This window comes from Alexandromys fortis, unplaced genomic scaffold, assembly GCF_014885135.2.
Source record: "Alexandromys fortis isolate MF-2015 unplaced genomic scaffold, M_Fortis_MF-2015_v1.1 scaffold_50, whole genome shotgun sequence".
NCBI lineage: Eukaryota > Metazoa > Chordata > Mammalia > Rodentia > Cricetidae > Alexandromys > Alexandromys fortis.
The window spans coordinates 493,700-777,911 of NW_026067932.1; the positions used below are offsets into that span (position 1 = coordinate 493,700).

Consider the following 284,212-nt stretch of genomic DNA (forward strand, 5'->3'; position numbering starts at 1 on the left):
TTGGGATGGCCAGGCCAGTGCCAATTTCTAGAACCCCAAAGCTAGAAGCAGCCAAAGGCTACCACAAGCACCCCGAAAAGGGCACTCTGTGAGGTAGTCTGTGCTCTGGGACCTGCTGAATGGCTCTCTCTTCCCCCCTATCCCAGCCTTGTGCCTACACCTCGAAGGTCCTGCTGGTACCTGGCCATACTGGTCTACATGCACTTGAGACTCTATGGTGTCAGGGGATGTTTTTATCCTTATCTGGACTCATGTCCCTGGAACCGCTAGCCCCACTACCATCCTCCAGTGAAGGCCCCTGGCCCTCTTCCTCTAGGGTTCTGCAGGCCCATATTATTCCAGTAGTAAGTGAGGGGAGTTCTTCTGTAAAGCTTCAGAATCCACTGTGGTGATATGTTGGTGTTTTAACAAATAAAGCTTGCTTGAAGATCAGAGTGCAGAGCTAAGCCACTAGAGGCCAGGCGGTGGTGGCTCACACCTCTAATCCCAGTACTTGGGAGGTAGAGACAGGAAGGGATGTGGCTGGGCAGAGAGAGGAATATAAGGCATGAGGAAACAAGAGCCCAATGTAGTCTGAGGTTTGGTAGAGACAACTGCAGTCTGAGGATGCAACCTGAGGAGACAGTCTGAGGACAGGATTGCCCCCTTTGGTCTGAACATTGGTAGAGATAAAAAGTCTCTCTAGTGGATGGCCGCACTGCTTCTTCAACCCTTCCGCTTTCATCCCCGAATATCTGACTCCAGGTTTTATTTATTAAGAGCAATTAGAGCCGGGTGGTGGCGCACACCTTTAATCCCAGCACTCTGGAGGATGAGGCAGGCGGATCTCTGTGAGTTCAAGGCCAGTTTGGTCTAAAAGAGCTAGTTCCAGGACAGGAACCAAAAAGCTACTAAGAAACCCTGTCTCGAAAATCAAAAAAAAAAAAAAAATCAATTAGAATTCGTGCTAAAATCCACGGTGGTGGTCAGAACAGAATCACATGTTCTTACTCAGTGTCCTGTCTTCCCTAATGCTGAGTTTTACCTACACTGAAGTAACGCCAGCAAACTATAGTATAGATGAGGTAACACCCAAAGCCCCTAACCCAAGGAATAGCACTAGACCGAGGCCTGAGAGCCCTAGGAAAGAAGGCACACGTGTTCTTAGAGGGCTTCATCCAGGGATAGGGCGTGCACAAGAGGGCCAGCAGCTGCCTGTCGGGTGGGCCAGGCCACCTGATACCCAAGCCGTCATCAAGAGGTTTCAGGTACAGTGTTCATCTGCGATTCCCTGGAGATAAGTGGCGTGTCTTAACATGACCTCTGTGACCCAGGCACAGCAGAAGACCTCGGGGGTTTGAGTTCCTGACAGTCACTGTCCATCTCGAGACCCTCTCTGCGCCCGTGTCCAAATATGACATGCGTAGCCCTGAGACAAGGTGGGGGCAGTGTCAGCTTTCTGCATGTCCTTGCTAATAGTTGCCTTGGTCTATCCTTACAATCAATCTGTTGACTCGAGAGGTCCATAATTACACCCATTACCAAACCACAGAGTGAGGAACCTGCCCAGTGTTTCACAATTCAACAGCCCTAAGCCAGACTCCACCCTGACTGTGCACAAGTGCTTACAGAAACAACGTGGAACCTTGCTGACACAAGGACCCTAAGTCTGGTTTCATGGGCAGCCAAGTCTTGGAGTCCATGGTTAAAATGAGCCCTGGTCTTTCACAACGACATCCTCAACTCCAGGTACCTGGGAAGGAGACATAGACATATCCTACCATAGTCTGTTGAGCCTGGTATGCTAAGAAGATGTGGGGGCAGTGCCTAGAACCTTACAAATCCCCTTGACTGGCTCTTTTTTTGTTTTGTTTTTACTTACTGTCTTATTATATGGAAGCCACTTGAAACCTTGGGAATGCAGGGGGTCTTGTCCATCATCACCCTTATGGAATTTACCAGGTTTCTCAGACCACAGTTGCACCAAGAGGTAAGAGACACTCTTGGCCCTCAGGTAAGTGGAGTATGAGAATGACTGACTCTGCCTCCCTGGACACTCCTGGGATATACCCCCACTTAACTATGCATGACCTGCCTGGGTTTCCATGGCTTTGAGTCACTGAACTGAGTACGTCCAGGGTCCTGCCTGGGAGGCTACCTGAGACCCAGTCCAGACAGTTCCTCCATGGGGAAGGCTTTCCATTTCTCTCTGGTCATTGAGCAGGTCTGATCTTTTTCTGAACATGTAATGCTGCATCCTGCTCAGACCTGCTACTACTGTCCTGTAGGAAACTGAACTTTTCCAGCTCAGAGACTTGTTGTGTGTGGATGGAGCCCACCTGGACAAGATTCACTCTGGGAGGTCTCCCCTGGTCTTTTAGGTAGGGTGTAACCAAGAACAGGTGTCAGAGTCCTTAAGTGCTGGAGCAGATAAATCTGATGAAAACAAGAACACACATGTGCATTGTCTCATACGACAATTTGGAAGAAAACCACTGCTCAGGACCTGACAGGCTTCTCCTCTGGTGCAGGGTCCACTAGACTCCTCCACCTACCAAGACCACACCAGGACTACTCCAGTCCTGTTTCCCAACCACAGGACTGAGCCCTGCTACTCACGCTTCTCTCCTCAGTGGTCTCAGTGGCTCTGACATAAGGGGGTGGAATGCCTAGAACTGTGGTACACAGGCACATGAGAACAGGCACTATTGTAAGTTCAGTCTATCTTCCCAGGAAGTAAAGAGAACAGAATTGTGCTACCAGCCATATGTGTGAGTTCTGCCTTATTTTAATCGCCAGAACTTTTATAACTCTAAGCTACGAAACTGGTGTGGTTCTAGAGTTACAAGCTCTGACCATTTGGGGATGATGAGGCTGAATTAAGTTTGCCGACCCTGGAGACGATGCATCCTGCAGGTGCTATTCTGGGCCTGGAATTCCACAGGATGGAGTCCTGAATTTAGAACTGAAGACATCATTGTTCAGATAAAGAAAGTAACACTTGGACTCCAAGATCCAAGTTGAGCAAACATGGGACAGCACAGCCTAGCTCATTCACCCTCTGGAGAAGGTACACAAATATGTTTACAAACACACACATGCATGTTTGCCAAAGCAGGTAGTGTGTGCATCTTTGTGAATATTTAGGGACAAGTGGAAGGAAAAGGTTGTCCCACACAGTCTTCCTTTGCTATGGTGGACCTTAGGCACATCCTAAAATTGGGAGAAAACAATTAAGGCCACCCTTCAGGACCTACTCCAAAAAATTTATTGAGGTTGTACAAGAGTCTGATTTGTGTGGGCCTGGTCACTAGGAAACAGATGGCCCATGGCCGGAGAGTCTTCTGATCAAAAGGTGGCCAGGGAACCTTGTGAGAAAGTTATGTGCTGACACTTCTAATCTTGGACATCTGAGCTTGCTTGATCCAAGCACAGAGTGTGCTCCAGACCACTTCCTTCTAGCACATAATGGATAATCAAGGCGAATGAGTCCTACTATCACTCGGGGTGGGGAAGAGATAATATATGTAGGTCCAGTAGACCTCTGACCATCTAGCCAGAGTGTCATGATGCTTCTCCCACTTTCAGAGCCTTCCAGAGGGGAAAGGGGAATCAACCTAACCATATCCCATTGGCTTGGGGAGTTCTAATCTTGGTCCCGCCTAGGTTTGCCACTCTCCTTTTGCAAACTAGGTTTCTGAAGAAGTGAGAGCAACTGGAAGAGAGGCTGTGCACAGAAAGAAATCTGGGTAGCCTGAGACTGCTCATGTCTCCACTGAGGAGCTTCTTCCAAAGCCTGCCTCCTCTGCCCTGATCATTTAGACATTTTTACCTCAGTCTTCCAGGTCCATTCTGAGTCCCAGATCTGACTGCAACATGCCACATGGAACAGCCTGGATCCTCTCTGAGCATCCACCCTCTTGGACCACATGGACCAGCCTGGATCCTCTCTGAGTATCCATCCTCTTGTTTGCTGAGCCCACTGACTCAGCCTGTAGCAAACACACGATGGCCAGATTTTACAAATCTAGTTTCCACTGGCAGATGAGTCAGGAGTCTAGGATAACTGCCTCTCATAGAGGAAAACCCAAATACTCTAATAATAAACACTCTTAGATTATAAAGAAGCCAGACACACACCCAAAACCCCCACGCTGAGGAGGCTGAAGCAGGATCATGAATATGAGGTTAACTTGGGCTATGTAGTAAGAAACAAAAAAATAAAACAAAGTAAGGAAAATGTATTTTTATTACATAGAAATCTTAAAGTTACAAACAAACCTAAGAGTAAATGTGGTGAACATTTGCATAAAAATAACAGAGAAAATATGGCTTTTGAAAATGAAAATCTCTTTTACACAATATGAACAATTCGGCGCAGAAATGTAACCATTGCCCTGCATCTCAGATGTCTGTCTCCCCACAGCCAAGAATGTAAACTCCAAAGCCTACTGTTTGTCCTTCAGCATCTCAGTCTCCTCCTGTGTTGCTGATGAAGTGTAAGCTGGCAAGAGCCTTCTGAAAAGCATTTCAGTCTAAGAGTCCGTCTGGGGAAAGCTCCCTGGAATCCTTAGCTGGACGTCCTGACATCCTGAAGAGTAAACGTTATGTTAAGTAGAATGGAAGGGAAGAATGACACCAAGCCCCATGTGGCACCAGGAGAACCAGACAAGAATGTAATTATGCTAATCAAGCAAAGGAGGGAACAGCCCTGAGACAGTTCTGATGAAACTCTGAGCAGCCTAAACTGTAGCTCATCAGACCCCGCTGGGAAGGAGTTAGGGGAGTGTTATATTTCCCAGTTGATACTCTTAGGTACTTCTTGAATTTCCTGCATAACCACGTAGAACTATCAGTGTAACAAAGATAATATTTTATCTTCTAAAACCTGGGGAAGGTGACCACTGTGGATGCCCAGTTCTGGACAAGGCTTTGGAGTGCTCCCTCAGTGCTGGTCTTGGTAGTTCTGGGAATCTGCTGTCCTTCCTTCCCAGAGAGCTAGTTATGGGAGCGAGAGATACCAGGGCCAGCAGACCCAGCTGTTTCTCAGGTATTCCCTCCACTGCTGTGGGTGTTGTGGGATGTTTGGCCACACTGTGTGAAGATGTGTCTCTGCCCTTCCTTCTGACAGGTTTAATAAAGAGCTGACCAGCTAATAACTGGCAGGAGAGGACAGGCGGGACTTCCGGGAAGAGATAGGAACTCTGGGAACGAATGTGGCATAGGGATTTGCCAGCGAGACATGGAGGAAGTTGGACATACAGTACTGAGGAGAGGTAATGAGCCACGTGGCAGAACTTAGATTAATATAAATGGGTTAAGTTTGAAATTAGGCTAGTTGGGAACAAGCTTAAGCTACAGCCAAGCTTTCATAATTAATAAGAAGTATCTGTGTCATTATTTGGAGCTGGTGGTCCAAAGAAAGTCCAGCTACCTGAGTTCCTAGTCAGCTGTTTGATCCAGCCTGTTCACTATCCCAGGGCAAGAGTTTCTCAAGGGACCTCCAATGTGGCTGCTAGGGACTTGTTCTCCCCTATTTCGGCCACCCCTTTCAAGTCTTCACAAGAAACACTTGCAGCCAAATTTCCAGTTACTTGGATTGGAATCATTAGACCGGGATAATGAAGGTCAGTGGGGCTAAGACAGAAATCAGAGGAGCAGGGTGGAGGTGGGGGACAAGTAGGGGACAAGCTATACACTCTCGGTGCTGCCCTCTCTCAACCCTCTTCTCTGTCCTGGGTTGAGTGAGGCTCTGGGTGTTCTGATTGGAGATAATTAAGCCCCAAGTGGCAGCATGGGCTGGTGGTGGACATTGCAAACATCCAGCACTGAGGTTCTGCTCACGTAGAGCTGCGGAAAGATACAAGATAAAACAAGATAAAAGAACGCACTATTAGACTGACCTCCCACTAAAAGGTTATCCCAGCAAGACAGAATTCAGCTCACACAGAAGCCTCTCACCAAAGCCTGGTGTCTACTGGGTGCTTACAATGTTTCTTACACCCAGCTGGCTCTGAAGGAACTTGTAGTTGATGGCTATTTGATGCTGGAAGTTCAGATGTCATTACCTCTGACACTGAGCCTAAGGGGTGGACACCTCCCATCATGGCCCAGGTTCTGGGCCTTTCTGTAGTTGTTTTTTGTTTGTTTTTACTCTTTGGGTCCCACCACCCAGCTCCCAAATAAATACACAGAGACTTATTCTTACTTATGAATGCCCAGCCTTAACTTACTTGGCTTGTTTCTAGCCAACTTTTCTAACTTAGATTATCCTGTTTCTCTTTAACTATGTTTTGCCTCTGGACTTTTAACCTTTATTTATTCTATATATTTTTCTTTCCTTCTTACTCTATAGCTGGCTGTATGGCTGTAAGGCTGGGTGACTGCCCCCGGCTCCCTTCTCCTTTTCTCACGCCTCCCTGCTCTCCTTTTTTTTCTAGCCTAGATTTCTCCACCTATTTATTCTCTCTGCCTGGCATGCCTGCATATTTCTCTCTCCTGCCTAGCTATTGGCGATTCAGCTGTTTATTAGACCTATCAGGTGTTTGAGGCAGGCAAAGAAACACAGCTTTACAGAGTTAAACAAATGCAACATAAAAGAATGCCACACATATTTGCATAATTAAACAAATATTCCACAGCATAAACTAATGTAAAGCATCTTAAACTAATATTCCACAATGCCTTTCAGTGGGGTAAACAGCAGCTGTGGTTGCTCTTATTCAGGAAGACAGAAAAGATTTCATTTTACCAAGGAACCCCTCGCAGAAGTCTGGGGCAGCTTACCCAGTCACCTCACTACAGCTCTTTATGTTAATGTATGGCTTCTTGCAGACCTGGTGGCATATGCCTAGGTCCTTGGCTCTGGAGAATGCATTATCTGGGTGGCACCAGATCTCTGACCTAGCTGGGCATGAGTCCCCACTGAAGTCACTGTTGGGGGGCTCAAGGCTTCCTGGAGTTGAGCAGGTAATGATGTCCAGCACAGAGAGCCTTCTGGGAGGGCAGTCCATTTCCAAAGCTTTTCTATGTCCTAGGGCATAGAGAGGATGCTACTCTATCAGGGAGTCTGCTGGAAGCAACCTGAGCACCCCCTTGATCTGAATGCATCATGGGGCATAGCCAGCTGTCGAGGCCTCAGAAGCCCAGAACTATGAGATTCTATTACCACAGGGAAGGAGCTGTGGTGTGGAGGAAGCTGAACAGCTTCTGTCCTAGGGAAGGCCCCTAGGCCTCCAGATGAGCTTGAGTCTGCAAAATTGAGCCTTCTTCGCCTTGCTTCAACCTCCCAGGTGTCTCCCCCTATACTCACTTTTCACACAGCGTTCCACAAGGACTATCTCAGATGCTCTCTGCCCAGCCTGTGCTTCCTGTAGGAACTGCCTTCCTCCTCCCAATTCTCCTGCTGGCGTCTGCCCTTCGCGCTTAAGATATGAGATGGTTCAACCTCCATGTTCTCTATGCTCTCTTAGCCCTTCCACGTGCCCTTGTTTTACAACTTTGACTAAAACCAGTAGCACACAAAATTATTCTGAAGACATGCTTGGAAAGCCACTTGGTAAATAGGCTAGACTTTTCCCTCTTGGATTTGTAAATCCAAATTTGCATTAAAGGTTTGCACAAATATTGCTTGATATTGAAAACTACAGTTCCTTTCCGTCCACAAGTTCAGTCTCGTTTGAGTAGCAGAGTCACACACTTCATTTATTGGGGGTGACTCTCGGGCAGGGTGATGAGGTGAACTTTTCACAAACCCCAGTGTGTAGAAACCTGCAGATGTGCTGGGGTAGGGCTCATTACCTCAAATTCACTTCCCTTTGGCTTTGAAGCGGCTGACACACCAGCAATGGCATTGTAACTCACTTGTGCTCAGGGTAAGCTCCTAGGTGGTGATAGTCGTGAGGACACAGCTTTGTGTGTTTGTGAACCCGTGTTGGCTTTTCTGTCCAGGCCTTAGAAGGATCTGTAAAATGCCAAAGTGTCTTGGTACAAAGTGGACAGATGCCTGTGGAGAGCTGGCAGCTAGTATTTCGCAAACAACCTCCACTGTAGCAGAGCTCTGTGCCTCAGAGGGGGAGTGCAGAGAGCATGGGCCTGTTTGGGGACTGAGAGCACTCTGCATCAGAAGCAGTGATCCAGCCGCAGTAAGTGCACACAGACCGTGTGAAGAAAATTCTCTCAGTCTCTACATGTGTGTGAAATCTGCATGGAGGAGGTTGAAGAGACAGATTGGCATATTCTCTGTCATCTAATATTTTATGTTTGTCCTAAAGCAGGCCCCATTTCCTAAGCAAGACCCCAGGCTCACAAGGAGGCTGGTTTGTATATGCCCTGGTCTATAGTTCAAGCAGTCTGCCCATGTGCTGAGAGACCTCAAACAGGGCAGGATCAGCAGCACCCAGTTCTGGGCCCCAGAACCACCTTCTACCCAGGGTCCTCTGCTCTTCCCTCTTCCCCTTCTGCCTGCAGCTGGCTGAAGAGCACCACACACACCACAGGCCTCCTTTCACTTCTGAAGAGGGGAGAGGGACGATTACCAGCAACCATAGCAAAAGACGACCACAGAAACAGGACAAGCCTGCCCCTCTGCACAGTGGAGCACCATGTAAGAACAGCCAGCTCAGGGGCCACAGATAAGAGGTGATGCAAGCTAACCCAGTGAAGAACACACACAATGGGCTTTTTTCTGAAGAATTCATGAAGGCTGTTGTCCCCTTCCTCTGCCTGAGTCAGACCCAACTGGAGATCACCACCACAGGCAGAAGTGGGAAGGTGGAGGGTCCTTGTGGAGGGCCCTCCATAACTACGCTTCATTTAGCCTCGAAGAGCAGAGTACACACTACTACTGGAGGTCTGGAGTCTTCCCTGTTGGAGGTGGCACAGCATGGGACACCAACATGAGCAAGCAGCATGAGTAGCTTGGATGTAGGGATGGACGCCAGGCAGCGTCTCTTCATCTTGGAGATAAGGGCACTGCCCTACCCGCCTCTGACAGATAATGACAAAGTGCTTTGAAAAGCTTCAAGCCCACAACTTAATGAGACAGGCGTGGCCGCGGCACAGCCTTGCTCTTTGAAAGTTCTGAGAGTTGATTTTTATCAACTGATGAACTCTTCCCAGAGCCTCAGGCCTGAGTAAGGGAGGATACTAGGTGTGGGATGCAGGACCCAAGGTGATGGACAGGACCCAAGGACACAGGATGCTGGATATTGGGCAGAGATGAGTCCTCATATAGCTGGCCCAATTGTGTTCAACCTTCCCACACTGGGCATCCAGGGGAACAAGGGCATTTGAGCAGAGAAACTGCTGCTCCAGCCAGAGGGACCCAAGCTCAGGCTGTTTCAAAAATTGGCAGTGAGAAATGGGAGGTGGAAACAGACTGAGAAACCCTTGTGTCTAGGGGCAGAGGTTGAACCAGAGAGGACATGTCAGGCTGGCTGCATGTAAGGAGGGTGTTGTCTCCCTCTAAATGGGTTCTGCTTTGTCACTTGGATGAGGACAGGCTTTCACGCATGTGGATTTGTAGTATAGCAGTTTCCTCCAGGTTGGAAATAGCATTGCTGTCTTGAAGCAGAGAAGCTGTGGCCACCTGCTCTGGATCCTCATATTATTTCCTATCATGGAAGGAGACAGAAAGTCATGAGGGTCAAGAAAGCTTCATGGAGACCTCCCTAAACGCCTCCCCTCTCTGATACTATGTAAGAAGCAAACATTTGCCAGAGGTGGTTTCTCTGCTGCTTATCCCCTGTGCTCCTGTGAATAACCCTACTAAACTAATTAATTCGCCGAGCTGCTCTTGGATGGAACTGTCTTTAGTCTGTCTGGACTCTGGGAGCAAAAAGACGTTTCTCTATATCTCCCCAGGAAGCCACATAACAGTCTTTGTGTTCTTTCTTGATGTCAATGCCCTTGGTTCAAGGTTCAGAGCCCACAGCAGCATAGGGGTGAAAGGGACGATTTCAAGGGACAGAGACAGGCCTGGACACAGGATCAAGGAGTGAAAATCCACTCCCAGCCCAGGTTGCCTCCCAGGCCTCAAGTCCCAGCCTCTCCATGCAGCCCAAGCTGTTGTCCAGTGTTTTGCTGGATCCTGTCTCCATGGGCTGATAATGTACCCACATGGCTGAGTTGGGAGGGTAGAAACAATAGCATGGTTTTCTGGAAACTTCCATCCAACTCTGTCTCCATCACCTGGGAAGCTACACTCCCTACACCTAAACAAGATGAAGCAGAGGATATGGACTAAGCCAACCTCAGCTGGTTTGCTCAAAGGTGAGCCTGGGTTGTGAGAGACAGTGGAGCCTGTCCTTGTTGGAGCCTTCCTCAATGTGACTTCAATGGTGGTGATGGCTATATTTGCAAACATTTCCCCAGATACAGCTGCGGACACTGATCTGCAAGTCCTTTCCTGGAACTCCCTTTCTTCTTCCTCACCCTCTCTCAGATAAAGGAGGAAGGAGGTTAGGTGAGTGAACTGGCGGGGAAAGAGTCCTTATAGTGAGGCGAGTCCATCCCATCTCTGTCATGTCTGTGGCTGTGACATGGTTCTGTTTAGGGTAAGCAAAGTTTGCCCTGTTTTTTGCAGTCAAGAATCCTCAGTATCAGCAACTCCAAAAGACTTCAGAAGTTCAAGGCTAGCCTGGACTACAGATCCTGTAGGAGAGAGAGAGACAAAGAGAGAGAGAGAGAGAGAGAGAGAGAGAGAGAGAGAGAGAGAGAGAGTGTGTGTGTGTGAGAGAGAGAGAGAGAAAGGGNAGAGAGAGAGAGAGAGAGAGAGAGAGAGAGAGAGAGAGAGAGAGAGTGTGTGTGTGTGAGAGAGAGAGAGAGAAAGGGAGAGAGAGAGAGAAAGGGAGAGAGAGAGAGAGGAAGGACATAAAAAGATTACACATCAAATGAGTCAATTTGTAGGAAATTCCAGAATAGGAAAATACACAGAGAAAGGGGGAAAGGGGGCTTATTGTTTCCTGGGAATGGGGTTCTTTGGAGGAAGTAGGTGCTAAAGATAAATTACTCTAGAAGTCAGACGTTCTAGACTGTGCTGTCACACCTATGAACAGACTAATGGCCACTGGATCTTGAGTGGGAGAGTGGTCGGGGATGTGAACATCTCAAGAAAGCTGAAAAGAACAGAGGCTGTGTACCAGGCATGGCATACAGAGAAAATGATGCATTTGTTCTTGAAGCCATTGTGTTAAAGAAGACAGGGCTCTGTAGGGAACCAGAGAAGTATCATCAGAACAAGCTGGGGCTCAAGAAAGAAGGGAGAAAGGTATCTCTGAAGTTAAGCAGGCCAAAGAACAAGAGTGGGTGATCCCCTCCAAGAGAGAAGCTGCAGGAGGAGATACAGACAGGTTTCAGAGTTTAGCCAGTCAGGGAGGGGCTGATTAGAGCCAGGTGAACCAACTAAGGACTAGCAAGGACCCTGCCCCAGTCAAAGTCAAAGAGGAGCGTGCAAAGCCAGTTCAAGCTGATGGGCCCAGCTGCTCCTTCATCAATGTGGAATTGAAAGAAGCCAGAGCTAGGCAGACATTCGGGAAGGAAGGGAAAAGGATCCAGTCCAGCAGACCAGGACAGTTTGGTCCTACCTGCTCTCCCTTTCTTCCAGGTACCTTCCTGTGGTCTATCTCTGCCCGCCCTTCGCAGAGCCTGGGTCTATCCCCTTTCCAGCCAAAGTAAGAAGCATTTCTAAGACCTAAATGACTCCTGGGTTCTCCCTTCCAAAGGAGGACTCTAACACTCACGAACCTCTTTAATTTGGTATCTCAAGACCAACATTTGGAAAGGGGTGGAGGGTGTCTCCCGCAAGAAACCTCAGACAATCAGAAACTCGGAGTCCACTGCAGGCCCTGTCTATCCTCATAGGTACCCTCTGTGTGTCTTCTTGGTTATGTGTAACACGGTAGAGTGTAGTCGCTTTGGTTCCCAACCGCCTAGTAAAGTCCCAAAGCACAGGGGTCCAGTGCGTTCTGGGCCGCGGCCGCGGGGGGCGCTGCGCGAGCTGCTGTTAAAGCCCCGTCGCGGGCGCGCGCTCTCAGAGTGAGTCCGGCCGCTGCCCGGCCAAGCCTCGTCCGACTGCCCCGTCCGGGATCCAGGCTTCACGAGTCGCTCTCCGCGCACTACCCACCCGCCCCGGGCTCTGAACCTCGGACGTGCACCTGAGAGCGCGGCCGGAGGTCCAGGCCCGGCGGCGACATGGGGAAATTTCAGTCCAAGCACGGTGAGGTGCGGGCCAGAGCGGGTGGGGAGGGTGGCGATGGAGGAGGGTGCGGGGGCCTCCGCCACTCACTGTCCCTTCCCTCTTCCCCGCGTCCTTCGGCCGCGCCGCAGCTGCAGCAGCCTGCAAGCGGAGAGAGAGCCCCGAAGGTAAGCCCCGGCGCAGCCAGGGCGCGAGGCGGCCCCCGGGCCGGATGCGCAGAGCTCCAAGCTTGGGGCGCGCCTTGCCTCGCGCCCTCGGGTGGGACACGCCATAGGTCTGCGGGAGAGCATGGTCCCGGGGTTCTGGGGACGGGGTGGGCGCCTCGAGGCGGACTTGGCAGAAGCGCACCCCGCGGGGCTTACGGTCTCCTTCCTTCTCCGTGGGTGCCGTGTTTCCCACGCGTCTGTGGGCGGGCCACAGGGGACAGCTTCGTGGTGTCCGCGTATGCGAGTGGTCGCAAAGGCGCGGAAGAGACCGAACGGCGCGCAGGAGGCAGCGGCGGCGTGGAACATCGCGCACGGGACAAGCAGGTAAGTGACCGGGTGGTGGGCGGGGTCGCGCGCAACCGCGGGTCTCCCAGGACTGGGAGAAGTGCCCTAGCTGTTCCTTTTTATCACCGGGAGATACAGAAACCATGACTCAGATGGCTGGCCTGAGCCAGGATAGCCCGTCCCTTCCCAGCATCTGGCATAGTATCTCAGAGGGGGACAGCGTGGAGGTACTGGAATCCCCACGCCCTAAGTTAGGGGTGGATTGATGGCTCCACTTCTCGGTCAGGAGGAGCTGGTGAAGAGGCTATGAGGCAGAGATTGGGATCAGCTGGGACTATGATATTAGTATTCCAGGCTTGAGGCGTCCAAGGTGATGCCCAGGTGTATCTTATTACCACTTACATTTGCTGAGGAGTTCTTGGTGGCCAGCTGATGTCTCTGAACTTCTTGGTTCTCACTGGGAACCTGGGACTCTTGTTCATGTCATGGGAAAGCATACCCTTGGAATCCCCACTTGAGAGCAGTGGTGTTCAGAAAGGGGCACAATTTAGCTGACGAGGAAGTGTGTGTCTCTGGAGTTTGAGGGCCAGAGCATCTTTTCTGGAGAGTGCAGGTGCTTCTGGTGTAGCTGTGGAATTACTAAAGTGAAGCCGCGATCTTGGATTTTGTGTGTGTGTGTGTGTGTGTGTGCGCGTGCGGGCGCGTGTTCTGGCTTGCATTGTTTCCTCTTTGCTTTGTTCTTCTTTCATGATAAGGCCTTTCTAAGGTGGGAAGAGCAGAGTCTCAGCAGGACTGACTTAAGTATCTACAGTCAACAATGCTGTGTTTCCTGGTCTTCCTTATCTAGCTGTGGCCCCTGGCCAGGTCGTACCTGGAGTTGAGGCTCTAGCCCAGTCATTACCCTCACTGGACTCAGGAATTCTTCAGGGTTTCTTTGTGGCTTTGGAGCCTGTCCTGGAACTAGCTCTGTAGACCAGGCTGGTCTCGAACTCACAGAGATCCGCCTGCCTCTGCCTCCCGAGTGCTGGGATTAAAGGCGTGCGCCACCACCGCCCGGCTGGACTCAGGAATTCTTGAAGCCACATTGCTGTGCTGGTGCCTGGCAGCTTGGGCTGTACTAAGCAGCCCTTTCCCAGGTCTGGGAGGTACTCTATCCTCACCTCGTGTCTTCTGTCTGGAAGGTTCAATGGGGACAGTTAGAGTTGGGTCTGTGTCCTTTCTCAAATCCTTCTTTTTACAGTGTCCACTGTTCTGCCCAACTTAGTGTCCTCCCAGGAGCTATACCTTGAAGAGACCAGCCCTGATCACTGCACAGCTTCCACACCATGAACTCCCAGAGGCTTGCAGAGGCTTGCAACAGACCTTTGGGGGACTTGTATCTCCTCGTCTGGGTTCTCATCTGCTCTTTTGCGTTTGACTCTGTTACTGAGCTGCAGTGGTCTGTGCATCTATGTACATCTAAGACAATTTGGGTACCATGTCCTGCCCTGAGTGAGTGGCCATCCTTGCTATTTCCAGAAGCTCTGCAGTGTGGCAGCACCTATGTGGCTCCTTGCCTGGGGGCAATCTAAAAGGAGGAGCACGGGTTTATTAGCAATAACCAAGTGATGGTTTAGAGAGAAGCGTGTGACGTCAGAACTACTGTGGTCACAGGCTTTGAGGCAGGACTGATGGGGCTGTCGTTCAGGGAGCATTGGCTGGTGGCTTTTCTCAGCGTAGATGAGTTGTCATCCATGGGGCTCCGCTTAGGATAATTTCCTTATGTGTGCACTGTTCCACCAGACTATATTTAATTTCTCCAGCTCCCCCTAAAGCTGACAGGAAATTGCACAGAAGACAAGAGTCCCTGTTTTCTGTTGTGAATTAAACACGGATTTCCATTAGCCCGAGGAAGGAGCATTCTGCTCACTCTAGTGGTAGAGTTTTAACTTGGATTCTGAGGGATCTGCTTGTATGAGTTCAGGAGGCCATGAGAGCCGTGTCCATGGACATTCCACAGCTGTCTATAGTTGTAAGAGGAAAGGACAAGGGTGCTTAGCCTGTGGAGGGCTGTGTGTGGTCATCTTGCGCAAACTTGAACTTCACAGTGTGACTCACTACCTCTACCCACATCTATCCCACCATTCTCTGTGTGCTGACGTATCATACCTTTCAGAAGGAGATAACCTTGGAAAATATGGGAGTGAGCAGTGTGAGACCCTGTGGTGCCTTTGGGGGCTGAACTCTAGACCAGGGCTGAATTCGCTGTGCAAGCTTTGGCTTCTAGTTAAAACAAAACAAAACAAAACAAAACAAAAACCCTCAACCCTCATTATCACCTTGTCTACAGGTTCATCAGAACGGAAAAGCTTGCCCACCTATCCTGATTCCTTCTACCTATCTAGAATTCTCTGGAGTCAACTGGAGGACCTAAACCTTTTAGCTCTCCTGGTCCTGCTATGGCAGGGGTAGCCAGGCCATCCCCTGACCTGGACCGGGAGCCACCTCATCTGAAAGCTTACCTCCTTCTGCTAGTGAAAGGGAGATGTTAGCCTTTGAGAAACTCCTCATGTTTTTGTCACAGCCTAGATCCTTTCCTATTCCCAGTCGACATAGAAACATGACACACGGACTGTAAGCCATCTGCAGGGAAGATATGGAGCTCCAGGGAGGTGATGGGATCCTCACCTGCTAAGCTTCAGAGCCCCCAAGAGGAAGCAGTATTTCCCTGGACTACCCACAGAACAGCTGGAAGGGAGGCCCTGGAGGTGCCAGGGTGGAAGAGGGTAGCCGGGCTGTCAATCATCACAGCACATCACTGTTACCCCTCGTTCTCTCTGTGCCCTGAGTCTGGCTTTTGGGACCCAAGTCTGACTCTTGAGAAGTTGGCAGAGAAGTGCATAGTGACCCAGGGCCCACTTTGATGCAGGAACACCAAGGACAATCCTGGGAAAATCTCAAGGAGCACTGAGGCTCCCCAAGATCAAATGGTCAAGGGGCATTGAATCCCCGCCTCTTCCCTGCTTCCGAAGTTGCAGGTGTCTCACTGACCCCCACATAATCTGTGACAAGTGGTTCTTACCCAAGGGGATTAGAATGATCTATCAGAGGCCCCGGGAAACCTTGTCCGAAATGCCTCTGAGAGAGGGGAGACAAAACTGGGCTGCGGACCCAACCTGAGGGAGCTTGGAATAATGTTTCAGGCACATGGCTGAAGTTTACTTCCCACGCTAAACAGAGAAGGGAAGGGAGGCACAGGCCAGTGGGATGTTCCTGTGTTGCAGAAAGTGTTGGAGTCATCTCAGGGGTTAAGGCCTCAAGAAGTAGGCAAATGCCATGCACTCAGTGTCTGACCCAGTCTGGTACTTGTGGGAGGCTCTGGGGCTGCTGTGATGCACTCTGCCACTGAAAGTGCATACTTGGGCTCTGCTTTTGCTCATTGGCCAGCACTCTGCCGTCTTATGACAGGAGCCCTGGGACCGTGACCATGTGAGGCCACAAAGGCTGGAGGGGCAGATTCCTGATGTCTACAGTGGGGAATCCCTCTGTGTGCATTGGTCGTTGGAGCCGTGTTCCCATGGGATTCGAGTGCTCCCTGCCAGGCACAGAGGGAGCAGATGTGTACAGATGTGGATGTGCCCACCTCTGCATCCGAGGAGCGTCATATAAAGTGCCTGGGCCAAGGATCTAAGAATGTGGGGCATTTTGCCCCAGACTGCCACCTAGACTGGCGGGGGTGGTTCATAGACAGCTGGGACTGAGGGTTGTATCTGGGTAGCTTGTCATGTCTAGGTTTCTAAAACAGCTTCAAATCACAGCTGCTGGAGGAGCTAAAATTTTGACTTCCTAGAAGTATTAACTGGTAATTATTCCTCATTGAGATAGTCGATGGGAGATTAACGCTCTTGACCAGAAGTCCTGATCAACCTGAAGCCCTGGTGAGGAGGGGAGGGGTCTGAGGTAAGCTGGGTAAGGCCAGTAGGGGTGGTATAACTAGGAACCATGGCTCTAGCCACATACAGGGAAATGGCCTGGCCTCATGGGCACTCTCCTAGAACTGTGGTCCAACATCGCATGTAGGAACAGGCTGGACAACTTCCCAGGGGCTACAGCTTGTCAAGAGCTTGATATGCAGGCTACATATCAAGACCCAGATGCTTCCCAGCACCAGGTACAGCCCGACTTGCTCTGTAGTCTGGGGGCAGGGATTTGTAGTTTCTGTTTCTTGATAAGCAAGAAGTAGACAGGAACCATGTCTCACTCCCAAGCCTCAGTAATGAGGTCAGGGGTACCCACTGGTCTTCTGCACAGAGGTCATTGAAAATCCTGGTCAGAGTGAACATTGGGAGCTCCAAATGCCACAGCTTACTAAAACATGACTCTTTTTCCTGCTATGGCCAGGAGGCAGGAAACTGTCTCTACCCACAATGCTGTGACTTAGCCGTGTGGCCATGTCTCGTGGCCTCTTCCACATGTCCTGAAGCTCAGCTTAGCTTGTTTTCTGTGGCCTTGACTTCACATACTTCTCATCATCTCAGGATGTAAGGGTCTATAATGGGATATTAGAGCTTGGCAGAAGCTATCCAGAGCTTCTTCCAGACTAGTCCCAGGGAGTCAGTGCTAACCACCTGTAGGAAGGTAGGAAGCCTTGCTCTTAGGAAAGCTGAACCCTGTGGACATAGACCTGTTCTTCCTACAGGCGAGAGGAGCTCCCGGAATGTTGCCTGTATCAGAAAGTCTGTGGTTGAGGACAGGCTTGTGTCACCCCAGGGGACTGTGGGGAAGCTGACCCACAGCAGCTCATGAAGGTTGCTGTTCCTGACTGGCTGGTGGAGAAGTCCTACAGAACCGTGGGTCACAGGAAAGAGTTGTTCATGGAGAAAGCTCGTTTGTATAACCCCTGGATATTTGCTGTATTACTGAGACTGAGGTTAGCATTGGATGGAGCTGCTGTGGTTGCTCTTAGTGTGGGCAGCACTGAACCATTCAGCTCATCCACACAGGAGCTCTGCTCGCCTGAGCCCTTGACAAACAGGGAAGCACGTCAGGACACTTGTACCTGGAAGGGTGTGCTGAGTGTTACTGCTGTGTCTGTCTTCTCTTTTTAGCCTCCTGGTGGGCTTTTCTTCTTACAAGAGATAGGGTCTGACCCAAGAGGTCCCTATCCCTCCAACCCAAGCACTTCTGAGAAATCAGTTCTGTGTCTTGTGAGTTTTGTGGTCAGAGAGCACCCAGGTAGGGCAGGTCCCCAGAATCTGTCCTGGGTTATGTGAGAAAGAGGATGGGATAAGCCCTCATGCTGCACAGAACTGTCTGTGCCCGCTGGGGCACTGTCCATGTGTTTGACCTGTCAAATAGTTGGGAGACATGCTAGCAAGTAGAGGTAGGTGGGGCCCAGGTGGCCATAGCTTCAGGAGAAACATGGGGCTCTGGGCTGGCTACAGGGTCATTGGATCATGTGACTTAAATTAGGCTTCTCATACTTGAGGTGGTATATGGAAAGGTTATCCTCCCAGCCCCCACCCCCTTCCCCGTCCTTTGCTCCGTTGGCTTTCTATGGTTATATTGGGCTGTCAAACACGAATGTCCTCTGTCCACTGTGAGCATCCAGCACAGGTCACAGCTTGTGGGCTCCTCTTGGACTACCCTTTGGAGGCTGATCCTTGGGCTCTATCCTGTTTTATTAACTGAGATTGGAGGGGTAACATTGAAACCTGGCCTAGAACATGGCCTGGCTACTGCCCCAGGCCTGTGACAGGTGAGAATAATTATCCCATGTGCTGGCTACCTCACCAGCTACATCTGTGGCCTGTTAGATACTCTGGCCATCCTGGGCGGAAACACAGCACTGGCTTGGGCAAGACTGACTGGCTCGCTGGAGCTGCTACTGACAGATAAGCTAAGCCTGTTAGTGATCAAAAGCCCTCAGTGCCCCCCAACCTGCCTCACAGCAGGCTGCGCCCCCCTGCCGGGCTGGTGTGTGCTGTAATCAGCTTTCTTCGCATTGATGGGAGATTTGGCAGCATCCGGCTGGCAGCCCTTCATGCCAACATTGAACAAATTGGGTCTGTTCGATCCTGTTTGCCACGCACAGCTGGAATGTACTGATGGCAGGGAAGCCCTGCAGCCAGAAGGATTTGTTTTACTTTTGTTCTGCAGAATCTTCTCAGTTAACCATAGCTAGTTGTGAGCCCTGAAATCAGAGAAGCTAAAAAGCATGTAATATTTTAATACATAAATTCAAACGGAGATTATTTTAACATATCATCAGGCATCCTGGTGGATTGGTATCTAGAGCCCTGTGAAGGATGTTCTGTGTGCTGGGAAGCACAGCCCTTCCTGCTGCTTGTCCCCAGAATGGTAGGTACCGCTAGCCATTGTTGCGGGCGGGGGAGGGGGCTGGCAGGGCCTCCTACCATCTTTTATACCTGTAATGTGAAGTTCCAGAGTTGGTGTGTACACTGAAGGGAAATGAGATATTTGTATCTCCTTGAAGTGAAAGCCTGACCTCATTCTGCCTCTGAGGAAGAACCTGCATGAAATAGCCAACCTGGAAAAATAGGTACCTTTTCCTTCCCAACTCAGGGACCTAGCACAAAGCCCTCACTTGAGAAACCTCCAGTGTTCTCCCAGAGAGACTGAGTACAGATGGCCTGGAAAGACCCTTCCACTACCTTTTCACTCTGTCAGTGTGCTCTCCTGTCCTTCCTGTCCTGTTAGTGCTCTTGGTAGGGAAGTCCTGACTGCTCACCCAAAACTGCTGACTTCATACCCTGCTCAAGTGTCCCCTGACCCATAGCTGACTGGGCTCCTCAACTATACTGGAATTGGGTCTCTAAGCTCTATGCAACTCTGGTTCTTGCCCTCCTGGGGGTGCTCAGAGCCCCCTATATATCTCACCCAGTTCAGGATGTCAAGCCCATGAGTCTCCCAGATGAGTAGGGTGTCCCTGGACTTGGCCTGTCCTTATCATTCCCTGTATAGGTGTTCCCTGGGGCTCCAGCTTGCTGCTCTCTCTTGTTGACTGGCAGGATTAGCCCTCGGGCTCCTATAGTGACCTACTAGGCTGGAGCTGCCTTCTGCTTGCGCCAACTCTAGGCCAGCCTCACCTTTGCTGGGAGTCCTAGAGCCATTTTCCTGGGGTTGGGGAGAGCTACTTTTAATCTGAAGATGACATTGTATTTTGAGAAAGATCAGTGGGGGAAAAGGGAAGCACACTTACACTTGCTTTGACAAATTCCTTGGAAAGTGTGTGTGTGCGCACGCGTGTGTGCGTGTGCACGTGTGTGTGTTGCTCACAGTTGTGTCATAGGGAAGAGTGGGTTCCAGAAGGCTACAAGGATCACTGGTGAAGCAAGCAGTGGAAGAAGGTGAAGCCAAGTAGAGCTTGAGTGAAATGCAGAGTCTAAAATGCTGATGTGAGGCCGCAGAGGGTAAACATGGCCCAGCATGAGGCCTAGAAAGTCGGCACAACACACTGTCAACAGAATACCGGCTGCAGTGGTCACCTTCTAGCAGCCTGATCTGCGTGGACTTCAGGGGAGATAGGGACATGGTAAGGAAGTGTTTGGGGGTAAAAGCAAAAAGTATTCCAAGCAGGTGAGAGAAGCCACATCAGGGGGCATCTGAAGAGATGAATGGTCAAAGAAGAACGGTCTTAGGAATCAGGAGAGGGGTGTTCAGCTGACTACAGACCCCACATGCCAGAGCTTATCCTTAGGACCACTCAGTTCCTACCCCAAGACCTCTTTTGGAAGGAAGCAACTAAGACACAGCAGAGTTAGGCAGTTCACTGAATCACACTGTAGTGAGTTCTGGAGTCTGGACCTAACCTGTGTGAGTCTCCTGACTCCTACCTCCCACCCATGAGCTGCTATCCTGTCCCGAGGTTACTTCCCTGATCAATACCTCAGCCATTACTAGGCTGAAGGAGGAGCTCGAGATACGGGTTTCTGGATGGTTCAGAGGATGCAGGACAGGATGGTGAGGGGACATCAGAGGGAGGTAGCCTTGACAAAGGGTGGCTGTCCAGAGTCACAGGGGCCCTGCCAGTGCAGAAGCCCCAAGGCAGGAGTAAACAGTGCAAATTCCAGGAGGAGGGGAAGTATATACAGAGAACTAGTTACACCTACCTCCTAGGAGCTGCAGTAAACAAAGATGTGTGTACCAACCTTTCTGAGGCTCTAGGAGGCTACTTAGTGTCTGTGACAGGCATTACAGCTAGAAGGGTACTGGAAGCTCTAGGGGAGCAATGACACTCCCCCCCGCCACTGCTGGATTTATGGGGATTCTGGGACCCACTCCATGGCTATGGAGCAGGGAGGTGGTATAACCCTGTCTTTACTTCAGACTTGTTTCAGCTGGTGTTGACTCTGAGAAAAGAGCCTATTGGCACTTTATCCTTGGACCCCTGGCTGTGTTTTGAGCAGTAGCTTGATGGTGTCAGTTGTGGCTGGGCATGATTGGCATGAGGAACCAATGGCATCTAATGATGTTAGGGGATAAAAGCGTCATGCATGCCGTCTGTGGGAAGACCACTGAAATGGTACCCCATCCCTTCCAGGCATAGCAAGGCAGCAGGAACTGGCCATTGGCTTGGCATATTCATATCCTGACAGAAAGGGCATCAGCTCATCTGTGGGGAGGGGAAGCAGGAAAGAAGGTTCTTTGCACTTCATCTCAGGGTTCCTTTCGCTTGTGATGCATAGGGTATAGGACAGGGGTTAGCACAAAACAGGAAGACAGGCACCTGTTTGTATGTTGGGGCTCCTCAGGAAGCAGTTAGGGGAACGGTGGGTACCATATTTCTGCCCATGCTGCAGGGGACCAGAGCCTTGGTGGATGAAGAAACTAAGCCAGAGCTCTCACCTCTCGCTGGCCACCTCCAGCTCTAGCAGCCAGACTATGCTTGGCCAGACCCTTTGGACCTGATTCATATCCTAGGAAGCCCCTGCTGTGTCCAGGCTGTCTACTCTTCTGTGTCTGGATAAACCTGGACTTCCTTCCACCTCTCCCTGCAGCTGCGCAGCCTTCAGCTGCCTGGAGCCGGTACCAATTTCTGAAACAGACTATTAACTAGGAGGCGACCATGTAAGCTTGTCATAGGGACCCCACTAAATTTCCTCAGGGCAGGTTTGGAGGATCTAGGTTTGGCCTTTGTCCCTTTAAGGCCTTCATGCAGCTGCTGCCAGATAGCGTAGCTCTGAGACCCCCTTTGATCTCCACAGCCCAGCCAGGCAGCCGAGCCAGTGAGGGTACATTTCCACAGAGAGCACTTAACAAAAATGAACACCATTTATTGCTTTTTCTGAGTTGTGAGCTCCCCAGGAGCCTGGCGCCGGTTTTTAGCCTGCTTATCTCTGGTAAGAACACCACATCACACAGTACCTTCCAGAGTAAAACAAAAACAGTAACTTAGGGTTCAGGCGTGTTCTCTTCCAGCTTTGGAATTAATCTGCCTTTGAAATGAGAAACATAAAGCTTTAATAGGAATGAAAAGAAACAAAGATGTCCAGTGGGTTTCCTGAGTAGCAGTCTAGATAGCGGAAGCTGTGTGGGGTCTGTGTTAAAAATGAGCGGAGGCCATTTCATCTAAGCAGAGGCAGAGGGAGCTGAGTTTTGGGTTCTGTTTTGTGATTCTGCAACCTCTGTGGCCCGCAAGTGGTCACCATCAGAGAGGGCTGGCCATCCTTGTTGAAAGACGGCTGTGGTTTCAAGCATAACTGAAGAAAGATCATCAGGGTGTAGAGCAAAGCGACCACAGAACACCGAGGACTAAAGCAACGGCAGTGTCAATGTCTAAGATCAAACGGGGAAGTAGTGAGCATGGCTGACGTTAATTAATTCTCTGGGCGAGTGTGTGTGTGTGTGGGAGAGAGTGTGTGTGAGAGGAGAGTAAGAGTGTGTGTGAGAGAGAGGAGAGGGTGTGTGAGAAAGTGTGTGTATGAGTGTGTGAATGTGTGTGAGAGTGGAGAGAGAGACTGTGTGTGAGAGAGAGGGGAGAGAGTGTATGAGTGTCTGTTGTGTGTGTGAGGGGGGAGAAGAGAGAGAGGGGAAGAGTGTGTGTGAGAGAGAGACTGTGTGTGAGGAGGGGGAGAGAGTGTGAGTGTATGTGTGTCTGTGTGTGAGAGGGGGGAGAGGAGAAACGGGGAGTGTTTGTGTATGAGAGAGGGAGAGAAAAGAGGGAGAGGGGAGAGAGTGTGAGAGAGGAGAGAGGACGGAAAGGGGGAGAGTAAGAGTGTGTGTGTGAGAGAGACAGAGAGAATGTGTCTGAGAAAGTATGTGTGTGTGAGTGTGTGTGAGAGAGAGTGGAGAGAGAGACTGAGAGAGGGGGGAGAGTGCATGAGTGTCTGTTGTGTGTATGTGTGTGAGGGGGGAGAGAGTATATGGTGTGAGAGGAGAGTGTGAGAGAGATTGAGTGTGTGTGTGTATGTGTGTCTGTGTGTAAGAGGGGGGAGAGGAGAAAGGGGGAGTGTGTGTGTGAGAGAATGTGAGTGTGAAAGAGGGTGTACATGTAGTGAGTACAGACATGAATATACACAGGCTTCATACACACATGCGTGTATACATTTAATGTGTGTATAGAAAGCACTTTGCTTCAAGGTGGGCCCTCTGTTTCTGTGGATGCCTTGGTTTGCAATGGATTCTTGGGAAGGATGTGGAGTCTCCTCTCTTTGCTGAGGCCTGGGGCTAGTAGCACTCTGCTTTCCCACATGTGTGGGTTAATGTGCATGATACAAGTCACCTGAATCCTTCTCTGAGTGAGGGATAGTCTTAGCCACCAGACTTTAAAAGGAAGCTGCTGACCCCTTATTGAGTATGACCTTCCTCCTACAAGTGGCCAGGGTGCATCCTTGTAATGCGTTCATTCAGTGACTCAGGCACCCTCTTCTGCCTGTCTAATATATCCTGAGAGCTAGCCATGGGCTGTGCTCCTTGGTGCTTGTGGACAGTAGATGGTCAGCTCCCCACAGGACACTATGGCTGATCAAATCCTGCAGTGAATGTGGATCCTTTTAGGGGACCATTTTTGGGGTCAGTGTATTTTGGGGTGAGTGGGTATTGGGAATGTGGCCCATGCTATGTTTTCTATTATTAGTCAAATGATGGAAATGATAGGACGCTGGTAGGAACAGGAGGAAGAGGATGACGGAAATATTTGTATTTTCTGGCCTGGACAGAAAATGGTGGAGGGCAAAATACTGGTGTGAAGGATGAGTGTGTGTTTTAGGAAACCGTTACTCTCCCAGCTACCCATCTTTTATAATTCCAGGTTTTGGTTATCATAAAATTCCTGATGAAAATGGTCCAATCCCCCCAATTAAAAAAATGTGTAGAGCAAAAACACACTGCAGATCTTAGAAGAAAGCAAGATGCTAAAATGCACTTGCTGTGTTCCCTTCCTGTGGTGGCTTTGGAGTCATTGTCCTTAGACATCTTGTTTTGGATTCAGGCACTCAGGACCTCATGGCCCTCAGCCCCTGCAGGGGACCGCCAGGCACCGCAGGAACTGCTGGGCCCCTACTGCACATGTGTCGGAATTATTAAGCCCATAAAACTAGATTGTCACATCTGAAACTGTTTAGCTGCTGAAACTGAGACGGGACTTCAAAGCTGGCCAAGCGTTTCCAGACAGACGAGCGGGCTGGCACCTGGAAGTGAAATTCCAGCCCCTGGCGGCAGGCAGAGTGGCCTCCTCACCTTTTCCTAAGAAAACACTGTTCCTCAGAGCCTAGGGCTAGATGCCACACCTGGAAACCTATTTGAGGAACAAGGTCCCTGCATTTGAGGACTTTCAAAGCCATCGTCACCCGGGGTCCACAGCTTCCCGGCTCTAAGGGTGTCTACAGCCTACTTTCCCCTCTCCTGTCTCCTGCTTCTCCCTACTCTTTACTCCACTGGTACCTCCCCCCTGCAGCCTCTTCCTTCATTTCCCTCTTGACCCTGCTGGCTCTGGCACTGTGACGACCCTGGCTTCAGTCGTGTCCTTCAGGGCTGACCCATGGGTGATGCCCTGAACTCCAGATGCCTGAGGGATGCCCACATTAATCCCCCAAGTGGCCTCCAAGCAGGAGCCCAGGTGTTCTTCTGGTTCCCTTGGCTCTCCTGAAGGCCTTCAGGTGCTTACAGCATACACTTGGGGTCCTACTGGCTGCTGTCACGTACTCCTCCACCCCTTGACCCCCACAGACATGGCGTGACTCTCACATAAGTCCTACAGTTGTCTTCCCACCAGCAGATGATTCTAGCCTGGGCTCACCCCCAGCACCAGTCTTAGAGTGACCAGGACTGACACTGCAAACTTTCCCAAATGCTGTAGGAATGCCACACCCAAAGGTCATCCTGGTGGCCTCTGTCATGTTGCTGGAGAGTTCTGTGGCTGGGTAGAATGGCTGCAGGGGTCTGCCAGGAACTAGGTTAATGATGGTCAGGAGCTAATTTTGGAGTGAACAAATAAAAACCTATCCTAGTACTTGGCAACCATGTGTTCTAGACCACACACCCTTCACAGAGGCCCTGTGGTGCCAGCTGTCCTGTTGGGCACAGCTCTGTACAGTGGCCTCACCTTCTGTCTCCTCTCGAGTACCACTAAATCCCCACTTGTTTCTCTCCCCGACCCTGCCTGGTTTTGCCTCTGTATTTTTTTTTTTTTAATCTGACTATCTGTCTCTCACCTGTCCCTCCCCACAACCTCACCCCATCTCTAAGACATTTGGCAAGGTCTGGCCATTCATCCTAGTCTCTGTTTGAGGGGGCACACAACATCAACCTTGAAACTGATAGGTGGGGCCAGTGCTTCCACAAGCATAAGGGTTGTGGGCCAAGCGGAGATGTGGACTTAGTCACAGAGAATAGGATTCTATAGGAGCTGTCACTGTCCATCCCTCCACTAGAGGCATGACTTATTGCTCTACCTGAGCCCGGATTCTTCTGACCTGGCTTCAGGAAGGAAGATGTGGTCTTATCTCTTGGACTAGTCACCCAGATAGTTTTCTAGACAGGAGCAAATATTTGCCCCCTAGAGAAAGAAAATTCTCAGAAGCTGGGTGTGGTGATGCATGCCTCTAATTCCAGCACTTGGGAAGTGGAGACAGGAAGGCCAGCAGTTAGATACTGTCCAGCCCACAGAGGCCCTTTCTTAACAACCCATTAAAAAGGAATCCTATAGAGGAGCCTAAGGAGAGTTCTGGCCTCTTTGAAAGAACCTGCATGTGTCCACCAGCATGTCTGGCTTTCACACATCTGCTTTGGGAGCCCAGACGTCTAGCAGTTGCCCCTTCTCTCTTCTGGAAAGAGGATGATATGGAGAAGCTTGGTTTCTAGAAACTCTGAGACAGGTTTAAAGAAACCTTATCTCTTGGTGCCAGTTTGCCTCCAGCAGCCCAGTGGTATACCCTGAAGAGTCAGGTGATTGGTGACTGACAGCTACACTCACCTGACCCTCGCACGAGGCCCAGGTGAAGACAGTGTTCTCGTGTGTCCGAGTCTGGGGGACACTTCGGGCAGTGAGAAGCCAGCACACAGTTATCCCGAGGCCCATCTGCTCTGTACTTATTCTCAGAGCTGCCTCAGAGTGGGCATTTGGAAGACACTGAGGCCCTGCAGGTTCTAGTAGGTGATATGATCCAGGAGCATGACCCTCTTTCAAGGACAGGTGTGTGCCACCATCTGATTCTGCTGTGTGCTGACTTAGGGAACTAGGACTCTGGGTTTGTTTGAAAACGTCCCCCACTCGCTGCTGCCACCAAGCGGCAATTATAGGGAATGCTTATAGACTTGTGACCTGAACCAGCCCTGGGCCTCTTACCTCCTGAATTGGGATGATGGAACAAGGCAGGGTTGTGGAGAACTGTGAGCCCCTCATTTTGGGTGTGAATAAACAGGTTTTTGTAGGATGTGGACTATTAATGTAGCCATCAGGGCAAGTTAATCCCGAACACAACATAGATGCTTTCCACCTTATTTATGGGCCATGTTCCCACTGTGCCATGGGCCCCACCATCACCTCACTGGTCTCCAGTGGCTAGGAGAGCACCCATCAGAGACTGGAGCATAAGATGGTGATGTTTTAAGGGCAGCCAGCAGGGCCTGGGATAGAGTGGGTACTGGGTCAGACACTGAAGAGATGTGCAGAATGCTAAACTGGAGTTTCATCAGGTATTTGGGGTCCATACTGACCTGGACAGGGCCAGACATCGGTGTCTAGCAACTAGAGTTTAAAGAGATGTAACACTGGACCTGAGAGGAATGGCTTCAGAGGCCAAAGCAAGGAGGGTCTGGAAGAGGAACCGAAGTGAATGTCATTCTCAGGTCCCCAGACTCCTCACAACAGGGGTGGGTATTGTCTGCCTCTGACTTGGCTGTATTGGGGAGGGGGCTCCATTTCTGGCCAATGGCCCGGCACAGGTTTTATATGATGTAATTAAAGCCCTTGGCTCTTCTATTTAACTAAAGCAGCTCAGATTAAAGGGCATTTCTATGTAGGCAGGACAGATTTGACTTAAATCACCAGGCAGAGGCCAGAATTACCCCACAAACATTCATTTTCTTCTTTGATCCAGGGCCTCTGCAGCCACCCCTGGGCTAGTGCTTAAAATCCTCTATGTTCTGGGGTTTGGTGTATGCTGACAGCCTGCTGCAGTGGCCCTGCCCACACGGTGTGGCCTTAGTCAATTATAGCAGCCCTGTCCTATTATTGTAGCCTCAGGAATGTCCCAGGAGACCAGCCTAGAATTTGTGTAGGATCTTTTTTCTTGTATCTTATTTTTTCTTTTCCTTGCTGTGCTGGGCTTTGTACCTAGAGCGGTGCATCCCACGCAAGCTGTCTTCCACTAGACCCATCCCAGCTCTCTAAATTCAATCTCCTTGTTTCTCCATCTACCTGTACTTTTAAAGTCCATGCAAAGCTCCACAGCCTGGCACTCAAAATTTTTTTTAAAATAAATGGAAGGTATTCATGAAAGCTAGTGGTTCCAGCCTGACACACAGGATAAAGAATGGTATGCTGTTATAGTAAATCAGAGACTAGTAACCCTAGGCTCTAGCCTTCAGCTGTATCTCTACCTTGGGGTGCTGTACCCACCTATTTCTCAGATGAGATTTATCTGTTGAAGGATTCAAGCTGTGACCAAGAGCGAATGGCCCTGGAGTTCCATGGGGGAAGGGACTGAGAATCTTGGGGATCCTCTCTCTCACTTGTACCACTTTATAGGCCCGTCCTGGAAGCAGGTGCAGGTGATCAGGAGATGCCCATCTTGGCGTTTGCTCCACCTGCCCTTGCCCCCATCATTTAACGGTGGCTCGAGTCTCCAACCCTCTCCCTGGCATCAGCCAGCTTGGGTTTCCCTGCATAACTGCATTTTTCCAGCAGTAATCTACAACCCCGGGATTTGTAGTCAGACAGAGGACCCTGGATCTGTCCAGGATAAAGCTGAGTCTGGGAGGTCCATGTCCTTAGATTCTCTGCCTCACAGAGAGCTGGAACTAAAGCTTTACAAGTTGCTATGATTTCATCTTATGTCACATGGGGTGAACTGGCCCTAGTCCCTCTAGGCTTGGGTCTCCAGTCTCAGAAGGACATGGCACTGTGCACTGTAAAACTCCTTGCACTTCAGTAAAATCAGATCTTCTGAGCCTTGAGTCTGTGGCTATTCGGTCAGTGAATGAATGAGGATGCCTACACCTTTTTAAGAAGGTACTCCCGGCTGTCCTGAGACTTGCTAAGTAGGGCATGCTGGCCTCAAACTCAGAGAACCTCTGCCTCTGTCTCTGTCTCCCAAGTGGTGGGATTACGGGTGAATGCTACCACACACAGCTAGAAAGGGGACTTTTTAATAATTATGTTTTCCCATTAAGACGATCTCCAGTGTAATCCCCTAAATGACATCCTAAGAATAAGCTATATAGGGAGCCTCTCCCTAATGGTTCCCATGAGTTGGGAGGTCCAGAGAGAGATGATTGAGGTATTTATGAGATGCAGATATGAGCAGGGTCTTCTCTACTTCCTGGTCCTAGTCATTCACCCTTGACCATTTTGATCTCCTGTCATGAGGGCCCCTGAAATGCTGTGTTTCCCAAAATCAGTTGCACAGCCCCCCAAAAAAAAAAAAAACCTAGGGAGGAGCTCCTCCCTCTTCCCCCTGCTGCACTCTGGGGTTCAGGAGCCCAGCACTGGGTTTGTCCTCACCAACCTCGCATAGCTGGTACCCAGAATACAGCTGTTCTCCCATTTCTGGCCCTCGCACCTGAGCGTTTCTGGTATTCCTCTTCCACACATTCTGCACCACAGTCAGCCTGTTTACTCAGGCTTGGGCCTTTTCATGGCTATTGTCGTTTGCTACTAGAGGCAGAATGCTCTCCCCACTCCATCACAAGGCATCAGGTTTTTACATATGCTCTGCCAGTTTGAGACCTGTGTCCTGCAGAACCCACAAGGTGGTGCTAGGCAGCCTGCCAGGCATCCCACATTTGCCACAGTGAGGAATAGGGTGAGAGGTATTTCTTGGTTCCTGTGGTCACTGACAGAGTAAGAATGTGCAAAACTGTACCTGGAATACTCAGTTTTCATAAAATTGGGGAACCTTGTCTTTCTTCTGCTTCCAGCTACAAACCAAAAGCATCCTTTGGCCCATGTTACCCCTAGGGACATTGTCATCTGGCTGATTGGATGGGTCTTAGCTCAGCTTTCCATCTACTTGAGGCCTCTCAAAGCTTTGAAGCCACCTGGAGTCAAACATAAATGCCAGGAAACTGGTGGGAAATGCTCCTGGGGGCCCTGAGAGCGGGGCTGGGGGCTGCGAGTTCCCCCACCACGAAGGGTCCTTTGATTACAGATGGCTTCCATGGAACATTTTATATTTCCTTTCTTGTAGCCTTTGCTTCTGTGGATTATTTACAAGAACCATGTGAGCTTTTGTTCTGCAGTTTTCTTGGCTTAAACATCGCTTGGATGTGTTTGAAGTCCTTCCCATTTTTCCATAACTGGTCTTGAGATCTGCTGTGGGCCAAGGGAGTTTCTTGGCAGCCAACCTTGCTCCTCAGTCCAGGACTGGAGGAGACAGTGGCCCCTCTGCAGCTCCAGTGAATGCCATCCTGAGTTGATTCCATGGGTGTACCATAGGGGCAGTGTTAATGCCAGGTAGGGTTCTTGGTCTCAAGCCTTATATTTGGGAGCTGGCTATGTTAGGGCTGAGCTACAGGGAGGTCCCAAGTCTCACTTTGGAAAGTGGGCTTTGCTCGCAGACAATGAGGCTCAGTTCTGGAAAAGACTCCAGCACATGGTCCTTGTATGTTCTGTTGTATGAAGCTGGGATGGTGTATGGGGGCCTACAGATTGAGAGGACTTCCCAGGTCTGATGCTGGCGTCTATTCAGGTCTCAGCCTCAAGAGCTCCAATCTGTTGTCTTCCTTGACTGAGCCTCATGGTCATGTTGCCCTGTTCTTTTGCAGGAGCTGCCCAATGGGGATCCCAAGGAGGGGCCTTTCTGGGAGGACACAGGCTCTCTAGAAGGTGAATCCAACTATAGCAAATGCTCCAGACTTCACCCTGACCTTAGGGCTCACACCACAGAACCCTCAATACTGGCATACAAGAGCCAGGATCAGTTGGTTCCTACTCTACCAGGCAGGAATCTCGGATCAGTGGAAGCAGCAAAATGTTGAACCACAGTATCCCCACACACTTGTTCACTTAGTGTTTGTAGTTTTAGGACTGAACAGGGAGGCTGGGCTTCATGGGATGGTGCTCTTGAATTCTGAGCTAACATGATTAGGACTTGTCCGCCACTCCACACTGTATTAACTAAACATGCCACTTGTGACTTGTCTTCCTCTGCTGAGCCTTATGGTCATACGAACCCCATCTGAGTCACTATCATGTGTGCATCTTTGGTAGAGTCACCCCACACAGAAATGTGGTAAGTTCGTCCAGTCTGCTAGTAGGTGCAAAGGACCCGCCCACAGACCCACCTTCAGACAGCAGCTGAAGCCCAGAGGGGCTCCCAGATCTGCCTGCTAAAAGTCAAGCCCTGTATCCTCTTAGCTCAAACCTGGACAGACACCTGACTGATGGCCCTGGGCCTCTCTCCTGAGCAAACAGCTTGAGACCCAGGACTATGGGAAACTAGCATACAGGGAGTCAGGGGAGACAAGACCACTTGGCCATCAGATAGCCCACGTGTCCTTATAAGTGGGTTCCGAATTGAAGGTGTTGGAAAATGACCACGAGAATGGGGAGAAAAGTCTGGTGTGGACTCTGCATTGGAGATCACTCTTACAATCTTGAAGATCCTTCTGCTACCCCATCTTTAGTGTTAGCCTAGAGGAGACAGATTGCTCACTGGGGGCCACTATGGGATACATGTGCAGCAAGGGCTTACCAGGTTGAGGCTAACCCAGGTGAGGCCTCTCTCTACTTTCCTATTCTACAAGAGCATCCTTAGCTCAGGGCCTTGCAGAACAGAAGAGAGCAGATAAAGTCAACCCATTTCCCCTGACCTCATGCTACTCACATGGAAGAAGCCTCTGCCTCACCTCCTCTTGTTCCCTTAGTTGTGCTGCCCCCTGAGAAGTCTGAGGGCCATGAGGGCCAGGGCCAGCTCTTCAGCATGGATGATGGGGAGAAGGCAGCCACCCATGAGGGCCCGTTAAGAGTCAACAAGAAGCACTTGAACATTGATGTAAGTCCTCTCCCTACAGAAGGGGTCTCTAGGAGCCAGGATGAATAGTGATGGCCCTAAATGGGGACCATGGACATTCCAGCCCTGGGGTCTCCTTAGCCTCCCTGAGACCTTAAAGCAGGACTAAAATGTGCCGCTCTGGTGGGCTGCATGGTATTGCTGTGGACCTGGCCATGCTGGGCAGATGGGTCTCCATATGTCATGGCATCCAGCACTACTGGACGGGGAATAACAGTGGGATCTCCTACCCCACAGGCAAGGGAGCAAGAACACTTGGTTCTAATTCCTCTTACTCAAAAGTGGTCCTCTGTATCTGTATGCACAGGGACAGATACCACCAGGGAGAAATGGAGTCATAAGGCATAGTTAGTACATCACTGGGGTGGGGGGTGGAGCTGGGCAAGGACAGGGGTTGAGGGTTGCAAGCCAACTGCCCTTCAGCTTCTTTGTCCTGGCTGGAAACTAGGAAGACCCACAGCTGGCTTCCTAGTTTCCTATCCCGGTGTACCACCTACAGGCCCTCCAGTGTGATGTCTCTGTGGAAGAAGACAACCGCCAGGAGTGGACATTCACACTGTACGACTTTGACAACAGTGGGAAAGTCACCAGAGAGGTAGTGTGCCCACATGCATCAAACCACCCATAAGATGAGGGCTCAGGTCAGGGTGCGGCCTCTTGAGATGCAGAACCAGTCTGGTTCAGTAGACAGATGTCTGAGTTGTCAGAGAGACAGAATGAGTCTTGGGAGGAAAAGACTAGAACTTTCCTGAGATAGAAGGGGAAGCGGATAGGAGACCCACTTTTATAGCCTCTCCTAGCTGGTATCTCTTTTCTCTGAAGTCTACACATCTCCTTATCAAGTCCAGCATGGCCTTTCTCTATAGCTGTGATGTCCCTAGACCAAGCCTTGGTGAACAACCCTTCACAGGGCAGCCTGAGTTCTTGGAGTGTCCCTGCTCCATTGAGCTGTGTCCAGGAGAGACAGAGGAAGCATCTGGATGTGACATTCATGCTGGAAAGCTTACTTGCTTGTTTACCTAATTTTGGAATGTAAAAGATATGGCTTTAGAGACAGAGAGCAGGGCTACCTTTAAGCCAGGCATGACATCTTGGGGGCAATTCTGGGCATAAGGTAAGGCAGTCTCTGATGGAGAGTAAGTGGACCCAAGGTGCCTGCTGTAGCTAGGTGGTGAATACATGCTTGCTTAGTAAAGAAGGTCTCTTGAAATCTGTCATGTTGGTCCCAGGACATGTCCAGCTTGATGCACACCATCTATGAGGTTGTTGACACCTCTGTCAATCATTCCTCGGGCAGCAGCAAGACCCTGCGAGTGAAGCTAACTGTCAGCCCTGAGCCCTCCAGCAAGAGGAAGGAATGTCCTACTGGCCAAGGTGAGGGGTCTATGCCAGGAGCCTTCCTGTTCAGATGTCACTGTCTCTATGAGCACTGCCCCTCAGACAGGCCTGTACAGGGTGGGCTGCTCCTACAACCAACCACCTGATTTATGCTTCACACTTGCTCTTCCCCGGAGCACTTACCTCTCCACCACTGACCCCTGGATATCAGCCTTGTTCATGTCCCCTAACTGCTTTCACTCAAAAATTTTGTTTCCACAATGTTCCAAGCAGGACCTGGTACCTGGCAGTGGACAAAACTGTGTGCTCAGTGAGTGGATGGATGAGCAAGAAAAGTAATTCATTAACAAAGGGCAGAGTAGTGTAGACCTCCATCCCAAGCACTTGGGGTGCAACAGGGTTAAATGTTCAAGGCCAGCATTGGTCATGGCGTGACTGCGTGTCATAAAATATGACAATAAAACAGAATGAGTGGATGGACGGATTCATACGACATGGAGAATGAGTGGGTGAAGGACAGGCAGAAGGATGTCTGAGTCAAAGCAAGGATCAGCAGGTACGTAGGGCATGAGCAAATGGATGCACTGTGAGGCAAAAAGAACACCTTTCTTTTAGACCGGGAGTCCACTCGTGGCAGAACAGAGAGTGAGCTCACAGAGGACCCCCGAGCGGCTGATAGAAGGCTGTCTACCTACAGCAGGTGAAGTGTGGGGTCAGGTGGTTGCATCCTGCAGGCCTCCCCGGGGTTCCTGTCAGGAAGCGTGGGGAAATAGGTAGGCACTGTGTGCTGTGAAGGGTGATATACCTGGGTGAGGTTGAGCACCATGCTATGCAAAAGGAAGCAAGCAGGGGCCATTGTGGCCCCAGTGAGGTGCCTGGGGGGGATCCTGGGTCCTGGTAGGCTGCCATAATGAGCTGTGAACCTTAATTCTCTGGACAACATATATAACCCAACGGCTTCCCTTCTGCCTTCTTTAGACGTGGGCACTAGTCAAAGTCCCCACTTCCTCTCCTAGACAACCATCCACCTCCACAGGCACTCCTGCCACACGTCTGAAGCTCAGGCCTGTCCTCTCTACTCCACACAGGAAGCCCAATGCTGATGCCCAGCCCTGCTCTGTACGAGTACCCTACTGTGTGGATGAGAACACAGAGCGCAGGAACCACTACCTGGACCTTGCAGGCATCGAGAACTACACATCTAAGTTTGGTCCTGGTAGGTATTAGAGGACCCCACCTCGGACCTGCCCTCTTGGTGTAGATTCCTCCCTAGAGGTGCAGGCAGGCAGGGGTAGGCTCTGGAATTCCAACAGTGCCGGGTCTCAGGTGTCCACACCCCGCCTGGGCATCCCATCATCCTTTGCGTAGATGTGAACTCACACTTACCCTCCAGCCACTGGCAGGGACCTGGAAAGCAAGGTGGTTAAACATCCAGGTGTGTGTATATGAGGCATGCCTTGGCTTAGGGAAAATGGAGTTTTCCAGGATTGGAAAGCTCCGGAGCCTTCCAGGATTGCCAGCTTGTGTATAAGAGGCGGACAGCCAGTACTGTAGACACTTGTACTGCTCTACTCAATGTTCCTTTCTGATGCTGTGCATCCTGTAGCCTTTAGATTCATGAGCTGCAGCCTGGCAAGTCCCCCACTAGCACCCATTCCCACTAGGCATTTCTGGGGTCCACTTGTGACAGTATCTCTGATAAGTCCCTCCAATCTGTTCCAGATAACCTGGGCTAGAGGTCCCTGGTTGGAGCTGATCCTCACCTGGGAGGGGCTGGCTCTGTGTGCTTAGTTCTAGAGCTCCAGTCCTCTGATAGGGGCATCTGAAGAGGTAGACGGGGATCCAAAGAGTTTACTGGGGAGTTTGACCACAAGTAGGCCCCCCTGTACTGAGGGCACTGAGCAGGGCCAACCTTAAGGGTCAAGTATTTCATGAAGCTGCAACCAGGTTATTCTGGAAGTCTGTTCTCTCTCTCTCCTCTCTTCCTCCTCTTTCCCTCTGGGTGTGTTATGGAGAGAGGGAAGGGGGGCATATCAATGAATTAATTCTGGTCCTTCACTGGAGTGTTTCTTAATAGGACACAACTTTCTGATGTCCCCTCATGTCCTAGACAGAGCCCTGACTATGCCAGTAGAGAATCTCTACTAATAGGACCCACAACAGGAATAAAGGGCCAGCTGAACTGGGCAGCAAGTTGCCAGGGTGGCCAAGCCTCTTTAAAGAGTAACACAGTGATATCCAGGATCCTTAATGTGGGGCTGACTCCCATCTGGAATGTAAGATAGATCTGGTACTGAGTTTGGGGCATCTGGCCACCCAGTTAGCAGGTCACTTCTGTTGCAAACCCACAGTGCAGGTATGACTTGTGCCCCAAGCCTTACTCTGGGCCACCACTGTGTCTTGTCCTTAGGGTCACCACCTGAGCAGGCCAGGCAAGATCATCATGGCAGGGCCACACACATTCCAAGCAGGTCCCGATCACAGGAGTCGGATGCCCATGCTGTATACCACCGCAGGTCCCAAGTCCTGGCTGACCATGTCGTACCAACTAATGAGTCTGCTGTCCGGGTCCTGGCTGCACAACCCCGGCTCAAGGGGCAAGAGAAGCAGTTCCTCAGGTCACCCAAGGGTCCAGGAAAACCTCTTGGGGCAACAGGCAGCAGCAAGCCAGGGAAAACACTCAGCTATTGCCTACAGGCTGTCCCACTGCCCCAGGGTGCTCAGGATGGCCACCACCTTCCACAGCCCCCACCACAGCCTCCACCTCAGCCCTATGGTCACAAGCGGTACCGTCAGAAGGGCAGAGAAGGCCACTCGCCACTCAAGGGACATGGCCAGCCGACCATGGTGGAACATGAAGTGGTTCGGGACCTGCCTCCCATGCTGGGGCCCGAGGGCTACATGGTGCCTGTGATCCAGAGGCATGAACACCACCATCACCATGAACACCACCACCACCACCACCACCACCACTTCCACCCATCCTAGCACCCAAACAAGTACTCTGCCCACATGCCCTCAGGGACATAGAGCAGGTACTGGCATGTGCCCAGAAGAGAGTACAGCATTCCCTGGCCCAACACCCAGCTGCAGATGTCGAGATGGCACCAGGCTGGATATTCATGGACAAAGCCTTCCTATCTCCATGCCATTTGGATACCAGCACATTTGATGCAGCTGATGGCTCCCAGTAACAAGTGCTCCTGTGTGATTCAGACAGCCCGCATGTGAGGACAGAAAAGCATCAGCTCTTACTTTTGCTGCACACCGTGCTCCTGGGATGTTCGAGAGACTGCACCTAGACACTCTTCGTACCCTTTGACCTTTGGGTGCCCTGCATTGTTCCTGGCACAAGGCCAGGAGCCAATGGAGATGGAAGCGTTCTGTGGGGTTTATTCATTATAAAGTCCGCAGGCTGGGCTTGCCAAGTGGTTCTTCAGTGCACCTTAGTTTCCCACATGATGTCAAGCAAAGAAAACAAAGAGGGCAGGGTATCAGCAGATGTGGAGGGGGCATGAGTGAGCAGAGCGGCAGGGTGATGTTTAGCGGGCAGCACAAGGCTTGGTCTCCAGAGCTTCCAGCATCCCAGGTAGATGCAGAGAAGACACAGACAGGTTGAGAAGGATCAGCTACCACGCTGGAGGCCCTCACCTAGGCTGTGCTCATATTCTTGTACCATAGCCAACTGACACCTAAGTGTCCCTTCTACGAGGGCTGCAAGGGTGTGGGAACCTTAACAAGCCATGGTCTTTTGACTCCACCAGAACAGGATCCTGTAAAGGCAATTTTTACCTCTCGTTGAGTTTGTACAGGTGGCATTATGCCTTCTTAGCATATATGAAATAGTGCATTCTGTAACATGCCATACCTTGTATTAAAACAGACTTTTCTGAGCGCTGTGGTCAGTCTATCTATACCTTGTAGCTACTGGTGAAGATGACAGGTACGTGTTATGAAGGCTGAGTGCTGTAGAACCATCTTGGCTAATGTTGGTTGATGTTCACAACTCCATAGTAATTCTTCTAAGATATATATTTGGATTGGTCTAAGGAAAATCAGAACCCTAAACCTAGAATTCAGCTCATGCTAACAGGAACACTGGCACCATATCCACCATGGCCACGGCTTATGCAGACTGCTGAGAAGCAACACTTTATCCTCTCTCCTTAAACACTAAACCCTATGGAACTCCTGGAGATCTGAGTGTGACGTCTCCCGTGAGCTGTCTCACATGCATAGGAGCCCTCAGAAGGCTACTGCTGCTGGTCACTTCACAGGTAGAAATCACACACATGCTCCTGAATACCAAAAGACTAGCGTGTGCCACCCTTACGTCATGGATGTGGAGATGGTACACATGTACGGCTCCATCACTCACACGCAGCAGAGGGACTGAGCAGGAATCATCATGGCCACCCAGCTGGTTACTCAGAATACAGCATTCAGGCCGAGAGATATCACACAGGATATCCCAATGACACCTTGGGCCATGGTTCAGCTGAACACCTAGAAGTGGGGAGATCCTGCCAAGCAAGTCAGAACGTTATGTTTTAGAAATTCAGGGCAGGTAGAAGTCCTAATAAACTCGTGATAAAGGCCAAGCACCCACTACTATGAGAATGTTAAGCAGAGGAGTCCATACCACTCCATCCAGCTTAAGGACCAAGCCTTAGATAGCAGGGTTCTCCGTGGCAGTGCTACATGTACAAGGCTGGGCTACATGTATGAGGCTATGCTACATGTATGAGGGTAGGCTACATGTATGAAGCTTACAGAGATGGGAAAGCATTTGTAAACAAAATGAAAAAAGAAAAGCCAAAACAAAAGTCAGCTCGTTTAGATAACTATACATAGTGAGACTGCCTCCCTCATCCACCCCCGATTGCTTGTGGATGAGGTCACTAGTGTCTGCAAATGTAGTTGGGGATGGTGGGTCTACTGAGGTGCAGTAACTTGGCCAGGGTTGACGCAGGGACTCCATGACCATCCAGAAGTAAAACCGCAGTGTGATATTTAGTCTACTCTGCGCCGGGTACCAGGACGGTGTCTCCGTGGGGGTTGGTGGCACCTGGCGACAGGAAAGGGTGGCTATTGTCAGGGAAACAAAAAGGCCTGGGTTGTGTTAAGTGAAGGCTGAAGTTGCTGTGTGTTCTTAGAACTGAACATCCTGATATCTGTACATTCCCAAATAAAAACCATCAAGGGAACAACAAAGGTGTTGCCAAGAAGCCCCTTTCTCAGCAGGCACCCCATCACTTTCAGGATAAACCTTTTGACTCTGGGTTCTAGTCACATGCTCTTTCTCAATGTGATCTGGGTTTCTGCTGCCCTGAGCTGGCCATATACTCTGTTCACACATCAAGGTCTCTTAACTTCCTTTTCCTAGAAAATTCGGACATATGTAGGATCCATGATCCTTTAAACCTCTAGGACTGCTCTGTCTCTCCAGGGCTCAGACCAGGGTTCACAGACACTCTGCTGCTGCCTGCTACCAAGACAAGTTCTGAAGGCAGGCAGTCCTGGTCATCCCCAGCTGGCTTTGGCATCCACCTTCGCCGTGTGAACCGGCACAGCCTGGTCTATGACAGTGGAGTGTCAGCTGGTCTCTAACACGGGTCTCCTAGGTCTGTGCATGTTGTCACGTGTCAGAACCTCCTGTTCTTCTGCATGGATGCTTGGGTATGGATAATGCCATGATGAATGCCAGGGAGCAAGATACATCCTGGGTCACAAAAATAACCCTACTTAATTTGGGGAGTCCTAATGCCATTCCCATGGGTGCACAGTTCTGTATCCCAATGACAACACCCTTCTACTATTTTATTTTTTAGATTATAGCTCCACTTGTACTGTGATGATTCTGGGGCTCTCATCCTTAGACAAATTCTGTGTTGAGTCCCTACAATGGGCAGTATTGAGCTTGCAGTTATTAACCCTAACGAGCAGGCAGGAGAGTTCCCTTTAGTATTTTTGCAGTGCCTCTCTGATGCAGGAGGCTCAACCCTAACCCCGAGTTGGCCCCGCAATGGGTCTCTGAGGAGCTCTGGAAAGAAATGAGTCAGTGCATCTTCTCCCATTACTAAATTTTACAGTAAGCGAGACACATGAGGTTCTTCAAACACTTACATTTCGTAGAACTTTACTCTTCTACTAAAACAAAGTCATACAAAGACAAAAGCCTATAAAAAGGAAAATGTGAAACTGATTCAAATGGCCACAGTTACCAGGAGCACAGAGTTTGCAAGAGAAAGGATGCAGGACACTCTGATGGGGGCTCTTGTGAGCAGTGACCCAGAACCTGGAAAGGCCTGCCACCTAGGGCGTTCCCAACTGCTGGCAGAGGCACCTCACCTGCTCTGCTCTGGCTATTTAGGGTCTGAACCAAAGTCAAAGCTGAGTCAAATCCGGAGTGGAAGCCACTATACTGATGGGGACACGAGCTTGGCAGTGGTTACTCTGGCCAGCTGACCTCCAAGTGGCTAACGAAGTCTGAGGAACCTGTACAGGTGCACTCTTGGCCTCTACCCTCACGGGGACTTCCTGAATACGGACAGGATTGATTCTCTTGGGGGGAAGCCGGAGATGACCCAGGGCCTGGCAGCATGGAGCATCCACACAGATGATATCTCTACCAAGCTTCCCCAGAGAGGGTTAAATAAATAAATATGCCATACAGAACACGAGGGACTGATGGCTGCTGTTGCCCGCAGCCTTTGAACAGACCGTGACCTACAGAGCAGAGTGCACAAGGGGACAGTGCAAATCATGTCGGGTTCTTGAAAGTACAGAGGTGCCTGTGGCCCCAGCTAAGTGAGGCTATCCACGGCAGGGGACAAGAGACTCGGCCAGAAAGACCCAGGGCCATGGCTGCGGATGCCGGGGCGTGCTCTCCCCAGGAGGGTGGGACGGCATGTCATACGTGCAAAGTGGTGCGCTGCGCCCCCTCGTGGTTCACACTCTGGGAGGCTCCTGTCGTCATGGACTGTGTGCAGACTCCTCAGAGCTCCTGCTGTTTGCTCGTCACACTGTGGGGCTCTGTGGTCACCTGCTTGAGGTTCCCAGCTCAGTGCTTAGGAAATAGAGGGGCTGGGTTCCCGTGAGAAGAGGAAGCAGACTGGCTGCAGACATCCCTGGCTCTGCAGGAGCGCCTAGGGCATTATTAACCCAGATGGGAACACAGCTGGCAGGCACCACCCACCCAAAGGGTGACCCACTCCCACCCTGTAAACACTGTCTCACTTTCCAGGGGTACCCTGAGCCGTGCCTGAGGAGTGTGGGCAGGGAATGAGGAGGAAGAGTGGACAGGCCTCAGCTTGCTTACAGTACAGAAAGCACAGCAAGGACACTCCAAGAAACAGAGGTGGCAGAAGCCAATGGGGAACAGCTCACTGACATTCTAGCCCCAGGGAACTGTGCGTACGTTCACATGTTCTAGACAGGGTGGAAATGAAATGTAACTGCCACAAAATACTGGACAGTCTTCCACAGACAAGTGATACTAGTATCTGGAGGCGAGGCCCTGCCTGTAGTGGGAAGAGCTGACCTACCACTGCCCACAAGGACACAAGGAGCCACTCCTGTCAGAACAGCTCTAGGCACTGCCCCTGGAGCATCTCCTGCTTGGAGGAGGGCTACGGGTGTTATGTCTGTGGGAAGCCATGTGTGGCAGAGTGACCAGAATCACCGCGACATCTTGGTAGGGCAGTGGCCACCGGTCAGAGGCGTGCTGGTGGGCCCGAGCCTGGCCATAGGCTGCTAAGCATAGTCCTGACCCCATCCAGGTGTGTCCAGGCTACAGGTGTTAGGAGTAGATGGTGATGACTTCCCGGCCGCCACCCCTGACCAGGAGGACCCTGTTCAGCCCTTCAGTCAAGACCTCAAGAAACTCCATGTCTGTGGTGATAGTTAAGGCCGTACCAATCTCAACTGGACACACAAGGGACTCCAGTTCACACTACAGACAGCCCGAGAAACCAAGGTCAGTGGCAGACCCCAATATGGGCTAGGGAGTTCTAAAAAGAGATGAGGGGGTGGCGACAGGAAAGACCAGGAGGGAAACTGCCACCTCCAGAGAACAGAGATAGTCCTGGAGCTTCCGGTTACTAACCCCATCCCCCTGAAACCAACAACTGGGTCACGGGAAGCCTGGTGGTTGGGTGGGGTGGTCTGACCAAGAAACCTGAGGAAACATCTCCCTAATCTGCTATGGTGGTCCCAAGTGGCTGCCTGACAAGACTCCGGAGATACCTTGGCACCCACAAAGCACAAACTGTCAAGGCTGTGGCCAACAGGCTAAGCTGTAACACTTGTCCCCTTTATATGCCACTTGGGGGAACAGCCCAGGGAGCCTGCTGAGAGGACACCCATCCAGGCAGGGAGACTCAGCACTGTCTCTGAGGACAGCTCTCCTTGTGAGAACGAGGCCACTGAGACTAAGAGTGGGTAGGCTCAGTTTTTCCTGTGTGGGTTTACTGTTCTATTTAGGAAGGCTTAGGGCAAGACTGCACTTGCTAGGCATTCGGGGAACCCAGTTTGTGTCCTATGAACCAGGCCTATCACCAGGGACACACCAGATGGATTTGCCACTGCCTCCCATTGGGTGCCAAAGTAAATCAAAGGCACATCCTGGGATGGGACTGTGGCCCAGGTGGAGTGCTTACTAGCATTCTGGTGCTCAGTCCTGGCACCACAAGAAAGGGCCCGTCACTCATCTCAGAAGCTGAGATGCAACATTGTTTCTCCAAAATGCTAGAAGGACCCAGCCCTTTAGTCTGCTCAGACTTGGTGGCACTTGCCTTCCTCTGTCCTATCTCCAAGGTCCCTAGGGCAATGCACAGTACACAACAGGCAAAAAAAAGCATGCTCTGGTACTGACAGGCTCAGGGGGACCTCTCACTGTGTCCCCCAGCTCGCAGGAGCGGAGGCTCCGAGAACAAGGGGACCCAGGTCTGACAGTGCTGTAGCTGTAATACTGTTCACCATCCCCACCCCCTAGCAGAAAACACTTGAAAGGATACAGTTCTCATCTCCCTGACGATTTTTCGGAGGGCCTGGCATATTCAGCAGGACCAGCTGTGCATCCTGGGACTTGTTGAGGACCACACCATTGAGCTTCACAGCCGTGTGCATCCTCCTGACGTTGGACTGGTCCCTGGGAGAAGGGTGGTACAGCGGGCAGCACAGTGGGCTTGAGGCTTGCAGCCTACCTAGCCCTCCCATTTTGTTCATGTACGCTAGGAAGGGCTCAGCAGATCATCTGAGGTCAGGTGTGGGGCGACTTACTTAGCAGCAGAAAGCGTTTGGCTCTAGATACTTCAGAACAGCGCATCGCTAAACTGCTAAGCTTCTAGGGACTGTAAAGTAACGCAGGTAAACTACAACGCATTCAGTAAGCTGCGCTTGTGAAGCAGCCATCGGTACAGGCAGAGACAGGGTATGGGGCACAGCGGCTGCCTGGGCAGACGTGGGAACTGGCCTGTCTCTTAGGGCAGGGGCTACAACTGCTGAATCCCTGGCATCTTCCTGACCCCACATCTGTTGAACTGAGTACACAGCACTGAGGTCTAGGGAGGTCTGCCAAAGTCACGACATCACCACCCACAGACTCTCAGGGTCTGTGCTGCAGCTGGGATTTAGCAGAGAACTGGGTTTGGGCTCAGGCACCCCTCTTTCCTGCCGATATTGCCAAGCTGCTACTAAGAACTAAGCTTCTACCACTGTGTGGTTCGGATACTTGTCTGTAACCTCCGGAGCGAGCAGAGCATCACTGATCCCTACACCATGGTGCCCTGCTGCTTTATGGGACTCTGTACTCAATGGCCCAGGTGCTAGGGATCACAGCCACATAAGTCTGAGGATACCGCAGAGGCTTACATCCCCTCTCTAGAGGACTCTTATCAACTGAATGTAGAACCGATGTTTAGGAAGCTTCCTTGGGAAACTGCCACAGAGCACTTCCTGTCCCTATGAATCTGCATTTTTATCTGTTTTGGGGCATCTGGCACATCCCTGGGCTCAGAGCATAGGGCAGACTCTGTGGCCAGCCTGCTCATCTGTCCATACAGTCTTGATTGCAGCCCTTCTGAGAAGAGGCATCTCTGCCTCAGATACAGGGACAGGCAAGATGAAGCTGCCATTTGAGGGTCATAGAGAGGTCCAGGATCACACCCACTGATCAACTCGACTCTAAGCCAAATATATCAGCTTGTAACTGCTATTCTTCCAGGAAGAAAACAGTCATGGGCCCTTTATCTTCTCTCTTCAGTTTAATTTGATAAAATTAGAGGCCAGTCTCTGTGGCACCATCCAGGCCTCTCATTACAGGAACCCTGGATTCACTGCATGGGAAGGGCACAATTACTGTGTGTTTGGTCCAACAGCAGTTCCCAAACTGCATGAAATACAAGAGCCCAGGGGTGAGAGACTATGGAAGCCACATGGAAGCTGAGTGTCAGTTCTGAGTCTGACCTATTTGAGCTAGAGACACCAGAGGGTTCAGGAAAGGCCCTTGAGTTCTAAAAGATACCTGAACCCCATCTCTGCTCCCAGTAACACAGCAGACTTAATCAGTAGAATGTCTTGTTCAAATGAACTTTCTAAATAGTGTCCAGACCTGGGAGTTAAGTCTACACAGCAGTCTTGGCAGCAGGAGGTAAAGTCACATGTTCTTGGCACGCTGTCAGGAGAGCTGCCCAAGACCATCCAAAATAGAAAATACATGCACTCAAATGTCTACAGACGCTAAGAGGTGCATACCAACACACGCATGCAGGTGGGTACACCAGTGTGTGCACAAACACAAATGTACTCAGACCAGCACACATGCTCATCTGACTGGCAACACATGCATGAGATTTAACTGGTGCACATGTGTTCTAGCAGGTGTACACATTTTCTAACTGGTACACACGTGTATTCTAACCAACACACGTCCACAGACGTATAGGTTCCAGGGACATTGTGAAAGAAAACACATTCCCTTGCTAGACTAACCAAGTCTAGCCTGATCTCTAGAACTTCTTCCTGACCCTGGCTGAGTAAGGCAAGCCTAGGTCCTGAGAGGTAAGTAATTATCCCACCCAGATTCCGTGTGTGCAGGCATCTATATGTACGTAAAGGCACATGTGTACAAGACGTGTGGGATCAAACCCTGTTATTATGTGATTATGTGTTTTAATAAACTATGGGGGCAGGAGGCTTTTGGATTTCCAGAGAGCAAAAAGCCTTGGGGTGTCTCAGCTTCCCGAGTTGGCCAAGCTTCTCAAGGTTCCCTCAGTGTTTGAGTAAATCAGGTACAGTCATATAACTAAGGGCTCCTTGCCAGTACTGTGCACACTCCCTGCTTGTCAGGGACAACAACGCAGAATGACTGACGTGAGGCAGGATGGGATCAGGGACAACAGAGGTGAAAGGACCAGAGCGACCCCAGCCTATGTCTTCCTAGAATGCTCCCACCCATAGGTTTGGCAGCTGGACCCTCAGATCCCCGCCTCGGACTCCTGGCCCTGACGTCCAAGTCCAAGAGCTCACACACAGGTAGTCTAATCACACAGAACTGATCCACATTCCCTTCTCGCTGGAGAGGAAGGAATGGGAGCCTCCTGGATGGACGGTGAGCTAAGGAAGCAATTTTGTCTTAACTGAGCAGATTTGGAGGGATGTGGGTGAAGCCGCTCACTGCTGCAGGAAGCACACACCTGGCCTCCTTCAGAGCAGCACAGAACCAGCCCTCCGGCACTATCTTTGGCGTCTCTTAGGGAACGACATCTGGGCGTGTGCCCTGAGCGGCTCTGAGAGGAGGCAGTGAGGTCAAAGAGTGCTCTACATGCACAGGGCTGTACACACGCACGCAGGCATGCAAGGCAACTCAGTCTACAAGGCTAAAAACGAAGGTGCACTTACAGGTTTCCCCACTCTCTACATGGAAGAGAACACAAAGAGCAGGTTACTCCAGCAGAGGATTCCACACGATTGAGTTAATTCAAGTAATGGTGGCCATGCTAAGCTGGTAAAATGGCTGACCATGGTACGCCAACGGATTCTCACCTCACAGGACCCCAAAGCCCTCTTACCCTCCCTAGGAACTTGGAGCTTTAGAGTCATCCCACCATGAAGAGCCGGTCAAAGGGGCCCCTGGCTTGCTTTCGGGCTTGGGGACTATGCCAATGGCACTTAACTAAACTTGTTATAATGGCTTCCCCACAACTGTGACAGCCACAAGGACCTCAGTCTTAAGGGTCTCAAGTCAGCCAAAATGATGGGGGCCTAGACTTTTGGGGGTCTGGAGCTCCACCTTTCCAAGGGGAATAAACCCCTCTCTCCAAGCAGAGGAAAGTCATTAGCAGTAGGAGAGTACAGTTCCCAGCCGAGTCCCCTTGTGACCTGACTCACTGGCGCTGATAGCATAGCCTTGGGCTGGTCCCAGTTCTCTGCAGGCCTGTGCGCCTGTGGTCTGCCCTTTCTGTGCACTGGCCCAGCCCACACAGACACTCACGGCTTGAGGCTGAAGAGGTCTTTGAAGCCTGATGCACTGGTGTCCTTGTTCCTGTGTTTCTCTGCAATGAGCTTCTCTTTTGTCCACGTCATCTGCACTTTGTCGGGCGTTGGTGGGGCTTGGGTTCTAGCAGCTGCTGTGGTGTGGGATGCTGTGTTCCTGTCGTGAATCAGCTGGGCCTGGAGAGGGAACAGAAGATGTTTGGAATAGACGGTGGCTCTTGAAAGCTACCCTGGAGGGAACCTGACCAGCGAGACCAATAAACCAAGAGGACTCGTGTGTAAGGCTAGGACCCCTCAACCACTGGACAGCAGCTCTACAGAGGGCCCCGGAGCTGGCCTCGCCTCACAACAGTCTCCCTATCTCTTGTACTACCAGATGGGCTTCCGGTTCCCTCCACCTCTCCTTACCTCACTCCCCTGCCTTAAAAGCAGAAAAAGGATCTAGGACTCTGCTGAGTTACAGGAACACTGGTGCCAGAGACTCCTTACATGGTGTAGCCCCTGACCTATCATTCATCAACCCTGACCAGCAGACACACCGTGGTGTATCACTATAGTAGCTTCCATCTCAGGGAGGAGCTTGCTTCAACCCCTCTGGCTTCCCCTAGGGAAGCAGAGCCTGCCAGGCTCACAGAGGCTTTGGAGGGTCATACCAGGGTAGTGCCTGGGAGGATGAACAAGCAGAGTGCCTACCTAACAGCCCCATCCAGTGGCTTAGGCACCAAAGAAGCAGGGTGACTATTTAAAGATCTCTTTGAGACCAACCTGCAACCCTAGGCCAGAGGCAGAGATCTGGACAGTTCTTCCTCTTGTCTGGGCTAGGACAGTCATCACTAATTCTCTGGATCCAGGCTATCAACAGCCAGGGACAAAATGAAACATGGTATCTGTCTCAGAGTCACAGCTAAGGCTCAGACAGTAGAGAGGGGACTTCTAGGACTTCACTGGGAATAAAAGAATCTTAAGAGACCTTGCTCCAGTAAACAAAGTCACCCACGTGGAAGCTAAGTGGGCCAACATGAAGCTGAAGATATAGCAATCCCCACACGGAAGGCCCTCATAGCTAGGAACTGTAAATGTCCCCACATGACAAGGGGAGCCTGCAACAAGAGGTGGCCACTGTCTTCTTCATACTTGACAATGTGAAGGAGTCACTGGCTGATGAGGACACATACCCTCTCTGTAGGGCCCAGACAAGTGAGTCCGGATGGGTGAGGAACTGCACCTGCCTGACCCTCACAGCCTTAGCCAGTGTGGGCAAGGACTCACTGCCTGCTTCCCTGCAGAACCCCAGCCAGGGTGGATCAAAGTCCACTGGGGTCACTCTACTCATCCTTTGCCATTCAGTCCTGTCTGTTCAGCAGGGGTCATGGGGGGGGGCTCCACAATGGAGACCTTGGGCTAACTCAACTATGTCTGAACTTCACGGTCCCTCAGTGCCCTCACCGCACCGTGGCCTTAACTTCCTCACAGCCTCCACAGGGAAGAAGAGTCTGTTGGTTACCCACCACACTAGCAGTGCAACCGAAGGTTCCCACCCACCCTGCTGAGCTGCTTCAAACAAGCTAGTGGCTCTGTCCCACATGGAGGCACATCTCCGCTGAAGTCAGACTCCTGAATGTCATTCCCCTACCCCAAACCCTCCTTGATCTGAGTTTAGGAATTCTCAAGGTTAAAGATGCCACTTAATCCAGTATTTTTTTGTCCTGGCTGAGGCCAGAACAGAGAGGTTACCACTGGGACTTCCTGCAGTCCACAGGGACAGTGACAGAAACGAAGCCCCCAAGTCTTCCCAGACAGTGTTGGATGGAGCCAGCTGGCAGGCATCCATGCTACAGACTCTTCCACAGATACCGAGGGCATCCTATCTGGGTCCTATCTCCTGCCTCCTATGCCCCCAACTCTCCTAAGAATGTGGGGGTGATCACCGCTCTGATCCTAGCTGTTAGTCACGTGATCCATGTGCTAACCATGGCCAGTTTTCATGGACACTGAGGTCACAAAGTGGTAGGAGGCAGAGGGTTCTTGTGCCCCTGTGACCACATCTTATCACTGACCCCACTGAGAATCATTCCCTCCACCCACTCTGCTACTGCAAAGTCACAGGTAAGGTTCTGGAGTTCGTACAACAAAAGACCTATGGGCATAGCCTCAAAAGACATGGATGTCATGTTCTTCACCGCTGTACCTTTCCTAGGTAAGATGATCACAAAGATGCCAGCCTTCAGGGTCACACACTGTGCTAACAGGCCCAGGGGCCATGCTTGCTCTTCTTCAACACTCAATGCCAAATGCCATGGAACTATGTCAATCCAGAGCCACGTGTTGCTGGGTTGTCCTCTGGCCCTATCATCAGCACGGATTCCCCACTCTGGGGCCAGATGGCGCTACCCTAGCTATTTTCCTCTCCCCGGTGCACATACCTCTCTCTCCCGCTCATTTTTCGACAGCTGCATCTGTTTCAGCATCTGTGACCTCTGCTCCATCATTAGTGTCTTCTCATAGGTGAATGCAGAAATGTCGTTTTCAACCTACAACGTGTCAGGCCACAAAAGTAAACAATGTATACAAAACAGCGTCGTTGCCAACCAGCGACCTAACCCCCTTTTGTCAAGCAGACCAAAGCAAGCAGTGGCCACACATCCTTGGTCTTGAGTGAGTGACACAGCACTGTCCCAGAGCAGCCGGGGAAGGTGTGAGTATGTGTGACGACGGAGGGAAGCATGGAGAAATTACAGCTACCTCATCCCTCCTGGGGACTCGGTAGCACTACCACACAGGCGATGCTGCTGCTGCTGCTGCATCTCATACTAACCAAGCATACAGCTGCTCAGGGTTCTGGGCACAGCATTCCTGGCTTGTCTGGGGGAGCTGTGGTCTCAAGGGACACATGCTCCCACCTAACTGTGTCACTTCCTTCTCAGACAAGTTGACCCCTCACAGAATTATTAAGTTTGTAGGTAAATATACCAAACCAAGGGACAGCAGCATCTAAGCACTTGAGGATCTTGACTGTTGGGACTCAGAATAGACCTACCTACCTAAACACCCAAAACCTTATACTCAGGGTAGCCACTTGTCAGCTGACTGGGTTTCCCAGTTATAGGGCACAGACTTCTGTATTCAGAAATGGAGGTTAACTCTAGAAACTAACTCCTGGAACAAGACAAACGGAGGGGTTGGGCAGCCTCATACATATACATCACAGACACAGGTCCAGGTCAGGGCCTGGTTGCTGGTCTCCATGCCTAGCCCTGGGATGCCTCACAAGACCTTGTTTCCTTCCAGGGCTCTCGAACAATGGTTGCTGACTGCTAACAATGCTGTTTCTATGACTTCTAGGTGCAGCCAGACCGAGAGAGCCATCTACAGAGGAGGCTGCAATCAGAAGCCACAGAGAGAGTCTGCAATTCCAAATGGCTGAGAAACGTCTAAATGCGCCCAGAGCACGAAACCCAGTGATAGCCAACCTGCACTCTTGACTTACACAAAGCTCTTACAGAGGGAGAAGAACATAGCCCTGTACCACAAGGTTCCCTGGGAGCTGACAAGAAAATGCAAGAGGTCGTCAATAATGCAGGGAGATGCCAGGCCTCATCCATGATTAAAGAGACATAGCCAGAGGCAGGCAGTTTGCAAGCTTTGCAGCCCTAGACCTGCGACTTCTCCATGGGACCACGGAGGGTAGTGGCTTCCTCTACCTAACATGGCAATCCACATGGCCATGGAAAGAGAATGGGCCCTTCTGGAATACCCTTCACCAAACGGCCTCTCTGGGACTACTACCAAATATGCACAGACCACAGGGTCAATGTGCACTGGCTGTCATCCATGATCAAATGGACCATCAGAGAGTAAGCCATCCAGACCACACAACTGAGAACATGGCATTCAGAGAAAGCAGAAGGCAATGAGGAGCGAAGGGTACACGGTTCATCCCCATGGAGCTGCTCAGTCCATAGGGACAACCTTGGGTCCTCGGGCACAGCTGGAGTAGGCATCTTAGAATTCACTTCATTCCTCAGTCATTCAGAGAGTAGATTGCATCTACTGCTGTAACCCAATCACTTTATTCTACCTGTTAGCCCCACACTCGTGGCCCTATTTACCCACAGATGGACAAATCATTCTAGCCATCAAACTATGAACTCATGGACAAAACAAAGCCAATGGCTCCAGACCTCTGGGAAGGCCTCACTCCTAGGGACTGTACCCCATGGGCCTCGTCCCCCAGAGCAGCTGTCAACTGAAGATGGAGACCACACAGTAACCCGAGAGCATGCAGGTGGCTACGCACCATCTCCACCACCTCCACCTCGGCACTGATCCTGAGGTGGTAGAGGAACATCTGCAGGTCCTTCTTCATCTGGATGCTGTTGTCATCCACCTGGGCTACAGTGAAGATGCGCATCCGGCACTTTCGCCACACCTGGGGAAGTGAGGGGACATTTCTGCAGGAACTCAACCAAGGCCACACCCTTCACGCCGTGGTGTCCCTGTAGCCCAGCTGTGGCCCTGTGTCCCTGCGGCAGACACCTTGTGCTGGCGCAGCAGGAAGGGCAGCAGCATGAGCATGCCCCCGTCATGCACAATCCACCACACGTCAATGTTCCCGTCACTGAAGCGCTCTTGGTTCTGCGGGAACAAGTCAATGTTTTTGGCCACCAGCAATGCCTGGTGTGCTGCCGTAGTATCACGGACGGTGTCTGTGGAGAGAGGCAAACACGGGTGAGATCTCGGGGTGGCGGGGAGACTGTCACGAGCTAAGTAGGCAGGGTCCCATGAAGTCATCTACCCAGGAGGGCACCAAGGAACAACTCCCATGTCACCACCTACTCCATGGTCTCCAGAGGGTTGTGTGCCACATTCTAGGAAAACTTCCAATGGAGATTGGGCTTGGGTATTAGGGGAGAAAGTATTAAAGATTATAAAGTAGCCATTTGCTTTCCCAGGGACTAACTGTGGCTAGCACATTCAAAGGTTCCCATATATACTCTCTGGCCAGGCTTGGGTATGACAGTAACATGGCTGGGGCTGTCGTGGAACCTTGGTGGAAAATGGTTGCCACACCCACCCACAAAGTTCTTCCAGGAGAAAGGGTTATCTGCCTGCTTCCAGGACTCTGGCCAGCCCATGAGGACAGTGTTGTGTTTCATGCCGCCGAGGCCAGCTGACTGGATCAGGTGAGATGCGCCATCTCGCAGGTTGGAGGACACCACCAGTTGGCAGAAGCCTTTGGTCTTCTCTGCACCCATCAGAGACCGGATGTTCTGTGGAAGTTGTAGGGGAGTGTCACTATGTGATGTCAAGACACCTGTCAGTCACCATTGCGGTGAGGGGGGCTCTACACATACGCCACAGCCTGATGTTTAGGGATGGAGACTTTGAGGAGTGCTTGGGAGCTGCCGGCCATATGTGTGAGAGACATATGTGTCTGCACATATGTGTGAGAGACAACATAAACCTGGCACCATGAGACACAGCTGTGTGCAGGGGGTCAATGTGGGTCACCACCCTGAGAGAGTGCATTAAATATGATAGTGCCTTAAAATGATCTCTGTCTTTACCAAACACTCATTATTATTTGGATTGGGGGTGGGGGTCATATCATACAATGATCATTAAATGTTTAAATGCTTCATAGTAATGGGTCAACTTTAACAGCCTCTGAGCAAATCCAGTGCTCCAGCAAGAACTATCAGACAAGCCACAATGCCGGTCTCCACTTCTGTTATTCTGTCAGGCATCCACCAGGACAGCTCCCCCTCCCCAGAGCAGCTAGGGGTCGATAGAGAGGGTGGACACCGTGACTCAGGACACACTGTTCACTCATCAACAGCCCTAGGGATGCTGCCATTACATATCTATAGTGTCCGGCCTACTAGGTCCCCTTGGGTGCAGGGTGTCAGCTAGAACAGCCCTACCAGACTTCACATGTATGTGGAGACCTAAGGCCACATCTCTGTAGGCACACATTTTCCACACTTCATGTAGGCATAGGGAGGGGTCCCTCTTCATAGTCCCCAGTGAGATTCAGACTTAGCATTGATGCTGTCAGAGTCAAGACTTGGGTACCCTGTAATGAGATGAGCGTAGTTTGCATGGGAGACAGATGTTCTTGGGGAACTAGGACCGGGGAGGGGTGAATGATGCTCCCAAAGATGCCCATTAGGACCATGCTATAGCCAAGATGGGGGAAATGTGGCCTTATTTGGAAAAGGTGTCCTTGCAGAATAATCCTGACTGTTCAATGGGACCCAAAATCCAGTAATAAGTCACCCTAAAAAGATAGGTGGAGAGACCTGAGGCAGAAGGCAGGCAGCTGTGTGGAGACAGAGGCAGAGGCTGAAAGCCCTAGAGCCTCAGAGCCAGAAAAGGAAGGAAGTATATTTGAGCCCACCGTGACCACACCTCAGTCTTAGTCTTTACCCAGTCTGGGATTGCTCCACTGGTCACATGACGCACTTCTTTTGCCTGATTTCAGGGACCTACGTCAGCCCCACAGTGCCCTCCACTAGAGTTCCACATGGTTCCCCAGCATCCCTCTCCCTCCTCCCTTACTTCCTGTTCATCTTCACCACCCATCACCCATCCAGGGCAGACCAGGCTCACACAGACATGTTCCACTTATAGAATTCTGCGTAATTCGGGAACAATCTAAACACACTGTCCTAAAAGGGGAACATGCCAGGGAGTGGGAGGCAGCCCAGGCAGGAGGTGTGGTCACGGGACACAGCTGCTCCTAAGCAGGAAGGAAAAGACAGTGCCCAGGATGGGGGTTTCATAGGAGAAGTGCTAAAGAGGCTGACTCAGCACAATGGCACGTGGCAGGGACATTCTGTTGTCCTCCAGGCTGAAGCTGGCTAAAGGTCACAGCAGAGACCTTCACAGGGCACCAAAACACCACTGCTCTGGCTTTGTGATACCTGTGTCCCTGACACTGGCTGCAATGTTGCTTTCCCCATGCTACAGACCCAAGGAGCTGGAGCTGGGTCTTCTCATCTTACTGCTAGAGAAGCTCCTGCCTAGCCTAACTAAAGCTGTAAAGGCCAGAGCCCTGAGTAGGCAAGCACCTAGCCCAGGTCGGCATTGTAACAGACAAGTCAGGGTGACTGTGGACAGGGTGACCGTACAGGAGAAGATGGGACCTCAGTTAGGAAAGGATAGACTCAAACTCTCAAGCCTTCTCACACAATTGGTGCAGTAGAAGGGAAAGTAACATTAATTTTTATAAGGAGAAACCATGTAAACAAGCTTTGATCATTTATAAAAAGGCTTTCCCAAAATGTCCTTATTTTTATACTGCCAACAACAGTCTGATTGGAGGACAGGGATCCATCAGAAAAGTGAATCAGGGCCCAGATACTGACATACAGACAGATGGACCCTTGGGCAGCTCCTTCTTGATTTTGCTGATCAACAGAAATGACTAATTCCAAAGCTAAAGCCTTTCTCATAACCTTCTGCCTAGAAGCACTTAGAGACTAAAATCATCCACCCAGGGATTAGGGATGGCTCAGTGGCTGAGCACCTGTCTAACATGTATAGGGGCCCAGGTTCCCCACCCCCACCCCAGCACTGCACAAAAAAAAAAAAAAAAAAAAGAGAATCACGCTGTTAGACATAAGTGAGAAAGCTAAGGGTGTGTCTCATGTCTTATCAGGATGGAGATTGAAAGTGGGGTCCGAGGGTCCTTTGCAGCCATCACTTCCACACAAATACCTTTTCTCATCCGTTGCCAGTGAGACAGATAATAGGAGCCCATGCACACCCTTATGCCCAACTGGTGGTCTCAATTCCAGGGATTTCCTCCACAGTGCATGACAGTGCGTATAGCAGACATTGGACTCTGTGCCCGTGAGTTATCACAGAATAAAAGCAAGAGCACCTCCAAGACAGAGCTACCTCGTTCCCCATAACAGGATGCCTCTCGGACCAGCTGCAGGTTAGTTACTAGCGACAGAACACTGTCCATTCCTAAGGATGATAGCTACAATGTTTTAATTCACAAGACAACACGGCCATCCTTCATGACAATAGCTAAAATGTTTCAATTCACAAGACAGAACACACCCTCCTTAAGGACAATAGCTACAATGTTTCAATTCATGGGTTTACAGTCAACTGGCGCCAGTGTTTAGATCCAAGGAGATACATGCTTATGGACAACTGCTGGCCTCTTTGGAGGGGCAAGAGAAGGATCCATGGTTTTCCTGTCCTCCTTGAACTTGCTGAATCTGACTGACCTGAAAAGCTGCCTGGGTAAGCAATGCCATCACTGAAAAGGCCACGAGATTGTCACTACAGACCAGGGTCACCAACAGCCATTTCCACCCATGCTCACAATCACACCTCTTACACCTGGCACAGCCTAAACTCGGAAATTAGGCTGCAGCTTGCAGACACTCAGGTGGCAGGAAGCCTGAATGTACAAGCAAGACCAGATATGGACGGCCATTAGAGAAAAGCTCATCACCTCTCCCCCCTCCAGAGAAGAGGGTGATACCCAGACATGGCAGCCACGATGGAACCCTGGGTTCAGGTCCACAAAATGGAGAGAGGAGTAAAAAGGTTTCTGACAATCTGGGAAGCTGGACACTGGAGGTGGACAACCAGAAAGGGTTCTAGATAGATGACAGAACAGGATGTCACAGAAAAGGGGAGGGAAGTCTTATGGGGACAGCAGAGGCTAGAGGTAGACATGAGGGGACTGATGATTCTACTTGCTCGCCTCTGCTTAGGCTGAAGATTTCCTGTTGCAAGTCTGCAAGCAGAGAAATGCAAAAGCGTGCACAGGATCCCGGGAGTTACACAGCCACCAAACTGTGGGCAGCAGGCTACAGAGACGGCGTCAGTATGCCAGAGAAGCAGGTTCTAGTCACGATCCCCCTCATTCACAGGATCAGGACATCTGCAGCACACTGCCTCCTTTACCCACCGTCTCTACACACTAGAAGGAGCTGGGGTGCATGGGAGCGCAGCTATAACAGGCACCGGGAGCAGAGTGCCAAGGCTAGGCACGGGGGCCCTTAGTGCCTGAGTTCTAAGGCACACTGAGTGGAGGAGCTGTCCCTGCTCCTCTCTATCCCAGGAGAACACACACCTCCTTTCTTCAAGGCCTGACCATTTCAGACTCAGCAGCCACCTTGACAGGTACAAGTGACAGCACATGTTCACATCGTGGCTCCTAAACCTCGAGATGCAGGACACGGCTCAGCCCTTCCTAGGTAGCTGGAACCCTGACGTCATTCATGACACTCCCCTTGCCCACCTCTTCAGCCCTCTGGGCCTCCACATGCTTGTCTAAGAAGGTGCCCTCTAGCACAGAACCCACGATGGTCAGGCCCTTGCCAGCCTTCAGCTGCGAGGTGAAGGACAGCAGGCGGGGGTGCTTCACACACTGCTCAGAATCCAGGTTCAGCATCACCAGCACCTGGGGCCTGTGGTAGGGTAAGCAAGGACAGGAGTTACAACGGCAACGCACAGCCCGGGTTCCAGTGCTTACCGAACCAGATGGGATAGAGACGGGAAGGACAGCAGACACAGATAGCACAGGACGGGTAGGGCAGGTGAGGTGGGAAGGACGGGAGAGACGGGTACAGGCCCTGTGTCCCAGCTAAGGGTGCTCAGTTGGGCCTTAGGGCAAACAAAACGCTCTTAGAGAGGAGTGTGCCTCCGATCCATACTGCTGGTGGCTTATTACCTATGTCCAGGTCCCATCTCTGGCTATTCTCCCATTCTTAGACAGCGATGCCCCTGTCAGATCTCTCTCCAGGGGCCAACAGCAAAAGCTTCTGAGACAGCATTAACCGTGAACAGGTTAGGTCTTTGCTCTGTTCTGCTGTCTTGGCACTATGGCTGTAGGATGTACTCACCTCCAGTTCTTGGTATGTGGGGGCCCGTGTTCCACACGCAGGAGGGCATAGCGGGCAGCATTCAGTGACAGGCCCCTGATGCCATCACCCCACTCCTTTTCAGCCCTGTGTGGGTAGAGAAAAGGGTCAACGTTTGCCTGGCTGGGGCATTCACCGTTTCTGTAAGACATGAGACATGAAGGGGCTTCCCAAGACAGGCAGGGGCTACTGGGTAGCATGGACGTCCTCTGTGGCGCTGACCACCAGGGACAGAGGGAAGAATGGGGGTAAAGACTATGACTTGGAAGCCCTGCACCAGACCGGTCTCAAGGCCCAGAGTGGGGGCAAAACAGTCAGGGAAGGACGAAGGAAACTCTGTGGGAACGGAACTCTGACATGTAGCTCCTGACACACGCCACCCTTGTCCAGAGTGTGTGCATGTGTGTAAAAGCTTACAATGGGTGTCACATCAGTGCTGTGGTTGACAGAGTGTGAAATTCCTTAAACAGACTGTAACAGTCACAGCTGCTATATGCAGCCATAGATGTACCCACTGATAAAGTATAACGTTAAAAATATGTGATGTGGGCTGGAGAGATGGCTCAGTGGTTAAGAGCACTGTCTGCTCTTCTAGAGGTCCTGAGTTCAATTCCCAGCAACCACATGGAGGCTCACAACCATCTGTAATGAGATCTGGCGCCCTCTTCTGGCGTGCGGGCATACATGGAGGCAGAATGTTGTATACATAATAATAAATCTTTTATACACACACACACACACACACACACACACACACACACGTGACGTTAAAAACAGAAAACAAAACGAAACAAAAAACCTGCCCAGCTGTTTGCACAATGGCTCCCAGGCAGGAAATCAGCGTATACCTGAGCAAGTCAGCCTGGCTGGGGTCAGAGGATGACACAGTACCCCCAAATCTCACAGGATGTCTAACCTCTGAGACCTCATCAACAGCACCCAGATTCGCGCCCCCAGGCCGGGCGCAGGTCAAGCCCTGGTTCCGTGTGAGGAGTGTGGGGAAGTCGCAGCCGTGCGAGAGGCTGCCACTCACTCACCCGCGGTACTCGATGTACTTGTAGATGCAGCCAGCGATGAGCATTGCGAAGAGGGCGTAGTACCAGGAGCAGATGAACATCAGGGCGAGGCAGAGACTCATCCCGAGGAAGGAGAGGGTCCTAATGAACAGAGTACAGCCCCTAACTGGCACCTGAAACTGCTTCACAAACTGCACCTTCCCCATCATGAAAGCCTTCCTTGTAACAGCACATCAGCCTCAACCCTTGGCAATCAGGCCTGTCACTCAGTCATCCCTAAAATATGAAATTCCTTCCAGGCACCCTGCTGTGGCCCAGGACTGTGACAACTTGAGGACAGCAAGTGCCTGTTTACCTCCTGAGATGGACAAGACATCCCAGCCAATGCAGAACACAGAACAGGATCTATGCACCCCACCCCAAAACAGACTGGCAGTCCTAAGATCTGCACATTTCTGATTGACCAGAATGATACAAGAATCCCACGTGTGCCCAGGAGTGTAAGAACGAGTCAGACCTTCCTTAAAGTTCAGAGACCAGGACAGGACCATTACCTCACGGAATTCACTGGGGCTCCTTCCACAAAAACAGTTTTAAGCCCAGCAATAGGGGGACCTCCAGAACAGATTGCATGTGCTCAGGTTTGTGGGTCCCTCAGGGCATCCATGCAGAAGGCCTTACCAGTGGTAGAACTTGAAACGTGGGCGCCAGTTGGGTGTGCGCAGCAGGGTCTGGACAGCACAGGCCAGATTCACGAACATGTAGCACATGAGGAAGAACCTGGAGCGGAAGGCCCAGTAAGATGGCTGCCCCCGCAAGGCAGCACTGTGGTATCCAGCCAGGGCCCACCACACCCTGCTCTTCATCTTCCAGGGAAACCTTCCCTGTTCACACGCTGGTGCCTCCTCTACGGGCCTCCACACAGCAGCTGAGAAACAACTCCCATCCTACTGCCCCTGGCCAAACACCCGAAAAGTAGTCATTGCCCCTACCACAGCAGCTCTCTGTAAAACCACGTTGTGTACCCAGAGCACAGCCACCTGGCCTTCTGTGCCCACCTTGTATGTTTATTCCTGACCCTGTGTCCACACAGGAAGGGACAGTAGCCACCTCACACTCTCCACCCTGGTGTCCTTTAGGCTACTCACATGGACAGGATGGGGGCCACGCTGTCCAGGGAGGCGATGAGAATGCCCGTCTCACAGATGAGGGCTGTGAGCAGCAGGGCCCACGTGGGCTCCCCATTGGCCTTTCCATGGCCAAACACCTGCAGTATGGAGAGAGGTAGGTGGGCTGGAGCAAGAGAACACCCAACCACGGGTGAGCGGAACAAGTGGACAAGGCAGTGTCCTTGACAAGTGAGGTGTTCGAGACTTTCAAGCTTTTGTCACATGTCACTATGCTGTATGACGCCAGGCCCAAAAGTAAACTAAACAGCCACACAGACAGGCTCAGGGGACAGCTCTGCCACACCTGGACTTCCATGCTTGCTTGTTGGTTTTCTTTTTTGTTTGGTTTTGTTTTCTATCTTCAGATCGCTTCTGTGTGGTCAGTGGCCTCACTGGAACTCTATAGCCTCCAGAATTTTTGGAAAACAACTTCTTTTGGTTTAAGTTATTGGGTTATGATGCTTTGAGATGTCATAGTCCCAGGAATCTCATTACATCCTGCACCTCTAGGTTCACTCCAGTAACTGCAGTCCCAGCTACAGATGCCAGGTTCAGGAATACTAATCCCTGGTTAACTTCAGTGGGACCGTCCTTGGCAGAGCCTCAACAGGGTCACATGAACAAACACGGCTCACCAGTAAAAGGCTTTAGAGTGCTCGGTGGCCTCTGCCCTGCACCCTCAGCCCAGTAGCTAGTGTGAGAGATGACCAGTGTAGAGTCCAAAGGCAGGACCAACGTCCCCCTGTCTTCCTTCATTCCATAGGTTCGGCTCTGCAGGATGGACTCTTAGGGACCCTACACACCCAAACATGGCCTTTCAAGGCTCTTCTCAGGGCAGCCAGCACCATCTGCCGCAGCTCACCTGCAGGAAAGGGATGATGCCATCGCGGGCGATGGCCTGCAGCAAGCGGGGGGCCCCAGTCAGGCTCTGTAGGCCAGCACCACAGGTGGAGAAGAAGGAGCCAATGACGATGACCCAGGGGGATGGCCAGGCCAGCATGCCAATGACCAGGTTCCCTTGCAGGGCCTCCCCAAACCTACGGGTGAGCAGGGAAGGGGGTCAGTAGAGCTTCCAGAAAGTGATCTGAAGACAGAAAAAAAAAAAATCTCTGTCCTCTATTTGAGTGTGAACCTCTGGGCTCAGGGAGAAGGGGAGGTAAAAAACCCAACCCAGGTAGGAGGACCCAACCAGCTTGGCAGCTTCCCTCGGAAGGGGCTTTGGGGGGTCTGACACCATTCTGCTGGAATCCTCTCAGAACAGAAAGCCCTGGCTTACACCAAGATGGTGTTGGCTATTGCCACTTCTGCATCGGTCATATTTAGGTCTGGGGTTACTATATTTCTTCACCATACAGTTTGTAAGACCCCCTGAAGCCCTGAGATTCTGACAAACTTGTACCATAAGAAGGAAGGGTCCACCATAGTCTACACTAAAGTCCCACTGACCCAGCAGCAGGGCTGGGGTCTCTGGGTCCCATCTCTCTCATTCTCACACCCCTGTCTACTCCTCATCTCCAGCTTCATCAGGCTCAAGGGGCTGACACACAATGCTTTAGTCAGGCAAGAGGCAGCGTGACTGGTTAAGTAAGAGCTTTCAGCTCACACACAATTGTGAGGCCAAGGGTAACTGAGTTTCAAAGCTGAAGTCTCTCTCAGGAAAGACAATATACCAATTAGAGTCAGTTCATGTAGTAAAAAACCAACATACTTATCTCGCAAGACCACACCCTCGATGCAGGCCCCAAATAGCACTATGCAGGAAAGATCTGAGCTGAAGTCAAGGACTGGTCAGTCCTAGGGTAAGCTCCACATAGTTGCATACTGGCCAGTGGGTCCTATCCCATGGGGCTGAACCCAGGATGACTTAGTGGTAAGATATCTCCATACCCTGTCCCCAGGGTTGTATCCCACACCTCCACACACAGCCCTTTGGACACTGTCCTCTCTAAAGAGAATGCAACCTCAGGGTACTCAAAAAGTCCTTGGTTGGTGGCCAGACCACCCTGCTGGGAGGACACTGGGCTCCTGGAATGTCAGCTTCACAAAAGCAACTGTGGTCAGTGTTTATGCCACATCCCACACTACACCCAATCAAGGCTGTATAACTAGTGTCCCAGACCAATCCAATGGTGTGCTGTATTTCTTTCTCCTTTGATATTACTGGATATATGATGCCAGGGCCTTGAGCATGCTAGATAAGCACTCTACCACTGAATTATAACCCTTAGTTCTCACTTGGGTTTTTGGAGGGACATGTTCCAAATACGATCGCCAAGAGAACAGGAATCCGGGTGCCATGTTTTAGTACGGCACATCACATCGGGCTGCCAGAGCTACAAGCAGGGCAGGCCGTGGTCAGGCCCTAAACCTGGAAAGTGCACCACAGATGGGTACAATGAGAATGTGAGTGAAGGGCTTGAACAAGGGCAGCAGGGCCCCTTTAAGGATACAAATGAAAGACGTGGTCACGATGGCCAGAATGGTCCCTGTTGGGATGGACTTCTGGGCGTCTTTGAGGTCCCCAGAGCGGTTGGATCCTGCCATGATCCCTGCAGAACAGACAGGAGAGACAGTGACTGAAAACCTAGAGGATGTCACCTACAGCACAACCCATCTGTAGGTCGGGAACGACAGACCAATATTACCACTGCTTGTTGGGAAGACGGTCTCTGAGGACAGAAAGACAGACAGAGAGACGTACACACAGAGAGTAGAAAACAGAGACTTACCAAGAGACAGAGACAGCAACAGCCATAAAGACAGAGTCAAAGGAAGATATTCATGGGGGAATACACAGAGAAACAGACACAGAGAGGCAGGGGAGGCAGGGAGGCGGGGAGCCTCACCTGTTACGGAGGGGAAGTAGATGCCAACTAGCATGGTGAAGTAGGTCATGATGTCCGTGAGGACGTATGGCAACGCGCCAGGCCGGCTCTCCTCAGACACGGGTACTGAGGACACACCCTTCTTTTCCACAAATGCCCCCTTGTCCGAATATGTGCTCCACAGGTTGTCTGTAAGGAGAACAGGCTGGACTAGTAGACCTCCTAACAGAATCCTTCCACCTTCTGCTGGGAATACTCACCGGGACTGTGTGCCCAGCCTCACCACTCACAACCGCAGGTGGTTCTCACTCTTTCGTGGCTCTGATTTCAATCAAAGACACTCAGCTTGCAAGGACCAAGGGCAAGAAGCTACTCCCCCCCTCAACCCACCAACCTCAACACAAGGTTTCAGCACTAGGGGATCCCTGCACACAGCACCTACATGCTCTTAAACAGCTGCCCACAGTTTTAGTGGCCTCCCTGCTGGGCACCCACCAGCAAGGCAGCAACACAAAGCTGTAATCGTATTAGTTCCTCCAATAATCCAAGAAACGTGGCCGCCTTCACCCTCCACTGCATTCCAGCCTGGCCCAGTTGCAGTCTTGCACCGACTGTGAACACCCCATAGGGACCTCTCCATAACTGGCCTTCCATCCCTGTGCACTTGACGCTTCCCTTGAGATCTCTTGGGAGCTGCTTCCTCCGGAGGGCTTACCTCAGAGATTCCAGGAGGCCCAGTGAGTGAGGGATCCCTGTGCTCCTCATCCCTCACCCAGACACAACCCTCAGCTACCTACTGACATCACACCATACCACTGGGGAAGCGCACAGAACCCCAACCTCACAGAGGGCAGATACTAGGACCAAGTGTTCAGGCTCTCCAGGAACAGTTCCTTCACACCAAGATGAATCTGCCCCCTATTTGTTACCCCAGCATGTGGAAGGGGATGACAGGGATGGTACCAGTCCATCCTTGTCATCAGGGTTCTAGGCCAATCACGGATACATTGCAATTTCCAGGCCACGCTGGGCTGTAGAGTGAGTATTTATCTCAAACAAAGATTGAGTGCCTGCTTGGCCTTACCCAGCTGGTTTGTAGCAGCTGAAGAAGGCCATTTCAGTCTAGAGTTTGGCTGGACAGAACTCCAAGGATTTGTCTATACAAGCGGAACCAGGGCCCTAAGAGTAGTCCCAAATAACCCAGGGCAGTGGTCACAGCCTTCCCCACCAGACTTACCCAGGAAGACACCGCTGGCCACTCCAGGGATGCCCTGGATCTCAGTGACATTATTCTGTACAAAGTACTCGTCACAGGTGGCACTCAGGCTAGAGCCATTGCAGAAGAGGCGCCAGAGTGCAGTGGTCACTGTGCCGTTGCTGACAACCTGCGTTTTGGCACAGGTCTCAAAGCTGCGTTTTGCCAGCGTGCGGTTCCCAAGCAGACAGACCCTGGAGCAGGGAGAGGATAGAGATCCATTTTACCACTCTTCTCGGCCGACTCAGTGGGAGGCTCAACGCCTCCCATGTTACTGCAGGGGCCACATGTCAGGAGCAAGCATCAAGCCAGATTCCAACAGTTTAGGGACTGATCTCTCACACAAGCCCTCAACTAATCAGGGCTGCCTTCCTCCTGCCTGGGGCAACTCTTTCCGGAAGGAAGGTGGTCATATCCTCCACAAAGATGGCAAACCCACAGCTCTGGGGGTTTCATTGCATCCTGGGCTCCTGTCTTCCCTATCAAGGACCATGGCAGCTTTGGTCAGTCCATGCCCAAACAACCACCTCACCCCTGGCTTGGTTCACACTCACTCGCTTGCTATTACCCTGGTCACCTTGGTTAAACCTCCTCAATTCCACAAGAGGACAAGAGCCAGCCCATCGGAGGGGTTTCTATGAAGATGAGGAAGCCAGGTCTCATGGGATAAGGATGGGCCACACTGGAAAAACCACTGTGGGGGTTTGAATGAGAATGTCTCCCATAGGTTCAGACATTTAACACTTGGTCCCCAGTTGGTGGCGCTGTCTGGGGAGGCTCAGGAAGTTATGCTATTGGGGACAGACTTTGAGAGTTCATAGTCCTGCCTCACTTTCAGTTCACACTCTCTGCGTCATGTTTGTGGCTGAAGATGGGATTTCTGTTTCCTATTCTCCGCGCCAGGATGGACTCTTATCCCTCCAGAACCACAGGCCAGAATAACCTCTTTCTTCCATAGGTTGTTTGTAATCATGTTGCTTTTCACAGCAACCTAAAAACGGACTAATACATTATCCAGAGGGCCACTGGCTACCCTGAGGTGTGGACAACCTTCATTAGCTTCCTGTTCTCACAGATGCACCCAGAGCCAGCTGCACGGGCTCTCACAGATGCACCCAGAGCCAGCTGCACGGGTTCTCACGGATGCACCCAGAGCCAGCTGCACGGGTTCTCACGGATGCACCCAGAGCCAGCTGCACGGGTTCTCACGGATGCACCCAGAACCAGATGCACGGGTTCTCACGGATGCACCCACAACCAGCTGCACGGGTTCTCACAGATGCACCCACAACCAGCTGCACGGGTTCTCACAGATGCACCCACAACCAGCTGCACGGGTTCTCACAGATGCACCAACAACCAGCTGCATGGGCACTGTTACCATCCTGTACTCCAAGGTTTCTCAAAACCACACTGAAGCCCAGGAACGAGCGGCTATCAAGGCCACCTCCATACTCTTGCTTAGAAAAGAACTGAGGGTCTGAAAGGAGAGGAAACCAGGAGGTCCAAGCCCAGCCCCTGGAGAAACACTGCAAGATGAACCCAGCATTAGATCAAGGCGGCCCTGCACAGCCTGGGACTCACGGGATGTCAGGTGGGGCGAAGGCTGTCTTGATGACCCCAGCATAGATGGCCATGATGGAAAGCACAACACAGGCTAAGAAGACCAACGCCAGTTTGTTGACGTATTTGACGCCCACGAAGACCACGACTGCCATCAGCGCCAGCGCGCAGCTGCCATACACACGCATGTTGTTCAGCAGCGCCGCCGCCTCACCATCTGCTGACTCTGCCTGGAAGACGGCTGCACTTGGAGAGATGTAGGTCTGCGGGAATAAGGCAGGTCAGCGAAGGAGGTGGTCCTGGCCAGGGACTCGTCCAGCCTTGACCTCACCTTGGCTCCTTCCCTGGCACTAGCAAAGAAAGCCTGCTCCTTCCCTGACAGACACTAGCGAAGAAAGCCTGTCAGGACTGAGGGCACTGGGAGTACTGAGACAGAATCCTGTGTTTCACCCAAGATGGACCCAGGGTGCCAGCCTGCAGTCATTCCCTGTCCAGTTCCCTCAAACTGCCAGAGCCAGATGAAAACCAGCAGTCTAGGAAGTTGGCCACCTTCTTAGTGGCCAACCTGACTCACAGGCAGGGGTGAACCCTTGTAAGGAGGGGTCAGGGACTCCTGACAACAGCCTCAGCAGAACCCAGGGCATCTCCTCTGTCTTCACTAATGCCAGCCGACCGCTGAGCACACTCTCCAGAAAGCCAGCAAGTAGCTACTGTGTCCTTCAAGCTGCTCTACCTTAGAGACCAACCAGACCCTAGGAATGGGCACGGCAGTCTAGAGCACCCCCCTTCGTCTGCAACCCAGGACCTATAGGGGAACATGTTCCTAGGTCCCAGCCCAGACTCTCCAAACTTGAATATATACATTTACTCCAGGAAGCCTTTCTTAGCATGGGATGTCTTCCCTGCAGGCTCTGAGATACCTGGGAACCAAAGAAAAGAGCCAACTCTATGGAGATGGTTATAGTAATGGTTAATATTGTCAATTGACAGGATCTAAGATCACCTAGGAGAAAAGTCCCTGGGAACACCTGTGATCCATATTAGATTAGCTTCTGTCCATACCAGTGAGGTATCTTAATTAAAGGTGGTAAGACCCATCCTAAAAGTAGGTATTCCCAGTCCCTCAGTTGGGATTTTGAACTCAGGAAAAGGCTATCTGAACACTAAGATTTGTCTCTGTCTTCTTCCTAGCTGCAGAAACAATGAGACCAGCTGCTTTGACCACCTGCCCCTGGCCATTTTCTGGTCATGATGAACAGTATCCTCAAACTGAAAGATAAACCCTTCCTTAAGTTGCTTTTGTAATCGCTCATCACAGCAACTGGAAGAGAACTGGTACAGAGAATGAATTCCCCAGGCTTCTGGGATGTGAGATAGGTCAAGCCTCAGCCATCGCCTTGTTCCAACCTGGAACCTTCATCTTCAAGGGTCACAGAAGACATACTGTCTCCAAGGCTGACCATACCGTACCTGGGGGGCACACTACAGACACTTAGGCTATATAACTCACTGACACTGAGCACAAGTCCTACTTCAATGCAGGGGAATTCCTTTGAGTGCAAGCCTGCTCTGTCTTCAAGAGCTAGCATTGGTCAAGGAGTTGTACAAGCCCATGGCTCCTAAGACAGCACACTATGAGGTCTCATCCATCAGGGACCCAAACCCTCAGCCCAGAGAGCAGTATTGAGAGTCCAGATGTCCAGAGCAGCAAGGTAGAGAACAGTCAGCGGGAAGAGTACAAAAGGGCTCACAGGCAAAGTGCCTGGGTAAGGAAGACTTTCATAGACGAACTCACCAGGAAGATCTCGATGGTACCCAGGATGTACATGGCGCCTGCAAATGTTGTGCCCAGATAGAAGCAGAGGCCTACAGCCCCTCCAAACTCAGGTCCCAGTGAACGGGAGATCATGTAGTATGAGCCGCCCGCTGTAAAGATAGCCCAAGGAAAACATGGGTCAGGAAGTACCATTTACTATGAACATAGAGCATTCATTCAAAAAGAAGTGTCCCCAGGAAGGGACAAGTAGCTTTAGTCTTCCTTCGAAATAGACCCAGGAGGCGGAGGTGGGGAAGAGACAGAAATCTTTAATAAATTAAAAGAAAAAAAAAAGAAAAAAGAAATAGACCCAGGAGGAAGCCTTGGGCAATAAAGTCACGTCTACCTTGCCCACGGGTGCAGGGTAGCTAAGGTATGATGTGAAGGACCTGAAACAAGCAGGTCCAGTACCTCATTTGTCTTCAGAAAAATCTACTGTGCCTTCAGATGGTTACAAGAGACACTGGCATAGGCCTGCCAACTCTTTTATGCATATGACAAGTAATGCTTGGTGGAGCTGTCACCGCTAACTGTAGCTTCAGAATGACCTGCCCTCCACTGAGGTTTGTGCCCATCTCTAGGATGTGGTTTCTGTCCTCTCTAACAGAGGACAGGCAGGAATGAGGGTGTGTCTACACCAGGGCCTCTGGGGACAGGGCCACTCTCTTCTCTTCATGGGCAGCCCAATACCCCAGTGCTATCCTGATGCTAACAGTTAATGTCATTGTCACCATGAGTCTGGGGAAGGGGATACCAACCCTACACACGTAGCTCGTCCTGCATGATGAAAAGATCAATAAACTAACTCAAGAGACATAAGCGCTGGCATCCTCACCTGGGACTACACCGTTGGTCGCGATGGCACTCATAGAGATGGCAGTCAGCATTGTCTGCAAAGAAAGACAAGCTCTTTCAGGAAACGTGTGCCCCAAGATTCTCCAACATGCTGAGCCTGAGGCTGCAGACTTCTGACCTCAAAGGAGGTGCTAAATGAGCAGGAAAGACAGGTCCTTCCCTACCCAAACCCAAAATATGTTCCCAAAAGAAAAAGAAAATACAGGCTCCATACCCTGCCCAGCACAGCCCTGAAAGCTGAGCTTTACCCAGGTGCCTGACCTCTAAGGAGTCCCAGAGTTTTGTCTCTACTAACCCATGAGGCACAAGGGGACACTTTTAGATGAGAATTCAACATGGTATAGAGGACCTCATCTTGTATCCGCCTTGCTTCCAGGAACCACCCTCTGCTCCAGAAAGTTTATTTGTGGGTGTCAGGGGTGTCAATAGCCTCACAAAGAGCGGTATTAGCCTGAAGTGCCCACCCAGAGTGACCAGAGGACAGGCCTGGAGTGGCCTCACGGAATTACCAGTCAGGAAGCACAGGCACATGCCCTCAGAGAGCCATGGCAGGACCAGACACATGAAGTAATGAGTTGGGGAAACTGACCAGTCGGGACAGAAGAAATGGCCAGTCAAAGGACAGTAGGTAGCCTGGGATAGGCACAACAGTAGAAGCTACTAGAGAACAAGTGGTCAGGTGGCCTGGGCCGGGAGGTAAAGGAGCTCCCATTCAACCGTATTATTTGGATTCCCTCCAGAAAGGACCCTTGTGCCTTCAAGTGACACCTGCGTAACTAAAACAAATTTATACTTCTCACCAGAAAAGTCACCTGCCCCTGACTCGGCTTTCAGCCCAAGTGTCCCCAGATGCAGAAATGCCACTCCTATAGAGTACAGCTACATAAGGTCCTCAGACTAGTGGGGAACCTGGCCTTTGCCAAACTAGAGGGGCCAGCATCTTTCCCACATTCTCTGCAGGAGCTGGTTTCTAGAGAAGAGCCTACAAGGCAAGCCTGATTCCCCAACAAGAATCTCCCAGGGCCCCAGTCCCAGCTCCTCAGGAACTGCCGCAGGACCAGCTGAGAACACTCACACAGGTACAGCACATGGACACGATGAGGAAGGACTCCAGCACACCAGCTGCCCCCACAATCCAGGTCAGGCGCAGGAAAAGGATAACACCCAAGATGTTCTGCAGGCAGGGCAAGTAGACGCCAATGAAGGTGCCCATGCGTGGGGCCTGGAACAGAGAGAAACATGTCAGGGGTCTCCCACAGCCTGTACCCACTAAAACCAGCCTCGAACCCTACCCATGCTTCGGTTTGGAGGAACAGAGGAACCAGGAGGAACATGGTGAAGAGACAGGATAGCAAAGATGCCTGACAAAAACCCATGTCAGAAATAAGATGAGATTCCATGGTCCTAGAGCAGACCCCAGCTGTCTAGGGCACTGAGCCAGAAGTGAGGAAAATCACGAGGCAGAGCACAGGGACAAGCCTCCTGGTCTGCTCTCCCACTGGGGAGAAGATTCAGAGGGGGAATCTGAACAGCAAGATAGGATCCCTGCCAGATCTGAGGCAAGCTAGGGGCCTGAGCCTTGGATCCCAGAAGCGTGAGGCATGAAAGAGGGGTGGCCAGAGAGGAGCTCTCCAAGTAACGTAACAGGTAACAGACTGGAGATTTGAGGACACAATGGCTCAGAAGCCAGACCCCAACACAAAGGAGGCTCATCTCGGTGTAGGTGAGCACAGAATGACCATGGAGGATTGGCTTGGTGCATTCCCTGTGGGTGATGGTCACAAGGCTGTTACAGAGTAATGCTCACATAGAAGCCTGACAGGGCGTCACACAGCCTGGGAACAGGCAGGGAGAGCCCAGAGCGATGCTCACACAGATGCCTGACAGGACATCTGTCACACAGCCTGACAACAGGCAGGGAGAGCCCAGCAGCTAAAGAGTGGTATGAATGGTTGTGCCTAGCCAGAGAACAGACTCCAAGGAGAACAAACTGACCAACCTGAGAGGGTAGGATGGCAGCTCAGGCCTGCACAGGGCCGTCCCAGAGAGCCTCCCCAGAGCAGGGCAGTCTGAGCTCTACCAACTTGAGACCAGAGGTCTCACAGGAAAGCAGAGAATATGTGGAAAGCTCTGGGTTTGAAAGCCTGGAGGCCTTCGCCCTGAGCCCAAGGCCAGTGGGCAGCAGCAGGCAACAATGAAGAGAAAGATAACATGAAGGAGACCTAGGCCTTGACCTCATGGCCTCCCTGTCTTTGAGGTGCGGACCATGCATTCTGGGGACAGAAGTCTTTGTGGGCTTGAATTCTGCAAGCTGGCAGATGGAGAAATGCCTTTGGAATTTTTTTAAATAAATATTTTTATCTTTAATTATGTTGTGTGTGTGTGTGTACGTATGCATTGGTACATGCACGTGAGTGCAAGCACCCATGGAGGGCAGAAGAGGGCACTGGATCCCTTGGGAACACAATTACTAGTGGTTCTGAACTGCCCAACACAGGAGTTCTGGAAGGGCAGCAATCACTCTTACCTGCTGAGCCCTCTCTCCAAACCATCTGTTAGATTTTCCAGTTAAATTTAAACAATTTAATTAAAGAATTAGCCGGGCGGTGGTGGTAGCAAAAACTTTAAATCCCAGCACTCGGGAGGCAGAGACAGTTGGTTCTCTGTGAATTCAAGGCCAGCCTGGTCTACAAAGCAAGTTCCAGGACAGTTAGAGCTACACAGAGAAACTCTGTCTTGAAAAGCAAAACAAAATTGAAAGAAAGAAAGAAAGAAAGAAAGAAAGAAAGAAAGAAAGAAAGAAAGAAGGAAGGAAGGAAGGAAGGAAGGAAGGAAGGAAGGAAAGAAAGAGAAAGAAAGAAAGAGAAAAAGAGAAAAAGAATTAAAAGTCACAGTGTGAGGTGGACATTAGAGACAGCCCACAGAAGCATGGCAGAGAACCTGTAAACAGGCCATTGCTGGGCAGCTTCAAAGTGCACACGCAGCTGCCCAGGTCACAGGGTTCTGCTTCAGCTCCCACTGAGACACAGGCTCTGAAGCTAGCTGTCTCCCCAGGATCCTAGTGCCTTGGGGTCCCAGATGTCTCTAAAGGGAACGGCCAACTCTGAATGCTTAGTTTTGTTCAGATGCATTGAACCTGTTTGTAGCCCAGAGGACAGAGCAATGAAAAGTGATGCCTGTCTCTGGGGACACGCTTCTGTGACATCAAAGGAGACACCAGAGTCAGGCTCTACTCCTCCTGTCCCGTCAACCCAATGGATCCCCAAGTAGGGCAGCTGTTCACGTCCAACCAAGATAAGCACCTCTGCTGAGGACCGAATACTTTATCAACTGAAACCCAGTCCAGGAGCCATGTCCCCAGGGGAAACACTGACCAAAGAGTTGCCATACGTTGGGCTGGGGTAAAATATACTAAGTACAATCTCCCCAAATATGACTGCTCTGTTTTCAAGGAGCCCTGGGAGGGGGGAGTGGCAGCCAAGCCTACTGGGTTTCACTCGTGGGTAATAAGAACTAAACTATGGGATCAATTTGAGCAGTGCCTTGGTTGAGCAGAGTTGACCCTCAGTTCTAAGATTCAGTCAGACCAGTATCTATCACCGGCACAGGCCGAGTTTTCCTTGGACACAAATTTCAGCAGACAAAAGAGATGGACAGAGAATTCTGGGAAAAGGAAAGGCGCAGACCCAGTCACGAGCCAGATGCAGAGGAAGCAAGATGAGAAGGCCTTACTGAGAAAAGGTACCAAGCCACATGGCTAAATGCAGATAGGAATTATGAGGTAATTTAAGTTGTAAGAGCTAGTTAATAATAAACCTGAGCTAACAGGCCAAAGAGTTTATGATTAACATAAGACTGTGTATTTCTTTGGGACTAAATGACTGTGGGACTGGGAGGGACAGAAACTTCCGTCTACATGCAGTGCCTAAATTCTCATTCAGTGTGTCTGGGAAGCTGTGACTTTGATCAGAGGACCTGGGAAGGGGCAGGAAGAGGCATGGACCAAAGAACACATCTGAGGAAGGCAGGAAGACAGTTCATGCCCTTGTTAACCTTGTTAACCCTGTCCCCAAAGACCACAAGGCCCCAGATCCAACCAGTTTCAAAAGCACTGAACGTTGTGAAGACCTGCAACACAGTACTAACTCTGCTGGGCTCACACCAGGAGGGAAAGGCGGAGGCTAAGGCCACTCTGTGGTCTGACTTCCCTGGAGCCACCGTCAGGCTGGGCACCGGCTCATGGGAAACACCCAGGAAACAGCTGGATGTGGCACAAAGGGTGGACACAGAGGAAGGGAGAGGTGGAGGGCAGATGAGCTGGCTGTCACCTGACTTGGCAGGTGTTACACAAATGAACACCTTCATTTGTGTTCACCAGCACTGGACTGCTCCCTCCAGAGAAAACAGGGGCCTTTGGGAGGCAGAAAAAAGGGGAGGGAGGTAGAAGAAAAGGGAATAAAAGTCAAAGTCTTTAGTGATGGCTCTAAACTAGACATAGTGGCACACACCTGTAATCCCAATACCTAGAAGCTGAGGCAGGAGGACGATTGTGAGTTCAAATCCAACTTTGGGCAACATAGTGAGTTCCAGGGAAGCCTGGGTTATAGAGTGAGGCTGTCTCAAAAAACAAACACATGCACAGCACAACCAAATAATAAATCAAATGAAACAGAACGTCAGTACCCCGCCAGATCTCAGGCAGGACTTAGCGCCACTCTTGTACTCCCTGGAGTTTGTGGCCCCACAGACACCTACTCAGAGTGGGCAGGGCAGTCTGCACAGGACCGCTAGGACCTTGTTTCTTCTCACCCAGGTCTGTGGGTCTCCCAGAAGCACAGGGCATTGGAAGTATCCACTGAGACACAGTACCAGAAAGATGAAGAATGAAGGAGGAGGATGGGTGTGTTGTGGAAGCCTGGCAAGGGTGTTCTCCGACCAGAAAGTTTCGAGGCTGCTGTCCACACAGGGCAGCACGGGTACCTTGATCTCCCGCCTCCGGCTGTCCTCATCTTCCTCATGCTCCACCACACCCTGGCTCAGGTTGGTATAGTTGGCCAGTTTGTTCAGCAGCGATGACACCATGGGGTTGCTGTCCATCTCTTCCTAATGGGTACAAAACATCAGAGAGGTAGGAACCAGGTTCCATCAGCATCCCAGGGCAGCAGGTAACGGTCCCAGCATATACCTCTATTCCAGGACTATGTGGAGCCTCAGAGCCAGAGTCAAGATGCGTGGAAGCCCCCCAATCTGTGCACCCTGAGACACCTGCTCGGCAGGTCTGGATTCAGAGGGGTTCTGAGAGACTCCCCAAGGCTTCAGGAATTATAGGGAATGCACCTGCCCAAGCTGCAGCTCACTTATCAGGGACAGATAAGCTCAGTGGATCTCAGACAGAAGCATCTTGCTCTGTCATCAGGGCCGAAGATGCCTTGCGTAGGATGCGGGAGATGACTGCTCCTTTACTTTTCCACATGAAAGTCACTTCTTTGTGTAGAAACTAAAACAAAATTACCTCGAAAAGTGCCATGTTCTTCCCCTCAAAGTAGCTCTCTCTTTCCACCTCCACATTATTGATGAATGGGCTGTTTTCCCTGGGGTTTCCATCTCCTGTGGAAGATAGCTAGGTCAGTCTCAGGAGGAAGTGACAAAAGCCAAGCATGCAGCTCTGGGGAGCAGGCACCAGGTACCTCACTCCCATGACCACCAGTCCCTATCTGTGGCCTTGGCTAAAGACACTTTGTCTAAGTTTTCTTTCTGCCCACACGTCCACGTCCTGCAAGAGTCTGTGTGTCCCCAGCACAGGTAATTTGGTTTAAAATGAAACATCAGCCCATTTGTTCACATTGCCTACTGAGGACTGAAAGTCTACTCCCCATAGTAGGGCTGGTCCCTTGGTTGAGGAGCACCTGTTGGCCCTCTATGCGCACCCCGCCATTTCAGAAGGTCTCCTCATACTTTGTTATGGGACCTGAAAGCCCTGGGCTGAACATTGGCTTCCAGGTTCAATGTTCCCTATGTAGGGGACAGGAGAGGTATCACCCAAACTGCAGAGAACAGTGGCTGCTCAGGATCCAGCCACAAGACAGCTGGGATTCACAGCTCAAGAGGCAGGCATGGCCTCACAGTTAGCCTTCTCAGAGCACCCACAAACAAGCCTGCCTGGGTCCTCAGGTGGCAGGATGTCAACATTAGGGAGTATCTTTCTCTGTTTCTGACCTTTGACCCTAACGTTGTCCACCCCATCTACTCCCAGGGTCCACCTGAATAGCTCAACATGACGCTGGGAAGGACATCTGTCCTGAACCACAGCTCTCCAGCCCCAACACCTCAGCACAGCCAATCCCAGGCCATTCAGGCCCTGAGTCGGGGAGTGGCCAAGTCAGTAGGTACAGGACTCTGTTTTCTAATCTCTTCCCTATCAGGGTCCTGGAAGAGATGTGCCTCCAAGGAACTCCTCAGCCTTTGGCACACAGGACATGCTTCATGCTGCCAAGTTCCTAGACTGATCCTCTCTGCCTCAGTTTCCACATATGAGAAGGAACTGATACGTATACTGGCATATTGTTGCACACCGTGCCCCCATGTCTGCACTCTGTGCACTGGCACCCAGTTCGCGAGCTTCAGGCAAGGGGGCTGGAGGTTAAAATACACAGACACACACAGACAGAGAGACACAGGTCATCCCTGAATTCCCCAAGAATGCTCCCTTTATTGTGTTCAGGGGAAGCTTATATAGAGATAGCTACACCCTCAGCCAAACCCACCAGAAACCACTCTCCTGCCATCAGGAACTCCTGAAGGTCTTGTGCTCAGAGCAGCTGTAGGCACTCAGATCAGGGGAAAACAAGTTGTTTACAAGAAATTCAGGATCTGGGGTCTCACTGCTCCCAACAGCATATGGCCTTATCGATACCTCTGGGAGTTCAGAACAAGGCTGAGCAACCCAGGTACCCAGGATGTAGTCACTTAACAAACCCAGGCCAAGTTGGACCACACAGAGAGGTCACCACAGGAAGAGGGTTGCACAAAAGGCAGATCCTCATGGGAGAAGGGTCCCACAGAGGAGGGCCTCATGGGAGAAGATGGGCAGCACTTCTCTGGAGTCCTAGTACCTTATCATGGTCCAGGGGCCATGGCTCAAGCACCTTATGGGAATAATATGGGAAAATCAATCAAAGAGCTACCATGAGAAGCCTCAGGGGTCTAGGAGAGTAGGAACAAGAGGGCGGGGTAAGATGGGGACAGAAAAAAATCAAGAACAAGAGACAGAGAGAGAGAGAGGAGAAAGGGGAGAGAGAAAAGAGAGAGGAGAGAGACGAGAGAAAAGAGAGGAGAGAGAAGAGAGGAGGGAGGAGAGAGGGAGAGAGAAAGGCGACAGGGAGAGAGAGGAGACAGGGAGAGAAAGAAGGAGACGGAGAGAGAGAGGGGAAAGAGAAAAGAGAGAGGGGGAAAGAGAAAAGAGAAGGGGGAAGAGAAAAGAGAGGGGGAAGAGAAAAGAGGGGCAGAGAGGGAGAGAAAGGCAGAGAGAGAGGGAGAGAGAGAGGAGAGAGGGAGAGAGAGAGGAGAGGGAGGGAGGGAGGGAGGGAGAGAGAGAGAGAGAGAGAGAGAGAGAGAGAGAGGGAGAGAGAGGAGAGAGAGAGAGAGGAGAGGGAGAGAGAAAGGAGAGGGAGAGAGAGGAGAGAGAGAGAGAGGAGAGGGAGAGAGAAAGGGGGGCAAGGTGATGCCAACAGGTGAGGCCCCACAGTGTGGCCGATACTGGTATCCTGTAAGGGAGTTTCTAGCTTGGTACATTTGGTACCTAGCCCTTATAGCTACCCTCTTTGGGTAGGATCCTCAGTTCTGCTGCTGCTTCGTGTCCAGAGTCAATTCAAGGCCCTGGACAGGCAGGTCCAGTAACCAGTGTAATCTCGTGGCCCCTGGGATGAGAGGAGAACACACCTCAGGGACTTTGGTTCCTGAACACAGAGTACCAAGGCTTGGGCCCATGGCCTGGATATGTCATGTTCCAGATGCCCAAGGATGTAGACATTTGTTCAGTCACAGAGGACATAGGCGGGCATCCCCTGAGGGATACGCAGGGATCCCAAGGTACTGCAGCCAGAAGTCTGCAGAAAGGGAGCATCCTCGAAAAAGGAAGGAACCCAACCAAAGGCACTTCTGGTGGGCAATCCCCTCTTGGCAGTACGACCAAGACACAGAACCTCAGAAGACAGAAAGGGCTGCCTGGGACCAAGGACCGAATCCTGATGTGATGGGCTTGAGTCCCCTGCGCTGGTGTCTGGGACCAGAGCCATGGCCCCTGAGCATATCCTGGGCTAGCAGCACAGCGTGGCGACAACTGGGGGCAGGGCGAGGATCCTTTACTGGGACATTTCCAAGGCAGCTACCAGGTAAAAAGAACTCTGAACAGCAAGTTACATTATGTCCCCTTTCAGGTTTCACAAACCGTGTGTGTGTGATACTTCTGGGGACAACTATCTTAAAAGCCAGTAACTCCACGGACAGATTGGCCCCATTAAAGACCAAAGCCCTCTTTGAGAGAGGACGCACTTACACACCAAGGTTTGTTTTGTTTTGTTTTGACAGGAGCTTTGAATTTCAAATTCCTCAAATCCCAATGGATTATGCCGGCCTTCCGGACACGCCCCCACACACCTCCTACCCTATGAGCTAGTTCAGACCATGGCTTTACCACCAATCCGGGTGGCACCTGCGCAGAAAAGGCTGACGCAGTTCCCTGGTGCTCACTAGGTCCTTTCTGTCTCAGGATACACCTGACCCAGGTCCTAGTCACAGACTCCAATAATCAAGGTCATCAGGGGTCAGGGAACAAAGGAACACAAAGTGCCCTGCCCTGAATTTAAGCAGGCTCCCCTAAAAAAAAAAACCGTGGCATCTGATTACAGACACAAAAACCAAAGCAGAGGGAGAAACCTTTGTTAGGGCCCACAACCCAAAGCGGCTTTGTTCTAATCAGATTCCCTTGCCAGTATTCACCCAGATGCTCCATGTTCCCCTGGTGTTCCTGGTTTTCCTAATTCGTGGTCCTTAGCCTCCCCAGAGATGAGGTAGGAAGAGGACTATGATGACTGGTCCTCTGCAGAGAATTCTGGGGCAGCACAGACAGCTGAGAACACAGCCACACTATGCCTCTCCGCAGTGTCTGACAGGACAGGAGCTCTGGGGACACAGGGATATAAATAGCAAGGCACAGTCCCACCCAGAGATCAGCCCTGCATACCCTGTGTGTTCTGGACACACTATCTAGTCTCCCTCGTGGGGACCTCACACCCTTCAAGTTCCGCTCACATCAGGACGTCAGAGCAAGCAGGAGGAGACGGGACTGTATGGCCCAGCATGGACTGAAGCTGAAAGTATGATGGGCTGGTCCTCTACCAGATCACAGGAAGCTGGGGGCAGAGGGAGGTCTGTGAATCGACCTATGCATCCATGCTCACCCTGGCATAACCACAACCATGCAGAACCTGTCACACAAGTGAGCACTTATAAGCTGAGGCACAACCTCCCTGGGTACCCAATAAACCCATACCTGCCACCACCACACAGACACCAGGCCAGCATCATGTAAATCAGCCCCCTTCCACCTGGAGGCAAGAACCTGTACTCTCAAGTACTCCCATCTGTGGGGTCTCCTCATCTCACCAGCTTCAAATCTTACATGTAGAAGATACAAGACAGTCAAGGGACAGATGAAGGACCACCAAAGGACACAGGGGAGGTGGCTCACAGCAAGGTAGAAGTTCATCAGGTGTTAAGAGACTCTGGCCAGGAGAGAAGAGACCAGTGTAGCTCAAATCTTCCGAATGACTCCCAAAACTCCATCCCACAACTTCCTACGACGACACTTCTCTGTATGGGCTGCCAGTAAAGGGCCAGAAAGAGGGCCTAGAGCCAGGTCATACACCCTAGGAACATACAGAACTGGAAATGTAAGGTAGGTACTGGACTCAAACGGAGTTCATAATACTGGACTTGTAGCGAGAGATGCTGGGAAGCCCAGGAGAAGCAGGTCTCCACAATAGAGGGAGGGTAGAACTTCCCCTAGCTCACTCTGTTCCCACACGGGCCCCCTTCCCATAGGAGCACATAACACCAGCTAAGGCACCAAACATGGGGTCCCTGATCACAGCTCCCATGATGTCATTCTCAAAAACATGCAAACTTCAATCAACATATATCTCCCTCCCCAGAGTGGCTCCTCCCCGGTCAATCCAGGGTCCCCTCAAAAGGGAAAGTGATGTGCAGGCTAAGGTATCTTCTGCCATCTAGCAGCTATGGTCACCCAAATAAACATACAACATTCCTACTGGCAGCTTAGAACCCACTGATGTTCCTGGAAGTAAGGACATTCAGGGTCAAGGGACTTGACAGGAGATGTACTCCAAACCTCTTCCCAAAGCCACTAAGCACACTAGACTTCTGGATGCTGGGTGCCATAGATGGGACACTGGGTAAGCTCTAAAAATTATCAGGTGGGGGGGAGAGGACACTACATGTACTTCTCCGTACCCTGACCACCATGGAGCTGTCTGAGGAGTCAAAACAGAGACAGATATACTAGTGAAATACACAGATACTCTGAAGTGGGGCCACCCTCAAGGGAGAGAACTGCCAGTATCCACCTAGATGGCAGGCAGGCTCATTTTTCCCACAGACTACAGGGTTCCAGCTAAGAGGACAAGAGACGGTTCCACAAGCTACGCATACTTTGTCAAGCCCTGCCAGACGAGAGATTATACTTCTGGATGAGACTCTGCTCTCTGCATGAAAAAGTGGGCATAAATAAATACAACTGCCCCAAAGGAAAGACGTATAACCTAACTTTGAACCCACATATTATGCTGGCCACCCCAAAACACTATAACCAAACACAGAAGCCTCATCCTTTTTTTATTTTTTTAATTTTTTTAAAAAGTTTATTTATTATATATACACAGTGTTTTGCCTGCATGGTCACCTTCACACCAGATGAGGGCGCTAGATCTCATTACAGGTGGTTGTGAGCCACCATGTGGTGGCTGGAAATTGAACTCAGAACCTCTAGAAGAGCAGCCAGCGCTCTTAACCACTGAGCCATCTCTCCAGCCCCCAGAAGCCTCATCCTTAAGGACCATTCTAGAACAGTATCCCATGTCTTCTGATAAATGTGATATAAACTTAGCAAGCACCCAAGTATACTTTGGACAGTGGAGACTTGTTTCTCCCCATCAGGGAGGAGACGCAGATGTGTGACAAAAACAGAAGTATGAGCGGAAACTCTGCACTTTTCAGAGTGTGTGTACATGTTACCACACGCATGCACATGTGCAGTTCCCAGCTATGTCAGCCAACAGGCCGAGATGCAGGGCCCTCTAGCTCACTTTCCACACACACCATCTCAGGAGAGATGTCAACTACAGCGCTAAGGCAGGGGGATGAATGCTGAAACTAAAAGTAACCAGAAAATGTCAGTGACACACCAAAAAGCAATAGGTACCATCTGGATAGTCTCCTGTGACCACTTCCAAGGCCATCTAGGCATTGGAGCACAGACACAGGCATCTGAGGACCACACAAGCCATGGCGACCAGCTGCAATACCTTGGTGTACAGAAACAGGCTAGAAGAAGAGACTGCCTTTGGAACCTGTAGCTGGGAGGCAATGTGGGGAGGGGGGCACACAGCCTAGCGGGGCAGGCCAAGCTGAGTCATCAAGGGGTTGCAGCTACCACATCACAGTAAAGGACAGATGGACAATAAGCTCTCCTGATCCTACGCATCATCAGTGGGGTGTTCCCACCACGCCACTATCCAGACTGTAGGGCCCACAGACACAAGCCTGCTGTTTCTACTGCCTAAAAAGCAGAGGCAAGACAGGAAAATTCTAGAATAAGACAGGATAGCAGGTTTTCTGTGGTGATATCACAAGGCTACGACCTGGTGAAAACTCAAGAGCTTTGTCATGTGAACGCTAATTCTTTTACCTGGTAACGACGACATAGAGAGATTCTGAAAGAAAATGTGCTTTGGGGGGAAGTATACCCCCCCAAAGGGCCTCACAGTCTCTGCATGCTCTCAAGCAGTTCAGTTTAGGAACAAATCTGTGTGTGAAAGACAGATGCAGGGGAAGGAAAAGACAAAGAATACTTCAACTTGGGAAAATGCCCCATGAGGAGAGGCCAAGCAATGGAGAGATTTCATTGTATTCTTACAATTTTTCTGATGCCTGGAAAGAAGTTAATACCAAGGTTAAAGAAGCCAGATGTGGTGGCCTTAATCCCAGTATTGAGGAGGCAGAGGCAGATAAAAGCTCTGTGAGTTACAAGCCAGCCTGGACTACATAGTTGCCAGCCTGGATTACATAGTTGCATAGCTGTAGGCCAGCCAGGACTACACAGTAAGAACCTGTTTGGGAAATAAACAAAAGCAGGGAACGCGAATGCAGCACATGCAGCAGGCCCTGGTATCACAAGCTGTGAGGACAGAGAGGACCAGGGTTTGACTCAAAGCCCGACTACCCTCCAGAGGGTAGGAGACAGGGTTTCAATTCTACCTCAGATGCTCAGATGGAGCCAACTCAAGCTCATGACCTTGAGCAAAGTCTCTGCTGCTCCCCTCCAGCTCAGCTCCAGTTGCTAGTCTCCAGGGAAGAGGGGACAATAAGGAAGGACACAGAGGGCAGGAGCTATTCAGAAACCATTCCTCCAGCCTGCACCCATAGCCTGAGCATAAGAGTCACCTGCCTGGGTCTCTCACAAAGTGCAGCCATAATGCCAGACGAGCAGTCGTAGCTGGTGTCCCCAAGAAACTTACCTGATCCTTTGCCAGGGATACACAGATACAGCAACGATCGCTCATCTAAGGAAACATCACTCCCAGAGACTGATCAATACACCCGGGAGAGGGGGGCACTAGTGCCCTGCACTAATGAGATGGCACCACACTTGGGAAGCTGAGGGACAGATGACATTCAAACCTGCTCAATGGACAACTGTACAGGATGGCCAAGCCTGCTAACGCTGGAAGACAATGTAAGGACACCAACAAAGGCTGGGAGACTGGGGTCAATGTGACAGTCTCAACCTGACTTGCAGAGGCTGTGGTGGCTCAAACTGTGTAGCTTCTGTACCTCTGCGTTTTCATTTTATCATTTATCAAATTAATGTATGAATGCACAACACAAAAACACATACACATGCCCCCCCCAAAAAAAAACAGCAAAACACATCATCAGAATTTCAGTAAATTCCTCCAGTTGGGGCTGCACTGAAGACTTGTAAGCTTGCGATCAAACACAGCATTCTCTCTAGTCTCCAAGCCTCACACCAGTTTTGTTAAAAGACATGTCCATCATCAGTGCCCACGCACATGCTCCAGAGAGCTCTGGCTGGGCAGATTCAGGGAGACTATCAACTGGGGTCACACCTGAACCAAATAAACGGGGAGTGTTTATTGGGCATTGAGAGGGAATCCAAGAGTCTTCCCTGCCGAATTCCCCCAGAGTCAAGAGATAATTAAGAAGAATCAAACACTTCCATTTGAGAAGTCTACCTGTATTTACATGAAAATACCAGGATCCATTTTTATCATCTATATGATTGTTAATTTTCAGATCTTCCCTAATGACTTTTATATCTAAATAGACTTAAATGTGAATCATACTTTTTCTTTTAATTTATTTCTTTATTATGTATACAATATTATTCTGTCTGTGTCTGTCTTCAGGCCAGAAGAGGGCACCAGACTTCATTACAGATGGTTGTGAGCCACCATGTGGTTGCCGGGAATTGAACTCAGGACCTTTGGAAGAGCAGGCAATGCTCTTAACCACTGAGCCATCTCTCCAGCCCTGAATCATACTTTTGAGAGAGCATGTTATAAAGTCTACACAAGGAAACCTCGATTTAATTTTGTTTTCAGGATGATGGAAACCTCGATTTAAACACACACACACACACACACACACACAGAGAGAGAGAGAGAGAGAGAGAGAGAGAGAGAGAGCGAGCGAGAGAGAGAGAGAGAGCGAGCGCGCAAGCGAGCTCAGGAGTCACCAGGCCTTCTGCCACACACAGAGGCTCTGACGACAGAAGGAGAGGGCACTATCCCCACCCTATGCTCCCATCACCAGTATCTGCCAGGCCTTGAGCTGCACTGAGGGTTCTGGGTTATACTAGAACTGAAAACTGTTGAGCACCAAGGCAAAGCTGCTCACCTGAGGTGTCCTCTCTCTCTGTCAGACTACTCATTCATAACAACTGGAAGCATCTTCGGCAGAGGACAGCTGGGTATATTGCTGCCAAGGAGGCAGAGGGATAGCATGATGAGGAATGGGCACTAGGGTGGGCATCCGCTGCCAGCCACGCACGTAACACAGGCTTCACCCCCAGCTGGGAGAAAACCAAGGCACCGGTACTCTGCAGGGAGAAGCCAGGCAGACAGACTCTCTCCACCTGTGGGTAAGATGTGGCCAGGTCACAAGACCACAAAGGCTAACTAACTCTCTAACAAAGTCAGCCTTTCTTCTGCAGTCGGAAGACAAACTCAATTCTGATGAATCTCCACACTTATGGATAAAAAGTGATTAACTTCCCCCATTTTCAGAAATACTTTTAAAAATCTGTCCATTTCACACCCAGGTGGCAATGGCCTCCCACTTCATGGCAGAACAACTAGAAAGAGCTCACTTGGAAGTCAGGGCAGGCTGAGGCCGGGCCCTCCCCAGCTGAGATGCATCAACATTTAGAAAATTACAAAGCCTTGCACTCCCTCTAAATGCAAAACGGGGAGACAGAACGGCACCTCTTAGAGATAACCTTGGGTCTGCAAGGGTGGGTGCTGGGGACGGAGATGCAGATAAGTCCTTCAGCACCTCTTCTCACACTGATTATCTCTACCAGCTGCTTTTGTTATTAAGAAATACGACAAAGCCTGCCGGTATAGGTACACACACCTTTAATCCTATCACAGTGGCAGGCTGATCTTTGTGAGTTCAAGGTCAGCCTGGTCTACAGCAAGTTCCGGGACAGCCCAATTATGTAGAGAGTCCCTAGCTCACCAAAACAAAACAAAAAAACAACAACAAACAAGAACTTAAAACAAGGATCTTCAGCCATAAAACCTAAAGTAGAACAAGTGAGCTACGGGTGCACTCCTCTCCTCTCCTCCCTGCAAACAACAGAAAAGTGGAGACTGCTTGGCTCAGCTGTCATCTTGTGTCTGCCACAAGCCCCCAGAGCCGGAGTCCACAGACCCACATAGAAGAGAGGACCTGAGGTACTGAGGGGGCATTTTCCTTTAGAGTAAAGGGTGGTTCCTCATGGAGGATCCTCATGAAGGCATGCATGTCTGTCAAGCCTTCCAGATGAGCTGGCAACATCACATCTAAAACTAGTTCAGAGTCAACTGCAGAAACAGCAAACCTCAAAACCAAGGGAAGTCAGCCAGACTCTTAGAAAGATACAACTGCGGTTCCAAACAGGAGGTACCGTGTCTCTCTTGTACCACACGCAGCTGCTTTCTGACATCTGTATCCTGTGGCCTTTAAGATGCACGTGTAAAGGTCTCAGGCAGCTCAGCAGCCCGTGACGCTAGAATTCCTCAATGTCCCATTTGTCAACCAAAGCCTGCCCTGTGTAATAACTACAAGCTACCAGCTGATGCTTCAGCAGCAAAGGACCATCCCAGGGGCAGCTGGCCTGAACAGAACCCAGAGAAGGACAGAATACCAGATAAGTACCCGTAAGTCTCCTGTCATCTGCTGAAAACAACAACAACAACAACTACAACAAACCCAAGGCTAAAGAGGCTAACTCTGGATGAGTCAGGGAAGAGACGGGGCAGCCAACTCTCTGAGAGAGCTTCCTAGAGTGGAGACAGTGTAGAGGGGGGCTTTAGACATATGTACCCAGCGATCAAGACTGGAACCACGGAGATGAATCCTGGGACAGCGAATGAAGACAAGCACTCATCCCTGGAATCCTTCCTCCCCGGACACAGACCCAGGCGGGGAATGTGACATGATCCCACAAAGGGAACTCTCCAGGATTCCTCACTTCACTCCCAGGCCTGTCAGGTTATCAGAAATGAGTGTGAGAAACTGTCACAGCTTAGGACTAGATATCCTCAGGACAGGATCAAGAGGACACTCTGCTCTTCCAGGGGACCAGGGTTCAATTCCCAGCACCCACAGGTGACTTACAACCATCTGTAACACCAGTTCCAAAACATCCAATGCCCTCTCTGGCTTCCATAGGTACCAGACACACATGTGGTACACACACATACATGTAGGTAAAACATCAATGGAAACCCACAGAAGCCTAGGCATCAGTGGGTAGACACCCTCCAGAATTCATGGCTGTTTAGTGGTAACCAGTTCCAGCATAGACTCCCAATTCTGTCATGAGGTCAGGCTGGAGTGTATCATTCCTGCCCAGCACCCAAGCCCCAGCTCCTGATCAGTCACTGCAACAACCTGTCAACCTTGGAACCCCAAGGACTTACGGGATCCATCTGATGAAACACCCTGTTGCTGACCTAGATGGTCAGGGTTTCTAGGCATCCTGTTTATGACATGAAGGGGCTTGGCCACTGTCACTGGCTCCTCTCCTCACCACACAAGGTCTGGAAGTGCCCACAAACCCATCTATCCATACAGGTTGCAGCTCTTTACAGAAGAAAAGCCATTCCAGGGCCTCCTGTGATAACCAATACCATTTGGTCAGTGGGCCTAGCCCAGACCACAGCCCTGGGCCCACAGAGATCACAGAGTTTTCTTACAGGCAGATCAAACGCTTCAGCAAGACGTAAGCTGCATGAAACTCTGGCCAACTCTGACCTCTAACATGAAGGCTACAAGGATGGGTTTCAACTTGGAGAAAAGGCTGTACCTTGGTTTTGCACTTTGTCGTCTTATGTGGGGACCCGATGTTAGCCTATGCCGGCCAGCTATAGGCTGTCTCTGCTTTATACTCTAGCTGAGGCCTGCCTGATGCATTTTAGAGTACACATGCACCGTGCCTGGAAAAGCCACCTAAGGCTGTGTTTGGATGTGACTCACCTATAAAAATGCAAATTCGCTACCCATCTGCTACTTAGAAGCCCTTCAAACACCCTCCCATTAAAGCCCTTGTCCTCGGGGACAGGGGGAGGATGGAAGGAGAGCAGGGGTGGAAAGGAGGAAGGTGGGGGAAAAGGTATAGATCAATTTAAAAAATAAAATAATTAGAAAAAAAGACCCTTGTCCTCAGAGGCAACCTCAGGTCCAGCTTCTCAGATATGTCTCAATGGATTCCTCTAAGGCATGCAAATGCAGCATCTCTTTTCAGCAAGCAGGTGACAAAATGCACCATGTCTTCCTGCAGCAGCAGTCTCAAGAGTCAAGTCCCGTGGGAGGAGGGGCTACAAACTGCAGGCTTCAGGAACACTGCCCCTTCAGAGAATCTAACTATATACGTAAGAAGAGAGGTGTGTGCATAGGTCAGAGGTGGCCAGGGCTCTGGGCATGGGAGACAACCTCTCCATCAGACAAACATCAGGTAAGTGTGGTATTCAGCCAAGTTTCATAGGCACAGACAAGCAGGGCCAGAGTCCCTGCTGGCCCTCAGCCCAGGATCTGCTCCTGGACAGCAAGCTGAATCTCCACTCCCTGCCTCCTCCCTGCAGAGCCTTATCTTAATAGGGAGAAACCAGGCACAATCTGGCAGGCCCCCAGACCCATTTCCAGGCAGCCAGACCTTAACAGCGTGACCCAGGCATGGCCTCTTCCACTGACTGTGGACAACACACTGCCCTCCTCCCACCCCCATTCTTCCTGGGGCAGGGCTCCAAGGCGTCACCACCAATCCCTCAATGGCTCAAGGGAGGGGTGGAAAGCAACCTCTGAGACTCTGAGCCATAGCCCTTGGGTCAGCTGAGTAGGCTAGCCAATAGAGCCGGCTGCAAAGTCCAGCAGCCTCCTCCCTTTCCTGAAATCAATGTGTAGGCGGAAAGTCTACCCGGCTTAGCAACACTGGAGATGGGGCATGGGTCAAGAGGAACCCAGTCTGTACACAGAGGCTTGGAAGTGGAGGGAGGCAGACTTCTTAGCTGACAGCACCAGCTACTAAGCACCCACAGCAAAATGGAGACCCACCGGGTAACCAAAGGTTTTGGCCTCCTAAGGGCCGAGCAGGGAACACTGCCATAAACTCTTCCGGGTGAGTGCTCTGATAAATGGTTATATGTGAGAATGAGTTTCAGAGTCCCAGGGCCCTGAAAGTTAAAGAATGACCACTGGCCTTGACTGCTTTCCAGATTCTCTGAGCCTTCATGCATCCTAAAATCCCAGCAACCTAGAAAACCCAGGTCAGTGGGACGGCCTCCGGAGCATAGCTGCTGACAGCCAGCCTCGGCCTGATTGATAGGCCCCGGGCTGACGGCCTTCGCACCCCTAACAAATTGTTGGCTGAGTGAATAACCCTTTCTAAAAAGAAAACAAAGGAAATATTGAGAAACAGCCACCCACGACGACTCCAGCCCAAGGGGGCCACTTGGTTCTTGCCGCATTTTCTGTGCACATTCCTCCAACCCCGGCCTCCCATCTCAGGTTTCCAGGACAGGGAGGTCCAGCAGAGAGCTGTAAAGAGTCCTTCAGAAAACGGGCCCTGCCCTTTCCCACCTGCCCCAAGTCTCCTTCAACACTTTCAGGCCCCACCTGGCCTCTTTGCCACCAGGATTTAGAGGAGATGGAGTCACCACAGTGTGGGAACTTGTGAAGTTAGTGGCTTAGAGAGCTTCCTCAGCACTCGGGCCCAGCCTCGCTTTCTTCCCACAAGGCTGACCCTGCACTGATGCTGACCTGCAGGTGGGATTCTGGCCAACAGGCGGAGGCGCATTGGCCCTGATAACACCCCCACACTGAGTGGCATCCTAGCCTCTCAGGGCACCTGCTCCAGAGTGGCAGGCAGCCCCACTTCTTTCCATACGCTTCCATGGGAGCAGGGCCAGCTTTGAGCAGAAGCAGGCAAACCAAACGCACGAGCAAGGCCAAGGCCCAGGAGGATTGGAAGTCCCGAAGCCTTGGTTAGCACCCACATGCACAACTAGCTGTTCACCTCAACCCAGGAGCACCACACGTCACACAGTTCAGAAGAGCAAAGATTCTCAGAGGAACACTAAAAAAAACCCATGGGAACAGAAAGCAGGTGAGACAAGGCTTCCCAAAGCATAGCCTGTTCCACCTCCTACCCTGAAATAGGCAGGGATAGCCCCCAAACAGGCCCACAAGGTCATTGGCCTTCCTTATACCCACTTACAAGGTCCTTAGCAGGCAGCCTGGTAGGCATCTCTCCTCCAATAGGCTTTTAAATCTGAAATTCAAACCAACCTAAAACAGGGGAGTTTTGCAGCCTGCTGTTCAAAAGGCTCTCTGCAGACAAGTGGTGTGCAGGGCCTGACACACCATAATTACACTATTTCCAACACAGTGTACACACAACATATAACTGCATGAGTGTACACACATACACATGCAGATGTACAGGCATGTGTACTCATGTGCACTAACGTATATACACATGTATTCATCCATTCATAGCATACATCATGACAATCACGTGTACACTGCACTTACTGTGCATACCATGCACATCCACATGCACACAAACATCCCCATTTGTTCATCTGCAAGGCACCATACACAGCACATAAAGCCACAAGAAGTTAGAGCCCCAGACTCTGCCACTGAGGAAACAGAACCCAGGACATTGGGCATCTATGGGACCACAGACCTAGAAGTTACATAAGTAGTAGTTAGGCCTGGGACTTTCAATCTAAAGGACATGTCCTTCAGGAAGGCAGCTTCTGGTGACCTCACTCTCTAACATCTTCCCTTCCCCAGAAGACAGAGAGCAGCATCAGAGCTGAGGAGGGGCAATGCGAGAGGCCAAGGACAAAGCAGAAGACAGGACCCGTGCCTGGATCAGCATCCCTGCAGGACACCAGTTAGACCCTCCCGGGGACAGCTTCAGTTACAAACTTGTCTGGGCTGAGGGCATGTCCCTCCATTAAATGAAAAGGGAAACCCAAGAGCCACTTGGCACTCTCTGCTCTGACCTCCAGAGTGCTCGGCCCTCCCCAGTGACCATCAGATGTTTGCTGAGCCTCCCTGAAAGCCAGGCCCGGCCTGCTGGCGCCAGAGACCCAACAGAAGGATGGAACAAGAGAGGTCACAGCCACCTTCATAAGAGACCAGGTCCTGGTGAGGAAAACTGAGGCACAAAGAAATGTTCAAGAATCATCTGCCATCTTCAGAAATGGTCACCCTAAAGAGGACACATCTAGACTGAAAAAGCATGGGATAAAACCGGACTCTCTGAATATGGCGGACAATGAGGGCTGCTGAGAAGCCAAGGACAATGCCACTGGGTTTTGATCCTACTTCATGTTCTGGCTTTGGGGGAGCCTAGCCAGTTTGGATGTCCACCTTCCTAGACCAGGATGGAGCGGGGAGGACTTTGGACTTTCCACAGGGCAGGGAACCCTGACTGCCCCTCAGACTGGAGAGGGAGGGGGAGAGGAGTGGGGGGAGTGGGAGAGGAGAGGGAGGAGGGGGGAAAAGGAAGACGGGGAGGGAAATNAGGGGGAGAGGAGAGGGAGGAGGGGGAAAAGGGAGACGGGGAGGGAAATGGGAGGCGGGGAGGAGGCGGAAATCTTTTTTTTTTTCAATAAAAAATTATATTTAAAAAAAAAAAGGACACATCTACGAAGGAGGAGACAGCCTAGGGACCCCAGCGACTGGCTGGCGGTGCCAGTCTTGCCTCCCACCTGCAGGCATCCCAAACCCCAACACACCAGCACCAGCAGCACAGGCCCTTACTTAGCAAGGACTTGATCCTACAGAAACTTCTGGAGGTCAACTGACATGCTCACTCAGCAATCCAAACCCAGGAACCCCATAACTATACATTCAGAACCCCCAAACTAGGTACACCCTAGACCTGCCTGTGACCTGGCCACCATGGACATACACGTGGACAGAGAGCTGGCAGCCTCATCACCAAGGTGGGCCAGCTATTGAGCAGAAGTGGAAGGCTTATCTGCATAGCCTACCATGAAGAGCAGTTTCCCTCCTTTGCATAAAGGAAGGTGGTAACCCAAGGGACTCAGTCAGTGCTCACTGGGACCTCGAGCCACTCACAGTCCCAAGACATCTGCCTACTCCTCAGTGTCTTTCACCCCTGACTATACAGCCTCTGGGTAAGGAAGTCTTCCCTCTGGAAGGCCCAGCCTAGCAGGAATCACACTCCAGTAGCTACCTCCAATACAGCTGTCACTTCAAATGACACCACCCGGTCACTTGGGAGCAATGGTTAATACTTAACAGTGAACATCAAACTTTGCCCTCTGCCTGCAAAGGCAGGGCTTGAAGTCTGGAGAGCAACGGGAACTGCAGGCAGTCCAGCTGGCTGAACTCCCTGCTGCAATACTGGGTGTCTGACCCCACATTACACCCAACTGTACAGCTGACAAGAGGGAGTCACTGTCTAAAGCACCAGAAGGCAGTGGCTCTGGTCCAACGTCACTGCCCCTCAACACTGGAGCCTAGGGCCTGCCTTGACACTCACTGGTCAGATCTAGGAATCTGCTAAGTCTTATAACCAGCAGGCGGAGGCACTGACATCTGCACTCCATTCATGCCAGGCAGGCAGAGGGTGATAGCTCCCAAATGGTCTTTTGGATGTGGTCAAAATTCCTGCTAAGGTCTGAGATGTTTGGCTGGGATGCTGAAAGCTCCTCTATGTAACAAGCTCTATGCCCGCGACAAAACCTCTCTCCTCCTCGCTGGGCACCTCCTCTTTCTGAATGTTCTTCCTGACCACACCACAAGCCACACAACTCTAAGTAAGGGACACTTGGGGCAGCCTACCAAAAGGAAAACCACCTGAAATCCATGAACATCCCTCACAGAAGGAGAGTAACATGGTTCCTAGTGTTCTCCCACAGCTGAGAACAGAAAAAAAGGGTAAAACGGGGGTTCTCTCCGGGTTCAGAAGGTGATACAGCGTTTGGGCTTGTGGTTGCCTAGGTTAGCTGCAACTCAGCCAGAGTCTAACGCCCAGAGCCGCTTTGGCTGCTGTAGATTACATATACAACACCTGTGATGTACTAGAAACAGCAGGTAACGCCACAGGACCACGCCCAGCACAAACAGGTGAAGCCGTATGCTAAGGAAGTATCGCCCAGCAGCCACAGTAATGCTACTCACTGCTGGCTTCTTCTAAGAGGAGCCTCTTCACACTACAGTTCATACGGACCTGTTCTGCTGGAGTTGTCTTGGCCCCTACGGCATGCGCACACTTGCACACAGGGCTCTACCTACCAAGCTCAAAGCCATCTTTCCTATGGAATTCCCCCAGCCACCTCAGCACCCCGTGGCTACCCTGACTCACCATCAAAAGCTAAGCTTATCCTCAGCCTAGGCCTTTCACATGTCCTCTGAGGCTATATATATATACAAGGCTGCATTTCTGGAAGCCAACTGCTTGCTTGTCTCTACCACAACTGGTGTGTGGTTCACATCCATTCCCTGAACACCCACCAAGGGTCCTCATTGCTTCCCATGTGCAAAGGAATGCATGCCCGCCACTCTCCCACTGCTCCTATAGGCAACGTCAGCATCCTGCACGCATCTCCTTGATACCCAGATCTCACTCTCCATCACATATTGTACCACATAACACACTGGGCTCCTGCTGTGCCAGGATGAGGCAGGGAATCCATCTGGACATGGATGCATCAGGCCCAAGAGGGACACAGCCTTAGTAAATGATCTTTCTGGACCAATGGGACTGCAATGTCCAGTTCCCAGACAGTCTAAGTCTGCTTGGCTTTAAGGGGCACGGCATTATGTTGGACCATTAGAAAGCCCTTCATCACAGGAGCTGTCTGTGTCTTCAACCCCTTGGAGCAGTTCAGACATTCACCCAGCAGAGTGATCAAAAGGCCTGGGCAACAATTCCAGAAAAGGACACAGACCCAGGAGGTCCTCACATTAAACAAAAACAAGAAAAAGATAATGGCTGGGGAAAAGAGTCAGAATTAGCACACAGAGGTGCCCCATCATTCTTGAAGGTCACACCAGTGACACCCAAACACTTAGTAGCAGTCTGACCATAGCAAAGGACAATGCTCAATACCGTGTGACCTTCTATTGGGGAGGAACCAGAACTTCTACCCTCATGTGCACACACAGGGCATATATGCATGCTCACACACATGAACATGGGCTAGGCATGATAACTGGGTGCTGACACCTCTCCACTGGTTCCTAAGGGAAGGGCTTGTTGTGTGGATACAGTTAGGAGGAGGTAGGGCACAGCCCACGACCATCTGGGTTTCCAGCAGGCACCTGCTCGGTGAGATCCTTTGTTTCCTTTAGTTGCTTTGTACAGCCTTGTCTTACAATACTGGGGATCAAACCCATGGCCCTTGGCCAGCATCCTACCACCGACCAGTAACTCCAGCACCATCTTTGGTTTGAATTCATGCTTCCCCTCCTACTCTGATTCCGCACAGGTCAGACGCTGCTGATTCTGTAAGTGACCCTCAACCCCACCTTGAAGAACTCCCAACAAGATGGTATTAGGGTCCAAGCTCACATATTCAGTCCCACCTTCAAGGACTCCTGGCGAGATGGGGTGCGAGTCCATGCTCCCAGCCCACCTGGACCTCCAGCACCCATGTGACATCCTTTCCTGACAAATCCCAGGACAAGGTGTTAGTTCCTGTCCTAGCCTAGCAGGGCAGGGCCTGGAGTCTCATGCTCAGTCTACTTCCTCACGGTGACCCCATGGCCAAGCAGGCAGAGTAGCCCTTCACCACCTAACAGCAACAGCCCCGAGGGACACCCACAACACTATCCACAGCCCAGCCAGAGGTGACTCAGCCTGCCTCAATCAGTGTATCAGTGGACAGGGTCACCTCTACAGAGGGAAGTAAGAAGTCCCCCAGGTAACTAAGATGAAGTCAGCCACAGAGCATGAAATCACGTGGACGGAATCTGAAAGGGGACCTGCAATCAGACTGGAAGGAAGCCTGCACAGACGTCAGTTCTGACCTGGAATGGAAGGGCCACCAGTTAGTGATCACCCTGCAATAACTCCAGCAAGAGCCCATTGTGGAAACTCCTTTTCTAGGGCTGAGACACCTCACCTTTCACCTTCCCTGACATGGTTTCCCACAGTCTTGAGATCTAACAGTGCTCCACTCTCTGAGGTAGGACAGGGAGTGTCCTGGCCCCATGCAGTGTCCTCTCTGCTTCTACACACTGAAAATATTCCAGCATAACACCACGAATTCACATGTCCTTTCCACTTCTAGAGGAATCTCACAATAAATATAGTCCAGGTCCAACTTCTGTTCTGCAGAAAGGCTAAGGGGTGTGGTCCCTGCCCTGCAGGAACAATCCCTTTGTGAGTGGAAACCAGAAGGCGAAAAATGGAGGAAGAAAAATGTGGGCGTCACATTTTCCACACTTGCCCCTCCCCCTCCCCTTGCCCAATAAATTTTCACTCTATATGGGCTGGGAGGCAGGCTCCTCATATGGGGCCAAAGACTATTTAACTAGACACACACTATCTAGAAAATAGGGCCAATTTCATTTCTGCCACTAAAACAGCCAGCCCAGGCCCTGTCTGGGTCACAGAGCACTAAGGGGAGGGGGATGGTGTGAAGGTAAAGATAGCCATTGTATGGGCCAGGCAAAGGTCCACTTCCTACCACCCTCACACTATCTGCTTCCCTAGGATAGAAGCTGCATGAGACTCAAGAGGGCAGCCACATATTTACAGGCTGAAGAGCTTCCTAGACAACCCGGCCTCGCCAGACCCTCGTTCTGGTCCCAAAGACACTGGCTGTATAAGCTGGGGTGGCCTATGAGGCCCCGCCAGTTCCACCGCAGCTTGGATCTGGGTAGGCACACAAGATAAAGTCTCCCAAACTCACTTCAGCACAAGCAACACGCAGTCCACACGTGTCCAGAAAACAATACTTCCAAGGATAGGCAAGGGATCTGTACAGAAGGCAGGACAAGACAGCCGTGTACCCTGGTGACTCCTGTGGTCAGGCAAGCTGGCCCTGGCCTGCTGCCCACATACATGGTTAAGATCCACATAACAGCCCTTTAGAAAACCTTCTTCCTGCCTGATCTGGACTTTCCCAACAACAACCAAGTGTGAGGGCCCTTTCCTACCACCAGGGCTGGGTTCTGAAGCTCCCATTAGAAACAGGGCAAACCCAGCAGATTTGAGAATACAGCACATTCACCCTGTCATGGCACCGTGGGCTAAGCTTCCAAAAACATCTTCATAGAAATAACTACAAGTTCTACAAGTTAAGTTCAACCTGGACCAAGAAGGATCATTAAAACACATACACAGGGCTAGAGATGTGTGCTCAGAAGGTAGAATGTTTGCTAGCAAGTACCCAGCCCTGGTTCAGTGACAATCAGCAGCATATTTAAAAAATAAAAAAGCAGGTGTGGCCACACATTACTGTAATCCAAGCAGTTGGTAGAGGCACCAGAACCAGAAGTTCAAGGTCATCTTTGTATGGCTACGTTAAGACCCTGTCAGTCTAAACGTGTGCAGGCAATAAAAGAGTCCTAACGGTTACCTGCCTTCCCAGAAGCTGAATCCTCAGTCTTGACCTCAGGCACCACTTAAGGGCCCTGACAGTAGAGGGGACAAAAATATAATGAATCAAAACGAAAAATGCCTCCGGCTGAGACACTAATACTGGATGTCAGCAGGTGCGTAGAATTGTCTGCCTCGGGGCACTGGGTACCAGGAAGGGCTGTTGGGGCTCTACTCTTGAGGACCACTGTGATGCGGTCCACCCTCCCTCCACAGTGTTCCTGTCTGCGGGACACTGAGTCTAGGCTTTCTAGATTCTGCCTCCACCTCTGAACTGATGTTACATTTTTTGCCAGGCAGCTGCTCTGAGATATAGCATGGTTTGTCTACACAGAGAAAGCCTGAACAGTCCAGCAGCCCCTCATGGGAAGGGTCACTGAGAAGGGCAGGCGGCTAACCTGTGCTAAGCCACTTCCTGGCCAGCATGTCTAGCCTGTGTCTGCAGGCTCCTAAAAGTGTGACCAGAGGAAGCACAGCTTTTCCTGCCTAAATACTGGGCGGGAAAAGTTTTGAGGTCATAAGGAAGAGACTTGTACCCTCTTTCCCTTCCAAACCCAGAGCCAGGAGCCTGATTCTCCAACCTGAGACTGTGGGGCATGCACAAGACCAGCTGCAGCTGTGAGTCTTTGATGGGTCTTTTCACCTCAACAGCCCAATCAAAGGGCCTGTTAGGATCTAGGTCTAGAGAGGAGTTGAATCAGAGTAAGCAGCCAGTTCAAGGTGACTTGTCTTCAAGCAGGGGGAAGCTGGGTTCTAGGAGCTGGGATGGAGATGGATTCCCAGGCCCATCCCCACCCTGCAGAAAGTGAAAGTGCCAGAGAGAGCTCAGAATCCTGGGAACAAAGAAGAGCAAAGAGAAGCCCGCGCTCAGGGAGCACAGCCCCCTCCCCAGGCAGACGCGGGCCTCTGTCCTTCCCCTAAGATCCCAAAGGAGGTTTGGCTGGGACAAGGTCAGTGGAGGCAAATCTGGGATCCCAGTCAGATCTATTAGACGACCGCCCTGGGACGGTCTGGAGTAAAGCAAAACAGGCCCAGAGAAAGTTCTGTGTCAATGAGACCACCCACTCAGGGGTCTGTACTTCGAGCTCTTCCAGGCGCCACCTAGGAACCTGGGCCTTCCCGTTTCCATAGGTACCTCCAGCAGCTCCGCAACTCCTCCCTAGTCCCGTCAGAGTTATCGGATCAAGTCGTTTCCGGTGCTCAAGCCTCAGAGCTCCTGACGAGCCTTACAGAGAGGTGGAGACCGCGCCCCCAGGGCTAATCGAGCCAGGCCAACAGAGACTTAGGCTCCCCGTGCAGCCCGAGCAAGACGCGGAGAAGTGAATTCTAGGGACGGGAACGAACAAGACCAACAAACCACCAGCACAAGAATCCTCTCCAAGTCCCGGGTCACTCCTCTGAGTCAGGCAAGCACCGGCTAGCCCTTCTGACCCCTTCCCATCACCCCGCTACGCGCCGCGGGCCGCTGCCACCCATCGAGCCCGAGCGGCCCAGCGGCGGCGGGAGGGCCCAGTCTCTCTGCCTTTGTCCCGCGGCAGGTGCGGCCAAGCTCACCCGAGGTAGGGCAGGCAGAATCCGCACTCTCGGGGGACCCCGGTTCCTCCGTACGCTCAGCAGCCTCGTCCCCAGAGCCGTCGGTGCGCGCCTCCACCGGCACTACGGTAAAGTTCGTGGGCATGGCTCCGCTAGACTTGGCTGTCCCCTGCAGCCACACGCCGCTGCTCCGGAGCTGCCGCCGGACTCGGGCGTAGGGGCGGGGTCCGCCAGGCACGCCCCGGCCACCACGTGATCTCACCTGCCCGCCCCCACGGCCCAGGAAAAGTTTGCCCGGGGCGGGGCCGGGCGGCTTCCCAAGTGACCCCGCCCCCTCAAGGCTCCGCCCTCCCGCATCTCCGCCCCTGTAGGCCATAGTCCCTGGGTTACCTCTCCGGAACACTGTACCCCTCAAAAATTCCGCTCCCACAAACCCACTCCCTAGAGGCCACCGCCGAATAAAACTTTACGCAGAAGCAGACTTCCCGCAGCACCAGGAGACTCCAGTACCGTGCGCAGAACTGCGCCCCCCCCCCATCCCTGTTCACAACACAGGCTCCCTGCCCTTAGTTTCAGTTCTCCCATTCTCTCCTAACTCCTGTGGGGCTCTTCTCCCACCGCTCCACAGATCATGGTCCCTTTCTCTCAGCCTGTCTGCAGCTCAGCATCCCTACAACGCCGGTAATGTGGGGTGGAGCCCTCACCAGGTCAGGCTGCTAACCTAGTCCGGGGGACTGGTCTATAGCTAGCCATGGGCGCTGTCCTTTGGGGCTTTGTGCACCCTGAGGTTAATTCCACCCAAGAGGTCACTGGCCTCTGGGACGGGTTTAGCCTGCCAAGCACCTGCTGGCAGGAGTGTCCCACGACCTAACCTGGAAAAGCCTTGCAGCCCATCCTAGGTGAATGGTGCTTCCTTCCTTGAGTTTGGTTCCAAGAGAATATGGTAACTTCCCAGAGTAATAACAGGAAGCTTTGAGCAAAGGGTTCCAGAATACAAACACGGGGGAAGTCACAGTTCTTCCTTTCAGGACCTTGTTCTCAATGAAAGACTCGTGAAAAACTGTCAGCAATGAAATACTCATCAGGGAAGAAGTGAACTAAAAATGTTAGGGGCAAACTTGGGGTATCGCTCAGTAGGATAGGGTTCCCTACCATTTCAGAGATCCTGGTTATCATTCCCCACTCACCTCACAAAAGCCATAGCCCCCAGGTGCAACAAATCACCCAAAACAGTTTCAGATGGTCAAACAGAAACACCCACTGCTACTCACAACATGTGGAACCGTGCCAGTCAGGACACCCAGGCCCAGTTCAACCAGGCACAAGTCTGGAAGGCAGCTGACACCCCAGTGACCAGACTGGGACACAGGAGCTACAGGACTTTGCGTATACTACCAATGAGAACAAAACATTTCTAAACCAACTCAGAAAAGCCATTTCTGTGAAAACCCAACTGTGCCCAGCATGGCTGCTTTCTACCCTCTACCAGGAAGGCTCTTCTGGTCAGGAGCTTGAAGGAAGCATGGCTCACTCAGGAATGAGCCCTTATACAGTTAACTCCAGTTCCTATAGAGGGTGGGATGCAGCTTGCTGAGTCCACACTGCCACCACACCTCCCTCCAGGAGCTATCCATAGCAGAGAGGGGCTAGCACCTGTTTCCCCAGATCAGCTGGACCTCAACAGTGACCTCAGAACATCCTGGGAGGGAGATGTTGTTGAAAGATGGGGAGGCATTGCTGGGAGGGGGACAAAAGCATCCACTCAGTTAAGAACAATCCCTTGAGGGCAAGCTCTCAACCTCCCAAAAACGGTTTTAGGGAGTTCAGCACTGAAAATTAAGTGATGCCCTCTCTGAACAGTGACACTATTAGGCTTATCCCCAAAGTGAGCACAAAAGGGTCACCTGGAAGGATTAGAACCCTTCTGGAGTTGAGCAGATCCAGGTACAAGGACCCCTCATAGCAGTGGGTCAGGACAAAACTCTGCCGGCTCCAGAAGCCCTCCTGGGGACCCTCTCAACCTCAGCTCCCCACAAGTGACCCTCTCCAGACAGGCAACCAAACCACTTGATACTCAGGCCCCCATCACCCTGCCCTCCCCCACAATTGGTTTTTTTTTTTTTTTGAGAGGGTCTCATAGCCCAGGTTGGTCTCAAATTTCAATATATAGCCAAAGATTACTTTAGATTTCTAATCATCTTGCCTCTACCTCTCAAGTGCCGCACACCGCGCGCCCGTGTCTGTGCTCTATGCGCTAGAACCCAGTTCTCGAGCTTCAGACAAGAGGCTGGAGGTTGAAGACACAGACGCAGAGACAGACCAACACGCAGACCTTTAAACACTGATACCAAAAGCCCCCGGAATGCTCTCTTTATTGGGTTCAGGAGCAGATTATATAGAGATAGCCACGCTCCAGCCAAACCCACCAGAAACCACTCTCCTGCTATCAGGAACTCCTGAAGGTCTCGTGCTCAGAGCAGCTGTAGGCACTCAGATCAGGGGATTACAAGTTTACAAGAAATTCAGGATCTGGGGTCTCACAGCATCAAGTGGGATTACACGCACGTGCAGACATGCCCAGCTATAGTTCATTTTTCAAACGTGTCTCTCAGCCCCATCTCCTGTGGCTGACTGGTCACACATCAAGGTCTATCACTGTACCCACAAGCTGAAGAACTCAGACAGCACTGAGCATTGCACCCAGTGAAACCAAGGAGGAGCATGGAGGCACCCACTCATGTGTGTTGGGAGGTCAAGGGGCCAGGGGGCATTCGCTGAGCTTGTCTGACTCAAAGAAGGAAGAGCCCACAGAATGGGACAGAGCAGCCTATAGGGGTGTTTTCATTCCCACTAAATAGAGACAGAAGATATCCATCAGCCCAGTGTGGAGAGTCTCAGGACCAATGCAGCACCAAGTATTTTAACTTTAAGTGGTTCACATTGAACCAGTGGGCCAGCTACCAGACCTCTGGGAGCTCTAAGGGGTGTTCTGCTGATTTCAAAGACTATAAAAAGGAAATGTATCTGTGCTTTATAACTGCTTCGGACAGGACACAAAAGTCTGATGGGTAAATACTCAACCTAGGAAAATACATTCTTTTTTCTTGACATGAGACCATATGTGCAGATGCTAAAGGCTGGGAAACTCTGAGAACGTGTTATTCAATGAGCACTACATTGTAAGATTTCTAGAGCTGCACTGAGAGGTGTATCGTATGCTTCACTGTGCCCCCTCCCCGTGTGTGTGACAGTGCACGTGCCAAGCTCCACTGTGGGCCCTTAGGCACCTTCTCTCTTTTGTTCGAGAGGGTGTGTCACTGGTTTGGAACGTTGACACGTGGCATAATTTTAACTGGCCACTGGGCTTCCAAGGTGCCACCTGTTTCCACCCACCATCCCCCAGGAGCATTGGGATTACAAGTATGAAGAAGTACCCAGATTTCTGTGTGGGTTCTGGGGTTCAGTAAAACACTTGCAATCAGATCATCTCCCCAGTCCCCCTGAAGTGCTTTTAAAGCACAAAACCAAGAAATAAGATGCAAAATCGAAAATGCTCCTTATGGAATTTGCCATTTGGGCAAGAAACTGATAGCCAGGTATTGTTGAGGTCCTTGGTATAGTGCAGGTGGAGCTGTTGCTCCTTTCAACCCCCAATGACATGGTATCACCCATCCGTGACTACTTGTCTTATAAAAGACCCAGGGCTTCGGTGCACATAACCATAGGCAGAAAGCATCTTCCTGTATCCACTAAGCTTTGTCACCCACAACGCTAGGTTCTGGCATCTGAGGGTTAGCCCAAACTGAACCCTTCCTTAGGAGGCTGCCTTCGAGTTAGACCAAGGTCATATCCTGAGTCTTATAGGGCTTCCCCAAGGCATGTTATTCTTGCAACGGTCAGGAATGGACCACCTAGCACTGTTCTGTGAGAACTGAGCTAGGGATAGAAGCATCCAGCCTTGGACTCGGATAAGGTCCATCAGCTTCAGTCAACCAGCTCCCAGATTGTTGAAATAAGAGCGGCGGGGCTGCATCCCCAGCACCCTGGCCGCCTGCTAGCTTATGCCCCGAAATAACAACACACAAACTATTCATTTAAGCACTGCTTGGCCCATTTCTATCTAGCCTCTTCTAGGCTAATTTTCGCACCTGGACTAGCCCATTTCTAATAATGTGTGTAAGCACCCCAAGGTGCTCTTACTGGGAAGATTCTAGCCTACATCCATCCTGGGTTGGAGCTGCCTGGGAGAGCAGAGCTGTCAAGTCTGAGCTCACTTCCTCTTCCTCCCAGCATCCTATTCTGTTTACTCCTCCCACTGATGTTTTAACCTATCAGGGCCAAGGAGTTTCTTTATTGCTTAACCAATGAAAACAGATTGATATATGACACTCCCACATCACCGGATGCTATTCTTTCTTCATACAAAACCATTCCACTTAGACCAAAGACATACACAGGGTGTCTCCCAAAAGCCTGTTCAGTGTCATTGCCTGGTCATAGTCTCAGACTGCACGGCCCATCACTGTTATCAGCTCAGGGTCTTTCTGCTCAGCTGTAGGGACTGGCAACTCTAGTTCACTGCTCAGATGCTTGAAGCTATGGGAGGCTGGCTGGGCAGGAGACCCCATATGTGGCCCCCAGAAGCTGACAAGGACACCTAGCTTGCAATGTTGTTTGTCATCAGCAGCTGCCAATTGGTACAGATTTGCCATCGGAATCCCTTTGTGACCTTCACCCAGGGTCAACTGGAAAAATATCCTCCATGAAAATCTGCACTTTCCTGTTGCCCCACAGCATGGGTGTAGAAGGGAGCCCGTCACTTGACAGCCACTGGACACATGTGGATACTATATAGGTAGCTATGGAACAATAGGAAAAAGGCCAAGACTGAGCAGCTGCTCCACAGAGGACACCCTGCCTGGGCAGTCCCTGTAGGCACACGCAAGAGACGGCACCAAGTGATAACTCTGCCCTGCTGTAGCAAACCCAGTTCCCAGGCTCTCAGAGGCATGTGCAATGTGTTGCCACTTTGATACACTGTATATCAGGGGTCAGGAAAGCCAGTGCTCCAGAAATGCCACCTCAACAGACACCAAAAGACTGGGGGCATATTTATAGCAGCCAAACCGTGGCAATCTTGAACAGAGTTCCGCCCAAGTATCCACAGAGTCCTGAAAGTTGGAGCCAGCGCCTCACACATTACAGGTGCCCCCACAACCTTGCTGAGGGTCAAAGCAGGTGGCAGAAGATGGTCATATTTTGACTCCGTCTGGTGGGAACATGAACTGAGTGCACAGAATTCAATTCAGATTTCAGAAATGGGTCTCGCTATGCTTGGACTGTCCTCTTAAGTAAGAGAGAGGAAGTTGATCTAGCCTTGGAAAGTACAGAACTTTTCTCCCAGTTTCTAACCTCAAAGCCCAAAGCTTTGCGTTATGTTGTAACAGATTCCAGAACCACCTAACCCGGTGCCCCGCACCATGTCCAAGTGACTGCCTGCTACACTGCAAGTTCCACACTTACTGGGTGAGGAGAGACCTGGGTTATTTCTGACACATCAAAGACAGCAAATGTTTGTTAAATCACAGAACTGACACAGTATAAAAGAACTCATCTGGTCCCCCGGCCATGAAAAAGGTGTCTGCCTCCAAGGCCTGGATTTCTACAAGCATAATTCCCAGTGATCTGTCCCACCCAATGGATCTGGTCCCTTGGTGTCCAGCCTGCACCACGGCCAGAAAGAGCCACAAACCTATCTCCCCAATAGCTCACAACCTCTATCTACAGCCACACTGAGTAGGAAAAAAGTCTAAATTCAAGGCCAGTGCTTGCTCTCTCAGCAGGACAAGTCTTTTTACTTTACCCCAGGTACACTTGAGTCTCTTTAATTTCCGTGTGTGTGTGTGACATGCATGTGTGTACAGACTCATTTGTCTGGCTTCCATATACACATGCATAGAGACTGACTTCAGGTGTTTCTACTTTTTGAGACAAGATCTCTCACTGACTTTAATGCTTGTTGTTTGAGCTAAACTGGCTGCCCCAGAGATCCCACTATCTCCAGCAACCCCCAGTTCTGGATTTACAGGTGCATGTGCCCCATGCCCAGCTTTTACACAAGTATGGGGATGTAAACTCAGGTCCCCATGCAAGAAAAGCAAGCACTGAGTCAACGTCTCAGCCTGTGGTGGCTATTTTCGGTTGTCAACTTGGCTACATCTGGAATTCACTAAAACCCAAGCAGCTGGGTTCACCTGTGAGGGACTTTTCCCTAATTAAATCATTTGAAGTGGGAAGACCCACTTTTAATCTGGATCTTTCGAGGTCGGAAGAGACACCTTTAATGTGGGCCATACATTCTGCTGACGGCCAATATAAAGGACATAGAAGAAGGAAGCTTGTTCTTTTTTTGCCTGCTTGCTTTTGCTGACAAGCCTGTCTGTTCAGTGGCATCAGAGCCTACTTCTTCTGGATTCCAGTGTATACTGAAGACCATCTAAGACAGCCAGCCTCACGGACGAACAACTACTCAATTCTCGGACCTTGCATTGGTAGACAGCCATTGTTGGACTGGCTGGACCATAGCCTGTAAATCCTCTAATAAATCCCATATATGTGATATATATATTCTGTAAGTTCTGTTCCTTTAGAGAACCCTAATACACAGCCTAACCCCTTTGAGTACATAGTCCCAAATAACCCTGGAAGAGAAGACGAACATCTGTAGGCACAGTAATAATATAATGCCTATTTTGTGGGTCTCAGGGTGGCCAAGTCACTTGCTCAAGGTCACACACCCAGCAGAAGGATGGATAAGCAGAGGCAGATAAGAAAACAAGTTCTAGAAGCCTGGAGTGAATGGAAGGGCTAGGAAGTCTCTGCCCATTGGTGCCCTGTCCGGGCCCTCCCCCATGGGACACATGCCCGGGCTGCCTTCAGGAGCTCAGGAGGTTCTGCTGGGGAAAAGCAGTTAGGTGCACATCCCAGCCCAGAATAGATGCTCACGCTGGCATCCTGTGACTTGGGATGAATGGCCTAAAAGATACGTGTGGCAGGATAAGTCCAAAGCCAACCTCCTCGGCCCAGCAGTCCACTCCCAAGTCACAACTCCTAGATGGCATCTGGAGTTCACACAGCAGGACAGGCGTGGCTCTGTCTCAGGCTGCAGAGAGAGGGCCACCTCCTCCCTCCATGGTCCTCTTCTCTCCTGTACCCCTGCATGCTCTAGAATTGTGCAAGCTAAATCATCAACTCACTCATTCTCCTTCCAGTTGACTGATGATCAAGACATGCTGACCCTCTGACCAAGCCAGGTCCCTCCCCTTGTGGACTGTTTTCAAGGTCAAGGAGACTTACAAACCCACTCAGTGTCAGAATCCTGGCTGACATCCATCCAAGTTGGAAATTCCTCTTGCGGAGTAGCTGTGACCATCGGATGTCACACGTCACATGAAAACCGCTAGCCGCAGGTCACTGTCCCTCTAGCTGTTGCTAGCACCTTGTTAAAAACATCTGCTTCGAGCGGGCAAGATGGCTCAGTGGGTAACGGCACTTCCCACTCAAGCCTGATTACCTGAGTTTGATACTCAAGACCCAAATAAAGGGAGAAAAGAATAAAGTCTACAAAGTTGCCCTCTGACCACCACATGCATGCCATGGTCTATCCCTGGTCCACACCACTCTCATATACTAATGAATAAAAAAGAAAAAAAATTAGTTATTGACTGCTTTCTCCTGGCTTGGGGGAGGGACTTAGTTTTTGGAGGTGGGTGTTTGCTTTCTTATTTTGAAACAAGGTCTTGATGCATAGTCCTCATTGACCTGGCACTAAGTAGACCAGGCTAGCCTCTGAACTTTCTTCAACCTCCTGCTTCTGACTCCCAAGTGCAGGGATCAGGCATGCATCCCCACACACAGCTTTGCTTTTTCCTTTTTAAAAGAATGTATTCTGTTTAATTGCAAAAAAAAAAAAAAAAGAATGAAAACAGCATAAATATTAACTCCGAAGCTATAGGACACAGCTCTGTGGCCTGAAATGCTTCCCAGGGCAGTACAGCATCACCATGGCCCATCTCCCGCACTTTCTCCTCTTCCCAAACTGCAATCTGTCCCCCAAGAAGCTCCCACCCCTGACCCTGCCGTTCTTCCAGTCTATGAGTACCACTGCTCTAGAGACCATCATGTAGGTGGAGTCATTTGTCCTTTTGTGGCTGGCTTGGATCGCTGAGCACAATGTCCTCGAGGCTGCAGCTTGTGTCAGATGTCCTTCCTTTTCAGACCAGTGACACTCCACCATGTGATGGATGGACTCTGCCTTGCTCACCTCGTGGGCTCTGGAGTTTTTTCTACCTCCTAGCTATTGTGAATCTTTTTTTTTTTTTTTTTTTTTTTTTTTGTTAAACGAGTTCCCCCTAGTAAACAGAACAGTTCCTGGGCTATATATCTAAGTAGAACAAAAGTGGTTAAAGGTGTCCACTGTTTTTGTAGAGAACCACATATTCACATACAATCTATCTGGGAAAAACAAGACGCAGCATGGCGGAGTCTGTTCGGTAGGGCTAGGGGATGACTTTCTTGCCCTGCCCTAAGCATAGTGTGTAACCCGTGCAGCACTGTCCAGACAAAAATACTTCATAATCCTCTAAATTAACCAGATGTCACTGCCCAGAGATTAGCAGGCTACCTTCCACCGCGATCTCTGTCCTATTATTAACCTAGCACTGATAAGGTAACACAGAACTGTGACAAAGGTCATTCTTTGATTGGAGACAGGTGAGGATGGCCAGTTTTACAGACTCTTGGGGTGTGTAGATGCTACACAAAAAGACACCTTAGCAAGCAGGGTAGAAGCTACTGCAGGACCCACTGGAGGGGCCATAGATCCTACCCTAGGCTCTTTTACCCTGGGGGCTCAGACATCTCTCAGGGCAAATATATACCAGCCCCTCAAAACCCAGAGGACCCCAGAAGAAGGACTTCCAGATAAATGAGTAAAACTGCCCAGCCAGGTTTTGCATCCTGAGGGGCAGCCACTCAGCAAGGCCACAGGGGCTGAAGACAGGCACCATGGGTGGTCCCTCCCCCACAGACTGGGAAATATTCAGCCTGTGAACTTTTCTGTGTGTGCCAGGGGGATCTGCATGCACATTGCTAAGGGAAGTAAACACTTGCCAAACTGACTTCTTTTCTACTCAAGTTTTAAAGTTCAAATTTTGCTTTAAAGACTAAAATCTACCTCTTTGCCCCAGTTCTCTTCTTCTATTTCGTTAAAAGCAGAGAAAAGGGGAAATATGTTTGCCTAGCAGTTGCTGACTTAGATAACTCTCTTGGCTTAAGCCAAATATTTAAAGTTTGAATAAGGTGATTATGTCCCATGACAGAGTCAGACAAACAGACTGTCTGCCATGAGGAGTGAACTTCTTTGTGCAAATAATGCAAGTCATTAATTTCTAGTTCCTTGGGGCATGAGTTAAAAATACATTTTGAAAATGAGCTTTGATTGCTATTGAAGTACATGAACATCACATGGCCCTCACAAATCTAAACTCACTCTACCAGGTCAGCCTCCCACATGGCACAGCTAGAAGCTAGATCTTTTCTATGAGACAAACTGCACAGTCCAAAGATGTGCACTAGCAAGACAGGGATGAATCCAGAGACCAAAAAAATAAAATCTCTCTAGAGGCAGGGCTAGGGCTGAGGTGTGCAGAGCACTTACCCAGATGCACAAGGCTCTGAGTTCAATACAAATAGCTTTGGGCTAACAAGGGAGGGGGACTTGATTGGGGGAGGGGGAGGGAAATGGGAGGCAGTGGCGGGGAAGAGTCAGAAATCTTTAATAAATAAAAATTAAAAAAAAAATAGCCCTGGGGGCTGGAGAGATGGCTCAGTGGTTAAGAGCATTGCCTGCTCTTCCAAAGGTCTTGAGTTCAATTCCCAGCAACCATATGGTGGCTCACAACCATCTGTAATGAGGTCTGGTGCCCTCTTCTGGCCTGCAGACATACACACAGACAGAATATTGTATGCATAATAAATAAATAGATATTTAAAAAAAATAGCCCTAATAGAAGGAGAGGAAAAGAGGGAAAAAGGAGGCAGGAGAGGAGGAGGGGAGAAAGGAGAGGGGGAGGGGAGGAGAGGGGGAGAGACATCACAGTCACCAAGTAGAGGTTAGTGTAAATCCAGATGGAGGCCCCTCCCCTATACCCCTTGAACCTTGACTCCTGACTCTTCCCGGAGGAGGGTCAAGGTAGCCCATCAAAACTTGACCCCTCCCCAGGAAAGGTCAAGCACCATCCCCACCCCCCCAACTGTGGTTGTCTTGGAGGCTTTCCAGTTCCTCTTGGGACCATGGACCACCCGAGAGCACAGGAGTTCAGTTAAACCTGGATATCTTTTAATTTGGTCTGATTTGGTTTGCCTGGAATTATTTTGCGTCGGCAGTGAGCTCGTGTTAGAAAATATTCCCACCAGTCAGTTGGTTAACAGGTAATGTAGCTCTACTGTGCTAAGGCTGTGAATGATTTATCACATGGGTGGTGGTGCATGTTTGAGGAGACAGATATGCTCACCCTGATTTAAAACTCTCTCTCTCTACACACACACACACACACTTGTGCGTGCGTGCACTGTCAAACTTTAACTTTGTGTTTTTAGATATCAGTTAAGTGAACTTAATTTTTAAAAGAACAAAAGCAAACACATTTTTAACCTCATCTCTGGCCGTGGCAGAATTCTTATTTTTGGTAGCCAAAGGAAGGGTGGACCGAGGAGTCTGGGATGTCCTTTACCTAAATTACCACTCAGCAAATGTCTCCTTGAAGATGAAGGCAGAATTAAGACCATTTCAAACCCATAAATCCAAAGGATGCATTCAGGCAGACGGCCTGGTCCTGAGAAAGTTCAGAATACAGACCAGAGATGTGGGGGCCAGGAAGGTAACTCTAATCCACTGCCTACACAATGCAGCAAGGGCTGTGTGGAACAGAGTCCAAAACAGGCATGCCTGAGGGGTAGAGCTGTAATTCATAAGGGCACAGAGGTCTAGGTGCAAATGGCCTTAATTACGAGCCCTCTGACCAAGTCACGCGCAGCTGCTTCAAGAAAACCTAGGGCCACATTCTAAGAATGGGATTCCTGCTTATAAATCTTGCTCTTCTGCGAGAGGAATATAATTCCACTATAGAACAAGTCCCTGGCGGTGCATGCCTAGGTTCGATCCCTAATATTAAAACAATACTGTTTGCTCAATCCCAAAGGAGGAAAAATATACTCCTGACATTCACTGAAGGGGCTGCAGACCTAAGAGAATAATGATAATTTGCTGTGAGAAGTTAGAGATTTCAAAACACCAGGTTTGATAACTGATGAAAAGAAAACCCTGCACAGAACAAAATCAGAAATCCAAGATCAAGACAAGAGAAGATGAAACAAGCTGGCATAAGAGCACTTCTCTCTCCACCCGGACACCCCACACTGCACTTCTTACTCCACGGAGCTACCCTTCCACTGTGGCTTCTCACCTCCAGTAGCATGGGAACAAGAGAGAATGTGACCTCTGTTCACAAAGGAATGAGCAGAAAGTCGGCCACAGAAAGACCACAAGAAAAGAGTTAAAGCCTTGAGGATTTAAGCAACACATTCCAAAGACCTGATGCCTTAAAGGAGTCACTACTGAAATCTAACACCATCTTGTCCCCAGGATGGGAGTCGGGGAGTTCCCTCCTTGTGGATCTAGGGATGATTATAAAGACAATGGGGGGATTAAATTGTGTTTCTGGGAAGCCACATGGAAATCCATCCCCAGGTGGCTTGCTTCTTCACACACCAGTTCTCACTTCACTACGCTACCCAACCACAGTGGGTCTTGCCTGGGAATCACAGGCTACACGACCTGACCCCAGAAGAAGAGATCTTGTTGGGAAACTGCTTCTTTGAAAAGGTTTAGTTGAGCTGAGGTGATGCTGTGGGTGGGTTGTCAATAATTCCAACGCCTGGCGTCCTCCCAGGGAAAGCTCCCGAGTATCCTCAGACAGCGTTGACACAGACCCTCCATTTTCCTTGATTAAATCTGGTTTCCCCTTCCAGCTTATATTTCTTGAATATTGACTTTTGAGTGGTGAGAAATTGGAGATGAATCCAGTAACAACACTTACCATCCTGGCGGAAATGAAGATATTTGAGACACTTGAGCCCCTCCCTGTGGCTATCAAACTATTGAAACTATGGGCTTCCGAGCTATCAAACTATTGAAACTATGGGCTTCCGAGGAAAATGGAATTTTCTCAGGAATCTCGTGCTGGAAGAAGGAAGAGGCTGAAAGAAGCCTAGTGCCACCCAGAGGGACAGTTTACCTCCAGAAAAAAGAAGTCTGTCAGTTCTGACCACCTTGTAGGACAGGCTGGAGCGGAGACAACAGTGATAGGTGGAATGACACCGGAACCAGGACTGCTTAGTCATGCATCCTCTTCCAAATGTAGCCATACTGAAGACACCTTTTCCTGCTTCTCACCATTACTTGTTTAATTGACCTGTTGAGGACTGAGCCTGGAGGGACTACAGGCGCTGACTCTCACGATGCCACAGTCACAACGTTATGAGACTCACTATATCCAGATAATTTTTTTTTAAAGAACGTTAGTTCTGCCAGGAAGTGGTGCATGCCTTTAATCCCAGCACTCGGGAGGCAGAGGCAGACAGATCTTTCTGAGTTCGAGGCCAGCCTGGTCTACAGAGCGAGTTCCAGCACAGGCTCCAAAGCTATAGGGAAAGCCTGTCTCGAAAAACAAAACAGAAAGAACTAATTTTCAAAAAATTTAAGAACTGCATCCATCATCAAGAAATTGACAGGCTGGGGGCTGGAGAGATGGCTCAGAGGTTAAGAGCATTGTCTGCTCTTCCAAAGGTCCTGAGTTCAATTCCCAGCAACCACATGGTGGCTCACAACCATCTGTAATGGGGTCTGGTGCCCTCTGCTGGCCTGCAGGCATACACACAGACAGAATATTGTATACAAAATAAATAAATAAACAAACAAACAAACATTTAAAAAAATTGACAGGCTAAGAGAACTCCAGAGAGGTGCAGCACCCTTATGTTACCTGTGAAGTGTGCACACTCTATGTGCCGTATGTGCAAACACACATGTGCTGCTTCTGGTGCCCATCCGCTCCTGAAGCACCTGTCGGGGATGGCTGGCAGTGGACATCCTCCATAACTACAGTCCTTGGGAAAACAGGCTGAGCTGTGGCCCTGAGGAGTCCAGGTCCTGCTGAAGACAGGTTCTACAGCCCCTAAGAACTACACACTTAGATTTGACCTTTATTTAAATGTCATACAATGAAGCCTCATAAAATGTCTCTGGAAAGGGGCACAGACACCTTGACTAAGATCTACCTGGAGCAGCCTCGGTTTCCCCCACAGCAGCAGAATCCGCCTTGCCGCCTCCCCTCAGGCTTGTCCTAGACTAGGCACAACTGCACACCTGCTTCCACAGACACACGAGCCTCAGAGTCACCCTGGCTGCCTTCCCATCCTGGCAGTGTTCTGTGGCTTCATCTGCCACACCTGCTCCTTCTCTGTGCATGGCTGAGTCCCCATTACCTGCTCTGTCTCCGTTTTACTCTCCCCACAGCCCACACACCCCAGCCACACTGGCAGGTCTTGGGTGGGATCCCGAGGTGCCAAACCTGATGACCACACAGAGCACTTCTCAGGGAAGGCAGCTGCACCCTTGCAAGTCATGGTAAGATCGTGCTGTTCCTGGAGCACAGTTATGTCTTCCCACAGAGAGTCTCTCATAGTCACAACTGCCATTGATGCTGGCTCCTTATCCATCCCTGTAGGCTGGCCTGAGAGCAGAGAGTGCTGCCTCACTCACATTCTGAGCAAAGCCTAGGATGCACCGGCGATAGACACGTCTCCCCTTCTTTCTGGGGCTTCACAGACTGATGACACAGGGCGCCACGAGAAATCTGACCTGAGACTCCAGGCTCAAGGTGACCAGAGATACTTTCATTGCTTCCCTGATATAAGGGCACCTTTTTGCCCTTTTCATCCTCCCCCTGGGATCCCTAAGGGATGAGAAAGCATGGGCCGGTTGCCTAGCTGACACCAGCCAAAATCTACCCAGCATATGATTGGCGGCTGTCGTCAGGGCTTCAGTCACACAAATAAACCCAAGAAATCTCAGGAGCCACCCACTGTTTCAGGAAGGAGGCTGCGGCTCCACTCCGCTGGATATAATTTCTGGACATGATTAAACAGGAAGGAAATAAAAGACTCTGGCTGAGATTACATGCAGGAACACCACAGAGCCCAGCTCTCTAGGCTGTACATTACCACTGCTAGAAACTAGTGATTAACCACACCTGCTGTCTGTCATTGTCACACCTGGCCATGAAGCTGTGTGGTTTGGGGTCAGGGCCAGCAGGGCAGCAGAAGCCCTTTCTGCATTTCCCCCTAAGCAGGAAAGTGTAAGCTCCCACACAGACCTGGATGTTATGGCCTTGGTTTTATTTCTCCACGTGGGTCACACAACTCTGGGTGTGGTGTTGCACTGGGGGGGGGGGAATGTAAGAGGACCAGAAGTTCAAGGCCAGCCTCAGCCACCTAAGGAGTTAATAAAAGCCACACACAAATCCTAAAACTGCTTTTGTTTGGTGGACCTGAAAGTCCACCTCTGAGTGACTTTTCTGCTCTTCCATTGAGATGGCAACCCAGAACCCTCCAGTATCTCCCAGAAACCGTGGCATATGCTTGTGCCTGGGACTCATGAAACCCTACCTGGAAGATTCCCCCTTCCCACTTCCCACTTCCCGCCTCAGCACCTGGGCAACAGCTTCTGAGCTGTAAGGACAGTTACTGGGCAGAGGAGCAGATTGACTCCCTGGAGCCTGGAACCTCTGTTTTATTTCTGTTCTACTTGGTTAGGAATGGAGAAAGATGGGGGGGGGGTGGTCTGGCTTTCCCAGGTGCAAGGAGACCCTGCAAGAGCTCCAGGGAAAACCACGACAGCTAGAGACTCCGGGAGGAACTCCTTTTTAGGATTTGCAAGGCAAATGGAAGGAGGAGGCCTCCTGAGACTTAGGCCACTACAAACTTCAGAAACATTTCCATGGCCCATCGCTGTCCCTGCCAAAGTCGTCCCCACCCAGTGACCTCCTTCCTCAGCGCCGCCCCCCCCCCCCTGCTTCGCAGTGGCTAGGAGAGGAGTTAGTTCCACTGAAGAAGGTGGCTCTGTTTCCCAAGGACCAGAGGCTGCAGGATCATGCTGATCAGAGGGAAACCCAGCTGTGTCCCCTTCTCGTTTATTGGCCGGATCCCAAGCGCATTGGCAGCTCTGGGCTCCTGTGGCAGTAGCTACCTGATGTCACCAGCAGAAAATCAGGGTGCTCCTGAAGCAGCCGTCCAGCAAAACATTTACCTGAGCTGGGTTTAAAGCCACTAGAGATCATTACACACAAGACACAAGGACATGGGGAACCTGCTGGCCAAGGGGCCCCTTTCCAGCCTAGTGAACTCCACGCTCACAACCAGGAGTTGTCCCCCAGGGGCTTCACTGGCGTTAGCTCTTCCACCACAGCAGCCCCTGCTCAGATAAGAAAGGGGAACATCCAAGCTACCGATCAGCAGGCACATAGTGAAGCTGCACAGTCTCTCTCTCTCTCTCTCTCTCTCTCTCTCTCTCTCTCTCTCTCTCTCTCTCACACACACACACACACACACACACACACACACTCACACACACGTTTATTTATGGAATAATCAGAGTAGCTTACAGGCAGTAGTCCAGCGCTCGCTCGCTCGCTCTCTCTCTCTCTCTCTCTCTCTCTCTCTCTCTCTCTCTCTCACACACACACACACACACACACACACACACACTCACACACACGTTTATTTATGGAATAATCAGAGTAGCTTACAGGCAGTAGTCCAGCGCTCGCTCGCTCGCTCTCTCTCTCTCTCTCTCTCTCTCTCTCTCTCTCTCTCTCTCACACACACACACACACACACACACACACACGTTTATTTATGGAATAATCAGAGTAGCTTACAGGCAGTGTTCCAGCAAGTCCAACAATGGCTGTCTACCAACAGAAAATCCTAGAATCCAGTAGCTGCTCAGTCCACAAAACTGGATATCTCAGACTGTCTTCAGTACATGCCAGACGTAGCCCAAAGAGACAGGCTCCAATTCCAGTGAAGGAAGAGAAGGGCAATCAGGCAAAGAAGGAGCATTTCCATGTCCTTATATAGGCTGCCACCAGGTGTGGCCCAGATTTAAGATGGATGATTTCAGGTAGGTTGTCCTGCGTCAAAGGATTTAATCAAGAAAAATCCCCCACAGGTGCACCCAGCTGCTTTGGTGTCAGTGAATTCCAGATGCAGTCAAACTGACAACCAAAAATAACCACAGTAAACTCTGACGAGAAGAACACAGCGCTTGGCCGCCTGCCTTAGCCTCTTTAGGCTGCAAGAGACCCTAGACTGTGTAATTCATGAAGGACAGACATTTCTTCTGGAAGGTCAGGACAAAGTGTCTGCTGATAGCCAGCCTCCTGGCTCACAGAGGCCATTGTCAAAGCAGGTCACCCATCCTGGGGAAGGTCCAACAGCTTGGCACTCCTAGCTTGTTGGGACCATTTAGAGTCCTGGCCTCCAGCTGCTCTTCCCTGCTAGAGATCTTGACTTTCCTTCTGATTTGAGTTACTGAAAGCTGTGTCAAAGTTGTTTACCAGCTCTGCTTCACGAGCGAGCACGTGTTGCCTTGCCTTGAGGATCAGAGGACAAGGTTTTCACCTGTTGACCCACCTGACTGTTGGATAAGCCTCCGTGGTTCTATTGAATAATGAGCTTCTTACTAGTGACTAGAGGTCCGTGTCTCTGTGTTTGTGTTTCAACCTCCAGCCCCTTGCCCGAAGCTCGCGAACTGTACGGTAGCGCATAGAGCGCAGACAGGCGTTGTGTGCAGCATTAGCTGATCTCCAGGGTCCCACCTCTCAAGACTGCAGTTTTAGAGGTCAGGGATGAGGTTAGCATGTGAGCGGGGGCTGTCACAGGTCCTCTCTGCTAGGACAAGGCTAGAACTACTGTCCCTATCACATTGGCATCTCTGCCAGGCACCCCACTGTTGTCCGCTCTGGCTTATTGGTCCCAATTCCAAGTGTTTTTGCAGCTCTGTACTCCTGTTTCATGACGGTTACCTGATGTCACCATCAGGAAATCAGGGTGCTTCTGAAGCAGCCATCCAGCAAAACATTTACCTAAAATGGTTTAAAGCCGCAGCTGAGCCTCCAAATTAAGCTCTCACCAAACACGAGCAAAGCGCAGGATGTCACTGATTACTACAGAATGCAGGCAGGGGTGTGAAGGGAACCTGTCACTCACCCAGAGTTCTACTGAGGGCTACCTTCACTTCCTTCAGGGAAATCTGGATTTGCAAATGTTGGCGACATCATCCCCTAGGCAAGGTCTAAGAGGGGGCTGATTAGGACTGCCTAATTGAAGGTGTCCTGTGAGGCAGAATCAAGAGGCTTTGGTGGTCCAATAGAAATAATGACCCACCTGGGTATCTACCTCTTCTCCCCTCTGAGAAAATAATCTGGCCACTTAGAGGACCCCCTTTGGCTGCCCTGTTCTGATCATTGAATTTCTGGCTTAGGTCAGAAGAAATTAGGAATTAGGCCACGAGTTATCCACTCTGTCCACACTGCTGTCCACTAGTGCTAGGTAACCATGCTCAGCCTTCCTGGGAATGCCTCATACAGGGCCTTCGTGAAGTCCCAAAGAACGAGGGCGCTACCCCAGTGGGCCAGGGCTTAAACGCTTAGTCGCTATGGAGACAAGATGCACTTTCTGGTCTGAGCTAGGCAGGCACAGTAGTATAATGGGATAGCACGGATGCTACAGTGACAGAAACACTGATGGGTGTCATGATGGCCCTACGAGACAAGGACAGCGGATATGCACAGCAGGAGCACGCTAGAAACGTATCTCAGACAGGTACCTCTCCTCCACACAGGCACCTTGCTGCAGGACAGGCAGCTCTCTGGGTAGTCCTGCCTGGCAACTTTCTACAAGGCTGCCATGCTTCCATTATCCTTTTCTATCCCCGATCCTTTGCAGCACACTGACTTTCTTTAGATTCACATCCCAGGACCTCTAATGACCTCAGTAAGCCCCCTCCTGTTCAATATTCAGTTCTTGAAGGGAACAGTCTAAAAAGACAGAAGCAGATCTGTCCCCAGGAGGTCCAAGTCCAGCGTGCATTCCTGAACAGGAGAATTAGACACACCTTAACAACTGCTCAGAAGCAGTAGTCTCCCCACCGGCTGTCTCCCCGGAACTCTTTCCCTTCCCGCAAAAGCCCTTTGTGGCTCTGAGTTGCCCAAGACTGAGCCCCTGCCTTCTCAGGTCTGTTGTCCTTCCGTAAATCTGACTCCTTCCTACCAATGTTCAGCATCTCTGGGACCTGGCATTTGAGCAGCTGGCAGCCTGAACTTTACCCTGATAACACCACGTCTTCTAATGAGCACACCTGGATGGCTTCATATACAGGTGATCCTCTCTTAGCTCTGACCACTAGAGCTGCAGGCTGGCTCACGGGCTCATCAAGCATGAGGAGAACTTGAGCTGCAGCAGGACCCCTGTGGGAGCCCCTCTGGTCCTATACCCCAGGCTACCCCCACCTCTGGGGATAGCATCCCTTGGCCTTTGCCTGGCAGGGCTTCCCTAGGAGGGAATGCTAGCTACTGATGCCGTGGCCACACTGCACCTGAATGGAAAGGCAGTTCCCAAGCAGCATGGAACGCTCTCAGTCAATGCCGTGTGGCTCAGTATGTCCTCAAAAGGCATAGCTGACAGAGACCAGGACCAGGAAGAAATAGCCTTTACCACCTGTGCCTTGGGAAGTGTAGTAAGAATCATTTCCTCTGAGAATGGAACCACACTGCAGTAACAGGGCCACGCAAGTCCCCTCAACTGGCTGACCAATGGTCCCCAGGAACAAGCGTACCTAAGGAAAGGATCGGAGTGAACTTAGTTGTCAGAAGTTGACTCAGTTGTATTTCCTGTAAGTGGCCACATGAGTCTTGCTTGACCCACTGGGTGGCTATCCTCCACTTCAATACCCCACCCTGTAACCTTCCATGGATATATTGTCATTGTAAGTAACGCCTGTTGGGGAGCCTACTTGTCCAGGATACATTGTCATTGTAAGTTACCCCTGTAGGGGAGTCTACTTGTCCAGGAAGACCACTGTGGTCACAGATACTAGAATATGCCAGTGTTCAGGGTATGTCCGCGTGTGTCCTGCCTGCATCCCTGCATCTAGAGCATCCTCAAACCACACAGCACATAGGAGGCATGCAACTGAGACTATACCCTTTGAGCTCTGCTCATGCCCAGAACACTCCGCACATGTTGACCAGGGATGCACATTATCTCTGCATCTGTTAAGAGTTTCCCACAGGAGCCATCCTATCCTCAGGGGCCCCCTGTGAAAAGCTATGTTTAGTGGCAGCTGGCTGGGGATCAGCATCTCACAGTCCAGGCTACATTCACAAGGAGTGGGAGCGGCAGAGGTGTGCTGGGCTGGAGAGGTACAAAGAACATGTCCTGGGCATGCCTGTGTATAAGCCAATGCGGTAGGGGACTGTTCCTGGGAAGACGTAGATCTCTCTTGTACCCAAAGCTGGAAGAGATCCAAGCCCACAGGACCTGTAATTCCTGCCCACACCAGTGTAGGTTGTAGGTGCAACCCTTAGCTAGCTTATGTCAGGTAAAGGAGGACATCGAGTCTCCAAGGTTCCAGGTTACTTGTGAGTGCCTGAACACCAGGAACTCAAGGTTCCAGGCTGGTTGTGTCTGTTTGCACACCAGGAACACCTGAGTCCTGATCCCCCCAACCCCTAGGCCTCATGGACACAGGTGAACAGCAAGAGGTGAAGACAGTGTTTTAACTTCAAGCTGCTGGTCCTTGCTGTTCACTTTACACTGCTTTCTTCTGAGTCCCCTTAGGGATCATTGTTCTGTAAACACAGAGATGAAGGCCCAGCAGTACCAGGGGCGTTGGTTTGCCCAGGAACATAGGCTGTCCCAGCCCTGGGCTATCTAGTCTGGAGGGACAAGAAAGCTCTAGTTGCCAAGCAACGAGATGGAGGCATCAGAGGAGCATAGGGCCCCAGGGAGGGCGCAGGTGGCCAGCAGAGGGGTTGCAGCAGAGCCTGGCAGAGGTGGCTTCAGGGGACTCCCTGGTAAGCAATGACAAACACCTGGTCTGGGAGAGACTGTTATGGTGCTGGCCAAGTAGCCTACCATGATCTCCTAGTGGACCACAGTGGGGAGGTAGATAAGGAGCTAAAAGGGGGGACACAAGGTAGAGAGCCATGCGTCTGCATTTCCCCTAGAGGCAGAGAAGGGCTGGTGTCCCTGAGGCCTCTCTCTTTCGTTTGCTGAGGGCCCTAAAACTCTCTATCTTCCTTATTCCCTCTGGGAGCCCCTGGGATCTCTCTTCTGGTGAGGTCACAGTTCTATCAGACCAGGGCCTCCTTACAACCTCCTTTAGCTCTGATTGCCTCCCTAAAGGATCTGTTTTGGGCATTTGCTTGGAAGCAAAGGCTTTAACCACAGCAGGATGTCTCATTTAAGAACTTACATCGATTTTCTGAGGTTCCCCCACCCCCAACATCACAGTCTTGTTTCCCCACCCAGGGCTCTTTGTTGGCTCCTGAGTTCCAGGTGGTGCAGTAGCCCCAGACACCTCTGCACACACCTTTGGATTCCTGCTATAGACTTTCCTCAGCAAAACCAGCACTACAGTAGGGTCTCAGCACTAGGAAAATCCCAGTTCAGAATGACCCAAGGGGGCCTATGCCCAGTTCCTGGCCTGTACACAGTCTGTACATCTTCCTTAGCTGCACCCACCCCACTTCTCCCCCAGGCAAGGAGGATCTATACACTGGCTTGTGCAGGCTCACCTCACATGTTCTCAAGCTGAGGCACAGAGCCAGGAAAGAATTCAAATGTAGAGTTTCTAGGAAGGCATCTAGAAACACCCAGCATCCACTAGGAGTGGAACGTGCCTGAGTCGCCCACCACTGGAGCCCTGACACACAGAAGTGTTGGCTTCCCATAAACAAAATTCTGAGTAGCCAACCCTTCCTCACCCATCACTCTTGATCAGCACAGGCTCTGAGTGGCGAGAGAGGCACCCTCCGTCCTCACAGTGCTGAAGACGACACACCAGACCCAGCTTTGCAAGGGGTCTGTCTGTCAGACGGAGCAGACACAGAAGCACTGTATGGTATACTGAGTGCACATGTATCATCTGGTCCTTGCTTGCAGACTCACAGGCTTCTAGTGGGGCTCCCAAGAATCACAGAGGAGACAGCCATGTGTGCAGAGCCATCGAGGAGAGAACAGACAGCACCCAGATGTCCTGTTCACACTCCCTTTTGCTAATTTCACATCACAGAGGCAGACCAACTTGTTCAACACTTAGCACCAACGATGATGCAACAGAGAGCGCAGAGGTGTGACTGACTAGGAATACCTGTGGAGACCAGCTTCAACTCAACTCCGTCACCTCCCAGGATGAAGCTGGAGCCCAAGGCTGAAGGCTCACCACTTTACAGCAGCAGACCCCATCCCAGGTGGTCCACACTGTGGCCTTTGTGCTGGCCACAGGGTCCACGGGCAATTTGAGAGTCTGCTGGGGAAGTGGAGTTTACCCCTTTACTTTGGAAAGCTGCTGGCTTCACCTGTACCAGAGACTTCTGTGCAGAAACTCTGAGTCATGGCAGTTTCGAGGGATACGAGAAACTGAGGCTCAGCCTCACTGTAAGTCATGAGGAAGAGTGGTTACACCACCAGTATCAGCTGCCTTATTTTCCTTCTTTCGTTTTTTTGTTGTGGTTTCACACTAAGGCAGGCTGGACCTTACCATCCTGTCTCTACTCCTTGGTAACGAGATTAGAGGCATGACCACTATGCCCAGCCACTTGCTTTCTTAAATTCTATTTGGTTGGGTTTATAATTGGTTATTATTGTTGTTCTGTTTTGTCTCTATTGTTTATATCAGATAGGGTCTGATTCACTGACTTCAAACTCTGGAAAATCCCTCTGCCTCACCACCTGAGTGCTGAGACTACAGGCATGGGATGGTACGCTAAGGTATAATGATTTGCCTTTAAAATTAGGAGGAAAGCGCAAAGCAAATAAAAGGATTTCTGAGCTGAAAATAACTTCCGACGCACCATGTAGGGCTTCCATTATAGCAAAGATAGTTTGCCTACCTGTACACACAGGAGTGTGTGGGCACGTGTGTGTGGGGATGTGTGTGCGCGCGCGTGCGTGCATGTGTGTGTGTGTGTGTGTGTGTGTGTGTACACGGACCACAGCTACAGGTAATAGAATGTAATTTGCAACAGGAAGATCCCTAGACAAAAATAACTGTTCAAAGAATGTCTTGCTGTGAGTGATTTAGAAGATAAAGGACTCCTCTGAGAACAACTGCCTTAGTGTAAATTGATTTAATCAGACTGATACCCTCCAATCTCCCTGAGAGTGCTCTCACCTCCAGGAAGGGAGAACAGCGAGGATGTGGTTTTACCAGACCTCGATTTCCTGTTTGCATCTTCTTTCCTGGGTGTGTGTGTGTGTGTGTGTGTGTGTGTGTGTGTGTGATAAAATACACATTTTAAGGCTGGAAAGATGGCTCAGTGGTTAAGAGCACTTACAGCTTTTCCAAAGTTTAATTCCCAGTACCTACGTCAGGCAGTTCACAAGTGTCTGTAACTCCAGCTCCAGGGGCTCTGAATCCTCTTCTGGCTTTCAAAAGCACTGGTATATATGTGGCTTCACACACACACACTACACACACACACAACACACAAAACCCTAAATAAAAAATGAATACTATATATATATATATATAATAAACTTTACTATTTCCATCAAGTTCGGCAGCATTAGGCATGCTGCCCCTCTTGTGCACCCTGTGTATATACAGCCTCACCTGGTAAATCCAGATCTCATCTTACAGAGTGGAAACTCCACCCCCATAAATAACAGCCCCACCACCTCTGGACCACCTTCTGTCTCTGTTGACGTGACAATCCAGCAGCTTCGTATAAGCAGAACTATCCAGACGCATCCTCTTCTGTCACTGGGCACACTGCCTTTCTGCTCCCCCCCCCCCCCCCCCCCCCCCCCCCCCCCCCCCCCCCCCCCCCCCCCCCCCGCGCCCCCCCCTTTTTCCCCCCCCCCCCCCCCCCCGTGTCCTTTTATAAAGGCTGGGTGACATTCCCTTGTCAACAGGTGAAATTCTAACGCACTCAGCCAGGGGTTTAATTGCCTTTTATTTAGAGGCACCAACACTGGCTGGTGAGTTTTTTTAAGAGGAAACAGGATACAGACCCACAGGAAACACCCGACTGGTTAGCCCAGGTTACTGCTTTTTAAAGGGTTAAAGCAGCAGAGACTTCTCTGTCAGCCCGAGTGTCACACTAGTGATTTGGGACCTGCCTACTTCCTGTAAGAGTCCATCTGATGATACGGTATTTGGCATTAGTGGTTCTGTGTCGGCCTAGAGCAGAGGCTCTACCTAGACAACATCTCCCATGACTTCACGGCATACCACTAGTACCTCCGACAGGCACTGGGCTGCTCCACCTTTACGACTAAGAGCAAAACCACTCTGGATGTGGGTGTGCAAAGATCCGTCTGTCTGATTGTACCCCAGCACATGTAGGAAACGCAACGGTTGTTTGGTTGTTACGTAACCGAATTAAAATTTTTATTACATTTATTTATGGTATAGGTGTGTGTGAAAGCGTGGGAGAGCCTGTGCCATGACACTTGTGTGGTCAGAAGACAACAGATGGGAGTCAGATCCCTCTTGTGGCCATGTGGGTCCCAGGAATGGAACTCCTGCTGTCGTGTCTGGTGGCAGGTACCTTTCCCTCTAGGCCACCTTGATAAGCTCCAAATCTAAGCCCTTGAGAAACTCTATGCTGTCTTCTCCAGGGCCTGTATCTGAAAACTGACATTTCTGTCAGCAAAGCACAAGGTTCTGATTTCTCCACATCCTTGATACTATTTGATATTATCAACTTTAAAAAAAAATAGACATCAGGAGTGTAAAGTGATTTTTCATTGTCGGTTGGACTCTTTTATATTTTATTTTATTTTGGCTTGAGGCTGTATTTTGGTATTGGGATAGAAGCCAGAGGGCAGGTGTTATAATCCTGAGCTACACCCTCAGCCTTAGCTATGGTCTCGACCTGCATTACATCTTTTCAGGAGCCTATCTCTATCTGTCAAGTCTTTTTGTCCATCCCGAAGTGCTAACGATAGAACCTAGGGTGTTTTCTAGGCAAGTGCCTTGTCTCTGAGCTACACCCCCAGCCCCTTCATCCATTTTTTTTAAATTGTTTTTTTTTTTTGAGTGTTTTAGTTGCCACAGAGTTACAGAGGACATTCTATTCTGGGTATTAACCCATTACCAGGTAGATGGTTTCCCAGTATCCCACCCATTCACATTTAACAGATCCCCCCCCCACACACACACCTGCATCCCTATAGGTCTATATCTGCATGTGAATAGCATCAATTTCACCCAGTGGCTTCCTCTGCAACCAGGGCAGACACAGATTACCTTAGACACAGATATACTCATGTGTTTATTTCTCTGACAGGTTGGGGAAGGCCTTATGACCTCTTAAACACAAATACTCCTGTAAGTTTGCATCTTTAGTAGGTTGGAGAGGGTGGGTGTCACCCAGACATGCATGTTTTCACATGTTTGTTTCTCCCACGGGAGCAGGAGACACCAGAGCTGTTGTCTTCTTGAATGCCCCAGGTCAAAGTCCCCTGCTTTGCTGCGGGGTTTGCACTAGTACCAAGAAACCCAGTCCCAGCCTGAGGCCTCCAACTCGGGCTCTTCCTGACCTAGTTCTGATTACCTTTTAGATGTTGTTGCTTTATTTAAAGAAAATTTCTTCCCATAAAGAGTTGTGGTGTCTCAAACCCTAGCCTACTCCAGTGGGAAAAAAGAAGCCAAGTTAAATATTATGTAGCAAAGAAGAGAACAGGGCGTACACGGAGCGTTTTCTTGCTAAGCCGAGTTAACCATCACCAAAGCGAGACCTCTTTCACAGCAAAGTGACAGAACTTGAGCTGGCACGGCTCGCCGAGAGCTAGCGGCATCTTACCGATTACCAGGAGGGCCACACCCTATGAAATATTTAAGCAAAAAGCAAACAGTCTGCCCAGCGGGCAGCAGGTTTTCAGGCACCAGAGTCTGGCCATCACCTGGGATTAGCTCTCCAGCCTCAGCAGCCTGAGGAGGGGCAGTGTAACAGTATTTCTGTTCTGGGAATCCAGGTACGGCTTGGGATACAATTTTCTCAAGCAGAACCTAGGGCTGCAGTGAGAGCCATGGCCCAGTGTGTGAAAACAGCATGGAGCTGGCCCTCCTTTGTGCATGCCTAACTCAGAAGTGTTCTCATAGAAACTGCCTCAGAGGCCACAGAAAATATGCTAAGCAACAAACCGCAGAGCTGAGTCCACAGAGACGTATGTGGTGAACACAGAGACACAGGAACACACAGGTAACATGGAGACAGGCATACCACGGCAACATCAACTCACATCGAGACACTGAAAACAACAGAGAGACGGCACAGAGATAAGACAGCACCGATGTACAAAGAGACATACACACAGACGACACAGACACACACAAACACATGCAGACTGCACAGAGACAACATGGAGACACATAGGTAATACAGAGGCAGGCACACTGACATACAACGAGTCGACATGTAGACATATACACCATAGCACACCGTAAGACTCATACACAGATAACATGGAGGTACGGAGAGACCCAAAGACAACACAAAGAAACACAGCATGGAGATACTGCAGGGGACAAGGAGACACACAGGGACTCATAGACTCACAGCCACACACATGTAAATATATGTACACATCAGGATACTTCAGCCTGGGCTCCCTGGGCACCTCACTGGAGAGACCATTGTCATGGAAAGTGGGATGCTCTCTTGGATCTGAGTCTTGAGGGTAGGCATAGCTGCAGGTAGCTTCACTAGATCTCTGTGGCCAAGTCCTATACCACCACCCCTTGAAGTATAATTATCGAATTTTGGCAGACATGTGATCCTACCAGCCATAACAGTGACGGGAAGCATAATGCCAACCTCCAATCAGGGACTCAACACTGGTCTTTGTCCTGGACACGGGTGAAACCACAGGAATCTGGAGGGCAAGAGAGTACTCCAGGCCACGTATGACCTTCTAGGCTATTGTAACCTCCCAGGAGCCCTCTTTGGGAAGCCCTGTGCTTATAGCTCTTCTTGCCATCTGGAGACCTCCTTTCCTTGTCCCTTCTGTCTTGGGGGCACTCTGGGTGGCTGTCCATCTTATATTAGTAAATGGTTCTGAGAACACCTTGGGACTATTCCACCAAGTCTATGCCATGAGGACTCTCAACCAGAACTCCTTCAACTGGAGAGCAGAGAGTGACCTCTCTCTGGGCCCTTGGCTTAGAAACAGGATCTTTCCTATGGGCCTTACGTGCTGAGTGATTTCCCCCTTGGTCCATGTACCCTTCCCTCTGCCCCTGTGCTCACAAAAGATGCAGTAACAACCATGGAGTAGGCGGTCACACCTACCAAACGACAGCCTAACTTCTGCACCTCTATGGGTACCACCTTCATCAAAGCAAATAGAACATAGTTCGAAGGCTTGGTATCGAGACCTGTGTCTTATGGGACACAGACTGAGCAGGCTCTGCAGATAAGAGATTCAACATCACACAGCAAAGGGAGACCATGTGCTCTTAGGCACACCCCACCCAAGGAGATGAGACCAAAATACTCATATGAAGGGTGTTGGTCAAAGGTTCAACTGGGCCAGTGTCCACATATCATGATGAATATGGAAAGTGGAAAGCTATGGGAGCTGGTCCTGAAGGAGGCTGCAAGCCAGGAGACCTGACGCCCCTGGGGATCTAGAAAGTTCATCCTCAGTACTTGCCACACATCTGTAACCAAAGGTTGACTCAGGACAACACCCCACCCAGGGCTCGGCTCCTGGCACTGTGCCCAAGTCGGACCAATAAAATCTTTGTTTGTTTTCAAACTTAGTTTACTCTGTGTTAATGAAACACCAAATAATAGGTCTTCTGTTCCCACGTAGAAGCAAGACACGAAAGCACCGGAGGGACCGTTGTCTGGGACTGCCACATGAAATCCCCACACAACTGGAGCCAGCTGTCCATGGACAGATTTTCAGTTAGCCAGACAGGTGGGGCCCCAGTACAGCACTGAGACTCAAATCCCTAGAACTCACATGAGGGTGACAGGGACTGGCCCAGCCCTACCTCCGACCACCAGTGGGGTCTGACCCCTGGACATCTGACCCTCAGGGCCTTCTAGACTGAAGTCACAGACCCCATCTACAAGAGAGGAGAGAAGGTTGGGGATTTCAGGGTTGGGAGGTCTCATGGTGGGCTCCACCTAATCCTGCCTCACCTGCTACATCAAGGACTTCGGGTCATGCTCTTTCTCTATGGTACTCCAGCATCCTGAAATGAGGGAGGGGAGCATGGAGAAGTCTCCACCCCCATTTGTCCCCCGGCATCCTGCCTCCGAGGACCTCTGATGGGGTTTATAATCCAGCATGAAGGACTTTGAGGACAAGGGACAGAAGACACTACTGTGTTGGCCTGACTCATGCTCTTGGCTCAAGGTGTTGTAAGTGTTCAATATTTCTCGGTATCAGTTTCTTATTCAAGAAGTGAGACTAAGTCCTGGAGACCTGAGTTCCTTGAGGCCGTGGGGAACCAGAAAGCCCAGGTCAAGGGCAGGCATAGACCCCTGTCCTTCACCATCCATCAGCAGATTCTCTGCCTCAAAGGTGGGGGATATTTTCCAAGATTACAGTGGGGCTCCTTGCCTCAGCAATCCAAGAGACCCCCAGTAGCTGGGGCTGTCCTGCTTTCTCACACCCACACCCCCTGGCTAGCCCTCGTGGTCACGCAGGCTCCCTATAAGCAGGTCCTGCAGACACCATAACTGCTCTGTCACTGTATTTAGTGACCCAAAGATCACCTATTTGCTTCTTGAATTCCACAAAGAAACCCAAAAGAAATGTGTCCCTTGGCAAGTAGGCAGACAGCCACTGCAAGCTTGCTGCCATGCTAAGATTAAGGAGAGTCAACCACTACCCTGTGGGACAAGCATCCTGACAACCCTGCCCACTAAAGCATGAGACAAATCCTGACCTAGAGCTCAGAACAGAGACAGATGAAGACGCAGCTCAGCGTGCCCAATCTAGGGAATAGGTATCTGTAGCATGCATGTGTACCCATATGCGTACACACACATGCACATGCATGCATGCATGCACACATACACACAACACAGCTATGCAATGCCCAAGTTCACACGGGGAAACAATTGCTCAGATTTTGTTACAAAAGTTAACTCATCAGAAAAGTGACAGTTCTAAGTTCTTCTAAGTCACAGCATAGCCTCCCCCAAGTCTCTAAAAGACTGCACGTGTGCAACATGAACACATCTGTCACGGGTATTTGTGATGGTGCCTCCCGAGCTGACAGGAGCAGGGTATTTGAGTACTGGACAGGTTTTTAGACCAGTAGCAACCCAGTTTTGGAGACCCTACCCAGGAAGGCAGACTGGTACTCAGAAGGCAAAGGTCTCTCAGGGATTGCCTGTCAAGTGCCAGCTAACTGCCAGGTGCGTGGGGCAAAGACCAACCCAGGCACCAGACCTGGTTTCATCTTCACTCCCTCACCCAAAGTCGGGCTCTAGAACAATCTGGAGAGAGCACAGTGAGCGCCTGCTTTTGTCCGTCTTCCTTGGAAAACGTGGCTTTGCAGATGTGTGGCCAACAATAAATTGCACGGTTCTAGGATTCTTAGATGCAGGCAGAGGTCACAAGTCATTGTAAAGGTCAGCTAGCCAAGGGGGTTTCCACAGCAGAGAAGTTACAAGTTAGAATCGGCTCTCACCAAAGGCTGGCTGTCTCTGTCTCTCCTGCACCTTCGAATCCCACACCAGGACAGAGGAGAGAGCTCTTTTTCTCAGAGGTACTAATATATATATGGGGGGGGGGGAGTTTGTCTAGAGTTAGTGATCAGAAGGCGGCCCCAGAAGCCGTCTTTCACTAACTACCAATATCCCACTGACCCTTAGAACCACTCTGCAGAATGTTACTACCGACAAGGTCCACAGGCCATCAGGCAGGGCCAGGGATTAGCAGGACTAAACTGTGGGACAAAGGACACCAGCGGATTCCAGAGCCGGCGCTGTAACACTTGGTGTGACCTGCAACCATTCCTTAGCCAGCAGGCAATGGCCACCTCCTGACACCTAGACAGCAGGCACGCAGTGGCCCCCTAGGAGGAAGGTTTAGCTGCACTTACCATAGCGACTGGGCTCGCGGCAGTAGCGCAGAATGGGCAGCGCATCTACTTCTTGTGTTTTCAGCGCGGCCACCTGATTGGGATCTGGGTCGGGGTCAGGGTCGGGGTCGGGATCCAAGCAAAGAGGCTGGCCGCTGCCACCCTCTGTCCTGGGTCCCGCGTCTCCCATCCCGCTCTGCGCTGGGGTCACCACGAAGCGCTGGGACATGTTGGCGTCGGAACGCTGGGCGCCGCGATGACTGCTGGATGCGAAGCCTGCCGGTGCTGACCGTGGGTCTCGGGGAGTGGGGCGGGGCAGGGGCGGGGCACGAGGTGGGGGCGGGGCAGGAGGGAGCCGAGGCGGGGGCGGGGAGGGGCGGGACGGGCGAAGTCAGGGCAGGACTGGCTGGATAGAAGTGAGTGGATGTGGGAGGGGGTAAAAGATGGCTGGGGTGGGCATGGGGGAGTAAGAAAGTTGGGTTGGCTAGGGAGAGGGCCGGGCCGGGACCACAGAAGATGAAAAGAGCAAAGAGCAAGGATGAGAAAGGGCAGCGGAGTGGGACTTGGGTGAAGGCTGGGTCAGAGGACAATCGGGACCTAGATAGCTGATGCTTGGGCAGGAAGGTGTTGGGCATTTGGCCTGGGAAGGGCATTTGATGGTCTGCCTGATGATAGCAATACAAATCTTATGGGTCACCAAGAGACAGAACCTTTGTTTTCCAGATGGGTTACTTCAGTGTTGCTTTGGAGTTGCGCTAAGTGACTAGAAAACTCCTACCCCACGCCTCCAACCACCCACCCCCATCCCTGACTACCAACAACCTACCAGGTCAGCGGGACCTAGTCCAGGGCCAGGCTAGGATGGGGCAGGCCATGGAATGGACAGTTGCTCAAGCCAAGCACAGCTCATTCAGGGTTTAGGAGGGGCAGGGAGCAGGAACATCTGACGAATGGCCTCTAAGGGCCAGAGTAAGGGATTCTGGGAGTAGGGGTATGTGGCAGCCTTGCTGGCTACTGGGCCTAGAGTAGTAGTTCTCAACCCATGGGTTGCAAAAATCCGACAAACCTCTATTTCCAAAATTATTTACATTATGATCCATAACAGTAGCAAAATTACAGATATGAAGTATTGACAAAAATAATTTTATAGTTGGGGGGTCATCACAACATGAGGAGCTGCATTAAAGGGTTGTAGCCTTAGGAAGGTGAAAACCACTAGCCTAGAAGGAAGGCGATCGCCCTGCCTCGCTTCTGCCTTCCCATTTGCCCCCGCAGCCTGGCTTTTGATACCCGTGACCTCCTAGATTTGTGCCTGGGTTGCCAGACTCCTGGGAGAGCGAAGGGTGAGAGAGAGCTGAGAAGCGGCTCAGGAAGCCTGGAATGAGCGGACGCTCCCGGAAGTGGGGACACCAACCACTCTGTGCTCATGGTCCTTTACCGACATCGTTCTTCACCATTCATATTCATTCGAGAATTTATTCATAGCGCCCGATGCCAGGCTCTGAAACCCCTACTTCTCTGAAGCAGAGCAGAGAGAGAAGGAAAGAAACTTGAGGGAACAGGGCTTCTGTTCTTACAGTCCTCGTGTCCCACCATGGCTGCTCTCGGCCATCACATCTGTCCCTCGACGGCAGAAGGACATTAGCTGCCCCTGCCTGTAGTATAGCCCAGATGCTGTGTATAGTACCCCTAGATACGCGTGAAGCCTGCTCAGGGTGTATCCAGCTCAGCAGGAAGATAGAATTCTCTTTCGAAGATTTGGGCCTCTTTCTTCCTTCCTTCCTTCCTTCCTTCCTTCCTTCCTTCCTTCCTTCCTTCCTTCCTTCATTTATTATGTACACAACATTCCATGTATGCACCAGAAGAGGGTGCCAGATCTCATTACAGATGGTTGTGAGCCATCATGTGGTTGCTGGGAATTGAACTCAGGACCTCTGGAAGAGCAGTCAGTGCTCTTAACCTCTGAGCCATCTCTCCAGTCCCCTTGGGCCTCTTTCTTAGGAAGTCAGTTACACCACCCACCTCCGTTAGCCTGACAGGGAGAGGGTAAACCAGGATGGGAGTTCTCACACCTGTATATTCATCCTCTCAGGATCCTGTCCCTGCAGGAGGAGGCTCTCCATGGAGTCTTACCTCTCCTCCAATCAATCTTTTTTAATATTTCTAAGGCCATTATTGGGCCTTTCTCCCAAGATGAACCTCTGGGTCACATTTTAAGTGTCTCTGTATTAGTAACTTTGCTTTGCTTAATGTCTGACAAAACACTTGAAGGAAAGGCTTACTTTGGTCACGGTTTAAGAGGAACACAGACCATTGTGGTGGGGAAACTGTGCTGTTGGGAGCATGAGGCTGCTGGTCATGTTGAGCCCTCCAGAGAAGTCAGTGCTGGTGCTTGGCTGATATCCACTATTTTATGTAGCAAGGAAGCTCAGCCCGTGGGATGGTGGTGCCATCCATATTCAAGATGAGTCTTGCTACCAGGTATGATGGCATATGCTTTTAATCCCAACATTTGTGAAGCCCAGGCAGGTGGAATTCAAGGCCAGCCAAACAAGGACTCACAGTGAGATCCTGTCTCAAAACAAAACAAAAAGTAGATTCTTCCTTCTACAGTTAAACCTCTCTGGAAACACCTGAACAGACACACCCAGAGGAATGTTTCCATGGTGATTGGAAATCCAGATCCATTTATGCTGAAATGCGTTTATAAACTTACTGAAAGCAGATGTCTTTACCTTGTCAAACCTCTCACCCAGGTTCTGGGTTTTCCGTCAAATGTAGTCACATCTATGTTGCTATTATGAGGAATTGCAGTTCTGATGAAAGGGAAAACCGAAAGAGAACACTGGAGCTTTGTGTATTTCTTCTGTAACCTGCCACTTCATGTCATTCTAAACTGTATTATTCAAATGCTTTTCTACTTCAGTCGTGGAATTTTGCAAGGATTTTTTTTTTAGGTCATAGATAATGATAATTTTTCTCCTTCCATCTCCTTTAAACCTCTACTGCTTTCTTTTATCCCTTTGCTTTCATTTCGAATTTTTTAAAGAAATTTCAGGGCAACCCTTAACATCATGGTTCATGTAGCTTCTTTACTGTGGACTTAGGGGTGAAACTTACGCTGTGATATGCACAAGACAGGCACTGGCCAGGTCGGAGTGACTTGTGCCCTAGACTTGCCCTTCCGGCTCAGAGAAGGCCCTGGACGGGCATGGTGGAGAAGGGGGTCCTCTTCTCTTTTGGAGCCCAGGAGGACGAGAACTTGAAGCCCCTCAAAGAGCTTATACTCTCACCTTTAAATCTGAAAAATACCCGGACCTCTCATTTCTGGTCACAGCTTTTATTCACCTTTGCTTGCAAGTGTCCCCGGAATCTGCAAGGCTCTGTAGCCACCCAGAAATGTTAGCTACGCTATTCACAACCAGGGCTAAGGGGTCTCCCACGGGGAGGACAGGACGGACCCATGAGAAGCACGGTTGATCCTGCTCACTGCTGTGTGCACAAGAGGAAAACCATCAGAGGTCTAGCGACTTTTTACAAACAGGGAAATGGAACTTGCTTTACATAGGACCCTAATTTTGAGCAATAAATGGGGGTGAGGATGGAATCTGGAAAAGCCAGGTGACAGTGAATGAGGAGGAAGCTCAGGCAGCGGGACATAGGCAGGGGACACTGTCACATGGGAGGCAGGGCCCAGGAAGGAGCCCATGAGAGCTTCTTCCGCTTCTTCTCTGATTCATGAGTGGACTTCTATAGTTATTGCTTTTTTAGCGTGTTCCCTTTTCTCATCTGAATTGCAAGTGTGAACTCATGCTATAGCCCAGGTTTTTCTATAATGCAATTTATAGTTCAGGATAGCCTTGGACCCTTGGCAGGCCTCAGGTACTGGGAGGACAAGCATTTGCCGCCACATCCAGCTCTTACTAAGCTGTTTCTGCTCTGTCCCGGTAAATAAAGGAAACATTGATAACACAGTGTCCTCCCAACACAGACATGGCCTCAGGGCCACACACTCCTGGTCTATAATTGCAATCCCAATCTTGTTGGCTAGCAAACTATTTATAGCTTCTGCAATTTTTTGACTGCTACTTGAAGTCTGACTTAACCCTGCAGGTGCCTTACTTTTCTCAGAGTCCCATAAGTCATACCCATGACCCCATGCTTTCCAAGTGCCTTCATACCCACTCTGTCCCAAGTATTTGTCTTTTCTGCTCCTCCTACCGCACAGAGCATTTTGAGTCTTGATCTGGAAGACACTTCCCTGGCCATGGGATGGCATCCCTTTATTCAGGTTGGGACCCTCAAGGGCTCTCCAAACTAGAGGTAGCAACACATGGGTCCTGGGGTGGACCTTGATTGTCACCATGACAGGCATAGTAAGCAGAGGTCATGACAGTGGCTCAGATGAAGTCAGTAGGAGGCTGGAACATATCTGTCATGAGACAGCATAGGCAGGAGACGTCTCCATCCCCCAATCAGTCACCAGCCCCGGCCATGGAAACCCAGCCTGTCTCCACATGTCCTAAGGATCGCCTAGAGCATGTGACCTAGTGGCCCTACCTATACCACCACTGAGACCTGGACCAAGCCCTCCAGGAGGGACACTAAGGCACATCTAATCAGGGCCTAGGTCACTTTGAAAAGGTGGTGTGGGACAGTGGTCTGTATTCTGTCAACTATATTTTAAATGAATGCTGATTGGCCAGTAGCCTGGCAGGAAGTACAGGCAAGGCAACCAGACAGGAAGTAGAGGTGAGTCAATGAGAACAGGACAACTTCAGGAAGAAGGAAGTCCTGGTCCCAGCCACAGAAGAAGCAAGATGTGACTGCCTCGCTGAATGAGGTACCGAGCCACATAGCTAACACAGACAAGAATAATGGGCTAATATAAGTTGAAAGAGTTAATAAGAATCCTGAGCTAATGGGCGGATCAATTTATAACTAATGTAGACCTCTGTGTGATTTCTTTGAGACTTAACGATTGCCGGAACCAGGCAGGACAGAAACCCCCTGGCAACAAAAAGGCCCAGGGTTCTCTGGGTCCATGAGAGAAGCTGGGACTCTTGGTGGCAGAGGGAGGGGAGGCCCACAAGTCCTCATTTTGGAGAAAGTCATGAAGAATCTTCCAGACACCATCCCAAATGGGCAACTACAGAACGAACTTATTTCAACACCCGTGTCAGAGAGACCTTGGCAGAGCAGGGCTCCAGCCTGGGCCTGGATCACCAGAACCAGAACCAGGCTCCTCTGACCTCACTCAGACAGCACACCTAATCTGATCCCTGGAGGTGGGGAGTGACCCAGGCAGGAGGGCCAGACAAACAGAGGCAGGGAAAGGAAGCCACAGAGAGATGCCAAAGAAACAAAGATATAGAGACAGAGAAGTGTGGGTAGGAAGACAGGGCTGTAACCTGCCACCTCTCAACTGGATCACACATGACAGGTCGTTTTGGGATTTCATGGGTTGGGCTTTCCAGAGTGCAATGAGGAGACAGTGAGAGCAGGTGCCGCTACATACATAGGTCATAGATGTGGTCCGTGGGTTGACATGCTAGTTCTCCCAGACCCCATGTTGCTCTTGGAAGTCAGTTTCATCGGTGCCCATTTGGGAGGGGTCTCTGTGTTTGGCTGCAACTCCAGTGGGTGACAGAGATTAGGAGCTTTGTTCAGATGAAGACAGTGGGGTTTGAAAGCGTAGATGGTCCTTTTCTATCTTCAGCTCCCCATTCACTTCCCTGAAGGGAGATTTGTTCATGTCTGCACACAGCAAGCACTGATGAAGAAGCCTGACTCTGAACAAGAAGAGCCTAGATGCCTGTCACAGATGGTTTGAAGCTTGCCCCAGGGCATCCCAGGACAGAAAGGAAGGACCATGCCTGGTCAGGGACCCTCATAACCATCCACTTGACCAGGGAGCAGCCTGGGAGAGGTTGTCAACTGTTTCCAGGTTCTGCAGCATATCTTTCTTTTTTTTTTAATTTATTATTTATTTATTTTGTATGCAGCTAGCCAGAAGAGGGCACCAGATCTCATTACAGATGGTTGTGAGCCACCATGTGGTTGCTGGGAATTGAACTCAGGACCTTTGGAAGAGCAAGACCTTTGGAAGAGCAGGCAATGCTCTTAACCACTGAGCCATCTCTCCAGCCCCTGCAGCATATCTTTCAATCCAGGACCCCAGAATTAACCAGGGGAGGGGCTTATTCCCACCCAGGCAGAAGCAGACAGAAGGGTGCCATAAACTAGTCTACCACTTACCAGGGCCTGGAGCCAGGTATGGACACAGTAGCGTGCCCTTCAACACAGGGCATAATCAGCCAGAGCCATGAGCCAGAGACTGCAGTTCTGGTGTGAACCAGGGTCCCAGGGAAGCCTGCCTGGTTAGCTGGAGCTCTTGCCTTTGAGGGATGGTGAGGGTAGGAGCTATTGCTTCTGGGTTCCTCATTCTAGGGCAGACAGTAAGGTCCTGCCAACTCTCTTGTTCATCATCCCCACCCCCACCCTGCACCCTAGGTATTAAGGTGGACCATGTCCCAGTCAGCGGAAGATTTATGTGTAAATATTCACAGATCCTTTTCAGTTTTGGAACCTGCCACCCATTATAACAATTCCTGGATGTTCTCACCCAGCAGGAGGTCAGCCTTTCCCCAAGGCTCTGTTCCCACAGTAACCAGATCCAGCCAGTTAAGGGTTTTAGGAGGACACCCTGCTGCCAACCCTGAATTCCCAGAAAAACAAGCATTCCTTCCTGAGCACAGGAGAAAGGAAAGAGAGATCTGTTGTGAACCAGCCTGAACTTTCTGGGCAGAAAGGGAAATTCCACTAAAAATGGCACCGTTCACTCTTGCATGTGCTGCAAAGGGGTTTCCTTTTATTGTGGCCTCCTATTCTGGAGACGGCATTGTCTTTCTGAGATCAGCGGGCCCCCAAAGCTTGTGGGAGGTGCCTACACTGAGACACTCCTCCTGGAAGTCCTGGACCTCATTTCCTTGTTCCAACACCAATGTCAGTGTTAAGGGTGCCTTGTCAGACCCTGGGAGTAGCCCCTCCCTGTTCAGCTCACCATCACTACTCCCTGCTCTGTGTGTATGGGAGAGATTACAAGGCAACTAAAAACCAGATGGCTGGGCTGATACTGGTATGTCCATGTGGCTCAGCATTGCAAGAAGGTAGCGTGTAAAACACAACTTCGTCTCAAAGGGAAGCAGGGTTTATGCTTGAGCCAAATATGAGTGATCATGACTCCAGAACACAGATCCAGATTGTCCCAAAACACCATGCACCAATGAGGAAATGGTTTTATGAAGTTTTGTGGGCTTTTTTTTTTTTGGTTTTGTTTTGTTACCAAAGAGGCCACAAATCAAGGCACTTTCCAAATACATTCATAAGAACATCAGATAGCCTGCTGATAGCAAAGTGTGAAAATCTCCATCGGAAGTCTCAGTTGCTATCCAGAATGGGGCTGGGCATGTGTAAATGGGGCTCCTTGGCATCCAGGACTGAGTTCTCAGGACCCCATGACTCAGAATAGGAAGTCTGGTACCCTTTCTGCCTTGATATTCCTCCCACGGTCTATTGTGTCTATGATAGCCTGGTAAGAGATGACCCATCCAGCTAGGTACCATCCTCATTTGTTTCTCCTATCCCTGGGTCCTGAGTGTAGGAGTCAGGATATGAGGTAGATATTCAGCCAGCAAGCCAAGCTAGGACTCTGCCTCAGAAAACTGATGATTCCTAGGCTGACCTCTGTGGTTGTGGCCATCACACCCAGGGTCCTTATACCTGCCTTCATTTATTTCTCTATTGCTGTGATAAACATTGACCAAACCAACGTGGGGTTGGAAGGTGTTTATCCAGTCTACACAATACAGTACATCACTGAGAGACGAGAAAGCAGGAACTCAAGTTAGGAACCTGAAGACAGGAACTGGAGATGATGGAGAAATGCTGCTTGCTGGCTTGTTCCCTCTGGCTAGTCAGCTGTCTTCCTTCTATAACAGTACCACCTGCCCAGGGTTGGCACTGCCCCCAGGGGGTTTGGCCCTCTTCCATCAGTTAGCAGTTAAGAAAATAGACCCCACAGACATGTCCACAGGTCAATTCCACGGAAGCAATTTATCAGTTGAGGTTCACCCTTCCCCGTAGTCAAGTTGACAGCTGAAGCTGATCACTGCATGCCAATTCAAGGACACTCGGGAGCAACCCCAGAGGCAGTTCCCTGGGCTTCTAGGTGAGTGGATAACGAGGCCCTGTGCTTGGAGCAGTAACTGCAGTAGAGAAGTGGGGACCATGGGGCAGCCAGAGCAGCGGGAGAGACCTGGGAGTCCCGAGAATAGAGTCCTCAAGACCTATGAGGATGATCTTGGGTGACTTGAGCTGGCTGGGCTAACACTGCTCAGCAGACATACAGAGTTTCTATGGATTCGCACGCACGTGTCAGATCCAGGGAGCTGAATTAGTCTGGAGATTCCAACTTGGGCTCACCCCTCCCTGAGAGCGTTTCTCCATGTAAGCTTTATTCATAATCCATTGTCTCAAATAACATGTTGTAGAAGGGGTACTCAGTCTGACGAGTGTGGGACAATCCTGTCTCCACTCCCATGCTAAGACAGCACCATCCCCCAGGGACCTAGCGAAATTTTTGGTCAAACTTATTCTCACTCCAGCCCGGCCCAGCCTGATCAGCACATCTCCCCTACCCGCACCCTCAATCCTCCACCCCCTGTACTACAAACTCAATCTTAGCCCACACTTTGTGTAAATTTGCTCTGTGCTGGTGCCCTCTGCTGGCACAGTCGTGTGGTGCAGCTAGCTGTTTCGCAGGACTCTTCTCATTCCCAGCTCAGCTCTATGAACCACCCCCAAGACAGCACGAGGGTCAGAGCTGGAGTGGGGTTCTCTAGGGTCAGGAATACAAGCTTGTCACTAGCAAGTGAGCATTGTCCCTATGGTCCAAGGTGGCTGCTCAGACTCTCACCAACAGGAAGGAGCCTGGAGGAGGAGGAACATGTCCTCTCTTGAATAACACTGCTGGAGGTAAGATTGCTTGCCAAGTTGTTACTTTCCTACTCTACTGCCTTGTGGTTGGCTATTGCTGTCGTCTGACCTGGCTCCTGGGTGATTCAAGGTTAGAGGTTCTGGTAAACAGGCCGCCCAGGTCTCCACAGGCATAGAATCACCTGCCGTCTTATTTCAGCCAGGCTCTGCCCAAAGTTGCACTGGCCCGAGGATGCTGGCAGTAGGGGAACAGCCTGAAGCTTTATTTTTCCTTTAGGAACCTCCAGTTAACTTTCATTTTTATTGTTTTTTGAGACAGGATCTCTCTACATTCCTGGAACTCACTTTGTAGACCAGGCTGGCCTGGAACTCACAGAGCTCTGCCTGCCTTTGCTTCTTGAGTGCTGGGATTAAAGTTGTGTGCCACCATGCCTGGCTTCTTTCTTCTTCTTCTTCTTCTTCTTCTTCTTCTTCTTCTTCTTCTTCTTCGTCTTCGTCTTCGTCTTCGTCTTCGTCTTCGTCTTCATCTTCGTCTTCTTCTTCTCCTCGATCTCTTCCCTTCAGATACTGGAAAGAGGTTGGACATGCTTTTTCTGATATTCTGGGCTTGCTTGCTCTTTCTCTGACACTTTTTCTCCTCTCTCCCCACGCGGCTGTTTATGTGCCCTGTGGCTGCTGCTTTCTGACCTCTGTGCCTAACTCCTCTTCTCATCTAGGAAGCTGTGGAGACAAGGCTATCACTGTGTGCTCCTGACTGGCCTGGAACTTGCTGTGAAGACCTGACAGGTCCCACAGAGATCTGCCTGCCTCTGCCTCCCTAGTGCTTGGATAAAAGGCTGAAGTCACCACGCAGGGCAAGAGCCTCCTTTTGGTGAGGGAGACATGGAAACATCTGGTGGATAATAAAACATATGGCTAGCTATACCTTGGAATAGAGATATTTATGAAAAGAAATCATGCTTAGGTCTCATTCACAAATTCTAGTTTGTCTAGAAGGGAATTCAAGCATTGGTCAGATGCTGGTTAGTCCTGCCGATCTGAGAGACTCTAGACTCACCCAGGAGACAAGCCTCCAGGCACACCTTTGTAAACAACCTTAGTCTCGTTAGTCTCGTAAGGAGTTATCTTCATTATGTTAATTGACTTGGAAAGACTCAGATTTGTGGGCAGAGCTGTTTCCTGGGCAGGATCTCCTGAAGTGTGTAAGATGGAGAAAGTGTGCTGAGCGGCTCTCTGATTGTTAATAGTGCAACCAGATGACATTGTGGCTTGCCCACCAGAATGGACTGTGTCCTTGAGCCAGAATAAACGATTTCGTTTTACTCCAATTGCTTTCTCAGTATGTTATCACAGGGAAAAAACTAAGACGTGAATAAATGTAAATTCGTTATTCTGTTTGCTCTATGTTTAGAACTGCTTGAGGTTTTCCAAACAGTTTTAATTCTTCTAGAATTAAATTAAATTAAAATTTAATTCTTCTGTCTAGAAGCTGATCAAAAAAAAAAAGCTAGACATTCCATGAAACCCTATAATAGGCTAGGCAAGCTTCAAGGGCAGTAGGTGCTTTGTGATAAGCAGAAAGAATAGTCATTGCTAAAGGCCGAGAACCTTCCCATGGAGCATCATCGGGGCCAAAGGGCAGGCTGGTCTGGTACTCTTTTTGGCCTTTTTAAGACCAGGTGCATCTCATCTTGTAGCCTGCTTCTTGATTTTATTGCATGGTGGAGCCTTGAACTCTTGATCGTTCTGCCTCCAACTACCAAGTGGTTGAATGTTGTTTTTAACAAAATATCAATCATCTGGTTTTACCAATAAAGGCTCAGAAGCCAGATGCTGGGGCGAAAACCTGCTATCTCAGAGAAGCAGAGAAAGCACTAAGATGACCTTCTGCCTCTGCCGTTATCCCAGAAGCCTCCTTTCTCCTGTGCCATCTCAAACCAGACCTCCTTAAACTGAATGTCCCTCCTTTCTACTTCCAGTGCCTCTCTATCCATCCTCCTGTCTCCCTCTTACTCTTTTCACTTCCTGCCAACTGGTTTCTTGCTCTGCCTCTGACCTATGGTTGACTTTACATAATCCTGTTTACAACATTCAATCAGAAAGCTCTGGATTAAAGGTGTGTGCTACGGGCTGAGCTCCACCACAACTGGAAGCAAGTAGTTCCAGTAAATAATATGATCTCGGTGTTGACAGCGTTATCAAATACCCTGCAACAGTAGAGTCGCATGGTTGTGATACCATGTTCAATTAGCATTGTGTTGTGTTGTTATTGCAATGACAAAAAGAGTCTTGCCAGGTAGCTCAAGCTGGCCTAGAGTTTATGAGCCTAAGGCTCCCAGTTGCTAGAATGACAAATACTAACACAATACTTGGCTGACTTTAACATTTTGGGGGAGTTTTAACTACATTTTGAAAAGAATAAACTTCGATTTGAACTTACCTAACTTTTTTCCACAAAGTTCAAGATCTGCATTTTTTTCCCCAGATGCCACAGAAGTGATCTGTCTCCTCAGTCCAGTGCCCCAGGGAGCCCAGGATGTTGATACCTCTCACTATGGGTAGTGGTAACTTAGAGGAAGAGAGGCTCTCAGGTTCTATCAGAAGAATCCATTCCACGTTTCAAAAACAACCTTGGGGTACTAGACCGATGGCTCAGGGGTTCAGGACACTTGCTGCTCCTGCAGAAGACCGCAGTTTGATTTCCAGGACCCACCTCAGGTATCTTTCAATTTCCTGTAACTCCAGCTCTAGAAGAAATAACACCTCTGGCACATATGAGCATGTGAACATGTGTGTTGATATTACATGAAGGAATGAGAACAGATACTTCCTCTTTCAGTAGTTTAGACCAAGATCGAGCCCCGATTTGAATTTTCCACTTTTCTTCCTGCATCTTCTGTCTGTCTGTCCATAGTCTGTGTAGTCTGTGACCAATCTCTAGTTTGTCTTTTGTCTGTTTGACCCTGTTGTCCGTCTGTAAAATATGCCTTGACCTATATTTTTTGATCATCACAGAAGACTTACTATGAGAAAGGAATGAGGAACACTTTTTTAAAACATTAGTAATCATCCGGGCAGGAGAGGCACACTCCTTTAATCTCAGCATCTGGGGGGCAGAGGCAGGCAGATCTCTGTGAGTTCGAGTCCAGCCTGGTCTACAAAGTGAGTTCCAAGACAGTTAGGACAATTACACAGAGAAACCCTGTCTCAAAAAGTCAAAATAAATAAATAAAAAGAAAGGAAATCTTTAACAGAGTTTTACAAGAGAAGAAATATCTTTACTGACCTCAGATAGCACTCAAAACCTCCCACAGATATTACTATCAGATATTATTATCCACGCATTGTTTTCGTACCACACACACATACACACACATGTGCACGCATTCTGGGTCAAGACATGAAACAGTACATTATCTGACAGTAATGCTATGCATTCAGTTTTGGTTGTGAAAGTTGACTACATGAGCAATCTAGGGCACAACATGGTGGGTTCCATCGCCTTCCTGAAGACACGTTACGTTTAAACTGGTTAAGTACATACTAGGACAGCAGAAAGAATGCATAATTTTAAATTATCTCAAGGTCTATTATCAACTTGGTTTCAAGGTCTGAAAAATGTCTAGTCTCCTCAAAGGCAAAGGTATTTTCAGAAAAAATATTACACACACGCAAACATTTTTAAAAAGTAGTACTACCAATACATCTTTTTAAAAAATTTAAAAGCTAGTCATTTGGGCAATCTGCAAGCACATTTGTCAAGCGCTTCTCTAAAGGGTCTTCCAGTTCTAACTACACGTGTTTATAACTTGCCTCTAGTCTGTGACCTAATGGGAGGGGGAAGTCAGCCTGTTCACCTCGGTTGTGGCTTCTCCTTAGTCCTAACAGGCTGTCTGATGTGCTCAGGTTCAGGGAGTTCTTAGGGAACAGAGGTGTAGCCATGCTGCCATCTTGTGGCCATGGTTGGAAGACTCACTTAGGTCAACTAGAGAAGGGGTAGGAGGGATCTAGTGGGAGGTTGAAGCCGTGCCCACGTGTCACTACACGTGACAATCAGATACCTCAACCTGCACTACAGAGAAACCCCCAGGATACACAAGACGGGAGGAGAGAATATATGTAATAAAAAGTGAAATTTAATTTTTTTTTATTTTGAGTGTGCAGGCATGAGCATGTGCGTGTGTTCGAGTGTGGAGGTCAGAGGGCAGCTTGCTGAAATCAGTCCCATAGAGAACTGAACTTTCTATTTATTCTGAGATGGATGACGTCTTCCTTCCCTTTCCTCTCATTTGATAGGAGTTCGGGCTTCTTCTTGTCCTGCGATAAATCAGGAGGGATTTGTTGCCCAGGGCCTTATTCGAGAAGCAGCTAAATCTGGTGAATGTCGCTAGTATTCACCACACCCTCTAACCCTGGAACAAGTAACAGGACAGGGGCATTGTATACATGAAGTTCCCGTTGCTGAGGCTTTTCTTTGCAATTCAACTTATCCCTCACAATCACTGCAGAGCACCTAATCCCCCACAATGATACCTGGTGGGCGTGCTCCTCGGGGTCAACTCCTTGTGTACCACTACAGCTCTAAAGGATGTCAAAGGATATTGTGTCCTCATCAGACTGGTACCCCGGCTCCTTTACCATGACTACCAAGGTCTCCTAGATAGAACGGAGCAGGATGTAGGTCTAACTAGAATAAAAAGAGAGCCCATGAGCACCCTCACACTCAGCATTCTCCTGGGGACAAGCCTCGCAGGGTTGGGGACAGGAACTGCCTCTCTCTGTCCCAAAATGAACACTACTCTGCTTTGAGAGAAGCTATAGATGCTGACACAGAACGCCTAGAGACCTCACTCTCCCACTTGCAGGGCTCCCTCTCCTCACTGGCTGAAATGGTTTTACAAAACAGAAGGGGACTTGATCTACAACAGGGAGGATTGTGTGCAGCCCCGGAAGGAGAATGCTGTTTCTATATAGACCATTCAGGACTTGTAAGGGATACCATGGCCAAGGTGCAGGAGGGACTTACCTCGGATGACATTGAGTTTTCTCTGAGTAGCCACAGGATTTTGTCTGAACCTACCTTTTCCTTTTGTGCTTCTCACCCCTCTAAATAAAACTGAAATAGGCTGGCTCTGTTATACCCACTGATCTAGAGGAGCCCTGGACAATTCTGAGTGTGGGTGATTGTGAACTTTGCTTTATGATAGACTCCAGAGGGAGATGCTCTTCCTTCATCCTCCTCCCTGCTCTCCAATCTTGAAAGTGTACAACTATTCAGGATGTACTGGGTTAGCCCCACAGATGGCCCTCCATTTCTGTCATTCCTTTTTGGTTGCCACCCATACCCTGTCTCTTCTATTGGAAAGATACCTCTTGTTTAAACTCAAGATTAAACAATTTTTTCTCTCCAGGGCAGTATCCTTGCTTTCCTCTATTAGAGAGCAATGTCAAGATCTCAGTATGGACAGATGGAGATATATCAGGACGGATTAAAATGGCCACTCCTATGGGCCTACATTTTAAGAACATTACCCATTTCCTCTATCAAAAGCAATATCTCCTTAAGCCTAAAGGGAAAGTGATATCAATTCCCATAATAGAAGACTGAAAAAACAAGGATTCCTAATTAGAAGTTCTAACCCGTATCATACTCTTATCCCTGTTGTTAAGAGAGGACCCAAGCCAGGTGGTGGTGGCTCACACTTTTAATCTCAGCACTCAGGAGGTAGAGGCAGATGGATCTCTGTGAGTTTGAGGCCTACAGAATGAGTCCAGGACAGCAGGACTATGTCACAGAGAAACCTTATCTCAGAAATAAAAAGACCCAATAAACGGAAGCCACTCTGCAGTTTCGATTTGACCCATGAGGTTGTGGGTCCAGCCCACACTGTGGTCCCTAACCCTTGTACTCCTCACCCAGAGTCCCTTTCCTATGACCCATTATTCACTGCGGGATGTTAAGGATGCTGAATCCAGTTACTCACTTTTATTTGCTTGTGGGGAAGCCACTCAGAGGGCAGGGCAAATCACTTGCGTTGTCCTCAGACCTCATTTCGTTGACTTAACATTTTCCCGAGACTTGAAGGAATACTTTACTACAGAGACTACACTCATCCAATGTACAGAAAACCTTTCTATGCAGGCCAACTGAAGAACTTACTTCCTGAGGAACAAAATTTATTCTCAAAGAAGTCTTAGCTGACAGAAACTACAGAATGTCTTGAAGAAAGTCCCAGCTATTGTAAAACCAAAGTTACTTACTTTGAATTTGCTTTTGTCCGGGATAGGGGCTTGTTTTGTCCAGACAAGCCAGAGTCTTAGAATCTGAATAGATCCAAGCCAACTTAACCTTATTCATTCAAAACAGCCGACCATTAAACTGGTGAGAGCATTTCTAAGTATGACAGGCTATTCTAGAAACTGGGTCCCTGGTTATTCAGAAATAGCTAAACCTCTATACCCGGCCCTCAAGGAAGACCAGTCTTGAGGACTAACAAAATGTAAATGGGTTTCTGAGTTCTAGAAGGCTTTTCAGAACTTCAGGAGACGTTAGTCAAGGACTCTGCCTACCGAGTCTGAGTTTCATGTGCGTGCAGCTGAAACACAAGGCATAGATTTGAGGCTGATTACCCAGTTCATAGGCCCCTCTCCCCAACCTGAAAAACACCTAATTAAGGAATTAGATCAGGTGGCAAAGGTCTGGCCTGGAGGCTTAGGCGTAGTTGCTGTAGTTAGAATTCTGACTCCTGAACTCCACAATGTAACCTCGTGCCTCCTCATGGTCTATAAACCTTACGGATAAAGGGATATTGTAATGTCCAAGGGAGACCTTTAGCTGACTGACAGCAGACTCCTTAAATATCAGTCCTCTTTGTGGGAGGAACCTGAAATTGCCTTTGAGACTTGACAAAAACTAAATCCAGTCACCTATCTTCCAGAGGAGGAAGAGGCTGCCTACTCTTGTGAAGAAGTCATGGACAGCACACAGCTCATCTTAACCTCTGAGATCAATCATTAAAACACCACAGCTTGAGCCTATCCAGATGGCAATTTCTTTGTGAAAGAAGCGATCTGATATCCCAATTATACAACAGTAAAGGCTTGGATGTACTTGCTCCCAGGACTAATATCTAGGAACTCCAATGCTCAGTTTATAGAGCTGATAGGTCTCTCTGGAGCTCTTGACGGTCCCAAGGGAACAGAGTTGATATTCATATAGACTGTAAAGGTACCAGTCTCACCGTCCATGCCAACATAACCATCTGGAAAGAAAGAGGCCTCCTGACTGCAACTGGGACTTCTATAAACCATTTCAAAAAATTCTTAGGTTTCTGGATGCAGCCCATCTGTTCACTTATCTCTCTGCAATCCACTGTCCTGGGCATCCGTCCTGATAGATATAGATAATATGATATATCATAGATATGGTAATTGTGGAAGTTTGAATGTAATTGGCCCCCATAAGCTCACACAGAGGGGCACTGTTGGAAGGTGTGGCTGTGTGGGCTTTGAGGTCTCCTTTGCTCAGGCTTGCTCAGTATGGTAGACGGTTCACTTCCTGTTGCCTGCAGATCTAGATGTAACACTCTTAGCTCATTCTCCAGCATCATGTCTACCTGTATGCCACTATGTCCCACCATGATGTTAATGGACTACACCTCTGAAACTGTAAGTTCCCCAATTAAATGTTTTCCTTTATAAGAGTTTTCATGGTCATGATGTCTCTCCACAGCAATAAAAATCCTAACATACACAATATATATACACACATATAAACATACACACACATATATATTATATATACATATATAATATAATATATATTACCAACTTGACATAAGTTATTTAATAAGAGGGACTCTCAATTGAAAAAAAATACCTCCATCAGATTGGCCTGTAGGCAAGTCTGTGGAACATTTTCTTTGCTAATAATTGATATGGAAGAGCCCAGTTCTTTGTAGGTGATGCTACCCTTGGGCTATATGAGTAAGAGGACTGAGCAAGCCATGAAGAACAAGCCAGAAAGCAGTGTTCCTCAAAGACCTCTGCTTCACTATGGACATTCTTGTGAGCAATATCAGCTGGCAGTCCGCTGATGCCCTCAAAGACTGGTTCAGAGACGAAATACAGAAGAGCAACTGGCAGCTTATTGTGGAGCTGAAGAAAGTATTGGAAACCATCTAATTTTCCCATGTGGGACAGAATTTGGAGTAAATGTACTATTATGCTGTGATATTACTAATGGAACAGACACTTGGACACTAATGGGCTTAGGTGTATAAAATGTTTCCCATGAGAACTGGTTTGACAGTGGTCAGTTCCCCGCCCCACAGTCCAGCGTGCCTTCACTCACCCTCCCTCAAGAGTTTTTTGGAATTCATTCTCTTTGGATAGATACCTTGTTCAGCCTAGATATAGTAGGGAGGGCCTTGGACCTTCCCCAAAGTAATGTGTCTTCCCTCTCTGAGGAGTGGATGGGGGATGGGAGGGTGTAGGTAGAGGGAATGGGAGGAGGGGAGGGAGTGGGAACTGAAATTGATATGTATAATGAAAAAAGATAGTATATTTTCTTTTAAAAAAATAAAAATAAAAAAGAGTGCCTGGCTCTCCTGACAGCATTCTGAACTAGAGCCCTTGGAGTCTAGAAAAAACTTGCTTGTCAGTAGAACCCACAATGTAGAGGAGTGAGTGAGGTCTGGAGAATGTATTTCTCGGACCCTCCTATGTATACACTGACACATTCTCTCCTGGGGCAAGCACACCTCATGGAAGATAAATTCTCACCCCTTGACCTGCAGAAGTGACCTGAGCCTTAAGTGCCCACGTTGCTTCAGGTGGCATGCGATCTGGCTGTTGTATGCACACCCTTCATCTTTTGCAGGTGGTCGGATAATAGGTGCGGGGGATTTCCAGCATCACAATGTTAGGGTCCAAGTTTGGGTATCACCTTGTTTTTTGGACTGCAATGTTTAGTAAGTTCTCAAGGCTTTTTTCTCCGATATGGTTTTAACATACCCATGTACTCTCTCAGGTGGTCCTAACCTATTTTGAGAAGGGCAGAGGCAGCACCTTTTCCCTTTGATGCCTCCAGAGTCTTGGACTCAAAAAACCTCAAGCTAGCAGGCCACTTGATGTTCTTCTTGAGCTGGTGTCTCATGGGCTGATGGATAGGGCCACGGTGCTTAGCCCCTTGGCTTTTCCCCTTTCTCTAAAACCATTCACTGGAGTTTGTGGACACAGACAGCTGCAGAAAGGGCTCACTAGCCACTTCCAGGACTCTCTGTGTGCAGCAAAGGAGGCTGTAGGACAGTTCTCAGGGGCTTCTCCCTCATTCAGGACTCAGGAATAGGGCCTGGCACCGGTGTTGGTGATGTTCTATCAGCCAAGCCCTTGCGATAAACTTCCAGGTGCCCTGGCTCTGAGAACCTGCATGGCTGGCTGGAATCCCATGAAGGTTTATGCTGGCATCCTCAAACCCTGAATCAGATGTGAAGTACAAGGAAATGAAGAAACTTGGTGCATGTGATTTATTTCCAAAATATCTGAAGATTCCATATACTCCTCTTGTTGCTTTTATTAGAATGTCTACAATTGAACTTGGTTGTCTTGCATGTAGAAAAGAGAGTTGTTTTTAAAGATAGGTGTTCTGTGTATGTGCAGAATCTGAATCAGTAAGAGAATGCTACACTTACTGCAATGGGATGATGATTTCACAAACCTGTTTGTGCCCGAGACCCTGCCACCCGCTTCCCCTGCACTTTGTTAAGTGCACGCTCTGAGTGTTTAAGTCTGACAGACTCCTCATGCCTGAATGGCTCTGAATGCTCACCATCTATCCATCTACTCATCCATCTATCATCCAGCCACTCACCACCTTTGTAGTTTCACCCAGCTACCCATCATAAACGTCCGTTCACCATCTATATACCACCATTGAGCCATCTGTCTACAATCCATTCATATAACATCTACTTATTAAATAATTTATCCACTACCATCCACTCACCATCCTCCATCCATCTGCCCCCACATCCACCCACCCATCCATCCACCCACCCACCCACCCATCCATCCACCCATCCGTCCATCCATCCACCCATCCATCCATCCATCCATCCATCCATCCATCCATCCTCCATTCTTCTGTTGAATCATTCAGTCATACATGGTGGAACTTTTCTATGACCAGAGGCCAGGATCAGATTACACTGATACACTGGAAATAGTACCCAGAATTGAGATTCTCCAGCACTTTACCCCAGTGCTCAGCAAGAAGCCTTTTAAGGCCTTTCTTGTACTTTCAAGGTTTCTAGGGAGTATAGGAATGTCCTCTAGGCCCCCTTATTTCCATGGCATTCTTTCTATACGGTCTCACCTTGGTAGCTCAAATTCTAAGTTCTCTGCCTTTGGTATTGCTTGCTGTCTCCTATTCTCTCTCAGGTTCTTTTCAAGGAGGTGACTTTGTCATTTGATACTTCAGGTAAGGTAGTACTGCACCATGACCACTGGGGGGGAGTCACGTGGAATCTGCCAGCTTGGCTGCATCTCGCTGTACACTTCAGGGTTTATAGCCTTTCAGGAAGTCTTTGCTCTTTTCCTGAGCTGGGCACCAAGGGCAGAGCTAGGTTCTGGGATACAGTGACTAATGAACCGTGAGGAGTAAAGCTTTACCCAAGGCCAAGGTAAGCTAGAAGAGTGGGTGGGAGATGGGAGTGGCCCAGGCAAAGTCCTAGGAACAACAGGTCACGCCTGCTCTGAGTGAGGGGCGGGGGGATAAGAGAAAGAAAGGGAAGAAGAGGGAAAAGAATAGGGAAGATGGAGAGGCAGGGAGAGGGAATAAGGAAGAGAGAGGATTTTGTTCTCCCTTTAAGTGGCCTCTTGGAGTGAAATGTCATATGCTTGCCAGAATACATGGCAAGGATCCTGACCCCCACAGAAGATCCTCCAGAACTCCCCTGCCACTAGGACTTCCAGTCCTTCCTTTGGCTTCTGGTGACCTTAGCACCTGCCTCTCTGCTCCACTCAGCACCTGGCTCATTCTTCAAAGTTCTAACGTGACTCATTGCCCCCCCCCCCCCCCCCGAGTAATCCCTTCCTCAGCTTTGTCCTCTGAACTCTGGCTACCAATCTTGAGGCCACACCTTGTCCTAGACCTTGTCCTAGACAGTTCCAAGCTGACCCCTGATAGCCACTGCCCCTCTACCCTCCTTCCTCCTCTTCTTACTCTTCCTGCTTGGGTTTTCTCCCTGGCTTCCCAGGCTTCATCTTAGTCTCCCCTGAGTCTTGGTCATTGAAGCTTGGTCTCTCCATTGGATTCCTGGTTCTCCTCCTTGGTCCCCCGGGTTCTCTCCTATGTCAGTCAGCCCTCGTTTCAAAACATGGGCGTTTGCATCCCAGATGAGACAGTGAGTCCTCCATCCTGTTCATCTGGGCTCTGCTGGTTTCTCTAGTTTCCTGTCACCAGCCCCACCTCCATCACCATGCCTAGTCCCTAGGTCCTCCCTCTCTGCTTCTGCCTACCCTTTCTGCCTCCCTGAGCTCTGCATTGTCTGATTGTGCCTGATTGTTTCACCTGAGCATTCAGATGAGTGCCCTTCTTCACCACTCTACCTGAGTGTGTTTCTTCTCTTCTATATTCTAAACTCTTAGAGCATAGAACAATCCTGTTGTGACCCTGCATACAGGGGTCCTCAAGAAGTTCTTGTCCTAGGATGTAAGGGCCAGGCCTTGCTCACTCCAACCAAACTTGCTGTTAGAACAGAGGTCTAGCTTTTTTTTCTTTAGAAACTTCCTAGTCATAAGCCACCCTCCACCCAAGCACCAACAGACTGTTTCAGAGTTTCTGATGTAATCTTGTAGTAAGCCCTGGTGACATTAAAAGTCTCCTGTCTCCCCAACCTAGGAAAATTCCTTTCCTGTGCTCCAGACTTAATGGAAACCTTCCAAGATTCCCAGGGGTAGAACCCCCCCTCAGGCATAGCCTTGCACTCTCATGGGAAAGGGTTCAGTGCCCCAGACACTCTCCCACAGCTGGCTATCTGTGGGAAGGTCCTGAGTATGATGCAATAGGAATTTAGAGAAGCTCACCTTTGTTCAGCCTTACACTGTTTATAAGAGAAAAGAGAAGGGGAGTTTCCTGCTAAGTATGTTGGTCCTGGAACCTCACAGTATATGAACCAGAGAGAGCTCTGAAGAATTTGGTTGCATTGGCTCATGGTGAGCTCAGAGTCCATCCAGTGAGATCGACTGTAGAGGGTGGAAGACTCCATAGAAAGGTTGGGCACATCCAGAGGTATTTCTGAAGGCTGGCTACTCATGAGCTGTGAGTTCTTTTCTGAATTGTCCCCTTCACTATGCTTCCTTCTAGTTTGAAAACACAGCTGCATGCGGCCCCTCTTTGTCTGCAGAGGGATTAGTAAGCTAGTGAAAAGGGCCAAGCCCAGTGTCTTCTTTAATAGCGGTTCCTTTTTATACAAGTCAATTACACTGCAATTACACATGACCAGAGTCATAATTACTTGGAAGCCAACTCCCAGGTCAGGGCAAGATCTCAATGCCGAGATGCAGGACTCTTGGGATTCACAAGGACAGCCAGTGGGAACACAGTGGGCAGGGCAGTCTGGGGACAAACAAGGAGCTGGTACTCTCTGGGAAGTCAAAGGTGGGGCTCTGCACATCATGGACTTGAGCTAGTAAATGAAGGTGGAAAGGCACGAGGGGTAAAGGATCGGATTGGCCATAATGATAAATAATGCTGGGAGTGTGAGGAGACCCAGAGAACAACTCAGGAGGTTTGGGATCAGTGTTCAGATCACCAGGAGCAGGGTGTCTGCCCTGAGAACAGAAGCTGGTTGGATTTAGGGAGCACAATTCACTCTAGGGCAGTTGTTGCAGGACTTCAGGACCACAAATTCAAGGGAGGTGCAAGGTTTAGGCTCTACCTTTTTTTCTGGCTTCTCTCATAGACATCTGCAAGGCATGGATCCATCTTGGAAAAGTACTGACCAGAGAGCATGCCTAGAAGACAGATCCGTGGTTGATGGTTAATCCTGCATGGGCCATTTACCTAAAGACCGTTTGAGAGTTCCTAAACACGGCTTGAACAGCAGCCAAGTGCCAACTCAGAGTGGGATTGAGTTATGTCATGACCTTGGGTGCCACCTTTGTCCTGTTCGTAGGATGGAAGCCTGAGAAGGGGGAATTCTATCCCTCTTCAGTCTCTAGGATCAGGTGGACAGACCAAGGACTCCTTCCCCATGAGTCATCTTTTTAAGCAGCTCTTGGCCTCAGCCTTTTCCCCCAAGGCCATTTGACTCTTGCGTGGGACCTTCAAACCCCCAGATTCCTCAGAGTTCAGCCCCAGCTCTCACCTTCCCACTAGACTCCCCGCTGCAGGACCTCTTGGAGTTGTCTTGGCAATGGATCCTGGAGGATGGGGATCTGCCAAGCTCCTCTAGTTAGAGACAGTCAGGAATTCCTCCCTTCTCTTCCTTCCTAAAACACTGAATCTTCCCTGAAACTGTGGGCTGGACTAGTCCCCAGTGAAACATCTAACAGGTTGGTAGCTGCCAAGAAACCCCTGAAGGTCACTCACCAGAGCCTTCTAGTAGGGGCACGTTGCTCTGGGGGCAGGGAAGTCTCACCCCAGAGTCTGTCTACACAGTTCTCATCCTCCCCACTTTCTCAGTGCCTCAGCCCAGGGGCCTGGGATACATGGGCCCGTGGAGGCTGTTATGGGCTTGACAGTTGTGACATGCAAAGGCTCAAGAAGGCTTTGCTTAGACTGCTAACCCCTGGAAATAGACAGAGCGATTTGCCATAGAAAACCTATAGAAGCCAGGGAATATGAAAAATGCCAAGCTAGCTAGAAGTTAAAGAGACATAGCCAATTCCATAAGATATGATTTTCTATTTCTTCAACTGGACAATTGAAGTAATACCTGACCGATGCTTTCAGAGGGTTGAGGGACCCTTCCTGGAAGTACCCTTCATCTCTGTTAATCATCAGCCACTTTTTGAGAAATTCTGTATGCAAAGAATAGGGAAGGCTTCTGAACAGAGACGTCTGGATTGCTAAGGATTGCAGCGGTGCCCCGGCTACTAGCAGCGAAGTGGAAGGTGGCTCTGAAGACTTAGGCTGTGGATGTGCTCAGGGAGGCGCTGGCCATTCTGGCTCCCCTTTTTGTCTGCACAATGCCAGGGTCAGCTGTCACTTTAACTCAAAGACAAAACCAAGCCATATCCTGGATTGTTTTCACCGAGATCTCCAATAAACAGCATCTGGCTGGTGGTAATCACTTTTAGGTTGAAGGCTGCCTTGCCAGACCTGAGGGGTGAGAAGCTGGGCCAACATCTCAGACAGCTGCATCCCAAGTTCTGTCTGAGGCAGGGATGTGGGGAGGTCTCCTCCTTGTAGCCAGAGCTCAGAGGCCCACAGTACATTTCTGATGCTTTCAGCACCAAGCACTATTCCCTCCCTTGTTTCTGTTTCTCTGCTATCTCCCCCGTTTATGTATGTAGACACAAACACACACTCCTGCCACAGAGAAGTTGCTCTGTGTTTCCTTCTAGCGTTGTCTCCGAGGAAGACAAAGGCAGGAGCACACAGACAAATGTGCAGAGATGACTTTAAGGGGTGAGGCTAATCTCGTGGGTTTAACTGAAGGCTCAGAGTCAATACTGAGGCTTAGCAGAAGCTGCTGCATCCGGAGTCTCGTGACTTCTGAGGCTGCTGCTCAGCAACTCTGGCCTCCCAACATAGCTCCCCTGTAAACAAACTGCTCCAGACAAAGGTTAATGACTGCCCATCACGAGCTTTCTCCTGATGGCTTTCCTCCATGGCCTTTTACCAATTAGCCCTTCCTGGAGGCCCCACGCAGGAGGGCTCAGGAGAGCCAGCAGAGTGGATTCTCCTCTGGGCCTCACTAGATGGGCACCAGGGTTTTCGGACCATCACTTCTCAGTCTTTGTGCTAGGCACCTTGCTCCAGGTTTTTCCCCAATTCCCGCCTTTGCTCTTATAAGAAAAACACAAGGTAGACACTGATGAGGGCATCATGACTGGGCTTCATATTCTTCTCTCAGTTGGCTCCACAATGCAGTTAAGAATGATCCAGACCCCAGCAATTCTCTTTAGTCAATGCATGCCTGGGTGGCTGCTCTGACACAGTCTATCAGCCACAGAAGATGGGGTGTTACTATGAATGACTGTCCCTCAACAGTGTGAGCTTTGGTCTTCTCCTGGAAGGACACCTGAGCATGCCAAATGCCCTCCCACAACTGTCCCTGCTCTTTAGATCTGGGTAGAGTCTGCAGAATGCTGGACCCAGTCCTTTAGGGACATTTAGGCTTTGGGCTGGTGGCCTTGAGACCTGCTTTGGTAGAGCATGTGTAGTGAGTGGCAAAAGAACTGATGGCCAAGCTTGGCTTCCATGACATTCTTCTCTTACTGAAAGAGCACACTCTCTGCAGCTGTCCCCACCCAATAGGGAAGTCATTCTTCTGGGAGGAGGGCAAAGAAGAGGGCAGTTGAGGAGGAGCCTTCAGACACAGGCAGGTCATGGAAAGTAGCCTCACTATCGGCTCATCTGCCCCCTAGCACCCTGTTAGCAGCCAGAGTGATTCCCATGGTAGGATTGCCAACACAAGCATCTCTAAGGACCAGGAATGTTCATGCTGCTGGCCACTTGGGGACCAGCTCTTGGGCCTAGTGATGCAGAAACACTGTCCATTGGTGAGAACTAAGCCAGGTGGCTGACCACTTCCTCAAGCTATAGTAACCAAGCAGTTGTTACAGACTTCAGAGTCCTGAAGACAGAACAGGGTGGACACACTGTCTGAAAGGGCATCATCCTTTGGATACAGAAACTACTTGCCCTGTCAGGATGCTCAGAAACAAGTGCCTGGAGTCTGGGTATGCCTGCCCAGCACAGAAGAAGAAACTGCAAGGACTGTGGCGGAGAGTATGGGCTCGGGAAACCACATTGTGTCTAACCAACCATCATGCATCCACTCTGGCAACCGTGAGTGCCTGTCATTACTACTTCCCATTCTCCATTGCAACCTCACGGGCCTGCCCTCCTCACCCCTTAAAAGAGCTGGTAGCTATGTGACTCCTTTAGTCAGCAGAATGGCTCATCCTTGACCTTTCTCCTCAGTCATGGATAGTCAGGTAGATATGGAGATACAGCTGTCCTAGGGTCATCTCAGCCTTCAGGACACTTTCTGTGACTCATTAATACTTGTTGTCCTGTACGGTTGGGAGTGTTTGTAATTGCAGTGTGGCCTAGCTTACGTTGAATAAACTGCTACCTTGTCTTCATGAATTGAACAGCCGATGTTTACAGTACTAAAGGGTAAAGGATCCATGCTGGCCCAGCTTTCCATTGCTGGGACAAAACCCCTGTGATAATCAGCTTACAGGAAGAAAGGTTTCAGAGGTTTTGCTTCATGGTCACTAGGTTTTACGCCTGTGGTGAAGCAGTATATCATGGTGGGAGCCTGTCGTGGAGCAGAGTTATTACCTCATGGCTGCCAAGAAGTGTGTGGACAGGGTTCCATATCCCCTCTAGGTCCTCCCCCTGGAGACCTTACTTTTTCCTGTAGTGGGTTTTTGTTGTTTGTTTTGTTTTGTAGTTCTTTTAAGACAGGGTTTCTCAATAGCACTGGGTTCTGATCCTACTGCACGTACTGGCTTTGTGGGAGCCTAGGCAGTTTGGATGCTCACCTTACTAGACCTGGATAAAGGTGGGTAGTCCTTGGACTTCCCACAGGGCAGGGAACCCTGGTTGCTCTTCGGGCTGACAGGGAGAGGGACTTGATCGGGGGAGGGAAAGGGAAATGGGAGGTGGTGGCGGGGAGGAGGCAGAAATCTTTAATAAATAAATAAATTAAAAAAAAAAAGGACAGGGTTTCTCTGTGTAGCCTTCTCTGCCCTAAAACTCCTTTCAAAGACTAGGCTAACCTAAAACCCACAGAGATCTGCCTGCTTTTGCATCCTGAGTGTTGGGATTAAAGGCATGGGTCACCATTTCCCAGTTCCCTTAGTGGTTTTAATGAGAGTGCCCCCTCCCCCCACCAGGCTCAGATGTTTGAGTACTTGCTATCTAGTGGGTGTAGTTGTTTGGATAGGATGAAGAGGTGTGGCCTTGCTGGGGAAAGTGTGTCACTACTAGAGGCAGGCTCCAAAAAGCCAGTTCAAGCCCTAGGGAAAAATCCTGGTCCCACTACCAGTGGCTCCACAGACTGCCCCAGCCTCACAACTGTCCCCCACATCTAGAAGGCTTAGTTTGGTGCTATGCTGGTTTACCCACTGTCAGTCCAGAGTCAATGAGCTCCCATTAGCTCAGGTCAGCTGTTTCTGTGGGTGTCCCCATCAAGGTCTGGACTCCTTTGCTCATATTATTGCTCTGCCCTCTCTTCGAGTGGACTTTGGGAGCTCAGCCCAATGCTTAGCTGTGGATCTCTGTGTCTACTTCCATCTGTTGCTGGATGAAGGCTATATGATGACAATAAAGGTAGTCATCAATCTGATTACAGGAGAAGGCTCCTATTGCTTAGGAGCTTAGCTGGGGTCATCCTTGTGGATTCCTGGAAATTTCCCTAGTGCCAGGTTTCTTGCTAGTCCCGCAATGGCTCCCTCAATCAAGGTATCTCTTTCCTTGCTCTCCCTCTCTGTACTTCATCCACCTCAACTATCCTGATTTTTCAAGTTCTCCTCTCCCCTCCTCTCCCTTCCTTTCCCCCTTCCACCCTCCCTTCTCCTCCCACTCCCACACTCCCAGTTTTCTCAGGCAATTTTCTATTCCCCTTCCCAGCGGAAGATCCGTATATGTTTCTCTTAGGGTTCTCCTTGCTACCTAGCTTCTCTGGGGTTGTGGACTACAGGCTGGTTATCCTTTGCTTTATATCTAATATTCCCCACTTATGAGTGACTACATGCCATGTTTGTCTTTTTGGGTCTGGGTTGCCTCACTCAGGATGTTTTTTTTTTCTAGTTTCATCCATTTGCATGCAAATTTCAAGATGTCTTTTTTTTTTATCACTGAGTAGTACTCCATGTGTAACACATTTTCTTTATTCATTCTTTGGTTGAGGGGTATCAGGGTTGTTTCCAGGTTCTGGCTATTACAAATAATGCTGCTATGAGCATAGTTGAGCATATGTCCTTGCAGTATGATTGAGCATATTTTGGGTATATGCCCAAGAGTGGTATTGCTGGGACTTGAGGTAGGCTGATTTCAAATTTTCTGAGAAACCATCACATTGATTTCCAAAATGACTATGCAAGTTTGTTTTCCCATCAGCAATGGAGGAGTGTTTCCCTTACTCTGCATCCTCTCTAGCATAAGTTATCATTGGTGTTTTTGATCTTAGCCATTCTTATTGGTGTAAGAGGGTACCTCAGAGTTGTTTCTATTTGCATTTCCCTGATGGCTAAGGATGTTGAGCAGTTCCTTAAATGACTTTCAGCCATTTGAGATTCTTCTGTTGAGAATTCTCTGTTTATATTTCTACTCATTTTTATTGGATTATTTAGTATTTTGATGTCTAGTTTCTTGAATTCTTTATATATTTTGGAGATCAGTCCTCTGTCTGATGTGGGGTTGGTGAAGATTTTTTCCCATTCTGTAGGCTTCCATTTTATCTTATTGACTGTGTCCTTTGCCTTCCAGAACTTCTCAGTTTCAGAAGGTCCCCTGTATTTATTGTTGCTCTCAGTGTCTATGTTACTGGTCTTATATTTAGGAAGTGGTTACTATACACTCATCTGACTTCATCATAGCGCTGGGTGACAAGAGACTGCATGGGCCCTTCAGGATGCTCAAGAGTCCTCAAAAGAAACTCAGTCTCAGAAGGAGGGGCAAATGCCTGGGAGACAGGAGGAGCTTTGGAATTATGGAATGTGTGGTAGTTACAAAAATTTATTAGCATCATAAAAAGTCATCCATCTGGAAAGAAATGCTTGAACCAACCATCTTTCCGTTCCATAACAAATACCTCAGATGTGCCACTTACAAGGAGGAAAGGCTTGTTTAGTCTCATAGTTTTGGAGGTTCAAGTCCATGACTCGCCTGTTGCTCTTAGGCCAAGCCATCAATCATATCATGAGAAGCTCATACGGCTAAGAAAGTAACAAAGAAACTCCTATCTTCCCCGTTTGAGGCCACATTCCCAGTGACCTACAGCCTCCTTACACCCTGTTCTCACAGGTCCCATCACTTTCAACACTGCCACCCGAGGACCAAGCTGCAGCGTGTGACCTGCAGGTGACACTCTGGACACAAACGGTAGCAACAGGTGTTTCGACACGGCACTACAGAGTGAGTGTGGATACACACAGGAGGCTGAAATCAGAAGGGCTGTACTCAGGAAGTTTTGGGTGAAGAATTATGGGTACCTAGTACACTAAAATCTCACCATGTCACAACTCAGACATGGTATGTGGGAGAAGACGTGAATAAAAGTTTAATTTTAAAACTAAGAATTAAAAGTTATTTAAACTATTTGAAAAATTCATGGAAGGAAAGGCGTCAAGATACAGTGTTAAGTGAAAATCAGGTATCGATACTGGGACACAGGAGGAAAGCAGGGAAGGATGGAGGGACAGAGTGTCCGTCACACTCAACAGTGAACTAAGGGACGAAGAGGACTCACTGTGTCTTCTCCAGTCTGGAGTTGGAAACACCTGTCCTCTTAATGGACTGGTAATTGTGTTGATAGTAAAAAGTGTTACTGAGAACATGAACTAGCTAGCAGTCTGCTCCCAAGAGCTGGCATAAGGCCACCAGGGGGTGGACTGTGTGAATGGAGGACATTCTGTGGGACCCTAGGACCCTGTCCTGATGGCCTCAGATCATCTCCTCAGCTCAGGTGCTGAGAGAAACATTCACCTTTTCTGGAGATTGAGATTTGAGGACTGGGGTGACAATATTTTCCTGTAGATTTTAATAATTTTTAATTATTGTTTTCAAATGCTGTTCTAGTAAAAACAAAAGGCTCACACGGCCACCCCACCCTCTCAGTTGTAATCCTGAACTGTCCCAGATTCAGGGAAGGAACTTGCCTGTCTGGAAGGCCCTGTGTGGCCAGTCTCCTGCAGTCCTGCTGAGCTGTCCCTAGGGACACACTGAGAAAGGAGAGGCAAAAACTGGATAGGTTATTTGTGGCTGGATATACAAGTCTCTAGCTACGTTGTGAAGAGAGTCACAGAGTTCCTGGGTTCAGCAGCCTTAGGCATCAGCTCAGCACTTAGGCACACTGTATGTGTGATCAGTTTGCCTAGAACCAGTAAGCTGTATAGCCTGGAAAAGAAACCGCACTATGCAAAAAGAGCAGCCTGGTCTACAGAGCTAGTTCCAGGACAGGCTCCAAAGCCACAGAGAAACCCTGTCTCGAAAACCAAAAAAAAAAAAAAAAAGCAAAAAGAGAGACTTAGATAGGGCTTCAAGGCAGTGAGGACTGAGAACAAGCTACAGAGCTGACTGAGAGCCAGGAGGGTAGCACCTTGCTGGTCACCTGGAGGCTGGTTGTCTCTGCTGAAAGTGACGCTGGAGCATTCTGAGCAGGAAGCAGGCTCCTCTAACATCTGGGCAATGCAAACGCTGTTCTGGGTTGCTCTACACAGCTGAGGTCATAGAAGGCCGCCTCTGGACTGTACAAAACAGTAGGATATCATGAGACCCTTCATAGTGGCATCACAGAGGGCAGCATCTCCCTGAGTCTCACTCCATGCCCAGCCACAAGCCAGATCCCCAGACTGAAAAAATCTTGGCCCTGACCCCAGACAGCTGCCCCTGACTTCCTTTGCCCACTCAGGTTGAGGCAGGAGGGACATCTGGCTTCCCACCTTCAGTGGATAAGACACACGCAGGGTTGAGGAGGTGCTAAGAAAACATGGGTGGGAATGATAGAGTCCCACAGGGCTCACAGAAGAGTCCCCATCTGGACCCCAGTCCTGGCACAGTGCCTGTCCGCTCAGCCTGGGCACCAGCCTTGCTGTCAGGGTCATTTCCGCCATTTTCTCAGGAAATGACCGGCATTAGGCAGCTTGTGTAACTCACCCACAGGATGTAAGGCCTCTGCACAGATCACGCAGGTTGTTGCCCGGGTGACATGGGTCCATATCCCGGTTCTTTTATCTCATTTCTTCTGTGGAACCTCTAGAGGAGGACTTGAGGGGAGGAAAAAGTCTGGTCTGTTCAGAGAGGCTTTCGTGGGCACGGTCCTTCCTGCCACTCCCATAGGCCTCACACTACATATCCAGGGCAGGCCTGAGTCCTCACTTAGCCTCCTTGCTGGTCTTTTGGGCCGGACTACACCCTGTCCTTCCTTCTCTGTCCTCAGGTCCCACCCTTGGCCTGGGTATCCCATTCTCTCTCTCTCTCTCTCTCTCTCTCTCTCTCTCTCTCTCTCTCTCTCTCTCTCTCCCTCCCTCCCTCCCTCCCTCCCTCTCTCCCTCCTTCCCTTCCCCCTCCCCCTCTCTCTGTCTCTCTGCATCTAAGTCTCTTTGTTTTTATTTCTGCCTCTTTCTCTATCTCTTATCTTTCTGTGTCTCCGCCTCCATCTCTTTCTTCACCCTTTCCTTCCAAATGTAAACTTTGTTTCGTCTCTGGCCTCTATCCAATCAGTTTCCCAGTGTGTTCGGTCAAAGGTCAGGCCCCTGAACTTGCTCCACCCTGGGTGATGCCCCCTTTTCACCTCTGCTCTTCAGGGACCTCAGCGGGAGCTACAGCTGGGGAAGAGGATAAAGCTGAGCTTTGGGGCTTCATCTGGGGCTTCGTTGTCTCGTGGTGCTGATCACTGATGAAAGAAATGAGCAGAGACGGAATTTAAAAGTTCTATCATCCTTTTCTTAAAAGAGAGCCATGAAAAGGAAGAAAGAAAACAGAAAATAAAAAGCCCTGTGAATTCTAGGAAGGTCATGGGTGGCAAGGACACGATGTGGGGGAGGGTGGATCAGTAGAGCCCAGGAAGGGCTGCCCTGGAGAGCTGACCCTTGAGGCTGGACGGAAGGAGGTGGGAGGGGCATTTGAGAAGGGAGGCCTGCAGGGGGCATAGGGTGGCTTTATACTTTGCCCTCGGGAAGCTCAGGATAGTTCCCAGGGGTGAGGGAGATGTGGGATTGGCAGAAGAGATAGAGGGGAGGCATTCAAAACAGAGGGTGTGCCCCATCCAAATCCTACCCTCAAAGCTTGCATAATAACAAGGGCCTATCTCTGTTTCTGGCCTTAGTTTAGACATAACCCCTAGGAACTTTTCTTTGGCTTTCCAGCCTCAAAGGCAAGTAAGGCTCATTACTCTCAACCTTTCCTGGCACCCGGTAGTCATTCCTGATGCAATATTGGCTTCTCTGTATCTCCTCAGCTGGTCACGCTGCTGGGGGCAAGGCCTTATTGCCACGGTTGCCTGGCATCGGCACAAGCAATCTCCTCATCCTCTAAGCGCTCCCTGGAAGAACAGAAATCCTGCAGGGCTCCAGGTGCTGTGGATAGCTAATCAGTCTTCTGAGGAGCGTTTAGAGCTCAGAATGGTGTGGCAGGTCGTGTGAGCAGCAACTAGGGAACAGGCCTTCAACCACCTTCAGAAGAAAAGATGGGATTGGCAAGTCCCTGTTCAGCTTCCCATAGGTGAAACTGATTTCCGGGAGCTCCAATGGTCTGGGGAGAACCAGCATCCCGCTGGCTGTCCCAGGACATCTTGTGGAGATCCCTCCTCTTTCCTGGGGAGTGGGCTTGTCACTGTCCCCATCCACACTCAACCTTGGCTGACGTCTGGGTTTGTACAGGGGGAAGGGTGGCCAGGCCTGCAGCAGGACCTCCTGTCAGTGTATGGAGGGGGCGGCTTAGCTGGTTGGGCTGGGTGCCTCTGCAGATAAGGCATTAACAGCGCTGTGGACGCGCCCTGTGGATCTGCTGACGCCTCCTTTCGGCCCAGGTGCTTGGGGTGAGGTGCCAAAGGTTCTCTATAAAGAGCCAGGGCTCCTGGCTGCCACCACTTGCCCTCTGGCTGCTGAACTGCCTGTGTGTGCCAGGGACCACTATGGTGAGGCTTGTGCTGCCCAACCCTGGCCTAGAGGACCGAATTCCATCTCTGGATGAATTAGAGGTCATTGAAAAGGAAGAAGCCAGCTCCAGGCCCAAATGGGACAACAAGGCCCAGTACATGCTCACTTGTGTGGGCTTCTGTGTGGGGCTGGGCAACGTGTGGCGTTTTCCCTACCTATGCCAGAGCCATGGAGGAGGTAGGAATCGGGACCCAGGTTGGGGCTTGGGTGTGGTAAACTAGGAGCCCAGGAGAAACATGGACCAAGGACATAGGATGGCTACTTCCCAGAATTCAGCACCCAAGAGGGTCACAGACAGGGAAGGAAGAAGTAGGGCAATGATCTCAAGTTGTTAGTGAGAGAGATATGCTCCTCCTTCACCCTGTGAATTGGGTGGTTTGTGTGGGGCTGAAGAACAATCTCCCCCTGGAGATGAGGATGATACAGCTAATTCCCCGAGTTGACACCCCTCCAACCTCCAGGAGGTTACTGGACGATCCAGTTGGAAGAGGGAGAGTTGGGAGGCAAAGGGTGACCCTCAGAGGACAGCCAGTATGAATGGAGCCTGTCTTGTTGGACCCCTGGCTGGTCCTGGACTAGCATGCACTGGGCAGAGCTGCCACACTCGGTGACTCACACGCCTCAGCTTGTGTGACAGACTTTAGGAGAACCCTGTCGTCCCCAATGAGGCCCTACGATTCCCCAGTTGCACCTTCCTTTCAGAGAGACCCAGACTCTGACTTTTGTTCTACTGAAGGTGTCCATAGCACACGTCCAGTGGCTCAGAAGGGCACAACTGGGCACAGATCACAGGCATAGCTGCTCCACAGTCACAGAAACTTCTGCCAATTGGTATGCCAGCTTTTCTTATCCCCAGCCCCACAAGGGTTGTGCACCCAGGAAGCACACAGACAGACAGACACACACACACACATACACCAAGCAGCCTTGGGCTGGAGAGAGCTTCTGCTTCTGTCTCTCACCTGGAGCCCACACTCTGCCTTCCTACTGTCACTGGAGGTCTGGGCAGGCTTGGCTGCTGTAGAAACCGGCTCTGCTGAGCCTGGGGTGTGCCGCAGGTGGGGTTCCAGACATCCTCCTCTTCGATGGGATTCTCTGACTCAGGAGTTTTCTTTACTTCCAGTTTGTGCAGACACAGGCTGGCATTGGGATGGGATATTATCTCAGCAGCACTGAAATGCCCACTGTGCGGCTGTGTAGATGTGTAGGTTGGCTGTTTATGACTCTGCCAGTACCTTGCTCTCAGGGCAGGCACTACAGCAAATCAAAGAGCTGACAGTCTAAGGTTTTGCTGTCCAGCTGACCTAAACAGAACTGGCCCAAGGCTTTCCAACCTCCTGTCCTTGGATCCCTCTACTTTTCCAGCATTTAGATGTAGAGGCCCCCCGCCACAACAAGCAATTTCAGTTCAGAAAAACAGACTCAGTCCTTCCTCCAACTTCCACCCAGGCAGGGCACCGTCAGGCTCCCCTGAATTTCCCTGCCATGGAAGTACTCTGAAGGAATGTGGAGGTGCCGCGTGAATGGAGGGTATGAGACAAGATACAGAATTGTCAGTTCTGTGCCTAGGAGAGAAGGGCTGAGACAAGCCTGCCCCACAAGGAATCGTTCAGGATTTCCACAAAAGAGCTGTGTCTAAGGTCCAGGTTTCAGTGGGAATTTAATGGGGATTCCCAACACCTGAGATCATCTCTTCTCTAAGTTCACAATGCCCTGGGGACCACGGGGCTGTGGTGCTGCCCAAGGTGGTGCAGTCAAGCGGTACTGTAGACTTCTGTGTCAACCCTGGGAAGACGGAAGGGGACGAGTTGTGAAGGCTCTGGCCGCAGCCTCGGTCCCTTGATCATACTGTTCTGAACTTTGACTTCCCGAGAGGGTCTGGGCTTAGGTCCCAGAGAGACAACCCAGGTAAAATGGGAAGAGTACCTCCTTGAGGAGCCAGATATCTTTGGGTCACTCTGGCCTATGTTGCCCACATTCCCCATCAGCCAGACAATCCCCCAAAAGGAAGGGAAGTCTGTGCTTGGGCCAGGTGTACTCAGAAGAGCAGGACCCAGAGATGGTCCTCCTGACCTGAGGGTTGGCTTCCTGTTCTTGAGACTTCTCTCATACAGTACTATTACATGGTGATTTTTCTTCTGACCTGAAACTCTGGACCCTGGCAAAGAAAGTCTGCAGGTGAGGCTAGCCTAATCTAGCCTCCAGAGGAAATTTCAATAGACTGAGAAGACTGAGGGTCTCCTACAGGCCCTTGGGGGACAAGAGACCATGGCAGGGGGCCTGGAGAGATGGCTCAGAGGTTGAGAGCACTGGCTGCTCTTCCAGAGGTCATGAGTTCAATTCCCAGCAACCACATGGTGGCTTACGACCATCTGCGGTGAGGTCTGGCACCCTCTTCTGGCGTGTGGGCATACGTGGAGACAGAATGTTGTATACATAATAAATAAATATTTAAAAAAAAAGAGACCATGGCAGGTATTAGTAGACAAGGGGATAATGGAGCTGGGTAGTGTCCAATACTGGGGGGATCCAATACTCTTAGACTGCATACCCTGATATCCGGTCTCCTGAGAGGTCTCAGGTTTGTCAGCTACACAAACTCCCAGTGCAGCATGGGCCACTGAAGCTGAGCAGACAAGAGAAGCAGGTAGCCTTAACTTCTCTGCAGCTCAGACTGTCCACCAAAAATCACACAGGCCAGTCACCAACTTCCTTAGTGTACCTGAGTGAGCTGGGCTTGCTCTGGGACCTTTTCCTGAGGACTGTGTACTCAAAGGTAGTATAAACACACAGCAAGTCCATGATCAGCTTCCTAGGTCATTGTCTCTGCATCCTGGTCCTGGTGTTCTCATCTGTGAAATGAGAAGAACCTGATGGGGGATACTAAGGCTGTCTTCAACACTGAACCTACTTGGGGGCTGTACTTGGCAAACACAAGGCGCTCATTGGGCCAGTCACATGCAGAAGAATGGGCTAGCCTTTGTGAACTGGGTCTTAACACTACTTGTTTTTGTACCTGGAAGTTACGATATCTACCCAGGGTACCCTGGACATGGTGGTCCATCCTTATCCTGGCCCTGGCGACAAGCCTTAGGCCACTCTTGCTCTGTGTCCACATTGGGTGCCGTGGGTGTTGGCATGGTGCTGGTAAAGTTGCTGCCTTCCTTCCAAGGACCAGGTTGGCCCCCAGACTTTTCTGTTCCCAGACTTTTCTGTACGTCCTCCTCCAGCGAGCCCACCACCACTTGGTCTAGTCCTGGTGACCTTGTGCACAACCACGTGCAATTGTGTGCAGCACACACCTGTGCTGGATAAAGAAAATAGGGTAGACGCCACCTGCAGCGCTCGCCTTCTCCCTCCGACCTCCTCCACTCCTTTCCCGTTTCCTCTCCCTTACTCCTATTCTCCCACTCACGACTCAAAGACAGAACTGGGTCTTCTTCAAGCTGAACAATTTCATTTCCCTTCAGCCCCACTTTGCTATGATTTCTCTCTGTGTAAACAGCAAATGCCAAGGATTCCGGGCAGCACAAAAGGCTTTATCTCTGGAGACCTTTGGACATTAATCCTTGGTGCTCCAGCCTGGAGCCCCAGCTTCCCCAGGGTCAATATCTATACCCTCTTCCTCTGCCCTCATACTCATGGAGAGGTGGTACAGTAGCTCAGAGAGGAAGATCCCATCCAGGACTGGGATTCTGTCACCTTCCACAGAAGCCCAGGTCTTGTGACAAGCTCCCTGCTCTGAGCTGGAAACAGCATCTGGGCTCCACCCAAGGAACCTCAAGACTGTTAGCATCTGACCCACCCCAACATGACTGGCTCCCCTGTGTGGGGCACAGAGAAAATAAGCCCTGGCCCACCATCCTTGGTTTACTTACTTGGCCAACCCCAGGAACCCAAGGGCCTGTAGAGAAAGGATAACATCTCCCTCTATCTTCCTCTATCCCTATTTGTCTCTTCCTGTGTCTGCTTCTCCTGTCTCTGCCCCGCCTTGTCTCTCATCTCTGTCTCTGATTCCTTGTGTCTCTCTCTGTATCTCATATCTCTATCCCTCTTGTTTCTTTCAGACTTTCCTTGCCTTTCTGTTCTAGTCTCTTTGTTTCTGTCCCTTCTCATCTATCTTCTTCCCTCGTCTCTCTCTGCCCCTTTCTGTCTCTTTCCTTGACTTTCTATTTCTGCATCTCTTACTGTCTCTAACATAAGATGATGGAGCCCTGGCCTGGCAGAGATGAGGCTGCATCCTGAGTGGTGCTGAGAGCTGGGTTGTCTTTGTGTTCTTCTGTGACAGACCCAGGGGGCCTGTGCCAGAGACACCTGGGCATGAAGGGCTATGACATGTATTGGACCATGGTGGGTTCACAGCTTTTTTTCTCTGGACCATTCCCTGGGAACTGTTATGAGTCCTAGGACAGAATCTCAGGTCAGTAGCTAGAGGCTCTTAAGTGGTGAAGGGAGTCTATGTGGATCTCAAATCTGGGTCCGTGGGTCATGGCTTCAGCTTGAGCTTTGTTCTCACAGAGGCTCACTGAGACCTCCAATAGAAGGGGGGGGCAATTCTCAGCTTCAATTCTCTTCCTTAAGTAGACAGAATGTGATGATGTTGGGAGTAAATGCATATGAAAATTCTCCTAAGCACTGTGATTTCCCCAAAGCTCCTGCCACCTCTTCCCTGTCACCTGCAGTCTGTTGCTGGCTTTCCTACAAGATAGGTGTAGAGATAAAACCTGGCCTTCACGGAAGCAGAACTTTCCAGAGGGCAGCACTTCTCTGTCCTTGTTCTAATGGTCCCCAAGTACTTAACCTTTAGTCTGTCTGATGTCATGAGGCATCTTCGGAGATAGGTCACCTTCTGTCTCGTTCTGCTCCAGCCCTGGCCTACCACTGTTTCCAAATGCCCACACAACAGCATATTTCAATGGTTCATTCCTAACAGCTCAAAATCTGAGGCCAAACGTGATAGCTAAAGTGTCCCCTCAGGTGAGAGGGAATTTTGATGGGAAGATTGTCACTGTAGGTTTAGAGAGGACTTTATGTATTTTCTGTTTTCCCCGCGTGAGAAAAACATGATTATTAAAATGCACCTCTTGGCCATTTTTAAAGGCCCTATTTAATGGATTTAAGTGTTTCTGTCTAAGTGTACAGCATCACCACCATCTATCTCTGGAACTCTCATCCTTTCCAATCGAAACTGTCACTGTTATCACCACCCCACATTGCTTCCCACCCCTGCAACCTCCGTTCTATGGCTTCTGCGTACATGTTGTCTCCAGGGACCTGCATGACATTCCATTTGGGTTTATGGTGACCGGTTTTTGCCTAACTCAACAAAATTCTCCTCCTTCCTCCCCGTGTATGAATTCCCTCAGTATGGGTAAGTCATGGTGTGTTTACCCACTCGGCCACGGAATGATGCTGCTGTGAACATAGGTGTCAAGTGTCTCTCTGAGGTTCTGCTTTCAGTTCTCTTGGGTACCTAGAAATGGAATTGCTGGATCCCATGGTGGTCCTATGTCTAATATTTTCCCCTCTGCATAAACTTACAATTTTATTTTCTGCTTTTGCTGCTATCTTCATGGTATAAGGCAATACTTCATAATTCAGACCTACATTTTCTGCTCAGTGATGTGAGCGCCTTCTCAAGTGTTACTAGAATCTGTGTTTCTTTTCTGGGTCAACATCTCTTGGGGGTCTGTGATCATCTTTAAGCTGGATTTTGTTTGAGTTTTGCCTCTAAACATCCTGAGAAATTTAAAATATCTCATCAGGCTTGTAGTTTGCAAACATTTTTCTTTTCCACAGGTTGACTTCTCAACTATGTTGATAATGGTAGTTGTTCTCTTTCTTTCTTTCTTTCTTTCTTTCTTTCTTTCTTTCTTTCTTTCTTTCTTCTTCCTTCCTTTTTTCCTTCCTTCCTTCCTTCCTTCCTTCCTTCCTTCCTTCCTTCCTTCCTCCGTCCCTCCTTCCTTATCCCCTCTCTCCCTTTCCTTCTCTCCCTCCCTCCTCCTTCCCTCCCCCTTTCTTACCTTATTTCTTTCTTTTTGGAGGCAGGGTCTCTCTACACAGCTCTGACTGTTCTGGAACTCATTAGGCAGACCAAGATAGCCTAGAACTCACAGAGATCCTCTGGTTATGATTAAAGGCATGTGCCACCATGCTCAGTTTTTTTTCAGTTGTTGTGTGTGTGTGTGTGTATGTGTGTGTGTATGTGAGCATTCTGCCTGCATGTATGTGTGTGTATCATGTGCACACCTGGGATCAGATTCCCTGTAACTGGAGTTATAGATGGTTGTGCGCCCTGTGTGGATACTAGAACCTGAAGAAACCTATTGTAAGAGCAGGTATTCAGCCTCCTTTGAGCCATCTCTCTAGTCTCAATGTTATTTGGTATACATCATTTAAACCTTTTTCATTAATGTGTTTTTTTAGAAACATAATTAATACACAGGACACCACTGAAGATTCTTAAAACACAGGAGAGACATACTTCCTAATATTAGGGTTAGTAGGTCTATAGTACAAAGGGTTTGCACAGATGAGGGCAACGTGGCCAGTTATCTGAGACCATTATTGTACTGATTACACTTTGAAGAATACATACCAGTGATCAAAGCTGCTCCAGCCCGAGGGGTGCTCGCTTCCTCCCCTAGCTGCCACCATCACCAGTAAAGATCCCTTCTCAGGCTGCTGCCTGACAGCAGATTTAGCATTAGTTTACTGTGCAGTGACACGCTGTCCACAGAGCAGCTAATCTCAGAAGCTGTGACTCTGTCCTTCTGTTCCCAAGGCTCTGGCCAGTGAGAGGCCTGGGGCCAACTCATCCTTGGTCAGTAGGTGCCTGTGTGTTTTTGTGTTATTGTTAGTGAGCATGAAGGCAAGGTTAGGGGCTCTGTTAAATGACAGCATTCTTCAAACCAGCAGGGGGTGCTACCACACGTGGCAAGACTGTCCACCTAAGACACCTTCTAAGCTGTAAACTTTGCCGCGGCTTACTACTGCGTATCAGCTCTCTTCAAGTGCCATCAGGGTGTTTGTGGTATCTAGTCAGTAGAACAAAGCTTTTAAGTGCCTGTCCCCAGGTGGTGTTCTCACCTGTAATGACATATTCTGCTTCTTCCCATCCAGGAGCCTTCATGATCCCATTTCTCATCCTTCTGGTACTGGAGGGCATTCCCTTGCTGCACCTGGAATTTGCTATCGGCCAGCGGCTACGCAAGGGCAGTGTGGGTGTGTGGAACTCCATCCACCCAGCTCTGAAGGGTGTAGGTATGTGTCAGTGCTGCCAGCTGGCCTGAGGTTTACAGGGCCTTAGCTTTCACAATCGGTTCCAGGCTCACGTTCTACCAGAGACCCTCAGGAATCCTTCACCAGAATCCGTGAGAACGTGGGGTGCAGCATCTAGGCCGAGTTACTCATGGTCGGCCAGCAGAGGTCTCCCTCGTCTCTGCTGGGTGAGAACAGTTAACTCCTTCCTAGAGCAAGAGCCTCCACGGCCAGAAGGGGGAGCTGCTCTGTCCACTCCCACACTCTGAGCAAAGACACCCAGTACTGCCCCCCATCCAGACGTGGTCACTCATTTACAAACTCTGGCCTAGAGACAGCCTCACTAAAAGGACATGGCTCACTGAGAGGTCAGAATGCAGCTAAGCAGTGTGGCTCTCCAGCCAGGCAAGAGAAGGGCAGGGTCCACGGACAGAGAGTTCAGATGTGTTTATCCCAGAAATCCAATTCTGGACAACCCAACGCACACACAATAGCCACTCCCTGATATCAAGCCCCTTCCTGCCCTTGTCACCCCACCCCTGAGTCTCTGGCTCTTACACATTTGCTCTTCCTTCTCCTTCTTTTCACGCATATTTTAGTTTCACAATCAAAAAAGCATGTTCACGAACTACTAACTGGTCAGTCTGTTATCCCAGATATGGAGCCAGTGTCCACCACAATCTCTGCTTGACCTTCTCACTGGTTCCTGGCAGAGGTTTTCCTGAATCTATCCACTCTGTCTTGGGACTTGTCAAGTGGGCCTCGCTGAGGCGGATCCGCCTCCCCCAAAACTGTCAAAAGGCTCTTTGCAAGGGCTCTGTGACCACTGTCTGGGACACATCTTTTGGGGCCATAGGTGGAGCAGGTGGGGGTGCAGAGTGCTGGGACCTTGAACTCACTCTGGGAGAATCAGGTGATCATACAGGTGGTACCACACTTCTAGGTCTGGCTGTATCTGCTCTGCGGGCTGTGGAGCAGGCCCCTCCCAGGGTCCTACTGTCCTTCCGGGGTGGGACAGTAGAGATCGGCATCAACATACTCACCTGCTAGAGATACTTGTGCACCCTCCAGAGTGACATCTCTCCCCACAGGCATTGCCTCCATGTTTGTGTCCTTCATGGTGGGCCTGTACTATAACACGATCATCGCCTGGGTCATGTGGTATTTCTTCAACTCCTTTCAAGACCCTCTGCCATGGAGTGAGTGTCCACTCAACGGAAACCAGACAGGTAAGCCCTTGGCCCTAGGCAGTGGAGTGGGGTTGCCATCCCCCAGCCTCAGTTCCATCTGACAAACTGTAGCTTTCAGGAGAGTGGAAGAAATGGTTGCTGGCACCCTTCTTAGACAGTCCTACCTCGTGACCAGATGTCCTCTCATTTTGCAAGGACTGGACACTTAGAGACCAGGGTTAGCAAACTCCAGAGCATCTTTAAGGCAACAGAACATTTAAAAATTCATGTTGTAGGCGTCAGGGAGATAGTATAGTCAATTTAAAGTGTTTACCACAAAAGCATGAGGACCCGAGTTCAATCCCAAGCATTGACATAAAGAGTCAGGCATGTGTCATCTGTGATACCTGTAAGCTAGGAAGCAGAGGTAGGAGGATCCTAAGGCCTTGCTGGTCATCCAGCCTAGTCTAATTAGTGAGCCCAGGTCCCGGTGGGAAACCCTGTTTCATAAAAGAAGATGGATAGGTCTTGAGGGATGATACTCAAAAAATGATATCTGGCCTTTACTCATGAACCTGCACACACAAGAACACACACACACACAGATCCACAGGCATACCTATTACCTCAACATTTTAGAGGCTGAGGTGAAAGAATTGGGGCAGTGTGAGGCCAGCATGGCACACGCTGTGAGCTCCAGGCTAGTACAGGCTTCAATATGAGACCCCCCTCACAACAAAACAAAACTGAAATTCACAGTCCAAGAAGGAAGCCTTAAACATGATGACTTCCTATGTCACACTGGTCACATGACTGAGACCATCAGGAGAGGAGTCATGGGAAGTGTGCTGATGGCTCCAAGTCACTAATCAGGCGTAGTGAGACTAGAGGTACAGGTCCTTGGTAGGATATTTCCTGTTGCCCTCCTCCATGCTCCCTGAGTCTCTGTACAAAGAGGCCATTCTGCCTCAAGTGTCCTTTGCCAGTCTTATCGTCCCAGGCCCCTTCTCCTGTGGACAGAGAGAGGCACGGGTCTTTGCCCATGACCTATGGGGCACATTGGCTCAGAGATCATATAGCTGTAGAGGGACGTGAGCAGCCTAATTCGTAACTACTGTCCTGACTACTATAGGGTAGCTCTGAGGACTTCACATGAACCCTCAGGATGGGTTCCTGTCTGTCAAAGGATAAGTCCTCCCCATGAACCCTCAGGATGGGTTCCTGTCTGTCAAAGGATAAGTCCTCCCCAGGAGAACCCCAGTTGGTTTTTTGAGGATGAGATGCTTATGGTAACACGAGATAACATGGAGTTAGATGGTAGTGATCACAAATGGCCACAGAGTCCCAAAGACCATCTGCTGTTTTAGTGATGGTAGGGGCCTTCTTCCAGGGAGGAGCTGGGGCTCAGAGGCCTGGGCTCACACCAGAGCCCAACATTGTACCTTAGCAGACTTCACTTAGACCTGAACCTATGTACAAAGGGGTGTGTACAAGCACACGAATGGGAGTGTGTGGTGTGTGGATACAGATGTGTGGGCGTGAGTGTGTTTATGAGTGCTCATATGTATATGTGCAGCTATATGCACATGCACAAGTGTATTCCTCTTGTGAATGCCTCAGACCCTGGCTATGTTTCGTGTTGCCATTTTCCCTGGCTTATTCCTGGCTTGTCCCTACTCTTGACCCACAGCTTGATGTGTGTGCTCCTCTGCTTCTGCAGGCTACGTGGAAGAGTGTGCCAAGAGCTCTTCCGTGGACTACTTCTGGTACCGGGAGACTCTCAACATCTCCACATCTATAGATGATTCAGGCTCCATTCAGTGGTGGATCCTGCTCTGCCTGACGTGTGCCTGGAGTGTGCTGTATGTGTGTGTTATCCGCGGCATCGAGACCACTGGGAAGGTACGGTGTGCCACTGACCATACAGCCTCTTGACACCAATCTTGAGGGTCCCCTGTCCCTGGGCTTAGCTGGATTCGGTGGTGTCTAAGATGCCTTTCGAGCACACACTGTAAAGCTTTGTATAAGATTAATCCGAGATCTTTCTCCAATTGAATCAGAGAAATTTCTCAGTAAGAGAAACTGGAAAAGGGAAGAGTGAGCCCCAGTTTCCCCTGCACTGAGTTGGGGTGACCTTGGCAGAGGGAAGAACATGGCTTCCTGAACCAGTCCCTTTTCCTTGCCTGACCTATCCCTCATGCTGTCCCCACTACTATCTCTCGTAGGCTGTGTACATCACCTCCACTCTGCCCTATGTGGTGCTAACCATCTTTCTCATCCGTGGCTTGACTCTGAAGGGTGCCACCAACGGTATCGTCTTCCTCTTCACACCCAATGTGAGTCTCTGTCATCTGCCAGCTGACTAACCCCAGACTTCAGATCCCATGGGAGAAGTCCATGCTGGGTTCTCTTGGCTTTAAGATCAGCTTTTTTCTATATGGTGGCAGCTAACTGTCTGACGCCCAGGCCAGGCCCTAGTTAAGAAGGGTCTGGAAAATGTTCAACCTATTCATGGGCCTTTAACATACGTGTCCTGGATAGGGACTGTTGGGTGGCTTGACTTCTTTCCTCTGTGTAAATGGTATCCATCGCTGTGGAAGAAGCTAACTTCTTCCTCAGTGGAGGGGGAGTCCCGGTCCCTGCACTCACAGCTGAGTCCCTGTATGACAGATTACGGAACTGACCAACCCCAACACGTGGCTGGATGCCGGTTCTCAGGTCTTCTACTCCTTCTCACTGGCCTTTGGCGGCCTCATCTCCTTCTCCAGCTACAACTCTGTGCAGTGAGTATGGAGTTGGAGGGAGGGCCCTTGGGGATAGGGGCTGGGGGGCCCCCAGGAGCACCTTGGTTCTGGAGTCTCAGCTTCCCTGTCAGACCATGAGGAGTTCTGCTGTGAGGTTAAGAAGGAGAAGGAAGGTGCTTTCTAAAGCACAGCACCGGCACCAGTGCTGGCCAGTGTGACACAGCAGCTGCCCTCTGACCAGTCCTGTCCAAACACAGAACAGGGCTGACGGGAAAAGCAGGTACAGGCTTTGAGAGGATCTCCCTTTGCTGGGTCCCTGGATGATCTTTGCTGCTGGGTCTAGTATGCTCCCTTCTCCACTCCAAACTTGATGCCCACATTATTCCCAGCCTGCCTCAGAACTCACTCCAGGTCCCAGGTATGTTGGTACCCACAAAGCCCACCCTGAACCCAGGTCAGATCCTGAAGGTTGTGACCTAGTCAACTTCAGACATGCATCCCTTCCTGACACCTTCTGGAACCCTAAGCTATGAAGAGCCCCCTCCTCAGGCCCCTTTAACATTCAGGGAGGATATAGGTGGCATTTATTGTCTTCCACAAAGGCTCAGGGAGCACCAGCCAGGCTTGACCAGTGATGGGTAAGGGATAGCAGTGGAATCAGATTGTTTGAGGTGATAAGCCCAAGAGAGAACTGCTAGGGCTGGGCAGGAAGTGGGAGGAGGCTGCTGGTAGATCAAACAGAACTTCCTAGGCTCAGGGTAGGCAAGGCCGTGGCGAGACTCAGGCAGCAGACAGAGACAGAGGCAGGGTAGGTTCTGGATGTGGTCTGCAATAGTTACAACACTGTGGGTTGTCTGTTCTTGGAGGGCATGGTCCATGGTCTCTGTGATCTGGGAAGGCAGGCCTTTCAGAGAATGTGCTGGAGCTGGATAGATGGATAGGCGTTCTATCTAGACCATGGCCTTTTAGTTACTGACTGATGGGTCCCAGACTTCAGAAAGCCTCCTCTGGGGCCATGTAGAATGTCCTCGAAGGCAACCCTGGAATTGTCACTTGCAGATGGAGCCCAAGTAGAGCTGTGGGTGAATTGCTTTGATAACATTTTTATTCAGCTTGTATTCTGTTCAGTTCATCCACATTAGGCTGCGTGAGTTGATCCACATGAGTCCAATGGCCTTACAGCAGTCCAGAGTCCGTGAGCTCCCACGAGCTCGGGTCAGCCGTCTCTGTGGATTGGCTGCTTCCACTCTTGTAGTTGTGAAGGGTGCTTTGCCGGATGCACCGTTGCTGCGTTCTGGTGTATACCTGGGGGGAGACCTGCCTTTATACCACCCTGTGATGGGTCAGCTAAGGACTCACCAGGCTGCTCTCCGAAGCATGGCACCACTACAAGTTTCCTTCAGCTGTGCAGGGTGGCCTCAGTTTCCCTTTCTTTTCAACTTTGTGGTCATCTGTGTTTGGGGGGTAGTCTTCCTTTCGGGTGGGAGGTGGTGCTGTGTTGTAGTTTGACATGCACTTTTCTGATGGCTTGTGTATTCTGTTGTTAACATAGCATAGAACACCATAATGACAGTTGTACTGGGGGGTTGGGGTTGGAACATCAGGGTATGTTCAGGGTGTACTGAGTGTCTCCAGATGGTACTCTAGAGGACCCAATCAGGAAGTCAGTGGGAGGTCTAATAGGGCTGAGTGTAAAGGCCAAAGCCTTGGGTCAGCCCCTGATCTGTGGCCACATCTTCCATGCCCCTGAAGTCAGGAACACACAGCCCTGTGCTGCCTCAGGGCATAAACCCGGGACTCTCAGATGGTTAGAAATACATCTGGGACCTGACCCTAGAACATTCTACCCTGTTCTGGGGGTGAGCATCCACCCTGCTGTGATGCACAGATACTGCAAGGCCAGATGGCCAGGGTGGCTCTACCCTGCTCCAAATACCAGCCAGAATGGTCAAGTCTCATCTGGAAAATTCTAGGATCTCTTTTCATCCTTTTGACTCCAGGCAGGTAGCTCACCCAGCCCTGGGTTCTCTCAGCTATTGGGCTATAGACTGAATTGCTTTTATAAATACTAATACATAATTGCTCTAATAAACAAAACCAAATGGTTTAAATAAATAAAACCCCATCTTTAGGGAGGCCTGGGTTGGGAGAGAGTTTCAAGCAGTAGAGAACCTGTCTTGGTCTCCTTCTTTAGCCCCTGTGGACCTCTGTACCTGGTAGTGAGAGGTCAGGGCCTGTCCCTTTCTGTGAAGCTGACTGCTTACCTCAGGCCCAAGGTGGGATTTGATTCTAGGAATCTACAACTCTTGGTATCTTGGGCTTTCAGAGGGTCTGCATAACCATGGCCAGTGTGGGCAGGAAGATTGGAACACAGTAAAGAAGCCAGCAGCCTGGCTCAGGGTCAGGATACAGCACAGCCCTCTGGTCACCTTGAGTCCTCAGCGCCCACATGTGCCCAGATGATAGGACCTGGGTTTCCCTATATCACATCAGCCTTCCGTTTGCTGGTGAGAGCTCAGGAACCCCGTCTTAGACCTGATCACACTTGCTCTGCTGTGCCACATGCTGACACCCAGCCAGGGGATGTCCTCATCTGTGATTCAGACATGTTGTCCTGTGATGACACCACTCTTGTCCTCAGCAATAATTGTGAGATGGACTCTGTGATCGTGTCCATCATCAACGGCTTCACATCCGTGTATGCAGCCACCGTGGTCTATTCCATCATCGGCTTCAGAGCCACTGAGCGCTTTGACAACTGTGTCAACACGTGAGTTGCCACCCTAGCACTTCGGGCAGCATCCAGAGGGCATGCACATAGACCCCAGTTCTCTTTGCCCAACCCTTGCCGGTTCGGCTTTTGGGAAGCTCCCACCTAGAACATATACAAGCAGCCCTTTTCGTCACTACCAGAAACATCCTGACTCTCATCAACGGGTTCGACCTGCCCGAGGGCCAGGTGACTGCAGAGAACTTTGAGGCTCTTCAGCAGTGGTACAATGCCACCAATCCTGAGGTCTATGCACAGCTGAAATTCCAGACCTGTGACATGAACGCCTTGCTTTCTGAGGTAAAAGCCTCATGTGGGGGCAAGGGGAGGGATCCTCTTTTGGTCTTTGTGAGTCATACATAGGGCCTTTGCACAGTAAGCATCTTACCCTTAGAAGTGGCGGAAGTTAAAAAGCAGGCCGGAGGAAAGAGCCACTGTTCAATAATCATGACCCTCCTAGCACTGCTGGGACTTGACTCCTCCAGCCTCTCAAAACAAATATATAAAACACCCCCTGCTTCTTCCTTCAAACCATCCCATGCTTCTCCTCACTCCTCAGATTCATGACTTCTTTTTCTTTGATTATTATATATAATATACATCTGTATTATATGTGTGCGTATAATCTATATATACATGTAACAGGTATATAACACACATACATGTATATATTAATGTATATAAATATTAATACAACCTGTTGAGTTCATTTACTGTTGCTTGTATGTATATTATTGCAGGGATGATCACTTGGTATGGTATAACCAACTAGGAGGCTTCTAAGTCTCTTGCTCTCAGCATCCCTTAGTTGACTGTCATTTCCTGTTTAGGGGATGCCTGCCTCCCTTCCCTCTCCTCTCAAGTGAGATTTAGATTTCTCCCTACCTCGTTAACATGCCTACTGGTGATACTCTTGTTCGGGACTTGTTTAGGCAGATATTATGGGTGTTGCTTCCTTGTCATAAAAGGAAATACCACAGCTGTTTTCCTGGTCTTTGGGCTCTGTTGAAATAGGAGCGGCGGCAGGGCTGCGTCCCCGGCACCCGGCCGCCCACATGGCTAGCTTATGCCCAGAAATAATTACACAGAAACTGTATTCTTTCAAACACTGCCTGGTCCGGCTAGGTTCAGTTTCTTATTGGCTAGCTCTTACATATTGTTCTAACCCATTTCTAATATTCTGTGTAGCCCATGAGCTGGCTTACCAGAGAGGATCTTAACCTGCGTCTGTCTGGAGTGGGAGCATCATGGCGACTCCCTCACTCAGCTTCTTTTTCCCAGAATTCTCTTCTGTCTACTCCGCCTACCTAATTTTCTGTCCTATGAGGGCCGAGGCAGTTTCTTTATTATTAAGAAATCACTCCCACATCAATTCCCCTTTTTCTGTTTAAACAAAAAAGAAAGGCTTTAACTTTAACATAGCAAAATTACATATAACAAAACAGTTATCAAGTAAGAATTACAGTTACAATATTTATATCTATTTTATATCTTATCATAACTAAGGAAAATTATAACTAACCATTCTTCAACTCCATCAAAGACTCCAGAAGGATATAATATTACCTATCAAACAAGAAATAAGAAAACTCTAGAAATGACAGAGACATCTCGCTGCCTGGACAGTCACCCAAAGTTCCTCTGTACCAATGGGGCATCCATCTTCGGCCTTCAGGCCCATGGTATCCAGAGACATTTCCATGAAGCAGGAAATTTCAAAGACAGTTCAGTCATTTTCTGCTGTGTCCTGCAGAATGTCTCGCAGACTCTTTCATGAATCAGGAACCCGGAAAGACCATCTCACCTTTAGGCAAGTTCAGCAGTCCTCTCTCTGCGGGTTCTCTGTGTCCAGTTTATGCAACAGTCCAGGCAAGAACAGTTTCTTGCCCAAATGGCTATCAAACTCCATAAGGATCCTCTTCGATGCCCATCTTCCTCTTGAAGTAGATTGGTGCTGCCAGAAGCAGACGTGTCTCCTTGTCATGAAAAGCCCTAAGTTATTAAAACATTTAAATGCCATATTCTGTAGCCTTTGAAAGATATGAAGAATGCCTATCTAACTGAAATATATCTCTATATATCTAGAAAATCTAACTAACATGACTACAAGCTTAACTATTAGCAATGATTATCCATTAACAACCTATATTTCCTAATTATACATTACATTTTTAAATGAACTACACAATCACAATACCTTAATCAAGATCAAAAATCATATACATATAACAAAATTGACCTTAAAATCCATACCAATGCAAATTATTCATATCTATATCATATCCCCCTTTAAATGTAAAAGAACATTTATAAACAATATTTGGGAACATGGGCGTAGTTTTTTCTCTCCAAACTGCTTCCTGCTGAATAGGGGCGTCATTAATTAGGTTGTTCATGATATAACCTGTATGCTAGTTTCATCTCAGTTGGCAATTGAGCGAAGCAATTTTTTGAGGGTATTCACAGCAACTTTCAGGAGGGCGTGGTCTATCATACCAAATCGGAATAGATGCAATCCACAGGGTCTCATCCTCTGCAAAAACAAAAGAAGACCCTCGCCAAAGCATCATATCCTTAGACCCAAATTTTGAAATCGTAATACCCTCATGAAATCCATTTTGGTTTAGCTTGGCAGCCCATATAATGAAATGTCTCTCTGTACTTAGCTCCTTCACAGTCAAAAACTTTAAAGAAAACACAATGTACATAATCCAGACTCTCTGTGAATTTTTCATTTTTACGTGGCTTATTTTTCTTTATTTCTCTTAATCTATAATAACTATCTGTACTTCTGTACTCTGTCTCTTTAAAGACTTTACCCTTTTTCTTTTTAAGACATTAACTTTATTTTTTATATTCTTTTTTTTCTCTTTCCCAAGCCTACGTACATTTATCCAACAGTGTCTGAATCTGTTTTATTGTGAATCTGTAACTTTTTTACTATCCAGGAGTACTTTGTTTTGCGCCTTTAAATCACTAAGAGCTTAAGAATCTAAGCTGTGACATTCCTAGGTCAAAAACAGGTACTGTATGCTGGCCCCGCCCAGTCCAACATGGCGGAGCCGATCGTGCCTCTGATCCTTGCACATTGCACCATTAGCATGGCGGAGCTGCTTGTGCCTCTGAGCTGCAGCACACAATGTCCCCCTTTTAGGCACACAGCAGTCTAGTTGCCATCAAACAAATCGTAGCACTTTAACCCAAATGCTCCATTCATAAGCTCTGTCTCCCGCCGGAGCCAGACAGAGATCACAATGGCGGCACAGCCCAGAAAGCCGGCATTTTAAAACAGCCAGTTTTTTCCTGCTGCCGAGTCAGGACAATTTCTTTGCGGCACGCAACCCAGAAACAGCAAAAAGCTGTCTTAAATTCTCTCTCTCTCCTTTTTAAGCCCTCTCAGGTTTTTAAGTGGATTTAGCCCCACGTTGGGCGCCATCTGTTGAAATAGGAGCGGCGGCAGGGCTGCGTCCCCGGCACCCGGCCGCCCACATGGCTAGCTTATGCCCAGAAATAATTACACAGAAACTGTATTCTTTCAAACACTGCCTGGTCCGGCTAGGTTCAGTTTCTTATTGGCTAGCTCTTACATATTGTTCTAACCCATTTCTAATATTCTGTGTAGCCCATGAGCTGGCTTACCAGAGAGGATCTTAACCTGCGTCTGTCTGGAGTGGGAGCATCATGGCGACTCCCTCACTCAGCTTCTTTTTCCCAGAATTCTCTTCTGTCTACTCCGCCTACCTAATTTTCTGTCCTATGAGGGCCGAGGCAGTTTCTTTATTATTAAGAAATCACTCCCACATCAGGGCTCTTACATCTTTCTGCCCCTTCTCTCATGATGTTCCCTGAACCTTGGGTACAGAGTTGTGTTGTAAATGCATCCACTGGGAATGGGCACGCCAAGATCAGTTGTTTTCTGCATTTTGATCCATTGTTGTTTTTTGTAGTGGTCTCTGTCTGATGCAAAGAGAAGTTTCTTTGATGAAGGGTGAGGACCACACTCACCTGTGGATATAAGGATAATTATTTAGCATGTACTTAGGAAGTTAGGGTTAGTGAAGTAGAAAAGGTTCTTCTTTTAGATTCACGCCTTCACTAGTCTGGGGGAGTTGGCTTGGTCCAGTGCCAGCCATGATTTTCCTCCTTTTGAATGGGCCTTCAGTCCAGTGAAACAGTGGTTGATTAATGACAAGAGATGAATGCTACTGTTGGACCTTTCGGGATCATTGCTGTGGCTCACAAGCCGAGGAGGACGATTGTTTGCTTTCCTCCCTTGGCAGCTTGCTCAGTACCTTTAGGCGCTACGAAAGTTGGTCCTTGCGGAGGAGATTTTCAGGTCATATCCAGCTGGACTCCTCTGAGTCTGTGTCCAAAGTGCATGGTGTTTTCAACAATAGGGGCATACTTTCAATTTCTGGGAGGCAATCAAGGGAAGCAGCAGTAGCTGATACAAGAGGAGGGAGAGGGGCAGAGAGCTCAGGTGACCTTGTGGATCACTGCAGGGTGTGGAGGGCACAGGCCTGGCCTTCATTGTCTTCACTGAAGCCATCACGAAGATGCCAGTGTCGCCGCTGTGGTCAGTGCTGTTCTTTATCATGCTCTTCTGCCTGGGCCTCTCCTCCATGTTTGGGAACATGGAGGGGGTGGTTGTGCCCCTTCAGGACCTCAATCTCGTCCCTAAGAAGTGGCCCAAGGAACTGATGACAGGTATGTATGACACCTACTGTCTAAGGGAGACCCGCTTATGCCCCGCACGGCAGTGGTGCGTGTAACCTTGTAGCCACGGCTCTGCTTCCTGTCTGGCCACAGGCCTCATCTGCTTGGGGACGTATCTCATCGCCTTCATTTTCACGCTGAATTCGGGCCAGTACTGGCTCTCTCTTCTGGACAACTACGCTGGCTCCATCCCTCTGCTCATCATCGCCTTTTGTGAGATGTTCGCCGTCGTCTACGTGTACGGAGTGGACAGGTATGAGGGGTGGCTTTGTGCCAACAAACCATCTTTAGCAGAAAAGCGGAGTCACAGAATCCGGGCTAAGCTGGGCCAGACAGGTAGGGATCAGGGAGGTAGGCGCGCCACGGCACAAAGCCTTCACTATTGTGCAAATGAGTGCAGAGTTTCTTCTTCGGAGTGGGCTAGCATTGGCTTAATCCTGGCACTTGGTCCAAGAGGTAGAGAGAGACCACAGGGTGAATGGTTGGCTTTGCTGAAGTGGTACCTCCTTTCTTATTAGATGTGACCTAAATAGTACCTCTAACTCCCAATAGCCCCTGCTACCTATCCAAAATCAGGTGTACTAGAAACTGACATGTAGTGACTTTGGGTGCCAGAGAAAGAGAATGCAAAAGAAAAACTCAGACACGTCTGACCACACAACTTAAAAAAATATATATAATCTAACTCTAAATATGACTTCCAGTCTGGACCTCCAAAAGCAGTACTGGGGCCAGAATAAAGATCGGGAGAAGGTGGGGAGTAAGGAAGGAGAGAAGGTGGGAAGAAGTGAGGAAGGGGAAAAGGTGGGAACTAAGGAAAGGGAGGGGACTCAGGTTCTGTAGTACATGGACCTCACGTGTCCTGAGGCAAGATGAAGCTCAGTGCTTTTCATCTACTTGGAGTCTACATCAGGGGTACTTCTGGAATTGCGCATAGACGATGGGGGGACTCAGAAGCTATCTAAGACTTATGCACAAAGAAGCAGGGAAGACCACCGTTAGGGCCACTTCCAACTGACAGCTTGACCCAACATCTCGGAGCATCGTTATCATTGCTGGGTAGGGATCCAGGAAGCTACATCTTGAGAAGAAGCTGTATTGCGACCACTGTGGTTTGGTGTGAGTATCCGTGACAATGACGTTTGCTGGGAGTGCTGTTCTGGGAAACCTATCTGAAGTCACTGTAAAGTGAAGTCCACTGGGGACATGGACAAGGTTAGATCAGCATGAGAGGAGACCAGACTCTAGCAGGCTGAGGGAGCAATGTGGAGGCTGAGGAGCACAGGGCCAGCCACGTGACTTTTGTGATGTTTGGAAGCATCAACAAGAAACGTATGAACTGACATGCACAGTGGTCTGAATTCCACACAACTGTGAGTAGCATGGGGAAGGTGATGGCCCAAAAAGAAAGACCAGACTAGTGATGGGCTCAAATGGCCCGGTTTCTCAGAGGTCCTCACTGAGCCTATACCTAAGTCCTAGTGTCTACTGGGGCACCGGATAACTCGTCAGCTTGTTCTGTATGTCTCATTCTGATCAGAAATCCCTGCCTACTGAAGGGATGCTGCCACAGAGCAGGCTTCGAGCAGGTCAAGAAATTGTGGGTGTCACCGAACTCAGGGTGTTGCTGCTCACACAAGAGCTGCCAAGTCTTGTGTGCATTAGGAGGGGAGTCTGAGGGTCCACTGTCTTCATTGTCATATAACAGGAAGTGGGTGAGAGTATGAGCCCTCTGATGATAAACTCCTCTCCCAGTGCTGTGGGAACGCTAAGAAGCTTGGTGGCAGCTGCTGACAGTGACAGCCTAGGACCCCTCTGAGTGCAGGCACATCTTTGCCCAACTACAGTATCCCAAGATGACAACCATTGTCCACATATATAAAACTGATCAGTCATCTTCCTTCATGAGCTTCCAGTGATCCTGCCCTCTGCCCTCTACTGCAGGTTCAACAAGGACATCGAATTCATGATTGGCCACAAGCCCAACATCTTCTGGCAAATTACATGGAGAGTGGTCAGTCCACTGATCATGCTGGTCATTTTCCTCTTCTTTTTTGTTATTGAGGTTAACAAACAACTCACGTATAGCATCTGGGACCCTGACTATGTAAGTACCCAGGCAGCGGCTGTGTGGAGAGGGAGGAGAGCTGAGGGGGAGGAGGCAAGCAGTGGGGCACGAGGGCGGTAGAAGGGCTCCATTTCAGGAAACAGAAGGTGAGATCATAGGCTCTGTAGACTCTTTTCTCCATCTGTTATCTGTGAATCTCTCCCCAGGAGGAATTCCCCAAAATGCAGAGGATCGCATATCCCAACTGGGTGTATGCGGTGGTGGTCATTGTGGCCGGGATACCCTGCCTCGCCATCCCTGGCTTCGCCATCTACAAGCTCCTCAGAAACCGTTGCCAGAAGTCTGGGGACCACCTCGGGCTGGTCAATACAATGTCCACAGCCTCTGTGAATGGTGACCTGAAGAACTGAGTGGGTCTAGCCTATATAAGGCAGAAGATGATACACGGAGGAGAACAAGAGACAGGACCCTTGGGGGAAGTGGGCAGTAATGTGTGTGAATGTATCCATACATCATACAGAAGTGTATACAAATGCTACAAAACATGTGGTGCACATAATAATAGGCATATTTATGTGTATATAGCAGTTGCACACACTATATGTATAGAGGTGTATGTGCATATATGGTATACGTGCGCATAAATATGTATATATATAAATGTGAGTTTGTGTGTGCATGTTGTGCATATGTGCATATATACTAGGAAGTCCCCATATATTTGTGTATACATGTGTATGTCCACATGAGTGTTATCTGCATGTATATATGCCCATGTGTCAACATGTGATACATATGTTCACACGTGCACATCTATAGATATGTATATACATCTGTACACGTGCATAAACCTATGTACATATATTTATGTGCATATCTTCATGTGTGAAATTTGCGTGCTCCATATGCACATGCATGTACACGTACACTTATGTTTGTGCATTGCATACAGGCATATGCACACGCCTATGCTATCTTTGCACACATGGTACACATGTAAAAATGTTTTTACATGCTCATGATGGAAGTGCTCTGGCTTGGTTGTCCTCCTCTTGCCCTCATTGTAGGGCTTGAACTCCAGCCTGGAAAACACATAGCCCAGGACCCACCTTACACTGCAGATTCCTGGCAGAGGGTCAAAAGTGAAGATATGGAGGCCCTGGGCTGGTCTCCTTCCCTCTGTAGAGGGCAGGAGATGAGGCTATGAAGCTGGCTTGGCTCCTGGGCATGTGGTCCTTGTTGAATCCCAGCTGATTTCCTGCCCCTTGCTGTGAGTGCTGGACCAAGTTCATTGAATTAGAAGTCTGGGCCCTTCTGCTCCTTAAGGAGAAGTACAGGAACTGGTGGCTGCAAGGTTCAGAAGCTTTGTCTCGGTCAGGCCTGGCACACCCTTGCTTCCTAGATGCCTGCTTAATCATTGGTTGCTGAATGGGCTGCTGAGCAGCCAAGCTGACTTTCCCTTCTCTGCTGAAGCAGGAGCCACACTGTGCACTTCTGAAGAGGGCACGAGCCCGTAAATCTTTAGCCAAATGTTGGAGGAGGAGGGTTACAGGGTAACTCAGCTGTGGCCACTGTGTTGAGGACTCCAAGAGTCCTGGGCACCCCAGTGACTGTGAAGCCCAGAAATTCCCAGTCTTGTGGCAGTCAGTGAAGTCACAGAGGGCTATGCCTGCCCCTTCCCCAATAGGTTGGTTGTTTCTGGGTTCACATCTACTCCAAGTCACAGGTACTTGGGACTTGTAGTGTTTATTACAACAAGCTACTGCCCTCCTCTTTCTACAGAAAAGTCCAAATTCACATAGAACTGGACTTTTTGAGAATTCTCACAAACAAGGGTGAGAAACTATGGTGGGCCCTGATATCATGTTCGTCCTACTTGGTGACACCAGTCCCATGTCACCCATATGAAACATGGAATCCTCTTCCAAGGCACCCTTATATACACACTGGTCACCTGGGTGCCATGACTTAAAGAACCATACAGAGGCAGAGGAAGGTGGTTGGTCCTGGGGGAAGGGGGGAATATGAAAGATCCCAGGCTAGTCGTTTCAGTGGGTCCACCTCTGGACCTCTGAAGCCGCAGCTGGAAAAATACTGACTGGTGCTCATCAATACACATCCTGTGGTGTGCATGCTGGGGATTCCGATGTGGCCCCATGTGTCCCGGCTGGAAGCCAACCAAATTTTCTGCCATCTCTGGTCCATGCCTTGTGTTTGGGCCTCATGCCTTTGAAAGTGTGACAGAAATCCTGGTTGGTTGGTCAATGGGTCTACATTACATCTTTCTCAATAAAGCACTTCTACTTTATGTTCTTGGATCGAGAGTCATTATTCGGGCAAAGAAGTCACTCAGGCATAGAGGGATGAGCAGGGCCCATGGCAGGCACCTACCTCTCGGGCAGCTCTGGATTGAGGGATTTCTCTGAAGACGTTCCTACAGCCCAGAGGGACAGACAAAGGCTACAGTGTAGTCTTACACACTCTATTGCTTACTGGAAGGTGACCAGAAGGTCTTTGGACTTGGGACATGGAGCTGCATGGGAATGAGGTCAGCTGGAAACAGAAGTTGCAAGACAGGGAAAGCAGGGGGGAGAGAGAACCACAGAAGCACAGCGTGGGGGTGACATCAAGGGGGTGCATCCCCTACTTGAGACCCTCCTCTGTACCCTCCACTTCCCTCTATTTCTTGTCTCTTCTCAAGCTTTTACTCCCTTTATCATCATGCTCAAAATAGGATCTCTTAGGAATGCAGCTCCTAGAGCCTCAACTTCTGCAGCCTACATATTTGGAATTGTGGATGCATAGACGTCAAAATCGTGTCCAGGAGGATGAAGATTGCAAGTCCCAAGAGTCGATGATGCCTTTAGCCCATCCTCAGGAGAGAGTGTCATGAGGGGGAGTCTCAGAGAATCTGGGGAGCGTCACAAACATGTATGGTAGCATCACTCTGTTCTGCCAAGAAAACATTGGGGCCACTGCTGCAGAGGGTGGAGGTGGACGGAGGTGGGAAGAAGTCCTTCAAGCCCCAGCACATGAAGAAGAAGTGTCCTGTGTTCACCCCTCAAAACTCTTGTTCATAGAGAGCTGTGGACTATGCTCAGCCAGGGCCTTCTGGGCTGTGTCACGGGCCTGCAGCAGGTGCAGCCTGGGGGTCCAGGCGGGGTTTTTCTCAACAAACTCAAAACATGGAGGTTTAGAACTAGCCACAAATCCACAGACACCAGAAATAAGGCTCAACACCTGGTAGGACTCTTCTGATTTCATATCCCAGGGAAATAAAGACCATGCCCAATGCCCACTCAAGGCCAAGGTCAGCTCCTCGTAGCAGCTGCCCCAGGACAGCCCAATAGGGCTGGAGCAGTGGATGTGTAGTTTGGACAGTGGTGGGCATTGTGATCAGTATGTACTGCTCAGGAAGAGAATCCAAAGAACTCAGGCCTGTACTTGGGAAAGGCAGCAGGTGTAGGCTGTGAGCTCCAAGTCCACTCACAGAACCTTCATAAGAAAAGACTATGGGCAGTTTGGGCTGCTGGGGGGCCTCTGAGCATCATAGAGCAGCAGGTGGTCTCTTGGAACATTGTTTTTGACCACAACACTGTGATGCACCACACCGTCTGCGCTCTATGCACCACCATACGGTTCGTGAAACAGGCAAAAGGCTGGAGACTGAAACACACAAAGACTCACAGACAGAGACATGGTCATCCTTGATGCTAGAATGCCCCAAGAATGCCCCCTTTATTGTGTCCAGGGGCAGCTTATGTAGGGATAGCCACGCCCCAGCCAAATGCACCAGAAACCATTCTCCTGCCATCAGGAACTCCTGAGGGTCTCATGCTCAAAGCAGCTGTAGGCACTCAGATCAGGGGAAAACAAGTTGTTTACAAGAAATTCGGGGTCTGGAGGTTCATAGCTCCCAACACAACACTTCTGTTCACTTACTGCCATAAGCTTCAAGGTGTCACCCTAGAGGAAGAGAACACTTTGGGGTCTGCTCTGCTGTCTTTTATGGAAAGCGAGCATGTATTACTTACACTACAGGCTTAGTTACAAAATAAATAGGTTTAATGGCCAACTGGACATGCCATTCTGGGAGTCCTGCAGGTCCTATGGAGCACCCGGTCTGTATTGAGTATGGTGCTGGCAGGTTGTGCTACTCACCAAATACATGATAAAGAAAACCTCAGGTAGGCTGGTAGATTCAGGTATAAAGATGGGTTCTGCAGAAGGCAGGAACTCAATTCCAGTTAGCAATTAACTGGGCTTCTTTAAATAGATGGAGAAACATTGTAAGGAGGGGCTGACTGCTCTGGCTTCCTCAGTCCAGCAGATTCCAGAAGGCTCGCCGGACTAGTGTGCTGCAAGGTGCCCATCCTACAATCACACCTTTCAGCCATACCCAGGGTGACCGCTCGGCATGGCACAGGCCTCGGGGATGGACCCACTTGTGGACATGGAGGATGAGAGGCCCAAGTGGGACAACAAACTTCAGTACCTCCTGAGCTGCATCGGCTTTGCCGTGGGACTGGGTAACATATGGAGGTTCCCCTACCTGTGCCAGACCTACGGGGGAGGTAAGCCACCTGCTTCCCAACATGCTCCCTGTCCAGCTTTTTCTGCCCTTGGGTGGCAACTGACTCTTCTTGGAAATTATATTTTGCCATTATCCAAAGAATAGCCTCGTGCCTTTGAGTCGCTCCTGGCACCCAACCTCCTGGGATCTTGAGTAAGAGTAGAATATGACATCATTTCTGCCTATCACACTGTGTCTTGGTCTTGGATGCAAGCAGTGGACTCTGGGCTCCCATCACCACCTTGGTGTCCCGCTAAACTCAGGGTTGGTTTCTTCCTGGTTCTTTGCATAATATTATAGCAAGCTGCTTGGCTTCATCAGTGATCCACCCCCAAGGCAGCCGACCCTTGGCACAGCACAGGCTTGGGTTCTGAGAGTCAAGAGGTTCTGCAGAACACCTAGGACTATGAACACTATTTTACTGATCATTAAACTCTACCCATGGCAGCCTATTACTTAGTAAAGGAACAAAGTCACTCCCCCATACACACTCACAGAGCCTCTTTCCCTTAGACACCTGTTTCCCTTCACATAGCTACAAAGCCACACTAATGATAGCTCTATACTGGGGGTGCAGGAGGAGAGATTTCAAATATAGACTATACTGTCTTGAGAGCTAACATGGAACAGCTCCCAATAGAACAGTTGTGAGCTTGTGGGGCCCGGCTGGGACATTAGGCTGACTTGTTCCCCAAATTTTCTTAGCTTCTATATTGTGTATGTGTGTGTGCGTGCATGTGCATGTGCGTGTGTGTGCATGTGCGTGTGTGTGTTTGTAGGCCACAGAACAACATCAGCTGTTGTTTCCTCAGGTGCCAGCTACCTTATTTTTTTTTTTTTTTAATACATGATCTCTCACTGACCTGGAATTTGCCAAGTAGGCTTTGGCTCGCAGTCCAACAAGCTACGGAGATCTGCCCACCTCTCCCACCTCCAGAGCTGAGATTACAAGTGTGCACAACCATGCCCAGCTTTTTACAAGGATTCTGGGGCTTGAACTCAGATTCTCATGCTTGCAAAGCAAACATTTTAACCGCTAGGCTATGTCCTTAGCTTCCACAATACTACTTAAAAAAAAAAAAGCACCAAAGGCCCTAAGGTCTGGGTGGGATCTTCTTGTCATTCTGCCATCCCTCGCTCTGGTGGTATGACCCAAATACATGCTGGGAACAGACACTGCGCTTAAACTGTTGTGAGCACGGCTTCATGATGCCATCACTCCGTCGACCACGCTGATCAGCCGTGGGCACACGAGGCTCTCTGGTTATCTGCTCACCCTGTGTCCTTGCAGGGGCCTTCCTCATCCCCTATTTCATCGCCCTGGTCTTTGAGGGGATTCCGCTCTTCTACATCGAGCTCGCCATCGGCCAGCGCCTACGAAGGGGCAGCATTGGCGTGTGGCGGACCATCTCTCCCTACCTTGGTGGAGTAGGTATGCCCCATTCCCAGACCGTGCCACCCGCTCAGGTCCCTTGGGGGCCTCTTAACTGGGGAGCAGGGCACTTTATGGTGAGAGACAGGGCAAGCATAGAAAAACAGGACAAAGATAGTTGGAAAGATACAGAAGCAGTTGTGACGGGCCACATGTAACGGGACAGTTCCATTTTGTTCTCTACCTGACTTTGGGTGCGTTACTGTGTCTGCAGGCCTGGGCTGCTTCTCAGTATCCTTCATGATCAGCCTGTACTACAACACAGTTCTTCTGTGGGTCCTGTGGTTCTTCCTCAACTCCTTCCAACACCCGCTGCCCTGGAGTACATGCCCATTGGATCTCAACAGAACAAGTAAGATGCCGCGCACTGAGCAGCTGTGTCTGCGCTTGGTGTGCTATTACACAGTTCGCAAGCTTCGGGCAAGGGGGCTGGAGGTTAAAATACACACACACACACACACACACACACACACACACACACACAGAAAGAGGGGGGAGGAGGGGGAGGAGGGAGGGGAGGGGGAGAGAGAGAGAGAGAGAGAGAGAGAGAGAGAGAGAGAGAGAGAGAGAGACGGGTCATCCTTGAATTCCCCAAGAATGCCCACTTTATTGTGTTCAGGGGCAGCTTATATAGAGATAGCCACGCCCCAGCCAAACCCACCAGAAACCACTCTGCTGCCATCAGGAACTCCTGAAGGTCTCGTCCTCAGAGCAGCTGTAGGCACTCAGATCAGGGGATTACAAGAAATTCAGGATCTTGGGTCTCATTGCTCCCAACAGTAAGACCCCACTGGGAACTTGGAGGCTCTATGTGTGGCTCTGGAGCAGATGAAGGCAAAGCTACAGAACACATACCTCACTTAGGTCTCTTCCCTAAAGGGCACATTTGAAATCTAGTCAGAGTCACCTGAATAGTTTTGTTTCCAGAGAGGCACCTAGCCTCTTGCAGAGTTCTTCATCTTGGCCTTGGTACCAAAGAGAAGCAAGAAAAGGTTCCTGGGGACTTGGGAGATGAGTTGATAAAGTGCTTGCTTCACAAGTATTGATCCACAGACCGCATGTTGTATGTGGTGGTGCAAACTTATAATCTTAGTCCTGGGGAGGCAGAGAAAGAAATATCTCTGGGGCTCACTGACCAGCCAGCCTAGCCTCGTTGGTGAATGTCAGAACAATAAAAGACCTGGTCTCAAAGAAGTTGGATGGCATTTCTAAGAATGATACCTGAAGTTATCCTTTGCCCTACATGCACATGTGTGTGCACACACCACAGCCACACATATATACACATAATACACACATACAACCTGCCGCTCCTACTACACAGACACACACAAGGGACTCCTGAGCCCAAAAGGGAGGCGGTAAAAACAGCCCAAGTAGCCCTGTCAGGGCAGTTCCAGGCTGTGAAGGGTCTGCCGTGCTGGCGGCTGTAGTTCATGGGTAGTGGTTAGGGAATGGCGTGGATTGTCTCCAGACTCTGAGGCCAGCCTATAACAGTACTCTTGGCTCCAGGATTTGTGCAGGAGTGCCAGGGCAGTGGCACTGTGAGCTACTTCTGGTACCGGCAGACTCTGAACATCACATCTGACATCAGCAACACAGGCACTATCCAGTGGAAGCTGTTCCTCTGCCTGGTGGCCTGCTGGGCAACTGTGTACCTGTGTGTCATCAGAGGCATTGAGAGCACAGGGAAGGTGAGTTGTGCTTTCTACACACTGTGTGTGAGGAGCTTGTGTGCCTGAGATGCTTTCTAGAACTGGCCCCTCTTGGCTTCTCAGTGTTTCCTTCTCCTGGTCCTGCCTGTCCTGGAACTGACAAGTATCTAATGGGGACTGACTTTCTTCTGTGTGTTCACACAGCATGTCCACCCTCCTCTGTGTGTATATGTTGAATGTGAGCTCTTATTGGTAGCCTCCCACTGGGTTTCTTTCATCCCACTCTGAATGCTTTCTCCTTACTAGGGTGTTTAGACCATTCACACCTGGTGCGTGTGACTGGGATTAACTCTTCCATTGGGTTGTCTTCTGTGGGTCCCACCAAACCTCTACTCCTGTTACTCTTTCTCTGAGAAGTCACATCCCATATGTCCTCCTTGGATTGTTACAGGGCCACCAAGAGCACTGACTGCTCCTCTCCTACTCAGCGGCAGTTGACCCCACATAACCTGTGACTTTAAGAGCCTCCTCCTGTTTCTCTTCCCCTCTTCTCCCTTCCTGGCTTGGCACCGCTTTTGCTTCGAAACTGTTAATAACACAAGCATTGTCTGGCTCTGCTGTAAACAGGTCATTGTCAGGGACAGAGAACAGTGGCACTATTGGTTACCGTGGTTCTCTTGAACAGGAGAAAGCCACGCGTGTTACCATGCGCAGGTTCTGTTCAGGTGGCCATTTGGACCCTCACACCCTGGCTCTGTCTTTTAATGCTGGGTACCGAGCATCTGTACAGAATCCACACAGCCTCTCATGTTCTCAGCAAGCTCTTGAAAATGTACCAGCAGGTCCTGTGGTCTGTCTCATGGTGTTTAGGCACACACAGAGATTATTGTCCCTTGCATATCCTTTTCATGAGAGAAGAAGCCTGAAACAGCAGCTGAGGACCAGTACTGGCCCAGTGTAGGAGGGGAGAGTATAGGCAGCTGTAGACAGGGCCTAGCTCTGTGGCCAGCTGGAGTATCAGGGAAGCGAGGACGATATAGAAAGGACACTGGCCACATAGCAAGAACCCACTGAGCCCAGAATGAAGATTAGAAGGAGTTTGAAGAGGGCCTCAGAAGAATACAAGGTCAGGAACAAGGCTGTCCAAGAAAGACTGAGTAGAGTCCAATCATAGCTATTGCAGAAGGGAGACATAGCAGGAGGAGGCTGGAGAGGCATCTGGAGATGGGGAGGCTATGGGCTGTGGAAGGGGAGGGGAAGCTAAAGGAGGGAGTCCAGGATATGAGGAGGAGCCTGAGGGATGAGGACAAAGGCTGGGAATGGGGACAGAGAGAGAAGATAAAAAGAGGAGGCTGGGTGGGTGGTGGTGATGCACACCTTTAATCTCAACACTCTGGAGGCAGAGGCAGGCAGATCTCTATGAGGCAGAGGCCAGCCTGGTCTACAGAGAAAGAGTTCTAGAGCTGCTACACAGAGGAAACCCTGTCTTGAAAAATGAAAGAGGAAGAGGCCAAGGGGTAAGAGGTTAAGGCTGGAACAAAGGCTAGGAAGAGAGAGCCTGAAGAGGGGACACCTCTTTATGGGGACCGATCCTTGTTCTTGAGAGAGACCTGTGTATCCTAGGACCTCAGCTGACTCCACAGGGCACAGATGTGAAAACGGAGGCTCGTGTGATGTTGGCCATGAGCCAAAGTCATGAGTCTGACCTTGCCCTGACCCCACATTCCCAAATACCCACTGCTGGCCTAGTCTGAGAAGAGTACTGGGACATGGGCCCTGGACGTCTTCTCAGTGGCTCCTACAAAGGCTTTTCTGTGGCACAATCCTATCCACGTGTCATTCTTTGTCACCCTCAGGTGATCTACTTTACAGCCCTGTTCCCTTACCTGGTATTAACCATCTTCCTCGTCAGAGGTTTGACCCTGCCTGGAGCAACAGAGGGCTTGACTTACCTGTTCACTCCCAACGTAAGTAGACCTTATGTTCCTAGGGGTCACGGCCAGGGTACATCGTCAGTAAAGCTTGCCAAGTCAATGTGGAGTGAAGACACCCACGGGGATCAGGAGGGGCATCGTAGCTAGATGAAGCATGCATGACTTCCATCTGGGGCAAGTAGATAACTGAGTGGGGAGACACATGAGGGAAGTTGGGGTGCAATTGAGTGTAGTTCAGAGAGAGGCTGGCTGGGGATCAGGTGACCCACCCCTGGATCAAGTACTAACCTCTGCCATGCTCCCCGTAACCGGTGAGATACAAGACTCAGGAGGCCTGTACCCAGAGCCTGTGACCCTTCTAGATAACCCCAAGATCCTGGGAGTTTTCCAGCACACTTCTAGTGTGAGCATCAGAGAAAGAGTGGATAAAGGTAGTTCATACCCCTCAGAGCACCTCAAGTCACACTAAGGCCTAGGAGGTAAAGACTTAGAGCCCTAGGTCTGTAGTTCTTGAGCCAGGGGCTTGTCAGACTCATCTCAGAACTGGGTCTGCTGCTACCCCCAGGCTGCTCACTTCTGAGACATTAGAACGAGTTACACCCTCCTGCTCATGAGTGTGCCAGTGTTCTGAAATAGTCAGATGGACAAGCGGGTATGGTCTGCCCACTGCATAATGAGGCCACCCCTGTTCATTCCAGATGAAGATTCTCCAGAACCCACGGGTCTGGCTGGATGCAGCCACCCAGATTTTTTTCTCTCTGTCTCTGGCCTTTGGAGGACATATTGCTTTTGCAAGCTACAACCCGCCCAGGTATGCAGACTGTTTGTGGGGTGTGTGCATGCCTTTACAGTCCCAGCACTGAGTCAGCAAACCCTAGACAGACACAGCAAATTGGAATCACGCTGTCAGATAAGGGGAATCTCCTGTGAACTCCAAATGGGAATTTCATTCTGAATAGGGGCTTCTTAAGACTTTCTGAATAACTATTACGGTTTGTTTTTTTTTTTTGTTTATTATTTATTTATTAAAGATTTCTGTCTCCTCCCCGTCACCGCCTCCCATTTCCCTCCCCTCCCACATAACTATTACTGTTTTACTGAAGATAATGCAGGGTGTCCTCTGAAAATGGTCAGGTTGGGCCTCGGTGGCAGCGTCTTGACTCCACCAAGTACCTAGCTCACCCAAGGCCGAACAGGGATGTAAATGGTATACCACAAAAACAATTGAAGATGCTTGAAGAATCCTGGCATCCATCCAAATTTGGAAATAGCAGAGCAATGCAATGGAAAGGCCTGGGCCCAGTGCCGCAGCAGACTGTGGTCAGATCCCAAAGAATACGAGAATTTTACAGGTTATCTTGGCGCGTGGCCAATAGTCTGAAGTTGATTGCAAAGGGTTAACAGTTGTTCTTGCAGAAGGTACTCTCTGGTGGACTTTGTGTGAGGTTGTGGTCCAGGAGAATTCCCGCAATACTGACTGTTAGGCAATTGTGCACAAGCTCCTTTCTGTCGTGACCTCTGGTTTTGCTTTTTGTTATGACTGACATAGGTAGCTTCATTTTCTTTATGACTTATTTTAAATTACCTTTTCCTTTTTTATTAAGAGTTTTTTTTAACACAACCTTTTCTCATTTTACTTAGCTATCCCCGTTCCCACTCTCTCCCCTCCTCCCGCTTCCTTCACCTTCTCCCTGCCCCATCTCCCCATCCACTCTTCAGAAAGGGTGAGGCTTCCTATGGGGAGTCATCAAAATCTGACACTTCTCTTCGAAGCAAGATTAAAGCCCTCCCCACTATATCTATCCCTCCAAAAAGAATGTGCTCCTGGATGCCAGTTCAAGCCCTAGGGATAAATCCTGGTCCCACTGCTAGTGTCCCCACAGATAGTCCAAACCTCACAACTGTGCCCCACATTTAGTGGGCCTAATTTGGCCCTATGCAGGTTCATCTACTATCAGTCAAGAGTCAGTGAGCTCTCACCAGCTCCAGTCAGCTTTTTCTGTAGGTATTTTTTATTTTTATTAATTTATTTTTATGTGTGTAAGTATTTTGCCTACTATGCATGTGCTTTGCCATGTGTCTGGGGCCTGAGAAGGCCAGAAGAGGCCAGATCTCCTGAAACTGGAGTTACAGATGTTTGTAGGTACTGAGAACTTAATTTCAGCCCTCTGTAAGAGCAGCAAATACTATTAACCACCGAACTATCTCTCTAGCCCCAGAAACTTCATTTTTGATGACAGCGTTCGCATGTCTTTCACACTGGGCAGGATGCTGATCAAAATGTGCATAACATGTACATGTACCATAAAAGCATATATGTAGTGTTAAATTTTCTGGTCTGATACTGACACACACAGATGCTGCTGCCGGATACCAGGGTGCAGTGCCACTAAATCTAAACCACCAGGCCACACCATGACAGACTCTAACAAACCAACTTTATGTGGCCATCCACCTTTCTATAGGACAGAGGAGGTCTCTGAGTGTTTGTGGTAACTCACTGGCCTGGATTCACTCAAGGTGCACTTATATCCATTCTCCTTGAAGAGTAGTCTCAAAAGCCTGCATCAATGCCCACCACTCCATGAATCCCAGACCCTTGGCGGTTCTGAGTTGGGTTGTAGTGGAGGAGTGTGGGGAGAGGCTGAAGTCATCCTGGGAGCATGAGATCACCCCCCATAACCTCCAGGTTTAGAGTGAGCCTGCCTCAGGCTGTAGAGGTGCTAAGGAGGGAATCATTCCCGTTTCCTCCCATAGGAAGGCTGGTTCTGACCCAGAAAGTCCCATGATGGCCATGTGCTTGTGTCCAGGAACAACTGTGAGAAGGACGCCGTGACCATTGCCCTGGTCAACAGCATGACGTCCCTGTATGCATCCATCACCATCTTCTCCATCATGGGGTTCAAGGCGACCAACGACTATGGGAGGTGCCTGGACGGGTGAGCATAGCTGTACTGGAACAGGCAGTCTTAACTGTCCTATAGCTCCTATATTTTACATGTCTGCAAAAGCAGCATCAGGTGAATCTGTCTCCTCCTCATTCATGCCCACAGAAGAGGTGTTCCTATTCTTAGCCCACAGGCAGAAAGAGCCTCCTCTTTCCAGTGCTGGCCAGACACAGGTATCCGTGGGACACCACAGGGTCTAGAAAGGCTGGAGTCCTCATCTGGGTGCTGCTATTTGTTTCAGAACTTCCCTGGGATATTGGAACATTTGCTGGCCATTGTAGAGCATCAAATCCTCTCCTCACCAGTCTCTTTCTGCTCCTGCAGAAACATCTTGAGCCTCATCAATGAGTTCGACTTTCCAGAGCTTAGCATCTCTAGGGATGAGTACCCAGCTGTCCTCATGCACCTGAATGCCACTCATGCTGAAAGGTTGGCCCAGCTCCCACTGAAGATCTGCCATCTGGAAGACTTTCTGGATAAGGTACCCACAGGAACAGGACAGGAGGGCTGTCCCTAGGAAATCAGGGCCACATAGAGAGAATTCTGAGCTGTAAAATGCTGGGGACATATCCCACAGGGAACTCCAGAAAAGCACCTCAGTCTGCCTGCATCTAGCAGACAGGACAAATTTAGGATGACAACATTGCTGGGACACAGAACATGGAAGCCACAGTCTTGTCATAGAGGACAGTGGGTGCTGGGGACTCATAGGTAACAGACTAGGGATGGGGGGAAGATCCTCAGGGCAGTAGTTCCTGACCCCTGATCCCAAGGCCATAGATTTCCTGCTCAGCTGATTGATATTCAAGGAAAAGCGCCCCCTTCCCTCAGAGGTGTGCCTGTGGCCTGTCTTTCCAGAAAAGCAGTGTAGCATTTCTGACACCAGAAAGCATGTGTGTATATAGATCACGGTGTAGAGTGTGTACATATCACAGTATGGGAAACACATGTCATGGTAGGTGTGGGGATGCATATGTCACAGTGCAGGGTTTGCCTATGTCATGATGTGAGGCATGAATGTATCATAGGGTAGAGTACACAAGTGAGATAGTAAGGGTGTGCATGTGTCATGGTGTGGGTGCAGGTGTATTACACGTACCACAATGAGGGAGTGTGTATGTGTTACAGTGTGGAGCACAGATATGTCACTGTACAGGGCACATGTGTCATGGTATGGATTGCGTACATGTTATGGTGCTGTACACACATGTCGGTGTGTATACACGTGTCACTGTGTGACATGTATACATGTTACAGCTAGCACATTCAGGTAATGGTACGGATGCACATGTATCAGGATGGGGGTGTGCATGTGTTATGATGTGGGTTGTGTGCTGTGCACGTGACCATAGCATAGCCTCTGTGTTGCAGAGTGCCTCAGGTCCAGGCCTGGCCTTCATCGTTTTCACAGAAGCTGTCCTGCACATGCCAGCTGCTTCTGTGTGGTCCGTGCTCTTCTTTGGGATGTTGTTTACCCTGGGTCTGTCCTCCATGTTCGGGAACATGGAGAGTGTCATCACACCACTATTTGACATGGGGATCTTACCCAGAGGTATCCCCAAAGAAGCCATGACTGGTAAGTAGATGGGTGGAGGGCCTGTCCTCACTGTCCACCCTGGGCTTTTGTCCATCTTGCCCATTGTTCAACAACCAATACACTTGGAAGCAGAAGTCCAGGACCCATGTTCCTGGGGAAGGCCAGGGACAGGCTCACCTCTAGAAGCTGGAAAACCCCAATGGCCTCTGTTTGGGGAATAGTAGTAAGAAGGAAAGGATAGGGGGAAGGTAGATAGGAGTGGGGAGAAGGGAGGAGCAACAGTTGGGATTCCTTTCCTCTATGCAAACAGAACCCCATCTCTAACAGGTCCTCCCTGCTGCCTGGCAAAGTACTGGGAGAGATAGGGATAAAGGAACCAAGAGATGGGGGTCAAGCCTCCTGCTGAAAAGCCTCCTGCTGCCCAGGACCTCCTGATGCTCCACCACACTGCCTCTCATCTTGCTTACCTTTGTCCCCAGGGATGGTCTGCCTTGTCTGTTTCCTCTCAGCCATCTGCTTCACACTGCAGTCTGGAAACTACTGGCTGGAGATCTTTGACAGCTTCGCAGCTTCTCTGAATCTGATCTTTTTTGCCTTCATGGAGGTGGTTGGGGTCATCTATGTTTATGGGATGAAGCGGTAAGCTGCTCCCATGCCCCCTCTCAGGGCAAAGTAGGGGATGGAATGGGTGGTGTACTGGATCCTGGGAAATGCTCTGCCCTGGTACCTTAAGATCCAGGGTGGGCTCGGGGTACCCATGGCTCTTGATTTTAAAGGATGGGCTGTCCAATGAGGCCATGCAAGGGAACCTGAGCTAGTGCTTCCTGTGTCTTCTGCAGGTTCTGTGATGACATTGAGTGGATGACTGGGCGGCGGCCTGGGCTCTACTGGCAGGTGACATGGAGGGTGGTGAGCCCTATGCTGCTGCTCAGCATCTTCCTGTCCTACATCATCCTTCTGACCCAGAGACCGCCCAGCTACAAGGCCTGGAACCCCCAATACGTAGGTCCTTCTCGAGGCTGTGGGAATCCTTCAGGCTTTACCTAGCATCCATGTTGCTCCCCGTGGCTTAGATGATCTAGTTGTGGTAGTGTGGTCTGACCACTTCTGGTAAATTAGGGAAATTAGGGATATAAATAGTTGATTGTCTATAATACTCAGGATACTAACATTCCAAGGCTAGGGCTTTCGTGAGCAGAGTGTGGATCTCAGTGGTTTCTAGACTCTAGGACAGTGGTTCTCAACCTGTGCTTTACAGCCCCTTTCGGGGTCAAACAACCTTTCACAGGGGTCACCTAAGACTACATGAAAACATAGATATTTACATCATGATTCATAACAATAGCAAAATTACAGCTATGAAGTAGCAACGAAAATGATTTTATGGTTGATGCGTCACCAAAGCACGAGGAATTAAATTAAGGGGTCAAAGCATTAGGAAGATCCAGAAGCACTGCTATAGAGATATAGGTCCCACTGGCCTCTTTCTTAGGGACATTTCACTTTCTTTGTGTACTTTGGGACAAGCAGACAGAAAACTTCTCATTTTTTAACATATGTCAAGATAATTGATGGACAGAGGGTGCTGTATAGTTATCAATATGGCCCCAGGCTTTTCATAGTCTCCTGAGTTTGGTGGGTCACTTCCAGCTGTGACTCTTGACCTATACCCAACTGCCTGGCCATCAGAGGCACACACACATGGTTCAGAACTTCACCTGCATCTGTGTCTCTCATTATTATGAGGCAAGCCTCTCTAAGTCCATCCTAGAGAGACCCAAGCAGAGCAGCAGGAGGCTGTAAAGGAGGCTCTATACTTGGGAAGTTTGCATGAGAGCTGTCCCATTAGATGTATTTTATACATGCCCATGCAAGCACACAAGAAGCATCTGAAAGTTGGGTGAGCTGTGTTGCCATGTTGTAGAAGAGAAATATGGGGACCCATAATGATGGTTGTGCAAAGCTGCCCTTTTGGGGGTACTCACCCTCAGGAGAGGTTGGGGTAGAAGGAGTCCTGGCCAAACTTCTTTCATTTTCTTAAGAATCTGTGTACTCGCTGTTTCAGGAAGTGGGGAGTGAAGTTGCCATTTTACTTAAGTTGATGGCCAAGGATCAGCCTAGCTCCTCTTGGAGATGGGTGGTGTGATCCCTGCCAGAACATATATCTGAGCATGCCCTTCTGTCTCCACAGGAACATTTCCCCTCAAGAGAGGAGAAGGTCTACCCGGGCTGGGTGCAGATTGTCTGTGTGCTCCTGTCCTTTCTGCCGTCACTGTGGGTTCCAGCAGTTGCTCTGGGTCATCTGTTGTACCAGCACAGACAGAGGTGGAAGGATGCACACCTAGAGAGTGGTCTGAAGCCACAGGAGAGCAGAGGCTGCTGAAGAACAAATCCAGAGTAGACCAGGGTGGGGGAGTAGACCTGTGCCACTCAGACCCAGCCTCATTACACTCCGTCCATGACCGAGACCACATGATTATTGTGTTCCCAGATTTCTGCGTGGCAGAAACTCATAGGCTCAGGGCGGCTGCATGATGCCCAGTGGGCATCTGTGTGATGCCATTTCTCCAAATCTAGGTTCCCTAGGGTGCAGTGTGTGTGTGCATGGCTTCCCCTGAAATCCATGCTGAGTGGGGTAGTCCTGAGTGTGCTTGGTTGGCAGTGGCAGGACTGTGGAATCCCTTTCCTATGAATGACCTCCAGATTACTAATTCCAGGAATTCAGTACTATGGCTGGCCTTCAAAGGCAAGCTGAGCTCAGTGGGAGAAACCTGACAGGTGAGAAACCTCTTCCTTGTCTCATATCAGCCTGGAGTCACCACATGTATGAAGAGACCCACAAGTACAGATTAGAGATCATTAGAAAACCCAGTATCACATGCCTACAAACGGTGCCACAGAGGTGGGGTGTGGTGGTCAAAAGCCCAGGACTGTATCACTGACTCATCATACATATTATGTTTTTTGTCTTTCAAGCATCTAATTTTTGCCTGTCAAGAAAGTACAAAAATGCTACTGGTCAGTCAGTTCTACTCACTCATGAGAATGATAATAATTTTTTTTAAACTCACATCTGTTCACTCACTGTGACTCTTTTTTTTTAAAAAACATTTATTTATTTATTATGTATACAATATTCTGTTTGCGTGTATGCCTGCTGGCCAGAAGAGGGCACCACATTTCATTACAGATAGTTGTGAGCCACCATGTGGNTATGTATACAATATTCTGTTTGCGTGTATGCCTGCTGGCCAGAAGAGGGCACCACATTTCATTACAGATGGTTGTGAGCCACCATGTGGTTGCTGGGAATTGAACTCAGGACCTTTGGAAGAGCAGGCAATGCTCTTAACCACTGAGCCATCTCTCCAGTCCCCCTCACTGTGACTCTTTACTACCCAGTCCTCTGAAGCCTTCAGGCATAGCCATGACTTCAGAATCACAGAAGGACTCTTTCCCTCTGTTTTTCGGTGCTGAGATTCCCCCTCTCCCCTTCTTTTCCCATCCTCTTGTTTTCTGCCTCTTGCAGCAACACTGTGAAATCAAGGTCATTGGAATCCTGGAGCCCTAGACAAGAATGTCCACTTCTGATTAGTCCCCACAGAGCCATCTACACCAGGCAGTGGCTTTGTGACGTCAGTAACTGCCCAGGCACAACAGACACTGGTGTCTTGAAGTTGAAATGGGTCATGTGGTACTGTCCAGAGTGCTGACATTTTAAGCAAGAAAGGTTTACGTGTGCAAATATGTCTCTTCCTGGAAGCCATCCTTGCCGTGGCCAGCTCAGATCAAAGTAAACACAGGTTTCTGGGGATGCCCACCTGCAGATTTGCTGAACACCACATGTGGGATGATTCCCAGGGTGCCCAACTCAAAGTGCTCAAGCCTATGGATGCCCACCCGTTCTGCCATTGATAAATTCTCTTGATAAACAGGGATGTAAGAATTCACCTATCTTTATACAAGGGGTATTTATTTCATGTTCATATTGTGTTTCAAAAATACTAGGGTTTTGTAGGGGACTATTGTTAGGGATTTTTTTGTGTGTGTGTAGAACATTATAATAGCGTCATAGGCTCTGCTGGCACCTTGGAAGAATATGCTTTCTGCCAGGAGCTGAGATGAAGGCATGTGTGCCCTTAATCCCGGAGCCCAGAACATGGAGTCCTGTCTAACTCCAGAGAACAAGGGCTTGGGTGTTCATCTCTTTGAGAGCAGTCCATTCTTGATGCAGCTATGAGGATATCTGCACCAAAGGGAGGATGGCAGGAGGCATGCCAAATAGGCAGCTGACAGATGGACAGGTAGACAGATCGGAGGCACGCCAGCCTCTGTTAAACAGGCTGACTGTTTAGAGCCTCCGGTGAGTGCCTGGAAAATTGGGATGGCTGTCAAATCGCTATCCAGGAGGAGGTGAACAAGGGTCAGGATTGCATAGCAAAGGTGAGCATCCTGAGCCTGCATGAGCATACCTACCTGCAAGGTACCCTTAAGTTGACCCTGCCCTTGAGAAAACCATAGTCTAGGCCTGCCAACTTGAAGGAACACACCACTCCTCAGGCTAGGGTAATAGTATCCACCTGGAAATGAAGCTGCTATGAACGCCTGTCAACTCTGAGATGAACAGAGTCCATGTCTTCCTCAGCCATAGTATGAGCCTCTTCTCTCCGCGTTTTTCTCTGGCCCAGCTCTGTCCTGCAACTAAGGTTAGGATTGATGAGGTGTTCCTCTACACTCTAAGGTGAAAAGTAATTCTGTAGTCCAGGTGATCCTGAGAACACATGCTCAGACAGACCAGCCAACTTGCTGTATGAGAAGAAGACCCCTCATACAGAAGGTGGAAATGAAATTCATTGTGAATGGCACCACTCTTATGGCTAGGGAGTCTACAGAGAGGACAACCTGAATCAGATGAAACAGATGATCCCAGGCTGTTGTCTTATCACAAAGACAAGTTCCACCTGGGTCTTTCCTTTCATGCTTATGTAAAGCAAGGACCTGACTCTGCTACATTTCGGCTTCAGGAGAACCGACCATGGAAGTCATCTTCCTTATGGCATCATGGTAGAGCTGTATCCCAGCCATGCATGGGTACATTACCTAAACTCTACCAATCCTGGATGTGCCTCCTGTTTACCAGCCTTGGTAAACAGGATTCAGCCTGTAGTAGGAGTGGTGGGCTGCTTCCTGCCACCCGGGAGGGCTCCCAGCCACTGGCTAGCTTTACCCAAAATAATTACATGGAAACTGTATTCTTTTAATACCTGCTTTGCCCATTAGCTCTAGCCTCTTACAGGCTAATTGTCACATCTTGATTAACCCATTTCTAATAATCTGTGTAGCACCATGAGGTGGTAGCTTACCAGGAAGGATCTTAACCTGGATCCATCTTGGAGAGGAGAGGTATGGCGACTGCTTGACTTCCCTTCTTCCCAGCATTCTGTCCGGTCTACTCAGCCTATCTAAATTCTGCCCTATCAGGCCAAGCAGTTTTCTTTATTAATTAACCAATGAAAGCAACAGATAGATAAAGACCCTCCTACATCAGCCTAAAGAGCTGCATCCCACCCCTCAGTTTGAGGACCCTACCCAGCAGCCTGGGCCACATGGGAGTTTGTGAGCTTGGTCACCCCATCATCCAATCAGCATCTATATCCTGATGAGGTTAGGGAGGTTGGCATTCAGGAAGCATAAGACAGCCTGTCCAATTTTGTGGGCACCTGCTCTGGCCAGGCTACAGAAATGGCTCTGCTGTCAGGAAAACTGGGGTTCCCTTTGGGTTCTTTGTCTTGTTAGTAAAATAATCAAAAATAGACTCAGAAGGCAGCTAGAGAATGTTTTTCTCTTGAGGTTTGAGATAAAAATGACACAAACAAGAAAAAAAACCCAGCACTTTCCAGAGGATGAGAGATGGAGAAGTTACGTCTTTTAAACTAGATATGGACCCCCACAAACACATACACACAGAATCAGAGAAGAATGGGAATAAAAAGGACCTGAGCACAAGCTTTTCTTCTCTGATTGTGTGTGTGTGTGTGTGTGTGTGTGTGTGTGTGTGTGTAGGTCAGAGTGTCCATCCTCAAGAGCCATACCCATTTTAAGAATTATTCTTAATTTGATTTTTAGACAGGTTCTCTCACTGGCCTAGAACTCACCACTCAGGGTAGGCATCCATTGGTCTCCACCATGACAGTTCTGAGATTACAAGCATGCACCATCACACCTGACTTCCTCACATGGGTTCTACACGTGCAAGGGAACACACACCACCCATAAGCTTCAGCTTAGATCTAGGAGAACTCCTAAATTAGATTCCTCCCTGCCCTTTTAACTTCACTGTTTCTGTTTCACCTGGGGGCAGATCTGGCAGTCTTCATGGCAACTGAAGAAAGAACTCAGTAACTTCATGAGTTGGGGCCAGGACATGAGCCTTTTAGTGGGAGCGTAACAATTTGTTAGGGATACCAGTGGTCTTGAGGAGAGCTGGAACTAAGAGACAAGGTGCTGGCACCTAATGGGTTGACCGATGACATGATGTTACTGCACACCAGAGAGACCAGGGTATGCCCAGTCCGGGTGGAAGGTTTCCAGTCTCCTGCAGAGATGTGACCTTGGTTCCTGGGATTTCCCAACCTTATTTTGATCCCATTATTGAGTGTCCTCTGCCCTGGGACTGGACTGGTTCCAGCAGGCTGGCTGCCAGAGCCTCAAACATACACCCTCCATATGGAAGTTCCAGGAACCTAGGTGTATTTATGATACACCCCCTGGACTTGGTTCTGCTGTAAATGCCTTGGGCTGAGTCATTTGGATGCACTAAAAGGCAGCTGCATGAACAAGGCACCACCATAAGGCCAGCTGAGACCAATTAGGCTGCATCAGCACTGAGAAGGAGAGCCCTGCCCAAGCAACAGTTTCTGTGGTCCCACCAGAAGCCTCTAGAGTTGCTCAAAGCTAATTCAGATCTCAGTGAGTGCAGCTCAGTCAATCCCTTTGGAAATGGGGGCGGGCTGGCTGTTCTTTATGCCCCTGTGCCCTTTATGCTGGTCTTCCCGTTCCCTGTATTATCCTCGGGCTGTCTGTTGAATGGCATTTGTTCCCTGAGTCTTAGGTTACGTCAGGGGTTGTGCTGTAGATGAATTTATTGGGTTTGGGTACTCCATGATCACTTGTCTTCAGTATCCATCTAGTTGAGATCTCTGTAATGCTACCTGTCAGTTGCAAACAAAGTTTCTTTGATGAGGGGAAAGGGCTACACTTATCTATGGGTATAAATTTACATATTTAGCATGAAGTTAGAAATTATGCTGATATAGCAAAATGGCTAAATTAAGTTCTTAGATCCAAGACCTCACTATCCCTGACGAGTAGGCTAAATTTCCAGTACCAGGCATGATTTCCCTCCTTCTGAGTGGGCCTTACGTCAGATTAGAGAGTGGTTTGTTACCGCCAAGGTACGAGTGCCACTGTCTTTTCTCCAGTGAATATTTTTGGTATCTTTGCTAAATTTCAGATGACTGTATTTCAGACACTCACACTTGTGTCTTCTGTTTTGTTGTGTTGATCTACATGTCTGTTTTTGTGCCATCATTATACTGTTTTGTGCTATTTTACTGTAACTCTGTAATATATCTTGAGATCTAGAATGGTTTTTTTTTGCATTTTTTTTTCAGAATTGTTTTGGCACTCTGGGGTCTTTTGTGGTTCCATATGAATTTTAGGATTTTCTTTATTTCTCTGAAGAATGTTGTGGGGTTTTTGTTGAGTTTGTATTGATTGTATTCTGTAAATTCAGAAGAATGGTTATATTTTTACAATATTACTTTTACCAATTGGTTAACATGGGAAGTTTTTCTGTTTTCTAATGTCTTCTCTCAATCAATTTCTTCAGGGATTTAAAGTTTTCCTTGTAGGGGTTTTCCATCTCCTTTGTTAGGTTGTCGAGGTTTGAATGGCCCTTATAGGTTCACATATTTGAATGCTTGGTCCCGAGTTAGTGGAACTGTTTGGGAAGGGTTAGGAGATGTGGCTTTGTTGACGAAGGTGTGTCACTAGAGGGCAGCTTTGAGGTTTCCAAAGTTCATACCAGACGGAGTTTCTCCCTCTCTCTACAGTCTCTCTCTGACTCCTACTTGGGGCTCAGATGTGAGCTCTCAGCTACTGCTCAGTGCCATGCCTGCTTGCCAGCTATCATGTTTCCTGCCTTGATGCTTATGGACTAACCCTCTGAAACTATAACCAAGACCCCAAATAAATGCTCACTTTTAAAAGTTGCTTTGATTGTGGTGTCTCTCACAGAAATGGGACAGTAACTAAGACAGAAGTTGGCACCAGGGACTGGGATATTGCTGTGACAGGTCTTATCACGCTTTTGTTTGGAGAAAACACTTTGGAACTTTAGACTAGAAAATCAGTTAAATGCTTTAAGTGGGGCTTAATGGGCTGCCCTAGTAGAAGCAAGGTACTGAAACATGTAGTTTGAGAGCAATAAGGATTGTGGAGCCAGAACAAGAGGTTTTAGAGAGGGACAATAATAGCAGCCAGGCTACAGACCATTCTCTCTCTCTCTCTCTCTCTCTCTCTCGCTCTCGCTCTCGCTCTCTCTCTCTCCTCTCTCTCTCCTCCTCCTCTCTCTCCTCTTTCCTCCTCCTCTTCCTCCTCCTCCTCCTCTCTCTCTCCTCTTTTCTCCTCCTCTTCCTCCTCCTCTCTCTCTCCTCTTTCCTCCTCCTCTTCCTCCTCCTCCTCCTTTCTCTCCTCTTTCCTCCTCCTCCTCCTCTTCCTCCTTTCTCTCTCTCTCTCTCTCTCTCTCTCTCTCTCTCTCTCTCTCTCTCTCTCTCTGTATGTGACTGTCCTGGAACTTGCTCTGTAGACCAGACTGGCCTCAAACTCACAGAGATCTGCCAGCCTCTGCCTCCTGACTGCTGGGATAAAAGGCGTGTGCTACCACTACCCAGCTACAGTCCATTCTGGTGCTATTTTGGTAAAGAATGTAGCCCCTTTTTGTCCTTGTCCTAAAAACCTGCTTGAGGCTAAATTAAACAGTTCATGAACTAATGTCATTGGCAGAGAAGATTTCAAGATAACCTTATATTGACCAGGTCATGTGGTTATTAGTGACCTTTCTTATGTAGAACTACAATAAAAAAGGAGCAAGAGGGATAAAAATAAACACAAATATAGTTTGAAGGGATAAAGAGCACCAGGAAATGCAATGTTGGAACCAAGCCTTGTGCCCAAAGAGATGAGAAATTAAAAGAAAGGCCTGATAATGAATGTAATAAAGGGAGCGGTATCTTCAGGGAGAAACTCCACCTAGCTAAATCTGTAATCTCTGCAAGGCAAAGGCTCAAGGCCACCTAAAAACAAAAACCATCAGCAGGTCCAAGCTTATGCCACCTGTAAATCATGGAGGGACCCAGCAAGCCCAAGCAAGCAGAAGAATTGGACAGCACCAGCCAGAACTTCGTGGCTTTAATAAGGAAAACACAAGTGGACAGGAGTTGTGAGATCTTCCTCTGTAGTTAAGGACAGCATCTGAGGACAAGCCTGTGGCAGGAGAGTCCTGGCATGGAGGCCCCTGAGAGGCCATCACATGAAGCTGTGAAGGTGAAATCTGGATTGTGTTGGAGACCCCAAGATGTTGGAAATGCCAAAGCCATGGGCTACCTGACAAGAAAAGCTGCAGGCTGGGTATGTGTGGAACTAGCCCAAGGGAAGGAAGTGTGCTGCAATCAATTAGCCTGGAAGGAGTGGGAGATATGGAGAGGTATCTAATAAGTCTCTTGACATTGGGCACAGAGATACAGAATTTGGAGTTTGCCCTGCTGGGTTTGGTTTTGCTTTGGTCTGGTATTTCCTCACTCTGTCCCCTTTCCTCTGTTTTGAAATGGAAAAGTATATTGTGTGCCACTGTACGTTGGAAGTATGAAATTGGTTTTTGATTTTACAAGGGACTACAATTAAGAGACTGCATGAGTCTCAGAAGAGACTTTGGGCTTTTAGACTGTGAAGGACCATGGGGACTTTTCAGTTGGACCGAATACATTTTGCATGATGATGTAGCTACAGATCTACGTGGGTCAGGGAGTGGTGGTATTGATATGAATGAATGAGGCTCATATATTTGAATATTTGGTTCCCAGTGGGTGGAACTGGATCAGGAGGCATGGTCTCATTGGGGAAGGTGTGTCACTGGGAGCAGGCTTTGAGGTTTCAAGATTCCCATCAATGCAAATTTGTGCAACCACCATGGATATCAACATGGTAGCTCCTCAGAACATTGGGAATCGATCTACCTCAAGATCCAGATATACCACTTTTGGGCCTATACCCAAAGGAGGCTTTAAGGACACTTGCTCAATCATGTTCATTACTGCTCTACTCATAATGGCCAGAAACTGGAAACCTAGGCCTCCCTCAACGGAAGACTGGATAAACAAAATGCGGTGGACTGACACAATGGAGTATTACTTAGCGTTTTTATTTATTTTTTGTTTGTTTTTAAATAGACATTATGGAATTCTCAGGCAAATGGATGGAACTAGAAAAAAATCATCCCGAGTGAGGTATCCCAGGCCCAGAAAGACAAATACTCTCTATGTATTCATTTATATGTGGATTTTAGCTGTGAAGTCAATGATAAGAACCACAGAGGTTAGGTGTTGAGGGAGAGATTAGGTAGGGGGACACATAGATCTCCCTGGGAGGGGGAAAAGAATATATTTTACAGGTGAACTGGGGGCAGGAGGGGATGGGAACAGGAGGATCAGGTGGGGATAGGGAGAGGAGATAGGGTTGAGAGAGGGAATTCGAAGAGATACAGTTGGAATTGAGGGGCATTTGAGGGACAGTATGGAAACCTAGTGCAGTCAAACCTCCTAAAATATATGAAGATGGTCCTAAAGAAGTTGAGTTGGTGCCTACATGGAGCCTTCACCCCGACACTCTAGGTACTCTGCAGGCTACCGAAAGAGAAATGTTAATATCATCTTAGCCACAAAACCTTTGACCTACAATCTGTCCTACCTATAAGACGGTAGGGCAATGGTGGTACAGACCGTGTGGGAGTGGCCAGCCGGTGTCTGATTTGACTTAGGGCCCACTCCACAAGATGGAACTCATACCCAACGCCACTTGGGTAACCAGGAACCAGAGACTAGGTAGCCCAGAGACCTAGGGAAAAGCCAAATAATACTGCTTTTTAAAAAATATCAATAAAATGACTCCTAATGATATTCTGCTACACTCATGATCAGCGCCTTATCCAGTCATCATCAGAGAAACTTCCTCCTGCAGCAGAAGGGAACAGATGCAGAGACCCACAGCCAGACTTTATGCAGAGAAAGGCCTTGGAGCACACAGCCCTACATGGGATGTCTTCATCAAATCCTCCCTCTCAAACCTCAGAGAACCCTGAAGAAGAGGAAGCAGAAAGTTTGTTAAAACCCAGAGGGGATAGAGGACACCAGAAGAACAAGACCCTCTGAATTAACCAAGCAAGGCTCATATGAACCTATGAAGACCGCACAGGGCCAAAATGGGTGTGCACCAGTCCTCTGCATATATATTAGAGCTTTTAGCTTAGTCTAGTATGCTCCTGAGTGTGTGGATGAGTGAGCCTCTGATTCTTGTGCCTGTTCTTGGGGCTCTTTTCCTTTTGTTGGGTTGCCCTGTCCAGCCTCTGTGTGATGGTTTTTGTTTTATCTTATTATATTTTATTATTTTATCATGTTTGATTGCTACTGCTTAGAAGCCTGTTCTTTTCTAAAAAAAAAAAAAAGACAGAAAGAAAAAGAAAAGCAAAGGGAAGGAAATAAGAACACCATTGTGTGGGCTGAGCAAAGGGAAAGACTCAAATTTGAGGAGAGGATCAGGTTAGAATGGAAAGTTTATGCAAAGGACATGGGCAGGCAGTTTGAATGGGGCTTTGTGATGAAGGGCGTATAGTGTGTAATCAGGGTATTAATTCAGGAAACAAGCTAGGGAATTGTAGGAGGTTGCTTGTTCGTTTCCCAGCCAACCAGACCCAAATAATCACATAGAAACTACATTAATTGCAACCCGGTTTGACCAATGACTCTAGCGTATTCCTAGCTACCTCTTACATCTTAAATTAACCCATTTCTATCAATCTGTGTATCACCACAAGGCTGTGGCCTACCGGTAAGGTTCCTAAGGGTCTGGCATTTTCCTCTCCTTCGGCAGCTACATGGCATCTCTTTGACTCCTCCTACTTTCTCTCTATCTCTGTTTGGATTTCCTGCCTGGCTTTTTTTTTTTTTTTGCTCTGACATAGGCCCAAAGCAGCTTCTTTATTAACCAATGATAATAAAACATATTCACAACATACAGAGGGGAATCTCACATCAGGGAATTGTGGCACGTGCCTTTAATCCCAGCACTTGGGAAGTAAAGGCAGGTGGATCAAGCTGAGTTTGAGGCCAGCCTAGTCTACACAGTGAGTTCTGGGACAGCCAAGATCTACACAGTAAGGTCCTGTCTTGAAGGAAGAAAAAACAAAGGGGGGGGGGCAGGGAGAAGTAGAAGTCTGTTAGAGTGATACGTCAAACAAGCATGACAAACAACAACACTTTCATGATTTGCTGTTTATTTGCATATGACTCCTGTCTGATTTAGTACTAACATACATCATCCAATTTTATCTCAGTAGATACCACTATGATTGATTTACCGTGAGATGCTGCCAAGGAATCTTAGCTTCAGAGAACTTATGAAATGTCCCCAGCATGATCCCTTCGACTTGCCTGTGACCTGTTTGATTTCAACGTTCACAACGTTCTGAAGTATTTGTCAAACTACCACTAAACATTAAAGTGGACTCTGAGAATATTGCGAAAAATACAATAAAATAAAAATAAAAGACCCCTACCATCTCCCAGTTAGTTCTCTTTGCCTTATGCTTTGGGTCAATATGTAAACTCTCAACTACTGCTCCAGTTAAAAACAAAAACCAAAAACCTTGCTTATATAAGTTGCCTTGGTCATGATGTTTTATCGCAGCAATAGAAAAGTAACTAAACATGCAGTCACTTGAATTTGAAATATATTTAGGCTGTAATTTAGGTTATTGGCTCAAAGCCATGTCTTCCTCTCTGAAACACTCTGACTCCATTGGGAAAGGCTCCATGGTTAGATATAAAAAGACATCAGGTCCAGCACCTCACATCTGTCCACATCGTCCCAGCGCACCCATGCACCTTCTACCTCCTTTTGGTGTTGGTAGCTAGGGGATCCCTGCCACTAAAAAGGGTGGGATCTGCTTCCTGGAAGGCATTAAGAAGGAAATCAAGTCCACCAGAGAAACAAGGACAAACTCCCTCTGTATGCTGTGAATACCATTGGTTAGTAAAAACACTATCTTGTGCCTGCACGGGGAATAGAGGTAGGCAGGGAAAACTCAACTGAATGCTGGGAGAAAAAAAAGGCAGAGTGAGAGAGAAACCATGAAGCCCCACTGGAAGACAGACACCAGAACTTTAGCTGGTAAGCCACAGCCATGTGGCCATACGTAGATTAATAGAAATGGGTTAAATTAATATGTAATTCATATGTAAGGGTTAGCTAATAAGAAACTAGAGCTAATGAGTCAAGTAGTGATTGAATTAATACAGTCTCTATGTGCTTATTTAGGGGCTAAGCGGCCGGGAACCAACAAGTGACTCTCTCCTTTACACAACAGGCCAGTCCCTCTGGTGACGTGAATTTATGAAAGGAGAGGCTAAAGTGCCCATGTTCATCCAGATGAAGGAAGCAGACTTAGTCCAAAATGGTCTCAAAGTCTGTGCTTAGGGCTGGGTCAGCTGCAGCCTTGAGGATAGCCATTGTCGCCGCAGGGAGCTTCAGGCACAGCTGTTTCTGGGCTGCAACAGAGGACGTGTTTGAATTTCTTTCCAAAGAGGTGAGGTAGTCCCTTAGCCTACCTGGGTCAAGTCCTGGCCACATGTGGGCCAGGCGTGAGCAGGAGTCCCACCCAGATACACACCACCACCACTACACTGGGCACACAAGGACTGCAAGAGTGGCAGTACGGAAACAGATGCAGAGAAACCTCAGCATCGCTCCCTGAATCTAGAAAGCAGCAGAGCAGAGGAGGGGGTGAGGGGACCAGGTAAGGAACAGAAGGTTCCTGAGAGTGAAACATGTCATCCCATGGGCCTCTAGGGGGGTAAGAGGCAGAGTCAGAACAGAGGGAGCAGGCAGGCAGAAGTAGGAAGATGTGGTCTAGAAGCCCAGCTTCACGGCGCCCCCCCCTCCCAAGGGCTGCCCCAGCAGGCTCCTCCCCTGGCAAATGGAGACAGGCTTGGCGTCTACAGTCTGCCTTTGGGTTCAACTAGGCATTTGGTGTTCAAGGGTAGATTTGGGGGTCATTTGGAGGAGCTCACTTACCAGCCCTGAGAGGTCCCAGGAGACACCTGTAGACAGCAGAATGACCAGCCAGCTTGATCAGGAAGGCTTGGTAGCAGAGCCAACGAGCAGCTTCAAGAGGAAATAAGCCAGAGGCTCCCTTGGCCCCTAGTGTCACTCCTGGGGGAGCAGACGGAGGGTCAAGAACCATGGGCCACTGACCCTCAGGCCCTCCGACAGGCTTTCCACACCCTTCTGACCTGCTAGACCCAGGAACGACGGTCAGCAGCCTAGCGCCCGAGTGAGGGCAGGCTATCCAGCCCCTGCACAAGAACGCTGGCCCTGGTCTATCCACGCACCTGCATTCTTGACCTTCAGGACGGAGTAGCAGCAGGATGCTGTGCTGGTGATGATGCCCAGAAAGAATGCGGGGTTCTTCCTAACATGCTGGTCAAAGGGAAGCTGAAGCACGCATGCATGGAACCTGGGCAGGAGCCACAATGGCAGGGAAGGGCCCTTGGTGAGTATGTACATGCGTGTACACATGAATGAGCTCTTGTCTTTGCATACATGTGAACCACACACACACATTTATGTGCACCAGATGCACAGAACCATGTACACATGAACTACGTGTGAACACTCAGCATGTGTGTGTGCACATGTCTTCATACATGTGTACCGTCATATAACTAGTCTCTCCCCAGGTGCCTCATGCATGTCACCTCACATCACAGCAAGGGTAAATTGCCTGACTTTGAAATTGTGCTCAGTTTTCCACAGCACAAGCTTTTTCCTACACTCAGCTCCAGTGACTTGGGAGGTTACTTAGGAGGAGGCCAGACCCACAGTGGCATAAATCTGGTTTGTGGTTGGTGTGGCCATCTGTCAACTCCAGGCAGAACTCTGGCCTCTGCTACAACTCCATGCAGCACTTCCTGTGACTTTCATGAGTCACAGAAGCCAATCCCACCCGTACAGGAGACTTCAGAAGAAAGCTCTGGTCAGGTAGAGGATGCCACGCGGTCTGGCCTAACAAACCTGACTTAGGTGGGGGCATTTCACTACTTGAAACCTGGGAATGGATCCTACCGATCGGCCACCAGTCCCAGGTCTCAGGACCAACCAAGGACAAGACTATTGCAGAAGAACAAGCCATGGCTGCTTTAGGCTATGTCCTTGTCATGCCTTCTGGATGCAAGGCTGGGGACACTCAGCAATAGATCTGATTCTCTGGGTTTTGGAGCTCTGAATCCCCCTGCTTCTCTTTCCCATCCTATGCCTCCTGGGGTGCTTTCTTGGGGGGCTCTATACCCTAGCTTCCCCTCCTGTTTCAAGCCGGTCAGCCACAGGCTCTGATCAGCACCTAAGGTCACATAGGCTTCCGGTACAGGGAAACCAGAAGAGGTTCTCATCTGACAGATACAGAGCTGTGTAGAGACTTGGCTGATTCTGCTTTTTTCCTGACCCCACGTTAGTATGCCACCCAATCCAGGGAGCAACTAGTCAGCTCTTGTCTTAAGCTTGAAAGCCCCAGCAGACAGCATGGCTGAAATTTCTGGTCTGTGGCTCCCTCTAGTGGTGGCACAGACCCATGACTCACCTGTAGGCCTGCAGCAGGAAGATCTTGTAAACATTGATGCAGACGGTCTGCAGGCTGTTCACCTGGAGTCCCAACAGAAAGAGAAGCATCAGCAACGTCCCTCAGATCACAAATGAACACTTCCTGTGTGAGGAACCCAGGAAATCCAGCCAGGGGAGGAAGTAGGAGGGAGCAGGTGCCAAAGCCTACCACAGCGGCCCCTTCCAAACAGAGACTCTCTCTCTCTCTCTGTACTGATGATAGTATTGTCAAGTGATGGGGATGAGCAGGGTAGATGCTCAGGGGACATACAGATGTCCACACACTCTTCACACACACACACGCACACACAGGCACGCACACACATGCACACACTCGCATGCACACGCACACACACGCACGCACGGTTGCCCTCGACACACACACACCTCTCCCTGCACGTGCCCCCACACGAAGAACAGGACCTGCACAAGGGTTCCACAGACGACGTGGCTGCCCATCTGCTTACCTGCAAGTCTAGAAACAGACTGTGACACTTCAGCCGCAAAACAGCTAAGAGCTTGTGCCGCATGTTCCTCCCGGCCTCGAAGGTGCGCTGGAAGGTGAGGCTGGTCTTAACTGAGGTCTGGGCGTAACTGCAGCACAAAGACATCCTGCCTGTGTGATTCCCACATCAACCCCTCTTCTGAGAGACCAGCACCGATGCCCTTCCACCCCCTGTCCCTCTCTGCTACACACTGAGGGCTGAGACAGGGATGGACCTTCACACAGGGAACACATTCCAGCTCTTGGTACATGCTCACAGCACCACATGAAGCCCTGGACAACCCAAACCTAGCCAGATATAGTGAGCAACATCCGTTTTATCCAAGCTTAGCATCACCAGACATCTTTGCTCATCAGTGGCAAATAAGAGCCGGCAAAACCCACGGTTTAGAAGGAAATATAAATCATACAGGAAATCACAAAGCCCCGTGCTTCTTTAAGTTGCTCAGTCTGACAGAGCACCTTCCCAGTACAGGGCTGTGAAGGAAGCAGAACACTGCCTTCAGCCAGACCTCGGCAGCAGCAAACAGTAAGGAAATGCCTACGATAGTGTCAGACCACTTGCAGACTGCAGGATGCTTCTCGGCCACCTTTGAAAATAAAATTACAAGATGGCAAGGGGTGGCTCCTTCTTGCCATCCAAAGACCTTGCGTCGTTCTCAGAGATGTATCCTGGTAACAGGCACGGTTACCTCTGTTAAGCTTCTTTAAAAGATTTTTGTTTTTACACTTTTGAGTGTATGCCTGTACATGCAGATGGAGGCCCGAGGAAGGGGTGTCCCGCTCTTCCAAATCCCATGATATTTCCTTGAAACAAGATCTCTCACTGACTCTGGAGGTAGCCTGGCAATCAACAAGCCACTGTGACCAGCTTTTCCCATCTGCACCCACAGTGTTGGGGATACAGGTGCCTGTAACCACCATGGCTTTTTATGTGGGCTTCGGGGTTCTGAGCTCAGATGCTCATTCTTACACAGAGATACTCTTAACGCAAGTTACCTCCCCAGTCCTAATCATACCTTTCTATGTGTAGCACAATTAATAAAGAACCCAGAGACAGAAACTGGGGTTCAACTTGAAGGTCAGAAAAGCAGAACAGCCAGCCACTGGCTCTTACCTCTACTTCAGTATGAAATGGCAATCCTGCCTCCAGGAATCTCAGAATGAGACTGCATCTGAGAGCTGTCTCATCCCATCTTATATTCCTCTCTAGTGCTGAAATTAAAGGTGTGTGTGCACCACTATCGCTTGGCTTCTATGACAAACTAGTGTGGCTACCGGGGTTAAAGGTGTGTGTCACCACTGCCTGGTCTGTGCGGCTGGGCAGTGTGGCTGTTTTACTCTCTGAACTTCAGGCAAGTTTTATTTATTAAAATACAAATGAAGTATCGCTACATCTATACAGACTTTTGAACCCTTTGATGTTGAAATGGGGTTTCTGCCATTAAATACTGTTTGGAAATGTGGTCTCTACAGCAGAAGAAGGCTGCTGTTTGTGTTCCAAAGCATCTTCTGTGCCACTGCTTAGGTCAAAGGGCAAGACAAACCAGCCTCACCACCGTAAAGGTTCAAGTCAAATCTTTGGTAGTCTCCAATTTTTTTTTTTTCAGGAGAGACACGAAGACGTGGAATTGCTAGGGAAAATGAATGCATGTTCTAAAGACCACAGTGCCGCTTTCTGGAGATGTTGCCTTAGCCTGACTGAATCAAAGCGTGGGTGTATATGTGTAGAGTCTGAGCACACACTAAATCACGTTATGAGGGCTTAAGCAGCATAGACTACTATCCACGGGGGTCTTACACCAATTCCCCCCACCCCACAGATCCTAAGATCCACTGCACAATTCTGGGGACACACCTACATGGCTGTGTTCTACATTGCAGCGTTCTGTTGACTCCCTTCACGCTTCACATGTGAGCTATGGTTTGGGGAGAAGAAGTTCCTACCAGTATGTTTTCCCTTAGGGTGTTGCTAGTCACTCTGGCTGACCTCTAGACACGTTGTGCCTGGCTCAGACGGAAGGATCCTCAGCCCAAACTGCAGCCTCATTGGTGAGCTCACAGCTGCTCTGAACATTGGCTCTGGAAGCAGGAACCTTCTGGTCTATGTGTCAGAGTCGTCTCCGATTCCCCCTGTCCAGGGCCAGCCTGGATTCCCATAAGGGGGTGCTGTTCTCTGCTTTTAGCAGTATGTTCAGAAGGGGAATGCTGTTTTGATTGTTTTACTCATTACTCATGACACTGAGGAGCCCAGGCCTGTGCGGACAGCACAGAAGATATGGGCACCTGCACAGACGGCTTATCTGCACCCAACTCTTTCCTTATGGTGTGAACTTGCAAAGAGTGCTGCTATGGAGACAGGAGAGTTTGGATTTGAGCTCAGAACAGACAGCTGTCAACGTGACGATAGGTTTGCCCATCTCCTGCCATACTCCTCATACTTTCACTCATAAAAGAAGAAGTCCGGATAATTTCACCTATTTCCATTTCAAATCTGTCGTATCTACACCAAAGCTGGGTTGTGAGCTCCCGGTAGGTGGAGACCAAGCACCTCCTCCCACAAGCACCTTATACCTCCTACAGAGAAGGAACTCCATGGTCTCTAAGAGACTTGAGACAAGGCTGAAGATGTTCTCACATTGCCCTGTCCATCTCCAGGCAGAAAGGGAACACCTTATGGCCTCTATCACTCCAGGCCTCATGGTTACTTGTGTCCAGAAGCAGGAAACAATGTGGAGCACCCACAGCATCCCCTGCCCCCATGAGCTCATGGCTCCTCAACAGGAGACAGAACGGAGCACCCTACAGCATCCCCTGCCCCCATGAGATCATGGCTCCTCAACAGGAGACAGAATGGAGCACCCTACAGCATCCCCTGCCCCCATGAGCTCATGGCTCCTCAACATGGCCAGGTGTGCTTACCTGGTGTAGTCACAGAACACCTCCAGAGTCTGAGTGTCCAGCAGTAAGCCACACCAGGGAAACAGGCAGCAAGCAGGCAGCTGGTGTGGAGCTGCACCGTCCAGGGTACTAGTCTCCATGGGGAAGTTCACCATTGTCTTCTGTAAGTTTATGGTGCAGCCATACTCAGGAATGCCGTGGACCAGGGCCCTGGGTAAGAGAGGGAACACAGGTGTTCTGGGACCAGAGAGAGCGGGTCCTTGAGGGCACCCTAATGGAATGTCAGGCACAGTCTTGCTCTGGACTGTAGCCTACCTGCTGTCTTCTGTGTAAGCAATAGAACAATGGGGCCAGCTCAGAACAAAATAGGCAGGCATCAAACAAGTAGGAAGAGTCACATGACTCTCTGATGGTCATATCTTAGCATCCACATAGCAAGGCATCTTCTCCCTATGACCCCAAAAGCCTGCTTTCTTGTTGCTACTTTGAGGTATCTGCAGGCTCCAAAGCTACAGAGAAACCCTGTCTTGAAAAAAACAAAACAAAACAAAAAGTTGTCAGGAATGGCTGTTGTGGTGGTTTGAATAGGTATGGCCCTCATGTGTTTGATGCTTGGCCCATAGGGAGTGGCACTATTAGGAGGTGTGGCCTTGTTGGAGGAAGCTGTCACTGGAGCCAGGCTTTGAGGTCTCCTATTCTCAAGCTGTGCCTACTGTGGCATAGTTTACTCCCTGTTGCCTGCAGATCCAGATGCAGAACTCTCAGCTACCTCTCCAGCACCATGTCTGATTGCACACTGCCATGTTTTCACCATGATGATAATGGACTATCCTCTGAAACTGTAAGCCAGCCTCATAAGACTTGCTGTTGTGAGTCCGGGAGCCTACATGGGTCTGACCTAGGCCCTCTGCATGTGTGTGACAATCGTGTAGCTTGGTCTCTCAGGAAGGCTTCTAACAGGGAGAGCAGGACCTCTCCCTGGCACTTAGCTGGTTTTTGCTAACTTGTTCCCCATGCTGGATTACCTGGTCTTGTCTCAACCTGATGCGCCAGGCTTTGTGCAGGACCATGGTGAGGACCGCCCCTTTCCGAATGCAGATGGAGGAGTGGATGGGGGGAGGGTAGATGAGAAAGAGGACCGGAGGAAAGAAGGGAGGGAGAAATGGCTGGTATGTAAAATAAATAAAAACAATTAAATTAATAAAAAAGAGTTGCTGTGGCCATGGTGTCTCTTCACGGCAATAGAAAGTCTAACCAAGACAGCTGTGGTCACATCTCCCAGAAGGGCTTAGTGCCTCAGGCCTCTGCAAACAGCCCTTCTGTGGGCTCAGTTGGGGGGGGGGCGTGGGAGTTACTGTCTGTTGTCTCATCTGAAGACTTTCCAAACACTGGCATTGGCCTGGTCCCTCACTGCATCCTCGGTGAGACCAAGCTGGACCAGCCATGGGTGCCATACTGTCTTCCTTGGTGCTGCAGGTGTCCCGTGCCTGGCTGCATAGGTAAGATGTCCCTGCCACTCAGTAGAGGTGACACTAGGTCTTGGTAACAACACGAGCTCCAGGCAAGCGGAATTACAGACCTCAGCCACACACTCACCGTGATCATGACAGCGGAAACCTGGGCATGACGGTCCCTACCTGAGGAAGGCTTTTGCCTGGACCAGATGGGGTGTCACCAATAGAAAGTCATCCACAAAGCGTAAAAGCAGCCTATAAAATGAGACACATTGACAGGCTTCATGTAGAATCCACCTGTAAAGGATCCAACCTAAAACACTTTAAATATGGGAACGCACAAAGACAAAACAAAGTGATAAAACAGCTTTACTGTCTTCCTGACAGAAAGAGCTCTGGGGCACGTCACAGGTTTTCGGCAATGGCCTTTACATCTTGGACACGAAGCAACTGTAGCACCCGCCCAGTGAGCTGGAAACATGACGTGTACAGCTATGTCAACTCATGACCCGGACCCTTGGAGGGGTAAAAGGAAGCATTTACCCGTCCTGCTGCGCCTCCGCAAAAAGCTTGTTCTCCATGTCTCCGAAACACAGGCTGAAGAGCAGGGTGGACAGGCTGGAGCCCTGGGGGATGCCCTGGCACTGGACATAGCACCTGGGAGGGGGTGGTTAAGGTCAGAAGCAGCAGCCATGTGGGCTTACGCTCACGTTTGACAAACCCCCATGTGTAAATACGGACGCAGACATACATGAACATACACAGACACCCTTCTGTAGACATGCTCAAAGACTACATAAAAACAGTATTATCTACTACTGTCAGACCTAAAAGGAAGTACTGCCCTTATCTCTCCCATCCCCCACTCTTATTATAACCTGGGTGTTAGGGATACATCCCCATTCACTGACTCCAGGCTTTTCTTAAGTTTTAAATTTTAAACAGGAATGATAAGCAATCAGGCTCTTGAACTGAATATGTATCTGAGACCATTAGTAACAGAATGTTAGTGCAGGAACATTCCAGGGGTAACCATTTCTTCACAGAGAACACAATGGCACCCTTCAATCAAACATACATGTGGGTGCTGGCAGGGGTGGGTGCCGGCAGGGGTGGGTGCCTTCACATGATAAGGACAGGAAACTCACCAAGGGAACCCGTATGTGAGAAAGAGTAGGTGCGAGCTGACCTTTAACCCCTCGAACTGGCTCAGTCCCTTCTGCTGGAGTAACTGTCAGAGGAAGCTCTCCAGCACAGCGCACACAGATCTGACTGTTCAGTGTATCAGGCTGACCCACACGAAAACTAAGTTACCTACCACATGGATGGACTCACAGATCTATGCTCAGTACCTATCAGGACTCAGGAGCACCCTTTGCTGTGTTTGTGGAAACACACCCAGTTGCAGCTTGTGGTCTCCTAGTATGCACATTTAACATTTCCAATCACATCCTAATACATATCGTGACTTCTGATAATCAGACATTTCTTCTCCTACCTGACATCATCTCTAATAGACCGGGGTGTAAGCCTGGAATCCCATTCTGACTGGCACTCACTGGGGGCTCCTATGAGTCCAGTAAAAAGGAGCCAAGTGCATTGGCAGCGTTCCATTCTCTAGGGGGGGGGGGGGACTTTGGGTGCAGAAGGTCCAAGCAAAAGCTCAAACACTCAACCTCACATCTAATCCAGACACACAAGACAGGTCTTTGCGGGCTGATGGGTTGTTAGGCAGCTCCAGCACAGAGCCAGTCTCACGGGAGTCTCAGGGGGACCCAGCCACGGGCACTGCATTCTCTTTGTTGATGCTACACGTGCCCTGCAACTGGCTGCGCAGGCGAGGTGCCCCTGCCACTTTGTCAAAATGACAACAGGAGCTACAAGCATACAAAATTTTTAACTTCAATGGGGCCAAGCTTAGCCAGGAGCTCCCAAGGCCTTATGGGTAGGCAGCCCTGTGGCCCAGCCAGCAGAGGGCAAGAAAATTCTACAAAGTGAAGTGGGGAGGAAGGAATGAGGTGGAGGCAGCCGGTCAGATAAACTGTAGCCAGTTAGCGGGCACCCTGCTCAGCAGTAAGGATGGCCTCTACCTACCTGTACCAGCCCAGCCTCTGCCCACTTGCCCCATGCTTGTGCCCACCTGCCGCCAATCTCCATGATGCTGTTATGCACAAAGTGCTGGAAGAAGTCGAACAGGTTGCGGCCGGTCTCATTCAGAGAGAAGTTCTAGAAAACCAGACACAGGTAGACGGACGGGTGTGAGCATGCGGAATATTGCAGCAGGTTGCTACCAGATGCCCCTTCAAGACTGAGCATTCATGGTAAAGTAGGGGTGGGGGCAGGGCCAAGTGTCCCTGTATGACTAGGCTGAATCTGACTCAAGGTGACGGGGGTACATAACTTACAGAGCAGTGATGTAACCTCCTATGTCCTTATAGCACTAGGTCTGGAAACTTGCAGCTCACCCAGTACCCCGAGGAGCCAAAAGAAAACCATCCAAAACACTCAGTGAGCGTGGCTGCTCCAAAGGTGGAGTATGTACAAAGAAGGTTCTTTAAGAACCACCAACTTGTGGGAAGAGATCTCCTGTGTGTGGCATTGGGAAACACTGCTTCTGACACAATGGACCAAGACGAGGACCACAGAACAAGGCCAACTTGTCCACCCAAAGCAGGTGAACTGTCTTATGGTCTCAAGGTCAAAACTGAGGGAGGAGATACTTTTACCAGCTCACTAATGGGTCAGCTGGATTATGGGGGACAGAAGGGTAGAAAGGGCACTTCAAAGCAAGAGTCTTAGCATTTCCACCTTAGTAGCTACTGGGGGGCCTTGGTCATGGGAACTCTCCACCAAGGAGCATGTTGGTCACATTCCTGCACTGAAACAAACAGCAAAGTAGAGGACGAAAGGCCCCACCAGGTGTGGCCCACGAGTGGGAAGCCCCAGGACCTGCTCAATGACAACCGAGTTCCTCAGTGCGCTGGCATCGGACTCCTGCAGATGTGTCAGGAACTGGTCCATGTACGGCTGGAAGTCAGACATGGCGGAGACCTGCAGCAAAGAAGTCAGTACTTGAGGGGAACCAGAGGGGACATGGTTTTCTGGCTGGGACAGGCACAGTACAGTTGAACAATACAACAATGTATGTAGGGTCACTTCATGGTAGAGTCTTGTAGGGAAAAGAGAGAATCTAGCATCCCAGCAGGAAGAGTCACAGAAACAGCAGGTTTGACCACAGTCAGCTCTCTCCACAGATCAGATACCCCCATAATGCTGTGGTTACTGACAATCACAACACAAGCAGCACCCAGACTTCTCCACAGAGGCAGTGTGCAGACAGGAGGAAGAGCTGTCAGGAATAGGGAGGAGATGACATTTCCTGCAACAGACTCTCTAGGATGCCTGCTTTTTATCCAGTGGTCACCAAGGCCCATGTCTCCAGACAGGATGTCACTGGAGGAATACAGCGCCATCTACAGACAACACAGGGACAATTCCAAGCCTGTCAGGGGTGAAGCATCCGGGAGACAGGAACACTGGAGTCTCTAAGTAACCTTGGCTGTCCTCAAACTTGTCATACTTCTGTTCCATACTCTCATATGTTGAGACTGCACATTGGTGTTGAATCTTAAAACTTCCCATGTTAGGTTGCGTGTGTGAATATGGTCAAAATGCATTATACACACATATAAAGTTGTCATAATGAAACCCATTATTATGTACATTTAACATACAATAGCACAAAATAAACAAGAAACCCATGTGCCAAGTGGGTTTGCTGTAGTGCCAGGAGAAAAGCCACCCAGAGTAGTTAAAGTACAAGAATTAACATAGGAAAGAATAGCAAGATATACAGAAAATGTCTGCATTTTCAAAAAGCAAGAGGTTATCAAAAATTACAATTAATAAACAACAACAACAAAAAAGATTTGAACTGAATAATGAACTGGCAAAATGCCAGAATGTGTACGGCACTACTGAGGGCTCTCAGAGAGAAATAGGTAACTTCAGGTATTTACTTGGGGCTGCTGCAATGGCTTAGTAAGTGAAGACACCTACCACCAAACCTACTGACTTAAGTTCTATTTCCAGATCCACATAGTGGATGGAGAAAATTAGCTCCTACACATTGTCTTGTAACCTCTACAGAGGCACCATGACGGTTGCTCTGGCCAGAGCAGGGAAGGAATCAGTCCGGTGTAGTGATTACAAATATGCCCTTGGTGCAGAAGCTACAAGGCCACTGCAAATACCACACATGTAGAGTTAAACGTTTGCCTGTGAGTCTTGTGTGTCCTACACACAAGGGGAAGGAAGCCCCCTTGCGCCTCTTCCAGGCCAAAACTCTGCAAATTCCTCCCCCTTTAAACCTGCAGACCCCACATGTTTACTGAAGAGGACATTGGATCAACAAACTGTTCCAGAGCAAGGGAGGATAGCTGCAGATAGCTCCTGGAAGGGGAAGCTCCATTGAGAGTCCCATGGAGGGAGACAGGATGGGGTCAGACAAATGATTGTTGGCGCCACGAACACCCAAACCATAGACACGCCATTGTATGAACTTGCCAGAAGTGTGGACCTATCACAGCCTCAGCTGTGTTACTGACAGATCCCAGATATCCATGGTATGAGAAGGCCTGTGCCACCAACATGCTCTCAGCATAGATAAGAGTCCACTATGGTGTTACCTCTCTCCTGAAGGACTTATGGACTTGGCCTTGGCGATTTCTTTGAACCACTGCATACTGGCGGACACAGTACATGTTCTCTGGGTGTCTGATCATATTGGCGACAACCTCCATGAGCTTGTCCTGGGGAATGGCATCAAATGCTCCCGTCACATCTGCCTGCGGAACACACGTGAGCACTATTAAGCATGGTTGGGTCCAGGCCTTGGGGTCCTACTGGCTCTGCCCTTGGTGTCTGGGTTCTAACCTGCCTTTAAGCAAACCTGCAGGAGAAAGATACTCCGTGCTCCTGTACCGGCCTAGCTGCACATGCTCATCCTACAAATTTCCCATTCCAGACAAAGGATCCTGGAGCATACCCCAGACACTGCAGCATCCAGCATCCAGGTCCTGGTGGTAGAATCAACCTTGGCTACTTCTCTGAATGGGACCCATCGACCAATAGGATTCTCCTACAGGGTGCATCCCAGAGGAGTTGGACTATACTGTGCAGGGAATGCGTATTTAGCTCATGGATGTTCTGGGAGCTGGTTATCCTGGAAGAATGGGGTGCCCCTGCATCTTTGGTCTACATATGGTAACAGGCCAACACTCTAACCAGCTTAAGCCTACAATGGGTCACCCAGTGTTGGCTGCTCCGAGGACGTCCCTACAGCCCAGACCATGAGAGCAAATGTGATAGACAGGAGTACCAATGCCTACCTTAACAAAGTAGTACATCCTGGGTGTCCATCCCAGAGTTCGCGTGCGCAGCACGAAGGTCCGCCAGGTCCTGTAGACGTCATTCAGGCCCAGGACAGAAGCCCCCAGGAGGTTAGGATGCTTTTTCCGTTCATAGTTGAGCACGCTGAATAGCGTCTTGAGACGGTGGGTGAAATCCTGGGCCTGCACGGGGGCCACAGAAGACACATGAGAAAGGGACTTGACAGATTCTCCCAGACCACCCTGATTTCTCAGAATAGACTCCTGTAGCCCAGAGTCCTAGAAGACCTCTCCCACTAAGTCACTTGACTGCATTTGGGGCCTGCCCCAATCTGGTCTCACCCACTATCAAGGCATGTCCAGAGACACGTCCTCTGGGCTGGGGTCACTCACAAAGGTCCTCCACTGAGCTGAGGCATCAATAGCTTCACTTTGTCCTCTGGGGCATTACCAATGACAAAGTCACCCCACATACCTTACACAGCTACTGGGAGGAGTCAGAGCTTTTACGGACATCCAGCCGTGAGAAAGGGGGAGGCAGTGCTACTGTGGCCCCTAGCATGGAGGCCATATGGTGTCTACTCTACTTAGCAGGATCCCTGAGGTACTTCCAAGGTTTGTGTCCCAAGTCCTCTGCTCTTGAGATCATCTCCCTTCTCTAGGTCCTTCCCACATGCTGAGTTTTTGGACTCAGGAACAACCAGCTCTTTGTCTTCCCTCTTCTGTTTACCCAGGACAAAGAACTTCATGAGCCCTCACGGGAGCAGAGTGGAGGCTGCACTAGCAGTAAAGGAGCCAAGCGTGCTCACCTGTTTCTCTTTGTCAAGGACTCTGGTGCCCATGCTGTAACCCATGTTCACAATGGGCCGGAGACCACTGGTCTTGGGGATGAAACGCAGTCTGTATATGGGCGTGACCGGCCAGGCCTCCTGGTATTGCCTGACCTCCTCTCGTGACAGCTCCTGCAGCCGCACTCTCTTGAGGTGCTGCCTGTTACAGAGAGCATTGTGGAGTTATGACGTGAGCATGCGGGACATGCAAGAGACACATCCCATCGGGGTGGTTAGAAACTTGGGTCATTTGACACCTGGCCATGCTATGGGGCTACATCCAGGATCATAGCAACCCTCAACAACTAGACAACCCACGGAACCGTCTGGGCAGAGTACATGGCAATGTAGCCTGTGTTGGTACCTGGGACATCTCGTCCCACAGTCTGCCCTCAGTGTTCCTTTCTTGGGTGGTTCCATTGACCAGGACACTTTTGAAGCAATCTGCTGCAGTGTATGGATAACCTGGCTTAGACACAGGTGTGAAAAATAAAAAAAAAACACCCCTGCCCGCCCCAGGTATGTGTGTGCCAAAGTGTTCCAGAAGCCGTGTGCTGGCTAAGGATCCCACAAGCACAGTGGGTGGTGTGTAATACATAGCTACGGCTGGACCTCGGGGCCTCATGAAACATGGCGCTGGCTGGTAGTGGTGCACACCTTTAATCCCAGTGCTCAGGAGGTGGAGACGATCTCAAAGCCAGCCTGGTCTACAGAGCAAGCTTCAGAACAGCCAGAGGTACCCAGAGAAACCTTGGTTAATGTGGTAATCTGCTCTCTGCAGGCCTTGCCTGGCCTCTACTCTGCCTCTTCCGACTGGGACAGCAAATCCCAGCTCAATAAGCAAAGAACCTTAGCCACTCAGAGGCCCTGCCAGCTCTTGGAGTGGACCCTTGAGGTTCCCCACTGAGGAGGCTCCTCATAGGTGGGCGAACCCATCTGACCCACGTACCAAACAGGCAGATGTTCTGTTTGGTATGAATTCCTCCCTCTTTAGGGACCCTATAGATGGTGCAAACCCAACTTTTGATCTAACAGCCCAGAAAGCAGGCTCCCCAGTCCATGACTACACGGAGTCTATGTCCTGAAGGTCCACTGTAGACAGCAGACACTGATAACAGAGACGTGGTGTGGTACCTCACTCCAATGCTCTGCAGTTTGCTCCACACACTCTTACGGTAGAAGAAGAGCTGGTTCTTCTGGAATGTAGTTTCTGTGACGTAAAAGAATGACCTGAGCAGCTCTACCACGTATGTGTCCATCAGCCAGAATACGAACGCAGCCAGGATCCTTTCCCTCATACGGTGCTCTGCTGCAGGGACGCAGTTGTTTTCTGAAAGTAGTAGATACTCAATATTCATGACTAAGCCCAGACTCATAAGGTCCAGCATGGAAGCCCCAAAATGAGCCCAAGCGGTGTAGCTCTGGACATGCTGGGTTCTAATAAAATAGATCAATAAATTAGTTCAACGTTTTTTGGATGTGATTTATTTTTTATTTTATTTTTTAGCATGTTGTACACTAAAGTTCCCCGACAAAGCCGTGTTGGTGTCGGGACCCTACAGGCTTGCTGACTAGAGGTGTGTGACTGCTGACTGAGAGAGAAATGCTCTGAGCCATCTTTCCCTCCCCCAACCTCTGAATCTGACCTAGCACTGTGTCTATCCAGTGAATCTTTTGTGATGGGTGGACTCAGCAGACCCTAGCTTCTGCCAACTCTAAAGCTAAGAATGTCTTCAGATAGGGGCTAGGGACATGGTTTGCCTGGAAAAGTGCGTGCTCTAGAGGCATGAAAACTGACTTCTATTGTGTGGTGACCTGTACTTGTAATCCCAGCGCTCAGGAGGCAAAGACAGATGGATCCTATCTGAAATACTGACTCCAGGTGATCGAAGACGCCACCTGATGTCAACACTGAGACTCCACACACGCGCACAGGCAGCCTTCAGTGGGTGCTGGGGCTGTGATCCTGGGTCACACACTCCCCGCACTGACAGCAGTGCCGTTCAGAGCTGTGCAGAGCCAAGCAGAGAACAGACGGCTCTAACTGTCAAACTGGACATAAAGGTTCACTGCACCATGGGTCAGGATAGCTGTCCCTTCCGAGGGCCTCTGTGGATCACTCTGTACATCTCCAGACACAATGGGGCCTGCTTTATCCAGATAAAGCTGGTTTACCAGCTGTGATAAACATAAAGGAAACTTGGGAAGAAGAATAAGAATCCCAAAGGAGGCACAAGATAGGAGACAGAATGAACAGAGAAAGAAGACGTCAGGGGCTGGAGAGACACCTCAGTGGTCAAGAGCACTGACTGCTCTTGCAGAGGTTTCCAGCAACCACAAGGTAGCTCACAACCTCCTGTGACTTCAGTTCCGGGAGATCTGATACCCTCATTTGGTCTGCTCCAGGGCGCCAGGCGTGGCAGAGTGTACATATACATAAAATAACCGCTAGAAATAGGGAAGCCTGTTCCAGGACAGGCTTCAAAGCTACAGAGAAATCCTATCCTGAAAAACAAAAACCAAATAAATAAATAAAAAATAACAAGAATGATGTTTAACTTGGGTGTAGAGAGACTGAAGGCAAAAGTAAGTCAGCAGAGACACAGGATGTCATGGGAGCCCATTCTGGCAGGAATCAGCAGGGGTTACCTGGGAGGGAGCATGAGGTTAAAGGAAATGGAAGATTGAGAGAAACAGAGACAGAAAACATAGGCTAGCCTGGGAGGACTGAAGGTGAATACCAACCAGCCCTGAGTTTATTTCTCAGTCAGCATATATACTAATTACAAGCAAAAGTGCAGGACAACCCGCTAACCTCCTCCCTGCAGTGTCCTTGGGAATACCTCAAGTGGAGGTATTATCTCAAACAAGAATTTGGCTACCAGGCAGCTTCTAATCTCTAAGAGGAGTGCCTCCAGCTGGCCTACCCTGGCCTAAATCTTAATAGAATAATGTAATCTTTCATCTGGGCAAAAATGCTCTTTCTTATGGGCTATCTCAGACCTTTCTCACAACCCTTAAGGTTGCAGGCAGAGCAGGAAAGCTTGAACTCAAATGACTTCTAAGTCAGAATTGACTCCAGATGGAAACTGAGTCACACATGGCTACTACAGGAAGTTGGTGGAGATGCTGANCTTAACGGAATAATGTACTCTTTCATCTGGGCAAAAATGCTCTTTCTTATGGTCTGTCTCAGATGTTTCTCACAGCCCTCAAGGTTGCAGGCGGAGCAGAAAAGCTTGAACTCAAATGACTTCTAAGTCAGAATTGACTCCAGGTGGAAACTGAGTCACATGTGGCTACCACAGGAAGTTGGTGGAGATGCTGACCAGAGATGGACTGCGTTAAGGCTCAAATGTCAGGTGACCACTGGCCACGAACGGTGCACACAGCTTCTTACTACTCTAAGGTAAAAACAGAATGAAAACACAGGCAGCAGCAAGGAGATGTTCTTTACAACTGTGCAGACAGCAAGACGTGGGGGTGGGGTGGGGTACAGCAAACTGGCTGCTTTTTCAGGGAACTGGGGTTTGGTTCCCAGCATTCACATGGTGGCTCTCATCTGTAAGTCTGGCTCAAGGGAATGCAGGGCTCTCTTCCAGCTTCTGCAGGTACTTGACATTCAAGTGATACAGAGACGGACAAGTAAAAGCCCACACACATCATTTTAAAACTGATGAACGCGAACTGGAAATAATAGGAGCAGCACATTCCGGCACATTTCTTCCTGAAGGAGAGGAAGCCAGCCAGCTCAGCTTTCCAGCTAAGTGACCACTGTCCAACTGGTATAGCAATGTCTAAAAAAAATTCACTTGCCTGCTATGGAAAAGATCCATTTGGACTGCAAAAATGTGAAATGTTTAAAAGCAAAACTTAAAGGAAGAAAAAAGACATAGTAGGAAAAAAACAAAAGCAAGCCCAGCTCAGTCAGTCTGAGTTGACAAACTCAGTTACTGGGCGTGGTTTACACACCTGCAACCCTACTTCTCCGGAAGCTGAGGCAGGAAGGGCAGCCTGAGCAACTTAGCAAAAACCTATCTCCACAACACAAAACTTCACATTTAAAGAAAAAAAATCACTAGAGACGTGATATCCTGGTAATCAGATTCTCTAATCAGAAAGATAGAAAATCCTGCTGGGTATGGTGGCACACCCTTTAATGCCTGCACTCCTGAGTTCAAGGTCAGTCTTGTCTATAAATAAATAAATAAATAAATAAATAAATAAATAAATAAATAAATAAACTTATAACTAGTACATAACAATATTGCATGTAAATACCACCAGAAGAAGAAATAAGCCTATTTGTCCAGTCAGAGACGGAGGTATCCATCCCTCTTCCTCTGTCACGGCCTGGAAAGGGTGTGGACGTGACGTAGTGAACGCAAAAACCTCAGCACTCAGAAACCCAATGAACTTGTGCAGAAGTGCACGCTTCCAGCACCTTCAAATGGCTGGTATTATACAAACTATTCTTGAACTCTCGTTTAGATCAATTCAAAAGGAACATTCAAAATATTTCACACAGCCGGGCGATGGTGGCGCACGCCTTTAATCCCAGCACTCGGGAGGCAGAGGCAGGCGGATCTCTGTGAGTTCGAGACCAGCCTGGTCTACAGAGCTAGTTCCAGGACAGGCTCCAAAGCCACAGCGAACCTTGTCTCGAAAAACCCAAAAAAAAAAAAAAAAAAAATTCACACATTTGGAATTTTAAAATTCCTATGTAATAAATACATCAACCCCCCCAAAACAAAACAAAACAAAAACAATGGGAGGTCGAAAATGCCTCCAAAACCACTGATAGAAAAATTACCATCTATGGCAGCACTAGGTGCAGCTAAGGCAGCGTCCAGAGGGAAGTGTGTAGCCAAAGACCCAACCTATGATGACAGAAAACAACAACAAACTGAAGAGGCGAAGGTGGGCCAACCTCAACATTAAACCAGGCAAGGGAAGCCACAGGGGTCCTGGCTCTACAAACTCCGAGGTCACACACAGTCCCCTTCCCGCAGCAGGCCGGGTTCTTCTTGCTTGGGCGCCTTCACATAAGATGGGACAGGGATCTTCACTACTGTAGGGAAGTCTTTCTTTTATTTGTCTCCCCGCCACCCCTCCCCTTCGTGGACTGAGGAGCTGCACAGTTAAAGCTTAAGCATGCATCTGGTTCACTGGGTGAACTAGGAGAACCCTTAAACCTTAGGAGCCTCGCTTTCTACCAGGACAAATGGGTTCCGGTGCTGACCTGCCGTTGTTATCGGCAAGGCGCTGTACCACAAAGGGATCACGGATAACCTGTAGAAGCTCTCTCTAGAGCGTCTTCTCACCAGGTGCCGGTATTTCCATCCACTATGCACCTCTCCTGCACATCTGTTCCCCGGTGTCCCCAGCACTGAGAACCTGCCCCAGGTCTTGAACAAGAATCTTGGCTAGCACAAACGGGGCCGGAGGGAGTTTGGAGTCGGAGGCCATCGGATAGAACTTACCCAACCACTGACTGCATAAAGCCACGGCACCGCGGCGAACTCCTCATTGTCTCCCTTTTCTGGACCCCTGCTGCATTCAGTGGAGGCCAGCCCTGCTCACCTGGATTGCTGCGAAGCCAGGAGCAGTCCTCCACTTTCATTTTCCACATCAGCTCCTGCAGTGAGAGTTTGCCGTACTTCCCCAAGGAGATGAATTGCTTCACGTTCTTCAAGAAGCGGCGCTTGTTGTGCCTCGTACCCCAGAGACCTGAAGGCACCAGCTTTCGGATGCAGGCCCGCAGAAAACCATATACCTGCCAGGGACTGCTGTGTAGGCGGAGCAAATTAATGAGGTGCGGTGGGCTGGTGTTCAAGGCACCTGCCCCCTGGTGGGCTGCTGTCCGAAACCTACAATGTGACCTGAGGAGTCTGACGTATGAGCACCTTGCATGGTTCACAAGCAGCTGCTGGAATAGGGGCCTCATCTGCCAGTAGCGCCTTGGCAGGCGGCGTGTCTGGCATTGTGGTCCTGATGTTTGAGGCCTGGAGCCTAGAAAGATGATCTCCACCAGTCTCCTGGCCCCATTCAAGCTAGGCTGGAGGTTGTTGAGTAGAAATGAGGGGTTCAGCTTCTCTCGGCCACTTCCCCTGGAGTAGAGGAAGCGTTTGGTCTCAGTAAAAGGTTGGGGCTGAAAGGCATTTTGGCATAGCGGTGACTGCAGGTCTGTGGAACTGCATTTGTTCTCACAGAACACTGATCCGGAGAGACTCAGGTCAGGTGCCTTTCCTCTGGAAGACAAATTTCCCTTGGTAGCTCTGCTAGTAGGCACTGCGGGGAACTGGGCAGGCCTTGGCACCCGTGTTTTGCCTGATGGGGTTGGAACCGCCTGCTTGTCGGTTCCCTTCTTCCGTCTCAGGGCCAGATTGCACCTGGCCTTCTTGGATGAAGGCACACTTCTATCCGTGATGCTCAGACACCGCTTCACGCCTCGAGATGGCAAGGCCAAGGGTTTCCATGCTTCCTGGTAACAGCTGTTCCTGACCGGGTGTGTGGATCCAAGATGGATAAAATTTCTGCCCGCGGGTCGTGTGGGCCAGAATCTGGGGGGCACTGAGGGCCAGGTATCCGCGAGGCTATCGATTTGGTACAGGGGTGAGCCGCAAACCTGGTAGGCACAGGTCGGAGGCACCAGCAGGTAGAGCGCACAGCGGGTCAGAAGGCAGACCAGCAGGTCGTCCCCCACTCGGCTCAGCAGAAGCATCCATGCACGACTAAAACGCAGGATGTCAGTCACCAAGTTGGGAAAGTAGCTTAGCACGCTGGTTGTGAAGGCCAAAGGGGCCCCGCCTTGGGTCACGCAAAGCAGCGAGAAGCCAAAAGCCAGCACGTTTCTCTCGCCGCGCTCACAGAGTCGCTGCACGACCCTGGCCATCAGCTCCTTCAGAGATGATACCTGGGAAGGAGAAGAGGTCTTGACACGTGAGCTGGCCAATGTACTCCCGGCTCTCCGCCCCCAACCCACGGGGATCCCACCCAGAGGCCCACCTGGTGGAAGGAAAGGTCAGCAGGTGGAGGCTGCGAGCCCCAGGGCACACACACTAGGCACTGGGCCACCAACGTATGGAAGGCCTTTGGATCCCCAGGTTGCACAAGTCGCCTGCCCTCAGTTCCCAGGCGCCGCACGAAGGTTGCCAGCGGCCACACCTCGCGGTACCGGCTGCGCAGCAGAGCGCGCACTATCCGGCAACGGCGCGCGCGGGGCATCGCGCTCAAGGTCCGGCCCGGCCTCCCACGTGCGGGAACTTCGATCTAGGGCTGAGCACAGAAAACATCAGGACACGGGACAGCCCGCGGGGGATAAAGGCGGGGTCGGGACGGAGGAAGGGGCGGGATCCAAGCGTAGCGGAAGGGGCGGGGTTGCACTAATAACACTTTTCTGTCGGTGGTCCCCCAGTTGGCGCTTAGGGACTACCGGCCAGTCTTGTTCCTCCAGTGGAGTTCATTGTGCGGAAAATGTAACCCGAGTTCAGTGGTTGCGGGGAGTAACAGAGAGAGGCGCGGTCACGAAGGTTGCCCTCCACAGAAACCTTCTCGGTCCCCTTTTCGCTCTGAGCTGGGGATCCCAGGTGGTCTAGACTGGGGCGGGGTCGCAAGCAAAGACGCCTGTCCTTAACAGCCTGAGAATTCGGTGCTGGCAGTGGGTGGTGGCAGTTGGTATTCTTTCCAGTCAGGTTTCACAATTACCGCCGGAATTCGACTGTACAGGTTCTTAAAGCTTTATTGTGGTCCTACCATAAGCTCAGCTCCCACCAAAGGAGGAGGACCAGGTAAAGCTGTGTGTCCGCTTTTCTTACTGTCACAGCGGCCTTTACCCCGGGGTCCAGAGCTACGGGTCTTCTCCCACTCTCGACCTCAGGACAGCAGTCCTTCTAACCGGACACTGGCAGCTTTATCAGTACTTGCCAGCGCGCGCGAGTAGGGAACGTAAGTGGTGACAATACCCAGAGTTGTAGCTAGGCGCTGGGAAATAGGGAATCTGTGGTCTACACAGTAGCTCAATTTGGCAAACACTGAAATGCTAACAAATCTAACCTTTGGTGCCTTCAGTTTTCTGAGGAAATTGCTTCTATCCACCGATCTAGCATTTGAACAGGCCTCAAGCCCTCCCGACAGGCGCTTTTTCATATTTACTCCCTTGTAGGAGGTCTGCCGCCTTGTAAATGCTCAGGATTACAGGTGTTATTTTAGAAGTCCATTTAGTGGGCGTCAGCTTCTTTGAGGGGGTGTTTTTGAGGTTTGCCAGGTACTGCTACTTAGGAGATTTGGGACTGAACTGAGAAATTTGTGCCAACAAAGAAGTGGTTCCCCAAAGAAACCAGCACTGAAAACAGATTGAAAAATTAGAATATAGCTGGGCACGATGGTGTATCATTGTAATCCTGGCTCTTGGGAGGTGGAGGCAGGAGGATGACGGGACATTCAAAATCAGGCCAGCTGCACTTGTGTGAAGTGAGACCCTGCCTCAAAAAACAAAGAGGAGGAATGTGGGTAGCATGTGCTGACATGAAACCCTGGGTTCAAGCCCCAGAAAACCAAAGCAGAAAATACGTGTAGAAACTGTCCGTGAGCTATGATGGAACCAGAGGACACACAGAGAGCATACTTGTAGCAGGCCTGCTTTAGAAAGCTGTTCTTACAGACGCTAGGCCAGACAGAGGCTCTTTGGGGAGGGCTGCACCCCAGGAACTATCCCAGAGACAGCAGGTGGTAGAGGTTAGACCCTGCAGGAAAGAGGCAGAGGAGAGGACCCCAAGTGTCCCTACCCAAGAGTCTCTGTAGGAAATCCCTGGGGCCTGTCCTGTTCTCCCGCTGGCTTGTCAGCATCCAGAATCCCGCCAAGGCTCTGGATGTGACGCTAAGCTGCTGTAGCTTGCCAGGTTCAGACGTCACAGGAACACTGGTTTACTTCTTAGGGGTCAAGATGGGAACATGAGAACAGTAATCTTCATTTACATAGTTTGTCACCGACACCGCAATTTCATACCTATTATTGATCTGATCAACACCCAACAGTTTAGGAAGAATGTGAATGAATGCCACCGTGCACTTTTGTCGGCCAGAGGCTGGTGATTCCCTGACATCACAGACGGCAGAACCTCGAGAGAGTACGTACTGGTTCTGGAGTTGGTCTCTTCTCGGGATATGTTACCTTGTTCTGTTTCCTCGGTGCCACCTTAACCCATGCGGACACCACTCCCATCTCTGCTTCATCCTGCACATTAAACTGCCTATGAAAACCAATAAAAAGTACTTAGGGCACAAAAATCTCTTTGAATGTCGTTATTTAATCCCCATAGCTTGGCAAACAGAGCTCAGTTCTTTTTTTACATCTTTGGATTTTCGAGACCTTGAAAGTTATTTGATGAAATTTAAGAAAATAGTAAGATAAACTCATCCACTTGGACTTGGAAAGGTTGTATTTGCTTATGGAATTAAGTTTCTTAATTGCTCCTGTTGTAAGCACATGGCTGGCTAGCCTATGTGGTTCTTTCTCAGAGGATGGGGTGTCTGTGAAGCCCTTTAGAAGAGAGGTTTCTTCCAGGCTGGGCAAATCATCAGATCCGATGTGAGCTGTTTGCAATCATGAATAGCAAGGGGAAGAGAGAGAGTTGAATGATTAAGCCACTGGCTTCTGACTTGAGAAAAGCGGTTCAGGTTTTCCGTATTTAAAGAAGGTGCCTAGAAGGCAGAGACAAACAGATCTGTGAGTTCAAGGTGTAGTAGCGTACACATTTAATCCCAATGCCTGGGAGGCAGAGACAGGCAGAGATCTCTGAGAGTTCAAGGACAGCCTGGTTTACAGAGTTATTACTGAGTTGCTGTACGTGAAGCTTAGAACACAGATATTATAAATTTGGTATTTTGTTTTCAACTCAGGTGAAAATATTTCCTAAGTCCCCCCTTTTAAAAGACAGGGTCTTTCAATATAGCCCAGGATGGTCTCAAATTCATGATAATTTTCCTGCTTTAGCCTCTCAAGCGGTGGGATAACAGTCACGTGCTCCTTTGCTTTCTTTTTTGACTCATTTCAAAGTGTTGTTTTTAAATTGTCTTACCTCCAGGAATAGGGTCTTTACTGGTAAACATTCCATGTGTTCTTTAAAAATGCGTTTTGCTAATGTTTAGGAAGGGTCCATAAATTTTAACTATATGATTATGGGAAGTGTGTTCTGCATGCCTCCCATATCCTTATAGACCTGCATGCTTGTCCTGTCATTGCTGTGAGATTTTGTCATTTGATGGATATAAATGTTACTTTCTCCCTAGAGGTCCATCTCTGATCATTAGTTCGAAGCTCTGAGGCTAGCCACATAAACATGACTACCATGTCCCTATGGCAAAATCTTATATATGAGAAGACATACTTTATACCCTGGTCACATTTTCTCCTAAAACCTATTTTACCTGACACTAATGGGGCCGGTCTAGCTTCATTTCACTCAGTATTAATATATTATTGCTTGCTTGCTTATGTTTTTATATTTAAAGCAGGTTTCTTAAAAGCTGCACACAATTGGGGCTTTTTAAAATTCAGCCTGGCAATCCTCGCCTTTTATTTGGAGATGTGAAAGTCATTTGTATTTAATGTAACTATTAGGATATCTTGGCTTAAGTTTACTATGCTGCAATTTTCTGTTGGACCCATCTGGTCCTCCTTCTTCATTTTACAACTTTGTCTTCTCTTGTGCTTATTGGGGTGGGGGAGGAACAAGGTCTCAAGTAGCCCAAGTAGGCCTTGACCACACATGTAGATGAGGCTACCCTTGAACTCCTGATCCTCCTATTTTCTAAGGCCCGAGATTATACGTATGTATGGCTTGGAATGAGTACTTACATGGTTCATTTTATCTCTAATAACGACTTGTTTGGTTTGAGGGTTTATAGTATGCATCTTTAAACTATCAAAGTGTGCTATGTCACTGTAGGGCAGGCTTTGAGGTTTCCTACACTCAGGTGACTGCTTAGTGTTTGAGCCATTTCCTGTGGTCTGCAAGCTACTCCTCCAGCACACCTGCCTGCATGTGGCCATGTTCCCTGCCGTAATAGTGGACTGAATCTCTGAAACTATAAGCTGCCGCCTCAACTAAATGTTTTCAAGAGTTTCCATAGTTGTGGTGCCTCTTCACAGCAACAGAAACCCTAACTAAGATAGGAGTTAGTATCAGGGACTGGGGTATTGCTGTGATACGCCTGACCGTATTTTTGTTTGGAGTAATATGGACGTTGTGAGTCTGAGTTGGGAAAGCAGTGGAATGCTTTAAGCATTGCTTAATAGTCCATACTATTAGGGGCATGGAAGGCAGTGATGCTGAGTGCGATTTGATGAACTGTGGGGATCAAGAGGTTTCAGAGAAGAAGAATGTTAGTATGTGGCCTAGAGATTGATCTTATAATATTAAAGTGGCTGCTTTTTGCCCTTGCCCAAAGAGACTGAGGTTAAAGTGAAGAGTTTTGTATTAATTCTACTAGCAGAGAAAAATCTCAAAACAGCCTAGTGTAGAGTCTGCTTTGTGGTTACTAGTATTAACTCTAATGAAGATGTATAACAAAAAGGAAAAATATTTGAGGAGATAAAACAGTGCCGTGGCTGGTATTTTAATCTTTTGGTTTTTTGGTTTCTCCTGAAAATTTTATTTTCTAAAGCTGTCCTGGCATCCAGAGCTGTATGGTTTTTAACAATAGGTGCTGTATCATTTAATCGTTTTGTGGAAGGTTTCCCCCATTCTGGCAGAGAATGACTGAACTACATTTGACACTGGGGCCTGTGAGAAGCCCCACCAGGCATTTCCTAATGGCAGGAGGTTACTGACGTGGGAGTGTCATATATCAATCTGTTGATTTCATTGGTTAAGTAATAAACACACTGCTTGGCCTCACAGCTTAGAACATAGGTGGGTGGAGTAAACAGAATAGGATGCTGGGAGGAAGAGGAAGTGAGCTCAGACTCTGCTCTGCTCCCGGAGAGACTTGACAGCTCTGCTCTGGAGCAGAGATGCCATGCTCAGCTCTCCCGGGTAGACGCGATAGCTCTGCGCTCAGAGACACACTCGATGAAGCTCCGACTTCACTGCTAGAGTAGACAAACAGCAACTGGGATTCCATCGCTACCTTCCTGGCTAGTGTAGACAACTGATTTCTACATGTTATGACATCCAAAACATTGTTATAAAGATTGATGTGGCCGCCAATTAAATGATTTAAGCACCATGAAAGCCCATTTTTAGCATGTTTCCGTATGATTACTCCAGGCAGATCTAGATTCCTATCCCTGTGCCCCCCCAGCTTCTCCTGCTGGTGTTTACATTCATGAACTTTGTGAAATCCCTTTAGGATTTAAACTGTATTTGCAGTGGGTAGCAACTTCTGAATTAGCACTTATTCATTTTAGTGGCTCAGGTTTTCTCAAATTGTTCCCACAAGTTACCTTTAGCTTCGTTTTTTTTTGTTTTTGTTTTTCGTACTTTATATGTCACACAACTTGTTTCAGACTACTTAAAGATTTTCTTCTATGGTAGAATCTCAGCAGCTTGGTGGGTACTGTGATGATGGTTCTCTGGATCTATACGGTCCTAGTTTTTGTCATGTTTGATGTTTTTCTAAACATTATTTGTTCAATATTCCCTCTATCTTTTCTCTCCTTCAAAGCCTCCACATAGCTCTAACTGGTTTGCTGGAAGTTCTGCTCCACACGCTGGTGCTTTGTTTTTAGATGGTTTATGCTTCAGATTGGCCTAGGAACTCCTGGGTCAAGCAATCCTCCTGCTTCAACCTCCTGAGTGCCGTGCCCAACAATAATAGCACTTCTGTGGAAAACAAATAAACAAGCATCTTGGAGGCTATCCAAATTACAGAGGACAGAAAAGGGCAGTCACAGGGAAATCCAGACTAGCTCTCACTTCACCATGACCCCATTCTACACAAATGTAAACATACACTCCTTTCAGAAACCTTGCGACATTGGGCTGAGCACTCATCTAACAGACTGTTGCTCTTCAGCCCACGAATGAGGTATGAGAACACATTCCTTATCTCACCAGCCCACGTGGGAAACTAAGAGACCCTCTTCAAGGGTCAGTTCAGCTTATCTGGCTTACTCATACCTATGTGGTGGACTGAGACAATATCACAAGATTTTTATCAAGGGGAGAAGGGCAAGAGGGAAGGATGAGAGTGGACCACATGGGCCATGTGTCATGAAAGTTAGAGCCTGAGAAACAGAAAAGGCAGTATGAATGGAATTGGCCCCCAGGAGCACACAGGGAGGTGTGGCTTTGTTGGAGGAAATGTGTCACTGTGGAGGCAGACTTTGAGGTCTCGTATATACACAAGCCATGGTCAGTATCTCAGCTCAGTTCCTGTTGCCTGTCAATCAGTACATGGAACCCTCAGCTCCAACCCATTAAATGTTTACCTTTATAAACACAGTGCCTCTTCAAAGCAACAGAAACCCTAACCAAGTCAGTAAGGAACATTTCCCTATAGCCACTCTGCCTGTACCTGTCACTCCTCAGAGCTGACCAATGGAGACTCATCTCACACTTGTTCTGAGCCATGGAGTGTAGCCTGACTTGGGCCTTTCGATGGCTGTCTCTCCCAGGTGCTGACATCACTGACACAGCTGCTGGAGCCAGAACTGTCTCATGTTCTTCAGGGAAGGAGAATGCATTAACACTGGTGTGTGGAGACCTGTTTCCTCAATGCTCACCACACTGGACATGCTGTCACAGGCACAGACGTCAGCAGCTGCATCCCGACATGCCTGGGATACCCATCCTCATATACCCCAAGCAGCCTCTGACCCCTGCTTTTGGCTTGTGCTCTGCTTGCTGGGGCTCTCTGAGTCAGCTTCAAGCCTACCCCTGCCCCAGGAGCCAGGTGTAATGAACTCTAAATGCCATGCGCCCTGCATAACTGTGTTGGAAGTACCTTTAAAGATCCCACTATATACCTGAGATTGCATATCTGCATTAATATTTTAATTGGAAATACTAAAGGTACTACTTGAAGCCAATGTTTGCCTTTGAATCACGATTTCAGTTTACTACCCCAGAATCATGTAACATCCACGAAGGCACAGATAAGGATGAATGTGTCTCACTTACAGTGGCCTTCCAGGTGACCAACTCTCAGAGAAGAGCCTGGCAAACTAGGAGGAAGGATACTGTAGAGGAGCAAAACAAACAGCCAAGCCCCATGTCACCCACACACCGTTCCCACATTCCACCTGCCTTTGGAAACAGTTCTTTACAGCCTACTTCTCTCCATGGCATTTCCCCCAATTTATGACCAACATGAACACTGGCAGCTGTGACCAGCCTAAATGACAACATGAGCCCCTAGGACATCTGTGGCTCCAAAGCTGAGAAACACCCTGGACGTTTGCTACTTTCAATGCAGAAACAAGTCTATCTTTTGTATTGTTCTCTGAGAGAAGTTTAATTTACAACATCTACAGTATTTTCTATGTTATTATAGGTTAAAAAAATTTCACAGCCAAAGAAATTTATTTTAAAATAGAAACATACATACATACATTAAGCTTTAAACAATCAAATTTTAAACAAAAGGAAAAAAGAGCCATTTGATCCCAGAGTCCATACAGAACGACTTTTCATGTGTGTGAAATCCACATAAGGGGCACTTGGACAAGTTGACGTGGAAATCCATCATTCTCTCTACCCTTGCGTGCTCAGGTGTCCAATGGCTGCCATGGGACACTCATGCACTGAGAGCTACCCTTGGATGACTGCCCACTGGCACCATCACCAAGACCCTAGTTCTCATGGGCTGTGTGGTTAAGTGCTATGAGGGTGCTCAGGGATACTGAGAAATGCTCAGAGGGATTTGGCAACGCAGAAGATGTGATGTCTAGGAGTTCCCCGAAGGCCCCCAGGAATACTCATGGCACAACTGTGCTGTGCAGTGCCACCTGGGGGCCTGGGCCAAGACGTTCAATCTGGGTGGGGCTTCCGTTTAGGCTGCTCCTCATAAGACTCTCCAAATTCATTGACCCTGCTCTTATCCACAGGGTAAAGCCTGCAATGGTAGGGATGGATAACGATTAGAGAGACAGGCCCTTTCTGTCCTTGAGAGGAAGACATGGCTCCTCTGCAAACACTCTCCAGTAATCTGAGACACCTCCATGTCAGGGACCTTCACAGGTCTGGGAGCTGCCTCCCCCCTCTCTAGTGCTGCATTCTGCAGGGTTGGGAAATGAGAGCTCGGCTAACCAGAGAAGGAAGAAAGACCTGTAGTAGGGTGGGACCTGGAGAGGCCCTACTGCGGGGAACTGTGAAAAGTTATCCAGGCAGTTACCAGAACAAGTTCTAGACAATTCCTGGCTTTGAGCACTCTGCCCATGTGACTATGCTCTTCAATCCTGCAGCCGCCTACTCTAGCATCATAGCCCTGCCTCTGCGAAGACACCAAGGCAGGGAGGGACGCAGTGTCCACTGTGTGAAGTTCTCCTTGATGCCCCACAAACGGTAAGACAACCAGATCTTAGCTTTAAACAAACCCACCTCCCATCAAAAGCCCTGGGGCTAGCTCTCTGCATAGACTCGGGACCACTTCAAGGGTGCCCTGCTGGCTTGAGACCTTGGGACTCTCACAGAATAGGCCTGTAACAGGTGTCAGTAGCTGAGTTCCTAACAAGCCCATATCTATCTTCAGATGTGTCAGAGAACCAATTATGGATGTGAAACCTAAGACCCAGACCCCATTCAACATGTGGGTGTGGTACTATGTTCCTATGACAAAAGTTCTTCCCAGACACACAGCACATTGACATAAAAGCCTAGCCCAGGAACAGCTGCAGGCAGCTGAAGTAGTTTTGGGAAGACAGGCTCATCCTGTATTGGATGTAGTGGCATTTCATTTGTTGTAATATATAAAGCGTGCCTGAAGTTCAAAGAGTAAAACAGCCCCACTGGTCAGTCTTACAGACCAGGCAGTGGTAACACACACCTTTAATCCCAGTAGCCATACTAGCTGCTATAGAAACCAGTCCTAGAGAGGAATATAAGACAGGAGGAGACAGTTCTCAGGCTGTCATTCTGAGATTCCTGGAGGCAGGATCGCCATTTCAGACAGAGGTAGAAGTAAGAGCCAGTGGCTGGTTGCTTTACTTTTCTGACCTTCAGGTTTAACCTCAATTTCTCTGAGATTTTATTACTCGTGTTCCAGCTGGACAGTCACAGCTTGGAAAGCTTAGAGGAAGCACTGCCATCATAAGGGGATGAAGGGGAGGGAGGGGCTCAGGCTCCGGTGGCAGCTGCTGGGGAACGGGAGGTGAGGTGGCAACACTCTGAGAAGCCCTTTCCTCATCATGGACTTAGAGAAGACGGGCAGCCTAAGCCTCTACTGATTTAAGGCTTAATCCAGGAAACCCCAAACCAGGCTCTACCCATGCAGCCCACAGGCAGTGATGCATACACACAACAGAAAGGCCAGATGCAAGCCCTAGTAGGCAAGGGAGGCCAGGCAAGCATTTGTGTTTTAATAAACATGTCTTCTAGAGGCTTTCCCTCGGCCGCGTTGGTAGCCCGGATATGCCGTTCTGGTCTGAGGCCCTGGTGGCCGTTAGCTGCTGCTGGTGGGTACAGTCCAGGCCCAGGTGAGAATGCCACTGACCTCTACCTGCAGGGCATGTAGCCTGAAAGAAGACCAGCACCCCCACCCCGCCCCACGCTGGAGACCTGTGCTTGAGGACTATTTGTGCACGGGATAATCTTACACTGTCATCACAAGACACAGCTGGAACCTATTTTGGGCAACAGAGAAAAGCCACCACCCACCAAGTCTGCCTGAAACAACAGACAGGTGCAGGGTTCTACAGCCAAGGAGTTGCACATGCACACTCACAGGTGCAGGGATCTACAGCCAAGGAGGAGATGCACATGCACACTCACAGGTGCAGGGATCTACAGCCAAGGAGGAGATGCACATGCACACTCACAGGTGCAGGGATCTACAGCCAAGGAGGAGATGCACATGCACACTCACAGGTGCAGGGATCTACAGCCAAGGAGATGCAGATGCACACTCACCACCGCTGGTAAAGGTAGACCAGGAACACCACGTCATCTCTGAAACAGGCCAGTCGGTGGGATGTGGGCATGGTGATGATGAAGGCAAAGACGTCATCAATGAAAGTGTTAAAAGCCTGCAAAGCCAGGGGAAGCAGTGAAACCATCACAAAGCTGGAGCCCGACATTTTATGGCTCCTCAGCAGCTGGCGGGACCCCTCAGTGTGATACCCACAGCAACACTGCATGAAGACGGCCCAGAGCTGTGCCTGCAGGGCAGCGGGGTCCCAGGCCCAGGAGTATCAGCCCCGTAAGAGTCTGCAGTTCTCTGTTGAGAACCGAGCACAGCTGGGAAACACGAGCAGAGCAGCCTGGGCTGGCTCCTTAGAGAACTGAAACTGCTCCCTATAAGCTCAGCCTACCAACCCTGTACGAAGGGTCCCAGGCTCTGTTGGGGAAACACAGAGCTCTGGTCTCACACAGAACCAAAATATATTTGCGTTTTGACAGTGCTGCCAAAAAGGAACGTGACCCTTCCCTTCACTCACAACTCCCCCTTACCATGACTACGCGAACCTTCATCCTGTAGTTGGTGGCTTTACAATTTGAAAAGATGTCTCAGTTTTTTCAAAGTGGAAAGAGCCAAAAGTACTGTGTGTCTGTGAGCTCATGTGCATGCGCCCCACAAAGGGTCTTCCAGGCATTCTTGGCATGGACTTGTGCTTACCTTGTAGGTAAAGGCCTTCCAGGGTAGGTGTGCCACTGACTTCATCTGAAACAAGGAAGATACCACAGTCAGTCACAGGCAACATAGAGAACATAGGAGTATTACCTTAGCAGAGACCTGGCCTTACCTTGTAATTGACAAAGAGCTGGGGCAACATGAAGAGAAAGCCAAAGGCATAGACACCTGTGGAAACAGAAAACATGCATGAAAAAGAACCAAGCATCCATTCTGCTTCCAAAAGACCTCAGTTGGCTTTGTCACAGTGCAGCTTCCTGGATAATAAACTCACCAAGAGTCAAGGACAAATCATAAAAGCTGACTGCTGTTAACTTTTGTCTGCAAGAATTAAGCAAGAGCTGGACACTATCATAGGGACACTTGGAAACATGCCAAGATTAAGCCTGGGATCAGACCTAGAAGCATGGATATCCAGAGCTACCTGCTTATAGGCAGGCTGCCTGACCTCACTGCTGTTCACTGGTACACCCCAAAGCACGAGAATCCAATGCTCTGATACTTAGCCATGGGACATACACACAGTTTAGACACCATGGGCTGTGAACCACACACAGGCAGCAGGGCATCGACCAACCTGCCAGCGTGTCCACAAACCTTAGCTTGCCATATTCAGGCTCTGGTGATCTGAGAAACTCTATGGAATGAGATGCCAGAGGAGATCTGAATGCTAGTGTTGCCTATCTGTAGGGAGGAAACAGACTAACCACTGGAGGATCAAAGCTCAGGAACAGGCTTGTTCAGTGCTTAGGCCCCACAGTGCTGGGCTCTGTATGAGTGCTAGAGGTAAGGAACCAACCAGCTTTTCACCCTAGAAACCTGTCCCACCAAGTGATGGAGAGGAACCTACTGCAAACACCATCACCAAGGAGGAGACACATGGACTTACCATTCACAAAGCTGTTGATGAGCCATGAGTACCAGCTGAAACAGAGGTAAAGAAGTTGTGACCTGACGCCAAATGAAAAATCACCCTCCTGTAGCAGGGAAAAGCCTGCACTTCCCAGGTTGAAGCATGCCATGTGTACTGTGTGGTTACGGCATGCCAGTGGTTCCTGTCCTCTTCACAACCCAGAGGAGATGAAGACCTACATCTGAGAAGGGTCCCTAGTTCCTGGCAGCTCACGTGGGAGCCAGTCTACCAGGTGCATGTGTTGTGCTCAGACATCAAGCTAGGGTTTTTAGTTGGGAAGATGAGGGTGTGGACTCTGCAGTACTCACCTCTTATACTTGATATTGAGGAGTGAGTAGACAGCACCCCCAACACAGAGAGGGTAGAGCAGGTAAGACAAGTACTTCATGGCCTGCGAGGGACAGAGGCAGCTTCTAGTAAACACCCCAACCACCAACCACCTCAGCAGATGCATCATCTAACTTGTGAAAACAAGAGCAAGGAAAAAAAGGACCCCAATAATATTTCAGGTAATAGCACAATTGTGTGCAATGACCATAATTCTGCCAAGGCTCCAAAGTGAGAACCCCCACGCATACCACGGGCAGCAATGACTGCGCTGCATCACCCGCAACGCATCAGACTGGCCAATTCAGTCAGAAGAAACCAAGGAAGTGCCCAGGTCACAGATCCAGGCTGCAACTACATCACAGGTCCTCTGTTTACTCTGATTTGTTGTTTGCTATCATCTCACTAATATCTGAAATGCAAATAGCTGAGTTTTGAACTAAAATACCAAAACCATCCTGTACACAGATGTCCTGTTAAATCCAACATGTCCCACTCCTAAGCAACAATGGGGAGGCGAGGGCCTGGATGCCAGAGGCGTCCTGTGGCCTCTGTATGAATGAAGAGAGAAGCCAGGTGTCTGGAAGAAATGATCTGAACAGCAGGAACTGTCCAGGTGACAGACTAGGAACCAGTGACCTGAGAGACTGTTCCTTCCCGGGGAAGAGGGTACACCCACATGTTTACCGTTGGGACTCCTATTCAGGCTGGTTCCATCACATTCTCAGGACAAGATCCTCCCAGATTATAGCAAGGGCCCAATCCTTCATGGTATCACAGGTTCCCCAACTACTTACCTGGGCATCATACTTCTCAGTCTTCCTCTCAGACTCACTGTGCGTGCCAAACTGTTGTGAGATTAATATCATGTCAGCTGACTCAGGAGACTATCAGCACAGCAAAGCTAGGACTGCAGCAATCAAGGGTGTAGGGCCCACTGTACTGCCCTCAGCGCTAATGCTGGCCGCACCCAGCCTTGGGCTTAGGCACTGGCCAGTCTTGCCCCAGTTCCACTATCATAAAGGCCCTGACCCTTTGCGTCTACTGAGTTGGTCCAATCTCCTGATGAATCAGGTGAAAGTTAGCAATGGATTAGAGCTGACATGAGCTCATCAGTGAGGTGTACCCTCTTCCCCGGGAAGGAACAATCTCTCAGATCACTGGTTCTTTCACCTGGGTGAGGGCCCCCATCTGTGGGGCACTTCTGCATGTATGTGCCTGTGTTCCGGGAAGCTCTGAACTAGGCAGGAAAGACAGGATAAAGGGCCTCCAGAAGGTTCAGCACTAACTTGACGGCAACTAAGAAATGACAGTCTGGTGAGTCCGTTCAGGACAATCTATGTCTGGAGCAGTCATCACACGCCTCACCTGAAACACAGGCCTCAGACCTCTCCAGGCCACTGTCATCTTCAATGCCTTCTTCACTTTCCAAAGCTGAAGGCAGAAAAGGAAATAGACATTTAATTCTAAGACGCTAGATTAGGAGCTAAACTGTAAAGGACAAGACCTGGTACCCGTCACCCCTGTCCCACTAGACACTGTTTCTGTTCCCTCTACTTCTCACGGTCACTTGTGGACTAGGAAGGCTCTGCACTACACTCTTGGCTGTCCACACCTGGTGGACTGTGAAGTCACTGGTAAAACATAAGGAAACATTGCCTCTAAGTTGGATTTTAATGTTGTCAGACAGTTATGGAGTTGTGGTGTTGATGAAGCTCATCTCTCAACAAGCATTTGGTAGCCACAGGGCCAGTAACCATCAGAACCTATTCTGAGAACTGGAGCCCTGGGTCTGTACCCTGCTTGCCGCCTTCCTTCCAGATTGGGCTCCTATGTCCCCTTTCCACAAGTGCCTAGCAGCAGCACTAGGTCACCATGTGTCACTGCCATTACCTATGGACCACATGGCTCTTCCATTCCAAATTCCATTCAAACCAGGAGCTTCTCCAAAGTCATACTATCTGTTTGTTTCACTCACAGCGGCTTATAAAACCTGTCAACACAGGGTCTACCCAACAGGATCTACTGTACCAAGATGTGCCCTCAGAGACCTCCTTACCCAGCAGATATCTCCCTGATGTTTCCAGAGGTGTGCAGGTCCTCTGAAGGACTCCTGTTTCAGGACTCAGAACTGCTGAACAAGTCCTGAAGTTCACAGACCTCACAGAAACCCCATCCTGACCCAGCATGGTGTCTAGGACTCACCTCAATAGCAGCCCCAATACCAGCAGGGATGAGCACCAGCAGGCTTGTCTGTTCGTCCAGCAGAAAGAGGAAGATGACCACAGTGCTAAAGCAACGCCAGAGCACTGGGGACATGAAGACATAAGGTGGTGAGGGCACACTGCACCCACCCTTTGCACTCACTTCCACCACCCTTTAACCTCTCACCCGTCCCCGCCAGCTCTCCTAGTTTGCCACTCCAGTTAAAGAGAAGCAGCTGGGCTGGAAGCAGAGCTTAGCAGTAGAGCCTGTACTTAAGAGTACTCAGATCCTAAGCTGGAACTCACTCTGTAGACCAGGCTGGTCTTGAACTCAGAGATCTGTCTTCCGAGTGCTGATATTAAAGGTATATGCACCATGGGAATAACGGTGTGCACCACCACCCAGCCAAAGAAGTAACTCATGAAAGTACTTTAAACAAACTATCAGAGGCCACAGAATGGAGCAGAAGGAAGAGAATATGGTCTAAGCAGGTACCAGATCTGGGTGATAGTCACAGACACTGGGTTGGCTGCCCCGGCTGAGTGCTTGCTTGTGCCCATACTCTATACTCTTCTATTATGTACCACTCTATGGTTTGTTCCTTTTACAAAGCCATGCTTTTGTTTCTGTCAGCAAGAGGTCTCTCTTCCATAGCTGCCTGGTGGCAGACACTGAGGGGCTATCCTGGCAGTGAAATCCAGCTCCCCCTTTGCACCGGCACCTACACTCACGTCAAAGGCTTGTCACCATTACAACTCTACCGCACTAGCCACTGCTCCTTTTGTTATACGGCAAAACCATCACTGATCTTGTACAAACAACTGCTCTGCAAAGTCAGGTCTCATTGATGAGGACACTGTTCCAAGTGCTAGGGAATTTACTATGAAAACTGACTCTAAAGCCAGCAGCCAAAGCTTCCGAGCCCTGGACAACACTCTGGGGCATCCTTTTTGGATCCAGGAGGGAGATGGTAGGCAAAAGATCTGGTGCTATACTGAAATCTGTGAGCAATCAGGCATCAACAGACTGCACCTTGTGCCTCCAAGGGCAGGCCAACTCCACACCCGTATACACGCACAGTCCTGTGTTTTGGGACTTCATAGCCTCAACGGAACTCAGAGATGCTTCCTGGATGCTGAGGCAGGGCCTGGGGTTATGCTGCTTGACTTAAGAGGCATCTCTATAGGCAAGCCCAGATCCAGGAGTGCTGATGAGGAGTGGGCAGGAGCTCCAGGCTTCACAAGGAACCCCGGGACCCTACCTGCTTTGGTAGACATTCCAATCATGCTCTTCTTTTTCTTCCAGAAACTGATGTCATTTTTAAAGGCCAGGAAATCAAAAAGAAGCTGTAAAGGAGACAGGACAGCAGCTTACACTCCAGTCACTCACCAGGTGGTCTCCAGGCACACTAGGCACAGACCCAGGTTCAGCGAGACCTTAATGGGGCATTTCTCAAACATACATCTTTGACTCAAATCCCAGGGAGAATAGCATGGGGTGTGACCATCCAGGTAACCCAACCTAGGCCTCAGCCCATTACTTGGAACAGTGTAGTCTCTCACTGTGTGGCCGCTTACAGCCATCCTTATAAAGTTACATTTGCTCTGGGGTGAATGGTACCCAGAAGCCCCACTATACCCCATGCTTCGCTACCTTGCACTCTGACTGTACCCAGCACACTTGTCAGAGAGCTCTCTAGTACGTCTGTGTACACATCAAGCACACAGACAGCACTGCTCACTTTCCTAGTTCAAGAGTCTACTAGGGATAACACACAGTTATCACATAGGCTGTGCAGTACCCATGAACTAGGTCAACTGACCCCAACTAAATACCAGCGCCCGCCCAGCCACCCCAATGTCTTCCCCAGTCCCTGCAAGAAGAACCCACGGGACAGCTCACGTGAAACGCTGCAACAAAGAAGGTCAACGCTAAGAGATATAAGTTGGTGTCTACAAAAATTCCCTTCACTTCATCTGCGTCTTTTTCTGAAAACCCTGCAAAGAAAACATATTAAAATTCAAGAAGAGCCATTTCAGTCTTACCCAATGTCATAAACATTCTTCTGAATGTAGAAAACTGCATCTTATCTGGAGCAAAAGTCAACAGAAGCTGTGGCATTTAAAATATTATGTTCTGAATAAACCCAACTTTCAGCTAACGCCTAAGGCTACAATCTAGAGATAAAAGGAGCAGAACCACTGTAAGCTGTTTGACTCCATAAATGACCCCAAGCAGGGAGTACAGCAGTATGGGTCCACAGCGTGGACTCACCAAACACCCCTCCCACCTCGGCCAGGGCCCAGGGCCACCCACCGAACTGCTGCAAGGAGTACACGGCATCCTGCATGTGGATCCAGAAGCGCAGCCGCCCCAGTGAGATCTTGTCGTAGGACACAGTGAGTGGCAGCTCAGTGGTGGAGCGGTTTATCACCTGCCACCAAGAGACCCACAGGTGAGGGAGGACCATCAAACACGGATAGGATGACTAATGCAACTTTGGAAAGTGGCCTGCAGCCACGAACTATATCCCAATAGACCTAGATACTCTAGAAGATCCCTGCACAACTTTCTGCAACTCCACGCCAGCCCCAGTGGGCAGGGTCTGATACAAGGCTCATTCCTCATCCTAGGCCCTTTTATGCTCAGACTGAGTTTTTCCCACAGGAGTTCTGCAAGATGTTGTCTCAGAGCTGAGTAGGAGAGGTGCTGTATTGACTCAATCCTCTGACAGCTCTGAGCACCCATCTTCCTCTGAGCACCAGCCTGACGCCATGTATTACTTCTGACCATACTTGCTGAGAGCTCATCATTTTAAGTAGTGCCCTAGTCCATGCATGTCCAGCATTTTTACAAGCTGCACAAGCCCTGACAATGAGAAAATAGGCTCACAATTAGCATTGGCTAGAAACTGGTCAGCTTACTAGCTGAGCCAAGGAACAGAATTGTTTGGCTGAGGTGCCATGGGCCTTTCTTAGAAGAGTGGAGATTGTACACAAGGACATGAAGGGCTGTGCTCTTAGGTGAACCATTAGAGACAACACCTGAGCCCACATACCTATAGCAGGTGAAATATGGTCACGATTTCTAAGACACGTACACTACTGTCACACTTCATGAGTTGGAAACCATCATCCAACCTTCTGCCCCAACCTCCTGCCATGAACATTGCTGGTGTTAAAGGCATGTCACATACAAGTGAGCTGGCAACCTGAAATGTGTCAGGGTTAAGTAGTCACAGGTCTAGGACTTGGTGGCTAAGTGCTGGGCCTCTACACATCATGGACGCACCTCTGAACACCCTTAAATGGTCAGATGTGTCCCAGGGATGCCACTGTAAGGTCCTATCAGAGTCTGCTAGCTGGACTAACATAGCAGGCTAGACTGCCTCCTTAAGATGACATTCCTCTGAAACGGTTCATGTGGGTCAGAGCAAACCATACACAAACAGGTGTCACAGCAAAGCTACTGTACCTTACAGCAAGCCCACAGGGGGTCCAACAGGATCACCAGAAAAGAACACACAATCTGCAGATGCTGGCCTATATCCTCTAACTACACTAGCTTTTAGACAAACACTGGATACCAGTCACAAAAATACAGTTACTTAACACAATATCCCAACTGCTTGCAAGAAATCAGCACTATTAGGTCTTTTAGTATGTTTGCAAACAGTCCCGGGTTTACAAAGTACAGCCTGTACACTTCACAGAACCCAGTATCCCAAGTTTCAAACAAGGAAAACCAAGTCAGAGAAAGAGGTCAGAAGTCAGTCAGACTTCCTTCCCACAGTCATCTAGGTGCAGATGACACATGAGCAAAGGGCTGCACAGTGGGAGCCTGCCATCCCGAGCCACAGCCAGCAGCAGAGTCCAACCAGGGGTTGTCTAAAGACATCTAGGCTGCCTGTTAGGGAACACTCACAAACGGCAATGGGAGAGGCACAGGTGCTCACCTGTGACCCTAGTCAAAGCTCCTTTCTTGCCCCAAATACTTCCACTGTGAAAGAACACTGACATAAGTCCTGGCAGCAACTGTTACAACGGACAGGAAATACTTAGCATGGTATCTGATGCAGTGACATTAAATATTAACCACCATTAGTCTCCTTATAATGCAGAGCTAAAGTTCAGCCACGTTTCTTCTCTCAAAATACCCTTCTTCTTTCTGGAAAAATAGCACCTTTATTGCTATAAAAGGGCACTATAGTGGCCATTTCATCTCCACAGGACCTTGGCATGGCCCGTGTCTATCCTAGGGGTTGTGGCTCCCTCCCAGGCCAGGTTCAGCTATGAATCTCTAGTTCTACAGCAGGACCAGCTTGCTTGTTAGGGAACACAGAAATGGCAGTGGGAGAGACACTGTTAGAAACTAGAAGCATGAACAGTCTCACATGCCAGGAGCAGGCATGCAGGCCTTTCTGGTGGAGTTCTGTGGGACTACTACCTAAGATCCCAATGAACGATCCAAGAGTCTGCCATCAGAAGAGAGTCCCAAAGAAGCCACCACTAAAGGCAGGGCCCAGTCAGGTACTGAGACAACTTTCTGGCCCAAACATGGCAACACTCCCTGCTCTCAGGGGAAGCTCTGTGCTGTGTCCAGGAAGAGTGTGGCTCACCATCAGGTCTTTAACCCGGTTGCTCAGCTGGTCAATGAACAGGATGGGGAGGTAGTGCACTGTCTTTCCAAGCTGAATCCTGAGGGTTTGAAGCAAAAAAGCCCAAAGTCAGTGTCAAATTTATCCCCGTGGGGCACTAAATATGTGGAGAAAGTTGGTCACCCTGGGAACATCCCACCCTGTATCACTGTTGGCTGTATCCTGGCCACTGGATCTCACAAGATGGCTTTCCAAACAGAAGCAGGAGAGACCCACACTCCTGCCCTCTAAGTGGGTGGTGCGGCACTAGCTGGGGCACAACCTCTGGAAGCTATCCACACACAGCAGGCTGCCTGAGAGGAAGGCTGGAGACAGGGTCAGGGCTGGCGCTTTCTGTACCAAATGAATACAATCTGGAGCATGTACACAAAACACATTTTATAAAAAGATTTAGGGTTGGAGAATTAGGTCAGTGGTAGTTCTTGCTCATCATATAATGTCTTGATTCAATTCCCCAACACCACAGACACGAAAATATTCAAACTTTACAAAGGAAAATACAACACCATTGACGATATCAGATACTATGTGTTATGAACAGAAGTGATTCTCAGCCTCTTCCAAAAGCCACATGACACCATGATGGCGCACACTGATGATCTCAACACTGGGCTTCCTAAACACAATCACAGTCACATCTCACAGTCCAGGGACCCTGAGAACAGTGCAGAGCAATAGGGCGCACAGCAGGCAGTCGCTTTTGTTTCAGCCAGGGGACACTCTTCCTGGACTAAAAGTGCGATGCACTTGCTGGAAACTCACTTCCTCTCAATCCTGTTGGTCATCTTAACCATCACCTCTGGGAGGTGAGCAAGGGGCTGGATGGGGTCTGCGGCAGCTCACAACACTGACAGGGTCCAGAATAAAGATAAGGTACACCCTTTTTGGCTCACCCACTCCTGATGCCTGCTCCCTCCCAGGGTTCCACTTGAGACTTACATCTTCATGTACCGATGCACATCTGCAGGCAGGGAGGACCCATCAAAGACAAAGTCATCCACCATCACATTCAGGGTCAGCCTGGGTCGCCAGTGAGAAACGGGTTCATCCAGGGCATTAGACGGCTTCTTCTCTGCTTCGATCTGCTGCTACAAAGAACAGAAGTGGAGGCTACACTACCTGGAACCAGTTTTGAGGCCAGGGTCTCCAACGGAGAACCCACTGGTTCCCTAGACTGGAAAAAGTGGGAAAGGAGGCCTAGCTGAGGGATTCTAGGAACCTTGGGCTGTCAGGCCCAGACCACATCCTCCCTCCTCCCAACTGGTTCTGTGAGATCTCGAGGGATCAGGGACTGGGGAACTAACACAGCAGGCCTGCATCCTTGTGAGCTAGGGAAAGACTACCGAGACACAACACTAAATGAGATAAAAGGTAACAAAGAGTGGTCTGAAAGGAGATGCACAGGATCTGTTACTGATTCTAGATAAAACAAACTCAGGAGAAAACTGGGGAAATCAGCTTTATCTCAAACCCAGATGCCTCCTTCAGGAAGCAGCACCACCCTATTTCCACTCAAATGGCTGTCACACGGCATTTTCTGTCCCAGGCAACAATAATAGCCTGTATTAATGGTTCCAGAGACACTGCATGCTACTTCATATAGACACCATCATGAAGCCTCCCCTCATCACTGCCCACAAGAAGATACAGCAGGGGACAGCAAACAAAAAGAGTATTTGTTTGTTTGACACAAGGTTTCCCAGTGCAGCTCTGGTTGTCCTGGAACTCATTCTGTAGACCAGGCTATCCTTGAACTCAGAGACTCACCTACCTCTGCCTCCTAAGGGCTGGGATTAAAGATGTGTGGCACCACCGCCTGGCTAGGAATCTGCTCCTAACCGCTAGACGATGGCTACTTTGCGCAAAGGTGCCATCATTCTTGTTTTGTAATCTGTCTTATCTTCTACTCAATACAGACACAGACAGTGAATATTTCCTATTTTATGCCATGAGCCCATAAATGACTCCCCTGCCTCCAACAGTCTTAGTCTATAGTCCAGACTGCTCTGGAACTCATGGCAACCCTTCTACCTCAGCCTTAAGTACTAGGATATCAGGAGAGAGTCATCTTGCTTGGTTGAATAACCACTTTTGTAACTTTTTCTTTACAGTTTTCTACAGGTAAACAAAACATAAAATAGTACCTATGCCCTTCCTGTAATTTTCAATTATGAGCATAAAAATACCTAGTCATGTAGTCCGATACAGTGTGTGTATGTGTGTTCTTTGTGTATGGGCACATACACGCACACATGATGACTCTCACCAGAAAGTACAGGTGAGCTCTGAAACATACATAACTGCCCTTCCAGGAAGGCATACACACTTGCCTAAAGACAGCAGCCCTAGAGCCAGAGTGCTATGAATCACTGTCCAACACTAACCTGCTATAGTTTATCTGCAAACCCATGGGCTATTATTAAGTACGACAGTAATAATCACATTCCTTTAAGCTTCCACTATAAGGCATGCATACAAACTTTGAACAAGAAATACAAGCTTGCTACAGTGATCTGTTAAGACCCCATACCTGTGTGGCAGACTCCCCTGTGAGCAGGTTAATTTCTTCTGGTTTGGGGATCATGTAGGTAGTCAGAGGACTGATCAGGTGTACCTGTTTCCCATCGTGCCAGGGCAGAATCCCAGCATGATGTAGGAAAATATATGCGTACAGCGTCCCATTGTTTCTTGTTTTCTTTGGTACAGAAACATTAACTGTCCTAAAACAGAACAGTCATTTTAAACATGTACATGTTAAGTTCCATGTTTATTATGTAGCACAGATAGTCCTCAAACTCAGGTTCCTCCTGCTCCAGCTTTCCAAACAGCTGGGATTAAAGCTGTGCACCACCACGGTGGCACACACTGGCCATACACATGGTAGCTAATCATCTCTTTAGATTTACATAATCTAATTTTAGCTTACAAATCCTAAAAAGGAAACCTGCCTATAACTTTTCAGAACACAATCGTGTCCCAAGCACTAAGAAAAACACAGGACTCCGGCTCCATTTCAAGAGCCTCAGAAGGGACTTGCTTTAAAAGCCACGGTGGGAACCGCTACAAGAAGCAGACAGAGCACGGATTCCTCTGAAGCTCTGAAGCAGAGACGTCTTTACCAGGGAACCAAAAGGAAGTCCACACACACAGGTGCTGAGTGCACACAACTCTGCTGTGGCGTTTCTGGCAGATGTACACTGACGTGGAGCTCAGCAAGGGCTCTTTCCAGGAATGTTTCTACAACTTCCTCCAGATCCAAAATCAAAGTTTCACTATCTGTCCCGGACAACTGACATGGTTGCAGTATTTGCCTCTACAAAACTAAACGGTGCCAGTACTTCCCAGCCCCATTTCACGAGGATGGGAGTTGGTAGTTAGTTACCAACCGCTCTGAGGTCACAAGCTAATAGGCTTGGATAATGATGCACCAGGCCAAAGCCTGCTGGGCAATACAGAACCTCGATTTGGGGAGCAAGCCATTTTAAAACTTTTATTTGAACTTTTATAAGTTAGAATCACATGAATGCTAAAAGCTAAACCATGTTAATTCTCAAAAGCTAGTGTACGCAGCTGAGCACTGATGACCTACTCTAATGTCAAAGGTCACTTAATGACGACTTTCTGCACGTTTCCACTATCCCACTTTCCCCTCTCATAAGCAACAGGTGAACTACTTCTACTAGGAAAATCAATGTACTGCTCCTTGGGACACTGCCATCAGATAGGACTAGCAACTACTTTCTAAGTGACAAACTCCACACTGGTGACTTTCAGGTTGAATGCTTACATCTACCTTCTCTACGATATCCTCACTCTGTACACAGTTCGACCAGTGACTGCCCCATATTCACACCTTTCAAATTTAGACTCCACATCAAAGTCTTCCACGTTCAAGACCAGGTCCACATTGTTCTCTGCACCAAGGCTGGACCGTGTGGTGGTGTAAACACTTAGCTGGAAAGAGTGAACAACAATGTAAGGTCAAAAGGTCCTGACTGAAGACACATCACTGCTGGGGCAGGGCAGGCAATCTGGGGGCTACCTCCCTGGGGGAGAGCTCGGGCTTGGTTAAAATGGCCTGTGTGACACTGTTGTGAAGAACCGGAGAGTGGAGCTGACGTGTCGTGAAAGCCCACTAGAATCAGGAAGTGACACAGGTAATAAGGGTCAGAGTTTAGCAGCCCGAAGAATATGGCGTGAGTACTCGTGGCGACTTCCACTGGGGTCCCTTAGGAAACATGTGTGGGGCGATTCGACTTCAGTTATCACCAGGCAGAACAGGGTTAACCAGCGGGCTGCAGAGATCAGAGAAGCCCCAACCCCAGCTCTCACTGCCACCTCACCAGAACACTGGGCGGTGACATCAGCGGTGGGGGGTAACGGCACGGGGATCGCTCGCGTCCCGTTTCTGACGAGTGCCAGTAAGGTATGGGGTAGCACCAGCCGGGGGGCGCCCTCTTCGGGCCCCCGACTCTCACCTGCAGCTTTGGCCGCCGGGCCAGATACGGCTGGATGCAGTTGGAGTCGCCCGAGCACGGACGGGTGTAGACGATACCGTACATGACCCAGCAGGTGTGCACCACATACACCACAAACACGCCCACCACCAAGCTGGTGAAGGAGCTGCGGCCGCTCCACATGGCGCCTCCGCCGCCGCCTGCGGGCCAAGCGCCGCCGCTCGCGCCCAGCAGCCGCCCGCCGCTCACGGGAAAGCCGCCGGGCGACGCCGCCGCCGCCGCGGGGAAACCAACGCGCTTCGCGCGGGCCGCCGGACGCCCCGCATGCTCCCGCCGCCCACACCCGGAGCCGGGGGATTCGCTGGATTCGCCGGACGCCGCTTCCGGGACACCAGCCGACGGCGGAAGTGGGCGCGCGCGGCCTTCTGGGAACCGGGCGCTCAGGCACGCACGCGCGTCCGCACGCCGCGCGCGTCCGTGACGTCAGCCTTCCGTGCCGCCCTCCCAGCGCGCCCCGCGGGGATCTTGTGGGACCTTTACTTGGTAGGACTTCTGCTCGGAAAGATGTCGCTTCATGCATTGCTCTCCTCATTCCCGGCATCACCTGAAGGTTGACGGAGCGATCCCAGGATGATGGCTGGCGGGCGGGCGAGGTGGAGACCATAAAGCTCATCAAAGTCTAGGGTAGCGTCCAAAAGTTAGGAAAATAAAGAGAAGAGACTCAGGAAACTATTTTATCTTGGGTGTGGAGTTACCAGTTTGATAACATGCAATTCGAGGTGTCCAGAACGGGTCATAAAAACTTTTACAGGTCAGTTGCCTTTTCTCAGAAGGAGGAGTCCTTTGGGTAATATAAACTTGAGTCCCCCGAACCTCTGCAGAGGTAGGTTCTGTCTCAAGCAGTCCTGTGTTTTCCCGGCTTGCACACCCATGACATATCCAGATAAAAGCGTCCAGGCGTCATTTAAGTCTTCTTTAATATTTCTTGATTTACAGTATGCAAAATTTCTAGAGGAAAGGAAGTGCCCAATGCCGTGACAGCCCAGAGCAGTGGCCACTAGAGATAAGAAAGCAAAACTATTTCTCCTGTTTGGGGAAGCTTGCTGGCAGTCGGTGTTTTCCTTGCTCCGTGGTGGCCTCACAAGCCCATTCCTGTCAGAACAGTAATGGAAGCAAGTTCCTTGGAGTTTTCGGAGCACATTGTGCTATTCACATGTATTCACCTGTTTCTCATGCATACAGTGAGAAGCATTGTTAGGCATTTTGTAAAAATGGTGCTATTAAAACGGAGGTTTCAGAGATACAGCACCTGTTTCAGCGTAAGGGAATGTTAGGGTTTCTATTGCTGTGATGAAACACCATGACCAAAAGTAACTCGTTTGATCTAAAACTTCACAAGTCAGGCCTATATTGTCTGCATTGTTTTTGAAATTCTTATCTGTTGTAGAATGCACTGCTCTGTGCGCTAGAACCCAGTTTGGGAGCTTCGGGCAAGGGGCTGGAGGTTGAGAATACAGACGCAGAGACCGACCGACATGCAGACCTTTTAACACTGAAACCAAAAGCCCCAAAAATGCCCCCCTTATTGTGTTCAAGGGTAGATTATATAGAGATAGCCACGCCCCAGCCAAACGCACCAGAAACCACTCTCCTGCCATTAGGAACGCCTGAGGGTCTCGTGCTCAGAGCAGCTGTAGGCACTCAGATCAGGGGAAAACAAGTTGTTTACAAGAAATTCAGGATCTGGGGGTCTCACTGCTCCCAACAGAGAATATTTATTTAACTCTAAAAACTTGTTGCATTTGTTTAACTATGTAAAGATGTATGTATATGTTGCATTTGTTTATGTTACAGAATACATTTAAAAAAAAATTTTTTTTTTGAGACAGGGTTTCTCTATAGCTTTAGAGCCTGCCCTGGAACTAGCTCTTGTAGACCAGACTGGCCTCAAACTCTCAGAGATCAGTCTGCTTCTGCCTCTCTGGTGCTTGGATTAAAGGCATGCACCACCACCTCCCAGCATGTTACAGAATATTTTTAACTATGTAAAGATGTGTTGCTGTTTTACTTTGCCTGCCTAAGGCACCTGACTGGTCTAATACAAAGATGAATGGCCAATAGCAAGAGAGGAAGTATAGACAGAACTTCCAGGCTGGGAGATTAAGTAGGAGGAGGAATTTAGGCTCATGAGTAGGAAAGAAAAAGAGACACCAGAGAGACATCAGGGACCAGCCAGGGAGACACCAGGGACAGGTAGACGTGGAGGAAGCAGGACATTCAGAATGAAAAGAAGGTAAAAGCACCAGGACAAAACATAGATGAATAGAAACAGGTTAAATTAAGTTAAAAGAGCTAGTGGGACAAGCCTAACAAGCCTAAGCCAAGGCCAAGCATTCATAATTAATAATAATAAATATGTCTTTCTTTGAGAGCTGGTTGGTGACCCCAAGAAAATTCCAACTACACTTGTGGTCCAAGCACAGAACGTCTCAGTGAGCTTTGAGCATTCAATGGCTTTTCAAGTTCCTGGTTCAGATGCTACTATAATCCTACTGAAAGCACATAGTCAGGTGTGTCACGACAATCACCCACTGATGGTAGCAGTTTCCTTCTTCGAGGTTTATTTATTGCTGTGATAAACACCGTGACCAAAAGCAACTTGAAGAGGAAAGGATTTATTTTGCTTACACTCCATCACTGAAGGAAGTCAGGGCGGGAACTCAAGAAACTTGAGGTAGGAACTGAAGCAGAATCCGTGGGGAACATGCTTCCTGGCTTACTCCCCATGCCTTGCTGAGCCTGCTTCCCTGTAGCACCCAGGGTCACCAACCCAGACGGGGGGCACTGCCACACTAAACATCAATCAAGAAAATGCACCACAGACTTTCCCACAGTCCAATCTAGTGAGGCCACTTCTTCCCCAAAGACTCTAACTTGTGGTGTCAAGTGGAGATGAAACTAGTCAGAACATGGTTCAGGAGGGTTCGCAGGGGAACTGGCTTTGTCTGAACAGGTGGGAGCAGGATGCAAAGCCTGCTGTGAAAGAAGGCAGGGATAGTACTGGGTTACAAACCCCTATGGGGCTGGAGCAGAGTCATTAGATCCATCTGAGACTCCCTGCTCCTTACACCGTGGTCAGATGAATCTCCTCTTCAGAGTCACTTATTCCTCTGTTTTTGTCAGCTTTGGAGTGTTGATCTCACTTGTGTAACCCTAACGCACATGAAGCCTGCCATGTCTTGCTCACAGGTTATTCTTTCTAGTCCAGTCAGCTTATGAATGAACCTAGTCTTCAGGATACTAGTGAGGTAAGGCTCTTCGGATCTACAAATGCTAAGATACAGGGAGGCCTCAAAAGTGGGATTCAGAGCCCAGAAGCTCTAGGAATTCCCACCATTCTTCAAATGACTAATTTTTTGGTTTAGTTCCAGGCCCATTTTTATAGATGAAATGGGCTTAGTGGCACCTTGGTTACTGCCAACCTTGGCTGTCACTTGGGGATCTCACCAAGAAAGAGCCTGTGCAGCTGCACTGGTGTCCTGAGAGATTTGTTGTGGTGGATCCTGCTATGTGCACTTGGGGCCTGGACTGATGCTTTCACAACCCCCTACCCTGTTTGGGTTCTGCATAAGGAGGGGACTCCATCATCAATCCCCTTGTGATCCTGACCACTGAACCTGGCTGCTGAGCTAGGTCAGCATGTGACAGCATTCCAAGTTGGCACCCTTTGGCAAACACCGGTTCTAGCACAGCCCTTTGAATTTACTGTTTGTCCCTCAACATTCTTCACAGGGTAGAAAGTTATTGCTCGATATCCAGAAGCCAGTGTCTGACTTCTGCTGGTCTCCTGCCCTCACAGCCCATCCAGGCTCCGGTACTCTAGACAGCTGGGTATAATTGAAGGGTAGGTGGCTGTGACCGCTCAGGCACTAAGGAATAACACACATTTCCAGTTCTGACTTCAGCCTCATGAATACTGGTCACACTCCAGCCAACAGAGAGCAAGGATGGACAAGTCACAGTTATAAAGAGTTTCTCTAGGCCTGGGAGATCCTTGTATTTGTTCTTGTGAGAAATAATGACTCTAACTTCATAATAAGAGTACTGGAGAGGCCAGGCGGTGGTGGCGCACACCTTTAATCCCAGCACTCGGGAGGCAGAGGCAGGCAGATCTCTGTGAGTTCAAGGCCAGCCTGGACTACAAGAGCTAGTTCCAGGACAGGCTCCAAAGCCACAGAGAAACCCTGTCTCGAAAATTAAAAAAAAAAAAGTACTGGAGAGGCTGGAGATGGCTCAGCAGCTAAGAGTATGTACTGCTATTGTGTGTGTTCTCAGAACCCAAGTCCAGCTCTAGGGAGATTTGATGGTCTGAACTCTACGGACATCTGAACACACACACACTGTCTCTGTCTCTGTCTCTGTCTCTGTCTCTGTCTGTCTGTCTGTCTCTCTCTCTCTCTGTCTCTGTGTGTGTGTGTGTGTGTGTGAGAGAGAGAGAGAGAGAGAGAGAGAGAGAGAGAGAGAGAGAGAGTGTGTGCTATATCTATGCTAGCAGATGATATGTTAAATTTCATTTTTTAATTTTGATACAGTGTTTTTATTTTACTATTTGCTGCATTGGTTTGGGTTTTTTTTGTTTAGTGTTGTTATTATGGTTTTTTATTGATGTTAACTTTTATTTTTTAAAGATTTATTTATTTATTATATATATAGTGTTCTGTCTGTCTGTATGATTGCTGGCCAGAAGAGGGCACCAGATCTCATTATAGATGGTTGTGAGCCACCATGTGGTTGCTGGGAATTGAACTCAGGACCTCAGGAAGAGCAGTCGGTGCTCTTAACCTTTGAGCCATTTCTCCAGCCCATGATGTTAACTTTTAAATGTCTTACTTATACCATTATTTGAGGCCCCTTTCTGAGAACATTCCAGAAAACAGGTTCAGGAAAAAAAATCTGAATCTTTTGTTTGTGTTCAATGTGAACTCTGACAATGGACAGGTGATAATGCAGGATGACTGGGAAGTGTAAATCCAACACACTTTGTTCCCTTGTAAAGTCCTGGGCTATGATCAGAACACAAAGGCAACAGTAATGGACTTCCCATAATGAATGTCCCTGCAGTCTTGAGAAGGGAAGGAAAGGTGACAGGGCAGGATCAGGCCTCTGCATGGTGCATGCAGCCTGATTTGACTCCACTGACTCAGGACTGGTGCTAAATGTCAGCTATTAGGGCAAGGGAGTCATGAATCTCTCGCTTCTTGTTTGCCCAGAGCTTGAATTCCAGACTCCAGGCTGGCAGGTGCATTGGTCATGTTTAATTACAGTCTTCTGTTTGAGGATCAGAACTGCCGAGGGTCAGTGCTGTAGGGCAGAAGTCTCCGTCCCCTTAACCAGGGGTGCTAGAGTCAGGGAGGGTGAAGGTGCTGAGCAGTAGAGGCAGCTTCTAAACATGCACATTTGGACTTCTTGATATGCAAACTGAATGTAGTATTCACGTTGCTGGTCCACTAGGGTCATTACCCTCATTGATGGCCCAATTCTACTGAAGGAAAATCAATGGGGTTGCCAGTGCCAGCTGTAAAACTCAGCCCTGTCATTATCGTACACACAGCCAGGCCAGGCTCCCACAGAGCTGTCAGTCTGATTCAAGGCTGGGGTTTATAGTTACCTCAAGAAATCTGGTTTTGAGCAAATAATAGATTATACTCTTTGGAGCTCATGGGGAGCTAAACAACTTTTGACAGCCAACAAACTCACAGAAATGGCTCTGTGGCAGACACGAGGCCGCATCTGTTGCCTCATCAGACCTTCGTGCTCCAAGCTGATGCCTTCCGTAAGAACCAGATTGTCCCTGGCTGTCTCTGTAATTGCCCCCTTGCCAAGTGCGATAATGACAGCTGTGGTCTTCTACCTCAAGACCTAGTGCTCAGGAACAGAGCCCTTCCTGAGCCAGGGAAACTTACCGCAAACAGAGAAGATTGTGGATTCCTCAGACATAGGTGTAGATGCAGGCTCCTAACTCCTGAGGCATATCCAAGAGAACGCCTCATTACAGGGCACACTGGTGGAAGCCATCAAGAATCAGTGTCAAGTGGTGAGGAAAGACAACCACACATGGCAGCCTTCTGCTACAACCTGTTCCTACATCACTTCAGCCAGTTCATGCAGTGACCCCAAGTTAGAATCAAGTCATATTGGTCAGATGAGGAAACTGAGTAACAGAGGAGATTTTTTTCTCTAGATATTTGGAGCATGCCTTTAAGGGGGTTAGTTGAGCCGGGAAGATCTACCCTAAATAAGAATGGTACATTTGTTGACCCCGGGGACTAGACTGTATAAAAAAAGAGAAAAGATTAAGCTGAGCATGGGTATTCATCTCCCTCTTGACTGCTAATGCAACCTGACCAACTTCCATAAGCTCCCGTTACCAGGACTTCCCCACCATGATGGACTGGATCCTTGAACTGTGAGCCCAAGTCAACCCTTTTTCCTTTAAGTTGCTTTTCTCAGTACTTTTCTGGCCACAACAACAAGAGTAGTAACTAAGACACATGATCATTGTCTGGTTTCCACTTGAGCGGGCACACAATCATTTAAGCTGCAGCAATAAAACCAGTAGGGAAGAACCCAAATCCCTATCTATAGTGATGTTCAGTTGCCTAAGCTCTGCAGCCTTGACACAACCAGACCTTTGCAACTGTCTATTCAAGGGTGTTCCTCATGGTGTCCTTATAATACACAAGGAAATATAGGTAAAAGATCCCCTGAAGTTCTTTGAGTCTAGTTATTGAACTCAAAGTGGGGGAAGGCAAGTTGTAGCTGACGGGGGGGGGGGGCAGAGATGTGAGAATTCTGGGGATTGGAATCTGCCTGTGACAGGAATGTGAAGCAGGCAGCCTTTTGAAGCTGCACCCTTATCTTGTGGGTTATATACCAAACCAGGTCATTGGTGTTAGAAGTAGATTGAAAGGTAAGATGCTCAGTGCCCACAGAGAGTTGGAAAATTGCCTGGGTGAGAAATACATTTGTTTCAAATGAGATGTATTGTGTAGGGTTGTCCTATTTACCGAAGAAAAATCAGTTTCCATTTTTGATTCCTCTGGTGAATCACCACATTTCTTGTCCATCCCAGTTCTCATCATGATGGTGAAGATGCTGATACACTGGAGCATCTTCTCTGCATTTCTATCTCAGTTACAAAAGCCCACATTGGTTTTACCAGGCAGGTTGCCATGGACACACTGACTGACCTGGCTCTTCATAATGAAACAGCCTGTGTACCCTTGAGCTTCTTCACCTCCAGGTCGAGGCAGCTGTAAGTCTGCTCCCTGTTGGTGAAGACAGCTGGCATGTGGCTCCAATCATTTGTGACCATGGGGGAGAAATTTACATCTTGGTAGTTAGGAAGCAAAGAATGGGAATATAGGAACCATAGCAAGATAAAGGCCAGAGGACACACTCTCAGTGACCTTCCTCCGTGTAGGCCCTACCTAAATCTCACTGTCACTCAACGGTGCATCATACTGTCAAGCCATTGAAGGGTTAGTCTGCTGATCAGGTCAGATCCATCCTGGCCTAATTGTGTCTGGAAATGTGCCTCTCCTCCCCTGCTTCTTGGTTAAGTTGACAGGGCAAACCATCACAGTGACCTGTTGTGCAGTTGCAGTAGCAAGAAGCTTTGGTACCAGTGGTGGAGCAGGCAGATGGGTCAGTAGAGCAGAGAGGGAGTTCAAAACTTGACCCATGTGGCGTGGGTACGTGCATGACTAGAATATTGCATGTGCTGGGCAGTTTCTCCCTTTTTTTTTCTTTTTTCTTTTTCTTTCGAGACAGGGTTTCTCTGTGGCTTTGGAGCCTGTCCTGGAACTAGCTCTGTAGACCAGGCTGGTCTCGAACTCACAGAGATCCGCCTGCCTCTGCCTCCCGAGTGCTGGGATTAAAGGCGTGCGCCACCATCGCCCGGCCTGGGCAGTTTCTCTACCCCTGAGTTATACTCACAGCCCCTGGCTGTTTTGAGCCAAGTCTAACCACGTTGCCCAGACACCTCTGAAGCACTGAAGTGACAGGGCATGACCTCTCCCCAGCTCCAGAGCTTTTGTTTTGATGTGTTCTGGCAAGGGCCCTGAATGCACCCTTTGCATTGGTTCCCATAAATTATGTAACTTGTACTGATTACCTATAATATGTTTGTTTGCTTCTTAGCTCTGGAACACACACAGTGATTGCAGAATTGCTACATCTTGTCTCCATGCAGACTGGCTTCTCAAATGAGGGCAACACACAGCTGCTCCTGCCTTTCGTCTGCTATCAGAATTCTCCTCCACAAGTGCACTCAGAGAAGTGCGCAGACTTTTCATACCAATGTCTGGGGACTCCCTGGTTAATATTAACCACGTTTCTTTTTTTGTAGGTTTTTAAACTGATATTTATTGAGTTCTTCATTTTTCTCTGCTCCCCTCCCTGCCTCTCCCTTCCCTCTTTCAACCCTCCTCCAAGGTCCCCACGCTCCCCATTTACTCAGGACATCTTGCCTTTTTCTATTTCCCATGTAGATTAGATCTATGTGTGTCTCTCTAAGGGTCCTCATTGTTGTCTAAGTTCTCTGGGATTATGGTTTGTAGGCTGGTTTTCTTTACTTTATGTTTAAAAACCACCTATGAGCGAGTACATGTGATAATTCTTTGTCTGGGTTACCTCACTTAATATGATGTTTTCTAGCTCCATCCATTTTCCTGCAAATTCAAGATGTTGCTATTTTTTTCTGCTGTGTAGTACTCCATTGTGTAAATGTACCACATGTTCCTTATCCATTCATCTTAACCACGTTTCTTTCAAGGGTCTGTTGCGTTTCTGTGTTCCTCCAGAAGGAATACCAAGTCCTTCTCAGCACCTGCTCCTCCAGGCAGGAGGATCTGTTTAGTTCTCTCCCCGACCCTTTCACCCTTGCAAGGGGTGGACATGCAATTCGAAGGAAGGACGTGAAATCTGGCAGGGCTGCAGAGGAGGGAGGGTTCCCGTAGGTCCCGGGGCAAAGTGCTCAGTGGCTGGCCATGCACAGGCAAAGTAAGTATTCCCTGGTCATTGATGTGGAGAACAGCCCAGCCAGGGGTGCCCAGGAGAGGCAAAGAGGGGCTTAGACTGGGCAGAGAGTCCAAGGACTCATGAGGGTACCAACTTTATCTGTGCCTGATGGGGAGGATGTGCAGATGGTAACACCCACTTTAAGCCTTACATGTAGAGGCTCTGATCAGTTCTGAGGAGACCTGGTGGAGGAAGAGAGGGTCGACACTGGTGGAAGGCCCACCCTTCCCTCACCAACACCAGTGATCACTGACACCTCAGGAAAGGACACCTGAGACCAAGGTGCAAATGATAGCCAGCCACAGGGAGCCACTACAGGGTCCTTCCTGACTGCCGACACACTTGGAGCCCTGGCCAGGAATTGCCACCTCTTCATTAGCAGGATTTATAAATGTCCACTGTCCCTGGGTCAGTTAACTCACCCTTTACACACTTCATTCCTAGGTGATCAGACACAAAGGTGAGTTGCTGTGGCTGGGGGGTGATGTCCTTTCTGATACAGATGGACCTTGGTGTGATGATGTTTAGGTGTAGAGCAGTGGACATGGTGATGCACACACAGAGTCCCAGAAACTTAGAAGCTGAAGGAGAAGCAGAAGGATTACTTCAGTTCTCAAATTTGAGACCAACCTGGGGGAACAGAGCAAGATCTTGTCTCAATAAAGGGGACTGTGAGTACAGCTCAATGGTGGAACCCTTGTTTAGCCATGGGAGGCCCCTTCAACACTACAGAAAACAACAAAAAATAAGTGTGGGACTTTAGGAGGCAAAGGAGCTGTGGGGTCCATGGTGAATGAACATGGAAGCAGTTTGTAGTCCTCCAAGGCCCCACCACTACCAGTACACATATCAAGTATGAAAGTGCCTGGGGTCCTGTGCAGCGGTCGGATCAATAAATCACCAATAATTGATATTTAAACAAATTTAATAACAAAACAGACTCACAAAACCAAGGTTCCAGCGGGGTAGCCAGCGGAAACAGGAGAGCAAGCGGAAGGGCCCGCGCAGCCTCTGCCCGCGCACTATATCAGTAAACATACGCCTGAGGGCAGCCCGCCCCCAAGGGGAGGGCTTATCCCTACAGTCCTGCCTTCAGAGTCACAAGCAGTAAACCCCTCCTTAGGTCACCAACCTCAGGAGTCTCTGGCAGCCTCTCTTCCCTGTGACAGTGTAGCTTAGACATGCTCCACCATCCTCCTCATAGGGACAAAACTTGAGTTCCAGGCATTCGTGGTGAGGATGGATGAGACAGCCTTTGACTCTGTGAAAAGGGGGAACCAAGAACAGAGCCCAGAGCTTCCCCTGAGTTACTGAGCCCAGGCACATAGGGATCTTGGCTCTCCAGCATGGGCTCCCAAGTTCCAGAAAGCCTGTCTTAGTGTCTCAGCAGGTCTGAACCTCAGCTCAACACAGGTGCTGATCCTGGGTGGATGTGGAAGTCTAGGGATGAGTACTGGGCAGCTTTGGACATTTTACATTCAAAGTATAACAACAGTGGTCTAAACCTACTCTGTTATAGAACCCAAGCATTCTTGAGCCTCCTGGCAGCCAATCTGAAATGGACTGACTGAGAAAACACACACAATCACACAGTATGGTCACTTTTATGAGGGTCCTTGTCATAGAGAGGCTAGACAGACAAGGCCTCCCCAAGGTTTGCTGCTGCATCTGGTTTGCTCCATGGATGTGTGTCTGAGTCCAGTGCTGGCCCTCCTAGGTGGCAAATGTCCAGGTTTACTGCTTTAGTGTATTACTTTTGCTGTTTCTCCTGGGGCCATGCTGATCTTCCCTTACCCTTTGAGAGCACAGACAGCTGACTGAATGACTCCTAGGAGCCTGGTGTGTCTGGGCAGAGCCAGCCAGGACAGTGACTTTCCTGAGACTTTTATGCCCAGCCTGTGTGCACATTTACACACACGTATGTTCTTCAGCTGCTTCTACCACCAACACTGCATCAGAAACCAAGAAGGTCTTAGCCTCTTGTCACACTCCATACATCTGCAGGGCCACTAGCCAGTCTGCCAGAACTGAAAAGCCAGTATTGGTCTAGGGATCACACTGAGTCAGGGCACTGGCATTCCAGGGTTCTCTCTTTTTAAATTTAATAAAAAAAAACCTGTCTTTTTTCACTATATATACAAATCCAAGTTCCCACTCCCTCCCTTCCTCCCATTCCCTCCACATACCCTCCCACCCCAGCCCACCCCAACCCCTCATCCACTCCTCAGAGAGGGTAAGGCACATTGCTTTGGGGAAGGTCCAAGGCCCTCCCTGCTATATCTAGTCTGAACAAGGTATCCATCCAAAGAGAAGAGGTTCCCCAAAAGCCAGTACATGTAGTAGGAATAAATCCTGGTGCCACTGCCAGTGGCCTCATAGTCTGCCCCAGCCATGCAACTATCAACCATATTCAGAGGGACTAGTTTGGTCTGATGCTTGTTCCTTCCCAGTCTGGCTGGTGTTGGTGAGCTTCCATTAGCTCAGGGAAGCTGTTTCAGTGGGTGTACCCATCATGGTCTTGACCTCTTTGCTCATATTCTTATGATATTCTTGCTCATCCTCCCCAGGGTTCTTTCTAAACACTTGCATCCCTTAATGCCTTCGGTTCTTCCCACACCCAATTGGGCTGGATGCTAGGTCCCTAAGAAGGGTGCTTGAGTGAGGGTCGGCAGCTGGGATCCTTGTTGGGGAAGCAAGGATAATCTGTTTAACTTGGGCTGTGTGGCCCTAAATCCAGCCTGGTTCCTTTCTGTGCACCCCAAGTAGACAACGATTCAGAGGAACTGAGAACTAGGAATGGGGTCTAGATCAAGGTGCTGTCTGTCATCTTTTAGTCCTGGATCGCAAGAGGTTGGTTCCCCCCGCCCCCCCGCGCCAAGCCTTTAAAATGAATACTTTCGGAATGATAGAACTTTAAGATTTTAAATTTTATCTCCCTGTGTTCACAAAGCTTCCAGGGTGTCTGCATACCCAGAGGGTGATGGACACAGTCCAAATGTCAGCCTCAAGCTTAGAGCCAGACATGGGCTTAACCATGGGCCTGCAGGACTTGGTTGATGCCGTGTGCAGCTGACGGGCCCGTTGAGGCCAAAAGCATGATTCTGAAAGGGCATTTCTGCCTCACTGATACTGTGTAAATATGTACACCATCCAAATGTAATCAAATAAAATGTTCTGTCTGATGGAAACCTTCGTCTATATGGCAAATAACTCCAAGGAAGAAGGAGCTTAGCTCCTGGAATAAGTAAAATTATTTAAATTCTAGGTAAATACCTTTGACGTTTGATACACTCAACTTTGGTTCTGTGTATGAAGTTTAGTTATAAGTGGAATCGTTTGCGCTCACTCAGGAGAACAGCGTTTTTGAGCAAATATAATTTGGGGATTTTTCTTGCAAACCATCTGTCTGCTGGTGTCTGATACCTGTACTGGGGACTTCCTGGAACAGCATCTCTAAAGGATGGCCTCTCCAGGACATGCTGTGTCCACCCAGGGACTTGGAGTGGACTCTTGGGGTGATGGTTTATCCTCTATTAATTTAGCCATTTGAGGCCAGACAGGAAAGAGCAGAAGCTTGCTGCTTCAGCTGGACATGGGGGTGGGTGGGTATAGCCTGAACTTGTAGGAGATCCTGTGGTCTGCGTTTGTTGGGTCTTTTTTTCTTTCTTAGCTCTTTGATAATTTCATACCATGTGTTTAGATAATATTCAGCTACCCCTACCCCAACTATTCCCATACACCCAAATTTGTGTCTTTTTTTGAAGACATCTATCAAAAACAACTTGTGCTTCCAAAATATTCTTAGATATGTGTCTTTTCCCTGGAGAGTGGTCAACCTACCAGGGGTAGAAAACTCAGAGAAAACCATCTCTACCTCTCTCAGCAGCTAACAATTGTCAATAGCTCAAGGTGTTTCTTATACATTGGTGATCACCTGGGCTTAATTCCTCAAAAGGATGACATGACCAACTCCCCTTTCAATACTGGGCTTTGTTCTGGCTTGGACTTGGTCATGTCTGTACATACTGCCACAACCACTGTGAATTCACATGTGCAGGTGTGTCCTGAAGAAACTGCTTCCTTGTAGTCGTGCACTGCCTCTGGATCTTACTTTTTCTGTTCCTTGTTTTGCAATTATCCCTGAGCCTTGGGAAGGGGGGTTCAATATATATGTTCCATTTAGAGATGAACATTTTCCAATCTCTTATTTTCTGCATCTTATCCAGTTGTGAGTCTGACTTAATCATCATATACTACAAATAGAAGCTTCTCCAAAATATAGAACACTTCACAAATTTGTGTGCCGTCTTTGTGCAAGGACCATGCTAATTTCCTTTGTATTCAGATTTTAGTATATGCATTGCTGAGGGGAGTACTGGCATGCGTCTTTCTACTCCTTGTGTCTCAGGATCAAGCTTGAGTGTCCAGTTGTCCTGATGTACAGAAGGCATTTGCTAGGTGAAGACACAAGGAAGCGACACAGGACAGCCCATCCCCTAACTTTGTCAAAAGTCATGCTTCATGAACATTTCTTCTCGGAAGGTAACCTGGGGCCCTGAGCCATTACAGCAGGCCCTCTGAAACAGCACTGGGCTTGGCTTACAGCCCAAGGCTTGGCTTGTGCTGTATGTGGCCTGTGTGAGATGTTGTACTGGCAGCATTTGCCTTCCTTCGGGGCTGGCTGGAGGTAGCCCCATCACCAATGACCTCGGCTCTACCATACCACAATATGGATGAAGTTCCAGCTATGGCTCTCTGGTCCTTCCACTGTATGGAGGGTGGTGGAATGCAAAGCCGTTGTCCCAGGATGGCTCCCATTCGCTCCCTTGCTGGACTTTGGGATACGGTGGCTGTCCTTGTTATAGCCATAAGGAGTCAGTAGCTGCTGGTGCCCCCCAAAATTCTGATTAATACAGCCACTGATGCTTCATGTTTGGTTAGTTTACCCAAACAGAGGTCTGTATTTCTGACTCACTTTTTAAAATTGTTCTATAAGTTAATATTACCCTCCTTGTGTTGTCACTCCAGAGACCCTGATCCTGTGGGTCTCCAGTTCTGTTCTCCGGACATCCTTGGTCTGCCTGTGCAGGTCTGCCTTGATTCCAGACGCAGAGATGAGTAAGACCCAGGAGTAGTAATGACCTTGGAGTTGCTTGCTGTGTGACTTGGAGAAGGTCGCAGCAGGAAGCTACAGATTGGACCCTGGCTCTGCCCAAACATGGTCAGTGAAAAATAGGCTACAGAAGTCGGGGGGGGGTCCATTTTATTTCTGTTTTGGTGGCTCCCTGGGTCAGACCCCAGTGCTGGCAATTTGGTATCATAGCTGCAGTATTAGGTTGGCTGTGGTTGTGACCTGGTACCCTAGGAAGAGGGAAATAAAAGGTACAACTGAGGTCAGGTGTGCCATGTTCCCACAGGGGCCAGGAATACAAAACTTGCGAATTATTCCTCTTTTTTTCCCCAAGATGGACCCATTTTTTTTCTGCAATCAGTAATCAGGGAGCAGGTAGATGCTGTGACCTTTGGGGAGGGACAGTCAGACAAGTCTACAGAGACTGAAGAAGGATTGTGGGGGTGAGGGGAGAAGCCAAACAGGAATCTGTTTACCCTTTAAGCCAGGTATTTTACTCTTGCAGAGCCTTTATTAAAATGCTTCTCTCAGAGGAATCACGTGGCTTTTCTGGGCTTGAATACTCAGACTTTGTGTCTAAAGGTCAGTCAGCAAAGAGCTCAAATCCGATGGTAAAGAGCAGAGGGGGTGGTCAGGCCCCTCGGAGCAGAGAGAAGCAGTCCAGTGGCCCTCCCCACTTGAGAGCTCAGCTTCAGCACCCAGTTAATGCAAGAATAGAATCCTGCTTCGTGTATTTAAAACTCAACACAACAGTCCAGCTGTCTTTGGAGAACAAATGCCAAATATAGCATTTACATTTCCAGTCATATAGGAAAGATGGATTGGACCAAAGTTGTGGATGTAATACAAGACCACCCATCCATCCATCCTCACACTGGTCTCCCCCCATACCCATCTATCGACACACCTATTTATCTGTCCACCTGCCCATCCACCATCCACCCACCCACCAATATCAACCCACCTATGAACTCAACCCACCCATCCATCATCCCTCTACTCACCAATCTACCCACCCATCCAAATATCTACTCACCCACCTATATATCCATCTACTCTTCTACCTATCTACCCCTCGGTCTACCACATCCACCTGTCCATCAGCCTACCCACCCCCTCATTCATCACCCCTGTACCTATATAAACATATTCAGTGTAACTATTGACTGTGTGACAGGCCTATTCAAGGCACCATTGGAAATCAAATGAAAATAAGTCAGCATCTGCTCTCAGTCAAACTTGGAAGGAAGAGAAGCGGCAAACTTTATGCAAAATGACATCTGATAGAGAAACCCCAGGAGAATGGTGGGCTCAAGGAGTGTGGACCATGAGCCAGAACTTCAATGGTTGGGTCAGTTTGACTTCTAGGGGTAATATCCGAAGGAGACTGGGCTGAGGTAGTGATCAGAGAGTGGTGGGTGGGGTTGGAAAGAAGACTTTCCCAGATGGAGGGAATAAGTGGGTGATACAAGATAAGGATGGCGTGAAGCCTGGGTCAGCACCACTGAACTTTGCAGCCTCAGACTCTCAGTCTGGTGCCTTGATTTCTTCAGCACCTGTAAGCCCCATCCTGGGACTTCTGGGCTTCTTTGATGGTTCTCCAGCAATACAGGTAGGTCTATTGAACATGGAGATCTTGAAGACTCGAACAACTTGGGAAAGACTCCCAGAAGAATTTCATAGGTTATTTGGCAATCAATATGGTGGTTTCTCAGAAAATTGGGAATCGATCTACCATAAGACCAGCTATACCACTCTTGGGCATATACTTAAAGGATGTCCAATCATATCACAAGGACACTTGCTCAACTCAGTTCACAGAAGTTTCATTTGTAATAGCCAGAGCCTGGAAACAACCTAGATGTCCCTCAACTGAGGAACAGATAAAGAAAATGTGGTACATTTATATAATGTAGTATTTTTGAAGGCAAATGCATGGAACTAGCAAAAACACCATCCTGAGTCCAGATCCAGATCCAGAAAGACAAATGTGGTATGTACTCACTTATTAGTTGTAAAATAAGGGATAACTATACTACAATCCATAGATGCAGAGAGACTAGGTAACAAGGAAGGTTCAAGGGGGGTTCCCTGGATCTCCCCGGGAAGGGGAAATAGAAGAGATTTTGTGAGTGGTCTGAGGGTGGGTGAGGATGGGAACATGAGAGATCAGGTTGGAGCAGGAGAAGAGGGAGAGTACAGGAAGAGACTACTGGAAATGGGGACATTTCAGGGCCAGATAAAAACCTGCTGCAAGGGATTCTCCCAGGAATCTACAAGGATGACCCCAGCTAGGACTCCTAGCAATAGTGGACACTTAGCCTGACAGGCCATCTCCTGTGACCAGACAAGACTTCACGTGGTGGAGTGAGAAACCAACCCACATGACCTTGGATCTACAGTCTGTCCTGTCTATGGAATGTGCTGGGATAAGGGTGGCCTAGAAATGAGGGAGTGGCCAACCAATGACCTAGTCTTAAACCCATGGCAGGAGAGTATCCTAACCCCTGATACTGCCTAGAGGATCAGAACCCTCAGGTTGGATGACCCAGAGACTTAGGATAGAACCAAACATGACTAGAGGGGAAAATGTCATTGTAATGATGCCTAATGTTATTCTGCTATACTCATAGATCAGCACCTAGTCCAATTGTCACCAGAGAGGCTTCATCCAGCAACTGGTGGACACAGATGAAGACCCACAACCAAACATTAGGTGGAGCTTGGGGATCCTGCAGAAGAAGGGGAGAAAAGATTTTAGGAGCCAGAGGTGTGAAGGACACCACTAGAAAACCCAGAGATTCAACTACCTGGCTGGGCTCACAGAGTCTGAACCTGCAACCAAGGAGACTGCATGGGACTGACCTAGGCACTCTACATATATGTTACATTTGTGTAGCTTGGTCCTCTTGTGAGACTCTTAACAGTGGGAGCTGGGGCTGTCTCTGACTCTTTACTAGATTTTAGGACCCTAATCCTCATACTGGGTCACCTTGCCTAGCCTTCATACATGGGAAGGTGCTTAGTCTTACTGCAACTTGATGTACTATGTTTTGTTGCTTCTCAAATTTTTATTTTTTCCTTTTAACATTTTAGTTAAAATAGAATTACATCATGTCCCTTCTCCTTTTACTCTCTCCAGTCCCACCCTGAATTCCCCCCCCCCCCGCCATGACCTGCATTGTGAAGTGAATAGCTTCTTTTTTTATTGGTTATATTGTCTCTTTCACACACGTGATGTGTATGCACATATATGTGTATATATAAACATGTATAAGCACACACACATATAACCTGCTGAGTCTGATTTTGTTGTTTGTGTTTATATGGTTTCAAAGCTGACCTCTCCACGTTGGGCAACCAATAAAGAGGCTCCTTCTCCAAGCAGTCAGTAGTTGTATAAAGTGACCGTAGGTGGGAGGTTTTAGGAGGGGGATTGCAGAATATAAATACTATGACACAGAACTAGAATAAAGGGGGTGGTATTAACTGAGGAGGAGTAAGGGGGTTAATTCAGAAGAATAAGCCAGGCAAGGGACAAATAACACTAAGGTTGTTTCATAAAGACTCAAGGAATCTTATTATTTTATATGTACCTAAAATCACACACACACCTTACAGGAAGTTAAGCCACTTGGGCTGACAATGAACCACGAAACTAACAAAAACCCCAGTATCAGGCAGGAGAAACCTCCTTTTGAAGGGTTCATTAGGATAATCCAAGTAACTACTCAAACAACATAGATTATAGATATAGCTCGTGGTTGTCTTTTAGGGGTTGAGGGTAAATTCTTACTGCTGAAGGCATTACACACGTGGGACACACCCGAGATATTCTGCCCTGCAGTCTGGCTTTTGTGGTCCCAGAAAATGCTATTGGCTGCCAAGAGAGGGAAGCACCTGCACAGCCTTTCCCACCTGCAACACCATGAACCACAACACTTACCAACATGACAAGATAGGAACAAAGGTATAAGCAGTGTCACTTTTGAAAACAGAGGAGTACATGGGACGATTTGGAGGGTTGGAAAGGGAAGGGGGGAATGATCTAATTATATTATAATACCAAAATATAAGGGAAAAGAGGTGGCACTCATGTTGGTGACAGCCAACAGTTGTCTAATTGAACGTATGGTCTATTCAGCAGGATGGAAATAATGCCTTGTACTGACACACCCAGCCAGCTTCCCTGCAATAGTGAGGTCATGAACTTTAGAAAAGAATCACTTTCCTAGACCAGCACAAATCCTTAATAACATTCTAAATTTTATCCTTATAGACACAGATAAGTGTAGCTACTCTCCCTCATCAAAGAAGCCTTTTTTTTTTTAAATAGCAAATGGAGACTATTGGAGAAAACAACTGGACACAATGTAGAGATCAACATATTGCGGGAGCCCCAATGAATACATCTACTTCACAGTTGGCTGTGGCTCAGGAAACATCACAGTAAAATGGGCAGAAAGACTCTAAGAGCCAGAACACCAGGAAGTCTTCTGAGAGTCTCTCCTACAATTGGCTGTGTAAATAAGAGCAATAGCATTATCAAGGGGGCATACTAACATGGAAGGGGGCGAGTTTTGTGGGTCTCACCTCTAGACAATAACTACAACTTTTAGACCTTAGAAAGGTCTCTGCTTTTCAGATATTCAGGTAGAACCACAATTTCTGATCCTGAGTTTTTATTAATCATGCATCACCCATAAATTCATGAAGATATGGGTAGCACAAACTAGAATGAGTAGGTAATTAAGAAGAAAGGGACAGGGAGTTGGGAGGGTTGGAGGGTGGTGTGTGACCTAGAAGGAGTATGAGTGACTATGTTCCAAACACATTGTATGAGTACATGAAACTTTCAAAGGATTAATCAAAAATCATGCTTAAAAAGGTATGAAGCAGTTAAAACATTTTGAAAAGTTAGAACTTACCAAAACTCACAGACACAAGCCCATACACACATGGTGCCATTTGCACTTGAGATAAATATGAAGATGCAGAATTAACCACACAGATGCAAAACTACCCAGCAATCTACCAGTCAGCTCCTCTGGGCACTTTGAGGGTCTCCAGCCTCTGGTGTGCTTGGCAATCCTGGTGTGCCTTGGCTTGAAAGCCCCCCTGCTCCATCTTTGCTTCTCTGGTCCCATGGCATCCTTTCCCCGTGTTTCAATCATGGAGTCTTTCTTCTTCATAAGGACTCCAGTCACATTGGATTTAGGGTCATTCATAATATCTTATGTGGTAACGCTATGTTCTGCTTAAATCACCTTTGGGGGCAGCAAGATGGCTCAGCAGGTGGAATTCAATCCTGATGGCCTGAGTTCAATCCTTGGGACTCTTACGGTGGAAGGAGAGAATCAGCTCCTTCAAGTCGCTCTCTGACCTCCACTTGCATGCTATGGTATGATTACGTGAATGTATGTTGCGTATAAAATAAAAGTAGTAACACATCTATAAAGCCTTCTTAATAGATATTAGGGAGTAGAGCTTCTTCAGATAGGTTCAACAATTCAATCTATGGCTCTAATCCATAGGTCAGTATCATTAACTAAAGGGTCTTCCTTACCCCAAGCAGGAATATGTTTAATATCAGCTGTGCCTACTTTGGACTTTTATGAACACTCATGTGTGTGTGTGTCTGTGAACTCTAATGCACCACTGATGCCCTCAGGATGGAGACATAATCTCTAGTGGGTATAAAAGGGTAGACCACAGGGCTTGGGTTTGATGAATGACCCTTGGTGGGCACACTGAGATAGATACAGCCTTTCACAGACACATATCTGAGGTTGGAACTTCTGAGAATTCCTGAGCAAGATTCTCATTCCCTCACTCCATGGTGGGAGCTCTTGTGAGAATTAGAATGGGTTAAGCAAATAGAATAAGGAGATGAAGGGGCTAGAATCAAGCATGGTTTCGGGTCCAACTCACTCTGGTCCCAAAGGAATGTCAAGTCAGGTTGGCTTGATGATAGGCTAGGTCTGATGCAGTCCCTGGGGCTGGGTCACAGTGTAGTGGAGCATCACCACAGTGTGTGGGGGTGCCACAGCTGATAGGTGAAGGGAATCCCACACATGGAGTGAGACTCCAAGAGTACTTACACTCTGCTCAAGCCACCACACTGTGCATGCTTCTCCCCAGAATGCACCAGTGTTCTTTCTCCTCATCTTAGATTTTAGCTGTTTCAGGACTGTGAGGGCTTCCTTGTGGCTCTATTTAATGAGGGGGTCTGAGCCCCTTTCTCTAGATTCTGACCTGTTGGGAGCAGTGAGACCCCAGATCCTGAATTTCTTGTAATCCCCTGATCTGAGTGCCTACAGCTGCTCTGAGCACGAGACCTTCAGGAGCTCCTGATGGCAGGAGAGTGGTTTCTGGTGGGTTTGGCTGGGGCGTGGCTATCTCTATATAATCTGCCCCTGAACACAATAAAGGAGCATTCTTGGGGAATTTAAGGATGACCTGTGTCGCTGACTCTCTGTCTGTGTATTTTAACCTCCAGCCCCCTTGCCCGAAGCTCGCGAACTGGGTGCCAGCGCACAGAGTCTTAGATTTTAGCTGTCTCAGGACTGTGAGGGCTTCCTTGTGGCTCTTGGTAATGAGTGAGTCTGAGCCCCTTTCTCTAGATTCTGACCTCTTAGCCACTCTCCTTTGGAGCGAATCTACTGAAGTTCAGATCTGGAATGTACCCAAGTGTACTTTTGTACCGAAGGCTTGGTTTCTAGTTTTACATTGTTAGGAGGTGGTTGATCCTTTAGTGGAAGGGGTTGAATGAGGGGAATGCTCTTGAAGGGGATCGTGGCACCCTAACTTCCTGTTATTCCTTTATGTCCCATCCCATGATGGATCCATTTTGATACTCATTGTCATCATGATGCCCCAAGTCAATAGGACCAACCAATTATGGATTGGAATCTCCAAGGCCATGAGTTAAAATGACCCCTTTCTCTTTATGTCTTGTTTTCTCGGGTGTTTGCTGCAGTAATGAAAGACGAATCACTCAGTACCCACTCATGATTTTTGTCTGTTCCCTCAAAGAACCACCATTTTATTGATTTGTAAAAGCTCTTTACGTATTCAGAGCACACACCTCCCCCTCCCTTGCTCCTTAGGGCATCTTCTGAGTCATGTGTTGTAGCGAGCACTAGGCAAGTCAGTCTTTAGTCATTTACATTCTACACAGCTCCTTCTAGCTTTGGATGCTTGGCAGAGCAGCTAAAGGTTCCAGGAATGTGGCTTAGTGGCTGCCCCAGTCCTGGGGTATCAGTTACATGGGTTCCTTATGTTTTCTCAAGGTGCTTGTCCATACCACTCATCTCTGAGAACTTTGGCTCCCACTCAGCCTTCATGCCTTCTTCTCCTCCTGTGCTGTGCAGGGCATAGTGTGAACAATCAAAACCTGGAGGCTGGGAAGTGGGTGATGGCAAGTAGTTCCAGCCCTGTATATGTCCTGAGCCACAGGCATTGGTTAGTGCATCCCTCCCCAAACCCCTAAGCAGGCACAGCTGTTTTTATAGCTGAAGAGTGACTTGCACTACAGACAGTGGCCATGGTCAACCAGGAAGTGGGTCTACCACCCTCAAGGCTGCTATGGCCATCATTCTGGAGCTCACGAGTGGACTCTGGCAGCGAGGGTTTTACTTACTTAGTGGATCTGGGATCAAGGTGAATTCTCCAACCATTTTTCAAAGGACCAAAAACCTGAAGGAAGCAAGGTTGTTCTTTAGGGATCTGTCAGTAGTCATGTTGATGGAAGTGCTTGTTATACCATGGGTTGTAGGGAGACTATTGTATTGTCATGGTGGTTGATGACTTATGACTTGTCATAAGTCAGACTAAGAATATTGCACTAAACCAAACATAAGGAGACTGATGGAGGTTTCTCTTAGGTGTCCAAGGAGTTCCTCAAGTCACAGAATAGAACACAGGGCATAGAAGCCCATTCAGAAGATCCTGGAATTAGTCTCTGGAAGGGGATCTCAGAGATCCTGGTGGCGGTTGAGCCGGGAGGACCAAGTCTGGATGTGGAGGAACTGATGGGATATCGATGGGAGGAGGACTGGAGGAAGGGGGTCAGGTAGACAACGTGCCCTGCTGAGATGAGCAGGTTAGTGCTACAGTGAGTGCCACCAACATCACAGGGGTGTGGACCTGGAGCAAAATCAATGCTATACCCAGCACACCTGTGAGTCTCACACACAAACTCGCTCCAGGCTTGGGAGAAGCCTGTGTGGAGGTGTATGGGGGATGTGCAGTGGGGTAGGGGACAAGCTGAGGGGTATTTAGATGGAAGTTCTCTCTAGGAGAGCTGGACCCACCCCTTTTCCATGTATGAGAAGGTAAGCTGGATACCATACATGATAACAGCCAAGAAACACAAGGCAGCCTAGAGGAGCTTGTTTCCAACATATATTTCTTTTATTGTTTGTAAGGACCGATACAAGGTACTGACTATGGAGACAAAAACAGATGCTGATGAAACCTGGATTGCTACACGGAGCCACTCCTCAGAGAGGAGATAGTAACCCCGATCCTTCTCAGCCACAGCAGTCTTGAAGTCAATAGCCCCAAATTTCCACCTGGTAGCACATTCAAGTCCTTCGTACCAATGTCTACTTGCAGAGAACGCCTATGTTTAGCTCTCCCATTTCTGTAGGATACAGGTCAGGCCAAAGTTCACATTTATTAGATCAAAGGAAAATCATAACATCTGCTTTTCACTCCAGGGGCTAAGGCCAGCACTCTGTGGGAAGGTGGTTCTTGGTCTACCTTCTTCCTATGGTATTGCTAATTACTCTTGTGAACAAAAACAGGGAAATCAGCAAACAGATTTGAACAAACTAACCTTGAATTTTGGTTCACACATAAATACGATTTTAAAAAGTCATAACGTGGATAATGTTCATTGATGTAATGAGAGCCTCTGGGAAATCAAACCCAATAACGGGTATCTTTCCTCAAAGATCAGGCATGACTCCAGGCCAAGAATATGATCTTTTGCTTTGGGACCCTTGCAGAGCAGGTGTCCAGGGGTTGAGACACACTGACTATAAGGAGTACACTTTCTCTGTGGCCTAAAATTCCATACTGAAGTGACCACAAGCTGAGCAGACCTCCCAGGGGCCAGAAGTAGGGGCTGTATCTCAACCTTATTTCATGTCTATTTATCTCGGCTACAAAGGAAAAAAAAAAAAACATAGAATCTCTGGTTACTTGCACCAAGTTCCTTGTCCTCCAAGGCTCAGAACAGACCCTATGTGTGTGTGATGTATGAACAGGATGCTAAGGTCGTGGTGTCTGCTCAGAGCCAAGCACCAGGGAAGCACTTGGCATGTATTGACTGTCTTCCCTACCTTCTACACAGCAGACAAAACAGGATTACTTGGCATTGTAAATCTGAGCAAAAGAAATGATCTAGGCAGCTACTGTGAGCACAAGGATTCCGGCACAGTGTATATACAGGTACCCAGGTCCCTCTCCTAGAGTACAGGGGATGGTAAGACCCATCCTCCCGCGGTGATCACACATGGGGGAGTCAGCCTCGCAGGGACAGGATACCACCTGGCAGAGACAGGGACATGGTTGACCTCACTGTCTAGAGATGAGTGTTCTTACAGCCATGTACAGACAGAGGCCTCTTTTTTTGGTAGCATGGATTGGATGTGAACAGTCAAAGACTGAAGCCTGTGCTTTGATTGTTTTTCCATATAGCAAAGGGGAAGTGTGGAAGCGGCGATCCTTTCTTGACGCTCCGGTTTCCTTTCGTGAGCTCCCTGTCCCTGCGGTTGTGCTATGGCCCACTTGGCTTCTGTCTTCTTCCACTTTACACCAACAGCCAGTGGCGCAGCTGGAAAGAAAGCATTGTTTATTCAGAAGTGAAGAACAGACCTTAGTCATCACTTATGGGCCAGTGGCCCTATGATGAGATCAGAATTGTCTCAACAACTCAATAGGAGGTACCACTCACCCATGGGGTGCTTACCACTGATGGATGCCACTCCTGAGGGGCACCAAGAGCTGATGGCCTGGGGTAAACTTTAAAGGACTGAATTACTTGATGAAGAAGAGATAAGGATACTAGGCACAGCAGCTAATGTCTGTAATCACAATACTCAGGAGGCTGAAGCAGGAGGTGTGAGTTTGAGGCTAGCCTGGGCTACAGTGAAATTCTGTCTGAACAAAAGCAAGCAAGCAGAATAAAGCAAAATAAAACAGAACCAACATAATAACAAATAATCGTGCCTGTAGAGCTCAGTTGCTGAGAAGGTCAGAGAGGTTCTGGGCCAGCATATTTGTGACCAGCAATTGAGGTGAAAGACGCAGGACATCTTTAGATCCAGAGCTGGCTCCGTATTATCCTCCTACTGATTTGTGAGTGGCTCGGCAGTGTCCTCCTCCCCTGCCTGCTGAACCTCTGTTGGGTCCATCCCAGGGGGTGCTGCACTCAGGAGCCGGTTTTGCTGGGTGTGGTCCAGGGGCAAGTGGGGAGCAGCTCACAAAGGTGTGGGGGGTTGAGACCAGCAGCCTGCTGCTCTGCTGCGTGCTCAACCAGTTTGTGCTCATGAGCCATTTGCTGACACTCACTGCCTGGAGAGTTCTGCGCTGCTAAATGTTTTTAAAACAAGGCTCATAAGACTATTGACTGGCACACTGAACCAGAGATAGGAGAGAGGCTGGAAACCTTTCTTCCTTAAGCCGTACAACAGAAAGAAAGATCTATGTAATACTTCTTGGGGTCTGCCCAACAGATATTAAAAAGCACACCTCCACAGGTCCAAGGAGTTCCAAGAATATTTAAAGGTATTGAAAATACTCAACCAGGCATGGTGACACATTCCTTTAATACCAGCACTCAGAAAGCTGAAGCAGGTGTATCTCTGAGTTCAAGACCAGCCTGGTCTGTATAGCAAGTTCCAGACCAGTAAGGATTATAGTGAAACCTTGACTAAAAGGCCAATGGAACTGAAGAGAAGACCCAGATATTAATCCACGCACCTTCAAATACATGATTTTTGACAAAGAAGCAAAAAAAAAAATCAAATAAAAAAAAAGAAAGCACATTTAACAATGGTGCTGGCATAACTGGATATCAACATGTAGAAGAATGGAAATAGATCATATCTATCACCATGCACAAAACTCAAGTCCAAATGGATCAAAGACCTCAACATAAAGCCAGCCACACTGAACCTTATAGAAGAGAAAGTGGGAAGTACATTTGAACTCATTAGCACAGGAGAACACTTCTTAAATAAAACCCCAGTAGCACAGACACTGAGAGAAACAATAAATGGGACAATTCTTACTCATAAGTGATTTTAAAACACAAAGCAAAGAAAACCAGCCTACAAATCACAATCTCAGAGAATCTAGACAACACTGAGGACCCTAAGAGAGACATACATAGATCTAATTGATATGGGAAGCAGAAAAAGACAAGATCTCCTGAGTAAATTGGGAGCATGGGGACCATGGGAGAGGGTTGAAGTGGGGAAGGAAGAGGCAGGAAGGGGAGCAGAGAAAGATGTAGAGCTCAATAAAATCAATAAAAAAAAAGAAATGTTAGTCATGGTACTGAGGATGACGCTCAGAATATCCTACGATATTGTTCCAGCCTCCATAGGCATGTACAAACACACACACGCATGCACGCACACACACATGCACACACACTGCCTCCCATCCTAACATGCACACACAGATGTTAAAAAATATTCAGGATGCAATAAGAAAAGGCCACATACCTTGGCTATGATTAAATTTACTGGAAACAAAAAGAAAACTTAAATTTAAAAAAGCCCTGCGGAGCAAAGCCTGACACTGACCCCCAACTGACAGGAAAGTTCAAATCTCAGTATGTTTGTACAAAAAGTGAAGAGGAGATATAGAAGATATCTAAAAAGACCCAAAATGAGCCTCAAAAGAAGAAACTATGGGGCTGGAGAGATGACTCAATGGTTAAGAGCATTGCCTGCTCTTCCAAAGGTCCTGAGTTCAATTCCCTGCAACCACATGGTGGCTCACAACCATCTGTAATGAGGTCTGGTGCCCTCTTCTGGCCTGCAGACATACACACAGACAGAATATTGTATACATAATAAATAAATATTTTTTTAAAAAAGAAAAAAAAAGAAGAAACTGACAGGCAAGAGGGTAAGTCTTTTGCACAGGCTCACAGAATAGTATACATTCCAGAAAAACACTGATTAAACTTAAAATAAGTGGCTAGATCAATAAAGACAGAAGAAGTTCCCAGTGATTTGGTAAGCACAGAAGCATGAGCAGGGAGTTACATCAGAAAGCATCCATAGGACAGAGAGGAAATACAAGGAGTGAGCAGATAATGTATGGACCAGTGACCAGAGCCGCTGTGTAACTGTGCCTGAAGTCCAAATGTGAAAGCAGCCATGTGTAGATAGGACCCAGGCATATACTCTAGAGCCCCGAAGCAAAACAGAAGAGTAAAGGGGGATTTTAAAGTGCAGCTGTGAAGGGCCCTTGGGACTGGGGACCGTGAGCTTTCAGGGACACAGGCAACACGAAAGGGTTATAGACACCTGAAGGTCGGGAGTCTGTTCGTTCATTAAGAACACATCTCAAGGATTTGTGTTTGCGAACCAAGAAAATAATACTGGAAGGAAAAAATGCACACTGAAAATGTGGCGGAGTACACATGGTAGTAAGATGATGCTCCCCTCTCTGTGAGTGACTCAGCCAGCTGGGTTAGATCATCAGGGTGTAACTTGTGGCTTATGTTAGTGTTGCAAAAGATACCAAAGTCACAAATCACTGAGAAAGCCAAAGGGATGGTTTTCCCCCCCATCAAAGGTACCAGGTGCAGCTACATTCACCATGACAGCAGTTAGAGGAGGGACTACCCTCAGAACAACATATGGGCTCATAGCACATGTCACCTGCCTCTCAAAGGAGAGAGGACCTGCCTGCTCCGTGGACACCTGACCAGGCTTGATTCTCCTCTCACTCAACTGGGCCTCCCAGCCCTCAGGTTCCCTGATGGGCATCTGACTAACTCCAAGCTTTTATCTTTTCCCTGTGAACGCCAGCCCTCCTGGCTCTGCTTCTGGGGTTACTTCAGGGCCTCTGCCTCATGATCCTTTTCTTGTCTTTTCTCCAAGAATGGAGATCCTAGGGATGCTCACATTTGTCCCATGGGCTCTTCCTCTCATGCAGGCCTCCTTGTAGCGTCACCCTGGCTGCTCATCTCCATGGACTGCCCTGCCCACAACCTCAGACTTCTAGGTGGCCCCGGAGAGCATCCAATACTGGCTGGTGTGACAAACATTTTTCTGTGCAAAGCTTCCTGATCTTGGGGGGGGGGGGGGGGCGTGAGAACAGCTGTGGGTACTATGGGTGTTAGAGCAGTTGGAAGATACTATTCGGGTCTCTCTGAATCCCCTCCCCCGGGGAGGGAGTTGAACAGGGCGTCAGACTCACCGTGAATTGGCGCACCTCCCCTCTGTCCACTAGCTGGCGGTCTTTCTCAGGTGTGATGGCATAGGCCAGTTTCTAGGAGAGAATGGGGTTGTTGGTATGGCATGGGGCCCAGGGTGGCACAGACCAGCCAGCACCCACTATAACAATGAGGACTCCCCCTAAAGGAGTTAGGCTCAGGAGCCGCAGAATCAGGTCCTCAACTCTGGTGTACAGGGGTGCAGTGCCCACTGAGATCTATGACCCTCACTGGATGCTTTCAGGTCCCACAGGGCCTGTCACTTGTTCCCTGCAGGAAATATTGTTTCCTTCTACTCATCTGTTCTTAAGAGCCCAGATGTCACCCAGGCCCCCAGGATTATCTTTGATTATCACCAGGGCATGGTGGCGGACCTATTCCTTCTAAACCTGGAATCAGAAAGGCTGTGCTCTGGCCTGGCCACACACTCTGCTTTTGTTCTTGACCAGGTATGGCTTGCCTGACGAAGGTACCTCTGACTACCAGGTCTGTGAGATGCTGTGGTGTCCAGCACCAAGGGACACTGTGGCTCCAAGGTGGAGTCCTTAGACCAAACAGGTGCATTGGACTTTGCTGCTCAGTCCAGGGAAACTGTGCGCGCATGCATGTGTACACACACACACACTTACACTCACATATGTGAACACACCAGCACACACAAACACAAATATGCATACATACACATGCATGTCCCTCCTTTTGTTGCACCAGCCCATCTTCCCATCATGGTCCCACCTCCAGGCTCCTGCTAACTGAGATGGTTCAGGGATGGGGACGCCTGAACCATTAGGGTAAGGAGCCCCCTTGAAAACACCCACCTCTCGGAAGGACCCTGGCAGGCTGCAGAACTTATAGGTGGCATAAATGGGCACCATAGCCATTGAGGATGTGGCGATGATCCAGCCCAGTGCATTGGCCCAGTCTGGGAAGATGTAGTCTCCATAGTGTGGGGGTCTGAAGGTCACAATACTGACCACAACCACATACTGAAATAAATGGGGACATAGGTCACCCACAAAGGTAAGTGCAAAGACGGAGCAGAAAAATCAGCAAGTGATCTATAGAAGTCCTCCCAGCCACACAAGCCACAAGTGCCAACTCCAGTCAGGCTACCCAAACAATATAATGTCTTTCTAAGGCACCCATGGTATACCTACACAATACTGTGTAACTACACATGGTATACCTACACACATACTGTGTAAGTACACATTTACTTCATTAAGTACATTAAGTGTGCTTACATGTGTGCCTATCAGACAGTTTGTATCTATACTGCACACCAATACATGCACTATGTATCTATACACTATGCATGCATATGTGCTTAAACATGTGCTTCATACCACACTTGCACTTTGTACCTGCACATGATTGGCATGAGCTGCATACCTACACATGTTCTATGTACCTGGAAACAAAAGCCCTTCCTAAACATAGGAAGTTCAGTGGATGTGGGTTAGGATGCAGTTTTGGGTGCAGATCCTCACTTATGGTATATTCCTCAGGGTCAGCAAAGTTTACTATACAACCACACCATCTTGGAAAATATATTTGGACACACACATGCTTGTTTTTGGTTCCAACAGAGGACGCATTTCTTAGAAATTGCCATGTCTGCCAAAGCCACACCCTTACATCCAGGTTGATTTTGATCGGGTCAGTCTGTCTGGGAGTATGATCTGCTGCAGAAGTCACATGATAACATGCCTGCCGTGCACACTCTGATAACACAGTGGCTTAGAGAAACATGAGGTAGCTTTTTATTCTGCTAAGATCCATTACTTTATATGGAACGGGTTTGAAATGTAAGTTTGAAATTACATACGTTATGCTTCCACGAAGTTGGTAGAATGAACTGTCTAGCATAATTTATAGGCTTTATCTAATACTGTGAAGCAATAGAGAATGAAGCTCAAAGACTCCCTCATGTCTCCTAAGATCGAGGTCAGCTCTTTCATGTTGGAGAGGGTGAGGCTTGTCAACAGGGAGAAGACAGAATAGTTTAAAAAAAAAAAAAAGGAAAAACTGGTTCAGTCAGAGACAAGAAGTCAGTGAAATGGAGGTTCCCAGGCAGATCTCCCGGGCCGCTGATACTGGCTGTATTCTACACATGACCAATTGAGTGGGTGCAAGAGTTTCCTCAGGCTGCAGAGGGATGTGAGCTGTCCTGTGTAGCTACGTATTATCACACATCACTGATAATTGGTGCATGAAGCCAGGTGAGCTCTCTGACATCTTTCTCAATGATCTCAAGGCATTGGGATGGACTCAAGGGCAGAGGCAGGAAGGGTCATGGTCCACGGTTCTTACCAGGAGGAAGCAGGGACTGACCAGCTTCCAGCATAGCCGCCAGTACAGGTTGGGTCTCTGCCCTGTCATCTGCTTGATGTCGTCGCTGAATTGCTTGACACCTAAGGGGGAAGAGATAGCCATGGGACTGGTCATGAAACTGGACATACATAGGTTCTTCTCGACAGTCAGGGGCCTCACCCTTCAGATGTCATATTTCTGATTCTGCCCAGCCATGTGCTAATTGACTCTGTTGATGCTTCAAAGAGGGCTGTGGTCTGCAGGGTGAGGGACCAGCAATACTCCATTCCTACCCTGCTCATCTCCTTCTCCAGGTCCCACAGTCTCTCTACCTCCTTCTGCAAGCAGTAATTCGCCCCTTGTCAAACACTATAGCAAAATACACCCATCACAAACTTACTATTTTGAGGGTCAGCTCAATGGCTCCATGGCTACCTTCCACCTTCAGTTTTCTCATCTTCCCCACCAGGGACTCTGTCCATTCAACTCCAACTCCCACCCTAACGCTTAGCATTCTACTCTCTTTCTAGGAACTTGGTCCCTTGAGGGATCATATATAGGTGGCATCACAGTACATGCCCTTTGGGGACTTGCTTGCTTCAGTTAGTATATGTGTCCCTGAGGCTCATCCATGCTGGAGAATGTACCAGAATCTCTTCCTTTCCAAAGGCTAAATATTCCTCTGTGTGTGTGTGGGGGGGGGGTTGAGTGTGTGCATGTGTGTATATGTGTGTGCAATTGTTTTTAATTTAAAGCTATCTCTACATATTTAATAACTGGCATTTCTACCAGCAGTTCACTTTAGAAATACCCTTCTTTCAGCATTATTATTCAGCCTTTCTTATTCAGGAATTGGTAAGGAGATCTTAACAGTGACTCCATTCACCAACTTCTGTCCTGGTCTCTGGCTCATGGTACTGGAGTCGGGTGCCCAGCTAGGAGCACAGCAGACCTCATGGTCTCATCAGAAAGTCTGTCTAGAACTCTGATCAAGGTTTCCTAGAGCTCTATTCATGCTCCAGGACACCATTAGACCCCACTGTGGCAAGAAGATGGTGGGAAGGGCCCGCTCCTCCTCCTATAGATCCCAGCCAAGTACTTGAGACCCCCATGATCCTGAAGCTCCTAGGAGCCCTGTGATCAGTTCCAGACCCCCAGAGAGACTTAGCACATAAATGGCTAATGGGCTATTATCATAGGAAGACCTATGGTTCTAACTTATGCTCAATCAACTTGACTGGTCAGGGGTCCTGTCCAGAAGGTACATGTAAGATGCACCCGTGGGAAGTGACCAACTGAATTATATTACCAAGGTCACTACAATGACAGGTAGGCCAGACTCCTCCCAGATGGAGCTGAAGCTATTCTGCACTTGTTGGTAGGCCCTGGCTCGTTGGATGGGGTATTTACCTTTTGACAGCTTGTTGTAAAGGGTAGAGCATTCAATAAGCCTTACTCTCCCACACAACACAGCCTCTCTGAACTCTGACCACAAAATGGCTTCCCAGGTAGCCATTTGTCTGTCCTTGATCCAACAGACAGACCCTGGCCATACATCCAGTGATGCCATGAGAGCCATGGCTTAAATTTTTGGCATCCAGTGGAGTTCAAATGCCTCTTTTCAAAGTGATGTTGCCAGAAAGCAAGCTGGAAGGCCCAGTTGACACACCGATGCCACAGTGCTGGTCCGACCACCAAGACTTACCATAGAACCAGGCCACCCCAATGGCTTCAATGAGCACCCCAAAGAGGATGGATGTGCCAGCTGCGAAATGGTCCAGCAGTGTGAAGACGTAGATGCCACCCTGGAAGAGAAGGAGCTCCCAATGAACTTGGGGACAGCTACAGCAGCTGTCCATCAAAATACCTTCTCTGGAAGGTAACCCATCCTATGGGTTCACTCTGGAGATAAACACTATTTACCCCTATAAAGTTTGGTTTGTTTGAGTCATGGATTCACACAGCTTCTTAGGGAAACATCCTAAATAAATAATAAAGAAACCACTTCTCCCTGGCTTTCCCTTCCCAGGCTCCAAATAACAGGAACAGAGGCACTCAAATGCCAATCCTGGAGGTGTCTCCTGTGCAGAAGTGGCCCAAACACCACAGAAAGGCCCCTGCCACTTCCCAGCCCCTTCCCACCCCCAGAAAGGCAGCTTCAGTGGAAGGTCCAAGCACTGAATTCTCTCTGGGACCAGGTTCCAGATCTGTGTTTGCGCTGCCTACGACTACAGGGAAGTCGGTTTACTTGAGGGAGAGGATGAAGCTTCTTAGAAAGGCTGCGCTGTGTCTGTTCCCATGGCACCAGCTGTGCTGCCTGGCACCAGGGCTGAGAGGACAGGAGCGGGCGAGTACATACATTGGTGACGCAGAAGAGAGACAGCAGAAAGGTAGCCAGGACAATGCCAAGAGTGAAGAGCTCTCGGTGCCGATGCAGTAGCTGGAACTCGTCAACAAGCCCAGTGATCACAGACTCCATTCCTCCCATCTGCAGAACACAGAGAGTGGTGGTTGACATTACCCTCCCAGTGCTTGACTTTACATTTAGTGAGTGTGTCCTCAGGGCAGGTGTGAAGGAAAAGTGTAACAGTCTGGGGGTAAGACAAGAAGAGACCTTGATGAGGTTTCCCTGCTGACACGGGCCTCAGAAAGATTCTATGGATGGCAGCCACACAGTCACTTTGAAGCTGTCCAAAGCAAACTGTCCCTCCCTCAAGCATAGCCGCGGGCTTGGAATTGGATAGGTCCCCAAGTTACACCCCACTGGGGGTAGCCAGGTAGGGCCTATGGTCTGCAAGCAATGCTCATGAGATGTGCCCTCTTGGATACAAGACACGAAACTCATGGGCTATCACCAGCTGTGTGTAAGATGGAGTGGGGGCTGTGGTATGAGATCCATGTTCTCGGAAAGCGGGATTCCTGGTTCTGGCTTTCCAGGAAGCATACAATAGCTAAGCTCTGTCAGGGTGGGTAAATGGCATGAGGCAGCCCAGAGCCACCAGCCAGTTCTGATATTAGGACTCAGTAAATGGTCTTCAGCAGTTGGTGGTGCTAGAGGCGTCTACTAGAGCTCATTAGCTCCAGCCCCTTTGAGGTTGGATACCAGGGGGCTGCAAAGAGTCCAAGGCCCAGCCAGGGTTACAGCCTCTATCCTAAGGGAGTCCAGAGGTCAGGGAAGGCCTGGCTGTGCAGGAGTAGCCAATCAATCACTCTGCCATTATGAGCCAACCCTGTGACTGCTAGAGTTCTGCTCTGTGTGTATTCAGACCCCGATACTGGATTAGGGAGGAAAAGGGCTAAGTTGCATTTCAACCACTACCACTCAGGTCCAGAGAGGGTCTCCAGGGATTAGGGGAATGTTTGAACCTGACGTGCAAGCTCTGTGCTAAGCACGCGAGGTTGGAGGAACTGTGTGGGCAGCATCCCCAGGAACAGGCTGACTGTGAGGCACGGCTGTGGAGCCTTGGGGTATGCGTTACTTACCGCACTGTCGATGCCCAGAGTGAGCAGCATGAGGAAGAAGACAGCAGCCCAGGCCGAGGACAGCGGGAGTGTGGCGATTGCTTCAGGGTAGATGATGAAGATCAATCCAGGTCCTACGGGCAGAAACCCTCATCATTGCCACAAGCTTGCTCCTTGCTTCCCCCCTTGTCACACCCGGAGCTCACCACTGCCGCAAGTTTGCCTCCTGATTCCCTACTTGTCACAGGTGGTTTTTCATTGCCCCTCTCAGCTGAGCCAATGCCAGCAGTGCTGAGATCTCTTGGAACTCTCGCTCCCCCACTGCTTTCTTTCTGTTTCTTCCCAGGAGCCCTACTTCCTGAGAATTCCACTCCAGACCAAGAGCACTGGGTAGATGGTCACCTGGGAGATCTGCTCAACCACCTTGTACCCTTGTTCCCCAACTCATGCATGTCCACAGGAATGAGAGGAGTAAAATCAAAACATGGACCAGAGGAAAGGATTGGCAGATGCTTCTGCCTTTAGACAGTCTGAGATGTCTTTCTAGTTAGCTTTCCTGCACAGATCACGCATGCCCCACATGTTTGTTCTCTCTCTCTCTCTCTCTCTCTCTCTCTCTCTCTCTCTCACACACACACACACACACACACACACACACACACACACACACACACGTCTGGAGAATGAACTCAGGCCCTCGTGTTTTCATGACAAACACTTTATAGACTGAGCCATCTTCCCAGTTCCCCACACTGGAAATTAATGGAAATTAATTGAAGATAAGATTGTTAATGAGGTAGTAGGGCCTTCAAGAGGTATTGGGTTATGGAGGCACCACCCTCATGAAGAGATTGTTAATCCATAGAGATTGAGTTCGGTCTCTCCGAAGTGAGTCTCTTGGGACTGGAACATAGGTTATCCGTGGCTGCTCTCAGCTCTTATACCCAACATCCTTTCTGTCTTGGCCATGTCCCTCTGGCCTTACTCCAGAGAGGACAGAGTGACATGTGATGGGGGTGGGGGCTCACCATCTGTGGCCACATCTCCGATGGGCACATTGTGCTTCTGTGCCATGTACCCCAGGAAGGAGAAGACGACGAAGCCAGAGGAGAAGCTTGTCAGGGAGTTAATAGATGTGGTGATGATTGCATCTCTGTAGGAACAAGACAGACTGTCCTGATACGGGTTAAGCTGTAGCCCTGGGAAGCCAGCTGTTATCACCCATCTTCAGTGTCTAGGGAAGGGGATGGGCAGGCTCGTTCTGAGGGGAGCATAATGGAAGTACCTATAACTGGGAGAACCAGTCTGGTACCCCTGGGTTCTGTCGGGGCTCAGGGCAGTGGGAAAGATGGCTACTCCATGTCCCACTCACAAGCCATCGTGGCCCTGGACCACCTCACAAGAGTGTTGGAACCTGGGCATGCACAGGTTTGGGGGCTGTTAAAGTCTTCATGCACACATGGGGGTTATAAAGTGGCTGGTCATGTCTCAATATCATCTTTGAAGTGAGACGCAAGATATTGTTGGAAGATGCCACATGGAGCTGAGTATGGTGATCAATTCACACCTTTAATCTCAGTATTTGAAAGGCTAAGCGGGGGGCAGGGCTGTGACAAGGCCAGTGTGGGCTACGTAGTAAATTTCAGGCTATAGCATAAAAGCTCTGTCTCTGGAGAACAAACAAATAAATCTAAGGAAAGGAAATTTGCATGGCTCAGAGATTTTGTGATTTTTCCTCCAGGAATACTTCACTTCCAAGAGGTAGACTCCAGGATCAGTGAGACAGACTAGGTTTTGTGGACCATTTCCCAGCAACGGTAGCTCAGGGCTTACCTATAGCAGTTGTTGGTGAACTTATTGTAACTGGAGAAGGCAATCAGCACCCCAAAACCAATGCCCAGGGAGAAGCACACCTGGGTGGCAGCATCGATCCACACCTGTGGCAGCCAGAGATGGGAGAGCGTGAGACATTAGAGAAAATTGTGGGGTGAGAGTTCTACCAGAGGGGAGAGTGGGAGTGGTCACTGGGCAGTCTCCCAAATGACCACAGAAGCTTCACATGTACACTCCATGTTCACCTGCAGCTGAGGTGGGAAAAGATTCTGAGCAAATGGAACATGCATGCTTGGCGCTGGCAGAAACAAGCCTTCCTACATCCCTGGCCTGAAAGGGCATGGAAAAAGGGAGGTTGTGTTTTCCTCTATCAGCTTGTGGTTTCAGGGGGCACATGCAGAGCCCCAGGTCACCAGTGGTCAGACATGGATATTCAGCAATAGCAGGCTCATTTCTCTGAGCATGAAAAGAAAGGTACAAGAACTGATAGTTGTACCAAAATGATGAAGTCAGGTGTGACCTGCTTGCATGACCCTAAGGTCGTGCTAAGACCTAGAGAGCCTGGCTGAAGAGATCCTGTGTAGCCTTGATGGGAAGGCTGAGGAAGAGCTCTGAAAGCCTTTCCCAGGGATTTACCACCTGAGTTATATGGGGATTGCACAGTACTGGAGTTGTTTCTGAGGGTCATATGGCCCAGGGTAACTCAGGGGCCTCAGCCACAGAGACAAGAATATCAGAATCCGTCGCTGGAATCTGCAGTGGCCGAGCTGAGGATATCTGAAGTGTCTTCTTGGGCTCATGGAGCAGAGGACCTGACTCTGCTGAGGAGAGTGGAGCCTGGCACTGTGGAAGCCTACAACAAGGGATCTGGCATCTCTGTTCTTTGGGTAGCAATGTCCAGAGCTTTAGGCTACCCAGTGTTTGGGGACTGTGTGTTTGAAGTCAACTGGCCACCCAGAATGTCAAGGTTGAAAGGTTGAAGAGATGTCTAGGGCCTCAGCATGGTGGAGAGGCCAAGTCCAGAGTGGTTTAGCAGATGCTCAGTCAGTAGAGGGGTCCTGCCTTGTTGTCCTGTGTGGCTCCTATATCACAGCAAGCTCACCCATCAAGGTGGTTCTGGTAAGAACAGCATCATCAAGAACTTCCTGTTTCCCACTTAGTCCCAGTGTTCACCCAGTTTATTTCCCCCAGAGATTTCCGTGGGCCATTCATCAGGTTCTCAACATGCTCTTTGCTTGGGTCACTGTCATACCCGACTCAGTGCCTTCCTGGACCCTCAGAGCCTGATTGACCTTACCTGGGTACTAGAAACAGCTTCCTTTTTTTCTTTCCTGGTTGGTTATTTCTGTTTATATGTTTGATTATCTAGGTACCTATTCCTATCATGTATCATTCAATCATCTATTAGCAATCAGACCTGTCAATATCTAGCATCTACCTATTGTCGACCTATCTTTCAACTAGTCAGTCTTACTATTTTACTATTATCTTAATTTTTCACTCTCATTTTTGTAACTTGCCTTTTTTCCCCTCTCAGCACCTCATAGGCAAGGTTTCTCTTTCTTTTTGTGGGCTGCGTGCCTGCTTGCTGAGACGCTAATGGGCTTCACATTTTTTTTTCTCTTGAATTCTCAAACATGTCTTCCCTGACCCTGACTTTTCCAGGTTCCCACCTGGATGATGTCCACAGCCCTCGTGGTTTCGGTTCCATGCCACAGGTCCCTTTTTTACTTTCCCCTCCCTCTTCTTTCACTCTGTGGGATGTGTGTGCATGCTCTCAGGCCTTGCTTCCATTTTCATGTAGACCTGTGCTGACACCGTCATCCCCCACTGAGTCTCCGCTACCCTGACCAACTCGGCCCACGCTTGCCTGCTTCTGCCTTAGGTTTGTATCATGCAGCAAACTCCCAAAGGATCTTGTGACTCAAACCCAGGATGGATCTGCAGCCAGCCTCCCTCTCAGCCCTCCTGCCCTTCTCTATTAGAGACCCACATCTCCTGCCCTAACCCCAGTCTCAGCAGAAACCTACGCGCTTCCAGCAGGACCACTGCAGTGTCTGAATTCCCTGTGTTGCTTTTGGGGTTTATCACCTGTCTCGGCTCAGCCCACACGACTTTTAACAACTCTTCATAGAATTCTGTCACAACTGCCTCTCAAAAACGGCTGCTTTCATTGTTCTCCAAAGATGGTGCTGACTTTTTCCTCTCTCAGGAACATCTATAGCCTGGAAAAGCCCATCTCTCATGAGGCCTCCAAATCTTCTAAACTAGAATAACTCCTTCCTTTACTTGAGAAACCTTCAGTGGCTCAGGAATTCAGACTCCCAAAGGTGGATTCTGGTTCATGGATTTCTGAGGCAGCTCTGCCCTGAAGAAAATAATACAGAACCAAAGACTGTGCTCT

At 49.2% G+C, this 284,212-nt stretch overlaps 7 protein-coding genes, 1 long non-coding RNA gene and 1 other non-coding gene across 22 annotated transcripts in view; 3 read left to right on the forward strand and 6 right to left on the reverse strand.

The window, feature by feature from the left end:
• The first annotated feature begins 11,033 nt into the window (after positions 1 to 11,033).
• Positions 11,034 to 36,572, forward strand: Nkd2 (NKD inhibitor of WNT signaling pathway 2). The gene is made up of 10 exons (XM_050145561.1): positions 11,034 to 12,196; positions 12,307 to 12,342; positions 12,596 to 12,705; positions 30,094 to 30,154; positions 31,195 to 31,322; positions 31,840 to 31,935; positions 32,570 to 32,714; positions 33,294 to 33,378; positions 33,767 to 33,894; positions 35,089 to 36,572. Exons 1-10 carry the CDS (start codon positions 12,172 to 12,174, stop codon positions 35,664 to 35,666), a joined length of 1,392 nt encoding a protein of 463 aa, XP_050001518.1. The 5' UTR covers positions 11,034 to 12,171; the 3' UTR covers positions 35,667 to 36,572.
• On the reverse strand, positions 36,098 to 122,539 carry Slc12a7 (solute carrier family 12 member 7). Of its 3 annotated transcripts, XR_007592370.1 has the most exons (25): positions 92,795 to 92,998; positions 71,078 to 71,172; positions 70,546 to 70,668; positions 66,641 to 66,787; positions 65,546 to 65,600; positions 64,690 to 64,820; positions 62,916 to 63,157; positions 61,314 to 61,525; positions 60,098 to 60,265; positions 59,702 to 59,800; positions 58,960 to 59,017; positions 58,114 to 58,288; positions 57,231 to 57,349; positions 56,764 to 56,862; positions 56,104 to 56,223; positions 55,049 to 55,153; positions 54,445 to 54,613; positions 50,248 to 50,443; positions 49,710 to 49,879; positions 49,471 to 49,602; positions 47,597 to 47,704; positions 45,172 to 45,350; positions 41,696 to 41,829; positions 38,805 to 40,571; positions 36,098 to 37,746 (listed from the first exon to the last, which is right to left on the reverse strand). XR_007592370.1 is itself a non-coding variant. In XM_050145560.1 (24 exons), exons 1-24 carry the CDS (start codon positions 122,461 to 122,463, stop codon positions 40,480 to 40,482), a joined length of 3,336 nt encoding a protein of 1,111 aa, XP_050001517.1. In that variant the 5' UTR covers positions 122,464 to 122,539; the 3' UTR covers positions 38,801 to 40,479. The 3 variants fall into 3 exon arrangements, 2 of the variants coding, with proteins under 2 accessions (XP_050001517.1, XP_050001515.1); XM_050145560.1 differs by lacking the exons at positions 36,098 to 37,746; positions 92,795 to 92,998 and adding an exon at positions 122,256 to 122,539 and having other exon boundaries at positions 38,801 to 40,571; XM_050145558.1 differs by lacking the exon at positions 36,098 to 37,746 and having other exon boundaries at positions 38,801 to 40,571.
• Positions 122,540 to 144,087: 21,548 nt separating this feature from the next.
• Positions 144,088 to 152,539, reverse strand: LOC126503830 (uncharacterized). Its single transcript, XR_007592412.1, has 3 exons — positions 152,293 to 152,539; positions 151,736 to 151,883; positions 144,088 to 144,248 (listed from the first exon to the last, which is right to left on the reverse strand). It is a non-coding gene; the product is annotated as an uncharacterized lncRNA (long non-coding RNA).
• A 1,633-nt stretch (positions 152,540 to 154,172) lies between these two features.
• Slc6a19 (solute carrier family 6 member 19) lies at positions 154,173 to 177,330 on the forward strand. The gene is made up of 12 exons (XM_050145792.1): positions 154,173 to 154,472; positions 161,418 to 161,558; positions 162,647 to 162,784; positions 164,445 to 164,626; positions 164,950 to 165,060; positions 165,395 to 165,507; positions 168,110 to 168,238; positions 168,382 to 168,538; positions 172,741 to 172,945; positions 173,048 to 173,207; positions 174,899 to 175,061; positions 175,229 to 177,330. The coding sequence occupies exons 1-12, from the start codon at positions 154,271 to 154,273 to the stop codon at positions 175,430 to 175,432; spliced, it is 1,905 nt and encodes a 634-aa protein (XP_050001749.1). The 5' UTR covers positions 154,173 to 154,270; the 3' UTR covers positions 175,433 to 177,330.
• A 2,109-nt stretch (positions 177,331 to 179,439) lies between these two features.
• Slc6a18 (solute carrier family 6 member 18) lies at positions 179,440 to 191,484 on the forward strand. Of its 3 annotated transcripts, none has more exons than XM_050145795.1 (12): positions 179,440 to 179,596; positions 180,887 to 181,027; positions 181,242 to 181,379; positions 182,540 to 182,721; positions 184,539 to 184,649; positions 185,315 to 185,427; positions 187,427 to 187,555; positions 187,889 to 188,070; positions 189,242 to 189,290; positions 189,561 to 189,740; positions 189,941 to 190,103; positions 191,293 to 191,484. In XM_050145795.1, exons 1-12 carry the CDS (start codon positions 179,440 to 179,442, stop codon positions 191,482 to 191,484), a joined length of 1,737 nt encoding a protein of 578 aa, XP_050001752.1. The 3 variants fall into 3 exon arrangements, with proteins under 3 accessions (XP_050001752.1, XP_050001750.1, XP_050001751.1); XM_050145793.1 differs by lacking the exon at positions 189,242 to 189,290 and adding an exon at positions 188,936 to 189,140 and having other exon boundaries at positions 187,889 to 188,045; positions 189,581 to 189,740; XM_050145794.1 differs by lacking the exon at positions 189,242 to 189,290 and adding an exon at positions 188,936 to 189,140 and having other exon boundaries at positions 187,889 to 188,045; positions 189,611 to 189,740.
• An 8,099-nt stretch (positions 191,485 to 199,583) lies between these two features.
• Positions 199,584 to 223,479, reverse strand: Tert (telomerase reverse transcriptase). 4 transcript variants are annotated; one of them, XM_050145798.1, is made up of 16 exons: positions 223,177 to 223,479; positions 221,752 to 223,084; positions 217,303 to 217,498; positions 216,148 to 216,328; positions 215,339 to 215,521; positions 214,637 to 214,795; positions 212,898 to 212,999; positions 212,089 to 212,174; positions 210,492 to 210,605; positions 210,132 to 210,203; positions 208,516 to 208,704; positions 205,556 to 205,682; positions 205,069 to 205,130; positions 203,825 to 203,949; positions 203,508 to 203,645; positions 199,584 to 202,981 (listed from the first exon to the last, which is right to left on the reverse strand). In XM_050145798.1, the coding sequence occupies exons 1-16, from the start codon at positions 223,393 to 223,395 to the stop codon at positions 202,878 to 202,880; spliced, it is 3,390 nt and encodes a 1,129-aa protein (XP_050001755.1). In that variant the 5' UTR covers positions 223,396 to 223,479; the 3' UTR covers positions 199,584 to 202,877. The 4 variants fall into 4 exon arrangements, 3 of the variants coding, with proteins under 3 accessions (XP_050001755.1, XP_050001757.1, XP_050001756.1); XR_007592413.1 differs by lacking the exons at positions 199,584 to 202,981; positions 203,508 to 203,645 and having other exon boundaries at positions 203,888 to 203,949; positions 205,556 to 205,642; XM_050145800.1 differs by lacking the exons at positions 199,584 to 202,981; positions 203,508 to 203,645; positions 203,825 to 203,949; positions 205,069 to 205,130; positions 205,556 to 205,682 and adding an exon at positions 209,520 to 209,660 and having other exon boundaries at positions 208,571 to 208,704.
• Positions 223,480 to 230,677: 7,198 nt separating this feature from the next.
• Clptm1l (CLPTM1 like) lies at positions 230,678 to 246,909 on the reverse strand. Of its 6 annotated transcripts, none has more exons than XM_050145689.1 (17): positions 246,542 to 246,909; positions 245,917 to 246,017; positions 244,594 to 244,783; positions 243,003 to 243,148; positions 242,025 to 242,103; positions 239,723 to 239,840; positions 239,297 to 239,403; positions 238,668 to 238,752; positions 237,407 to 237,510; positions 236,570 to 236,635; positions 235,999 to 236,049; positions 235,183 to 235,265; positions 234,851 to 234,885; positions 234,074 to 234,129; positions 233,947 to 233,991; positions 233,241 to 233,356; positions 230,678 to 231,228 (listed from the first exon to the last, which is right to left on the reverse strand). In XM_050145689.1, the coding sequence occupies exons 1-17, from the start codon at positions 246,701 to 246,703 to the stop codon at positions 231,144 to 231,146; spliced, it is 1,629 nt and encodes a 542-aa protein (XP_050001646.1). In that variant the 5' UTR covers positions 246,704 to 246,909; the 3' UTR covers positions 230,678 to 231,143. The 6 variants fall into 6 exon arrangements, with proteins under 6 accessions (XP_050001646.1, XP_050001649.1, XP_050001645.1 ...); XM_050145692.1 differs by having other exon boundaries at positions 239,309 to 239,403; positions 246,542 to 246,907; XM_050145688.1 differs by having other exon boundaries at positions 243,003 to 243,151; positions 246,542 to 246,906.
• A 12,964-nt stretch (positions 246,910 to 259,873) lies between these two features.
• On the reverse strand, positions 259,874 to 259,977 carry LOC126503867 (U6 spliceosomal RNA). The gene has a single exon (XR_007592438.1). It is a non-coding gene; the product is annotated as a U6 spliceosomal RNA (small nuclear RNA).
• Positions 259,978 to 269,270: 9,293 nt separating this feature from the next.
• Slc6a3 (solute carrier family 6 member 3) overlaps positions 269,271 to 284,212 on the reverse strand; it is a 29,290-nt gene continuing 14,348 nt past the window's right edge. The window contains exons 6-15 of one of the 2 annotated variants that reach the window (XM_050145739.1): positions 281,809 to 281,912; positions 281,004 to 281,128; positions 279,997 to 280,109; positions 278,873 to 279,001; positions 278,219 to 278,318; positions 276,514 to 276,614; positions 275,019 to 275,186; positions 274,185 to 274,256; positions 273,287 to 273,360; positions 269,271 to 270,576 (exon numbers count right to left, since the gene is read on the reverse strand). In XM_050145739.1, the coding sequence (XP_050001696.1) occupies positions 273,313 to 273,360; positions 274,185 to 274,256; positions 275,019 to 275,186; positions 276,514 to 276,614; positions 278,219 to 278,318; positions 278,873 to 279,001; positions 279,997 to 280,109; positions 281,004 to 281,128; positions 281,809 to 281,912 (960 nt within the window). In that variant the 3' untranslated portion in view covers positions 269,271 to 270,576; positions 273,287 to 273,312. The remainder of the gene's footprint in view (positions 270,577 to 273,286; positions 273,361 to 274,184; positions 274,257 to 275,018; positions 275,187 to 276,513; positions 276,615 to 278,218; positions 278,319 to 278,872; positions 279,002 to 279,996; positions 280,110 to 281,003; positions 281,129 to 281,808; positions 281,913 to 284,212) is intronic. The other variant, XM_050145740.1, reaches the window with a different exon arrangement.

What these genes read in the sequence shown, in the direction of transcription:
- Nkd2 (XM_050145561.1), top strand. Translation starts at nt 12,172, where the DNA reads ATGGGGAAATTTCAGTCCAAGCACG. An exon ending in ATCGCGCACGGGACAAGCAG is followed by an intron (nt 12,706 to 30,093) that starts GTAAGTGACCGG and finishes GTTCTTTTGCAG; the next exon opens with GAGCTGCCCAATGGGGATCC. An exon ending in GTGGGAAAGTCACCAGAGAG is followed by an intron (nt 31,936 to 32,569) that starts GTAGTGTGCCCA and finishes TGTTGGTCCCAG; the next exon opens with GACATGTCCAGCTTGATGCA.
- Slc12a7 (XM_050145560.1), bottom strand. Translation starts at nt 122,463, where the DNA reads ATGTCCCAGCGCTTCGTGGTGACCCCAGCGCAGAGCGGGATGGGAGAC. An exon ending in AAGTACATCGAGTACCGCGG is followed by an intron (nt 55,154 to 56,103) that starts GTGAGTGAGTGG and finishes CTACCCACACAG; the next exon opens with GGCTGAAAAGGAGTGGGGTG. An exon ending in CCACATACCAAGAACTGGAG is followed by an intron (nt 54,614 to 55,048) that starts GTGAGTACATCC and finishes ACCCTACCACAG; the next exon opens with GCCCCAGGTGCTGGTGATGC.
- Tert (XM_050145798.1), bottom strand. Translation starts at nt 223,395, where the DNA reads ATGCCCCGCGCGCGCCGTTGCCGGATAGTGCGCGCTCTGCTGCGCAGC. An exon ending in CTGACCTTTCCTTCCACCAG is followed by an intron (nt 223,085 to 223,176) that starts GTGGGCCTCTGG and finishes TCTCCTTCCCAG; the next exon opens with GTATCATCTCTGAAGGAGCT. An exon ending in GTGTTCTGTGACTACACCAG is followed by an intron (nt 205,683 to 208,515) that starts GTAAGCACACCT and finishes TTTGTGCTGCAG; the next exon opens with TTACGCCCAGACCTCAGTTA.
- Clptm1l (XM_050145688.1), bottom strand. Translation starts at nt 246,703, where the DNA reads ATGTGGAGCGGCCGCAGCTCCTTCACCAGCTTGGTGGTGGGCGTGTTT. An exon ending in CATCAACAGCTTTGTGAATG is followed by an intron (nt 234,130 to 234,850) that starts GTAAGTCCATGT and finishes CTGTTTCCACAG; the next exon opens with GTGTCTATGCCTTTGGCTTT. An exon ending in GGAAGGCCTTTACCTACAAG is followed by an intron (nt 233,357 to 233,946) that starts GTAAGCACAAGT and finishes CTGGCTTTGCAG; the next exon opens with GCTTTTAACACTTTCATTGA.
- Slc6a18 (XM_050145793.1), top strand. Translation starts at nt 179,440, where the DNA reads ATGGCACAGGCCTCGGGGATGGACCCACTTGTGGACATGGAGGATGAG. An exon ending in TGGAAGACTTTCTGGATAAG is followed by an intron (nt 188,046 to 188,935) that starts GTACCCACAGGA and finishes TCTGTGTTGCAG; the next exon opens with AGTGCCTCAGGTCCAGGCCT. An exon ending in AGGCCTGGAACCCCCAATAC is followed by an intron (nt 190,104 to 191,292) that starts GTAGGTCCTTCT and finishes CTGTCTCCACAG; the next exon opens with GAACATTTCCCCTCAAGAGA.
- Slc6a19 (XM_050145792.1), top strand. Translation starts at nt 154,271, where the DNA reads ATGGTGAGGCTTGTGCTGCCCAACCCTGGCCTAGAGGACCGAATTCCA. An exon ending in ATGCCAGAGCCATGGAGGAG is followed by an intron (nt 154,473 to 161,417) that starts GTAGGAATCGGG and finishes CTTCCCATCCAG; the next exon opens with GAGCCTTCATGATCCCATTT. An exon ending in TCTTCCTCTTCACACCCAAT is followed by an intron (nt 165,061 to 165,394) that starts GTGAGTCTCTGT and finishes CCTGTATGACAG; the next exon opens with ATTACGGAACTGACCAACCC.